This window comes from Malus sylvestris, chromosome 7 (genome assembly GCF_916048215.2).
Source record: "Malus sylvestris chromosome 7, drMalSylv7.2, whole genome shotgun sequence".
Taxonomy (NCBI): Eukaryota; Viridiplantae; Streptophyta; class Magnoliopsida; order Rosales; family Rosaceae; genus Malus; species Malus sylvestris.
This window is the reverse complement of record NC_062266.1, coordinates 520,977-766,001: the sequence shown is the minus strand read 5'-3', so window position 1 is coordinate 766,001 and position 245,025 is coordinate 520,977. Positions and strand designations below refer to the sequence as shown.

Genomic DNA, 245,025 nt, shown 5'->3' with positions numbered 1-245,025 from the left:
TATCAGGCAAATATCGTATCCGATCAAGTATCAGATACGGAATACGGGACCAAACAGAAGTATCCGTGCATCATAGTCGAATATGGATTTGCACATGCAATTGTTGATTAACAATGCATGCATGGACAATACGATAGATTTTTCAATGTGAAGGGAACACGAGATGATACATGTGTGTTAAAAAGTTAATAATTTAAAAAATAAAAAATTTCATCACTTATATAAAAACATGTGGTGTACTACTCGTGTTCCGGTCATAATAAAAAATTTCTCCACCAATACAACTTAATTTAAGGGTTTTTATTTATTTTTTAATTTTTTGCACTGGTTCCCCGGTGAATGAATCCCATGTAATATAATAATACTCATTTACCAAAGCAAATTGGTTTGGTTGTGAAAACTTTGCGCTTTGCGCTAAAACTAAAGGTGGCCATGGTAATTTTGAGGGAGTGATTTCCGTCTTTTCACCTTTCACCCTTCACCTCTGGCACGTCCCTTTTGCAATTGATTCTTCTTTCTGTTGAATACATTATCCAGTAGCTGAAAGTAATAATATTTATGTATTTTAGTATATGTTCAATTTCCTTATCTTCTAACATTTAATAATTTAATTCACTATATAACACAGTCATTTGTCAAAAAAAAAAAAAAATTATGCATGAAGTGAAAAACGAGGTTCATAAATCATTTTTCCATAAAAAACTGGATCAATACGGACAACATTACATTGTAAGTGTTTTTTGTTTTGTTTTTTGAGATAGAACCTCAAACCCAATCTCAATACTCACCTATGTGGCCATGTGATTCCCTCAAATAAATAGGCTAATAATCCACCATAGGAAGATTTGGAGTCCTTTTCCACATTTTCTGAGTTCCTCCTAATTAATATCAAGACATCTTTAATGACTCGTCTATGTAACTATAATTAAATTTGGAGATGTTGAATTGAGGAGGAGTTGAATGGGATAGGATCAGAATCAAATTCTTGTCGAAACTGTCTATTAAAATTTTCAAGAATCGAAATAGGAATAATATTGAATTATACAGCTGTTTACTAATTCACATGAATCACAATGAAAATCAATGTGATTACTATAATGTCCATATTATAATAATTTATTGGGTGATTTTGTTTAAAATCAATTAAAGGTTATGATATTAACAATAGGTCAATCAAATTTATTGGAATTATAAATAGGTCAATAAGACTTTAAAATACATTAAAACACCTCAATCAAATTAAAATTACAAATGCTGCCATTACTATATAAAACACCAAACCTTTTGCATCTCCTTCATTGTAAATCGTGCCTCCCACCACCTTCAGACTTCAACCTCCCTGCCTCCCACCACCTTCAACCTCCATTTTTTTTGGACAGTGCAACAAAATGTTTATTTCCTGTTTTGTGATTGTGCATTCAGATTCAAATAAATTTATTCAGACGCTTCGTTGCAGTTCTGTTTCCTGTTATGTGATTGTGCATTCGAATTCAAATATGTTTGTGGATTCAGACACTTCGTTATAGTGTTTGTTTCCTATTCTATGATTATGCATTGAGATTCAAATAGGTTTGTGGATTCAGACACTGCAACGCATTGTCTGTTTCTTGTTCTGTGAATTTAGACACTTCGTTGCAGTGTCTATTTCCTATTCTGTGATTATGCATTGAGATTCAAATAAGGTTGTGAATTCAGACACTTCGTTGCAATGTCTGTTTCCTGTTATGTGATTGTGCATTGAGATTCAAATAGGTTTGTGGATTCAGACACTGCAATGTAATGTCTATTTCTTGTTATGTGAATCCATATCGAAAACTAATGAAGAAAAAGACCGGAATGCAGGGGAGGTGGCCTGAAAACTTCAAATAGCCATAACGGGTTCATTTCTCAGCAAAATTCTAAGATTCAAAAGCCAAAATAAAGCTCAAGAGGTAAGGAAGAGAAATATACCTAATTGAGGTTGAGCCGTGACCCTAGTTGTCGGAAAATACCTGCAACCTTGCCGATCCTTTGCCAAAAACAGGGGAAAATTTATCTGAGTTGACTTTCGTTAACCTTCACCAAATCAAACGGATTTTCACATTCAAACTCTGGCATAAGATCAGAACCATAAAAAGGAAGAAGTTCATGAGTTCCCAACCCTTACCTAGTCGGAAAATCACAAAGCCTCGCTAGAAAATATGGAGGTAGATGTATGAGTTCGAGTTCGTAACCTGGGGTCTCGGTTTTAGTACTGGGATATTGGAGGACTTTGTTGAGGTCGAGGAGGCCATGTTGCATTCATAGAGAGAAAGAAAGAAGGATAAAAGAGTTAAATTTTAACTACATATAATGACTTAAAGAACATGTGGCACTCATCATTGACCTATGTTTAATTAATAAAAATATGTCATTGATTAAGTTCAAAACAAAAACATGCCATTGATATATGACTAAATAGTAAAGTTTTTATTGATTTTTTTTACTAAATTACCTTAATTTATTTTATATGCTAATTCTTTTTTATTTATTCTTTTTTGTTTTGGTAAAATATATTTTATTTTATTTTAACTTTGTGAAGGGCGCAAAATGTGGTGTCAGGTTAATGTGAAGGGTAATTCTGGAATTTTATAAATGAATGGTATAATGGGAAGGAAAAATCCATTATGATTCTCCTAATAATCCGAAATTCAATTCTCATCAAATTGTAGGCATCCAATTCCTCTAAATTTTGAAGTTAGATTCCAAAATTTGTTTGGATCCCCACCAAAATTTAAATTTCTCAATAATTAGAAAATACCAGAATATTCCGTATTCGAAATTCAATTCCTTATTTTTAATCAGATTTCTCTACGTGCCATGAAATGAAATCACAAGTTTCGATTAACTAGCGAAGCAAAGCAAAGCATGATAATCCAATCCACACATATATGTCCCCACCATGATACCAATGTTTCAATTAGATTTCAAATCCAATGATTGAAGGGCTTTTTATCTCCCTAATTTAATTAGTGTCCCTACCTTATTATATATAATCATCATTGAACCAATTAAACGTCTTCACCAAGTAATTATAGTATACACTATAATCATATAATAATATCGGTCATCAAGTTATCACCCTAATTATTTTTGACACCGAAAGATAATTTTTCTACAAAAACCATAATGGCTTTAATTACTTTGTCAATTATTACAATCCCCATTTGCTTTTCAAATGATGCAACGATCAATTGACATTGGTCCATTACAAAGTTTCAATTAAAATAAATAAATGCTATAAATCTCTGGTTTGGACTTTTTATATCTATATTTCTCCTTTCTTATTTTGCAATTTTGTTTGCCGATCTAAAATGTCTATTTTTTAGGTCATTCTTGAAGATTATTTAATCTAAAATAATTTAATCATCTACTTATTATCCTATATATATAGACCATGTTTTTAGTTACACACTACAATTATAACAACGTTAATCTAACCATCTAATGATTTATAATTTGGTAGATTTTCCACAAATTTAGTCCTTAATTGATCACATCATGCATGTGGACTAATGATATTCTCTATTATTATTGAATCTATATCATTATTCAAGACAATCATGATTATTATCTTAGCCTATAATTATCATTCATTATTGAAGACTTATTCTTCCCATTATTAGCTTATGTTTTGTTTTCTTTCAGTCCACTACCAATACATATGTATATCGACTTATTTGGTATGCATAAACGTTTTTTTGGGTTTTTATTTTCACTCAGTTTGGTTCGGTTCGGTTTCCTAGTTTTCCGGTTTTCATTCACCATTACAAGCTATATAGGCCTAACAATTTGTTAAATGATTGTGTTTGCCATTTTGTAAAATAGATATTTCAGTTCATGGAGTCCCCAGTATATGTGTCTTATCCAATATCCACCCTTTCGGCACCGAAACTTTTAACAAAGATGGGGGCATAGAACTTGGAACATGTTTTGGTCCTTGCAACTTGCAACTTAATTTGTCTTTGTCCCCACTACTGCTGCTGCTCTACTCTACTAAATTTTGATCGATATATGGAGGTTCATTATTTCAGCCTTCATTTATTTGCTCTTCTTTTCCTGCTCGTTTTATTTATTTGAAAACCATTCATGCTGGTTCACTAATTAACCAAGACTTAGTTTCTTTGTTAATGAATGAAACCACCATCTCCAATCATGCTCATTATTTTTTAAGTCGAAATATAATTGTAATTTTCTTGAATCATAGAATGTAAGTGTTTGCATATGATTTTACACTATCAGTTTGTACAATCGAAGCTGTTGAATAAGTATAGTTTTAGACCGAATAAATGGGAAGCAAATTATATACTGGAAGCAAAACAACGCATGTATGGATCCAATTGAAAGTCGTGGACAACAAGGAGTTCAAATAACATGTGCAGAGATGGGATAATTATCACCACCAGATATCCTTGGCAGGATGCCAAATATTTTAATTAAAGGGGATAAATGATGCAATTTTTTTTTTTGGGACAAAACTAGCGATCCCACTTAGTGGGAAAATGCTTTGTTGTTATTGTTGTTGTTTTTGGACAAAACTAAGATACTTTTCCATTAAATAAAGAGACTAATACAAGGAAAAGAGAGCCCAAAAGACATCTCACAACCGAAATACAAGCCCAGTAGGAAAAAGTAAATACAACACAAAGCCAAAAAGGCATAGCTAAAAGACAACATAAACCCTAAAAATAAAGAGAAAACCAGCAGCCACCACCAAATCTGACGAGCCTTCATTGGTAGGCCACCACCACCAAAAATCGAACCAAAAGCAACAACCGGATCAAAGGAAAATGGGGGTGAGCGAGCCACCAACGTTGTGAGCACTCCCATAATCCTACCAAATAGTGGAAAAAACACTTTAACAGCCACTCAAAACCCAAGCACGTCACTGAGGAGAAGCACCCGGGGTTGAGAAGTAGTGGTTGGTAGTTGTGGACTCATGACGGAAGGAAACATCGGAGTAGGAAGGTGTCTACATGTTCCGATCTAAGACAAGCTCAAAGAATTGAGACAAAGCTCAAACGAATTGAGACAAAGCTCAAAGAAAGCCACAATGAAAACAGAAAAAAAAGCACCGCAGGAAAAAAACAAAGGAGGGAAAGCGTGACAGGGGAAAAGGGATGACTTGAGGGTATGGGTGGCGGGTTGGGTTGCAGCAGGAGAGAAAAGGGCGGAGGGGGAAGGAGGATGACCAGAGGGCAAGCGTAATGGGCTAGAGAGGAGAAGAAAAGGGGTAGCAGCAAGGGAAAGCTGACCGACTCCAACCAGAGGAAGGAGTCAGTGGCGAAGGCTAGGAATTTGGGGGGGGGTTCCTGAGAGAGAGAAAAGCAGGAGCGGCTAGGGTTTCGGGGATAAATGATGCAATTGCATGCTATGATTCAAGCTTTGATTCAAGCTCAAAGAAAGCCACAATGAAAACAGAAAAAAAATCACCGCAGGAAAAAAACAAAGGAGGGAAAGCGTGACAGGGGAAGAGGGATGACTTGAGGGTATGGGTGGCGGGTTGGGTTGCAGCAGGAGAGAAAAGGGCGGAGGGGGAAGGAGGATGACCAGAGGGCAAGCGTAACGGGCTAGAGAGGAGAAGAAAAGGGGTAGTAGCAAGGGAAAGCCGACCGACTCCAACCAGAGGAAGGAGTCAGTGGCGAAGGCTAGGAATTTGGGGGGGTTCCTGAGAGAGAGAAAAGCAGGAGCGGCTAGGGTTTCGGGGATAAATGATGCAATTGCATGCTATGATTCAAGCTTTGCAATGAATAACAATCTTGTCATCATGCTTTAAAACTCAAAGGTCGAGACGAGTTCCTTTCTTGGCCACAATTGCTTAATAACAAAAGTATTTGACACCATCATCATCACATTCATTTACTCACCAATTGAGCTTGGTCGACAAGTTGACACGTCCTGCATTCAACCGAATGACTTTGTTAACTCATTAGCTATTTGGCCCGCGCGCCACGTAATCTGAGTAGTTTTTAGTGTCTAACAGTAGGATATCTTATCATAGTTTGAAGAAACAGCACATTTAGTGCCGGGCAAAGAAATATTTGATTTATTTTTCTCAAGGTCAACGTTCAAGGAGAAAGTGAAAACTTTAAAGCTTGGTTGGTTTGGTATTCTGATGAGTCGTGCATCACATGGAGTTGTGTCGTCTCCATTACGACATAGTTCAAAGTCCTCACGTGAACAGTCGTCAACCCCTTCAATTTGATTCTTAATAATTTGATTCTTAAGTGAGGGAATTTGTACGTATGAAGGTATATAAGTTCAATTAGTCAGAAATAAACTACAAAAATGATTATCAAATGATTTATTTCTAATTAACAATTTAAAATTTCTCGAAGTGCATTGCATCTATGTCACTTCAGATTTCTCTAACGTATTTGTAGTTCATTTCTAACCAAGTTAGCCTTAAAATTCACAGTCGTCCCGTCAGTAGTCATGTGAGAGGACATACTAAGGGTTAGTTTAGGGTTTTTGTGCTGTGAAAAAAAAGCGTTATTTTCAGAAATAGAGGTAGATCTGCTTTTGCTTTCTGCTGTTTTGGACTCATGATTTTGACAAAAAAACACGTTTTTTTGTCATTTACCAAACACAATTTTAGCCCCAACTTTTTAAAAAAGCTGTTTTAAAATAATTTCAACAATGTCAAACCAACGTTAAAGTAGTTCAAAGCACAAAATGCATTGCATCCAATAGAACTTACCACTCAGTTTTTTTTTTTTTTGTTTTTTTGTTTTTTTTAATCATGGAAGAGCAGCAGAACTGGACCAAGAGCAAGTTTGTACAAGTCGATTTCGGTACTAGTATACGTTAACAAATTCATATCTACAACCTGCATACTGTATGCACAGATAAGGTGAAGAACCGGTAGGTCATAAATCCGAATTATGTGGTCCATTTGGGACGTCCAAGGCGATTAGAGGGATGGACCAAACGATGGAAAGACGGTTTCGAAGTGGTTTTTGTGTCTGCAGAAACTTCATTGAGTACCATATCCTGCAGAATTCAGATATAGTAATGCTCTTTTTTCGTTCTCCCAAGTTCGAATTGGCAGTAAAACAATGAGTTCTAATACAATGCCTTAAGCAAAAATGTCCTCGGTGACAAATGATTTTTCACCATCAATACAGTTTTCATTTGGAAAATCAAGCTGCTCGTAATTTAGCTGTCTGGCAGCTTCATACAGAGCAATGCCAACACTTACAGAGAGATTCAAACATCTTACATAAGTTTCAACCATTGGAATCCTAATTGTCCCACCACCAATCGTTTCACTTTTGCAGTCTTCGAGCGCTTCAGGTGGTAGGCCGGATGTTTCGGAGCCAAATATGAGAAAATCACCCCTTCTATAAGAAAAGTCCTGAAAAATTGAACTAGTTAGTCAACTTAGAATACTTACTTCATTGGCCAGGCAACAATGCATGTCAACAAAACGCAAGTGCTAATAAAAATTTCAGCTTCTCGACAAGGAGCGACAGTGCAAATAGCACTCTCCAGTACTCTTCTGTGCTCTAGAGTGGAAGTGCAAATACACCTCTGCACTAAAGTAGACGGGTACTTGGAGGAGCACGTTTAGTGCTCCCCTAAAGAAAGTAAAAAAGCAAAAAAGCAAAAGAGGCAACAAAGCCTTCATGAAATACATAAATTCCAAGCACAATGGAGGATTATCTTGAGAATGCGAGTAAATTGTTTACATTTGTTTAATATGAGAGAAGCATAATATAGCAGTTGATTTGACAGCACACTATTGCCAAAAATTAGTAGCCTATCGGTTTGTATGATTTCATGATAGTTAATGGGATTTCTATACATCGCCATGAATGACTACCAAGTATCTTGAAACTCTATCTCTTTCTATGTGAGTGACCAAGTATCATCATTCACCAGCCAACTGCTCTCAAGCATGGTGAATCTTAAATTAACATGGTTAATCTTCTTCCCAAATTTAACGCAATAACGAACAAATATAATTAAGTATAAGGGAAAAACATGCAAATTGGGTGTATGAAATGCTATTACTGTGAGAATATATAGCATATTAGATCCACGGGCTGTTACAAATTAAAGAAACATTTGCATTGTTCAAGTCAGGTTTTGTTTGAAAATTGATGTTTACCAAGGAACCAAAATGAAGAATGATTAAACTCTCCCTCTTAAAGGGAAACTTAGGAGAAAAGAAAAGTCAATACACGTGACTACTACACATGACAGGTACAAAACAAACTATGAAAATACAAGGAGCAGATAAAGGTTATCACTGCAGGTATGATTGTTAAGGAAATTTAGCAGGATAAAATCCTGAAGCACAGTGAGACTGAAACGACAGAAACTTACTGAATGAAATTTTGTTCCTCTCTTTGTAAATGCAAGCAACCGCTTTTCCCCCTCCTGTAGATATAAAGGAATAGGGAGAGGAAGAAAACAGTCAAATGGAAAGTATGGGAAAGACATTCAAAATCCGTTCTTTGAAATTTGAAGCGGGACAAACCTGTCGCCTGAAATAGTCTTGAAATTCTGCCCATGAGCTGTGAACTTTAACCACCACATATCTAAAATTGGAAGTTAATTGTTGAAAACATGAAGAACTTTCATTTGAAGATAAAATAATAATAAATAACACTGATTATACAACAAGAAAAACACAAACTGTGTAAAGCTGGTGGGGGAATTGGTATGTACTATTTATGTAACTGAACGATCACTTCAGCAGTGTCAAGAAACAAATACATGCATGTACAAGCAGCATATCATGGCTTTGAACTGTAGTTTGGAAGAAAATTAAAAACAGAGCTGGAATAAACAATAAAATGTTTAAGTACAAGAATGCACTGCTGATAAACTCCTCCATCTTGACGTTCACAGTAGATGTCCCAACATAGCTACTTAACAAATTAAATCATGACTGAAAGTCATTTTTCAGTAATTACCATATTAACACACAGAAGAAAGAATATATTTAACATTGTTTTTTGACAAGAAACAACATATTTAACATTTACTAGCGATAGTTAGGATACGGCCAATAGTCCAATCCAGCACGCTTTAATTTTGCATCATCAATCTTGAATCCTAGTGGCTAATGGAGAACAAAAGCACGTTAAGTGTCCAGTAGAGTACAGATCCTTCCATCTCGCCTGTAAAGAGTAATAGAAAAATTGACACGAAGAGATATAACCTACCCCAACAAGATGAAGCCCAACAGCTGATGCTGCACATGTTCTGGCAATGCAACCTGTATTTCCAGGAATCTGCCAAGGACAATAGAAATCTCAGAACCAGCCTCCAGAAATTGAGAAGTTCGTGACCTAAAACGAAGCGATACACAAATTATACTTGAGTCACTGAATTCTTCAGCACCCAAAAGTTGGTGTATACTTAAAATTAAAAGAACATAATATAAAAAGAAAAGGTAAAATGTGGTAGTGCCTTGCACAATTACTATTTCAGTATATAACATTGAATTCTTTTTCATATATTTACTAAGAAAAACAAGGTTAATTTTTTTAAGGACAGCAAAATTCTTTCTTCTAATCCTACCGATATTCATGGTTATGTAAATAACCGTTTCTGCTTAATGGGAACAAGTGATTGGAAAATCCACGACAACAAACTCAGGAAGAGAGATGCCGGACAAATTTAAGAATTTTGAGCTTATTATCAGAAAACAATATCATCCAACAACAATGAGTTAATCCCTCACATTTCCTTGACAAAGAGACCTAAACCACCCAAGATTGTATTAGTATCATGCATACGACTTGCACACCCCGATGAATTGTAATACGGCTAATACCCAATTTATCAATGTCAGTATTGGTTTCATTTAGAAAACAACTTGTGCACAAATCACTTAAAATAACGATTCATCCCAATTAAAAGAAAAATGCAAAAATCAAAGCAGAACAAAATCGATACAATTATCACACATTGAGTCATGGATAGACAGATATACATTAGATCTTATGAATTTTGACATAATTAAGGGGCAATAAGCTAAACAGAATGGCAAGTATCAATCAAACAAGAAATTACCCGGTTCATAAGTAATTGTGAAATATTCAGTTAGCCACCAAAAAATTAAAAAGCTGGAAGTTTGTAGTACCTGAGGAGAGACTAAAACCACTTGAAGAATCTTCCTTTGTGAAACTTGTTCTTCCTTCACTGCCTCCCCTACCCCATTTGCCAGAAAGCACTCTCCTCTGCTCCCAATCCCATCAGCTGCAGCTGCACCACAACAAATACAGTTACTACCCATTACAATACAACACATACACACATATACAAACCTATATAAAGAGAGAGAGAGAGTACATACAGAGAGAGCAGAGGGGAGAGAAACGAGCGGAGGACAGAGAGAGGCGGGAGCTGCGGTGGAGATGGGCCGAGCAGAGAGAACGAAAGAGAGGAACTTTTGAGGAGCACATGCGGAAAGGAGATAAAGGAGAGAAGGGGGAGAAAGGTGTTAGGGTTTTCAAGCCGCTTGCTGTTGTTGTCGTCGTTGTGTCCATTGGATTGCTTGATTGTTGCTTATCAGCAGCTATGGCATTTCCCCCTTTCTTTGCTTTGCTCGACACTGAGTCGACACACTGTTTTAAAGACCAATACTTCACTTAAAAAGTACGAGTTTCTACTCAAAATTTTTTCATTATTTATTTATAAAATTTTGTTTTTATTATCAAAAAGGTGTGTATTATAAACTAATCTATAAAAAATTAAAGATGATTTTCACGTAGCGATTCATAATATGAGCGTTTCTTATCGTAAGTACAAAGATTTGTTATTCGAATATAAAAAGTTTTGAATAGAAGTTTCTACTCATCGTTAAGTAGCCAAACATTCTTTATTTTTTAAACGCTATTAAAAATGAAAGCACAAACGTGGATATTGGATAAAATGAGCAAGGTATAAAATATCGATGATATCGAAAATATCGGTAGTCTAAAAACACGGAAATTTCGATTGAAATATCAGGATATTATCAATATCGATAAAAATTGAATAAAAACCATGGAAATTGTAAGAAAAACTTGGAAATTTTTATTGAAACTTTGCAGGATGTTTATTTAGTCAATTATCTATTAGTTTATCATAAAAAATGGAAGGAAATGCATTGCATGATAGATATAACTGATTTAAGTTGATTATATAGCGAGCTGGCAAACATTGTGAGTGTAGAAAATATGTAGTAATTAATGAAAGAAGTTTAAACACACCATAATCATTTATATATAATAAATTAGTACAATATTTTACACTTTATACATTACATGGTAAGATACATGAGTGACTTAGCAAGGTTTAAAATATCGATGATATCGGAAATATCGGTAGTCCAAAAAAATATCGGTAATCCAAAAACACGGAAATTTCGATGGAAATATCGGGATATTATGGATATTTTAGACCATGCATGAACGTTACGTGACTGACTATAATACTTATAATCACTATAATATTTATTTAATAATCAGAAAAATTCATGTAAACATATATGTTTTATATAATTATATTTAATAAAATGTGTAATGTAATCAAGATTTTAAATGACAAATTATTGATTTTAATAATTAATATAACAAAACGTTTAAAATTATAATTAATGTGACAAATTAAAAAAAATGTATAAATTCATACGACATTTAAAATTTTTTTCCTTGTTGCTAATTACTAGAAAAAAGCAAATAGAAATAAATTCACCAAAATAAAGAAGAATTTTTTTTTTTTTTTTTTTTGGAAAATAAAGAAAGAGAGAGTTTAGGTACCAAATCGTAAATGAAACATATATATATATATATATATATATATATATATATAACGAAACCGAGCCTACTTATTGCGAAGTCCAGGCGGTCTCGCTTTATCGTCGTCCTCTAAACACACGAGAGAGGGGATCTCCGATTCCTATCCCTAATTCAGCAAAAGAATCTCCAATCGACCAATCGGAGGAAGATCAACGATCTGAGATTGAATCGATTTCATTCTGGTTAGTTTCCAGTTGGTTGCTCAAAGTTTAATGGTATTTAGTCTCTCGTTTTGGGATTCTTGTGTTTTGACTTACACCGGTTGATTCGTGGTGGTGTTTTGTGGTCGTATGATGTTTTCGGTTGAATTGGGTTCGGAAGTTTAAATTTTTTTGTGGGGTAAAATGATTTTAATTTTATCAATTTGATTTTGCGTTTTAGGGTTTGTATTTGATTAGATTAGATCAGTGTGTTTGGATAAGTATGTATACAAAGGGCATAAAAAGATTGAGACTTTGTGGATTATCGAGCTGAATTTGTTCTGACAATGTCATGATGATTAATTTGGATGCTTTGTTGAGATTAGTAATTCTTCTTTTAGATTTAAAATAATTGCTAAAGTGGACTGGCGAAACTAAAATGAACCTGGAAGTTTTGGATGATGCCGCTAAATAGGTTAATTGTATTTAGATTGTGGTTTTGAAGCCTGGGAATATGTTATAACGGTTTGTAAGAGGGAATATTTTTTGGTGGCTTCTAGTCGTGAAGGTTGTTAGCTAAAAGCCTAAAATTGATTTGAAACAGCTTATTGTACCATCCATTGAATCGCTGAAATGGTTTTTAGATCAAGTATCATCGGTCTCAGTTTGTTTAACTTTTGTGATGTGTGTTTTCTTAAGGTATTGAAAAAACATCACCTCAAAAGTCACAAGCTTTAAGGTTTGAAGTAATCTAATAAAAGCAGTTTGAATTTGGTTTTGGATAGTGTCGTTGGAGTCCTAAGTGTTCAGTGTTTGTTTGGGGATAATGGCTGGGAGCTGGCCTCGTTTTCCAAATGCATACACTGGGCACTACCCGGTATATCCGGTGTGGTTGTTTCACTTGGGATACCCACTGCACTGGTTTTGAACTTCCCACTCATAAAGCTGTGTGGATTTGCACATTTTGCGGTTGTTTCTGAAACTAAGCCCCATTCACAGCATTTTGTGAAAATGTGGGATTATCTTTTTGTGTTATCCTTTCAGTGATAGTTTGAAAGACATACATTAACTGTAAATTTAAAAAAAAAGAAGCAAATATCAGATAAGAGAATCACTTTAATTGCTAAATGCTTTGAAAGCTTACTTGTCAAACAGCGAATTCCTGTAAACAGCCTAAGCAAACTTGGCTCTTTTCCAATGGACAAAGGAGTGACTCCTAGCCTCTTTGTTAATGATGGTTCATTCATGGAAAGGTTCAGACAACTTCAACAAGAGAAGGATAAAGATAAGGGTTCGGCAGCAGACGAGTCTAGACCAAGTAAAGTTGTTTCAGGGACTTTGACTACTACCACCACTGGTAAAACCAGTGCTGAACTGAAGGCTAATGATGCACGCAAGGTGGCCGCTGCTTCAGGTAGCAAACTTGCTTTCAGCTTGAAACAGAAGTCAAAGATTGTTGCACCACCTGTTAAGTTAGGTGCAGATGAGGATGAAGATGAAGCAGATGCTGCAAATGTTGCAGCTGCTGCACCAACTAAACGGCAAAAGTTGGGTCAGCCGGATCCCGTAGAGGAATCATACAGACAAGTGGATGTTGGTAATTACTGCTTATATGCATATCCTTAAACTTTCTTAATTGCAATTTAAAGTATTTCCATTTTGAGTTAATTTTTTAAGAACAAAATTTGGAGCATCAATTTTATTGTCCAGTAATTTTATGCGTGTATTTGTCAACTATGTGATTTTTTTAAATTTTTTTCATATTTTCTATTGTACAGATTCTATGGCAAGAATTGATTTCTTCATCCACTCTTGATGTTTTAACTGTTGAATTCTTAACTTCACTTTTATCATTCAAACTATTTTTCTGCCTTTTCACCCCATTGTGAACAGTTGTCTCAATTCCCCACTTCCTCTTTCCTTAATAGTTTTCTTCCTTATTTTGTTTTAAAAAATGATCCTGCCCCTCATTCTCGTCTTTAGCTTTTGTGGTACATGTTGAAGTTATATCACTTCGCCAATATGAAATTTTCTTTTGTGTGTTTTTTTTTTTCACCTGTAAGGCGAGTTGGAGTCTAGCCTTTTACTAGGTGTGATGGATTTCTAGTATCCAGATAGAACCTGTGGACTCTTTTTTCTCTATATGTAGCGTGTGGTGCCATTTACCACTCTTTTTAGTCCACTAGTTGAGAATGGGAGGTGAAGGACTGTTAGGTGTTGGTACTTTCTGATTCTTCTATAATAATCAATTAAAACTTGACTGAAAGTGAAAGAGGTAGAAGTGGCCGGTAAAAACAATTTAAGTAAATTGAAATTGTCCCTCAGGTAAATACCCTGTTATTGAGAAAATCATCTCAGTAATTGTGTTCTCTACTCTTGAGTGGTGTGGATGAAAAGGACAAAACATGCAGCTAATTCCTTAAGTTCCTATCAACATTGGTGGAAAGAGATGTTCAATGAAAGAATTGGAATATGTGGCACCCCTGCTACAAGAGTAATTTGCATTCCCTTGTTCATGCTCTCGGTATTAATCAGTTTTATAAGTGATATGCAGCCCCACCTTCCCCAACTGATTCAACAGTGAAGATAGTTGCTGACAAACTAGCAAGTTTTGTGGCTAAACATGGAAGGCAATTTGAGCATATTACACGGCAAAAAAATCTAGGAGATACCCCTTTCAAGTAAGTACCCTATGAAGTTTCCACCTAATTGTTTTGTCTGTTATGTACAATCTGTCTGTTGGCATTTATGAAATGCAATCGGAGACTGGTGTGGGGTAAGGTTCCCTAAAGATGTAGGTTTGGAGTATCATATTTTTTTTCCTGGTTTGGTTCCTTCCATTTATGGTAGTTCATATGCTATTTGTATTGGGGGTTTATTTTGTTTGCAGATTTTTATTTGACGAGAGCTGTTCTGATTACAAATATTATGAGTATCAGCTTGTTATTGAAGAGAGGGCCCTCCAACAGACCAGGGATTCACAAACATCTCGTAATGGTGGGTATTAGATTACCAGTTCGCTTTTTTTGCCTTCTGTTTTAAAATAAAATTAAAAACAAATTTTTTTCCATAACCATGCTTATTTGAACTGTATGCATGCATCAAGCTTGGTGGAGGCATCACAATGAGTGTAGTATCTGTGTGCAGTATCCGGATTTGTGGGTGTGTATCTGACTGCACCATCTGCCTATGCTATTAGTATTTGGGGGTGAAAGTGTGTGTGCACTTGTCGCAAAAAAAATTAGGATTTTACTTTCGGTTGATCAATCAAAATTCACCCAAATAATTGTGCTGACATTGGTAGGGGGGAAACTTTCTATGCGCAATGTTGACAGTTCCTGCCTCGATTTTCTGATAACCTTGTCTGATTATCTTTTCCACTAATGATAATGTTGTGTTGATTTTTGTTCATTGCTTTTCATACCCTAGTAATACAACATATGTTTTAGTTTGGTCGCTTCTTGAAATCCTTTCTGCTTTGATGGAACACTACTTGGCTTTTAGAAGTCCAACACTGTCAGATCGGTTGGGTTTAATCTATTTGAGGTCCTTGTGTGCCTAGGACTCCTAGTATTCTCCCAATATTAAGATTCAATATCCTTTTTGTGATTCATAATATGAAACCTGGAATGTGATCTTTGAATATTAGTTCGTTTGAGGCTCAGATTTTGTGGTGTTAATGTGTGTAGGAGGTACTAGCATATCAGCTTCCAAATCCACTAGTAGTTCCCAAAGGTCTACTGTGAAACATCCGAATTATCAAACTCCTGCCTCTGCTTTATATGATGCCACTGAGGGAAGGACAGGTAAATGATAACATCTTTTGATGCTCTCGAGTCTTTTTCACCTTCAGTTTCGTATATGACTATGCTTCAAGTTATGAATTCAATTGAAATTTTGTTATCTGGAGATGACAAACGAGATAAAATTGCTTTGTAATAGGGGTGCATAGTGCGCTTGTGGTTTACTTCCTAGAATCAAAATTTCTGCTGGATTTTTGTTTTTATGTAAGCTAAGCTTTTGTAGTGGCTATATTATATTATTAGACGGTTTCTGCACAAATTCCTATCTTGAAACATCTGTATGTCTCAGCTTGTCTATTTGTGCTGTGGTATTAGTTTAACGAAATGTTTTGGAGACATTTGATTGGCCTTACTGGTTGGTCGGAAACTTAATACTTGTATTTTCAATTATAGGTGAGCTATCTGCACCAACAGGTGCAGATCCTATTGCCATGATGGAGTACTACGCGAATAAGGCTGCTCGGGAAGAGAGAAAGAGACAACCTAAACAATCAAAAGATGAAATGCCCCCTCCTGCTTCTCTTCAAGGTTCATTTTTGCTACCGATGGAACCAGAAGTTTCTATAGTTATTAAAACTTTCCCCATTTTGGCTCTAATTTTGGTTAGGATAGATGTACGTACATGGTCAAAATATTTGCTTTTCCTCACAATAAATACTTTTTTTTTTTCGGTCCCTTCACAGCACCTTCTCTTAAGAAAGGTCATCACATGGGCGATTACATCCCACAAGAAGAGCTGGAGAAGTTTATGTCTGCTTGTAACGATGCAGCTGCACAAAAAGCTGCCAAAGAAGCTGCAGATAGGGCAAAAATCCAGGCTGATAATGTGGGTCATAAACTCTTGTCGAAAATGGGTTGGAAAGAAGGTAGACCCTTTCTCTCTTAATATGATATTCAGAAAATAGAATGTTCGAATTTGTTGCCGGATTTTCAGCGAGCAGTCCTTTGTACTGTGCTCATGTGTTATTCAAAGGGAGAAAGCTGATGGTGTAAGTGAATTTCAGGTGAGGGTCTGGGGAGCTCCAGAAGAGGAATTTCGGATCCAATAATGGCAGGTAATGTGAAGAAGGACAACCTGGGGGTTGGTGCTCAACAACCTGGAGAGGTGACTCCTGAAGATGATATATACGAACAGTATAAGAAGCGGATGATGCTTGGTTACCGATACAGACCCAATCCTCTGGTATTACCGAATTTTGCTTTCTCCTTTTGTGTTTGCCATGTTTGACATTAGGGTTTTGATACATTGTCCGAACTTTTTGGGTTGCAGAACAATCCGCGGAAGGCGTATTACTGAGAGATTGGTTACAACTGCCCTTGGACATAATATTTGTGAGGTTGGGAGTCATAAGTTCATTGGAAGTTGAATGAATAACTTTATGGAGTAACAGAAGATTTGGATAGGTTATTCTGGACACAACAAATTTGTATCTCAAGTCTGTTTTGTGAATCAATAAAAAAAACAATTTGTTTTCTTTAATTGTCGGTCGAATCGAATGTATTTATTGAGCAGTAAAGGTCATGTCCCTGTAGTGGCTAGTGCCTTTTCACCATATGCTCGATCGGCCTTCTTTCGAAAGCCCCGAATACTTTGAAACAAGGTATTAAATATCGATGATATCGGAAATATCGGTAGTCCAAAAACATAGAAATTTTGATGGAAATATCGGGATATTATCGATATCGATAAAAATTGAATAAAAATCACGGAAATTGTAAGAAAAACTTGGAAATTTTTATTAAAACTTTGCAAGATGTTTATTTAGTCAATTATCTATTAGTTTATCACAAAAAATTAGAAGGAAATGCATTACATGATAGATATAACTAATTTAAGTTGATTATATAGCGAGCTGGCAAACATTGTGAGTGTAGTAAATATGTAATAATTAATGAAAGAAGTTTAAACACACCATAATCATTTATATATAATGAATTAGTACAATATTTTACATTTTATACATTGCATGGTAAGATGCATGAGTGACTTAGCAAGGTTTAAAATATCGATGATATCGGAAATATCGGTAGTCCAAAAAAATATCGGTAGTCCAAAAATACGGAAATTTCGATGAAAATATCGGGATATTATGGATATTTTAGACCATGCTTTGAAATTATACAATATATTATCTCCATAGGAAAGTTACCTGAATCCATACTATGTACAGTTTATATTCCGTATAATAAACAGTCCATCGGAATTTTGGGAAACCTCCGGATATCATTACGGACGTCCCAACACGTCTCGACGTTCTCATTGTGTTGGGACGTCCTCATCTAAGACACGAATGTGAAACTGAGGGACGTCCGGACGTAATCATCCAAGACACGATTGTGTAATTGAGCCGTCTGATCGTTTATTTTCAGAATTGAATATAGAAGGGATTTTTTAACAATGGACTGCTGCAAGCAACTCAACGGATCTTTGTTATAAATCTAATCGACTTCAATGGACATTTGTTGATGGAGGCAATAAAAAAAAACCGAAAAAGTAACAAGATCAATCACCATTCAAGTTTTTTGCCTATTAAGGCCTAGTTTGGGGCCTTGTTAGGAAGTGCCTACTTTTAATATGACTGAAACCGCTATTAGTGAAAATATTTGAGTTTCAAAAGTACTTGAAGTGCTTCATGCAAGAAGAACTTCCAAATCAGCCCTAAGTATTTATACATCTTCATATAATCCGGCAACTTCCAAATCATAATTATTGTTAGGATCCAAATTACATAGTAGAGATATAGTTACCACTTGATGAGCATCGACACCACTACTTCTAGTTGGACGAGTTTAAATTTCAAAATCTATATAGTAAACATATCATTAAATCATATTAGGCCTATTGTGTGACTTAATAAACCTAATTAGTTTATACATTATGCTAAACTATCTCATTCTTACTGGACTTTTATTTAATATACCTGAAACTGAAACTGAAACCAAAACCAGTGTGGGATATGGGGATCATGTGTAGGCAAGAATGAGAGATCCTAACAGTGGGACGATGCGGACAAGTTTCTAACTATTTCAATCTTCAAATTATAATTTTCGATTTTTAGTTTTCAACGTTTAGTTTTTAATTTCTAGTTTTAGTTTTTTATTTGGTGACTATTTCAATTTTAAAACAGAATCACAAAACTATTTGAAACTTGTTTGATAATTGTTTGCCACTGCAATCCACCATTCCGGAGGCTGGAAAGACTCACAAGAGCATTTCAGCATCCTCCTAGTCATCATCGTGCGATTCACCAGCACCAATAATCGAACTCATGATGTGACGTGTGGAATACGATCATGTAATTCATTACCAATCAATGGACCAATCCTTTATGATTAGAAGTTATGGTATTTAAGGGAAGAGAAAAAGAACTAGAACTAAAATCGAAAGGGTTATTAAATAAAACGGGTGTTGGGTTGGGGGGCAAAATTCTCAATTTTTTCAAATCGATGATTTTTTATGCAAATCTTAACAAGAGTCTCACAGAGCATTCTTTCCTTTTTCTATTTGTAACATGTTGAGCAAGTAGTGTCTCAACATCCAAGCAGCTATGACCTTCCAATAAAAGAAAAAGGCTGACTTTTTTATGGGTAAAGAGGTTGACCTTTTATGGGTAAAGAGTGTCTCAACATCCAAGCAGCTATGACCTTCCAATAAAAGAAGGCTGACTTTTTTATGGGTAAAGAGGTTGACCTTTTTATGGGTAAAGATTTTGACTTTTGGGAAAACCAGAACCAGGTAAGTACACTTCTTCCTCACCGTTGGCGTTTTATTTTTCAGGTCATGAAGCTCATGAGTGGGAATGAGAAAAATTCTTTCTCGATCTTCTCCCTTCTCCACTTAACCACTCTTGAATACCAATTTTGGTCAACTAAGACATCTAATACCTATGAGGACATTTCAAGCCACCGTACGTTGGTCTTTTTTAAAACATTTATTATGGGATTACAAAGGAGTTGAATTTAAAATCTCTTCGAGTTTCAACATTGAGAAGAGAAATATTACTAACTCAACAACTGGTTGATATATAAACTAGTAACATGTCAAGGCCGGAACAAGTTAGCTCCTTTAGACTATAGTCTAGTGCAATCTTGGTTCCAAAGTCAATTACAACACAATATCTTAAGATCTCAGGGATAAAAAAATTGTGGTTATCCACCGTTGGATTTTAATCCAAACGATGGAGGAGAAAGTACAACAACAAATGTTAAATGACCACCTACCATGAGGTTAAGGAGATAAGTACATATACATCCAATTTTGTCATTAGTTATTAGGTTTAATTCTGAAATTTATGCTTATCAATCTAAGTTCATTGACTTTCATCACCTAAGCAACACTACTATTTTGTTGATGATGAGCCAGACTAATTTTAGAGATAAGCTTTGTATTTCGTGCGTTAAATATATGAATTGTTATATGATCTTAATGCTCCTGACTTTGGATAATTTGTCTCTTTGTTTACACTACAAGAAATTTGGACAACGGGCATGAATTACCTCTTTTGACTTTCAATTTTTATGCGTCATGATTATATTAGTATATTTAGACTCTTCTTGTTAGTGTGCTTTGGACCTCGACCAGAGGTATTATATATGAAAGTTTTGGTTTGATTTGGTTAGCATGTTACACTCTACTGCTTTGCCATCGTTTGGCACTCTTACTGGGGGACATGCTTAAATGGGTACGTTCATGAAGATCAACTGATGAGGAAACTTCATCTCTAATGGTATTCCAATGACATCCCCTTTGATTTATAATGTTAGAGCTAGAAGTAAACACTAGCATGAATTTAGGGATTGAGGGAGGAGGCTGATGTTTAGGTCGAGTGGCTGGGTAGTAATATTAGACTATTTCACATCAAACTAGATAATCTAGATGGCAGGTTTTTATTTGGCTGGACCGCAGTTTTGTATTATGTAGATGGATTAGACCCAAACTAATGTTGCAAAAGTAGATTGAAAGTATTAAACCTGTAGATTAAGATCGAAAGATAAGTGACTACAATTTTCTTGAACTTTGAGACAGGTAATGTACCCTTTTATTTTTATATTCAGGATCACATTTCCATCAGCTAGAAAAAGAAGTGCATAATATACCAGATATCGTTCATATTCTTATCTTGGTGATAGGATCACGTATCCATTTTAGTGGCCTAAAAATGTGCTTATCGATCGCTCAACTCAAGGCAAAGGAGCAAAAAGTGCTTATCACCACCAACATAAGAATATGAAATATATCTTCTGTACCATATATATGCGCATGCGCACTTCTTTTTCTATCTGAATAACTATCTTTATCATATATAATTTCAGATTATTCGTGAGCAATGTCTGTGGTTGTAAGACGAAGTGATTCGTATGATCCTATTATTTGATTGAGAAAGAAATAGAGAGAGAGAGAGAGAAAGAGAGAGAGAGAGATTTCAAGTGCCAAATAAAATAATGGGTTTTATACGAAAAAACAGCTACCCTAACCTCATAAACTGATGCAAGGAATTTCAATAATTGAGCATGCAGAATGTGCACCATGAGAGGCCAGAGATCAACTTGCATGAAACAAGTTTATTATTTGGTGGAGTCTTGGTTTAATAATGTAATTATATGTGGAGAGAAATTTACAAATGTATGAGACACCACGGTAACGATGAACATGTTTCATGTAAGTCCATTACAAATAGTGGAAAACAAAATACCACAAACTTGGTGGTTATTGGTGGGAGACTGATTTCTAAATTAGTTTTGAAAAAGGTGTGATAATCTTCAGGTTGATTATGTTCTCACTTTCCATAAGTGGCTACAAAACACCTACTAATGCTCAATGATTAAGTTAGTGCACTCTTCTTATCTTTTTTTTTTTAAGGGAAAATAAATAAAAAGTTAGTGCACCTACTAGAAAAGAAATCCGCAAGTTACCCCTTAATTTTGTTATTTCAGTTATATTTGTTCCACTAATTTTGTTTATCACCGAACTAAAAGGAAGAACACGATCGGGGCCGATCAAGATATTAATGAGAATGAAAGGACAGGTAAATAGACAACTCATCCTCCATTGATCTTAATTACGTAGGTTAGAATATAAAACTTTTGGGACAAATGCTTTATGCTTGTTCTTTGTGGGTTCGCTTTCTACTTGAGCTTTTAATCATAAGGATTTTTGAAATTCTCTTTCACGTACCACTCTCGCGCATAAAAATGAGCGTAATCCATGGTTATATAAGCAATCAAAACAATACATTATCCCGCATTTATTAGACCATCTCCAACCCTTAACTTAAAACCTCAAATTTTTAGACCAAAAAAATTAGGTTTTAGCCCATAAATAGTTTTTCTGCTCCAATTCTTTTGGCCTAAAATTTTAGCCTCAGATTATTAAAGAATGAATTTATGCTAATTTTTTTCTTAAATTAACTTTAAAAAAATATGTAAACTATCGTAAATTAATTTTATGAACATTTTAATCTAAAAATATTTAAATTCTGATAAATATTGAAAAATCACTAAATCGATACACAAAACATTATGGAAGAATATGAAATTACTACAAAGGACAATTAATAATTTTTTTTAATTATTTTAGTAGTTTGATTTAAATTTGGATCGTTAGATTTTTTTTTTACCGTTAAATTTAATTATATTTGATCTAAGCCGTTGGATTAAATGTATTTTAAAATATATTATTTATAAATAAAAAATAAAATTTGAATCTGGATGTTGGTTGATCCAACGGTTCAAAGATTATAGCCGTGCGATTAAAAATATATCTATTGGGCTCATGATGATGTGGCCAACAGCTGCCTGACAGTGCCCCTCATGTCAGGCACTGAAGGCCTCAACTTGCGTGTGGAAAGTGGGGCGAGTGGGTGGGCTGCGATGGGCCGAAGATCAGGCAAGTCCACGCGCATAGGTGGGCTCCATCAGTGCTTTTGGGCTATTTTATGGCTCGTATTTGGTTTCCATTTGAGTTTTAGGTTTTAGGCCACATTTTAGCGTTGGGTTAGGTTGGGTTAGGTGAATAGAAGTGGAAATTTGAGTTTTAGTCCTGAATTGGAGAAAGCCTTATAGAGCATGTTTAGAACTGTTTCGTATTCGTGATGTATATATGCTTTATCCCGCTTTTAAGCTACTTGCTTCAGGTCGTAAGTGTAGAATTGGATCGATGCTTTCGTGACGCATGACAAACCCTTAAGTCAAGCATCTCCTACTCCTATATATTATGTCTAGGGTTTATCGAACCATTCCCTTTCTTCAGGGAACAATTCTCGGGTAGCATCAATCACAGCTGAGAGAGATCGATGATTATTTGGAAGGGAAAGTAATTTGCAAGCCAACGTAAATACAACTTCAAAATTGGTGAAACCAATGTCGTTTTCTTTCACTTTTGAATTTTTATTTCGTTTGTTCTCCTTTGTTTCTTCCTCCTCCTTCTCATCACCCTTCATCTGCATCTCTTCATCCATTGTTTGCTCACCATATACTTCTTATTTATCAACAACACAAACAAATGAAAACTAAACAGTAAATGATAATCGAACAAGCCTCAGCTTTTAATCTTTGTTGACAATGTCTATATTTACATGTATCGGTGCTCTAGAAAATTAATGTTACAAGTCGTTTTTAGTAATTTTTGTAGATATAATCATGAGAATTAAGAAAACGAAAGGTTTTTATTATGATATTGTGAGATTAAAATAGGTAAGTCACAACTGAATTGACAAGGGGCATACCCACTTCAAATTTGAATATGCATAATTAATTTGGTTTTAAAAGAAGAAATGAATTTTTCTGGTGTTTTACCAAATCAACACAGTTATGACTTTCTCCTAAAACCCTGAGAGGGTGGACTTTTTACATAAGTCACTGGATTGGAGTGATTTCGGCTAAAAAAAAAGGATGGAGTGATTGGAGCCAGTAGGACACAAAATTGACCAGAAATCACGAGCAAAACGTGATCATTTGTTTAAGTGAAAATATATGGCTCCCAAGTTCGAGACATTGCTTTCATCAACATCGTCAACCAACCAAACAGCCATCAGCCATGTGCAATCGATTAATTAACTAACTAATTGTGGATTACAGAAAGTTTTCAGCAACCACGAGTCAATATCTTTCGTTAATCGAAAGGTCAGGATTATCTCCCTTGTCGGGATTAGGGTTTATACAGCTGGGAATTGAAAACTTCTTTGACCAACACCGTTTTCCTCCCTGTCCTATTCATCTTACACAGTGTAAACTCATTTGTTTAATACAAATCAAGAAAGTATGTCCAGATAAATATATAATACTAAAATACACATCTTCCTTAATTTTTAAGAAAGAAAAGGCTGACTTCTTTGGAAATTTGAAGGGCCACGTACATTTTTTAACCCAAAAATTACACAAAATTTCATTAATAAACAGGGGTCATAAACCGTATCGTTTCTTCTCAAAGCAGGGGTCAAAAGACAATGTTTAGATTGATACAAACAACCCTTAAGAGGAGGGTTCCAGCCACACCAGAACAGGAGACAATAGGGCACTAGATTACATGAAATCAATGAGCAAAATAATGATTCGAGAGGAAAACCCACTCACTAGAAGTTGAACACCGAAATATATGTTATAAACATTAGTTATCAGTGCCATAAAGAGACCAAGAGTAGCAGATGCCATACAGGAGTAAGGCTCATCCACTAAAACATCCTCCCCGCATCTTTAAGTCTTTAGAACACCAAATCAGAATACAACTTCCACTTCACCTCCTCAACGAACTAGATATGACGAAAATAACCGTCCAAACTAACATGTTAAAATTTTTGAAGTGCAGCATTGGAAAAGCAATATAGTATATATTGAATGGTTTTACTCTTAATAAACTCTTACACCTATTAGGCTATGTAGATGGTTAAGTTTAGGATGTATCGGTGTTGATTAGTAGCATATCCCTTAACTACCAAAATCTAGTAATCTTGTAGCAAGTTCATCATAAATTGTTGACTCCATTTTGTACTTAAAATAAGTTAACTTGCATTATAGGGCTTTGTAATTCAAGTTTTCAAGACATACTAGCTCTTTTGTTTTATTCTCTCCTCTTGTAATATTGCTCATATAAATAAATAATAAGAAGAATTAAAATTGGATAATTTCTTACAAGAATAATTAATGAGAGTTTTTTTTTTTGTCAAGATTAAATAATGAGAGTTGGAAAAGACAAAGTTTTAGACATAAATAAATCGATTTGATTGTCCTTTTCATACTATAATACACGTGGATAATTGTGACATCTTACATCGCTCAGGGGAGTGATTCTTAAATGTATTCACATCCCTACCTAGCACGAGACCTTTTGGGAGCTCACTTGCTTCGGGTTCCGTAGGAACTCCGAAGTTAAGCGAAAATGAGACCAAAGCACTCCCAGGATAGATGACCCACTGGGAAGTTGCTCGTGAGTTTTCAAAAATAAAACCGTGAGGGAATGGTAAGCCCAAAGCGAACAATATCGTGCTACGGTGGTGGAACGGGCCCGGGATGTGGTGGACCCGGGCCAAGATGTGACAAGAATGCTTGGGAAATAAGTTTATTTCCTCACTCATAAATAACATATCTTCATAACTAAAATTTGCAATTGGAATCGTTAGATCTTTTAATCGTTCATTTGATTCATGTTCACGAAAAATTATTCGAATAAAAAATTGTTTTGTCATTTAAATGTGTAAACAAATCAACAATTTATTGTAAATATCCTATTTGGTACATATATCTTTGATTTATTTTCAAGTCCAAATTATTTAAAAGAACTAAAATTGGGGTTGCCTATATGGATAAGTCCAAATGATGACTTTGCTTAGAAGAAACTTCCAAATTTTCTTCGTATATGGATATTATTTTAATTTTTTTGAACATTAATATTATTAATTTTAACAAAAAAATAATGTCGGTTTATACCATATTTAGTGCCTCGTATTTAGATATCGTACAAATACTCGGAGGACTTAAATGTAATTATGTGATAAAGAAATGGGTAAATATGTAATAAGTGAGGAGTCCTTATTCTATAAAAGGACCCCTCACCCTCACAATTAGAGGAGGCCAATTCCTAGGCCCTCTCACCCCCTCTCAAAGCCTCACTCTCATTACATAGGCTCTCACACTCTCTCCCTCACAATTCTCTCAGAAATACAATATTAGTGTGGACGTAACCCAAACTTTGGGGTGAACCACAATATATCTTGTGTTATTTACATTTCATGCAGATTCACGGTCGGATTTACGTTGTTCCAAGATCTCCGGTTTTGTGCATCAACAATGTCAACCACAATGTCACTGATCAGTTCTAAGTAGTTGGCCTTCCAATTTATATTCAACAAAGACTTTTGGAACTGAAAATTTAATTCCGTGGACGACTAAATTAGATTACATAGTTCCATTAATGTTGCGTGAAAGAAAGGTAACAACTTATCGGTTTTTTGCTGTATTTGTTTGAATGTGTTAGTCCTGACCAATTATGCGTGTATGTATCATCCATAATCCATAGGCATGCAATCGATCTTGAACATGAATATGTCATAAAAGGGGGTAACTTCATGTTTCTCAATGCCCCCTTTTATTTTCAAGTTCAAATTAATCGATTAAAACAAAAATTGAGGTTTCACTCGTAAATTTGATTTGTAATAAATAGAAAGATTGACCCAACTTTTTAAAAGTCCTTTCTATTTCTTTGTCTATTTTGCCATCCATTAACCTATAAGAATTATTTAAAATTCTTAACTTATGCATTCTTATCTAGATATAACAAAAAAGAATCGAATTATTTGACACCACTATCTACGTAAGAAAAATATTTAGCATCATTATCTACTATAACAAAAATATTGTAACTAAACTTTGTCTAGTTTTAGTAGTTATTTTCTTATAGCAAATATGAAATCGAGAACAACTTCATCATAAAATAAATTATGTTACAAATGTCATAAAAAACATTCAACAAAAGCAAAATCTAAGGAGTGAGACAAAATTGAATAACTAGGATAATACAGTCATGAAAACAAAATTTTCAAGTTTTTGGGGCTTCCCTAAAATATGCTAAGGCTTTTGGGTTGATAAAAAAATTTCTACAACATCACAAACTATAATGATTAAGAATGATTGGGGAATACTAGTTTATAGTTTAGTGAAGTTTAAATTGAAATCTACTCCAGTGATATGATTGACTAAACGATCATTGTTTTCATTAAAAAATTATTGTTCATAAGATTTAAACATAAAATTTTCTTCAACAAAAATGAAGAGTAAATGCCGATATATCAAATGATGATTTCAGCCTAACTTTTACTTCAATGGACCACAAATGGGAATATTTTCCAAATAGCATTATATGTCATTCGGATTCCCATTTGAAGCTCACTTTACTTGATGATATCCGTGAGCACAGCAGCCACCTTTTGGCACATAAAAGTGCATCAATGGAATTAAATAAACATAGTAATCGTTATCATTAATATTTTGACAAGCAGGATAAAACATACGTGGATGGATTAGTGTGCTAATTGATCTCAATTAAAAGAATAATGAAATAATTTGAATGAGCAGTCCTGACTCCTGATCAAAGAGAAGAGATGAATATGCATGCACCTATTAGTGTCTCTTTCTGTATACCAAAGAGCAGAAGGGGTGAGTCTGGTAGATTATAGGGAAAACTAATGAAAAAAAATTGAAAACTTTGAGTTTTAACGAAAATGACAAAATAAAAGGTAAAGTGAATAGTACAAGATTGACTTTTTAATATAAAAATGTGATTTTTCGTTAAAGTAAACAGTACTGAAAGTTTTTCGTTAAAATTCTTACTATTATATGGTTTACAGTGGCCCACGGTCCAGTTTTGGTTTTAGGCTTTTAGCCGTGGAGTTTTAGACTCGAGAAGAGTCGCTTGGTCCATAAGCAAAGCACCCTATACTAATTAATGTACCACCATTATCCTCTCATTCTCTAAAGTTTTATGGATAAAATTGTTTTCAAAATTAAAAAAAAAAAAACTATTCTATATATACTCATGTACCCTAAGCTTTGTTGTATGCGTACCATACATCTTAATCATTTGTCACATGTCATTTTACTTAACCTTGGTTAACTTTAACACTAAATGTTATTTTTTCAGACTTGGTTCTGATTTCTCTATTTTTTTTAAGAATAATGAGTTGGGCTCTTCCCCTCCCCTACCCATATAGAATAGAACATGCTAAGCCAAATATTCTTCATGTAAAACCTACTTTATTTAGTTTGGGAAAATCGTACAATTTTCTGAAACCATATGCTATGGCTCGAATCCATAGTCAATCCTATTTCTGATTCCTATAGGAACAGTTGCCAATTGAATTCAAAATTTTCCATTATTTTCGTATCCGTAATAGTGTGAAAAGATGGCCGGATTCTAAGTTGTTTAAGAATAGTGGTGTTGAGTTCCATCTTTCTCTGAGGAAAGGCGAAACATAAACAACTTGAATAATCTCATGTTTGCTTTACAAGCGTTTCTCCCCCCCCCCCCCACCCCCAATGGATAGAAGTAGATAAACTGGAATTAATTTTAACTCCAACATGATGAAAAAAAGTTAAAAGGTCTCGAGAATAAAATGGTCCTATTTGACCGATATGCATTGCTAACATCAGAAAATAGAATAGTTGAGAAAAAAGTTAACTGGAGTTAAGTGAAATGACACATGACAAATAATTAGGTGTATGATGAGCATACACAATAGTTACGATAGTGAGCAAAAATGCTCCCAAAAGATAAAACTTAAACTTCTAAAGGATTAAACAACATAAAATATGGTTAATGCTTATGTCCCCTCATAGGGAAGAGTTACTTGTCCCCCTATTTACGATTAATGAAATTTACTATTCAAACATCATAATCGGAATCATTTATTCTATTTAGTATCATCTAAAGTTCGTGTATGCAAAAATTATTCAATTTTAAAATATTTTAGTAATTCATATGCATAAAACAAATGAACGGTTCTTCATAAGAATGCTATTTGTTAACAGAACCGTTGATTAGAATTTAACATGTATGAATAACTAAACATGTATACTTCTATTTAATTGCTGGTGCATAAGTATTTTTATAAGAATATAAAACATAGATGAAAAACTAACAATGGAAACAATAAAAATATAAAAAATTGATTACAGGATACTTATAACTAGTGAAAAATTATACCTATTCAAAATTTGGGACCAGAATAAGTTTGGCAAACTTCAAATTAAATTAGATCAGAAATCTAGGTTCTATAGATACACTCCAATTTTTCTCCCATTTTTATAGAAATGTTCCGATTGGGAATTCTTGGATTTGGAACGAAATTTTCAGGTTGACATTAGAATCTCCAATCCAACTTGCACCACACTAATTTATGATAGCGCCTGATAAGCGAGCTGGTCTAACCGTCCAAACTAATTCTTTTCTCAAGCAATTTTTTTGTATAACAATATCACCACCATCTAGTAGTAATATTATACTCTAAAATCTAAATTTTGCTAGTAGTAATCCATTAAGATTATAACACATAAATAAATTAATAACCCAAAAATTGAAACATACTCCAAAAAGTTTTCCTTGGAAATGGAAACCCTAAGCCAAAAATCCCAGTAATGGATGCTTGATGCTTGAGGACACAGGGTAGATCGGTCAACTCAAGTGCTGACGTGTAATGGATGCCTCGTGCCCCCATGGCATTAGGATAATAAAATTAGAACCCAAGGGGTAGTTATGGAACATCATCGGTACATATATGTCGATGCAAAGGATGTAGTCGGAGATGAGAGAGGAGGAGACATTATTACAAGAAGCTTGGTAGCTTTGTTGGTAATCCAAAGCTGCTCATCTCATCTGTGTTTTCTGGAGGAGACTGTTTGGTTGCTGGCTCAGATTCAGAAAACAAACATCATAGGTACTTGAATTGTTGAAACTCAAATCCTACAACCTCTTTATCCAAAAAAAAAAAAGAAAATAAATAAATGAACTCAAGTTTTCCTCTTTTGTAATTGTTTTCCTTATTCGTTATTGTTTCCCGATTCATGTTGTTTCCTAAAGAGGAATCTTATTGCAGGAACAAAAAAACATAAAGATTCTCAATTGCTGGAAGTAGAAAGTTCAGAGAGTTCATTTCCAGCTGCAGAAGTTCAAGTAATCTGAGGTTTGTAATCTAAATTTTCAATCTTTCGAGTAAGATCAAACCAACATGCCAAAAGGGTTTTATGTATTTATGTTTTTGGATTAATATTGGTTATTTTTCTTGGTTGTTTGCAGATTTATCTTCTGTTTAGATCAAATCAGAAGTAGATCTTATCTGGGTTTTATCTGAAAAAGCAAAGTTTGGTGAATCTTGAAGCAATCCAAGTGTTGCAAACTCTTTGAATTTTCAAGAAATTAAGATTAGCACAAAAGAATCAGATATGAGCAGTCTTTTATACAAATACAATCCTAATTTTAAGGCCTCAGAGGGAGAGCTGAGGAAGAACCACACTGCGGAGTTCATGGATTCCAATATTTTCCAGCAACAGCATCCTCAGCAGCAGCAGAGCTCCAGCTTAACGCGGTATCGGTCAGCTCCTAGCTCATTTCTGATGGAGCTTATGGATAACAATGGCGGTAGCGGCGGCGGTGGAGTTGAGGATTTGCGGTATCTTCAACCTTCGAGCCCTGAAGTCGAAACGGTGCTAGCCAGATTCATTTCTTCATGTAATGAACCAGATCACCATGATAATGGTGTGCAGCATCATCAGATTGAAATCGAAGAGAGGCCAGTGAATGTGAAGGAAGAGGCAGGGGACTCTGTTTCTAATCACAATAATGGTTACTCGAATTCTACTCATATGATGTATCAAGCTCCTCAAGCTCCTCTGGCTCAACAAGTTCATGGTTTAGATAGCAGCTCCTTTGCTGCTGTCAACTCTACCGTAATGGAGAATTCGATGATGCAATCGAAAATTGGGGTTGGAAATCGGTCTAATCTTGTTAGACAAAGTAGCTCTCCGGCTGGATTCTTCCCTAACTTGACCGTTGACAATGGTATACTAATATTTTTGTTGCCTATTTCTTGGTTGCTCTCTTGGTCGCATGTTCTATATGTGCTATGTAAATATATCGATATCTTTGTTAAAATGCGGATTGATTTGTAAAGCGGTTTAATTCAGAAAGTTAGGATTTATGTTGGTTTTGGTTGCCGATTCTTTGCATAAACTTGCCCGAAAATTCGATTTACGCTTAACTTAATGGATTAACGTTAAGTTGCAAACGATTAGAAAAGTTTGAATTTGGAGGGTTATTGTCACTTGCTACTTTAGATAAAGAAAAATTTAGTAAATAATTAAGAGGTTGGTTATGGATTTGATGACATTTCAATAATTGTTTTGAAATTTTGTTCTGGTTCCTCTAGTAATTTGTATTTGTTTGACTGAAAAACAGGCTTCAATGTGATGAAAGACTCGGCAGGATATCGCGCAGGCAATGGTGTAAACGGAGAAGCCAGTCCATCAACTTCTAGGTTGGGTAAGCAACTGAATTTCTCATCTAGGCCATCTTCATACTCACATCGTATGCCTCGGATTGCTGAAAATGAGAATGGGAACTCGGGAGAAGGTAGCCAACCACAACCGGATCATGGTTTAGGAAATGCTAATGGTAGCAATTCACATTACCACTCTAGCTTCCCAAATGATTCGTGGGTGAATTCTTCATTTAATGACCTCAAAAGAGCCAGAGACAATGACGGGAACAAGTTTTCTACTTCGACTGCATTTGAATCACATGTAGGCTTTTCACTTTTTTTTGTAAACTACATTTGTTCTTCAATTTTTACTAGGCCATCTGCTTGCTTATCATATTAACTATGTTTGTTTTTCTATGATCAGAACAATGATTTTGGAAACCACAATCATGGTTTGACGCAACATTTGAGCTTGCCGAAAGATTTTGAGATGCCCGCTACGGAGAAGTATTTGCAATTTGAAGATTCCATTCCTTGTAAAATTCGTGCCAAAAGAGGCTTCGCCACTCACCCGCGAAGCATTGCAGAGAGGGTAAATCTTCTTTTATTTCATTAGTCTTATGGCTGGTTTACACTTCACACAGATTAAGTAGCACCGCTGCATGTTATACTTTCCAAATTATATCAAATCCGTGATTGCGAAAACTATGAATTTCAGATGAGAAGGATGCGGATTAGTGAAAGAATGAAGAAATTGCAGGATCTTTTCCCGGACATGGACAAGGTATTTGCTACACTTGTAATAGATCACCATTGTAGTCGTTGTCTTGAATGCTTGAAATTGATCGAGTCTAATATGTTGTATTCTTGGCAGCAAATAAACACGGCAGAAATGTTGGACTTGGCGGTTGAGTTCATAAAAGACCTTCAGAAACAGGTTAAGGTAAAAGTTGCAGCAAACGAAAAATATAATCTTTGAATCGAATTAATCTACACAAATTTCAACCAACTATTTCTTCCCTCTAAAGTGTCATCTAACCTTGAATGCAGACACTCAAAGATACGAAGGCGAAGTGCAGTTGTTCGAGCAAACAAAAATAAACTCGATGCAAATTCATGTGCGCGGTTTGTTCATGTAAAGGTAGCAGTAGAAGATCGGAGAGGAAAAGGAAAGCGATTTCTTTCTTGTCTTCTGGTCTTTTTCACTTGAGAGATAATAGTAGGATGGTAGGATGTATTGTGGGTGTGGAATTTTAGCCTGTTTCATGTTAGCTTTTAGGCTTCTGTTGTTTCAACTTCTTCATGATGTAAGAAAAGCACACAATAAAAACTTAGCTCAAAGCACTTGTCCAAGGGATGAGTGAGAGTTGAGAAGTGAACTAAGATTACGATGTGCTACAATTTAATTCTACTTCCTAACCTGGAAACAAAAGCATCAATAAGACCACCAGCTGCAACAAGGCACCATTTTATGACTTGTGAAGTTTCATTTCTAGAAGCAAAATCAATTACCAGCACCCAACATTGTTGAGGGGGCTTGATGGTTTCAATTTTTTTGGTGTAAATTACTTTGTGCACCTTGGTGATTTAGGGTATGCAACAGTTTGGTCTGTACTTTTTAAAAAGTGATAATTTATTACCCTGAAGTCACAAAATATTTACTATTGACTTTTTCAATTGCCAAACTATCAAGTTAATTGCCTTTTTTTTTACATGCTACTCAATTTGGCTACATGAATGCAAAACCGAGGCTTTTATTTTACAAAATTCTTACTTAACGTGCGATTGTGGCTAAAAAATTAATATTCTGCGTATATATTGTGAGATGAACTTCGTTGTCGATGAGTTAGCCAATATGAGCTTACCTCATTCTTTGGCTTCAGTTTATTTTGAGCAAACTTCAACTTCTTATAAGCAATTATTATTGTCTGATATTTCTGAAATCTCTCGACCTCGTCATATTATTTTGTAATTTTACTTTTGTCGGGCTGTGAGCCCCTTTGTTTAACCACAAAAAGAAGATTAAAACTAAATTGTTAATGACTCTAAACTAGAGGGGTGTAAAGTGTTCCTAACCTAATTTTTAATGCATTTGTGAAATTAGACATGCATTAAGCTAATTAGTAAGATCCATGCGTCTTTCTCTTGCACCCCGAATTAAAATTCTCTTCATTGAAAATTATAGCAACTTAAAATATGGTCTCGTTAATGTAAAAATATCAATGATGAATTCGTAGATGGCGAATTCGATACCAAATTAGGATGTTCATTGTGTGACTTAACTAAATTTCTTTTTTTTTAGTGTAAAAATATCAATGTAATAAAAAAAAATGATCCCAATAATAAAAAAAAATGTGCATACCTAGAAAACCATAATTAATTGCAACAAAGAAAAATCATAATTTTCCTTTCGGAAAAGTCCGCGAACAAAGCCGTTGGTCCGCTTCTGTGTCTCCCCCTCCAACTCCAACTGCACATTTTTCTTTCATTTCTCTTCCTTCCATCTCTAATCGAGTAAATTGTAAAAATGGTCCCTCAACTTTAATCAAATTGGAGCAATGGTCCCTCAACTAAAAATCCATTACCTTTGGTCCCTCAACTTATCAAAACGTGCAGCTATGGTCCCTCAACTAAAAATTCATTACCATTGGTCCCTGAACTTTAATTCAAGTGGAGAAATGGTCCTTTAACTTTAACCCAATTGTAGCAATGGTCCTTCCAATATAACTCGTTTTGACAAATTTTTTGACATAGTTGACAAAAAGAACCATAATTATACACTTTGATGAGTTAATGAACCTTAATTATATAAATGGTCATTCCAACATAGCTTATTTTGACAAAATTTTGACAAAATTGATGAAAAGGACTATAGCTACACATTTTGATAAGTTGAGGGACTAATGGTAATGGATTTTCAGTTGAGGGACCATTACTCCAATTTGATTAAAGTTGAGTGACCATTTGTACAATTTACTCTCTCTAATCCCATTTTTCCAATTACTTCATTTACGCTTAAACAGAAAACAAAAAATTAAATTCCAAAACCAAAACTCTTTGCTAGCTCAGCTCTGCGAGTTTTCACTATCCACACCACATATTGCTGATTCGATCATCTTCCCTCACTGATCGATCGGTCTTCCTCCCTACAAAGACACATATTCTGAGTTCTCGTATGAAAATTCGAGGTGGGTTTTTGTTAAGATTTGAATTTTAGACGGACAGAGAGAATTACGATGTCGAATTTGGCGAGTAATTTCAATCAGAAGATCGACTACGTGTTCAAGGTGGTGCTGATCGGAGACTCGGCGGTCGGCAAGTCTCAGCTCTTGGCTCGCTTTGCTAGGAACGAGTTCAGCTTGGAGTCCAAGGCTACCATTGGCGTTGAGTTCCAGACTAAGACCCTCGTGATCGACCACAAAACCATCAAAGCCCAGATTTGGGACACTGCCGGCCAAGAAAGGTAATCGCTTTTTCATATTTTTATAGATTTGGTGCGTTTGTGATTGAGTTTTTGTGTTTCTTTGATGTGGGTTTTTGTTGTTTTTAATTTATGATGTGGGTTTGTTGTTATTTTTAATTTGTGATGTGGGATTTGGTGAAATTTGGATTTTGTGTTTTTGTTTGAGTTGTGGATGGTGATGATCATGATTTTGCTGAATTTAGAAGGCAGTCCTTACTTTGGTAGAAGTATTTAGCCCAAAAGAGAATTGCTTTTAGGTCTCTTTTGGTCACTATGATTGGACTGGAATCTACAACTCACTATATTCAAGGTATGTTGGAGGAAGAAATGAAAAAATGGCGTCCAACGTGCAGGTAGAAGATGGATTACTCATTAAGGAAAAACCATTCACCTCTACCTTCAATAAACCTTGAATATAGTAGGGTATCCATTCCAACTCAATCCTAGATTCCAAACGAGGCATTGAAGAGAAATCATGACCAGATTGGATTAGCCCGGTCTTTAACATAATTCATCTGCGTTATACTATACATGTTCTGATTATATACTGTAATACTAGGTTGATTTCAATTAATTAGTGTACATAGATCTTGATTAGCGGATACTGGTCTATAAGGTGAGCCACAACCCATGATATTGAAGGGATGGTTGTGAAATTTCGGTTGGATCAAAGCAGAGGATATGTAACATTGTTGAATGATGATTTTAGGATGAGATGAAGGTTTAGATTGAAGTTGAGGTAAAGGAAGAGGATGAGATGGATGATGCCACAAGGTTAGAGTGGATGACTGCCTCTTTTGTATATATTTTCTTTTTTTTCTAGATAGTTACAGGAAAGGAGAAGCCAGTCGTTTTGAAACAGCATATTAGGCTACGAAGACAACACTTCTTCAAATGACTAGCATATAGAATATATTCTGCTCATGCTTGAATTATTACTTGAGCAAAACCAGTCATGAAGGTAACATTGTCTGCGAGATGAATATTAATATCAGAATAAATTCTGTTAGAATAATTAGGATAATAAGTAATTGTGCTCAAGTAAAGCTGGGTATTAGTTATTACTTTATTGAAACCCGTCCAGAACTAGTCTGAGTATTGAGATTCTAATATTTTACATATGGAGATAATAGAAAGAAGGAATGATTATGAACTTAAGGACATTAATTTACTTTGGGATATGGATATTAAAACAGCAAAATGATACTTAAATATCGGTAAATTTTACCGTCTTAGAATAGTGCGCCTGCGTGTGCATGTCGAGCCTATATACATTTCAATTAGTTACCACTGACATTTGTGTCTATTGCATAAAATTGAAAACTCCTTATATTCTTTTTTTTTTTTTTTTTCTATGCCACAAAGTCCATCTTCTTTTGTTTGTATGTCACTTGACACTTCTGGTGATGATCTCAGATACAGGGCGGTGACAAGTGCATACTACAGAGGTTCAGTGGGGGCAATGCTGGTCTATGACATAACCAAGCCTCAATCATTTGATCATGTAACCAAGTGGTTAGAGGAATTGAGGGCGCATGCCGACAACAATATTGTTGTGATGCTTGTAGGCAACAAGTCCGACCTGGGGACACTGCGAGCTGTACCTTCTGAGGATGCAAAAGAGTTTGCCCAAAGGGAGAACCTCTTCTTTATGGAGGCATCGGCACTTGAGGCTACTAATGTTGAATCTGCATTCGTTACAGTCCTAACAGAAATTTATCGAATCCTCGGCAAGAAGTCCCTCATTCCAAATGAGGAAGCAGAGTCTGGGAGTTCCTCACTTCTCAAGGGAACAAAACTTGTTGTTCCTGGACAAGAGCCCGAGCCTCAAGCGAGTAGCTGTTGCTGGTCTTCATAAAATTGTAGCCTTTTAACCTCCTGCAACGTGGATTTCTGCTGTTTATACTTCCAGTAATAATTTTAACCCTCTTTCTTTAGTTAGATTTACATTTCTTCTTTCATGTTTGTCATTGATTGACATGGTTACATATTTCCACCTTTTCAGGAGACGAATGTAATACAGCTTGTGGTAGAGTGGGTGATTAGGTTTACCGTCTTGTAAAAAGCGGATGGACTGGCACAGAATTCTCAGACTCAAAACACACAGTGATATGATGCAATTGACACATGTACTTGCCTGTAGTATGTTCGCACATTTTTTTCTTCTTCTGATTTTTGCCAGCATTTCGTGGCTGGAATAGTGAAGGATCCTTTCACTTACACTGAAGGACACTCACCCACACACATGAAACTAGACCGAGAGCAATGTGGCGTATGAGAAAATGAGCTCGAGTTTGGTTGTGGAACAATGTTGTATTTCACTACTTTATTGAGTTTTATTTTTTATGAACGAAGCTTTTTCTATATCAGGAGAGGATGGATTTGAACTTGAGATCTCTTACAATATTAGAAAGCGAGATGCATTAGACTGAGTGATAGTTGATCATATAGATTTACTCAAAGATATGCTTCTTTATCAAATGTTATACGTGAATCAATATATTGCACAAACCTAGAAAATAAATGACTGCTTTGTAGAATGAATGAATTCATTTCTTTCATTAGCTTATTTGAGAAATTAGCTTCAGTTGAGGAATGTCTTGCAGAGTTCACTCCATAATGTATTTCAACGATCCAATCGCCTATTTTTAAGGTCTTCTTTTAAAATCATATCTACCATAAATCACCCAAATCCGAAACTATGCATCCATTTGATCAATTGACAATCATTTTAGTGTTTCTTTGAAAAACTATATTAGTCCATTTTCTTCACTCCAATTGGATGTATTAATGGTTTTGGATTTGTCCAGTTTTTTGTAAAGATGATATATGAATGATGAATTAAGATATACGTTTTAGATCATTGAAAAACATTACGAAACGAGCACCATAAGATCATTATGTTGCAGTTTTTCTTTTCACTAGTAGGGTTCCTCCTTGTTTCGGATAAGAGATCATTTCGTTACTCAACATAATATATGTGAAGTCTACAAATTTTGATGAATGCTTGGTTGAAGAGCATACGAGTTAAGTATTTCAAAGTTTAATAATATTTTGGGATTTGATTACAATATTTACATGTTGTTGGTGTCGAAGATTTCTCTGGAGAGGGATCCTCGGACCTCAACACAGCTCCCCAAGGGATTGACACTTTAGATGTGTAGTTGAGCTCTTGCTTGTTGATGTGCTACAAAAAGAGAACAAAGTTAGTTCTGAAATGTGTCTTTGTGGGGCCTTAGGTGTAGGCCTTGAGGTTCGCAATCAAAACTAACTAAATGCTAGACGTGCCACTGCTATCTCAGTATAGCAGATGTAGAACAAGAGTGTTTTTAGTCGATTACTTGCGCCCCAAGTTACTCGAACTTCTTGTTATCAAAAGATTGTCGTGAATGAGTTAAGTCCACATTAAGTTCTTTTTCTTGCCTTGTAAACAAGGACTTTTAGTTCATAGTCTTATATGTTCGAATGAAGGGAGTCCAGATCCCCTTAAGTCATTTATTTGGTCCTAGATTACTTTTAATGATAACATATCTATTAAACTAGTCAGATCCAGATACAAATATGACTCTTAAAGTAGGAAAGTAGGTGGATATGACTTGAATACATATTGGAGAATGCATTAAGTAATAGATCTATAAATTTAGAGAACAAACAAAGAGCGTTAGGCAAGATTTCACCTTGTCTGTCAAGGTTGAACCTCTTGCAATCACTTCTCTTTGAATTAATAGGGGTTTATATGCTAAAAATGGATGGATGGTAAACAAGTTTACACAAGGGAATCGATAATACGCCACTAAGGAAGATAACAGAGCTTTAAACTGGATAAGAGATAGCTTGTCGCTAAAAATGACTGAATCTGGGTTGATTTCAGCTTTTGGATGCAAATCTGGCTTGAGAGCAGAGTTTGTTTGTTTGATTGGTTGAGTGTCCTTGTCTTTGTGGCCTCTTCCTCCTTTTATAGGCAAATTAGCCCGACTGTTGTAACTTTGTTCTGGTCTGAAAGCACTTGGAGGGTAGTGGGTAATCAACTTTTTACTTGTAATGCCACTGGAAAGTGTTTTTTTGCTGGTAGTAGGATAGTCTCTATCACTTGTCACTTTAATGGTAAGCACATGGCTTGCATCTTTGCTGAGAAGGCTTCACTTTGCTTGTGGGCTTGGTGCTGGGTTTCGCGCAAGTCCTCTTTAATTTGGCATCCTTGGGTTTTCCTTCATTTAAGCCCAATGTTCAAATATTAACCCAAACACATGTATTTATGGCTCTCCTAACCAAAAGAAGCTCTTATTAAATACAGAAATAATTTGTTAAATGATGATGAACTTGGGAGCCGACTTTTTCCACTCATAGCACTCATCTATTAGCCTAGCCTTGCCTTCAACTAACCTAAACGCACCTTTTTCTATGATCAACCAATTGCAGTGCCTACACTCATTTGCATCTCTGTCTTCTATGTATATATCAAACCAATGAGATCCGCCGCGCCACTCAAAATTGCAGAAATATAATGTTGAACACCCAACATTTGGTCGAAAATTGAATCCAAACGACCCATGAGGAGGCAATACATGAGCACCAAGATCATCGTCCTTAGATTTACAATGGAGAGGAAGATCCGTCTGCAGTAAATTGTTGATATTGACGTACATCCTGGGTAGACACATTATGCATTATACACAGTACTACAAGACATGCCAACAACAATACCACCAACTTTTTAACAAACAAATTCATGCTTCCTTTCTAAATAATGTATGTGTCACAAAAAATAAATAAGCATATTAATCAATATTTAAATAATAATTCAATAATCAACTTTTATATCATTTAGTTTACAAAATTTAGTCCACAAATTTAGTCTCTAGCATTACCGCAGAAAAAACCCACTTCCATTTATTTACTTCCCAAATAGAATACAATAAAATCTCACCCACTTTTTGTTTACCCGATAAGATCGAATCGATGAGATTTAGGGGTCGCAAAAAGATTTCAACTTTCGTTTTTGGTAAGTAAACTGTTAAACCTAATAAGTTTCTTTCCACTTAAGTATTATTTCAAATGCAATTTTGGTAGGGTTGTTATTATATGTGTATAATGTACACATGCATATTTAATGTTTTTTTATCTTGCAACTTTCTGGCAATCCACTATTCAATCCACCTAATGAACAATAATTGTTCTTAATAAACAGTAATTGCCATTTGCATCTCCACCCTTAGAACCCCCCTTGGCAATTGGTAATAAAATATTAATATTTTTTTTCTCACCCAATCCATAAAATATTATTATTTTTCCCTAATTTTGACCGGTCCCCTCTCTCTCTCTCTCTCTCTCTCAGCAGCAGCCATGGAAGCTTCACCAGCTTTGTGGCACATAGGCTTGGCAGGCCTCGCCGTCATGGGGCAAAATCTTGCCTTTAACATCGCCGAGAAAGGGTTTCCGATCTCCGTCTACAACCTTCACGATTTTGTGCTCTCCATCGAACGACCCAGATCCGTTATTATCCTCGTCAAAGCTGGAGGGGAAGGAGGACGAGGAGGAAGGAGGACGCAGAGAACACCGAGCGCATGCACCGATGCCGCACGTCAGCCATACGTCACATAGCCCTCAGGCTGGCAATCCCCGCCGGGCTTGTCGCTCGGGCTTGGCCTATCCCTCGAGCTCTCATACGCTGGAGCCCTATCCCCTGGCCGTCGGGCCCTTTCTCCTCGCCTATCCCCCGAGCAACCAACAAAGCTAGAGTTGCTCTAAAGGACTCTTAGAGCAACTCCACCCTTGGAGCCCTCCCCCCAGGCAATCCACTATTCAATCCACCCTGTGAATAGTAACTGCCTTTTGCATCTCCACCCTTGCACTTGAATAGCCCTGACAATAGGCAATAAAATATTTATTAATTTTTCTTTTTACAAAATAATACTAAATAATTTTTTTTGTAATTTCGGATAAGATATTTTAAATCATTCTCGTTGCGCCACATGTCATTTACCCAAAACGACTATTATTGGTCATAGATTTCGATAAGATTTTTATCAAATGTCATCGTGCCACGTGTCGTTATCTTTTTAGAATCTTTGAGGATAGATTTCAATCAGATTTTAAATCGTTCTCGTTGCGCCACATGTCATTATCCGAAAAGATAATTATTGGTGATGGATTTCGATAAGATTTTTATCCAATGCCGTCGTGCCATGTGTCGTTATCTTTTTAGAATCTTTTAGGATAGATTTCGATGAGATTTTTAACGAATGACAGCATGCCACGTGGCACTATCTACAACCTAATCATTTCAGAATCCTCCATATAATCCATCATCCATCCTTTTAAATCTCACAACAATTTTCTCAATATCTCTATCATTATTCATAGTTTCTGCTTCCTTCTTCACCAAATCAAAATCTGTATCATTATTCATAGTTTCTACTTACAATGTCTTCTTCTTCAAGCATGATGTGGGAAATCGATCAAGAAGAGGAAGAATTGTTTAACCAATCTAAACGAATGTTCAATCTCCATATAGCCCAAAATGAGAAGGAAGAGGATGAGGAGCGGAGAAGGATAGATGACGAATCAAGAATGGCCAGAGACTTACATTCTTGTCGAGTCATCCAAGCTGTGGCTTAGATATGCAGGCCCACCCGTTCTGGAAACCTTGATAGAAGGAGGCAACAACGAGGTGTGGAGCTGTTGGACGATTATTTTGTCCATAATAGTGCATTTCCTGATACTTACTTCAGACGTCGTTTTAGAATGGAACGACATTTGTTCAACAAAATCATGATTGCTGCTTGCAACCATAATTCTTACTTTCAGCAAAAGAATGATGCTTGTGGTGCTATGGGTCTCCTTCCCGAGCAAAAAATTATTGTTACGCTGCGGATGCTTACGTATGGAGCATCTGTAGACCAAGTGGATGAGATAGCAAGAATGGGGAAATCAACCATTCTTGAGTCCCTAATGAGGTTTTGCGGAGCAATTGAATCTATCTACACCGCAAAGTACCTTCGGAAACCTACTCACATGGACTTGGAAAGGCTTCTGAAGAAGGCCGAGATGCGAGGTTTTCCTGGGATGATTGGGAGCATTGATTGTATGCATTGGACGTGGAAAAATTGTCCAAGTGCATGGCAAGGCACTTATGGAGACAGAAAATGAGCAAAAAGTATCATTTTGGAGGCGGTGGCATCCTTTGATACATGGATTTGGCACGCCTTTTTCGGGGTTCCGGGAGCTCAAAATGACCTCAACGTCCTTGCCCAATCCCCAGTGTTCAACGATGTCCTGCAAGGAAAGGCACCAAAAGTCACGTATGAGGTCAACGGACGTATGTACGACGGGCAATACTACCTAGCTGACGACATTTACCTAAGGTGATCAACATTTGTCAAAACAGTGCAACGTCCGCGAAGTGCAAAGGAAACATACTTTTCAAGGTGTCAAGAAGGGTGCAGGAAGGATGTGGAGCGTTGTTTCGGTATCCTTTAAGCTCGTTGGGCAATCGTCAGGGGTGCTGCTAGATTGTTTGATGTAGAGTCCCTTCGATCCATCATGATGACGTGCATCATTCTTCATAACATGATTGTGGAAGATGAGTACGATTATGAAGCCGTTGATGAATATGAGCCAGACACAATGAACAATTCAATAACACGTATATATTGTGCTCATGACACCACCGATGAGCCCGTGCAACATGAGAATTAGAAAGGGATGGACGTTACAATGAAAAGGTCATTCAACGATATATTGCATTTCAAAGGCCAGACATGCATAATGTCAGGCAACATGACTTGATAAAGCACCAGTGGGCATTGAAACAAGCTGAAGATAATTAAGTTCATTTAGTGTGTTTTTTATTATTTGGTATGTTTATGTAATTTTATTTGGTGTGTTTTATTTTAGTGAATTTAGTGAGGTTTTTACTATTTGGTATGTTTATGTAATTTTATTTGGTGTGTTTTATTTTAGTTCATTTAGTGAGGTTTTTATTATTTGGTGTGTTTATGTAATTTTATTTGGTGTGTTTTATTTTAGTGAGGTTTTTATTATTTGGTGTGTTTATGTAATTTTATTTGGTGTTCATTTCGTGAGTTTATGTCATTTGAATAAAGATTTTCTTATAGTATAAATATATTACGATATTAAATAAATTTACTCTCACTTTAAATAAAGTACTAAATTCAATAAATTGGAAACAACATAAAATACTCAATTAAATAAATAATAAATTACAACCCAAGGTGATTGGAAAACTATGGGCTCCTATTACAAAAAGTACTATATTCATCATCACTTAACCAATTTGTGCTGCTAGGACCATCTTCTCTTGCTCTCGCTTCTCTTACACGCCTCATACGCACCACATTCTATTTCTCCGACTTCCAAAAATATTTAGAATTTGGAGACTTCCCCTCTAAAGGCGTGTTCATAATCTCACGATCTCGTTGAGCCATTCTTTCTTCTCTAACCAGTTCCCTTTCTTGCCTAAGTAGCTCTCTTTCTCTCTGATTAGCTTGAAATTCTCTCTCAACAGCTGTAGCTTTTGCCTCCTCTCTAGCCTTATTAGCCTCAAATTTTGCCATTTCCCGCGCCAAAGTCAATTCACTATGGCGAGTAAGTTCTTCCATATACTTTGCATAATCATGCTTGGAAGCACTTCCTTTTCTCTTTGAAGCCTTCTTACCTTGAGGCCTAATTGGATAACGGGTCGAACCCGACGCTTGTTCAGGGATGGGCGTTTCGAGCACTTCTTCTGCATCATCTTCATGCGAGCCATTATCAGGTGTAGAGTATAGCGGGGTGCTATTCATGACAACTTCTGGACCGACAGGCACAACTCTGAATTTAGGACAATCTTTGACAATATTCTAACATTCCCACTGGTTGAATGATTTATTTTTGCTTTTGGTTTTGGCACCATACCAAGCTTGTGCTTGAATTAGCTACACAATGGGGGAGAAGAAATAATTATAATCAAAGTAGGTAACAAATAAATAATACAAACAAATAAATATAATTAAAGTAGGTAACAAATAAATAATACAAACCATTGATGCACAAAATTAGCGAGGACTTTGGTACAACAAAAAGTGTTAAGTTTGTGACCTTCGCTAAATTGCTCCGGTCACTAGTGTGGGTAAGTATGTAAATGGATAGAGACAGGGAAACAAACACAAGATGTACGTGGTTCATCTAGATTGGCTACGTCCACGGAGTAGAGGAATTCTCATTATTGTGAAGGGTTTACACAAGTACATAGGTTCAAGCTCTCCTTTTATGAGTACTAGTGAATGATTTATTACAAATGACATTAGGAAATATTGTGAGAGAATGATCTCTATTTATAGAAGAGATTTTCTAGTTTCATTCTGACATTGACACGTGTCGTGTTACGATTGGCTTCTGATGTTGACACGTGTTGCGCTATGATTGGCTTCTGATGTCGACACATGTCGCGCTATGATTGGCCTACTGGTTGGATGGAAACTCTTCTGGGTCCTTGACGGTATAACGTTGATCGGTGCTCAGTAGTTTCGGAATTAGTCAAGTATGGTACAAACGCAAACAAATACTTACAATGTAAATTTGGGTATAGTACAAACAAATAAATAATATATTGTTACCTGATCCGTGTAATTTTCCCCACTTCGAAGATTACTACTAGCTTGTGCCAAGGCGTCTCTCCAAATACTAAACGATTGGCTAAGTAATTTCTAACGACTAGACATCAATTCTTTGGTTCTACTCCCACCCATTTTTTCAAGATAATTGGTATGAATAAGACTCCACATTTCTCGCAACTGCATCTCATTACCCGTACGCGAACTATGAGTAACTTCAACCCAACTAGTACACAATGCAACATCTTCAAGAAGCGTCCAATTCGTACCTGCATCAGTAGTCATTTTGTTGAAAAAAAATGGGATTGAAACTTTGAGAGAAAGATAGGAATGTGATTGAAAGTTGTCGAGAAAATATGAAATTGTGGTGTAAAGTATATGATAATGAGAAGGTATTTATAGAAAAGTAGAAACTTTTTTTTTTAATTTTAAGATATTTTTTTCGGATTTTTTACAATTTTTAAAAAAAAATTATTCAAATAATTAATCTCTGCCGTTGGATTTAAAAAAAAAAATTGAATTCCAACACTCCATATTATGCCACGCGTCACAACGGTAACTTTTCTTAATTTTAAAACTATTTTTTTATTTATAAACATATTAATATCGACCGTTGATCTTAGATCGAACGGTTGATATTAAATAAGATTTTTTTTTTTTTTACCGTTGAGATCGAACGGACCATGGGAAGCCACGTGGCTTCCCAACGGTAACTTTTCTGTCTGAAAAGTCGGCTGACTTTTCTGAAAAATGGTCGGGCGACACGCCCCCACGCGCGAGTGGGGTGCACACGCCTGACATAAAAAATTAAAAAAAGGGTCAAACGCCAAGCTGATGCAAGCGCTGGCGTCACACCTGAAGGGATTATTTTGTAAAACATGTTCATTTGAGCAACATCATATAACATGCAATTAACAATTAAAGGCGGAATCATGCTTACATGCACTCAAATACAAAACATTTACCCATGAAATTCAAAGCCTAGTAGATTGGTGAACCAATAATCAACTCAAAAATAAGTGAGTTGAAATTAATACCTTTGTAGATTCCTCTTTGCATAAGCAAAGGCTAATCACCCAAAGAGATAGGGCCTTCATTCCTTGCTTCTTAGATCCATGGATTTGGATGGAAGAATAGGTTCTCCAAGTTCCCAAAATTGAGAACCTCTAAGTCTCTACACCAAGGAGAGATTGGATGATGAATGAGTGACCTTGGAGGATTAGATGACTAGCTAATCACCTCCAAGGTGTTGGCCTCTTTAGAGAGAAAATGGAGAGACAATTCTCACCCATTTTCCCCAAAAATAAACCCTTATTTCACTTAATGAATATTTAGTTATAAAGTCATTTATATAGTCACTTCTTTAAGTGACCTAAATAACCAAACAACCCTAATTCATTTCATCATGGCTGGCCATTTAGGGATTTTTGGGCTTTTGGGCTTTAATGAATCTTTATTCATTAAATTGTCATACAACTTAAGTTAATGGGCTTGACGTTCGAAGCCCATTGGGCCTTAAGGTCCAAAACTATCCCGTAGTCTTTAACGAACTTATTCGTTTGATTAATTAACATATTAATTAATCCTTGCCATAAATAATTAAACCATTCAATTAATCTTACTCATTTCATTTATTTCGTCCATCTCTACCTTACACGGTGTACGATCCATTAGGTTCCTTTTAGCGAGGTAGTGGGCGATTAAAACCATTTTACATCGATTGTGAATTGAAACTATTTTCAATTCTCCCTTTAGTGATTACACACGTTTAGGGCTTCCACAAACCATGAGTGACACCTAGCCGTATGTCATGGTTACCCAAGCTAATCAGAAGAGGTGGAGAACCTATTCAGTCTGGGATTACAAATGCAATACGGTCCTTCTCTAATCTAATACTCTTGACCACATTGTTTGGTTTGATAGTTTATTTTCTCATGTCTACTATCCAATGTGTGTCTTGTGCTTATATGATTACCTTGAATGTGATTAGGAACGCATTCCCAAATCTCATTCATACTCTGGCCAGAGATTCAAATCATATCAGAGAGTATTCTCCTTCAAACGGTTTGAAGGTTAGAGATCCCTTGTTGCGCATTCACTTGTCTCCATAGCTAAGCGGCTTGACCCCAACGATGCCGTGGACACCCTCCTGGTGGGATGACTTTGACATAATCAAAGATCAAGGTCTTAACCACAAGACAACTATGATGCCTCAGGTCAAAGGACTACTTTGCATTATCCCAACCATGAGTTCTCATGTGACATGGAATATGAGAACTCTTCGTTGATCGCGTTCAGTGAACTCATTCTCTATTGAGCACCTACCGTACTTGTCTTGATGTCACACACACCAATGACTAGAGACTAATCACTCTCCCTGAGAGAAGACATAGTACGTACCGATCTTGACGGACTGTCAATGCCCAATTGGCAATCCTATGATCAGGAACGTTTAGGATGTGTCTACGAAAGAATGGTCTCAAGAATCTAACTTCATTAGATTACATTCTCCCAATCACATATTCCTTGGACTTTATTGTTTAAGCATATAACATTTATATGAGACGGCTCAAACAATAATGTATGCCCTTTATATGTTAAACTGGATTAGTTTAACATGTGAAATGTCCGTAAAGTATCATCACATGATTGGCTTTAGGGCACATTTCCAACAATCTCCCACTTGCACTAGAGCCAATCAGCTTGATCATCAATGATGATATCTCTTCTGTAGTCATTTCATAAATGGCTGAATTGTAGGCCTAGACAGTGGATATCTATATGTGTTATCCACAGAAGCAACCTTGAGAATAACGACGTCACCATTATACATGATTCTCAATCATGTGGTTCAGTCTCTCATTTGTGTTCGGATCTTGATGAGACCTTGATTCCCAGGCTTGAGCTATCGCCCCATTAGTGTCATACACTTTTTGGTTGGAACCGAATAGAGAGTTCATAAATGAACTTTCCCATCCAAACAACATTGTTGTAAACTTCTATATGGCAATATATCTTGCATTCATAATGGAACACACTAAAGTCATTACTTTAATGTTTCCATCCAAATATCTCTTTAGTCATAATAAAGAGATATTCGTTTATCTCTTCATTCATAATGAAGAAACATCCAATGATGGATTAGATTCATAATCTAATACATTTACGCTTCCATTACGTTACTTTGATTCTTCCTCATTCTTTGAGGAATTTATCCTTTAGTATTTCTTAAATACTTAAGGACTCACTTGACAGTTGCCATGGTTCTGATCCTGGGCTTGCATTGATATCGTCTTGTACCGTTCTAGGTACAACTCATATCAATGTTTTTCATACAATATGAAATACATAAATCACCTTTCTGCATATGCATAAAGGATTCAATTTACGCATTATTTCTTTGGGAGTCAAAGGGGTACATTCCCTTTGAGAAGGGCAACTTGCTAGTCTTACTAGAATCGTCCTTCTTATTGAAGTTTATCATCATATGAGAAACTTCCTAGCATCCATTGTCTATTATTTAGGGATTGATATAATCCAATTATATCATGAAATATATCATTATAGATTTCCATCCCATGTATATAGACTATATCTCCCATATACATTCTATCGTCATATAATGTATTAAAGTCATAACTTTAACAAAGAAGTATTCTTTTCATTTCCAAAATTAATATATCATATATATTTAAATTTTTAGGAACATGATTAACTCCCACTAATCTTTTGTAAAACTAGTAAACAAAAGATTCATTTACATCTTTATGAGAAATCAAACGATTTGATCCTTTTCTCATAAAATGCAAATAGCTCCCACTAACTTGCTAAGATCCATGATGGATGGATCTCTACAACTTACATGTCTTGTGATTTATAGTTTTAGACATATATTATCAAGACTATCTTAATAATGGTTTCGGAAACCCATATTATGTCAAAACATTGAATCACCATTTAGTTGTAGCTAGCAATCTTCGAATTAATTGAAACCATGACTATCTCAAAGATGGTTTCTTCAAAGTCAACCATTCTCTTTGATTGTAGTCACCTTAAGCTACCAATTAGCTATGAAGGTTTCATTATTTCGAGTCAAATAGTACTTTACCATTTCCTTGAGTATATATCGTATATGCACTCAATGTAGTCATAAGGATTTTCATTCTTATTTCTTTCGAATTAAGAGGTGCAACTCTATGACATAGTCATAAAGTTCAAAACCATTCAACTGAGACGGTTTATAAATCCTTATCGACTACCTTGGAGCTTGTGGTATAGGAACTAGGTTGTTATATTTGTTGATTACTTTCTTGTCTCTCAAAGAACTCATTCTTTGAGTTCTATCTCTCGTTCATTTGCTTTTAGGCAAATCACATTGTAGAATTACAATGAACTACCCAACAAAACAACATTTGTTAGTTGGTTTATAGAAGCGATATCCAAAAGTTATTTTAAGGATATCCTACAAGATTGTTATCAAACAAATATTGCTTGTTAGCACACAACCCCAAATCTTTAACATGCTTAAGATTTGTCTTTCTTTCCAACTACATCTTATGGAGTCATGAAAATACTGGAAGATCTTCTCATTGACAATCATATTGTTTTAGAAGTATATATCCTATATATGGGTAATAGATAACATCTAACGAACTAAATCTTATTCGAGTTCGTTCTTCTCCTAATGGAGAAATATATTATCTTATGATGCTATTTTCCTTGATATCTTTCAAAGAAACTCATCTAAAGTGTTACCTTTCCTTGGATCAAATCTAAGGAGGTAAATACTTTAGATGTCTTACTCATCAACTTACATTACTTGAATTCTCTGAAACATTTTGCAAAGTATTCGGACTTGTGTTTATTCAAAATAAACTATAGTCCAACCGAGAGTGATCTTCGGTGAATGTTATTCAACATGAGTAGTATTATGTTTGTGGACAAGTGCCACTAACATCTAAGTGAATTAACCTCAATAACTTTGTGATTCTTTCTTCTTTCCAAAAGAATAAAGATTCGAACATTTCGCCTCCATACAATTTAACAAGAAGGTATTGGATCCGGATCTAACGATCCAAAGCGTCCATTTATGACCAACTCGTATTTTATGTTTTAGAGGTATCACAACTTTTGTTGGGATTAGTCACTACCTTGCAACCTTTTGGGTTTTTAAGCATCATTATTTTCTAAACAGTTAACACTACCATATTATCTCTACTATAGAGATAATTAATTAGATTACCATAATCCAATCATTGATTAATAAAGAACATTGTTTTGTCAAACAAAACATTTATCCATTTCACATAGTGACGGAATTTAGTTCCTTAAAATTGGAATACAAAGACAATCTATGTTTTTCCAATTTCTTTGGTTGTTCATATGAGGAAGTAAGTACCATCTGCTTTCGCAGAGATCTACATTTGATTCACGCTTCGAATGTGAAGTACTTTCTCTTCTCTCATTAATCTTCTACTTCTTATTAGCCACACTTTTACAACGATTGTAAAACATAGTCACTAATACAGAATCAAGCATTCAAGTAGAAGAACCAACTGTTTTGAACTTTTCAAGAACAATTTACAACACCTTCGAAAGGTGTGTCCTTGACACTTGCAAGACATTTCTTGCAAATACCCCTTCCAATGTCCATCCTTTCATAAAGAAAGTTTGTTCCCTTGGAGTTATTTATCTTCTTTATTTGACTTTCACCTTTGACTACATTAGTCATTGTCCCTAAACTCCCACTATCTCTCTTGAAACCTTTTTCAATTGTGTTATACACATCAAACAATTTTGGAGAGCATGTGGTTTTTGTTCACTACATAGTTTACAATAAACTTAGTGAACGATTAGGATAGGGAAACAAAGGTGAAGTCCTTGCCTAGTTTCCGTCTCGTTAAGTGGTTTATCACTTCAACACTTAATGATTCAAAATCATCACAAGTCCATGTTAATGGACTATTTTTGTCAACCAACCATTATGTTCTAAACATAATTACAAACCTTCAAGAGTTGTACAAGGCAACTCTCATTTCTTCATACAACAATTGTAAATGAAGAATCATGGCACATTTAAGTGTTCATGCCTTTGTGCTTTCTTCTCAAGTTCTTTGTTCATTTAACAAAGAAACAAGCACTAAGTGTTTGCATTGACTAAGAGTTGTTCAAAGCAACTCCTATTTCTTCATACAACAATTTGTAATTGAAGAATTATGACATTAAAAGTGTTGTCCTCTTTATGATAGACCTTTTCTAACATATTCTTCTAATGATACATTATCAATAGTAAGATTGTGAGGATGAGACTACTTTGGTACTTTTACAAGCCATTAAAGACAATCTATGGTTTTGTAGTACCAAGTCCGTAAACTAAACGTTCGGTTTTGTCAAGTGTTGGATAGCGTTTGCAAATATATTGGTAATCAAATACATAACGAATATAGATTGATTGATTTTAAGCCATTTGATTTGGGTCTTTAAATCAAATAGCACCACCCACTATTTTTGGCAAATTCCATATCCCTCATAGGAATTCGAGAGTTTTGGATGAAACTCCTAGTAGGTTATGGGAGGCTCACTATTACCAAGCCCACCTCACGATGATACGATATATGGCTAGCAACAATAATAATGAGAGAGTACGCTTACTCATTTGCAACTCATGCAAGTACCCATCTTATTTGGCCTCTAGAGAATGTAACCTCACAATGATATGATATTGGTTCCATTGCACTTAGTTAAGTTCTTCCCACCATGCTTAGTGTGTGAAGGGGTTCAAGAATAGCCTCACGATGATACGATATATAGCTATCCTCGTTGCCTACACTCACCTCATCATATGTATATGGATTCCTCCTGAGTATAAGCATGCACTGTGTACTCCCCCATGATAGGGTGAAGCCGGTGTACAAGTCATAAACGATTGGATCCCACCACGGTGGAAGGCCACGAAGAGATATTCTAAACATCTCTCGCTTATCAACTTAATATTGGTTTGGTTGAGGGTTTTAGGTCTCATCACATATAAACATACATTTTAATCTCTATTAAAACAATTTTGGTCCTATTACAACTATTGGTCCATCCCTTTGTTTTAGTTGTACATAATACTCCCACTATGCTTTTAAAACGATTTTAAAGCAAGAGTATATGATACTACTAACATAAACTTTGCATTCATTTGATGGACTACATAGTTGTCTTAGGGCCTAAGGATGATCATGAACCTTTGTTTAGATTCAACACGAGCCTTGTGTTGAATCTCGGTCTAGGAATGAAGATTGATTTTAGTTACGCGTTTAATCACATTAAGGCGTGTTGTCTTATGGGCGTTGGACCCAACTACTTCATTTTCATGCATATCGTATAAAGCAAGAAAGAAGTACTTCAAAGTAAAGGTGAGCTTATGCTCATTACAACATTTGCATATAACAAATTACTTTAAAGTAAAGAAGAGCTTAAGCCCTTTTACAACATTTGATCAAATCAAATTACAACCAAAATTTAATCTACACATTCCCATGGTTCAAACAAATTTGAAACGCCTTTCACATAGCTCAATTATATTAGGCTTAGGTTCATAATCACCCTTTAATTAATTAACACTTTAACTAATTAATGAATGCAACATTTTCATTTGGTTTTTGTATCCATAAGATTGATTTAAATGGAGCTAAACAAAATGAAAATCCAATTCTCATTTAAAGAGACAAAACAATTTTGTTCTCATCCTATTTGGGCCATCATGCAATTAACCTCAACTTTTGGGCCATATTGCAATAACAAAAACTTTTGGGGTCACTTTGTATAATACACAAAAGTCACAACTTCATGTAAATACAACTAGAACCCAAACTTTTAATAATGCAAAAACATCATTAAAGGATCAAAACAATTTGTCCTTTAGTGTTTTTGGACCTAAACGTAAAAACGTAAACTTTTGGGCCAAAGTGCAAATACACAAAAGTATCAAAACTTTATGTAATTGCATAAAAGCCCCAAAAGTACTCCCTTTGAGGGAGTGGCCTGTTTTAGGGAGAGGATAAGAGTGGTGTGTGTGTTGATTTGTGAGTTTTGTCAAAAACATGCAAGTGTATGTAAGATAAGATATGTTTTTGAAATAATTCAAACACAATTATTTCAATCATCATTTATACAAATATTTAACACTTTAAATACATAATAAATCATTTAAAAACATATCACATATACTTTATGAAATAAATCAAAACTTTGAATCAAAACACCAAACCTTTTTGTTCTTGGCAAGAACATCAAGAACAATGAAGAACATCCATGAAAAACCCAAATTTTTCCATGAACTTTTTCCACCCAAAAACATTCCAAAACCATTCTTACTTAAGGGAAATAACATCTAACCAAACTAGGGTACTTAGGGGTTCCAAAGAACACATTAAAACACTTTTAACAAGTCAAACAAGAACCCAAAAATCCACCCTTTGGATTTGGCCGAATTTTCCCAAAAGCATGGCACCAAATTTTAGCTCCAATATTCATGCTCATATGAACAACATCTACAACATTTGAGATAGCAAATTTTCCAACAAAATTTACTTTCAAAGAAGCAAGAATAAAGCTTGTAACAATTACAACTTTTAGATCACAAACTTATGAACTACAAAACACAAAAGGATTCACCAACTACTAGACCTAGGCTCTGATACCACTTGAAGGGATTATTTTGTAAAACATGTTCATTTGAGCAACATCATATAACATGCAATTAACAATTAAAGGCGGAATCATGCTTACATGCACTCAAATACAAAACATTTACCCATGAAATTCAAAGCCTAGTAGATTGGTGAACCAATAATCAACTCAAAAATAAGTGAGTTGAAATTAATACCTTTGTAGATTCCTCTTTGCATAAGCAAAGGCTAATCACCCAAAGAGATAGGGCCTTCATTCCTTGCTTCTTAGATCCATGGATTTGGATGGAAGAATAGGTTCTCCAAGTTCCCAAAATTGAGAACCTCTAAGTCTCTACACCAAGGAGAGATTGGATGATGAATGAGTGACCTTGGAGGATTAGATGACTAGCTAATCACCTCCAAGGTGTTGGCCTCTTTAGAGAGAAAATGGAGAGACAATTCTCACCCATTTTCCCCAAAAATAAACCCTTATTTCACTTAATGAATATTTAGTTATAAAGTCATTTATATAGTCACTTCTTTAAGTGACCTAAATAACCAAACAACCCTAATTCATTTCATCATGGCTGGCCATTTAGGGATTTTTGGGCTTTTGGGCTTTAATGAATCTTTATTCATTAAATTGTCATACAACTTAAGTTAATGGGCTTGACGTTCGAAGCCCATTGGGCCTTAAGGTCCAAAACTATCCCGTAGTCTTTAACGAACTTATTCGTTTGATTAATTAACATATTAATTAATCCTTGCCATAAATAATTAAACCATTCAATTAATCTTACTCATTTCATTTATTTCGTCCATCTCTACCTTACACGGTGTACGATCCATTAGGTTCCTTTTAGCGAGGTAGTGGGCGATTAAAACCATTTTACATCGATTGTGAATTGAAACTATTTTCAATTCTCCCTTTAGTGATTACACACGTTTAGGGCTTCCACAAACCATGAGTGACACCTAGCCGTATGTCATGGTTACCCAAGCTAATCAGAAGAGGTGGAGAACCTATTCAGTCTGGGATTACAAATGCAATACGGTCCTTCTCTAATCTAATACTCTTGACCACATTGTTTGGTTTGATAGTTTATTTTCTCATGTCTACTATCCAATGTGTGTCTTGTGCTTATATGATTACCTTGAATGTGATTAGGAACGCATTCCCAAATCTCATTCATACTCTGGCCAGAGATTCAAATCATATCAGAGAGTATTCTCCTTCAAACGGTTTGAAGGTTAGAGATCCCTTGTTGCGCATTCACTTGTCTCCATAGCTAAGCGGCTTGACCCCAACGATGCCGTGGACACCCTCCTGGTGGGATGACTTTGACATAATCAAAGATCAAGGTCTTAACCACAAGACAACTATGATGCCTCAGGTCAAAGGACTACTTTGCATTATCCCAACCATGAGTTCTCATGTGACATGGAATATGAGAACTCTTCGTTGATCGCGTTCAGTGAACTCATTCTCTATTGAGCACCTACCGTACTTGTCTTGATGTCACACACACCAATGACTAGAGACTAATCACTCTCCCTGAGAGAAGACATAGTACGTACCGATCTTGACGGACTGTCAATGCCCAATTGGCAATCCTATGATCAGGAACGTTTAGGATGTGTCTACGAAAGAATGGTCTCAAGAATCTAACTTCATTAGATTACATTCTCCCAATCACATATTCCTTGGACTTTATTGTTTAAGCATATAACATTTATATGAGACGGCTCAAACAATAATGTATGCCCTTTATATGTTAAACTGGATTAGTTTAACATGTGAAATGTCCGTAAAGTATCATCACATGATTAGTTTAACATGTGATTGAAAGTTGTCGAGAAAATATGAAATTGTGGTGTAAAGTATATGATAATGAGAAGGTATTTATAGAAAAGTAGAAACTTTTTTTTTTAATTTTAAGATATTTTTTTCGGATTTTTTACAATTTTTAAAAAAAAATTATTCAAATAATTAATCTCTGCCGTTGGATTTAAAAAAAAAAATTGAATTCCAACACTCCATATTATGCCACGCGTCACAACGGTAACTTTTCTTAATTTTAAAACTATTTTTTTATTTATAAACATATTAATATCGACCGTTGATCTTAGATCGAACGGTTGATATTAAATAAGATTTTTTTTTTTTTTACCGTTGAGATCGAACGGACCATGGGAAGCCACGTGGCTTCCCAACGGTAACTTTTCTGTCTGAAAAGTCGGCTGACTTTTCTGAAAAATGGTCGGGCGACACGCCCCCACGCGCGAGTGGGGTGCACACGCCTGACATAAAAAATTAAAAAAAGGGTCAAACGCCAAGCTGATGCAAGCGCTGGCGTCACACCCACTCGGGCTCTCGAGCTGTCAACTCTTCACAGGCCCGGAGCTCGGACCTCACCTCTGCTCGGGCTCCTTCAACGCTGGAGCAAGTTCACAGGGCCTCGGGCCCTTTCCTCTCCCCTATCCCCCGAGCAATGTCCATGGGTGGACTTGCTCTTATGAAACGGCTCACCTGTGACTCCTCTTGTCAACTGACTTGGTGGGGCAGATAGCTGGATTTCATGGTTTACTTAGCTAATTGTTTATGTAATAGAACGGATGTAAGCACCTTTGCTTAATCCAATAAAATAATTAATCACGCCAATGTATATTAGTTTGTACGGCTAACACTATATTTACATTAAGGGATGAAGAAATAAATTGATTGCAAACTCAACTTATGTCTTTAGCCGAATTGTAATGTTATGATGAGCGTGAGACCTTTATTTGGGCTAATGAATAAGCTACATTTGTACCATATTGACAAAAACCTTATCAATTTATTGGAGGATTAGATATTCAAATAAACAAAAGTATAGAGCCTTCAGAATTCATTGTTATTTAAGCAAATAACCACATGACACAATTGTATGCCACTTTTGAGCTGTCATAGTAAAAAAACTACATAGAAGAAGCAAATGGGCTGAAGTGAATGATAGGAAGTAGTTCAAGTGTGTGTGCCATTGGTAAACTTATGCCGGGTCCTATCTCCATATTAACCTTGTTGGCTACATCACCATTTTCGTTTCCCCCAACCTTCCAATCAAAGCATTGAACCATGGTTGCAACTGCGGTGTTCACCAACAGAAGCGCCACCGCAGAGCCAGGGCAACGCCTTCTGCCACCGCCAAACGGCACATAATTGAAGTTCTGTTCCTTGTGTTGATGACTTTGGTCATCATATTCCACACTATCATGTACTTCACCAGAGGAAGCCAAGAACCTCTCCGGACGAAATTCATCAGGGCTGTCCCAAATCTCCGGATCTCGCATAATTGCATACACATTGTTTGCCACCGTAACTCCTTGGGGTATGTCAAAGCCCTTGATTTTACAGTCTTGGCGGCATTTTCGTATCACCACCGGAGATGGAGGGTACATTCTCAATGCTTCCTTCACAACGGCTTGTAAGTATGGGAGATTTGTAATGTCGGTTTCCTCGACCAATCTGGCGTTGCCTACTACCGATTTTATCTCTTGTCTGACCTTGTTGAATACCTGAGGATGGTTGATGAGTTCGGCCATCGTCCATTGCATGGTCTCTGTTGATGAAAGTGTGCCCCCAATAAATAGGTCCTAGTATACCACAAGCACATAATTTGAATCAATAAGACGTATAACTTGTTCCATTTCTGGCTAATAATGGGTATGAGTATGACAGCCGTTACGGAGCTCTTGTTCAGTTTAATTACATGCATCCATGATTAGTTAGTGTTTTTTACTATAAGTTCAGAATTGAGAATTGTTTGGTAACAATTTCGTTTTTTGTTTTGGTTTTCACTTTTTGTGTTGGTAATATTAATATAGAGGAATAACAATGGAGAAAATAGGTAGGAAGAAGATTGGATGAAGGATGGGGTGAGAAGTGTAGAAAAAATATACAAGAAAATGCACAGAAAAAAAAAAACAAAAAACTATTTTAAGTCGTTTTCACTGTTGTAATTTGTTTTCATTCCTTCTATCTTATTTCTTCCCTACTCTCTCATCATCCCTCATTTTTTCCATATACTTTCTTCTGATCTAAGCACTAAATACAATAAGGGAAATTGTGTTTGATTCCTCATTTCTTATATATTTTAGTGAATGGACGAATGAATGAAAGAAAATTGTGTTTTAATTAATAGCTAGGTAGGTTGATAAGTAACTCCATAGGGCAATAAATCCAATAAGGGAAACCAAATTTTCAGTCTCTAGACCACCAAGTTTCCATCCCCAATGAGTGAGGAGGTTAGAGACAAGGTCTATGCAAAATGAGTTGCCTCATTTTCTTGACTAAGGAAATATAGCTTGTTGACAACTTTGAAACAAAAAACTAAATTAGTTCCACATGTTTCTACATTTCACAAATTTAACAAATTGAGGACAAAACTTTGATATTAATGATTGATATTTTGATGACAAATTTCTAATAAAATAGATGCTCCAGAAGTCTATTTTAAATTGGCGAGTATCAAATATTTAATTAACAAAATCTGATTATGAGTTGGCAGCTGCACACCGATCGACATATTAAAAAATACAAAAAGGACAGCTTGCTTTATGGTAGTCAAGTTTGCCTGCTCCTCACGCCTTCACATCGCAGACGGATTTTGACCTTTATAAGCTCCTTTCGCTCCTCAGATTTTAAGTTTGTTCAGTTCAATTTGACACCGTAGATTGAGAGGCTAATGAACTTTCGGGCAAGTTTTCAATTTCTAACACTCATACAAATTTCAACAAGGATTCTTTTCCAGATTATTACTAATCTAAAGGTTTAATCAAATGTAAAAGTTCGATAACAGATGGATTAATAATTAACTTCTTGTTCTAAAGATAAACAAAGCTCACTATATTCAGTGTTAACTCATTGGTGAGGGTGGTTAGGATAATGAGTAAGAATAAGCTAGTTCAAGGGTTAAACGGTATTGTTAGGGAGATCAAATTTTTTAAACCAAATCATGTAATTATAGATAATTAAATTATTAATTAAGTGATAATTAATATGTTTGTTTCTCATTAGTGACACATTATTTGATTTACAAATTTAGTTTGAAAAATTTGAACTCCCAAACATTATCTAGGTTCAAAACTGCAACTAAAAATATATATTTAATCATGAATAAAAATTGAGTTATAGAGAGAGAGAGAGAGAGTAAGATAGGGGAACTTACAAGCAAGAAAGCTTTAATCTGAGTTCTGGTAATTTTAAGCTCAGCCTTGTCATCTTGATACTCCTTCAAAAGCAAGTCGATCAAATCCAAATCCTCTCTCTCCCAGCCCTCTCTCTCCCCTTTCTTTTCATGCTCCTTCAGCATCTTCTCAAAAAGCTCATCAAACTCCCACGACACGTCCGCAAGCTGCTTCCCATAGAGCCAAAAGCCTAGCCTCTTCAACGGCCCCAGCACATCCCCATAAGAAACCTTGGTCGCCAGCCGTAGCGTCCTCATCATCATCTTCCTTATCCTCGCAGCCTCGTCGCCATTCTCCGAGCAACTAGTACTCATCACCATCTTGCAAGTGGAGTTGTTCGTAAGCTTCATGAGCTCGCTTCCCAAATCAACCACCTCCTTCTTTTTAGCACTCTCGACCAACTTCTCACAAAGCTTACCAATTTCTACTTGTCTAGTATTGCGCGAGCGTTCGAGCTGCCGCGGCGCGAACAGTTCCGTCATGCAGAGCTTCTTCATGAACTTCCAATAGTCACCGTACACAGCGCCGAAGAAACCCGAGTTTCCGTAGGGAAGTTCGTCCGCGAAAGCAAATGCCGGGCGATCCGCAAAGGAGAGGTCTTGGGTTTTGAAGACGTCGGTGGCCACGGAGGCGGAGGAGACGAGGAGCATTCGAGAGGCGCCGAGGCGGAGGTGGAGGAGAGGGCCATATTTGGTGGAGAGGTTTTGGAAGGAGATGGCCTGGTGAGCTGTGGTTAGATGGTGGAGGTGGCCGATTAATGGGAGGGCCGGTGGGCTAGGTGGAGGACGAACTTGAGTGGCTGACTTGGGGGAATACTTGTTGAACAAGGATCTAAGTAAGAGGGTCGAGAGATAGCATATAAGGAAGTAGAGAAGATAGTATTGGGCATCGTTTGTTGTTGCCATAGCTGCTGAACTCAAGGTCCCAACAGGCTGATCTGATCTGCTTGTAATTATGCGCACCCACAAAAAGTGAATGAATCACACACATTCCTACACTGATTATTATTTTTATATGTATTTTAGTAAATGTTGGCGGCTTTGACTCCAATTTAATATGCATATTGAAATACTAATATATTCTCCCATCATCGTCATAACGAAAAAAAAAAGGACTTGGATTGTCTGCCCTTCTATTTCGGTGCTCTCCTCGTGCCCTTCTGTTTTGTGTGATCACGGTTAAGTTACGTCAATATTTTATATTATTTTTTTATAAAAATAATAAAACAAAAAGAAATAGTAATATAAAATGTTGACGTAGCTTAACCATGATCACAAAAACAGGAGAGCACGAGGAGAGCACCAAAATTAGAGGGCAGACAATCAAGTCCAAAAAAAAACATATATTCTTGCGGGTGCCATGTTATGGATAAGTGAACAACTACATAATATAGGTAGTGGGGTCTGCTGTCCCTTATTTTCATGTCTCCTTTGTGTAATTTTTTGACACGTGGCATTCATCTTAACTCTATATAAACACTGTTAATTTTTTTTAATAGAATTTTAAAAAATATTAAAGAAATACAAATGAACCCCACCAAACAAATCACCCCCAATCGCCGGTCTCTTTATTCACCAACCCATCATCGTCATCTTCTTCTTCTGGGTCAAATCAATGAAACCCAGTTTAGGCTCCCACAGCCCACCGGTTCTGGAACATCGTCTTCGTCGTCAACCTCATCCTCCTCACCATACTGCTTTTGGGTTTGTTTGTGTTGAATTGGCGGTCGAGACGATTATGGGTTATGGGTTTGTTTGGGTTGAAGTAGCGGCAGAGACGATTTGGGGACGTCTTGGGATTGGGGGTTCTACAGGTTTGGAGATTGAGGACTGTGATTGGATCCATGGGGTTGATAAGGACGATAAGAAAGATGAGTTTCCACAGGGTTTAAGGGATTCTTTTGAAGGATTGCAGGAGATTAGGGAATGATTGCAGGGAGATCGGAGATGATGAGTTTCAACAGTGTCATTTCGGTTTTTTTTTTTTTTGAGTTTTTTAATTTTTAATTAAATTTTATGGAAAGTAACAATGTTAAATTTCAATGTTAAGTAAAGGACACGTGACACAAGACTAAGGGATGGTTTGGGAGTCAGATGCTTAAAAAAAAAAACACCCATGAAAAAAAGCTGTGAGGGTTTTAAGTGTTTGGTAAACTGAAAAAAAAATGCTTATTTTAGAAGTTGCTGTGAGAATAAGCTAAAATCAAAGGAAAAAGTTGAAGCTGCTATTTGCAGCTTTGGAAAACTGGTTTTTTTCAAAGCACACGGAGCTACAGTGCTCTTTTAATGAAAAGACCCACTATCAGACTATTTTTTTTTTTTTTTCCAAAAGCACTTTTACAAAAAAGTTTACCAAACACTTTGCTAATTTATTTCACAGCCGTTTATTCTCACAGCACAGCCGCTTATTCTCACAGCAGCTTTTTTTCAAAGCACAGCAATACCAAACCAGCCCTAAAGAAGAGACATAAAGGAGACATATTATTTGGGACAGTAAACCCACGGCCCATAATATACGATGAGATCGAGTATTACTTCTTGTTATGGATGTTAACAACTACATAATATACGATGAACCACTAATATATGCATTTTAGTAAATGATGGCGGCTTTGACTCCAATTTAATATGCATATTGAACTGCTAATATATTCTTACTGATGGCATGTTATGGATGTTAACAACTACATAATATACAATGAGATCGGGTATAACTTGGAGTCAGACAACTAACTGCGAATAGATGTTTATGTCTATTTAATTGGAAGTTTTTTGTACGAAAATGGAAGGAAAAAAAGGTTTCTCCTCAATAGAAGAAAAGTTTTTTTTTTTTTTTGGAACAAGGAAATGCATTCCAAGGCCGAAGCCAAAAGGTACTTGAAAGCCTACAAGGAGGCAAACACCCAGCAAGGCACAACTAAAAGAACAGCGATGAAGAGGATACAACCAAGAGACGCATCAACCAATTTTAGTGTCACCCCTAACATCACCACTACCTCTCAATGTGGACATGGGAAACCATTCTTATTCAAAACATGTACCATCGAAGATGGGGGGGGCGATCGACCCAAACACAATCACACATCTCCGAAAAACCAACTGACGCAAGGAAATGCGCCACCAGATTGGCTGATCTTGGCACCTAAGACCAGTGACAATTCTGGAAAGCCTCACCCAGCTGCAAGACCCAAACCAAAGTAGGGAAAGCCTCTCAATTGCCATTATCAAGAGAACTCGCAAGACAAGAGATAGTTTCAAGAGAATCCGACTCAACAATGACCGAGCAAAGACCCAAAGAAGTACCAACTTCACAACCGCGGAGAAGAGCTAATGCTTCTGCCGCAGCAACATTAGGAGCCTGAATAGAATACCTGGCTGCAGCCACAAACCGTCCCTCCGCATTCCTCAGGACTACTCCAACAAAACCCAATTTAGACACCTTAGACCAAATAGCATCAACATTAATCTTAGTAAATGGAGATGGGGGAGACAACCACCATTGAACTGTACCCTGCCGAGCATAAACCATCGCCTGACCATTCCCCGAGAGCCCCACCGCATCCCAATAAGAACTAACCGCATATGTCAACTCCAGCAACAAACAAGCGGGATTAACTTGTACCTGATTGAACACAAAATCACACCGAGCTTTCCAAATAAACCAACAGGTGAAAGCAACTTAGGACTCAACCCACACCCTATCAGCCGTGGACCCAAGGGGAATAGACATGACAGCCTGCAACCAACTCACCCACGAATGAACACCAGCTCAATCAACCCGGTAGTCAAGAGCACCACTAAACCAAACAACTTCCACCCACGGACAAGGGAGAAAAAGATGTTAAAATATAAGTAATACTTATTTCATGACGGGTAGAGAGGCAAGACCATTGAATATTGATTTTGTTTACTTTATCTTTTATAAGACAAGTGATATTTTTTTAAAGGAAGATTCAAACTTAGATGCAAGATGTTAAAATACATTGGACAAAAGTTACACATTTAAATTTAAGAAAAAAAAATTGGAATGAAAAATAATATTTTTTTAATGAATGAAAATTAAAATAAAATGAGAAAATGTAGGAAGTGGGAGAAAGTAGAAGAGTAAAATATTTGATTTAAAAAAAAATATAAAACAAGAGTAAAATATGGCTATTTACTATATTCCCCTTAATTTTATATCCATTGTAAACTTATTAAAGATGTAAAAGGGCATGAAATTTCAACCTCTTTAGTTGAAAAGAGGGTTTTCTAAATAATATTATACATTTTTGAACAAAAAAATAAATAATAGTATAGATAATGTGTTGAAGCGATTCATTTAACTTGACGACAGAGTGTATCTTTTCCAATTGTTTAGCGTTTTTAAGTAATTTGTGGTGCATAACCTTTTTTGTAATTTATTAATTACTGAGAGTCCAATCTCCCTAAATGAACTCCGAACGAAAAATAAGGAGAACTAAGAAAAATCAATCTCCAATCACTTCTTCTATTGTGCTCCACGATATGATTTGTTAGTTTGTTGCTTTGGTAAGGTGTTGACTTCATAAGATTGCAAAGGAAGAAGTATTATGGGAGTTTTGGTCCTTTTGCTCTGCCCTAAAAAATGTAGGGCATGGTTCCTACTTAAACATCACGAAGAAAGTTGAAGTTCTACAATAAAACTAATTGACAATATGACGAGTAGTCCAACCTCTTATAAGCTCATGCAAAATCCCTCCTCCCATCAATGTGAGACTTATTCTCAACAGTCAAGTTGCCAATCCAGAGATACAGTACAATAGACAACGCAAGCCGCATAGACCATATGACTGCAGTTGCCACAGTAGAATATACTTGTGCAGGTACTGTATCCACATTCAGAACCTCAACATTCTCTATTTGCTGATGCAACTTCTGCCATACATCATTCCAGCTATATATTGGCATTCGGTCAACCACATGACGCCGAAAAATAACCTCCTTCAAATTCCCTTTCGCTCCTTCCATTTTCTCATCCTTGTAGTAAGGTAGAATCACTGCAGAAGTTTCTCCATTATTCAACAGAAGGGTTTAAAGAAATAAAGATGACACATTTAAAATGTAATCAATGTCTTGGACTCTTGGCATATGCAACTATCATGAGAGCAACAAAGAGCCCAAAGAGGTAAATAGTGTTTTAGAGGTTATGCCTGATCCTTTATAAAAAAAAAAACAAATTTTTTTATACGAAAATACAACACGGAGAAGTAAGTGTAATTCAGCTAAATAATGAAGCAACAAAACAGAAGCCTTTGAAAGAAAAACAAAAGAAAACCAAAGTTACAATCACATACCAATCAGGATAAATAGAATGAAAGGACCATTTCTCAAAACATGATTGTATTATAAATTCCCAATTACATAGGAACTCAACTTTTAACGGATGGGATACGCCATTATGTGCAGCAGAATTTTTTAAAGCAACAACTGGATTGACTAGAAGGATGATAAGAAAATAATTTTAAAGCGTGGAAAAAGAAAAAGAAATAAGAACATTGGCCTAAATTGAAAAATAGTAGCCTCGAAGAAAATTTAAACTTTATATTAAGAAAACAAATTTCTACCTGATATTTTTTTACCATAGTTTGAGTACTCCATATGCTGGACATTATTTGAGTTAAGGAGTCTCCAAAAGTCACTAAAACCAATCCTGTGTGAGTTCTCAGGATCCCACTCTGTTCCCCTTAACTTTCCACGCAGAGTCAACATGGCCCTGCTAAAGTATGAAGCCATGACAAGCTGTCTCTCTAACTGCAAATTTGCCTTGTTCTCAAGTTCTTCTAACTCATTTATCCTTTTTTACTCAGCATCCTTCATTTTCTACAAATCAAGGAGAAATAGTAAGTGAAAGAAATCAAATTATTGACATTGATTTAGTTTTCCCTTTAGAGAGACAATTTAGAGAAAGAAAGGAGGAGAACTGTATAATGCATAAGGTGAACATACAATGTGTTTACATAGGATTTCAAGACATAACTAAAATTAGTTAAACATCCTCTTCAGCATGGTGACTCACAAATGATCCGTGTTGTAGTTGAAGAGCGAGTAATTAGCCAAGTTACCATATAAAAACGTAATAACTAAGACAAAAAAAGGGTATTAACTAATAACTAAGCCCAAGTCTTCTAGTAGATTTCACCTCTTTAAACACCCTAGTTTCACTGTTTTTTTAAGACTTGTTCCTACTTAAATATAAACTGCCAATTTATAACAACCCCCAAATAAATAATAAATAGCACAGTAAGTGACTAGACCAACAATAGATGAAAACAATATCATAGGAGTAGTAGGGTAAACATTACACAAACACTACTGATACACAAAAAAAAAAAAAAAAAAAAAAGAATTTGGCAGCTGTATATAAGAACACCTAACTACTTTGAAACAGAAACAAGGATTCAAATACAGCATCACACTAAAATACCATAAAAAAGAAAAGTGACCCTAGTTTTCACTAGAAATCTCAACACCCTCATAAACTTTGTTCTGGCATTGATATATTCTGCAATGAGAAGAGCATGCCCATGCAGTGAAGCATCCTCCAGCCTTTCACATAAACCTAAAGCAGTGGTAATATGAGATTTAGAATAACACAACCAAGCATATAATTTGTTTTGACTATAAAACTATTGTTTTAAGGGAACAGTGTAACTCCGTAAGATTGGCAACTGTGATAGCTAGCCTTCGTCTCACAAGAACAACACATAAACAGAGTTTAGGATTCTACAAATTCACATTGATGGACAAGAATAAAATGGGCTATTAGCCATTGACACCAAGTTGCCATCTATTTAGTCTGGTTAAGGTGGCCTAACAGGTATGGGAAGATTTGGCACCTATAATCCCAAGTCACATCTCACCAACAATCATCAAACTTACAACCCAATGTACCGATTACTATTGACGCAATCTTCAGCACCGAAGCGTCACTTCAGTCTCAGCTGTGCATAATTCTACTTCCTACTTCATTCAAATGCAAGTTCTTCACTCTCACTAAACCAGCACAAAGTTAAGTTTACCATTAAGATTTATCCTTTTCCTTCATTTCCCCTTAACAGTCCACAAACAAATCCAAACGGACACATAACCAAAACCAATTGAATAACCACAATCGATTACCAACAAATAACATGGAAATCTTACTTTTCATTGGCTAAAACAAGAAAAGAGAATTACTTTCCTAATTCTTCACCCTAATTATATTCCCTGTAATTTTCCCAGCACCTAAATAGATCCAAACAATTGAAATTTCAACAGCCAAAACCCATATACCAAATTCTCAACAAAATAAAAATTACACCTCAAAAGCCACAGCGGCCGAGCTCGTTGTCCCCAAATCGACAATTTCAACTTTCTCGTTGACTATGCGAAGCGGCCCGACTCTTCTCGTTTGTCCCAGTCTCTGACCTAAAAACACATTCTTCGGGGTTGTGAAATTTGGCGTCTCTGACCTAAAAACACATTCTTCGGGGTTGTGAAATTTGGCGTCTTGACTGAAGAACTACGCGAACTGCCCAGGACGTTGATTTGAGCTGCGGGGGAAGGCATATCGTGAAAAGTTAATTCATTTGGATATAGTGGAGACGGGTAGATATACAATATATAATCTCATGTATTTGTTAATTATATTAGCTTTTATTTTGTCAGTTACCATATCGTGAAAAGTTAATTACATAACTCATTTGGATATCAATAATTGAGCGATAACACGTCGTAGACAATTGTAAATTGTATTAGTATTTGCTTTATAAATTATAGTTACGAAATGAGGTACAGCAATGTCAGCATATCCGTCTCCGACTCTCGGAAACGTTGCATCCTACAATTCACCATCTCCTAACGAATTCAATCAAATTAGCTCAAATACCCCTAATCCAATATCATTGTACCAATAAAAGATAGTGCTATTAACACACCTAATTTTACCTCTCACACACCTTTGTTAATCTTTTAGCAATGATCCTCGATTCATTCGATAAGACCGCAAAAAATTGAGGGGTGTGGAGAAGTAAAAATGAGTGTGTATAACACGCCACTAAAAGTACATTCTGCAAAGAAAAACAAATGGAAACAAACGCAATCCATTCACTCTTATTAAAAGACTTTTCTACCAAGTTCTTTGAGAAAGATCAAAAGGATTGACAAGCACTGAATTCTTGTGAGAAATAAAAGGATCAACATCGAAGTCAAGCAGAAACAAGCTACCAAAAACCACCATAACAAAACTGAAATTATGTTTTCAACAGTAACTGAAACCATACCAAACAAGCAAACAGCCTCGGAAACTATTCATCAAGGGAATACTAATACATCAAAACCAAATATAATGTCTCAAATCATGCCGCCAGAAACAAAATACACATCCGCAAGCTCCAATCCTGCAACAAAAACAAGGTAAGCATAAATTAACACCGTAAAGATGCATTTATACTCCAGCACAATGCACAAACCCTATCTTGTAAGATAATCCAATTATCCTAACTAAAAGCCAAGAAATGCTCATTGCAGCATCAAATTTACTGATACAAACGCAAACCTACAAATATACTTACATATCTTGTTGAAGGCTACGATGTCGCAACTCTGGACATACTCGTTAATTGGTTCAACAGTAAGTTGCTCCTCAATGAGAGTATCAACAGAGACCAGGTCATCAACAATTGTCATCATTATTTGCAACTTCTTAATCCCGTACCCAACAGCTACGAGTTTGGCTGCACAATTAAGAAAATAATAACCGAATTCACATCAAGGACTAAACTTTGTACAATTAAACATTAGCTTGCACAATAATAACTTAATATGTGCATATCAACGGCAAAATTGTTGCTACATTGTTTTAAGTAAATCTGTCCCCTTTAGCAACAAATAATCCTTAGATGAAGGAAGAACTTACATGCTCCCCAAAGCAAGCCTTCCATGTGGACACTTCTTACAGCCTCCTCAAGCTTTTTCATGTCAGTTTCATCATCCCATGGCTTCACATCCAACAGAACCGATGACTTGCCAGACTCTTTCTTCTTTGTAGATGCCTTGATGGAAGCCGCACGCTCTTCAGCAGCCTTCTTCTCCTCTTCGGTCTCTTCACCAAAGAGATCAACATCGTCATCGTCATCCTCAGCAGCTGAGGCCTGAAAATCATATCATATTCTAAAACATTAGTATAACAATGTCATCCAAGTTCTTCAAGCTGATAAAGCAACAAAGTCCAACCTCGAAAAATTCAATTATCCTAAAACAGTGATAAGGAAACATAAAATGAAGAACTACTTGCCTTAGTGTCAGCAACAGGAGGGGTAGCAACTGCTTCCCTGGTTACGGGAGCAGATCCCTCAATAGTGACACCAGATCCTTCTCCGCAAACACCACTACAACAATGAATATAATCAAATAAGTCAAAGTGTTCACGCAAACATACACGTTTCAAAGAAATCCATTAGAACTAATAACAAACAGATAACAAACCCATCAAAAGTTTTACGAACTTACGAAATCCTAAGAAGAGCAGCAATGTGGTTGTACCACCTAGACACATTCACAAATTCCGAAGATGGGGCCTTGGAAAGAGCTGCATGCACAGTGATATCATCTTTGGAAGCCTGATAGCCAGTGATGTAGCTGCGAGAAAGCAAGTAGTCATCAAGTTTCTTCAGGCCGGCAGCTGAGTTCACGTCAAAGAATGTGACTGCCATTGCTTGGTCTTCCGGTGGTTTTTCCTGCAACCCATATCAGAAAAAATTAAGTCTTTCATCCCTAGATGATTACCAATCAGTGCCAAATATTCAATTACTAGAAAATTAAAACCCTTTTTCGGAAGAAAAAAAAATTTAAATCGAAAGCAACCAATTGCATCCATATAAACACAAAATTTAAACCAAAAAAAAATTTCGGAGAAAAACAAACTTCAATAAATAGACAGATTCATGAACGATATAGCCAAAAACACTATGATTCGATAAAAAGTAGGGATCTTTAGCCTTGGATCTGAGCATACCTGAAGAGCGAGAGAGCTGCGGAGTGAGAGCGAGAGAGAGTAAGAGGTGGAGATTTTTAGGGTTTCTATCCTTTTTTATAGGCAATTGGGATTTCTGGGTATACGAGGAATCGTTTAATTGGGCCGGGGTACGGCCCAACAAGTTTAAATAAAATCAGTGCGAAACGAACAGCATGACGCGCGAAACGCCGTCGTTTTGCACTTTGCGCGCTGATAGACCCACCGTCGTCGAGCTCGAGCAATTCCCAATTTCCAGCTGCAGGAGCGGTGAGAAGAAGAGGAGAGAGAAGAAAGGAATGCCGAAGAGAACAACACACACGTACTCGAGCGAGGACGCAGCTCCGGATGGACCCGACTCGGACCTCTTCGTTTATTACTGCAAGCACTGTGGATCCCACCTCCTCATAACTGGTTCTCTCTCTCTCTCTCTCTCTATACATACATATAGATATAGAGGTATATATTTGTGTTGTTTGTACTTGTATGATTAGAAATTTATAAGCTTGAAAGTTAAAAATTGGGTAATGCTGATTTGAATTGGTATTTTTGTAATGGGTGTAATCGTTGGTTTTGGAAGGAGTTTCTTGAATAATGTTTTGGGGGCTGCAATTTTGCGATTATAGTGAAATGTATGTTGTTTAAGATACCCAGTTGCAGAAAATGCCGAAAAGGAAGACGGACAAGGCTTATGTGTTGGACAAGAGCAAACATCTTGCAAGGCTCAACATTGCTGAGGCTGGAAAAGTTTTATTGAAAAGGTGCTTAATTTTCTTTAGTCCAAATATAAATTCGGTGTTTTCACTGTGTGTGTTTGACACTGGCCCTCGTTTTCCCAGTACTTTTCTAATGATTTGTTTCTCGAGTAGGATTGTAATGATTTTGCAACATTGTGATGCCTTGAAATCTTGGTTGATATAATTATTCAGAGGGGAAGGGAAATTGGAGAAGCAGTTTCGAATGAACTGTGTGGGTTGTGGGCTCTTTGTTTTCTACCGCTCGGAAGAAGACTTGGAAGGTGCTTCTTTCATTTATGTTGTTGATGGTTCTCTAAGCACAGTTGCTGCTGAAACCAACCCACAGGTATATAGGAAATTTACAAAGGCATTTTCCATCATCTTGTGAATAGTAATTGTCTTGTGTGGTACCAGGATTCTGGAAAAGGAATATTTTCTATAAATAAAGGGAAATAGCTGTTTATGTCTCATTTGATCTTCCTTGTCATGCATTTGTTGGGTTGTGAACGTAGATTTTGGCTTAGCAATTAAGGAATTTGTTCCTGAAAGCATATCAAGTCCCTATTGCTATGTCGTCAATGGAAGTTTTTTTATGAACCTCCACATTTATTCACTCTGTCCATATTTCCTAATTGGTGTGTGTAGGATGCTCCTGTGCCGCCCTGTATATCAAACCTAGAAGGGGGACTTGTTCAAGTTGCTATAGAAGTGGAAGATCGTGCACAACGGTCAGCAATCACAAGTAAGAGAAATTATTGAATGTTTTCCTGTCATCTTATTCAGCATGCGATGCTTGCTTGGTAGGTCAAATTGCAATCATAAGTCAGAATTTCCTGCATATACATGAATTGACATTTTGGATTTCTTGTACGGCAAGTACTAGTCCTTTTTTATGTCTCTATGCATCTCATTACAACACTTGTAGCTGGCAGTTTTAATATGTAATAATACTTGCCAAAAGAAAGTTGTTTCCTGGAAATTTAGTTGCTGATTATTTAAACACTTTTTCCTCTTATGCCAGGAGTGAATGCTGATGATGTTAGAGTCACTGTAGCTGCACCTGCTGCTCGGGGAGAAGCAAACAATGAGCTCTTGGAATTCATGGCCAAAGTATAATTCTGCTTCATCATTGTCTGTTAAACTTATAGGATTCCAATCTTTCGGAACAAGTGTCAATTTAAGCCTTAACACAATTGCTTTTTTGCACAGGTGTTGGGTCTGAGACTAAGCCAGATGACTCTTCAAAGAGGGTGGAATAACAAATCAAAACTCCTTGTGGTGAGTAAAACATGTTTTACTATCTCTCTCTCACTCTCTCATTTGCTCATTGGGTGGCTTCTTGGGTGTTGTTGATCATAATCTGTTTCAATTGTCCCTGTGAGAGCAATATCGTTTTTGTCAAAAGAAGTTTTCCAACGTTGTATGCATTAACTTTGATGTCAGACCCAATTCATTGATTTGTTTCTTGATGCACAAATACATGATACATCTACTCTTTCAAACTTAGGATAGGATAGCTTATCAAAGTAACGGTACTGTTTACAAATAATAGCAATCACAAGTAATGGCAGCATGAATTTAGAAGCGACGTATGCAGAGAACCCCATATAGTTGTTCAAGGATATGTGACATATGCCATTGTAACTCCGAAACTGCTTAAACTAATTTAACTGATCTTGCTAGGGTTTCTTCCTTAACATTTGGTGATTGTTTTAGGTAGAGGATTTGTCTGCTAGGCAAGTATATGAGAAACTTCTGGAGGCTGTGCAACCTTGAGTCTTTACAGTTCAAATGTCAGCTCTAATGAATGTCATCAGTCGACGTGTATGTTTACAATTTACCCTGGACATCAGCGGTACAAATTTTTCTTGTGTTAGTTGTGATTGTTGTGGTGCAATATGGAATTTCAATTGTACAATCCCTGTATCTTTTAATGATTTGGTTAAATATATGCACCTTTTTCTATATCCGTTATAATCCACTCTCTCTACTCACCTCTATGAAAGATGTCAGCAATGTGATAAATAAGATTAGTGTCAATTTTTGCGCAAGTAGGGAAGGGTCACGAAATGTGATTGCTCGTGGCAGTCAATCGCGCAAATGCTGCCCGAGATTCAAACAAGATTAGTGTAAACTTTTGTTAGACAAGTAGGGTTAGGCATATGGATGGTGTAACTGTGAGCAATCTCCTTTCTTGCTTACCAGAATGATGCATGTTGCAGAATTTACCACATCTCTTCAGTGTTGTGTCATCAAAGCCAAACATTACAAGTGATTAGGAATGTAGTAAAGATAAATAACTCTTGATTATTAAAACCAAATAGCAGTTTATTACATCGGAAATCAAATTACAGCGAACACAAATCCTAGTTTAAAGGTAAAACCGACGCGATTCAGTGCATATATATCTCAACACACAGCGTCTTATTGTTAACAGTAGCATATGAAAATATAACACATTTATTCAAGCTAGAAAATATGCTCCTCAGCTCCAAGCTTCAACTTCTAAATCATAATGTCACCTGCATCAAGAAAAACAGACTCATCAATCCTAAATTTTCAGAAATCAACAACGGCTGCAATATGAAAATAGTTGCCTCATCATCTAGCGATTTCACTAATTAGTACCGGATCGAAAAACTGTGCCCGAGGAGCTAGAAGGTACATGGTTCAAAGTTGGCGCCGCACTTCTCCGGGAGCTGCATGGCCATACTGCGATCAACGCCAGAGATCGGAGGGCCATTGACGAGCACACAGAGGCAAGGCTGGCCAAGAGCTTTGAGGGCACCGCAGCAAATCTCACTCGGGGGGATGGGGCTGAAAGGAATAACTGCTGCTCTGCAAGGTATTAGCTGAACTAGTGCCGAGAAGAAGGTGCTTGCACAAGTACTTCCCTGCCCTTGATCCACCAAACCCGCCATCACGAACACAAACATCAAAATTGGAAGAGCCATATTTTTCCTGCTAGTAAACCTCATCTTAATTGAAACTTAGAACTAAGATTAATTGTTAATTATGTTTGGGTAATGTTAGGGAGAAAGCGTCACGAATTCGGATTTATAGGGGATGATGAGGCTTTCATGCCATCATGCATGTCGATCCTACTCAAAGGTCACACCTATGATGCCAGTATTCTCCAGCTCTGCTGCTCAGCTGTATACAAAAGCTAGTCAAGAAATACATATTGTGTGCTAGTTGTTGTAGTTGTTAAACTCAAATTTCATGACGCTTTGCATTTTCTTTAACTTCATTTATAATTTTCCAGCTTATCTCTAATCAGTTTCTTCATCCTATCGACTACGAAAATCACTCAGAAAACCTCCTGCACCTCTCAAACTCATGCTTTGTAATGATTTTAGTGAACATATAAATGTCTGCTAAATCATATTGACGTAAATTCAATGTGACCAATAACGATTTCAATCATTTTCAGAGGAAATGGGTGCAGATTTGAAGCACATTTTTTCAACTTTTGTTGCAAATCAAAACAGTTCAAGACGAGTAAGAAACCAAAACTAGATGTTCAAGAATGCAATGAAATGGTAAAACTTGAATTGCTCGAGGAACAGAGGAATGTCAGTAAATGATACAACGATAAATAACGACACGATACAATTAACCGCAGTTTCTATCATCCCAACCTTCTTTATTACAATTCATATCATCCCCAAACGCCTCTTCACAATGCCGTTCTGATCGTTGACATAATACGTTATGATCTTCACATGTAACAAGTTATCAAACTTATTCTTTGTTGCCTTTGAGATTGATTACTGCAAGCTCTTGTTCAACAAACTCTCCTGCATAAATGGGCGGATATTTACTCACAAGCGGGGATTCTGCAAAGTGACCTAAGGGCTTCAACACAGCATCAGATGCTATGTGTGCAAACAACTACACAGCAAGAAATGTCACAAATAAGCATACAATGCATTATAATATTTTTATTTATATAAAACCGAAAAGAACATAACGATAACAATGACAACAATGTGACTGGCTTCACTCACTGTTGAAGATACTCTCCATAGTAAGCGACTTTGCTCTGTTGCAAGCTTGATTGCATCAATCGTCCTGTTTGTTACGATAACTTCATGCAATCCAGCTATGCAATCACCTGCAGTCAACCATTCTATCTGCACATAACAAATTGTGTGAATGGAATAGAACTAGCATAAATACTTAAAACACAACACATGCCAAAGGAAACCAACCTAAAACAGCAATTCAAATCAAAGTGAGAACTCGAACAAAAAATTGACACAACTAACTTTTTCTTTGTTACAATTAAGTTTGAATACATTTAGGTTTTTGGTACAATTAGCACACCTATTTAAATGTTTAGAATACGTTCCATTTTATCTTTTAACCATAAGACGTGCATAACCTTCTTTTATTCTGATATGTACCATTAAAAATCTAAAAAAATGATGATATAACAGAGACTACATGGATGAAGAAGCAACACCCCTTCCCTTGTCATTTTTAAGTATAACCAGAAATATATTACACACGATATTGTTCCTGTAGTTAAATTAAAGTTCAAATTTTTGTCTTTTCAAAAGTTAGGCACTGAAGAAAATATAAAATGTGTTTAATTTAATTGATGTAACGGTAATCCAAATTGCTTTCTAATGACAGACACCATATTCAGGTGGTCAACTAACTTGTAAATTATTCAACAAGTACCAAGCACAATAGTCATAAATAGTATTACCTGCTTCCCGGTCTGAATGAGAAGACATCCTACAGGAACCTTGACTTCAACTTTTTGCCCATTTTTTAACCAAATGTTCAGACCAGGAAATCTACTTCTGCCATGAATAGTTAGAAAGTTCAGGTCATAGTGATATCCTGCAAACACAGTACCCTCTTGGCCGTAACGCCGAAGGTCACTTCCTGTTGGAGCTAGAAGGTGTGGCCCCTGGGTTCAAAAAGAAAGAGCACTCAACATAAAGTGCAGCATAAAGCGCATAAAGCCAGGAAAATGGCAAGTGGAAAGGACTAGAATCTAGTTTACGAATCAATTCAAAAGTTGGTGATTTTCGAAATCGCAGCATGCTGCTATAGCTCTATACCTAATCACAATGCAATGTATTTGATAAAGTCATACAGTGATTGAAGAATATAACCAGTCCAAACTCGTCTTTACAAAAAGAAAAAACAAAATAAAACTAAAAAGTGTTATGAAATAAAATCTTAGTGGCATTATGGAGCAATGCAAAAGCCATTCAATAGAATGCAACTTGAATTTGGGAACAAATATGTGGGTACTGTGGCTAAAGATAGAAAAAGTGATGGATATAGAAGCTGGCACGGCATGGAAATGAAGGATACTGGTAATTACTGTCAGACTAGGCCACCAGTAATCATAACTTTTTCATTTGATTCCAATATCCACTGCCCCACCACTAACGTCAGATATCAGGTTGTTGCCAATACACATGAATGTAAGTTTCGAATGACAATCATTGCGCACCTGATTCATAAGAGAAGTGAATGCATCCTTTGGCAAGCCAAATCCAATGGCAGCCATTTCAGCAACAGCCTGGAAAAAAAGAAACATTTACATGATGATAATGTGCAAAACAAGCAAGCAGCTTGAACAATCTGACAAAACAGATCAGTGGCTCACCTCTATTGCGGAAATCATCTTGTAACCCCATGAATCCATGGTATCTTTCCATTCAGGAAACCCCTCCGGTACAACAGGCTCTGCATTAAGTTCCTAGAAAACAAGAATAACATAATATTGATCATGGCAAGTAGAACAATAAGCATTGACTTTTAAACTATGTTTGTGCAAAAGTGAAAATCGAAAAAGCAAAGAAAGAATGAGACCTGAAAGCGGGTTTTCGAGGGTCGAGGACCCACCCTCCACATGTATCGCCATTTGCGATCTGCCCCTTTGGGGATGGATGGCTGGAACTCTTTGGGCATTTCTTTCAATTTCTCCTGCATTTCTTCATCAACAAGGCTTCTCGGGACTTCCACGCCTTCCGGTGTCACGCCAACCTGTAATGTGTTACCCCCGTTTCAAGTTCCAAGTTTTGAGCAACAAAACCGAACTTGACAATTTCACTTCACACCACAAATCACTTATATTTACACACTTTCACAGTCATAGCAAAAACATACAAATTGAAACACAAGTGATAAAAAAATGGATACAATAAAAATCAAAAGGGTACCCAGATGAGCCCCCAATCGGTAATCACCGAACTGGGTTTCAAAATTCAAAATTTTCAATTTTTTTTCCATTTCCGGGCAACATTTTCTCGGGAAACAAACAGTGCAGAACCCACCTGGTAATGCAATTGGGGCCTCTCCTGGAGTCGCTTGAACTCCGGCGGACTGTCAAAGTACCTCTCCATCATATCAAGGAAGCGATCGTTGTCCTCCGCCGTACATCTGGGATCCTTGACCAACAAAGCTCCCGTTTCTCTCAGACTCCGACTCACCTCGCCGCACAGCTCCTCCACTCCGCCCTCTTCCGATTCCAAGTACGCGCTCAGATCTACCACCGTCAGATCCATTTCTCGACCCCAAATCAAAAAATTTGATACCAGATTCTTGATTTTTCGAGGGTTTATAAATGTTTATAGGGATGGCGGGAGATTTTTCTATTGATTTTTGTTTCTGTTTTTGGTGCTTTCTAATGTTCGCATTTTAAAAGCGTCAAACGTTTGAGTGCGTGTAATAATGTTGTTTGATTCGCTTTCCTTTCCGTGTTCTGTACTATCCTGACACGTGGAATTTGGTAACTAAAGTGGATTCGTTAGCAGAATTCCTTCGGCCCACAATCCCAATAGAATGATTAAGCTGGTTCGAGATTTATAAACAAGATAGTCCAACATGTCATGTTTAATTTGAACGTCTTAGTTATGCTTTACTTCCAAAATGTGGTCACCAAACACCCAACAGGATCCTCTCTGGATCCTCTTTATGAAGATTTTGAGAATTTGTGAATCGTATTCGTTCATCGTACATCATACGGTCAGTTTTTGTCAGATTCTATTTGTGTTTAATTTTAAATAAATAAATTTAATATGATTTTTTACCGCACGATATACGATGAACGGACACAATTGACGGATTCACTTACATATCATCCTTAAAAAGACAAAATTACCCTAAGAATCATTACTTTTTTTTAGAGTAAATTGTAGCTATGGTCCCTGAACTTTACTCAAATTGGAGCAATGGTCCTTCAACTAAAAATTCATTACTATTGGTCCTTCAACTCATTAAAACGTGTAGCTATGGTCCCTCAACTAAAAATCCATTACCTTTGGTCCCTCAATTTTAATTCAACTGGAGAAATGGTCCCTTAACTTTATCCAAATTGTAGCTATGGTCCTTCAAACATAACTCGTTTTGACAAAAAAATTTACGTAGTTGACAAAAATGACCATAATTACACACTTTGATGAGTTGAGGGACCCTAATTAAATAAATGGTTATTCCAACATAACATATTTTGACAAAATTTTGAAGAAATTAATGAAAATGACTATAGCTACACATTTTGATAAGTTGAGGGACCAATGGTAATGGATTTTTAGTTGAGGGACCATTGCTCCAATTTGAGTAAAGTTCAGGGACTATTGCTACAATTTACTCTTTTTTTTAACACATGATATTAACTACACTAAGGAGAATAGGGTGAGCTTAGCCTCACAATGGACTAGCAATAATATGGTTCAAATTCGTCCTAGGTTATAATCGAACCTAAAACCTCTTATTTACAAGTACAGAGAAATACCACTAAACCATATATCTAAGTGGCTAACATATCACTTAATCAATACTTAAAAATTAAAAACCTATATAATTATTCATTATTCCACGTTTTTTAACCATGCTAACACATCACCACTCGTCTTTCTATATACATATAAGCTGGGTGGTTGACTTAAGCTCAAGTCTACATTTTATAGGTTTCAGAATATTTCATGGAACCATATGGGAGGAAAACGTAGAGTCCTAAAACAACTCAATGGAACTCAGCAAGTATGAATCATAAGGTTCCAGAACCACCAACCTGATCAAAATTGGGATTCCAAAACCACTCAATTAAACCCAATCACCAGAAGGTTATAAAACCACTCAGTGGAACTAGGTCGGAAGTGGGATTCCAAAACCACTTAATGGAATCCAAAGGGTGTTGCGTTACATACCAACTCAAAGGAACCATATAAGAAGTAGGATTCCATACCAACTCAATGAAATCCATATGATGCATGGTTTTGGACCAAATTCAACGGAACCATATAAAAAGTATGATTCTAGACCAACTCATCCATAGGACGTAGGGTTCCTGATCAACTCAATGAAACCATATAAAATTATATCTTGACCAACACCTATCAAAGCGGACAAATATTACTTAGCTTACTATTGATTAGCTTACTACTGATACAAAACGTTCACCGATTCAAATCTCAACAAACATATATTGAAATTGAATTTAGAGCATCGAAATTAGCTTTGAGACATTACACTAGATCACTGGCCAATGTCGCCCTCACGTGTCGTCGTACACGGTAGCCGATAGCAAAAGCCTTTGTCGGATTTGTGCGAATTACAAAACAAACCCAACTTATACCAAAGTGTAAATCTCATCATAAGGATGAGATGTTATACCTTTCTCGAAGTTTAGATATGAACAAAAAGTAGTGAAATTAACCGAAAAATGTTTGGGTGACCCAAAAAATGGTATCGTCGCTACACTAATGCCCAATCAATCCAAAGCTAGGTTTTATTCTTGGGACTAAGATATTTCAAATGGGTAGTGGTGGGTGACGGAAAATCCAAAGCTAGGTATTTTCATGTCTTCGATCTGTCATGTATGACGATCGATTAAGGTAAAACTTGGGCGGGTTTTGGTAGGGTGAAGAGTGAAGTCGAATGGTGGTGTCTAGATCGGCGTTTTCGGATTATGCCAAAAATGACGGCGGAAGAATATGTAGAAACTGGGTTGCATCGTTGATTAGAGTTAGCGTATACGGGTTGAGTTTTCAGAAATGAAGGTTGGGTCCAACATCTATGAGCCTAATATACATAGAAGTGAAGATTATTATTTTGCCCTTACCTTTGCTAGCTAATAACTCATTTGTTATAACCTCATCTTGTGAGCGGTTTTCGCCTATGTACTTGTAGAATCGAGCTATATAACAAATTTCTAAGATTGGCCCCAATAGGTCTATACATTTTTATTTCTAACTACGGAAAATCAAACTTTAACTAACTAACAAAAAATACAAAATTTTAACGAAAATAAGAGATACGATAATTCAACTATGAAATGTGGGGAAAAGATTTCACAATTTTAATGTATGCTTCTCTTTCGTATAGAACGTGTAGAGAGAGGCTAGTCGTGGAAACCCATGTTTACCAAATTTTTTTATATTTTATACAGCCGGTGTTTGTCTTTTTTTGTTAATAGTTAGGTGGAATTGTATACAAAAATGGGAAAGAAAGTGAGAAAGCATCCAATTCAGGTGAAAAATGCAACAAATGATCCTTAATTTCCACCATGAAACTAGCCCGACTCCAAACCATGTAAAATTGGTTAAAAAGTAAAAATAGTTATAAAAAAAATAATTTTACAGCCGTAAAAATCGAAATAAATACGAGAAGCCCAGCCCAGTAAAATGATGGATCGCCAAATTATTAAGAATCATCTCTATACTCACTCACATAAAGAGAGACTTCGCCGCCTCTCACTCTCCAGCCTCTCTCCTCTCCTCGCTCTCTACCCCTCCTAAAACCCTGCTTCCGACGTCTACCATCTCTCCGCACAGAGATATATATTTATATAATCGTTACACAGTTGCAGGTAATATATTTGTACTCAATCTTATTCTATCGGTTTGCTTTCTCTTAATCTTCCGTTTGATTCCCGATAAAATAGACGCATAGGAATGAAAGTTTGATTCATAGAGAATGAATGAAAAGTTGTTGTTGGTTCAGTTGATTGAAAGTTATATGTTTACCTTTCTTTAAATTGTTTGCAAAATGAAGAAACTGGAAGGTTGAATTTTTGTTTGTTTTCATTTTCTATCAATTTCTTGGCAGCCAAAAGGATCAATTGTTTATGCACATTAATTATTTATCCTTGTATATAATGGCTGTATTTTGCAAGAGAATGCTTTCGTGACCTGTTTTAGAACTTTTCTTTGGAAATTTGTGCCTTTTCCCTTTATCTTTGTTCGAGCCCGTATGCATTTTTTAAATTAGTAGGAAAGATGGAGGCTTTCCATGTTTTCGAATTGGGTATTTATTTGATAAGTGTATAAAACCAATATAAAGGCAAAACAGCAGGAGTACTTTCTCGCTATTGCTTATGAAAATACGGTGCTTATGACTTGGGCGTTTTGACTATATCTGCAGAATAGGGGGTGACAATGGCTGGAAAGTCGAATAAAGGAAAGAACCGTAGAGGGGCGAACAATGCTGTGGTCCCATCTGATGCTCCTGTGAAAGATAACTCAAGCACTTCAGAGCCCGTTAAAGCTGAAGACAATGGTGTTCCAGCTGTGGAGGAATTAACTGATGCCAGTCTGGAGGTAAAGGAGTCTGAAACCGAAAATTCAACCGGCCAACCTAAGCAAGGTGAATTTTTAATAGTATGGGCTTTCAAATATTTATTTCTGGGAAAGACTTCTAGCTGATATGCCATTCCCATATTCAACATTTTCTCAAATCTTTAAAATGTCCTATTTCCTTTTCAATGGAACAAAAATTTTACCACATGAAGGCAATGAGAAGCAATGTAGATGCCAACATACATAAACATTACATAAACTCACATGTGTGCATACATCTGCAGGTACTTGTATACTCTAATCATGGTTGCCTAGATAATTTAGATAAGGTAGAAAAATAGTTACATTTCTAGGTAAATGACAAGTGTCTCATTTTGTTGTTGCATTAGTGTCATAGAAAGAACTGTTCACTGACACAGGATTTCAGCGATGTCTGAAATTTTTTTATGATAAATCTTATACATGTTGAGCTTTTTTTTTTGTTCTACAAAAGATATGTGGATGTATGTTCATGCTTGACACTTCTTTAGAGGCAATTCCAATGCATTACTTTAGCTGGGTTCCCTTAGTTTTGTGCAAATAGTGGCTGTATTTCTTCACATTAGGTCATGATTGAATGCTCATATAGCTTGTCTGTCCAGCTTATTTCCCTTCAATAGCAGTTCGTATTTATGTCTTTTATATTAGCAGCACTTTAGTTTTCTCATTCTGATAATCCTTGTCCGTGAGAGTGCAGGTGACCTTCATCTGTATCCAGTTTCTGTCAAGACACAAAATGGCGAGAAGCTTGAGCTACAAGTGAGTTAGTTTGGATCATATATTGCTATTAGCCTATTAATATCACTAATTATTTAATTGGCTGCAAAATCAAAAGCTAATGCAATTTGAGCACCTGTTCTCATATGTTAGTTGACACATCTAATAGTTCAACTACAGAAATTGAGATGTCTATGTCTTCTGGTTAGATATTTTGCGTCCTTCCACTGTCACATTTTGTTTGATCATATCCATTATAATTTCCAGTTGAACCCAGGAGACTCTGTTATGGATATAAGACAATTTCTGCTTGATGCACCAGAGACATGTTTCTTCACATGTTATGACTTATTGCTACACACAAAGGATGGCTCCACTCATCATTTGGAAGACTTTAATGAAATTTCCGAAGTTGCTGATATTACCGTTGGTGGTTGCTCCTTGGAGATGGTTCCTGGTATACTAATTCTCTGTTTCTTTGGGCGTATAAATTCTTAAAAAAGGTATCTAATTTAAATATCTTTTTGGCAGCTTTATATGATGATAGATCTATAAGGGCTCATGTTCATCGTACGAGAGAATTGCTTTCCCTTTCTACACTTCATGCATCACTATCGACATCGCTTGCATTACAGTATGAGACAGCACAAAACAAAGTGGCGAGCCCTGGAGGTTTGAGATATAGTTCATTTAACATGAATTCATAATCTTCTCATTTATCTTACCTTTCATCGACATTTTGAAGTGCTTTAACTAGGCACTCCTGTAATTCTCTGTGATCTAGATACTGTGAAAACTGAGGTCCCAGGGCTTGATGGTTTGGGTTTTATGGAGGATGTTGCCGGTTCATTGAGCAATTTGCTATCTTCACCCTCAAAAGAGATCAAATGTGTGGAGAGTATTGTGTTTTCATCCTTCAATCCTCCGCCAAGCTATAGAAGGTGAACCATGACATCTCTAATCTCTTACTTGCATCTGAAAACATAAAAATAATGTATTTTCCCCCTGTAAAATGTCTTAGCTATGTACTGTTTGGCCTTTTTGTTGCCAGGCTTGTTGGGGATTTGATTTATTTGGATATAGTAACATTGGAGGGCAATAAACACTGTATTACTGGGACTACAAGAATGTTCTATGTCAATTCGAGCACGGGGAACACTCTTGACCCTAAGCCAAGTAAAAGTAATTGGGAAGCAACCACACTTGTTGGACTTTTGCAAAATATTAGCTCTAAGTTCAAAAAAGGTACTATAAATGGTTTATACCTTATTTACGTGTATTAGTTTATTGTTTCCTTTAAAATTTTGAAGCGTACAGAGGTTTGATTAATTATCTTCTATTGTTTCCCATTTGAAGCTTTTTTGTGAAATTGTTTATTGTTTCTTCTAAAATTTTGAACCGTACAGAGGTTTTATTAATTATCTTCTATTGTTTCCCATTTGAAGCTTTTCGTGAAATTTTGGAGCAGAGGGCATCTGCACATCCTTTTGAAAATGTTCAGTCTTTATTGCCACCAAATTCATGGCTAGGGTTATATCCAGTTCCAGGTTAGTTGAACTTAATTGCACTTGAATTTTACTTCAAAAGGAGGATCTTCTGGTTGTAGAAGGTGTCTCTTTGCTTGGGCAAACTCTTGTCTCATATTTAGCATGTTTAGTAGTCTGGCCAATTGGCTGGTTGCCTCTTCAGGCATTTCTGCTACTGATAAAGATTACTTTCATGCAAATTTCATGTTCAATCTGATTACTGAACATTATTTCTTCCCTTAAATATAAAGGGAAATAAATTATAACGATTTGAAGTGTTGGTTTAGTGTATAATGGATGTGAAGCCTGCCTTGTTATGATACTTGAGCATGATAATTGTTTCTTGTTGTTTTTAAGCTGGCAGTATATCTGACTTTGCCTTGAGTTTAGAGTTTAACAAATTCTCAGTCATAATCTTGTTTGTTCAATTTGTAAATCAATCTCATCCATACCTTGTTAAGATGTTACAACTGTTTACTGTTTAGTCTTAAATGCTTGTAAAGTTTAGCTTAACCTGTATGTTTTCTTTGACTGGATCCTTTAGCTTAACCTGTATTTTTCTTTCTTTTTTTTCCATGTCTTTTGTGGCTACGAATAATCCACAAATGACAAGGAATTTCATAATAATCATTAAGTAGGAATGTTTAACCATAATACATGTAAATCATTCAGTTTTTGTGTTTAATATTCTTATTTCAATATTTTGACTATTGAAACTTATAATTTTAGGGAGTTGTTTTCTAAGAGTCGTCGCGTTTATGTATTTGGTACTTATGACACCATTACAGGCAGAAAGAAGTTGGTTTTCTGAGTTTCCTTGGTGGTGTGTTTTATCTTACATATAAATTCATTTTAAGGGATCTTCTATTGTCAGATCACAGGCGTGATGCAGCTAGAGCAGAGGATGCCCTTACTCTTTCATACGGCAGTGAGCTAATTGGCATGCAAAGGGATTGGAATGAGGAGTTGCAATCTTGTAGGGAATTTCCACATACAACTCCTCAGGAAAGGTAATGATTTCCGTTGATTAAAGGGGGTTCTAATTTAGTTATGTATGACCTTTATAATTTTTCTGATAGTTATTTTGTCACTCAAAGTTCAGTGTTTTGTATTGTGTCTTTATCTCTCACAAAGTCCATATTTTGCAGAATTTTGCGGGATAGGGCCCTGTACAAAGTGACTTCAGACTTTGTTGATGCAGCTATTAGTGGTGCTATTGGAGTTATTAGTAGATGCATACCTCCTATAAACCCAACTGATCCAGAGTGCTTCCACATGTTAGTCTGACCTGAAATGGGTTACCTTTGTTTTTTTTTAATACATGTTATCCCGAAGACTTTCAGTTAGGACATTATGTCTACGGAGTATATGACACAAAACCGAGCGCAGTGGCGTTCTAAGATTCATATAGCTGACCCCACTTAGTGGGATAAGGCTTTGTTGTTGTTGTTGTTGTTGTTATAACTCTGTAAAAACAATGTCACAGCTCCTCAGTATGCTAGCTACCTAAATTGCCTTCTATTGAAATAAATTTTTTTTAGCTGTGTAGGTTAATTAGATCCCACTGTACTGTAATTCTGCTGCTATTGTCAATATTTTATACTTATTTGGTTTGTGCATATGCATACATGTAACATAATTCACTTTTACTATAACTCTAATTAGTAAATAAGATGTATCAGCACATCATTTCCATTTGAGGGATTCTGCGTTGAATTTGAACTTTGAGGCTTTGCTTTAAGTAATCTTTATACATTAGACATGCTTGTTCTGATAAATTTTGGTACTCATGTACTTTCCAGGAAATATATTTCTTAAGCATATGGTTGTAACCTCGTATTTTGATAATAGATTCATTGAATTGATATAAGATTTTGGTCTCTTTGGCTCTAGGTATGTTCACAATAATATATTCTTCAGTTTTGCTGTTGATGCGGACCTTGAGCAGCTGTCTAAGAAACGTGTATCAAATTCAAGTCCAAAGATAGGGGGCACTGGTTCTGTACACAGTTCTTCTGAGAAGGCTACTGACAATTTGTTGCATGGAGAGAATGCAATTCCCAATAGAGAAAAATGCAAAGGATCAAGTATAATTGATGATGCCACAGAATCCTCCTCTGATGTTTCTGCCGAGACACAATTGGGTGAAACCGAGCAGGCTACTTATGCTTCTGCAAATAATGATTTGAAAGGCACCAAGGCGTACCAGGAAGCTGATGTCTCTGGACTTTATAATCTTGCTATGGCCATAATCGATTACAGGGGCCATAGAGTAGTAGCTCAGGTGTGCTTGAATCTGATGTTCTTTCTATGTATAGTAACTTTTTTACTCTTACTGAAATTGGTATTCTTAAGGCTATAGCTTTTCTTGTGCTATAATGACAAAGTTACAACTGTCATGTTTTTTGGCAGAAAATTTTATATTAGAGCCTGAACTTCTCTCTCATACCATTGCTACACCCCCCTATGTGCATATGAATGTGTCTGTTCCATTTCTTATTAATTTTAATTGTATTATATATCATGAGATTGCTATTGCTACTAAAATCCATCTTTAGGCTTTTTGTAAGCCACTACCTTTGAAAAAGTAGTTATAGTTAAAGTTGCCTTTCTAATTACTGAACTTGATTGATGCTTTCATTCACAACAAAAATCATCAATTGTTTTTTTGTTCATTTTCTTATAAGTTGGCATGCTTGCTTTAGATATTATTGTACTTTTTTTTTTGTTTTTTAATAAGGAACATTTTTTTTGCTATCTGATTGTTCTCTCCTTGTTCTATCTCTAACTCATTGGCACCAGAGTGTTTTACCGGGCATTCTTCAAGGGGATAAATCAGACTCTCTTCTATATGGTTCTGTTGATAATGGCAAGAAAATATGCTGGAATGAAGAGTTCCATTCCAAGGTGAGGATTTGAAGCTTGGCATATTATATTCTGCTGCCAAATGTTAAAACTGCTTACTTTCTTTTTAAGACAAGACTTTATTGTGCAATTTCTAAGATTTTCTTATGTTTAGGTGCTGGAAGCTGCTAAGCGCCTTCATCTTAAAGAGCACACAGTCCTTGATGGATCTGGAAATGTTTTCAGATTGGCTGCACCGGTGGAATGCAAGGGTATTGTTGGTAGTGATGACAGGTAAATTTCTTTTTCCCTCATAAGCTTGGATTCTTACATGTGATATTTGACTTCTCATAACCCCGTGTTGATGGTTTCATCCAAAAAATCTCTTTCTATAAGTTGAATATTTAATTATTTAATCAAGGATTTACATTCGTATATATCTAACTCAGTATTCAGTACACACATGTTTTAACTGTGTTCCCTACTTCAGGCATTATCTCCTCGACTTGATGAGAGTGACTCCTCGTGATTCAAACTGCACTGGACCTGGGTCCAGATTTTGTATCTTGAGGCTGGAATTAATTACTGCTTATTGCCAGGTAAGATATAATACCTTATATTAGTTATATTTGAATTTGTTTCATAAATTTCTAATATGAGCCTTTTGTGTATTGGGAGAAGGCCCAAGCTGCGGAGAAACCAAAATCTAAGTCTAAAGATGGAGAAGGTCTTGTCACCACTGATTCTTCAGTCATCACTGATGCTAAGCAGGTAAAATTTAGCTACTTCAACTGCGGTTTATAGAGTTTATGAACATTGCAATTTTTGTTACTTGTTTCTGCATTTTCAGTATGCTACTAAAGTTTATTTGTTGACTTTTTATGTCTAATTGGTTTCTATTTGATGGGAGAGGTGGTTTTTAATTTTTTGTTTTGGAGCTGGTAATTATTCCTGTAGTATGTTAATAGTGTTAAAGGTACACATATCATCTGTTTGGCACAGTATACATTTTTTTTATCCATTTTCCCAATGAGCCTTCAAGTAATTTGGGTGATATGGCTCTTTGGATTGCTCTTCACAGGACATAACGAAAGAAGGGAATGCCACAGACGCACAAGAAATTGCATCTCCACCTCCATCCACTGATAGCTCTGATCCATGTGAAGAAATTCTTTTTAACCCTAATGTCTTCACCGAGTTTAAGTTGGCTGGAAATGAGGAGGTATGTTTTTTATTTTGTAATTTTTTTCAGGGAGTTTGGACATGTATCCATTTATTTGTTTTCCTTTTTCCAGGAGATAGCAGAAGATGAAGGAAATGTGAGGAAAGCCAGTTTGTATCTTTCAGATGTTGTGCTTCCAAAATTTATACAAGACCTCTGCACGCTTGAAGTATCACCCATGGACGGGCAGACGCTAACTGAAGCACTCCATGCTCATGGAATTAACGTTCGCTATATTGGAAAAGTAAGCATTATTGTTTTAATTAATACTTCTAACTACTGTAAGTATTGGTGGATAGAAACTGTGGAAATCGTATTTTTTTCTTTTCCTTTTAAGGTTTTGCATAAACTGTAATGTGCAAGGATGACTGAATCTATCGTTATGTGATTGGAATATTGTGTTTGACACCTTTTGGCTTATTTTAACAGGTGGCTGAGGGGACCAAACATTTACCTCATCTTTGGGATCTTTGCTCCAATGAGATAGTGGTTAGATCTGCTAAGCACATTCTCAAGGTGAGAGGCATTTCCTTGTCTGCTTGATCTCATATTATCTCATTCTTTTTATTTTATAAAAACTGTGATGTTGTCCTGTTGGTACCGGGAAATGCGGCACATTACAGTGTGTTATTGCCGTAAAATCTAGTCATAAACTAACTTATTTGATTCAGTTCTCTAGGAGGGACACAACTCCTATATGTCAGATTTTAATTTCGAATGCAGACCAATGATGCTTACGTGACTTAGATACTATAGGAGTGGGGAACTACCTCTCGGGTACTCCCGTAATGTGATATATTTTTTTTGGGACCAATGCGTAAGCTGTAAATGTCTGTTCGTTTTCATGTTATGATATTCCTTACTATTTTATAAGTGAAAATTATCCTGTTGAGGACCTGGAAATGTGGCATCATACAGCATGTTACTGCCATAAAACCTTTGTTGTAGTTATACACTAAGCAATTTGATTCGGGTTGCAGTTGAGAATGCAAATCATAATGCATGTGACTTAGATACTTTAATGGCTGAGACCTTGTCCCATAAGGGACTTCGGTAATGTGATATATTTTATTTGGGCTTATGCTGAAGTCATAAATGGATAGTTTTGTGTATTTTGATTTGTTGCTTAATATATACATAGACAGATTTGGCAAAGAAATATCCTTGCCAGTTCCTGTCTGATGATTAAAACAGCATCCATTTGGCTGTTATAGTTTTGGAATTTTTATGCGTCATATATACTTTCCTGCAAAGCAGTTTGTACATTTATTTTACTTAAATTTGAACTGCAGCTTTTCATGATTGAATTGAGCTCCTATATTCAGGGACATCCACTGAAAAATATCAATTCGCGCGTGACCTTGTTGCTTGTTATCTAATGTGCCAATTTGTACTTTGACGCTATTATTTTGGTCCAAGGACATGATTGGGAAACAGTTGGCTTGGATGGGTTATATATATCATAGGTGTTAAATATCATTTTAGTTCCATCCTATTGACTTTCATAATTATTGTCCAGTAATAGTAAAAAGTAAAAAACAATGAGGTCATTGATGTTGGTTCATGGTTTTCATTTCCTGTTCTGCAGGATGCCTTGAGAGAAACAAATGATCATGATATTGGGCCTGCAATCACCCATTTCTTTAACTGTTTCTTTGGAAGCTGTCAAGCCGTTGGCCCAAAAGTTGCTGCTAATAATATGCAGTCTAGAACGCCCAAAAAGGTAAGTCTTATAGAATTAATAGTACCAACTTATTGAAAAAAAATTTGTGTCAAAATTTTTTCTTAGTTACAAGTTATAGCTTCTCTGTACAACTTCATGGCTGTTCTCAGCTAAATTTTTATCTCTGTCATCATTTAATGCTCATCTGAGAACTCTTTTGCAATCGGAAATTGAAACTATATGCATTTTGAATATTAATTTGTACTTTTGGAGAATCACAAAATTGTACCAAGTAAACCAGAGAAAATTTCATCTACTAATTGACAAATGTTGAGCAGGGTTTGTGACTTCAAGTTCCTTTTTATCTTCAGGAACAAAAAGGACAGCAATCTCCAAGAAAATTGTCTAAGGGACAAGGAAAATTGAAGGATGGAGCATCTGCTAGAAAGAGTCGATCCTCATTTATGCTTGCTAGCTCAGAAACTCTATGGTTCGACATTCAAGAATTCGCAAAACTCAAATATCAGGTATTAATTATCAATAATATTGGTTTCTCCTGGAGAAATTAGATTTTCTTTAATAACCTTTTAATGGATGTTCCAAAAAATGAACTTTTTGGCATAAGGAATTTGCATTTTCTTGATTTTTCTTTTGGTTGCCCAGTTGCTTGAGTTTGTCTGCTTCTGCACCCTCCTCTTCGACAGTTTACATTTTTTTGAAAAATATGTACACTTCATGGGGATCTTGCTGGTGATTTTATTTCCAGTAACATATCATTTGTGGTTTGGAACATTTTTCCCTGTTGTTTCATGGCGTTTTGTCATTTCCTGAGCTATAGAAATTTATGGACTTATGGATGGTGGATCTTCATGTTTATTATTTGATCCTCATATGATACCCTTGAGCGGTGTATATCGTTATATTATTTTACCTAGTTTCCCATTGTTGATAGTTTGAGCTGCCGGAGGATGCTAGGATGCGTGTAAAGAAAGATTCTGTTATACGTAATCTTTGCCAAAAGGTAACTCTAGATTCCGTTATACGTTATCTTTGTTCCAATATCAATTGAACTTCTAAATGGCCAACAACTCGACTTTGATTTCATTTTGCAGGTGGGCATTACAATTGCAGCTCGCAGATATGATCTTAATTCTGCAGCACCTTTCCAAATGTCAGATATCTTAAATCTTCAACCTGTAGTGAAACATTCAGTTCCTGTCTGTTCAGAAGCTAAGGATCTTGTGGAAACAGGAAAGATTCAACTGGCCGAGGTATGCATTTTATTTTGGTGTCACTATAGCATCAGATTCCGGATGTGAAGGAAACGTCTCGAGCAGAATATAATTTTCTATGGGAACCTTGAAGTTAGAGCTAATTTCTCAAAGATGACCAATACTGACTTAAAAAGTAATATTAGAATATAATGAAGAATTTCAGGGCGTATATTTATGTATGTTCTAGTTCTGGGATATCTACCATGAATCTAAAATGGCATATGATCCTTATATTAAAATATAAAGATGCTGCATTTACCATGAAAAGAAATACATTTCATCCTGGGGAGCAGCCTCTCCATAAATGGGGATAAGGCTAGCCGACATTCACCTCTCCCAGACCCTGCGTAAAGCGGGAGCCTTGTGCACTGGGTACGACCTTTTATATGCTTTTCAACTTTATGTTGGTAGGATTTTTATTAATTTGGAATTGTTCACCAGAAGGATCTATAAAGATCTACTATCAGTTAATTGTTGTCAACATCATGTTCCAATACTGATGTGGTTTAATTATTTACCGTATATTTTGTTTTCCTTCTAGGGAATGTTAAGTGAAGCCTACACATTATTTACCGAGGCATTTTCAATACTTCAGCAGGTAAGTAATATTATTTGGGTTGTTTTCTCAAACTTTCCTCAGTGCGTCAATGTCTAGCACTATTATATCCTTTTGTGATTTCAGGTTACTGGTCCAATGCATAGGGAGGTTGCTAACTGCTGTCGGTATGCATAGCCTCTTTATACTGTTCAGCAGATTTTTTATATTTCTAATTGGATATTCATGATGCTGATAACATCTGAGCTAAGCATTTGCTGCGCTGAGTTTCAGGTATCTTGCCATGGTTCTGTATCATGCAGGAGACATGGCTGGAGCCATAATGCAACAGCATAAGGAACTAATTATAAATGAACGCTGCCTTGGCCTAGACCACCCTGACACTGCTCACAGGTATTGCGTTTGGTGTTTATACTTGTTTCTGTTGCTAAGATGGTCATTGCATATATATTTTGAATATAATTTTCCCTATTACTTTTTATTTTCTGACAGTATATAAACTAAAGCTGTTAATTATTGAAATTCGTAATCGGTTGCTCTTTCGAGGATTACTATAAAGATTGTCGCTCTACATTTTTCTTAAGATGTGTTAATATTGGAACTTGATGAGATTGGTTGTGTTTTGATATCTTGATTTACAGTGAGGTATGAAAGTAGCCATCCTATATGTTTATAGTGGATGTAGTGTCATAATCAATTTAAAAATTCTTTTATCTTGCATGGGAAGTTTGTTTTCTCTTCAAATATGAATTTGTTTATTTGTGTTTTTATGTTTTCTTAACCTGTATAGTAGTATCAGTGTTCAGACAAGCCTATCGTGGATGACATTATTCTCTCTATTTCTCACTCTTCTCTTTTCCTGAATCTGATGCTGTCTTTGTGTTTGCAACTTTGCTACTGCAGCTATGGAAATATGGCTCTTTTCTACCATGGACTTAACCAGACAGAACTTGCACTACGGCACATGTCGAGGGCATTGCTTCTGCTAAGTTTATCATCTGGCCCAGATCACCCTGATGTTGCTGCAACTTTCATTAATGTCGCTATGATGTACCAGGATCTTGGGAAGATGGACACTGCTCTTCGATATTTGCAAGAGGCTCTGAAAAAAAATGAAAGGCTTCTAGGGGAGGAGCACATCCAGACTGCTGTATGCTATCACGCACTTGCTATTGCATTTAATTGTATGGGTGCCTTCAAGCTCTCTCACCAGGTATGTTGTGGAAGAATATGGTGACTTTTTTGTGGTTTTCCTTCTAATGTAATCTTCACTTGATAAAGAACAATTTCATTCCGTACTTTGGGCAACTTTAGAGTGCAATTAGCATATTATATAACATTTGGTGTGGCAGCATGAGAAGAAAACTTATGACATACTTGTCAAACAATTGGGCGAGGAGGATTCTAGAACACGTGACTCTCAAAACTGGATGAAGACATTTAAGATGCGTGAGCTACAGGTAAATGGATGGCATCCTTTAGTAGCTTACAACAGTGAATAGATATTGAAGGGTGATTGCATAATGTATATACTTCAGCAGTATTTGTTTCTGATTCCTATACTTGGTATTTTTTTTTTCCAATAGATGAATGCACAAAAGCAAAAAGGTCAAGCTTTGAATGCTGCTTCGGCTCAAAAGGCAATTGACATCTTGAAGGTAGTTTGGATGCTTCTTTTCAATTGAAGGATAATTGGTGGTTTGTTTTTTAGATATGCTTCCTAAGTCATGGTCTCATCGTTTCGTTTCTCCTATTTCTGCTCTACATATTTTCATATTTTTAATTTCCCGTGAAAGACGGCCCAAAAACCTAGTTTGTCTCCTAATGCTTCTGCACATAAAATATTTCGAATGTGTTGTCAGAATCTTTTATCAGAAAAGAAGAATAAGAGAAAACTGTGAGATGGAGGGAATTGTGTAATGTTTCCACGATAGTGATCTTAAACTGCCACACCATGCTGATTTGTGTTTGGGGTACAGTTTACACCGAGAATCTCGATTTCCAATTAATAATCGACTTTGCATGTCAGGCCCATCCTGACTTGATGCAGGCATTCCAATCTGCTGCCATAGCCGGTGGGTCTGGGAGCTCTAACCCTTCCGCCAACAAATCTCTTAATGCTGCAATAATTGGTGAAACCCTTCCACGAGGTAGGGGAGTTGATGAGCGGGCTGCTCGTGCAGCAGCTGAAGTCAGGAAGAAGGCAGCAGCAAAGGGCCTCTTGATACGCCCACACGGTGTTCCCGTCCAAGCTGTGCCTCCACTTCCTCAGTTACTCGATATCATCAATTCAGGTGCAACCCCACCGGTTGCAGTGGAAAATAAAGAAACTGATGGAGTGAAGGAAGCCAATGGTCATCCTGCAAATGGCTTAACTGATGTGAAACAAGAGCAATCAACAACGGAGCAGGAAGGTCAGCCTCCAGTTGGATTGGGCAAAGGTTTAGCAACACTGGACGGCAAGAAACAGAAATCGAAAACCAAAGCCGCATCTTGAAATTTTGTGCATCAGAGTTTTGTTGATCGACACCAAGGTCGGTTTTCGTAGTGAGGTTTTGGTATTTTGAGGTAACAATATTTTCTATGGGTTTTGAGGATTAGAAACTAGTGCATGGCAGTTGTGGATGTTCCCTGTAATTTTTTGGAATAATAACCGCGGGCTTGCAGATTTATTCAGGCAAAGAAAAAAGAGAGCAACTACTGGAGCAAGTAGGTTCACTGTAATTTGCCCTAACACTGACGTATGGAAAATTTCAGTTGACATATTTTTTCTTTCCGTTATTTTATATTTAGTCAAGTTTAAAGTATTATTTGAACGGAGTTGCAACATAAATGTATCCTTTCAAGGTATTATATGTAAAACTGCCATGATTATTTTCCTAATTGAATTTGACAAAGGTCGACTGCAAATTGTTTGTTCGTCATATGTTTGTTAAAATTGCTTTCGTACTCCGAGGCTTACGAATGTTTAAGATGTTTAATTTGACGTGTATCATCTTGTTTGGATTCATAAAAGGTCGTACCCAGTGCACAAGGTTCCCGTTTTACGCAGGGTCTGGGAGAGGTGAATGTCGGCTAGCCTTACCCCCATTTATGGAAAGGCTGCTCCCAAGTCTCGAACCCGAGACCTACAGCTCATGGGCGAAGGCACTTGCCATTTTTGGATTCATAAACGGAAAAATTTAGATTCGTATGAGAAAAAACATGGAAATTGGAGTTCATAAGTTCGTCTAAAGTCTATCATTATGTGTAATGTTTGATCCCAAGTAAGCTCAAATTTGGTGAAGAAGCTAACATGGCCGCACTACCACCAGTTCTTTGACGTGGCCACAGGCCCATTGATGCCACCACACTTACCACCGCATTCGACCTCCACCGCACCACCTTACCACGAGCAACAGCCATAACCGTTGCCACTGTTATACGTCACTACAAACACCACCACCAACACCGACCATATATACGACTTGTTTCAACTACACAACTAACATGATAGGCAGTATCGATAACTATTTACACTTGATGAGCAAAAAAAGTTGATGAAACGAGAAAAATATTTGTCTAACGAAAAAAATGCTAAACTATTTACTAGTCTTGACTTCAACGAAGCTACATCTTCGTTGAAGGATTGTGAATGCTCACCAACCCGAGTATTTTCTATCTTCTCATACCACAGCACTTGCTTGTCGCCACGCTTATAAAACACAAAATTTGTCTTTAAAAGTGGATCATTCGTAGAACATTTCACGGAATGATGACCTTGTTTTCACTCCATTTTGGCTGATTGGAGTTGGAGTCTTCTAATACCAACAGGTTAAGGAAGGCGTCTGCTATCTCTGCAATATTCAACACGTTCGAAATCTGAGAAAACTTGCTGGTTTGGATTAGTAATTTCGTAGTGGTGAAAGATTTCACTCAACAGATCAACATGACCAATTTCATCTTTTACAATTTCGGATACATGAACAACGCCTTATGTCTGACCTACCAAACAACAACTTGGTGTCACCTACTCCACAATAATTTTGGTTAGGGTGTTTTAGATGTCTCCATTGTTTTTCCTTCCCAACAGTAAGAATTCAAAACCCACGGCACAATAATTTTGGCCCCAATGATGGATGAGATTGAAGCATGGGAAAGCGTGTTGGAAAGTGACAAGACAAGACGTGACAAGTAGACATGAGGAATCGTATAATAGTATTTGACGTATTTGAAAGTAAGAAATCTTATCTAGAATAATTTGATTGTCAAGTAAGGGCTGATTGTCAAGAAAGAGCTGATTGTGATGTAAAGAAGATTCCTCCTTATCTTGGGTAAGAAAAAGACAAAAGAGAAAGTTTTCTCATGTCCGCATATAATTTAATGTGAGGTTCGGGAGAGTTCCTCCTGGGCCTATAGGCAAGTTATTTGTTCTCCGTTGATCAGCTCAAAGTTACTATTTGAAATTTCTCTAGGTCGGAAATATTTCTTTTGGAGAAGCATCCTCTATAGGCGATGTCCGAACATGGTGCGAGTTAAACTAGTTCTGCTGGGCTATTGGAACTCCAAAACATTCAAACTCATAAGTATATTTCAATCTCATCAAGGGGGCAACAAGAAGCCCATTATCATTATACGTCGGAATATATGTATATTGCCGCACAATAACTGGACGAGCGAGCCAGTGGACAAGCATGACGCCATTGGAGCGAACCATTTGGGAAAGGAAGTACCAAAAAAGATGAAGTCTTTGAGTGGAGATGGGATTTTCTTGGGTTTTTGGCTGGAGGGATGATAAACCCTCGATAAACCCTGAAATTTGGAAACAGGGATGGGAGGAAGGTTCTAGTAGCTGCTGCTCTCAAGTGCTGATGGAAGAGAGAGAAGGATGGGGCCTGGCCCAATATTGTGGGAGACACTTTTTCTGCTTGATTGCCTGCCAAATAATTGATTATTAATTAAATTTTAGAGCCTATAAAATTTCGGATTTTTTGACCAAATAAAATAAAACGGATTCTCCACTGTTCGGCGCGTGCTATACACCAGAACATTTTATAATTTTGACAAGAAAGATTAAAAAATGACTCTGATTCAAGACAATTTAGTAAACAACTTTCATAAGTATCTGGCTCTAATTCCTCATCAATTTAAGTTCCGTACTAATAGCCCATAAGAATAATATAGCATAGAGTTCTCATATACATAGGAGTGTTGAAAAGAGAAGATTTGCGAGCCAAGCCAAGATAGTTTTCACTTCTCCCACTGAGAGAAGTCACAGCATTGCAATAACACCAATGGCATCACAAAAGCAGCAGCCTTGTGTCACGGAGGGTTTGGGGCAGCTGATTTAGCGATTTCGGGTGAGCTTACTGAATATTATCTCAAAATATTACAGAAAATTTGAGGAAGTTAAGAAGAAAGAAGAAGCAAAATTCCGAAGGCAAAAGGCTAAGGATAACGACTGGACTCGAAGAAAAATGAATCATAGGTTTAGAAATGAGTATCCCAAGTTTGGTTTCTGGAGCAGAATGAAAACATTAGACTTGTTTTACAACTGGTGCATTTTGAGTTTCATCGCGCTTGGGATCCCAAGAGATCCTTCTTTGCAACTATTTTGAAAGTGCAGCAATGCCGCCACCGGACACGTTACTTCAACGAGAATCAGATCGGAATTGAGCTGGCTTGAACATGGCGTCCAAGAATTTCAACATTGTATTAGAAAAGAGTAATAAATAAGGTTAAAAAGTAAGAAAAGCACAAAGAAAGAAAGAAAGAAAGAAAGAAAAGCATCTTTGATCACAAGCCCCCTCCCCCTTCCTCTCCCTGCAGCTTCCAATCAGAAACTATGCCTTTCATGAGCTAACTCCCTCTCTTTTCCCACTTTTCTTTACTTTACATTTCACAACACATCCAGGTTGCTGCCTACCCAAGAAAGGCATGTCTCATTGTCTCTTGCATGTGCTCGATTGTCTCGGTGGTTAGAGCCTTCGTATTAATCTCATTGTTGCACTGCATCACCTTCTCTCAGTGTAGCTTAGATTAGAACTATCTCTTCTGATATGAAAAATATAAAATAATGAAGAATGGTGTGTCCCTTCAAACACAGTGCAGATTCAAGTAAACAAATTTGTACCTGAAATGACGGTTATACCCCTGAGCAATGTACTTGTTGCTATACAAAGAAAAGCATCTCTGGGATTTGATTCCTTATATGCCATTTGAGTTTGTTACAGGGGCCTCCAGAACATCTTATTTGTTTTGTATATAAAAACAAAAGTTTGCTTTAATGAACTTCATCATGTTCATGGGGGATTCCTTTCCTCAACAGATAAAAGGTAAGATGTGGACATAACCGTATTGGTTAGAGCGGATATGCTCCTCCCTATGAACCCGAGTTTGAATCCCCCTCCACACACAGTTTAGATTAGTTTAAAGTAGAACATCGCTTGTATCAAAAAATGAAACAGATTATTTGGGATCAAATTAATCAAATAGATCATAAGTTTGAGAAAATATTGGAATGACAGAGGTTCACTTTCCCACTTTATAAAAGTTTGAAGCTTCCCTCCGTTTTTCGACCTTCTTTCGAATTTTTAACAAAACTCAGAGGCAGCTTCTTCGTCAAAACATTCTTTATTTCACCAAATAAACACAAGCACCGCTTTGTTTGTTTCAGATTGCTTGTGGGGCGTCACTTCCTCTAGATTCTCACAGCAGCCAAGTAAGCAAAAAGACAATGAAGCTGGTAGTAGAAGTGGTAGATGCTCATGGTCTTATGCCCAAAGACGGCGAAGGATCTGCAAGTCCATTTGTAGAAGTCGATTTTGTGAACAAGCTTAGCCGAACCAAAACCATTCCGAAAAATCTCAATCCCATCTGGAACCAGAAACTTTTCTTTGATATTGACCAAACCAGAAACTTCCATCACCAAACCATTGAAGTCTCTGTGTTCAACGAGAGGAGATCGCCTATTCCTGGCCGAAACTTCCTTGGAAGAGTGAGAATTCCTTGCTCGAACATTGTCCAGAAAAGTGAGGAAGCTTACCAAAGATTCCCTCTTGAAAACAAGTGGTTTTTCTCAGCTGTCAAGGGCGAGATTGGCCTAAAAGTCTATATTTCTCTAGAATCTGAACCGAAAGCTCCTCCATATTCTCCACCACAACTACTAGAAGCCTCTCCTTCCAAGTCTCAACCCCAGCCACCTGAAAACCCAACTTCTAGTCCCTCTGCTCCTCCAAATACAGAGAACACAAAATCCAATAGGAAAGTATTGGCTGCTATTCCGAAAGAAAAAGAGTTCAAACAAAAACAAGCTGAAGTAAGATCAACTGAAACATCCCACCACATACACAAGCATCAAGTTCTGCAGCAACCAGGCATATCGGTAGCAACACAACCTCAAGGTTTCCCACCAACCATGCAGCCAGCTCACTCAGAAGCTCATCATATTCATAACCAGCAAGGCGACGATGAATTGAAGGACACCAGCCCGCAACTTGGCGAAAGGTGGCCAAATGGTGGAGCCTACGGAGGAAGAGGATGGATGAGTGGTGGCGAAAGATTTACAAGCACTTATGACCTTGTTGAGCAGATGTTTTATCTGTATGTTCGAGTTGTTAAAGCCAAAGACCTCCCTCCCAGCTCCATTACTGGAAGCTGTGATCCTTACGTGGAAGTAAAGTTGGGGAACTACAAGGGAAGAACAAAGCATTTCGAGAGGAAAATGAACCCAGAGTGGAACCAGGTGTTTGCTTTCTCAAAAGACCGAATCCAGTCATCGGTGGTGGAAGTTTTTATCAAAGATAAAGAGATGATTGGAAGAGATGATTATCTTGGAAGGGTGGTTTTTGACTTGAATGAGGTTCCGACCAGAGTTCCGCCTGACAGCCCGCTTGCTCCTCAGTGGTACAGGCTGGAGCACCGCCGCGGGGAAGGAATGGTTAGAGGTGAGATCATGCTTGCAGTCTGGATGGGAACACAGGCTGACGAAGCATTTCCAGATGCATGGCATTCGGATGCTGCAGGCGTCTATGGTGAGGGTGTGTTTAATATTCGATCCAAGGTATATGTATCACCAAAACTTTGGTACCTGAGGGTGAATGTGATTGAAGCTCAGGATGTGCTGCCTAACGACAGAAGCCGCCTCCCAGAAGTCTTTGTCAAAGCTCAGGTTGGAAACCAAGTGCTCAGAACCAAGATATGCCCAAGTCGGACTGCGAATCCACTGTGGAATGAAGATTTAGTCTTTGTTGCAGCTGAGCCTTTTGAGGAGCAGCTGGTTGTTACAGTTGAAGATCGAGTCCACCCTTCGAAAGATGAGGTGTTGGGGAAGATAAGCATGCCAATTGATGCGTTTGAGAAGCGGCTTGACCACAGGCCAGTTCTTTCGCGCTGGTTCAATCTCGAGAAGTATGGATTTGGTGTGTTGGAGCCTGACAGGAGGAAGGAGCTCAAGTTTTCAAGCAGGATACACCTGAGAGTTTGTCTTGAAGGCGGATATCACGTGCTAGATGAGTCAACAATGTACATAAGCGATCAGAGGCCAACGGCGAGGCAGCTATGGAAGCAGCCTGTTGGGATTTTGGAAGTTGGTATTCTTAGTGCACAAGGCCTTCTTCCAATGAAGATGAAGGACGGCCGAGGGAGCACAGATCCTTATTGTGTGGCTAAGTACGGCCAGAAATGGGTTCGCACCAGAACAATTCTCGACACATTGAGTCCTAAATGGAATGAGCAATACACATGGGAAGTGTATGATCCCTGCACAGTGATCACACTGGGAGTTTTTGACAACTGCCACCTTGGTGGAGGTGAGAAGCAAACATCAACTGCACGTAACGGAGCAAGAGATTCGCGAATTGGGAAGGTGCGTATTCGATTATCAACACTTGAAGCTCATCGGATGTATACGCGTTCGTATCCTCTCCTAGTTCTGCAGCCTAATGGAGTAAAGAAAATGGGCGAGCTTCAACTAGCTGTTCGATTTACCACCCTCTCTATAGCTAACTTGATATATGTTTACGGGCAACCCTTGTTGCCAAAAATGCATTACTTGCATCCTTTCACAGTGAACCAAGTCGATAATCTACGATACCAAGCAATGAACATCGTAGCGGTAAGACTTGGCAGAGCTGAACCGCCTCTGAGAAAAGAAGTGGTGGAGTACATGCTAGATGTTGATTCCCACATGTGGAGCATGAGGAGAAGCAAGGCCAACTTCTTTCGAATTATGTCATTGCTTTCTGGTATATTTTCCATGAACCGGTGGTTTGCTGATGTATGCAACTGGAAGAACTCCGTGACCACTGTTCTTGTTCACATTCTCTTTCTGATACTGATCTGGTATCCAGAGTTGATACTTCCAACTCTTTTTGTCTACATGTTCCTCATCGGAATGTGGAACTACAGGTTCAGGCCTAGACATCCTCCTCATATGGATACCAAGCTTTCATGGGCAGAGACAGTTCACCCAGACGAGCTCGATGAAGAGTTTGACACATTTCCGAGCTCTAGACCCCACGATATAGTTCGAATGAGGTACGACCGGATCAGAAGCGTAGCGGGAAGGATACAGACAGTTGTCGGTGACATAGCAACTCAAGGGGAGAGATTTCAGTCGCTACTCAGCTGGAGAGACCCAAGAGCAACCAGCATTTTCATACTGTTCTGTCTTTGTGCAGCTGTGGTGCTTTACGTGACTCCGTTCAGGGTGGTTTCTTTGGTTGCAGGGTTGTATTACTTGAGGCACCCCAGATTCCGGAGCAAGCTGCCTTCTGCACCCTGCAATTTCTTCAAGAGACTTCCCGCTCGGACCGACAGCTTACTATGAAACTACTTTGTGACAAGCCCTAATGTAAACTGTAACCAGCGTACTTTCATTAAACCTTGAGCTTGAATAAATGCCCAGTTTTATGCTGGTGCTGCTGTTTTCTGTGTTGGCTACTGGCCTACTACACTGTCCACTATATAACTAAACAAATATACAAAAGTGCTTTTACAGATTGATGTTCGAATACTGCTTTTCTCCTTGCATACTCGTATTTATTTAGCCCTTGCCGCTCAAGGAGTGAAATGGTGTGTGAAAACCGCTTCCCTTTTCACGTAACTGAAAGAAAACATTGCATAAACTTTCACAATGCACCATGAGCCCACCGTTGGCTCATGTCGCATGACATGGATGTGAGAGTAGAGATCGTAGGTTCAAGCCTCATTCAATTTAAAGGAAAAAGAAACTTCGCACAACGCATGAAACATCTCATCAGATGTCGATTACAAATAAAACTTAAAAGAGTACAGCTACTAAGATCGAGTTCAAACAAAAATGGAAAGTTTGTAGGATAGGAAAGCAAAATCTAATACTTTTCGGCTTCGTCTCTAGAAAACAAGCTCATGAGGCTTCATGCCTTGCTTGAGAGAAAACCTCGCGGCCAAATAAGTCTTCAAATCTGCAATTTTCTCTATGGAGTTAATTAAGGGTGTATCAACAGCCTTCTGGTCTTCTTTTTTCTCCTGGGGCAGTACATTTTTATCCTACAATTTGAAGACAGAAATCAAAGGTTAGAAGACAACAACAAAAAAAGGCAGCCAAATGAATGACCATCCACAGTATACACTCAATACAATAAAGGATAGAAAACCAACCTCCTTCTCTGCTTCAAAGAATTCGCCTTCTCCCTTCTTCTTTTTCGCCCGGACTTCCTTTGCAAAATACTTGTCATCAAACTTATCAACATTAACCCCGCAGATGTCAATCTTAGTTGAAGTTCCAATAACGTAAGATTGGTTCACACGTCTTAGAGGAACTCCGTTAATCTTGAATGGTCCTGAAATGACAAGAAAGAACAGTAAGAAACACTCCAATACAGTGATATAAGGCACAGAGGGAATAGAAACTACCAGTCTCAATCACCAACATGCAAAGCCAAGTGGTCTCTTGAACTTCCGTTCAAACACACTAACAAAAATTAATCACTTTAACCACACAATGTAAACAATGACCTATTTCCATATGCTAAATGGCCACTGCTTCATCAAATTGCAACAACTAAATGTTCGTGAGCATTTTTCATTTGTAATAATATATTTGTTTTTAGTACTAATATGGATTAAACCAAGTTACCATCTAAAAAAATGATATCGACCAGCGGCGCAATTGACAAAGGATTAAGAACTAATAAATCAACCAAACCAAATTGATAATAAAGAACTGAAACAGACGACATTTACGAAGGACAAGAGAACTTACCAGTGACCAAAAGCAAGCCAGAAGAAAGCTGCTTCAGAAACACAACCCTCTTCCCCTTGAACCTCCCGGCAAGAAGAATCAACACAGTACCAGGTGTAATGCTGGCCCTACACAATAGAAAGAAAGAATAAACCTAAATATTATTAAAGAACGAGAGCAGAAGCACAGAAAGGTTACTCCAACAGAAAACTTATCTGAGACCTATACAAACCGATTCCAAAATTTATATCCTCGTGATTGAAATGGGTGTTGAAAATCATGAATCGGTACTGACTAAAAAGACGATAAAACGAATGCACGCACATTCGCACATTCATACATCACACCTCAACACTTTCCACAGTTCAGGTGCCAATCTAAATGCAGAACAATAATACCCATGTGTAGCCACCCAAATGCCCCAACTGTGCATACAAAATCCCTCCTATTTCTCAATTTCGAGAATTTTACGGTATTTTGGGGGCACAAAAATAAAACTCCACAAGATAATAAGGAAAGGGTAGTCATTCAAAAACCTACAAGTATAACGGTTAAAAAGTCACAGAATTCACAGAATAATCACACAGGAGCACGCATTTTCTCAGAATCCACACGGATTAAGACAACAATTCATCACATTTTCTCATCAATCAACAGCCAATAAGAAATACACACACAGTATCTATAGATATAGAGATTGAGAAACAGGGATAGATAGGGACCTGAGCTTTGTGGGCTTGGGCTTGCGCTTGTTCACAAGAGGCTTCTTGACATCGTCGGCGGCGTAAAACTTGGGGGGTTTGACAGCCGGGGTGTCGGCGGCGGGCTTCTTGTCGTGGCAGGGAAAAACGCCGCCGTTCTTGGCCTTGATAGCCCAAAGGCCTCGTTTGTGGTACATCTTGGACCTCGAGTATTTCCCAATCCCTCGGATGAGATCCGGGTTTCTGGTGACCTTTGGAGTCCTCTGCTTAGGCGCCATCGCTAACACTCGGTGGTGAAGATACGCTCTCTCTCTCTTGTATCAGTTGCTCGCCGTCTACGAAAGGCGCGGCCACAAAACACACTGGGGAAGAAAGTAGGGGTATATATATGGGCCGAACCCTTAAAACCCTTGACCTAGCCTCTAAAATGAGTACTCGCTACCATCTACTTCAAAACTGCAATAGTATATTACAATAATAGTCCTTTAATTTTAATTTAATTAGAACAAATGTTTCTTAACTAAAAATCTATTATTATTCGTCCCTCAACTAAAAATTAATTATCATTGGTCCCTCAAATTTAATCCAACTAGAGAAATGATCCCTTAATTTTAACTCAATTGGAGCAATGGTTCCTCAAACTTTAACTCAATTGTAGCAATGGTCATTTCAACATAACTCATTTTGATAAAATTATGACGAAGTTGATAAAATTATGACGAAGTTGATAAAAAAGTACATTGCTACACGTTTAATGAGTTGAAAGACCTCAATTGTAGCAATGATCATTCCAACATAACTTATTTTGACAAAATTCTAACGAAGTTGACAAAAAGAACCATATCTACATATTTTGATGAGTTGATGGATCAATGGTAATGAATTTTTAGTCGATGGATCATTGCTCCAATTTGATTAAAGTTGAAGGACCATTGATACTAGGGCTGGGCACGGGCCGGGCCGAGCCGGGCCGAACCTAAGTTTGTAGGAACCAGAGCTTAAACGAAACGGGTCGGGGCGGGGTGGGGATTGGATTTTCTTGTATAGGAACCGGACATTACCCGGCCCGGTTAAAACGGGCCGGTTCAGGCCGGGTCCACGGGTACCCTTTTTTTTTCTTTTTTTTTTAAACTGCACAGATTGCAATTTGCAACTGCACAATCACAGTGACACTGCATTTATGCAAATTTTGCACAAATTCACCATTATTCACATCTAATCTAAATACAAAGTCTAATATCCAAGTTCATAAATTAAGTTTTAACAATACATCCAAAATAACAATATTACATCGTCCTCCAACATCTAAAAATGAAATCCACATACACAATATCCAAAAGTCCAAGACATCCAAATTCCAAAAATCAAATAATCCAAAACAACATAAACATGACATCCGCAATAAATTTCAAATTAAAACCACATCCAATGCCCAAGTTCCAACAACAATCCTCAATTCCTCATTGAATCTGTAAGCAAAAATAGAATATAAACATCATATTATCCTCATTGAAATTTAAAGTTTATTCATTTGAGTTTAAAATATTACCGCAATTCCTTTTCCTTTGTTCGTTCGAGTTGTTTGAGGAGCTTCAATTTCAGGAACACTTGATGAAATGGTTGAACTTGTAGATTTAATATTTGCTTTTCTTCTTTTATATTCTACAACAAAGAACAAAAGTTAATTGTAAACCAATTAATATAAACTTATAAACCAAACTATACAAAACAAAATAATTACCTTCTTCACACTCTTGATAAAATTCAAGCTCTGCAGGACTTACTTCATACTCAATGTTGCCAATTGGTTCACTTCTTAACCAGTTTTGGAGGCACATCAATGACTCCACTGTTTGAGGAAGGAGACATGACTTGAAATCAAACAAAAGTTTAGAATCCTTTTGTGCATTGTCAACTGATATACACATCACCTTTTCAATCCCCCACTCAACCAAACATTGCTCAATCAGCTTCCCTATTTCTTTGCCTTCATGACTTGAAATCAAACAAAAGTTTATAATCCTTTTGTGCATATTCCATTCATCATCCACAAAATGAGCAGTTAGCACCAAGTAGTTCAAGTTTTGCACACTTGTCCATGTATCAGTAGTCAAGCTCACTCTATGCTTGTGTATCTCATTTTTTAACTGCTCTTTCATGGTATCATACATAGTGAAGAAATTCTTCACAATAGTTCTCCGAGATGGAACATGCAATTTAGGCTGAACTTTGCACATCATCCGCCTAAACCCCTCATTCTCCACACAACTAAAAGCTACCTCCTCGATCACAATATACTCAATAATACCTTCCACTGCCTCTTCTTGGCTCCACCCTTTAGCAACAAGCATGTTTTTAGCGTCCCCAGAAGGTCTAGAACTGCCTAGAACCTTTTGCATCTCATCAGTTGGTTTATATGACTTGCAATGTTTATTGATATGTTTAATGTAAGTACTAGTTCCACCCTCACTAGTATCACATGCAAAAAAGGCGTTACAATGGTTACACTTAGCCTTCAATACTTGCACCTCTGCCATCTCTTTCTTTCCATCCTTTTCTACTTCTTGTATTTCCGAGACAGTACACTTAGTGACATGATCCCAAACCCAAGATCTCTCAGAAGAAGATCTCTCTAGTAAAGCTAATATGGTAGGTTGTTTTGTCTTTGAAATAGGTGGTGTTTTTCTTTTTCTGGAGGATGAGGGTTTTGGGGGAGGCATTGACTCTATGGGTTGTGCTTCTATTGGTGGTTGTGGAGGACATGGTGATGTACTAGCCGTAGATGATGCTACATTAACACTAGGGGTACTTTGACTTTGAGAGTGAGACATAATGTAGAAAGAAATTTGTAAATATATAAAACCAAACTGCACATATATCAAAAATGCACATATATAAATCAAAACTGCACATATATAAATAAAAACTGCACATGTATAAAATAAATCAAAGTTGCACATGTATAAATCAAAACTGCACATATAAGTATAACAAGGAACTTGAGGACGTGAATTTGAAATTACCTTCTCGTTTAAGGAATTGAGAAATCAACCAACTAATCCCATAATAGTTAGCTCAATCTTGCTCCTCAAAGAATGTATGCTCGATCTATATAAAACCAAACTGCACATATATCAAAACTGCACATATATAAATCAAAACTGCACATGTATAAATCAAAACTGCACATATATAAATCAAAACTACACATATATAAAAACTGCACATATAAGTAAAACAAAACACACACACACACACACACAGAACATACACACACACGCGCACATACACACATACACACACATACATACACAAAATATACACACATACACACACACACACACACACACACAGAACATACACACACACATGCACATACACACATACACACACATAACATACACACATACACACATACACACACAGAACACACACACACACACACACACACACACACACACACACACACACACAACATACACACACACGCGCACATACACACATACACACACAGAACATACACACAGAACACACATACATACACATAACATACACACATACACACACATACACACACAGAACACACACATAACACAACACAGAACACAGAACACACACACACACAGAACATACACACATACACACACAGAACACACATACATACACAGAACATACACACATACACACACAGAACACACACACAACACAACACATAACACATAACACACACAGAACACACACACAGTGATGTTGAAACTAAGAACATGGCAAATTGAGAAGATTGGTCCATCTATAATACGACACTAACAATACAAAATCTACATTTAAATTTTAAAAGCAACGCGAGAAGAACAAACAAAATCTAAATTTAAATTTTAAAAAAAACGTTTACCTGTTTGAGACTTGAGATCGTTGGTTCAACAGAGAAATGGGGTTCTTTACAAAACAAATATCTCTGTGGACCTTGAAAATCGAGTGCAGATAAGCAAGGCCCTGTACAAAACAAATATTGTTCAAATACAGCAAACACTTCACACTGAAAAATATAAACTGATTAGAAAATGAATGTATGTATAGCGGCATCAGCACCGAATAAGTTTTTGAGATAGTTCACTTTACTTTCACATATAGAATTGAGAGAACATATATGAAGCATTTTATAGGCACTTCATGACAAAATTTAGGCATAAAAAATCAGGGGAGAACCCCTTAATAAGATGCAATTGTTTGCTTTGAACTCGAATATCCAATTAAAATTGATCTTACCTTCAACGCCTCCCTACAAATGAAGAACAAACAAAGTCGCAGCTGGTGATGCTTTGTGGACGGCGGCTTGTGGTTGGCGCAGATGGTTTACGGCGGGTGAGCTGGGTATATGCCTGGTTTACGGCGACTTGTGAAGGTTTAGGGTAGGTGAGATGGGAGACAGAGAGAGAAAGAAAGACTGTGAGAGAGAGAGATCGAGAAGAAGGAGATCGAGAGGGAAGAGATCGAGAGAGAGGAGATCGAGAGGGATGAGATCGAGAGAGATCGGGGGAGCGGAGAGATAGAGGGAGGAGGAGACAATAGAGAGTGAGACTGAGAGGGTCGAATTAGGTCTGATTAGGGGTGAGTGAGAGGGTCGAATTCTAATAATAAAAGAGACGGTAATCACAGTAGACCAACGGTCCGGGCCGGGGGCCCGTTTTCTCCAATCTTTAGAACCGGCCCGCCCCGTTATTTATCTGGAACCGGCCCGCCCCGTCCCGCCCCGTTTTGTATTTGTAATTCTTGGACCCGCCCCGACCCGCAGGTCCAGGACCCGTTTGCCCACCCCTAATTGATACAATTTACTCTAAACTGCAATGTTTGTAAAATTACCATTTTGGTCAATCTACTTTCCTAATTTTATTAGGGTAATTTTCACTTTATTATCATCGAGTTTCAACAAAATTCCATTTTATTATTTTTTTTATCTCACTTTTATATTTAAAGTTTAATTTTTTGTCATTTTAATACTTCCGCTAGCCGAGCTGTTACCATTTTTGTTTATCAATTCTCATTTGAGAGTATCGTGAAATTCACAATTCATTACACTTATTTTTTTTTTGGGCTCATTTTTTAACCTAAAGTTATGTTTTACTCTCAAATTCATTGGTGTGTGTCATAAGACAAAAGAAAAGATTGTTCAAAATGAAAAATGAGAAAGAGGTCCAATAATATCTTATCTCACCCGCGGGTGAGAGAGACACCAAGACCAAAATCTGAGCTAGATAATGAGATAATGAACGAAATTGAAGCCTTCCTCCCGAGCTCCTTTCCCACCCCTTCACTCTCACTCTCCTCCCTAAAACCCCATTAACCCACATTCCTGAACCAAAAATGGCTACAATCTCATCCATATTCTCACCACCCAATCTCCTTCACCAATCCACAAAACCCATCAAAACCTCACCAAAACTGCCCCTCCAAATCCTCAAACCGACCCAATTTCAGGGCTATCACAAACTCACTTCCTCCTATCTGACGCTGACCCCCAGACACTCACAGAGGCTCTTCGCTGTCGCCGAGGAAGTCGCAGCAGACCCAGCTTCGAAGGCGGCCAGGAGAGTCTACATTGGTAACATTCCCAGGACTGTGGATAATGCTGAGCTTACCAAAATTGTTGAGGAACATGGAGCTGTCGAGAAGGCTGAGGTATTTCGAAAATTTACATATTTCTTTTGCCTCCCTCTTGTTTTTCATACATTGTGCTGCTTTAATTGTTGGGCTGTTGAAGATTTGAGAGCTCAAGAGTGATTAGTAGTTGGTTAGGATAATTTAATTGGTGTAAAGGGAATTTCAGTTTATGAATCTGATTTTGCTTCTCACAAATCTTCAGTTATATTTTATGAAATTTGGTTTTGCCTCATTTCATATTTCAGCATAGGTCAATGATCATTTCATGTGCTAGAATTTTCAGATAGAAACAATCAAACAATTCTTTTCTTCAACTTAGGTGAATAATATAAAACCAAGAGAAATTTAGGTGACCTTTAGCCAACAAGGCTCCCCCGCTTTTCGAGGTTCGGGGGAACGTCTACCGTATGCAACTTTACCCTTACTTTGCAAAGAGGTTCTTTCCACGACTTGAACCTGTGACTTTTCGGTCACAAAGGAGCAACCTTTCTATTCCTCCAAGGCTTGTTGTCACCAAGAGAAATTTAAGTGAATGTTGTAAAACCAAGTTTTCTTCAATTTAGGTGAATATTATAAAACCAATTTAGGTCAATACCACTAGCTAAAATTTCTCTCCTCGACCTCTCCTTAAAAGCACAAAATGTTGAATGATCCAATCCTAATATTGAACATTTCGACCTCAAACAAATTACACTTTGTTAATTTCACCTCAAATGTCTGTTTGAATCATCTGTTCATGACCATTCCTCCTAATAACAAATATTTTACATGTATTCAGATCAATGCAGGACAACAAAGAAATCCTTTGTAACAATATCTTATAAGCCTTTTCTATATTGGGTATCTTGTTTATTTTGTTAAGCAGCATGCCAAACACCTTGTTAATGTTGCTCGAGGTGTTTTCCTGATGTGGTATTATGATTATTATCATCTTTGTCAGCAATAGTCAACCAATTTAGTATTTTTCATGCTCCAGTATGGTTTAATATTATACTTGAGGTAAGTGAGGATTTGCAAGTAACAGAACAATCCTTTAGCAGAAAATATTGGATGAAGCATGTTTACTGCTTATAAATGCAAGGTTTTAATGTGAAAAAGGTTACTTTTGCAAAATCCAAGTTGGGAGATATGTATGGCTTAGCAAGAGCATGGAGATATGTGTGGGGATTTATTTCCTTCAATATACAAAATGCTTTTTTGTTTGGGTTCACTTTACTAAAGAAAGAAAAGAGATGACTATCATTCCTTCCTTTTGGGCGTAGGTGATGTATGATAAGTACTCTGGAAGAAGTCGCCGGTTTGCATTTGCTACAATGACGACCGTTGAAGATGCAAATGCTGTGGTTGAGAAACTGAATGGAACTGTAAGTGTTACCAAGGTTCATAAGTTTATATTGATAAAAACACTGTTAAAAAAAGTCATCTACTGAAATGTTTTCTTCCTCTGCTGCACTCTATTGGCACTTTTTTCAGTTTCTGGAAGATTTTATTAAATGTTGGAAATCAATTAACTCCATCTTCTTGTTATACAGGAGATTGGAGGACGTGAAGTCAAAGTAAACATAACTGAAAAACCCCTGCTACAAGCGGACTCATCACTAGTTCAGGCAGAAGAGTCTCAATTCATTGACAGCCCCCACAAAGTTTATGTTGGAAATCTTGCAAAGGAAGTAACTACGGATACACTCAAAACCCTTTTCTCTGACAAGGGAAAAGTTCTTAGTGCAAAGGTTTCCCGGGTTCCAGGGACCTCAAAATCTAGTGGATTTGGGTTTGTTTCTTTCTCCTCGGAGGAGGATGTAGAAGCTGCAATCTCATCTTTCAACAATACTGTAAGTTTCTAGCTGTTGTACCATGTTTTAGAGTGGAATCTAATTATAACATGCATACATATATTCACTTGCACATATTTATGGATGTTCTGTTGAATCTGTGATACACTTTAGCCGATGATTCATATTCTTATACGTTCTAAGGGCAGTTTCCGTACACTTTTTGATAATATAACATATGACAGGCAATCGAAAATGTTATTGCAAATCATGGCTACTACATATACCTAATACTTATGCATCTAGAATCACCTCCCTCAATCTGACTTAATTCCATTGTTCAGTGAACTTTTTAATCTCCAACCATGAGCTAGAAGCCAATTTTTTCTTTAATCTGCGTGGTATTTTGTCCCTAGTTGCCTTTTTTTGTCAGCATAATTTTCTGCAAATCTTGTATTATATCTATCACCAATCAGAACACCCCATCTCATCCTCCAAGCTGTATGCTTCTTTGTGTTTCTAATCCTGCTGATTGTCATGTGTTAGTACTACTAATAATAATAAAGTACATTGTCGATAAATGTTTGAGTTTGTTCTTTTATCTTGATGGTTATGCTTTCCTCATGAATTTCTTGGAAACGATTCTTCCTTTATTGCAAATAATTGAAACTGTTTGATTTTCTTAGCAAATCGGATCAGTTGCTATCCCTTTTTCATCGCATTAGATCATTTATTTGTATTACTTATTGTTCATTGCAGTTGTTCGAAGGGCAAAGAATTCGTGTAAACAAGGCATAGTAGAGCTGGCAGATGAGGGTTTGCACTTGTATCTATTGTATCAGAAATTAGGATAGGCCACTTATGTGGGAAACAAAAAATCGAAGTCATTTTTGTAGTTTCGTTTGGTTTTGATGTTAATGACATTGTCATGACCTTGAGGTTTCTACTCATTCTTGGTATAAGCTGACCGGATTATCAAAATGTATGATATGGCATAATTAGTGCGTCCAATTTTATTCCGGCGTAGCTTGGTTGAAACTGCCTTGAACTTGAACTACATTTGAGCATCCGTTGAGTTAAAGTAATCTTGTTCAAGTGTCGTTTTGGATTTGGTTGGGTTTAACTAGTTTAAAATCAAACGAATGGCTTTTCTTTTGACCCATGTTGCTTAGTAGCACATGGAATGCTTTGTAAAATTGAATGTATCAAGAATTTGTGACATTTAATGTGGAATGGCTGTTAGCACATCCATTTATGCATCAACTATACTGTGTAAAATATGAAAAGACTGATCTAGAGTTTTTTTTGACATTTTTACAATCGGGTGATTAATACGTTTCTAACGAAACAACGAGCCGAACTATACTCAGAGGCATGGAATGATCTTGGAGGATATCAAAATAAATTTTAGACTTATAGCATAGTTGAGGTGTTGATAGCTTTATGTTTTTTTTTTTTTCGATTTGGTTTTGATTTCTTATTAGAATTTAAATAAAAAGGAAATGGTTTATCCGTTTATGCATATTTTTAAATATTTGAATTGAACAAAAGAGTCTAAATTGAGAAGGATGCACAGAAGGTGAAAAGGAGTGGTCACGACTACCCCAAATGTATCGTTTGGTATGAAGACGGGACGAGACGGAAAGTAATGAGACAGGATGGGATGGGACAGAGAGGGAGCAAATATGCCCTTGGATGGAAACAAGGAGGAAGAAGGAGACAAAAAGGCTATAATTTTGTGTTCCACGGATGTGGAACAAGATGTTCCAAAGGATGAAGCAGAACGAAAATTCACCCAAAATTCATCTCGTAGAACAGCACATTTTACTCGTTTTAGGCGCACCAAACGTGGGACGGAACGACTCGTCCCACTCCGTTCCGTCCCGTCCCACGTACCAAACGGTATCAAAATGAACAGCATCAAGTGAATGGCAAGAGTAGTAATTTTTGTAAACCTCAAGGGCTATTACCTCCCTAAATAGGCGCCACTTTTCGTTTCCCGCGCCCCATCTTCGCCTTCAATCTCCCAATGACCCTAAAACCCCCCGTCTTCCTGCTCCACTCTCTCTCCCTCTCTCTAAGAATTGACATATATACACACCCACAAATACAATCAAATCACTGTATTTATACGTATATATATTATCAGTTTTGGCATTGAAGTAGTGTAGAAGAACAACTCAGAGGACGAAGGCGGAACGATGTTTTATTCGCAGACGTTCTTGGCTCGGAAGGGCCCATTGGGAACCGTCTGGTGCGCCGCCCACCTCCAGAGCCGGCTGAAGAAGTCCCACTACACCTCCACCGACATCCCCTCCACTGTTGGTTCGTACAATCCCCTTCCATTTCGTTTGACTGTGTTAAATTTGGGGTTTTTCTTATTCTGGGTGTCTCAAACTATAAATCCAATGCTGCTTTCCCATCAAATTTATGTTAAATTTCGAAACTTTGTTGTGAAATCATTGCCTTCCTTCGACAAAATTTTGTTCTTTTTCTTTAATTTTGATAAAATTTGTTTAGGGTTAATGCTTTGTGTTTATTGTGGGCTGAGTTGCACAATTTTATTTGGTCATATGTTTGAATTTGAGGATATATTTATGTGCAATTTCTCATAAAAACTTGAATGTGAAAAAAGCAATTGGCTTTACGATGTTTGTATGTGTTTATCAGATCGTATCATGTTTCCGGACGTTCCTATTGCACTGAGAATGTCGGGACATCTTCTATTTGGTGTTGTTAGGATATACTCGAAGCAGGTCGACTATCTTTACCAGGACTGTAATGTTGTTTTGACTACCCTAAGAAAGACCTTTGCTTCCATAGACTTGGATTTGCCAGAGAACGCAAGGCAAGCTCCGGTTCAGTCCATCACTTTGCCTGAAACATTTGATCTTGATGCTTTGGATTTGGATGGAGGCGTGTTCGGTGAGGGGTAATATTCTATTTAACCCCTTTTCATTGATCTTTATGTTCTGCCTCTAAATAAACGTATGATCCAAATGACCTTGTTTCCTCAGGGCTTATGATAATCATCATGCGAGTCAGGAGGACATCACACTACCAGGTTGTAGAAGTGAATTGCTGTTTGGAATTCTCATCTTCATCATTTGTCTTTATTATGTTCATTCGATGAAAGCCTTAAAATATTTGAAATTTGTGTCACAGATCAAATTCCTATTGCAACAGACCGTTATGTCATTATAACTTTTGACGAGGTTGGACATCTTTTCTTTTCCAATTATAGAGTTTATTTTTTTTGCTCTTCTTTGCATTTATGTTTGAATGGTAAGGTACTGGAATTGTTTTGTTACTGAATGAAACATGTGTTATATTTTAGGATATCCAGAACGAGGTTTTTGGTTCAGATGTTGCTCCCATGGATGAGGAGTATGATTCGTAGTGCATTTTAATTTTTATGTATAGTTCAAATAATTGTTTGACAAAGCCGTAAATTTATTGGTTATGTTTCCATGGTTACAGCATCCACTCTACAACTCCAGGCGACGGTGTTCCAAGTGATCACTTCACCCCTCCAAATAAAGAAGCTCCAGAAGTAGATGTTCCAAATGATTTTGTCTTCCAAGATTCTGTTCCAAGTAACTATAGAGAAACGGGAGTTATGCAAGATGTTCTTCCCAAAGACAGTTCCCCTCAGTATGTTCAACCAACAGAAGTTATGCAAGATGATGCTCCTCTTCTAGATGACAGTTCCCCTCGACATGTTCAACCAATGGAAGTTATGCGAGATGCTGTTCCTCCGGAAATTGTTCCTACAGTTTCTCTTAATAACGGGAATGATATTACTGAACAAGAAAAATCCATTAACCCAGAAATGAATGAGAAAGACATACTTTCTCCAATTACAGAGGAAAATACACCTTCTGGTGGACCATCTCCATCGCCTCTGCCAAGTTCAGGACCACGAGCTTCTGTTGCTTCTTTGCCTGACATGAATGACAACGATGTTTCCTTTCGTGAGTAGTTTCATTGTCTATAATGTTCTTAACATGTATGTTAATATGTATGCATTAATAAGACCCAACTTTGTTTTTCCCTTGAATGTTTCTCTCTCCTGTTGCAGAAATGCAATCAACACCACATCTTGAGCAGCCAAGAGCAAGAGCAAGGAAGAGAAAGCAGTATTTTGATGAGACCCTTGTGTTATCCAATGAGTATGGTGGCACATATTATTAATGTAGAGTCATTGTTTTTTCTGGTATTGATTACTGAGGTAAGGTTGTGAATTTTGTAGGTTTATGAATAAGACACTTCAAGATGTTAGTGATTTAAATCGTAAAAGGAGGAATATTCCATGCTCTACTTTGGGTGTTTGGAAGTTGAACAACAGTTTAAGAAAGGAACAAGTGTTCTTCCGGCCTTCATTAACAGGTGAGGGGATATTTTCCCTTGTGTATTTTCTCCCACTGCTTGTCTTCCATTTAAATGAGTTCATTTATGAGGATCTTGGTGTCTGCCTGTAGGATTGTGTTTGGCTCTGCATAACATTTTCGACAGAGGCTACATATCCAAACAGTCCCATTTGTTTGAGGGAGTTCTTCCAGTCTCTGGATCTACAACACCTCCTCCTACAACATCTCTTCCTCCTACAACTGAATTCTCCCCGGAGCGCGGTGTTCCACCATATTTTCCTGTCACTGAAGCTTCCACAGAGTTTTATGGCGCACCATCTCCCCCAAAAATTGAACGTTGTCATCATGTTGAAGAACATGATGGTGGAAATAACTTACCAGAGTATGAGGGTGCACAATCTCCGCTGCAAATTGAACGTTTTCAGCATGTTGAAGAACATGATGGTGGAAACAACTTACCAGAGTATGAGGGTGCACAATCTCCTGCCACTCAAAGTGACTTTATTCCTGTTCCGTCTCCAAACTTAATGTCAGCTTCAGTTCCTCCATTGGAAACAAGCACGGGAACTCAAATACTGCTGACACCAGATCAGACAGCATTGACTAGATTTCACGAGTCTGTAAATGAAACACCGAAGACAATGTTTGAGGGGTGGCTAGGTCTATCAAATAATCCTGAGTTAAACGATTCTGCAGAAGCAGTAAGTTATTTAGTAATTGGTCCTGTATGTGTTCAGTGTAAATTGTATTTGGCTGTGATATCATTTTTGCTTTTTATTTTACTGTTTAGTGCCCATTTGTTGGAAGCCTTAAGTTCTTTATGTTTGTGAGAGGCATTTGGTTCAAGGTTTAAGGCTCAGGGAAACTTTATAGAGAACCTAAGGCATGTACAAACAGCTCACTTTATTGCGCACAGCTCATTAGACTGAGCTCTATAAATGTTTCACTTAGGCCTTGAGTAATAAACTTTACAAAAATTATAGTCAACTATTATATCTAAAGGACAAGTATTCCACTCTTATAATTAGAACAGAAAATAAAAAGGTCAATTAGCAATTTAGCATCTCAAATATTAGTTATTTTCTCGGAATATTGAAATGCATGCGAAAATCATCAACCAAACATACTGAAAGTTTCTGCATTTTGATTAGGTTTACGTAAGCTTTATGTGATTTTTGCTACAAAAAAGATCAATGTGTAAGCCACATTTCGTAATTAATTTTAATTGTCAAGCTAAAAACAAATTGATGTAAAAGCATGGTACATGTTGCCTGACTAGAAACAAAGGTAAAACGTGATAATATTAAAAGCTTCTGTTTCTTATAAAAAAAAAGTTTGAAATACAAAACACGAATGCATATTGGCCAACAGAGAACCGCTGTACAAATAAGGGCAAGACTAGTATTTATTTTAATTACCACGCACTTCATTTTCAAGGGCCATATTTTTACTTGAAGACAATATGTACTTTATATTTTGGTGTGCGATGGGTGCGTCCCCATTGTTCTCCCCATAGCCTTTTATTTGGAGTCTCAAGTATGTAATCGTATTCTTGTTTTTATAATAATTCTAACTCCTAACCCTTGAATTGTTCATTGTAGGGTCTTTTTTTTCTGGAAGCAGATGGCAATACACCAGCTGGTAAACTCAGAAATCTTATTTGATCTGTGATTTGAGTAAACATTCTTCATATTCATTTACTTTTGTATACACTGTTTTGATGACATATCTATGCTTGTTCCAGGATCTCAAGCAACACAAGGAGTACCGGGATCTCAAGGGACACAAGGAGTTGATTCACTGTCTGTTAGAACCAGGTACTTCTCTTTCAATGGTTTCTTTCTTTATTTACAAAGGGTTTAGTTGGTATTTCTGTACTTGGTGGCTCTTTATCTCTATTTTTCTTACTATTCTCCCCGTTTGGTTGCAGAGCTGTGGCTCAATTTTTAAAGAGGGAATCTTCTATCACCTCAACCTCAGAAGACGTAACTGGAGATCTCAGCTTGGACAAAATTTTAGAAGGAAAAACTAGAAAGCTATGTGCTCGAATGTTCTATGAAACACTGGTAATTCTTTTGACCCATTTCTGTTTGGTTGTCTTGTTTTGGAATTTGGATGTGAGTTCTTTTATTGATGGTAAATTTTGAAGTTCGCCAAGTATTTGATATAGCATGGATCTCATATATACATCATAGATATGTAAGAAAACAGGATTCTTGGGTAATCATAGAGCGGGTTTACTTGTTTCTAGAGGAAGCCTAATCAGCTAGTCACGCGGAGCTAGGAAGTTCTTTCGCTCTTATTTGTATTCATCTTAGATGAAGTAGGAACAACAACTAAGTGGGGTCGGCTATATGAATCCTAGAACGTCATTGCACATGGTTTCGTGCCATGTCTTCTGTTAGATCCAAGTAGTCCAAGTCTTTTCTTAGAGTCTCTTTCCAAGGGAGCAAAATGTTTGTATAGTTTTCAATGCACAGCTAGGGATAATTGATGTTCATGATAACCTAGTTCTTGGAAAATGGTTTAATTATCCAAAATTTGTTTTTCTTCGACCTAAAAAAGATTTGTTTTTCTTTGTTAATTTCACCGTCGAGTTTTTCGTTACATGAAATTTTATATCTGATATTAGTTCCTGCAAATGTCATTCCGCAAATAATAGCCAGAAAAATCTCTCTTAGCACCACAAGTTTGACATCAAGTCAAATGTATTGGACTTGAGTGATTTCTTTGTTAAATTGGTTTGCCATTTGTTTCCTTTCATACTACTTGAACAAGCAAAACGTATGGTGCCCTTTTTTTTCGGGTGAAGAAAACTTATACTGCCTGTTGAAGTACGAATTGAGCATTTTTGGGTACATAACTACTAATGTGATTGTTCATTGTCACTTTCAGGTTTTGAAGACTTATGGTCTTGTTGATGTAAAACAAGAAGTACCTTACGGTGACATTAGTTTGACATTGACCCGAACCCTATCAAAGGCTCAAATTTAAGAGCATATGAGGTAATTTAGTGCAAACTTATCTTTGCAATATTTTCCGTGGCGTCATATGCACTTTGATATGTTTTTAGTGCTTGGACTTTCTGAATTTTAGCAACTCTAAGACTCGGCATGATTGGCAAGTTTTGTCTAATCACAGTGTTTTCCCTACAAAGGTGGCTACACTGTTCTGTTCTTGAGATAAATTAGCATTGAAAAATGGCTCGGTAGGAAATTCGGAAACACGGGATTGAAATGTTTTTCAGAAGCTGAGTAAAACAGTGTGATTAGAGAGTAGTTCATATTCTCATGGGTCATCTTTCTTTTTGTCTTTCCAGTTTAGTTTTTACTTGTGTGTGTGCGCCCTCGCTTGCACTGACCGTGCGGTTTTTTATTTTCTGTGAGTTGCAGGCATTGCCAAGTGAAAGAACAAGGAAGGAAAGGCAGTGTTGAGTTTGTATAAACGTTGCAATGGAGTTGATGGTTTTTGACCTCACAGAGAAGCGGAGTAGTGTTAGCAGAGTCCATCCACACGTGTATAAGTGTAAATTAAATTACTCTGCTCATAGCTTGAGCTTTAAGTTAACTATGTATAAATTGCTAATACAATCCTTATTTTCAAATGGTTCATGCTTTCATCAGTTTCATACGGTTAGCTTCAGGCCCGCTTGGTATCAACCAAACCCTGAATATCGACTTTCCCGATACGTGATAGGTGCTCGGTCGGGTGGAGATGGGCGGCCGGTCATTGGCCTGTCGACTGCTCGATGGTGACACTAATATACGACCAATTGGCAGTGTACATGATACCTCCCAAGTCCTACCATGAACTTATTTCTTCCAAACACTCAACGTGATTCAAAGTGAAAACGATCAAGTCCTTCACAATTACTGTTTATTAAATTTAAAGGTACGTTTTTAGAAGGTAACTAGCCGGTAACTACAACTTGAAACTCAAATTACATTCAGCTAGACTACAATCATTAGCAAGTAGCAAGTTCAGAGAGGAAACAAAAACAATTAGCCGGTAAGTTATGACATTATTTCTTATTACTAACGCAAGTACGGCCATTAGTCTAACAAGTCATAAAGCATCCAAGAAATTCAACCATCTTAGATATTCAAATGATACAAACTTAATTTCCAGCAAGAAGCGCATTGATTTTGTTTTCAACATGCGCTTCATGGTCTTCGAGCCGACCCTTGATCGCATCATTTTCCCAGCGGATTAGTGTTGGAACTCCGGTCAGCTTAAACCTTGAGTCTACTCTCCATGGGTGATGTGCATTCCTCCATGTTGGCCTATCTCCGACATATGCTCTCAAAAGTGCAACATCATCTGGTGTAGCTTCTAGCTTTTTGTAGATTACAGGTTCAGCTCTCACACAATCTGACATAGAAAAGGGACATCAGTGTCATGTACAATTGCACACTCCGTTTGCGTTAACAAAAATTTAACCATAAATTGGAGGATCCTCCGGCCAAGTAGTCCTCAATGCAGTCATAGTAGGAGAAGCATGAAACTAGTTCTTTTACGGGAGCTCCTGGTAAAAATTGTGTTTACTCAACGACATAGCAAATCAATGGTTCTGATTTGAAATGTCTTTAGATGCATCACCACCTTGAGTTTCAATAGGATCAGGACCATGATTCATTTTTTGTGGTTCTGCTGATTCAAGATTTGTAACTCTCACCAGGAGCATTTTCATGTCAAGGTGCCCCATCATACAATTTACGGCATCCTCTCGATAATAGCATCTTTCCCTCACTTGCTCCAGGAATCCATTTTCACATTGAACCCCCTTCAGTACATAAACTATTTAGAATGATGAGACAGAAAGAAACTTGCTTTCTACTTTTTTTTTTTTCCTTCGCTTTTCAAGTACTGAGCGCCTATTCTCACTCAGATGCCCATCCTCACAAAACAAGCCACTCCAAAATTGACAGAGAAGACCTCAATGAATGATAGCAACTTCCTTCTTTTCGAATATACATTCAGAATCCGTGGTGAGACCAAATATATCTAAAGAGGAAAATTTCAACTTAAAAACTTTCTAGCAAGAATTTTAAGATTTTGAATCAAGAGAAGCATTTTGTAGAATTTGGATTTTCTAGTGTCATACAAAGTGAGCAGTCTATGCTACAATGCATCCTACACTCAAGCCTCGTTCGGTGCCTAGGATTGGATAATTCACGACATTCAATGCATGTTGAGGTAAGAAATGGATGTGAACTTCCGAATCTTGTCCAAGTTGAAGGTAGAAGATGAATTAGTCATGAAGAATCCTTCCACCTTGGTAGGATTGGAATTCTTCAAAATGTGATTTCTTAGTGATGCAAAATTATGTCTAAAGTTTCCTCAGCCTGTTAATAAGTTTTGTTGAATTTCTGCCGAGCTTATAAGCGTGAGTTTGTAACTAAGCACGTCATTAAAAAGATCAGTTGTATGATGGAGCATTAATTTAAGACTGTCAAGTGGGTGGGGATTCATCATCACCTCTTATTGAGGTTAAATCGAGCACGCCCTAAGCCCTCGAGTAAGTGGGGCACCCACTCCCAATAGGTGGGCAGTACACAACTTGAATAAATTTTAAAACTTTCTTCAATTTAATGTTCTGATAAGTATTCCTAAACCAAAGAGACTACAGTAAAAACAATACATTATTATTTGATAAGAAAAAAATACCAAAAAACGAAAACAAAGATAAAGAATTTGCAACAGAATCGAACAATTTCACAAGAATTGTGTAATGGGTTGCTGAAATTTTCTTGAATAATATACATAAAAATAAATTCTTAGTTTTTGAAGTAAATGAAAGAAAGAAATACAAACCAGGACACCAGCTGAGAGAGGTAGAAGGGTCCTTGTCAGCCAGGAAGAGGATGAAATTGGCTTTGTTGTTTGGAGCTTCTGCTTTGAATTTCTCAAACGCACTGTCGAAGGTGGAGATGGTGGCGTCGGATAGCTTGAGAGGCATCTTTCCACTTTTCCTAATTCCAAAGGGGCAAAGTTTGGGAACGAAGAAGACGATAACGCTCGTGTTCTGAATTTTATTTTATACGAAAATATAGAGCTCAAGGTGGAGAGGGTGGTAAACTCTACTCGCTACCTCCCCCTACCCTTATTTATAGGACAAATACATCACTCAATAGTTTAGTCCAATGAAAAAAAAACTTGTTTTTTTAAGTTACGGAGTTCCTCTTCAAAATACTTGATTGTTTATTTAAAGAATTTTGTGTTTTATAATCGAAATCATATTTATTATAAATTAATCTATTAAGATCATCTATGTAAAACAATCAATGAAAATTAAGGTTGTTTAGTCAATCAATTGTAGTAAATAGATAAACGGTTCATAATACTTCTACTCATTTCGTTCATATGTTTTTATACAATTCGATGATGCTAGAATACACTCGACTAGAATATATCCATGGGAATTAAATTCAAGTTGGGAATTTCAAACTTTTGGCCGCTTTTTACTACACTAACTTTTTGGGTTGCAATTTTTATAAAGGGAGATGCTAGGGAGTGAAGGGAAAACTAGATATATAGGTGGGATTTCTAATAACTAACATGCATATACAATTCAAAATTTATATATATAAGCAACAGAAACATAAAATCAACACTATAAACCAAAGAGAGAGTTTTTTCTTTATTTTTTGTCGTGAAGTTGCCACACTCAAAACCCTAGTAACTTTTCCTTAACACCCCTTTTAAAAAGGAAAGAGAAGTGAGTCAGTCAAATTGATTTTTTTCCTTCAACTCCACTCCCTATAGCCGCCCCTCAAGTGATATATTTGGGTTGAGATTTTATCATTTTAAGTCACTTTATTCTTATGTTAAAAACCCAACTGTTTTGGGCCCAATGGACCCGAAAAAATCCGAACTACTTTTAGGCCCAAAAGCGAAATTTCATTGCTTCCTTGATTAATTAAGACTTTCTAATTAATCGTATCACTTAATTAATCTAATCTAATTAATTATATCATCCTGTAGTTATCTCACCACATGAGTGTGTCAGTGTACAATCATTTTAAGATCTAATTAGTGAGACAATGAGGTGATTGGTATCAATCCAATTGATCAATTCTTATTCAATCACTAAGTAAATTAAAACTTACTTTTCTCCCACTACTTTGACGATTACTTAGTTAATCATCAAGAAGGACCCACAAACCATGAGTGACATCTAGTCATATATCATGGCTACCCAAGCTAATGAAGAATTGGTCGGAAAACCTATTCAGTTGGAATTACAGTGTGATTCAATTCTTCTCTAATTCAATACTCTCAATCACATTGCCAGGGTATGGTTACTTTATTATGCTCAATACTAACTCATATGATAGGAATGTGTTCCTTTATTACGCTCGATACTTCTGCCGAAGATTCCCAAATCATATTGTAGAATATTCATCCTCTTATACTAAGGATTAGAGATTCCTTGTTGAATATTCACATGTCTCTTAGAATGAATTAGTGACCATAACAATGTATAGAACACATCCAAGATGAGATGTCTCAGGTCGAAGGACTACTTACATTATCCCAACTAGTAAAGTTACTTGCTTGACTTGTGAATCGACCTCCATTTAAGTACTTTTGTTTGATTGTGTTCAGTGAACTCATTTCCTTAATGAGTATCTACATACTTGTCTTAGTGTCCATACATGAACGGCTAGAGAGTTGTCATCCTTCTCATTGAAAAGACATAGTATGTACTGGTTTATCCGGATTGTTAAGAGTCCATCTCACAATGCTATGACTAGGAACCCTTTTGGACATTATGGTTATGTAAAGAAGGTTGATGTAGTCTAACTTCTTTAGATTACTTCTTCCATCAGTCCATTATCCATGGGTTCATTATTTGGATGTATATCATTTAATTGAGATAGTCCTAATGAGTGACTTTGCTCATTTGTTGTATTAGACATAACTATACATTTAGACATTATCCCAAAAGGTTTATTCTCAAGATTGAATTCCAGGCAATATCTTCGACATGGAGACCATGTTTTTAGACAATACACGATGTGAGGTTGATGGTTGTATTCTTTCTTTAACGATTTAAAGAAGAAATCCAACTGTCAATCTCCACACCATGTGGTGTGCAAAATATTTTTTAGTAGATGGTCTTTCTAGTATCACCCTTTGATAAATTGTTTATGAATAAGCACACGTTCAAGTATATGGTCTCTCTAGCATCACCATTTGATAAAGTATTTCTGAATATGCACACTTTTTTTATTACAAAAATTCAAAATGTGTGTAAATGTGATTGTGTACTGTTCAAACAATGATAATAATAGTGAATTTTACGCACTTATGGAAAGGAGTGGAAGAAATGTAAACCGGCTTGCATGTAACAAGATCCCATTTCTAATGAATTATTTACTTTATTACTATATATTGTCGGACCACACTAGTCAAATTTCATTATTTCTTTTTAAGATGCAACTACAGTTGGTAGTGTATTATTTTGTTTTTTATGCTCCGTGATACAATTTTCAGGTAGCATATCTTTTAAAGGAAAATTAATGAAAATGACTTGAAAACTTTGAGTTTTAATGATAAGGACAAAATAAAAGGTAAAGTGAATAGTACAAGGTTTGAATTTTTAGTATAAAAATATGATTTTTTGTTAAAATAAACAGTACCGTGAATTTTTCGTTAAAACTCCAATCTTTTAAAGATGCAGCTTTAGTTTATAAAATTTAAGAGTTATCAATAAAACTATAAAATTACTTTACTAATGTAAATTGACGGATACAGTGGGAGCCCTGTCAGAAGGTGAAACCCACAAGCCCAAGGTACTAGACTAGGCTGAACTTGCTCGAGCTTCACCGCGAAGATAATGTAACGTAATCATGACATTAGCCACATTATTTTCTTTTTTGCGTCATGCATGAATTGGCCTCAGTTGGCAAGCCTCGTACGGTCGTACCACATGATATTATCTCGTTAGTTTGTCACACTGGTTATGTAATGTCCGCTTCCGAAATACTTATTTTTGGAAAATAATTTTGATAATAGGTTCAATTTAAATTTTTGTTTAATTTACTATCATTAATCACGATTCTTTAATTTCACACAAAACTATATCCATGTTTTAATTATCAAAACATACGATTAAATTATCAATTTAATCATCAAATTTCTTCTATTAAAACAACTTCTCAACAAAAGATTAATTCTTGATTATTTAGGGTTGCATCTAACCCCTGTTAGATTGCCTACGTACCCTTGAGCGAGATCAAGCCCTTCGTAGTTCACCATTCATTCTTTTATCCATTTTCAAAAATATTCTAGTAAAGGAATATTCATCATTAGCTTTCACAATCGAATCACACCAAATGGGTACTATAACGCCCCATAAATTATGTACGAAAACTATTCACAATGATAGGCCCAAAATAAAATCATGATTAATTAATATTCTATTAATCACCATAAATCAAATTCGATCATTTCATGGCTAAATATATATATAAAAAAATCACATTTAAATGGAAATCACATTTATATAACCATTTCATATTCACAAACGATATTAATGTAAGAAATCAAGGTAATAACCATATCACATAAATTTGAGTCACTCTCTAACCAATGTAGGCCCACAATACTTCATTTAGTATCTCGTAGTACTAAATTTAATATTCAGAACGTTATGAGCCATGTTAACCAAAAGTCAACTCTCGATCAACAATAGGGTCCACAATCCTACATAATTCGATCCGGAAGATTTGCTCATTGGATTTCGGATCTGTAACTTCTGAAAGTCCACATTATGCTTATAGAACGATATACTAAATTCTCATCGCGATCCAACGGTTGGATCTCCGCCAACTAATAGGATTAGGTGACGGTGAACAATTTATTTTACAAACTTAGAAATCCAATTCGAAAAGATCCGTACGCTAGATTTCCAATCTGTCAATTCCTAATATCCTCAAATATTATATTTTTTAATACCTGATAAAAACTAATCACACAATATATAATGAACAGCTAAAATATAGAAATCTCTAGAATTCCCATAAAGTAAATCCAAAGAGGATCCTCTTATGACATGGCTGATTTCTCTCCCCACTCAAAATCGTGTCTATAGGACTTCAGTAGACGATGTCACACAACACAAGTATAGCTTTTATATTGATTTGACACGTTTCAACACGCTGTCTGTATGGAGCATTTGCCTGGTCAAAGCAGCCGCGCGCGTCCCTAGTACCTCGTAAGTCGTGTAACAACGAAGTTGACAGAACCTTCAAAATTTTGCTTGCTTTTCAAGTTAATGGAGAAAGTCGTTCGAACTTCAACAATATTCTTGCCGCGCAAGTTAATAAAGCAAACAGTCAGATTTATATCCGACTATATATACTGGGCAACCATACTAGCAAATCAACGACCTAAAAACAAATCATCTCTCACACTTTTTGTTATTCATTTCCCATCCATTTCGACTTTGCTAAGCAGCCTCACTCAGCCAAGTCCAAACCGATCACAGCGGTATAAGAATGGCCATGTTTTCAGCTTTTCTCAATTGCTTCTTTCCGTCTTCATCGTCGCAGGTCTCTAATGATGCAAGAGAGTCTAACAGCAGCGGAAAAGAGCCTTCTTCAAAGGACTCCGAAAAAAGAAAATCACAATCATCATCATCGGGAGCTCCCATAGTCGTTTCTTACTTCCCCCAAAATTCGTATCTGTCTTGCTTGTAAAGTTGTAATTCTTTGTTTACTGCAAGAACTTCGACTAATAATGAATCTGATCGAAGAAGTGTATATTTTGGTCTCATGCGTACATGATAATATCATCATTTTGAATTGAACAATCGAGTTCACTTCGCGACAGCATCACTAACTCAAAGGAAGTGCCCTGGATGCCAGTTTGCTAAGCAGCGTGTGGCAGGTTGAAGTCAAGGAGGAATTTGTGATCATTCAAACACAAATGGGAAAAACAGTATTGGAATGAGTATTATGGCTTGCTGAAATGTCGAACCTAACTATCCTGTACTTGGGAGTAGTTTCATGATTTCATGTTTAAATATCTTTCTTTTTCTAATTATGGATTTGATGTTTATGTTAATTAGTGTCTTCAGTTTCCTTAAGAAATAATACGAGGACTTCAAGTTCAATTCTTCCTCACGGATTGTTTTTGTTGGGAGTATGTACCTCGCATCGGGAAAAAGGGACCTTGCATGAGCTTGTAACTAATTGGGCTTCTAGCTCTCCACATTACCAATGCGAAATGCTAAGGAGAATCTCTCAAAAGTGGGACTCTCTACCACCTCATGTTTTCGGCACAATTTTTATAATGTTGGCACATGAATTGACTTTAATGTTGACACATGAATTGACTTTAAACTGTGAGGTGGCAGAAAGTCAATAGAGAGTCCCACTTTGAGAGAGTTTTCTTAGCAATTCTCATTGCTATTGGTTTTATGATGGAACCTCAACTATCTTCATGGTATCAGAGTAGGTTGTCTAATGTGTGAAGCCAACCAGCTACACGTGCTCCATATCACCCCATTTGTATTGTTCACGTGCTAGGCTTGAAAATTCACCACACGTGAGAGGACGTGTTGAGAGTGAATCTCACATCAAAAAAAGAAGGAACCTTGATCTGCTTATAAATAATTTGGCTATTCCTCATACTATCAATTGGTTTTGTAGTGAAATCTCAAATTTATTCAATCTTAATCAATTTTTTTTGTACATACCAAGATCAATAATTCCTGAGGAAGTGGGCATGTAATGCAAGTAGAGTACATTACTTTTATTTACTTTCAATGATGACGTGACATTGTTTTACGGTATAAATCTCATAACAAGAACTATTCATTCTCTTTAGTATCATCTAAAAATGATCTCTAGAAAAAATCATTAAATTTATTTATTCATATGTGTTGAATAAATTGAACAAATAACTCATGATAAACTACCAATTTATTTGATTCATATAATTGAGTTCAAACCGAATTTATTTTTCCATATAGTCACGTGATGTTACGTACATCGCCATTCAAGCAATATCCATCTGTATAGGCATCTTATTTGACCTCATTTCTCCCATATCTGTACATGACTTCCTTCCTTGGTTGTTCGTGATGATACGTATGTACAACCTTGTCCTTTTAGAGGTGAACCGTACCCCAAGTGTGGTATTCAGTATTAGCATCGTGATTTTTGGTAAGCATTTCATGTTTTTGTGTAATTTTAATTCTTCAAATTAAGGTATAGATAATAAGAGAGAATGAAGAATAACGGTTCCATTAAAAAGAGGAAAATGATAAATATACTATGTTGGTACCATATATTAGGCCTCGTCTTTGAGCCTCATTCCCAAGCTCATGACAAATGTAAAAGGAGAGTGAGCCCTTATTCTATAAAAGGGACTCTCCCTCACCCTCAAAGGAAGAGCCTGACCTTCATAGCAAGGAAACAGAGCCTCATTACAATATAGAGGGCAATACCCTTTCAGCCAAATAGAGAGAAAAATGGTAAGGGCTGCATCCACATAGAGCTCCCTTGTCGATCTATTGTAATCCATACATTCATACAGTGAATCAGAATCAACATCAGTGTGGACGTAGCCCAAACATTGGGGTGAACCACGATACATCTTTGTGTTCTTGTGCGTTTGTGTGATTTACGGCCGGATTTACGTTGGTCCAAGACTCTCCGGATTTTGTGCATCAACATACTATTTTTTTTTTTCTCGTACACAATCCTGTTTAATTTTGTTTAATTCGTTCAATCTGATGAACACAAATAAAGAGAAGTAAGTAAGTGGTAAAAATGGTATTTGAACGAGTCTTTGTTTTTTTTTTATCAATTTGTTAAGTGCATTGGTCTGCAACTGCAAACCTCTTATGAAATTTACAATTGCATCATCAGAAGGCCAGGACTGTCTGCACGTGTCACATATATTGAAATTAGATTCAAGCACCTCATTGTATTTGAACCGTGTGGTCCTCTCCAGAACCCAGATGAGATCACTTATCAGCTCAGACTCTGAGAGTGACTTCGGAAATTCACATGTAATTTTCTTTTAATTGACAAGTTCATAAAACAACTCAACTATGAATTCAAAGAACCAAACGGTCAATTGAGAGAGAGAGAGAGAGAACCAACGGTGAACTTCAGTCTAGCTTTATTATGTTCAGGAGAAAATGATAATTAATGATAATTAATGATTAATTAGGTCCTACTAATCCTTTTTAGCAGGTGTTAGTGGACAACTTGCACATTGCTTCTGTAAATAAATATTTTTAATAAACATAGATCATATGAGACAGATGCCTCTCAGGTAATCTATTGATTAGTCAAATGTTAGAAAATACAACATTAAATACCATGCGTGGTGCTTTATGTGTATTGTTAACTCAATCGTAGGAAATTTCAACGTGCTTTTTGTTAATTGGTTTAACGGCTGGTCAAAGCAGCCGCGTGAGGTGGTGATTTCACCCAAGGGGAAAGAGACATAAAAAAGATTAATAAACAATGCATGTGGTCTTGACATCTTCCTTGCCCTGCAAGTTAATCATCAGATATAATATTGTCCCATTTCTATCTCACCATCTATATATATACACTCAGTTTGCTCAGCTAATTGAAGCCTAAAGAAACCATAGAGTCAGTATCGCCTTGCTCTTTTCCACAACTCTTCATTAATCTAGACACAAATACAAGAGGTATATCGAGCGAAAAGAGAATTTACAAGAGATCCGAAGCAAAGTCACAATGACAGTTTTCTCAACTTTCCTGAATTGCTTCATGCCATCGTCGCAAGTCTCCGATGAAGCAGTAGGCTCTGCAACTGCAAGTATAAAAGTGCCTTATTCAACGGTATCCAAGAAAAGCAAGTCAAAATCATCATCATCGGAAGCTCCCATACTAGTCTCTTACTTTCCCCAAAATTCGTATTTGTCTCGCTTGTGATCTTGTGGTCAAAGTAACTTGAAAGTTTTGGTTCATGGCGGGATAAATTCAAGATCAATAGTATTTCTCATTCTGTATGAACAATCTTTCTTTTGGCAAGTGAAAACGTACAAAATTATAATAATTAGTTTATAAACACACACACACACATGTTTGTTAAATGAGAAGACTGTTTCTCTTTGTTATATCTAGAATTCATTGTAATCATGATTCATTAATAAAAAATCAGAGTTTTTTTTTATAACTTTCTCTCAACTGAACTTTCTCACCAACCAAACAGAATTAGGGTGCGTTTGTTGCACCGGACTATCTCAGACTGGACTAGCTTCAGGGACTAAGCTGGACTGGCTTAGACTAGACTAAGCTGGACTAACTTAGTGAAGCGTTTGGTGCATTGTCAGACTAAAAAGAAGGATAATAGCAAACTACAATATTATATTTTTTAATTCATATCTAATAATATTATATTAATTAATTCTACCTTTTTTATTCTAATATAACTCTCCCTCTCTCTGTGGAAGCCTCATCCTTTTCTCCCTCTTTATCTCCCTCGTTCTCTCCGTCCCACTCTCTCCTTCCTGCCCTTTTTTTTTCCGATTAATTGCCAAATTTTTTTTCTGCAAAACGAAGAATCGAGCTTGGTTTTTCAGGTTTTTGTTCGGTGCAAGATTACAACTGGAGAGAGCTTTCCAAGTCCGTGGATTCAATCGGAGCCGCAAGCCTGTGGAGCGGCGGAACCAGCCTGCAACAATGCCTGGCAAGCTGTCCGGCAACGAGTCGGGGTTTGTGGAGTCGGGGAAGTGAGAGACGGCGATGGCTTAGATTTCTTGGATTCGTTTCCGTCAAACCCAAAATTGCAGATTTGGAGATCTTCTGAGATGAAGAAGAGGGAGGAGGAGAGAGAGAGAGTTAGAGAAAGGGACCGCAAGTTGTCGTTCAAGCCTGGGGTGAAGTGAAGCAACATGAGGTGAAGAGAAGAACAGAAGCGGGACTACAAATCCCCTCGTTTTTGGTGGCTCTCGCTAAGCCCACCTAGCGAAGGATTTAGTCGGCACGAGTCCGGCTTAATCCCATTAAACACAATCCCAATTTACACCAAACACAGGACTACTGATTCTAGCTTAGTAGTCCAGTCCAATGAAACTTAAGCCGGCCAAACAAACGTGCCCTTAGGGTTTTCAGGTTTAATTTTCATCTACAAAAGGTGCTTTTACATTTAAGGTGTCCCTTCGTAACACATATTTCTGAATATTTGCCACTTGGGTTTAGGTTATTGACGTACTATGGACATTTTAAGGCAGCTATTTATTCTTCGCTAAACAACTATTTTGTTGTAGTTGTTACATTCTGGTTAAGGAATTTTTTTTATAGATATCGAAAATACAAAGTCACATGATGAATCATTGAACCTAAGAATGGACAACATATAGTTGATAAGTCCAATTTCTAAATTATATTCATAAAAAAATATATTCACACGTCACAGCTTAAGTAAAACAACAATGTCGGTGGCCAATTTTAAGTATAAAAATTGCTCTGGTTAAGAAGAAAATCATGAGGCTGTTAGGAACACACCATTTGAAAATAGATACAAAATGACATGGACGAAAAGACCCATATGTATGACTTTATTAAATGGTCCCTCTCTTCTTGCTCTCCAAGGTACTAAATGGTCCCCCTTTCCTGTCCTAATATTCCTGTCTCCATATCTGTAGCTGGCACTTAAATATTATAACAGATGAAAAGTGTGGCATTTGATTCTTCAACGTTTTGAATGGCGCACATAATTAATCCACAACCACGAAAACGAGAAATGTCGTCCGTGACTGAAATAGAGATCCTTCTTGGAAATTCACAGGTTTTTCTTCTAGTTAATTTGACTACAACAGTTTCTTCTTACAAGTTTGATAGCAAAAAGCTGTGGTTCTTAGAAGTTCACTGAAAATAATCACTTTTGGGGGTCATATGAATAATTAATGAGACTATAATTAACTAGGTCTTAGTCTAGGATTTTGACATTGCTTCTCTAATCAACTCTCTTAATCAATTTAGAAAGAACAGATATCTCCTTATTTAGTCAAGGTTTGCAAAATGAGCTAAAGTAACCTGCACACTTCATGCTTCATGAATCATGACAACTTGACATGAAATTTCAACCTTATTATTTTAATTATGATATAGACTAGTTCGCCTGGAGTATGTTATTTTGATATAAATAAAACTAAGTAATTGTGCATATATAATAGTGAGATCTTGAATCTTCCGTGGCCTCCAAGTTAATCGATCGACAAAGTCCCATTTCCATCTCACTATAAATTTTGGGAAATAATGCAAGTGCCTTCGCCCATGAGCAGTAGGTCTCGGGTTCGAGACTTGGGAGCAGCCTCTCCATAAAATGGGGGTAAGGCTAGCCGACATTCACCTCTCTCAGACCCTGCATAAAGCGGGAGCCTTGTGCACTGGGTACGATGAATGCAACATCATATATCACACCAACTTAGCAACCCGCTTTAAATAATCTCAATCCATATATTCTGAACCCTTACAAATTACTAGCAAATTAAATGGCTATTTTCTCAGTTTTTTTCAACTGCTTCATGGCATCGTCACAGGTCTCCCATGAGGCAGCTGCAGCCTGCAGAGTCCAATTCTTCAAAGGATTCCAGAAAAAGCAAATCAAAGTCATTGGGAGCTCCCGTAATAGTTTCTTACTTTCCCCATAATTCATACCACTCTCGCTTGTAATTTTTTTGCTCCATCCAAAATACAAATGCAAGCAAAGTCCTTATGAAGCCAAAAACTGAGAGTTCATTTCTTGTCTTTTGTTGTTTTCCTATTTAAATGATTGGATTTGATGTTTATAGTTTGGTTCCCAATCAAATTAATGAAAGTGCTTAGAAGGCAACAGATGATAGATAACACTAACAACTTCCATGCCCAGTATATGGGGAGTATTAGTCTCCATATTCAACATTTCATAATAGCGAATAAGAGCCGCATAATGTTGATTAAGAATCATGATTTGATAAAGATAGCCAAAAATACGCATGAAATCGCAACAAGGACCTTCACACTAGGAGTAAAAATAAAATTTGGAAAAAAAATTGAAATTTAGAGAGTTTGACGGAATGATTGGAATAAGGGATGAACATAAAAGATGATATATTGGTAGGAAATCATATATTAAACTGATAATAACACCATTGTACAAAAAAAAAGGGTAGGAGATGAAACATATAACTTCTTTCGCATCAATACATTGAAAGTTATAGATTTGGCTACAATATTTATATGTATTTAATATAAACACTATCTCGATCATCAAATAATAATATTAATAGAAAACTTCATTTTAATCCTTGGCAAAGATGACTTTTTGATTAAAACCATGAGTAAGATCAAAATCTAATTTTAGTCCCTTGATACATTAATAGCCTCATTTATTAATTATATTTTGATTTTTAATTATTTATCTTTTTCTTTCTAATTTTTAATGTATTAATTTTATTTCATTATAATTTTTATTTTCATTTCATTCATCGTAATATATTTTGTTGTGAACATTTAGATAAACTAATTTTTGTTATATAATATATTTCGATGTACTTTATCTTCTTCATTTAGGTATATTAAATTCATTATAATACATTTCGGTGCATACATTTAGGTACACACATTTCGGTACATACATTTCGATACAAATATTTAGGTACATTAATTCAATATAATACATTTTCGGTACTAACATTTCGGTGCATACATTTCGGTACACACATTTAGGTACATTAATTTAATATTAATACATTTCGGTGCATATATTTAGGTACATACATTTCGGTACTAACATTTATGTACATTAATTGAGTCTTTCAAATTTGAAGAATGTTAAATAAAATTAATAAATTAAAAAACTCTTTTTTGGTCAAAAAATAAATTAAAATTTGTGTATTAATAAATTTAAATATTTAATGGGAGACATTAAATAAAATGCACATTAATTATTTTGAATTAAGGACACATTAGGGACTAAAATCAATATTTAATCTAACACCAGGTTTTTTTTAATTTTAATATTCTTGAAGGATTAAAGTTCAAAAACCCATTTTTAAATGGATTACAGACTTTGAATTTTCAACATGTTTTTGTTGGTCATGATGCCGATGAATCAATCAAAATTCGGATTCAACACTTCATTACCTTTGAACCGCGTGGAACTGTTCATTACATCAGCCTCCCTTCCAAATAAAATAAAAACCCTCAAAAATATATATGCTGCTCCTTCATTAGATCTCAGTTTGCTTCTAGGTTAATTACTTGGCATGAAATTTCAACATGCCCCTTGTCTAGTCAAAGCAGCCGCGTGACGAACTTTCTTAATAAAGATTACTTTTTGGAGTCTATAAAATGCATTGCGATCTTGAAATATTGCTTGCCCTTCCCAGTTAATCAACATATAATATATATATATATATATATATATATATATATATATATATATATATATATATATATATATCTCTTTGTTACATGCTCCCAACTTATTTCCAGCCCATTAATCTAGGCATTGTACCTAAGAAGTCTCAAGCCAAGAAACAAAGGTGATTTTGTCAATTGCTTCATGACATCGTCACAAGTCTGCGCTGACAAAGGAGGCTCTCCGACTACCGCAAGCTTGCCTGCTTCAAGCGAATCGAAGAAAAGCAAGTCAAAATCATCAGCATATTGGTCTCGCAAGCATGTTTCTAATTATTACATGGAAATACTACTAAATCTCATCAAGGGCATGTGAATCAATGGATCCAAGTCATATCATATATACCAGAACTGGGCTAGACGATGAGTAATAAGTTATGTATGGCCTGATGGAAGATGAGTATATAGTTATGTTTTTCTTAATTCGGTGTATAACGCTTTGACAATTAATATCCATTTTCTTTGTTTTTTTTGTTTTCTATTTGAGTTGATCCTGTGCTTATTTAAGGAAGTGCATCGACTGCTCGAGCTATCTTTTGTAGAAAGTGTAACTCGTACTCTGTTAATTGTGGCTCGAGCCCTTTGTACAAAAAGTGTATTGTGGATTACTTCATCGTTTTTAAACTAGACTAATACTGTAACCATTATAAATCTTTTTAAACTAGACGTATACTTTAACCATTATAATCTTCGTGTTCCTGATCTTGTTTGGTTTGTTTTTCGTATCTCTTGCCTATTGTTATTTGTTACTCGTTCTACACATTCTTGCAAGTATTGATTGATGCTTTCACACATCCTAATGAGTGACATAAAATTTTGACAGATTCCATTGTTTGCGAGTGAAAAAAAAAAGAAGCTTTTTTCTTTTTATAAGATATAACTGAGGAATAGGTGACACACTAGGGTGTTTTTCGGCTAGGGTTTTCTCTCTTTTCTCTGAGAGACAAAACTGATTTCATTCACAATTGCATTTAAGGCTTATGATAAAACACATAGGTATTTATAATACCCCTTGCCGAACCTCCTTATAAGTTTGATGCCATGATTTTTGTCCCACGCGTCTGGCCTAATAACTTGCCCACTTTGGGCTTGTGACCTGGACTCCTTTTAATTAAATAAAGCTCAACGCTTATGTTAAACTCATGGATATCTGGATTAGATAGAAGTATTCATGATTAATCATGATACTTTTTTGACCTTGATTGTAGTTACAATGCAATTCAGTTCTTCTATCATCCATACCACTATGTGATATGGAATAATGCTAAATCTCATATAGGTACCTACGATCACAACAATGCATCTTATCATGTGAAGCAGTTCTTACAAACATAGATTGATCAACAAGTATTTCGGCTGAAGAATTTTGAGATGGATCTTCTAGTGGCTTTGAGGAATATCTCCTTCTGTTGAACAATTACTAAAAGGTGATAGATTCCTTATTGCGTTTTCATATATCTTTATGTTCATATACATGAACTCAAGTAATACACAATCTGGCCCTACGAGGTAGTGAGGGCCTTGAGGTGAAGTCAAAATTCATATATATAAGCACAAGTTATCCAATGATAGCCCCATGTCTAAGAACTATTTACATACTACAACTCAAAGCTTTGTAATGTTTGACATGTTATAAGCATCCATACATTTAAATTTCTTGGGCGATCAGTGTTCAGTGAATTTGTTCAATAGGCAAGCACTTGTATATCCATCATGTCTCCAACATGCGTAACACAACATCATGCTAACCATGTGATATACATTGGCCTTTCTGGATAGTAAATGTCTAGTTAACTTTCCAAATGGCTAGGAACTTAGTTTAAGAATTAAGTGACTACGGATACAAGTCACTCTCTCCTAACCTCATTTAGGACATTGCTTCCAAACTTTAAATTTCACATACTCATTCATGATATTACCTCTATAATCTTATGTTAAACTCATGAATGAATAAAACTTGCCCTTTTTATTAATTAATTAAATGTAATTGTTACATAATATCCAATATCACATAATTGGATTTTAGGGCACAACTCCAACACGATCATGGCTAGCCATTGATTGGCACATGAGTATGTAAATCAACAAAAATCTTTCTCAATTGGTGATAGTAGACATTTGGCCAGTCTTGATTGGATCCATCATCTTATTAATTATGACAAAAAGTGTTTTGAACCATTTAAATTGTGGGTGTGATTAAATACGATTAGTATGATATATAAAATACTGAAAATATGACTTTAGTCCCTGAAATTCAAGTTTCTTTACATAAAACCCGACATAGTCTTTTTACCTGAATAAAACCCAATGATTAGGCTCCACATAAGCAAATTCATTAATTCTATTTGCCCTTACACATTTTTCATTTTTTAGATGCCTAAAACAACCATAATTACAGTTTTAATGTATACATTAAATTCTATGCATATTTGAAGGGAGGGATTAATGAAAAAAAATGCATTAATGTTTAAAATCATTGCATATTAATATATCATAACAAATTGTATGTTAATGCTTCTGAAAGAAAAAAAAAAGCACTAATGTTATACTTTCCTTAAGATTTCGTAATTGTTTTTCAAATTTGCATAAAATTTGACAATTTTAATTTAATATCGTCATTTTCTTACCCAAATGAAAATTTGAAGGGGCACTATAAAATTTGTCCAGTAATAATACATGCAAAATAATTTACTTATGAAGTTAAAGAAATGTTATTTGATTCAAGAAATTTATCTATATTTTATATAATAATATAGGTGAATCATTGCACAAATATATATTAGGAATAAAATGTGCCCAATATATATATATATATATATATATATATAATGCATGCAAATAATTCACCTAAAAATAAAGGAAATTTGGTTAAAAATAATATATCTACTACTTTCAATTTTCTTTTTTTTTACAAACATAATGTACCTACAATATAATTTACCTATTGTTTAATCAAATAAAAAAAATAATGTATCTACTGTTTCATTTTAATGGCGATAATTTGTCTTGGTTTAGTTTTTATGAAATAATTTAGGCACTATTTAACTTGACCAAAACTATGTAACTACTACTTTAATTTACCTACAAAATAAATGTTATTTGACTCAAAATTAATTTATTTATATTTTACATATAAATATAGATAAATTATTTTTAAAACGCATACATAATAACAAATAAAAATTGTCTAATGTATGTAATAATCTATGTAAAATAATTTACCTACAACATAAAGAATATTAATTGGTTTTTTTTTATCAAACAATATTATTTGATGGAAAATAACTGATTATACAAAGGATTTTATTTTTTCATACGAAAAATGTGCTCATAATTGTTTATGAATATGGATAAATTAGTGTGTGTGTGTGTGTGTATATATATATATGTTACTAATATTTATGATACAAGAAAGGAAAATTTTCCATATGGGGTTAATTGCTAATCATAATTAGGGTGAGTAATAATATTTATTGACATAATTAGGGTTTTGTGGCATAAGTTGTAAATATTTTGTAATAATTGGTTACATATTTGTCTACATGGTAGTCTATTTGAATTTTGGGTTTTATTTGAATATTTACTCTTATGTGGATTTTTGTTTGAAAAATAGGAGTTTCAAGGGTCTTTCTCTAAAGAACCCTATAAAATATTGAAAGGTTTTGTACGGGTTAAGATTAAAATTTTCTTTAACTAATTAACCATGCATATGTACATATAAAGCAAGATTATAACATGCATACACAAATAAATAGCAGAAGCAACAAAACTAGTCGTAAGTACAAACCCCTTTCTCATTGACCAATGTGGTTGATCTATTATAATTTGCTTTCAAGATTCAATAACAAAATCCAAAACTCATTCACCCAAGGCAAAACTGGCCGTAGGGTTTCTTTGTCCTTTTGGTCCTTCTCTCAACGTAAGTTACCAAAGGACTTAATATGGTCCAAGTGAACTCGCGCCCAATGGTCCCTATCAATCCAACATTATTTCGACGCTCAAATTAGACATTAAACGTCTATGATAATTAATTATTGGCTTTATAGTCAAAATGGTCTTTGAGATTTGTATAACACATCATTTTGGTCCATAAGATTGAAAATCAATAGAAATGGTCATTGAGATTGTCCACCATCCATTATTTTGGTCATTCTGTTCAAAACTCCGTTAAGTATCTCGGAGCTCTTGGCCGAAAGTTTTGGCAATTTTCAAAACTTCGTAACTCAATCGTTTCTTAATCAAATTCGATCCATAATATATCAAAATGAAGATAGGAAAGTGTAGAACAAGATTATATCTATTTGGAATCCCAATGGTTACCAGAGATGGCTGAAAAATAGTCTGAAAGGTGACTGGTCCACGAGAAAATTGGAAAACTCGCCAGAAATTGGGTAAACTTTAAACGTTCATAACTTCTTCAATACTCAAAAGAATTTAGCGATTCAAAAACAAAAATCATACTTCTAAATGATACAAAGAGAATGGTACCTTTCTTGATGGCTAAATAGCCATGTTCTGGCCAAAAAACGGCTTGAAAGTAGCTGTCTTGGTCTCGAGTTAGCCACTTTCGAGCCATTTTTCGGCCAAACCAAGGCGAATTAGCCATCAAGAAAGGTATGATTCTCTTTGTCTCATTAAGAAGTATGATTTTAGTTTTCGAATTGCTCGATTTAGTTGAGTATTGAAGAAGTTATGAACGTTTAAAATTTACCCAGTTTCCGGCGAGTTTTCCAGTTTTCAGGCGGACCAGTCACCTTTCAGGCTATTTTCCAGCCATCTCTGGAAACCATTGGGCTTCCAAATAGGTATGATCTTATTTTACACTTTCCTATCTTCATTTTGATATATTATGGGTCGAATTTGGTTAAGGCTTTGAAAATTGCCCAAACTTCTAGCCAAGAGCTCCAGGAAACTTAACAGAGTTTTTAACGGAAGGGCCAAAATAATGAAATGGTGGACAATCTCAAGACCATTTATATTGATTTTCAATCTCAGGGACCAAGGTGATGTCTTATGCAAATCTTAGGGACTATTTTAGCTAAAAAGCCTTAATTATTTCATCATTTCCTCCTTACCGAAACTTTTTTATTCACCTCACACAAAGAATATGGTGTGCAATCATTAGGTTTTAATAGACGAAACCGTGAGACAAATACAAACTCTTTGATCGTTTTGAAGGATTGAAAACAACCTTTTAATCTACTTTATTGTGAAGAGCTCATTATTGATTATGCGTGACTTCACTGATTATGAGTGGTACCTAGCTGTATATCATTGCTCCCAGCTCGATAAAATGTATAAGGAAAACCTATTCAATTGCAACTTACAATGAAGAACGATCCGTCTCTACACCATACCCCCAATCACATTTTCGGGGTATAGATACTCTATATCAAACCCAATGTGATCCCTTTTCTACATACATGATACTTACTGTAGCTATCAAGAATTTATTCTCGATCACGCTTAGTACTTCAGCCGAGTATTCTTTGATAATATCTTAGAGTATTCAACTTTCATTTAAACAAAGCTAGAGATTTTTTGTTGTACATTCACCTGACACCATAGATAACAGCATTTTCAAAGGAGATGTCAAATTTTAAACATCAAAATGATAGTTGATAGCTTATGTGGCAATATGACATTTTGTACAATATTTTGCTCCACCTGATATGTTAAATAATAATGTTATTTAATAAAATTTTTTTTTGTGGAGTCCAATGCTTAAGGCAACCAGTCAAATATTTCAAAAACATAAACAACATTTATTATATATTATATTAATCTATTAAAAAATCATTTAATGAATTAGACATCTGCTGTCAAATTTGACAGCAAAAGGTTTTGCCTTCAAATGACTCAGCGCCACGTAAGAAATTGAAAGCTCGGTTGGAGAGAGTTTGCTATCATTTTTTACTGTTATATGTCTATGTGACAATTTTGACATCTTCTTTAGAGATGCTCTAAGGGGATAACCCAGATGTAGGGCATGATTCGTGTACAAAGTCACCAGTCTATCCATATGCCAACCATGATCTCTCAACTCTAATGATTAATCTGTATAATTGCAATTCAGAGTTACTTACTTGACATGTAATCTTCATTTAATCACCTCCACACTTGTCTTTGCCTACCCCCACTAATGGTCTGAGACTGACCTTGCACCTTATATCCCTAACTTAATTTGTGCATACATAGTGTGCACCATTCTTACCGGATTATCCACTTACATAATCCAATGACTAGAAATAATGTTTAAGACAACACATATGAAAGGGTCTCTTTAACTTATATTCTCGAGAAGACTACCATCCCGAGGTTACTTCTTAACATATGTATGTAAACGTTATCCATGTACTCACTGTCTAGACTACTTTGGTAATTTCACTATAGTGATCTGGCCCCTGTGATTAATTTATGGACTAATCACTATATTACGTTTAAGCAATCTCACTAGTCTTGATTGCTTTTAGGGCATACATCCAACAAATATGATATCCCTTTTACCTTTACTTGGACACCTAGATTAAAGCTTGTAATCAATTAGAAAGTAATTTATTAATTCGAGCACAAAGATGGTACAACAATGTGGTCTACCTAGAATTCCTCTTATCTAATTGGATATTGTTTAGATTTATCATTTGCCGCATCATATGGTACACTAATGTGGTCCAAAAATATGTTCAACCGCTACCATTTTTTTAGTAGAGCCATGGTGTTATAGGGTTAAACAATTAGTTGTTAGAGAGAGAGAGAATCAGTAGGATCGAACCTGCATGAGTGTATATAGACATGATTGATTTCCACCACTTTTGAAAAACATCATCTGCCTAACATTACTCGGTAATTAAAAAGAACCAAACTAATACTTATACTCCCTTTTTTTTGGACGAAGGAAATCTCGTTTCTTTATTACTCAAACAAGCTCTTAACTAGCAGATCGTTGAAACTTCAATATGTCATCATTGAATGAGATTAAAAGATTTTACTACTTGCAATGAAGAAGATTCAGATTCTTTGGAGACTTTGTTCAATTTTAAAATTTTTTGTACATGCTTCAGCAAATTCCTCAATTATCTTTAAGCCATATTTATATAGTCTAGGATTGTTTACCATTTTGCTATTCTCATGCTCGATTGATATGCATATATTGTTATATGAGCTTCCGTAGTGAACGCTAAAATAGTCCCCGTCACCGTTTAACCTTAAACGTAGAGATGAATGACTTTTAATGGATCGGAAGGAGAGTCCCCAGCGTATAGGGCCTCTCTAAACAAGAAAAAAAAGAAGCAGGTATTTAGCATTTTAAGCCAATTGGAAAAGTCCCCTGTTTATCTCCTTTGTGCCAATGCATTTTAGGAATGCCATGAATTTGAAAGAGAAGGCGAAATATTTACCGGACCACTGGCTACTGGACACGAGGGCCCCAACAACTCGTGCGTCGTACTATCATTTTAAGAGAAGGCCAAATCCACAAGGCCGGTCATTTTCTCCTCTCATGTTAATTGCTTTCCTTGTACAGCTAATAATACACTTGGCTACATCCAAAGACATAAACACGTGCTATGCATTCGAGAACCACACATTCATGCATCAAACCCCATTATTTGCGCATCTTTGGAAGTACTTGAGGTCTCATTGTCGTCGAGAGTTGTCCCACATCGGTGAGGGACAATGCTTACTATGTGCTTACATGATCTTGGGCTACTCCTCATATTGCCAATTGGTTTTATGGTGGAACCTCAATTTCATCATGGTATCAGAGCAAGGTTGTCCACGTGTGAAGCCCAACGGCCACACGAGCTCCACATCACTCAATTGTTGTCCACGTGTAGACTTGAAAATCCGCCCTATATGTGGGGGCGTGTTGAGAGTTGTCCCACATCGGTGAGGGACAAGGTTTGCTATGTGCTTATATGATATTGGGCTACTCCTCATATAGCCAATTGGTTTTATGGTGAAATGTCAATTTCATCAATTGTGAGCCTATTAATGAAGCAACAACTGGTACCATAGAGAAGCGGCCATAAACTGGAGAGTCTTGACCAATTTGAAAGATCACTTGATGTAGTTGAAATAACTTAATTTTGGGTTGTTCGATCAATAAAGGAAGTATACTGAATCAGTATGGATATCCTTCTTCTGACACAGCAATGCAATTTCACAATCAATATCGAAATGAAGTGTTAGATAATTTCTTTCTTCTTTTCTTGTTGCTTGTCGATGTAGAATTTTGTACCATTTAATATAAAATTCCTCAAATTCCTGTAGTATGTAGTATAAGGATTTTCTTCAGTAGAAATTGAAGATCAAGTAAAATGTGAATTTTGGAAGTACTTGAGGTCTCATCTATTGCGGAATACTTCAATTCCTTATAACAACGTGAGGTTTGGTATACTTTTCAACGTGAAATTTTATTTTTACATCTCCGCATGTCTCTTTACGTGTAACGAGTTTTTAAGTTTAATATATGAACAACACCATTGGGTAAGAAACTCGTATCCAAGATGGCTCAAATCCCTTATTATATTGGCATTGAGCTACAAAATTAGTCCTGTAAATGGCATTTGAGCTGTGGCAATTAGGAAACCACGGATGTGGAACTTCACACCATGCCCCTCCTCAAGTGTGCAACTTCGTGGCAGTTCGGAACTATATATGAGACTAAGTCATGGATAAAAACTTGTTTGTACTTCTTGTTCATATTTGGTTGATTGGATTTCAGGGGAATGGCAGTTGAGGATCCTAAAGGCTACAGCTGAGCATGGCTTGAAGCTAACAATTGAAGACTACGCATTTGCAAATTCTGCTAAATATCTTTAAGACATTTATTTTGGTATAGGAATTTTTACCATTTTGCTATATATTCTCATGCTCGATTGATATGTATAGTTATAAGAGCTTCCATAGTGAATTTTAAAGAGTAATGTTAGAAAGACTAAATTTACAAATAAAATGATATGGTTGTAGATGATTGAATTATTAATTAAGTATCAATTAACGTGTTTGTTTCTTATTGATGACACATCATTTAATTTAATTTTTTTTTAATTTTCTAGCATTATCCAAATGCTAAGATTGTCCTCGTCACCGTATAGACCTTAAACTCAGAGATAGATGGCTTTCAAATTTCAATGGGTCGTTAGGAGAGGCCCCACTAAACAAGGACTAAAGGGAAGGTCTTTATCATTTTAAGCCAATTGGAAAAGTCGTCCCTTACTTCTCTCCCGTATGCCAATGCGTTTATGGAATGCCGTGAATTTGACAGAAAAGGCCAAATAATTAACGGACCACTAGCTACTTGTATCCCAACAGTCATGCATCATGCGTATCACTTTCTCTTCCCGTGTTAATTGCTTTCCTTGTTTAAGCTGACACTAAATTCGTAGATACATCCAAAGATATGTTAACCACACACGCATGCATCAAAACCCCAAATAATCACGCATCTGTGGAAGTACTTGAGCTTCCCTGTAGCGGAATACTCCAATTCCTAGTAAGAACATGGAAGAGGTTTGGTAAACCTTCCAACATGAAATTTTATTTTTACACTTCCGCATGTCTCTTAACGCATGACGAATTTTTAAATTTAACACTTAAAAACACTATTAGGTGACGTAAAGCATGTGTAGTCATTGAGCTTTTCACTTAGGCCAAACTAGCTCTAATCCTACGAAGAAAGTTGAGATTACACGCATAAAAGATTTGGTAAAATTAGCAGTATAAGGAGTTCTCAAATTCTTAGTCATAAGCACATAAAAGATTTGGTAAAATTTATGATAGGAGATATTTCATCACATCCTCACACACACTTGTGGTCCAATATCCTAATGGATAGAGCATTGGGTTTCTATGCATGCATCCTGGGTTTGAAACTCCTCAAACCCCTAAATTATTTTTGGGATACTTTAGATGCGGTCCCTAATCATTAACATTCTTTGACTAAAACCTTAATGGTATTCAAAGTTTGATCAAAGTCCCTTGACTTTGTACACCTCATTATATTACAATTAATATTTATATTTTTATAGTTTTGACATTAATTGTTTGATATTAAAATCCCTCATTATAATACTATTAGAAACGGTTACAATAAAAAAATTCAAACATTTTGATTGAATAAATGGATAAAAACTATGTAAAAATAAGAAATAATAAATGGCAAAAGAATGTATCCATAGTGTTAAAAAAAATGGGTACATTTTACAAAAAAAATGGGTACATTTCACATATAACAAAGTGGTACATCAATAAAGAAGAATGGGTACATTATAAATAAATTAGGGTACATATAAAAGATTAAAAAATTATGAGTACAAATGAATTTTTTAAAAATATAGGCGCTAAAAGAAATTAATACATGGGTACGAAATAAAACTAAAAAGAAAATACTACAAACTTAAAAAAAAATGTTGCAAATTAAAAGTGGGTACAAACTAAAAATATAAATATATGATACAAAATTTAGACATAAAACATAAATATACCATATGTAATTTTTCTATCATTGATTAAATATACAATGTCACGTGACGGTATACACAAATATGGGCACAAAAAGAAACTAATATATGGGTAAAAATTAAAATTAAAAAAAAAGTTGGTACAAATTAAAAATAGGTACAAACTAAAAATAAAAATATATGATAAAAAATTTAGCCATAAATATAAATATACTAATTTTTCACACTAAAGGAATATATTTAAAAAATATTTTATTATTCAAACAATTAATGATGTTATTAATACCCAAAGACCTTGATTAAAAATTGAAAATGAATAGGATTTTAATCAATGGAGTAGTAAAAAGAACGATTTGATCCTAATTTCTCCATTCTTTTAATAGTTTCGGACCTCTCCCTCCCCTCAATAATAATAATTTAATAAAAGCTACATCTTTATATACTATATTTAATCCTAACAGGTCGAAAGAACAAATTGAGTGAACCCATATGGCATTAAATATGACAACAATCAAGTCAATGAGCTCCTAGCCAATGTCAACTGTAATTAAATTCAACTTCTCTTTCTCAACTTCAAATCTTCTGACCCAATTTTTTTTTAACAAATGATATTATCTACACTAAATGAGTGGAGAGTGAACTAATCCTCACAATAAATTAGCTATAATAATATACTCATTTTATTTATGGCCTCTCTGTAGCCCGTTTAACTTAGTGACACTTGTCCTTCACCTAACTCCAATCTAATAGTGTTAATTAACTTTGATATATCTCAAAGAAAACAAAAAGCAATAAACCCCTTAAGCCCCCCAGAGTCGCAACCACGTAGTGGTGAAGCCATGTGAGGGCGAGGAGTGGTGGCCGCCACTCCCCTCGCTGAACAAACAATCCTGGAGTGCTGGTTCAGCCCCTCTGCTCTTGACTCCTGAAACACTGCAATTGATTTTTGAAAATAAGTTCTGAATCACTGGCAGAGTCTCATTGGGTTCCGGCTTAAAGGCCAAAAAGGAGGTGCATAGGCGAGTTGTGTCCGTATAGTTCACAGGGCTTGGAGAGAAAGTTGTGGAAAGGGTAATTTGAAGGAGAAAAAGGTGTAAAAGTATTGGTATTGGTATTGGATTCCATTGAAGCTTCATTGTCAAGAAAATTAGTTCAGAAAAAAGGAAAAAGTTGAAGAATTGTGAAGTGGGTTGTGGAAAAAATGGTGGCTTGATCAATTGGTGGGGTAAGATCAAAGATTTGACAAATTGGGTTATGTTCAGCAGAATGATTGCAGTATATTGTTAGTAGAAAAAAGAAAAAAAGGGAAGAACTGGGAAGTGGGTTGTTCTAATTAGCTCAATTTATGGGTGTGGATTGTGGAAAAATGGTGTCTTGATCAATTGGTGGAGGGAGTTCAAAGATTCGACAAACTGGGTTTTGTTCAGCACATCAGAGTGATAGCAAGAACTTCGATGGAGAAGCACAAAGTTGAGTTAAATTGATTTGATGGTTTTGGGAAGAAATAGTAAAACTTGCAGAAAAAGGTACCATTCTCTTCATCTCATCGAGAAGTATGATTTTCGTTTTTGAATCACATGATTTCGTTGAGTATTGAAGAAGTTATGAACGTGTTAAGTTTACCCAGTTTCCGGCGAGTTTTCCAGTTTTCCCTCAGACCAGTCAGATTTGAGGCTATTTTCCGGCTATCTCTGGCAGCCATTGGGCTTCCAAATAGGTATAATCTTATTCTACACTTTCCTATCTTCATTTTGATATATTATGGGTCGAATTTGGTTAAGAAACGATTGAGTTACGAAGCTTTGAAAATAGCCCAAACTTCCGGCCAAGAGTTCTGGACACTTAATAGAGTTTTTAACCGAATGACCAAAATGATGGATGATGGACAATCTCAAGGATCACTTTTATCGATTTGAAATGTTAGGAACCAAAGTGATGAGTTATGCAAATCTCAAGAACCATTTTGGCTATCTAGCCAAGTAAAAATTAATAGATAAATAAATCAAATTAAAAAAATATATACATTTAAACACTAGAAAGAAAAAAAAAACAAAAGAAATCCTCTTATAAGATTTTTCAAAGTGAATCTTATTTCTCCAGAAGCTATTGATTTTCTAGATAAGCTTCTTCGATATGATCACCAAAAAAGCCTTAGCAAAAGAAGCAATGGCTATGCATGTTACTAATTGACTCCTTTAATAAATAAATAAAAAACCTTGCAGATCAGAGAAAAATATTTCTGTAGCTTAGGATGTTCACTACATCCCTTGTTTTCAAAGCTTTAATGCATGATGATATGTGATATATATGCATTTTGCGTGCTGCCTAATAAATTGGCAGGGAGGAAGCGATTCAATGATATAAGATATGCATCATCTGTTGAAAAGTAAATTGATTACTAATTTCATGTTAGTAAAAGATTTACTTATCTATTTTATCTTTGTTCTATTGAGTTGCTGTGTTATGTTGTGATAACTTGTGCTCATATGCCAAGTTTATGATCTTAGATCATGTCTCTTGTCAAATGCTCATATGCTTTGTTCTGCCATGTGTCAAAATCACATTGGCTCATGTAATTGAACGGTTGTGATGACTGATGTAAAAGGAAGGAATGAATATGAATAAAAGGTGCTCTCTGTGTAGTTGCAGGGTTGCAGTTGTGAAAAGAACTTTGTCTCTCATTCTCTCTGTCTTTTCAACTTCCTCTAAAATCCAATACATATATATCAGATTACTAGGAAAACTTAACATGGTATCTAGAGCTCAGGTTCTATCTGGAATCGGGGCGTAAGATCTGTGAGTGCTGTGCTCGGAAATCCAACGTGAACTTTCCGACTCAGTTTGTCGATTCAAGTCTCAAATGGCTGGATCTGGTGGTAGTGATCTTCGGGCTCCAATATTCAATGGTGACAACTATGAATTCTGGAAGATCCGAATGAGAACTATTTTCAAATCACATGGAATCTGGGATTTAGTTGAAAAGGGGTTTGAAATTTCAGAATCGAAGGATAAGAAGATTAGAGATGAAGGTTCATCGGAGTCGGAGAGAGTTTCTCTGAGCGACAAGCTAATGAAGGATGCTAAGGCACTGGGTATAATCCAAGGAGCTGTCTCGGATGATATCTTTCCCAGAATCTCAAACGAAGAGACCTCAAAGGGTGCTTGGGATATCCTACATCAGGAATTTCACGGTGATAAGCAAGTGAGATCCATCAAGTTGCAGGGTCTACGCCGTGACTTCGAGTACACAAGGATGAGGGATGATGAAACTCTATCTGGATATCTCACTCGTCTTCTCGAGTTGGTAAATCAGATGAAGGGTTATGGGGAAGATTTACCCAGAGAACGATTAGTTCAGAAATTACTCATAAGCTTAACGAAGGAGTTTGATCCTGTCTGTTATGTAATTGAACAAACTAAGGATATTGAAACTATAGAGGTACAAGAGGTGATTGCAGCTTTGAGAGGGTTTGCACAACGTCTTGATAGGCATGCTGAAAGCACCATTGAAAGAGCTTTCAGTACTCTGAATCTGAATTCGAAAGGAACACAACCAAATCTCTCGTTTGGTAATTCTAAACCAAAGAAGGATTGGAAATCAAAAGGAAAGAAATGGGATCCTAAACCTCAGAATCTTGCTAATCGAGGTGGCAAATATGATCAAGGAGGAAAATCTGATCAGTCTAAGGGAAAATGCAAGCATTGTGATAAACTGCACTATGGTGAGTGCTGGTTTAAAGGGAAGCCGAAATGTCATGGATGCAATCGGTTCGGTCATTTCATCAAGGATTGTGATCAATCAAACAAGTCTGGAAAACTTGTAAACTATGCGAATCAGGTAACAGAATCTGCAACCATGTTTTATGCCTGCCATTCTGCTACTATTGGAAGAAGTATGAATATATGGTATGTAGATAGTGCATGTAGCAATCATATGACCTCTCATGAATCCTTGCTGATTGATGTTGATAAGAATGTGAGATGTAAAGTTAAAATGGGCACTGGAGATTTAGTGCAGTCAATAGGCAAAGGCACATTGGTGATTGAGATGAAAGGTGTGACTAGGTATATTAAAGAAGTTATGATTGTACCTGGTTTGGATGAAAACTTATTGAGTGTAGGGCAGATGGTAGAACATGGATATTGGCTTGTGTTTGGTGATTACATGGTTGATATTTATGGAGATAGGCAGATGGAAGATCTAATTGCAAGTGTTCCCATGAAAAGAAACAGATGATTTCCATTAAGTTTGGAATATGTTAATCCTCATATGGTTAATAGAGCAACTGTTGAAGAATCAGCTCAGTTGTGGCATAGAAGATATGGACATCTAAACTACATTAGTTTGATGCTTCTGCAAGAGAAGGAAATGGTGCAGGGTCTACCTAGACTACAAGTTTCTGAGCATGTTTGCTCTGGATGTGCTACAGGGAAGGGTCACAGGGAATCATTTGACAAGGGAAAAGTTTGGAGGGCATCACAGCCTCTAGAACTTATTCATTCTGATATATGCGGCCCAATGCAGATAACTACTCTAGGAGGCAACAAATTCTTTCTCACATTTATTGATGATCACACTAGGATGTGTTGGATATTTTTCTTGCAACACAAGTCTCAAGTCTTCAACATTTTCAAAAGGTTTAAATCCATGGTTGAGCTGCAGAGTGGTTATCAAATCAAGAAACTCAGAAGTGATAGGGGTGGAGAATATACATCTCTAGAGTTTTCAAGGTTCTGTGAAGATATGGGATTAGAAAGGCAATTGACTGTTGCCTACTCTCCGCAACAAAATGGTGTTGCAGAGAGAAAGAATAGGACAATAATTGAAATGGCAAGAACTATGATGATTGAAAAGAAGATTCCTTTGAAGTTTTGGGCTGAAGCTGTCAACACAGCTGTGTATCTGCAAAATCGATGTCCAACAAGTGCTCTGAACAACATTACTCCATTTGAGGCATTTAGTGGGAGGAAGCCAGGTGTCAAACATTTGAAGATATTTGGTTCCATGTGTTATATTCACATTCCTTCACAGAAAAGACACAAACTGGAGCAAACTGGTGAAAATGGAGTATTTGTTGGATATGGAAACTGTGAAAAAGGATATAGAATCTTCAACTTGAGAACTCAAAAGGTTGAACTATCAAGAAGTGTAATCTTCGATGAGAAAGTAATATGGGACTGGGAAACTAATGAATCGGTTCAAATTCCTTGTCCTTGGAATGATGAAAGAAGCTCAAGGATATCTGAATTTGATCCAGATTCAAGTGATTCATCTCAGTCAATGCAGTCTCCTCTGAGATCACAATCAACTGGAGATCTGCAAGCATCTCAAGAATCTGATTCACTTGGTTCTCCAATTCCAATCTCTGGAAGTTATGACCATACCCCACAGAAATGGAAGAGTCTGAGTGAAGTATATGCTCAATGCAACATGAGCATCATTGAACCTGAAGATTTCAGTGAGGCAGTCAAAGATGAGGCTTGGAAAAAGGCTATGACAGAAGAAATATTGATGATTGAAAAGAATTCCACATGGGAATTAGTTGACAGACCTAGTTGTAAACCTGTTGTGGGTGTGAAGTGGATATACAAAACAAAGTTGAATCTTGATGGCTCCATTCAAAAACACAAGGCAAGGCTTGTAGCCAAAGGTTACACACAGAAACCAGGGATTGATTTTAATGAAACCTTTGCTCCAGTGGCAAGGTTAGATACTATTAGAACACTCATTGCACTAGCTGCACAGAAAGGTTGGAAACTGTGGCAATTAGATGTTAAATCAGCCTTCCTGAATGGTGTTCTTGAGGAGGAGGTATATGTTGATCAACCTGATGGTTTTGTGATTAAAGGGGCAGAAGACAAGGTTTATAGACTGAGAAAGGCTCTCTATGGTCTAAAACAGGCACCAAGGGCCTGGTACAGTGAAATTGACACATATTTAATTCACTGTGGATTTCACAAAAGCTCAAGTGAAGCAACTTTATATGTGAGAAGCAAGGAAGGTGTTGGCATCTTGATCGTGTCAATCTATGTTGATGACATTGTGTACACAGGGAGCAATGCAGAAATGATGGAAGAATTCAAAGCTGAAATGATGTGCAAATATGAAATGTCAGATTTGGGTTTACTTCATCACTTTCTTGGAATGGGGGTAACTCAAACTGAAGGGAGTATATTTATACATCAGAAAAAATATGCTCTAACACTTTTGGATAAATTTGGGCTCAAAGATTGCAAATCAGTGAGCACTCCATTGGTTGCAACTGATAAACTGAGAAGAGAAGATGGAAGTGAACCTGCAGATGAGTGTGAATATAGGAAAATAGTTGGAAGTCTTCTGTATTTAACAGCAACTAGACCAGATATTATGTTTTCTGCTAGTGTACTTGCACGATTTATGCACAAGCCTACCAAGAAACATTATGGAGCTGCTAAACGAGTCCTAAGGTACATTCAAGGAACAATTGACTTTGGAATTGAATATTTGAATGGAAAATCTGTCTTGCTGATTGGATATTGCGATAGTGACTGGAGTGGATCTGAGGAGGATATGAAAAGCACCTCAGGGTATGCTTTTTCATTTGGAAGTGGGGCATTCTCATGGGCTTCAGTCAAGCAGCACAGTGTAGCTCTTTCAACTGCAGAAGCAGAGTATGTTAGTGCAGCTGAAGCAACATCTCAAGCCATTTGGCTTAGGTTTGTGCTCAAGGACTTTGGAGAAGAGCAAGCTGCAACAACATCACTATTCTGTGATAACACTTCAGCTATAGCTATGTCCAAGAATCCCGTGTTCCATCAAAGAACCAAGCATATTGGCAGGAAGTTTCACTTTATTCGAGATGCAATTCAAGAAGGTACCATTGATCTGATTTACTGCAAGAGTGAAGAGCAAATTGCAGACATCTTTACCAAGGCTCTTCCCAAAGACAGATTCAACAACTTGAGAAGTTTGCTGGGTGTGAAATCAGTTAACAATTTAGAAGGGAGTGTTGAAAAGTAAATTGATTACTAATTTCATGTTAGTAAAAGATTTACTTATCTATTTTATCTTTGTTCTATTGAGTTGCTGTGTTATGTTGTGATAACTTGTGCTCATATGCCAAGTTTATGATCTTAGATCATGTCTCTTGTCAAATGCTCATATGCTTTGTTCTGCCATGTGTCAAAATCACATTGGCTCATGTAATTGAACGGTTGTGATGACTGATGTAAAAGGAAGGAATGAATATGAATAAAAGGTGCTCTCTGTGTAGTTGCAGGGTTGCAGTTGTGAAAAGAACTTTGTCTCTCATTCTCTCTGTCTTTTCAACTTCCTCTAAAATCCAATACATATATATCAGATTACTAGGAAAACTTAACATCATCTAGGGTTTCTTTTTATTTTTTCAATGTTTAATTGAAACTTTTTTGAATTTGTTTTATTTATCTATTAATTTTTATTTTTAAATGATTAACTACAAGGGTAACTTCGTCCTTGAGGGTTCCTTGAGGGGTAGATGTGAAAGTAAATTAAAAGGTGAACGGGTGTTAGTGTAATGTTGCAAACCAGAGGAGGTTTTATGAAATAATAATAAACCTCAAAGGGTATTAGTGTAATTAACCCAACAAAGTAGGTTCCCATGAAGAACTCAAGCATTATCCCATTTTGGATGGAGAAGAATTGAAGTCCTCACCCTCTCTCTCATTTATCTCCCTATAAATGCATGAACTCGCAAAGCTATTTTAGCAAATTAGAATCTTTCAAAAAAAATTCTACCAGATTAGAAAGCATATTAATCCAACTCTTAAGTGAGACGACGATGACGTCTCAGCTGCATAAACCCATTTACGCTCCATCCTTCTCTCTCTTTCCAAAATCGTCCATTAACCCTAATCATCTGATTAAGCATGGTAACCCCTCCCTGATCAGCATCGTTCCGCGCCACCATGTCCATCAAAATCGTAACAAGAAAAACTCCTCCTCGGTGATCCGTGCCGCTTCTGGTGAGCTCAAATCATCACCTACATCAGTGTCCACGGTTAATTCAGCGGAGAATCAGGCGTTTACAGTAAAGGCTTTGGTGACGGTGATGTCAACAGTTGAAGGGTTCCTCTCCGGCATAAGCTTGACTCGCCCCCTCGATGACATTACCGACTTGCTCGGAAAAACCTTGCTTTTGGAGCTTGTTAGCGCCGAGCTTGACCCCAGTAAGCAAGCAGTACTCTAAGCATACAGAATATATATATATATATAACTTTTCTCAGTAGAATAAACACACACAGATTGTCTTACAGCCTCAGCCAGTTTGACCGTAAACTTTTTATTTCCACAAATATTTTTAGAGTTGAGAGCTTTTTTTTTTTTTTTTTTGTTTTTGTTTAATACAAGTGAGTTTTTTCTATTATATATATATATATATATTAGAGCAATGATAAGCGTTAGTAAGTTAAATGTTAAATTAGCCACTGACGGAATTCGAACTCATACCGTCATGCAAAGACACAACATATTTCCACAAAGCGTTAGTAAGTTAAATGTTAAATTAGCCACTGACGGAATTCGAACTCACACCGTCATGCAAAGACACAACATATTTCCACCATTGTGGTAAAAGATCACTTGCTATTATATTTGTTGTTCATTATTCGTTCGAGTTTTTTTTTTCACGAAAATAACAAACGATTAGCCCCAAGCTTATCCAAAACAGTCTTTCTTTTTTCTTTATAAAGAAACCCATTGGAAATCAACTCTAATCAGACACCTGATTCAATGGACAGAAATCCCCTTTCAAATCTGTATTCGGACTCTTTCTGTACTTGGATAATCGGATTGGTTTCGAGGTCTGTAGAAGTGATTTTAACATATCATTTTTAGCTTCCAACACATTTTTCCTTAGTTATGACAATTGAATTGAATAAATCAAATGGAATCTACTACCATAATTAAATAATAAGGATGTGTAAGAAGCAAAAAATAATGTGTGAAAATTACTTTCCATATTTATATAGCCCCCTTTCCGTTGAAGGATGCCTCAAATAAACTTATTTGAGGAAGAGGGAGATTTTGTGGTGCTCATTCCATAACTTTTTTCAATGATTCAAATCATCTATATTTCAGTTCATCATTATAGATCATCCTTGCATAAATTTAGACAAATCCAAAATCATTATAAGATTTCCACTTGTAGTGAAGATCATAGACGTGTACGGTTTAAAAAAATAAACACTCCTTTGACCATTTAGTCTAATGGTCAAATGGTTTCAGATTGAGATGATTTTTAATAGAGAAAATTTTCGAGAAAATACCTAAAAGATTGACTGTTTGATTGTTGTAATACGATGTGGAATGAATCCACAAAGAATCTCTCAAATATGTGGGATCCCTGGAAGGAGACTATATATTAGTAATACAAACACAAATAACTATTTTTATTAGGGCTGCTCATTTTACCAACTCCTTTGTTGGTTTCTTTTTTTCTTTTCTTTTTTTTAATGAATTTTTTTTTGGTTCCGGCTCTTGATTGATTAAACTCTTAAATTTGAACTTTATTAATTTAAATATTTTATTAATTTGAATACTTTGATTGAAGGATAAAAATGTTATTTCGGTATTAATTAAGAAATTTATTAACAACACCTATTGTTAAATCCTTCCCAAAATCATGCAAAGATTAGGGATTTTTTTTATTCTTTTTTCTTCAAATTGAATTGTAAGAAATATGATCAAATTTTTTATTTTTTCAAAATAAAATGTTTTATATTTATTTTTAAATATAGGTACGTTTTAAATTTAAATATAGTTACATTTTATCATAAAATATGGGTACATATAAATTAAAAAAAATGAGTAATTTTTACACTAAAAATGGTACATTTTAGGGAAATTTTATTTGAATCCATGTAACCTTTTTCTACACCCAACTTAAATTTAAATTGTTAATTGTCTATTTTACCCTATTGCATAATTACTATTAAGTACAAAATGAAATTAATAATAAAACTCAAATTTATCAATAAACTCATTAAACCCTACCATCACTTATTGTTTATCCTACGTTCATTTTAGCTAAAATCCTAATAGGTCTTGTAGAGCAAAACAAACTTTTTTAATTGATGTATTGTGATTTTGAAGTTTTGAATCCTCCAACTAAGGTATGACTCAATTTATGAATATTTTGTTCGTTTGATTTCAATTTTTTTAAAGTTTAGAAGATGAGTATTTGGGTTTCAAATTTTTTCATCAATCCCGAATGGTTTATTAAACTTTCTGCAATTGGTAAATTCTAAGGAAAAACTTCTTACCAATATTCTTATATTATAAACTTCCTTACTTGTTGATAAATATAAGGGGATGAATTGTTTGATTTGTTCCTTATGCATATCAGTAGAAATAAAAAAGGCAAATGCTTGGGTTTGGTAGCAGGAAAAAAAAAAGTAGCCATGGAAATGCTAGTGGGAGAGGGGGGGTGGGGCAACGATGCCCCTTTTTTTTTTTTTTAAATCAATTACAGATGTTATTTTATAAAGGTAATAGGTGTAGAGATAACTTAACATTTTGAATTGGGTTTGAGAGGGTAATTTTGGTAATAAATTTGGGTTTAAAGAGAGATTAATTCTTTAATAAAAAAACAATATGGATGAAGAGAGTAAGTTGGATGTAGAAAGAGGTTACATAGATTCAAATAAAATTTCCCTATATTTTATCATGATTCTTTTTTATTTCCTACGAAGAGGTTATGTGAAGATACAAAATAGATCTCGGGGATGTATATCTAATTTAATGTTTCAGGTTGTACTAAAAAAATTAATTAATCTTTCAGGTTAAATTTGTCTTTTGATGGAAAATTAACGGAAGTGATTTTGTGAAAACAATTTGAAGCCTTACGGAATGTTTGTGTAACACAAATCTTAGGGATGAATGTGAAATTTAATCTTTGAGGTTATATTTGTCATTTGAAGAAAATTTATGATGGTATCATCATTTTTGGATGGAAAATTAAGAGTTTTGGGGCTTACCTTAGGAGGTGTTAAGTGTATTTTCCAAAACCTTAGAAAGTTTTGTGGACAAACAACAAGATCTAGATCTACACCATAAGAAGGGGAAATGTTTGAATCTGAGACGCAATGGTTTGAAGAGGAATGTCATATCCATCCGAACCTTTCACCACTTGCTCACTATTTCTCTTTCCAACAATATTGTTTTTTGCAAACATGAATCCCACGTTGATGAAATGAGAGACCTTACATGACGGAATCTCAACTTTCTTCACTTTAATGGGTTTTATGGTGGATTGTTATCACATTAATGGGACCTCAACTTTCCGGTGGAACCTCAACTTAATTTCTTCACAGAGCATATGATTATACAATTGTATGAACAATCAGCACTTTAAATTTTACAAATACGGATCGAATTTATTCACTACATATTTTTGAATTGGGCTTTGTAGAGACGGGGTTGGAGAAGGAAACAGTGAAGGGCTATGCGCACAATGCGAGCCACAAGGACAACGAGGTGGTGTATGAGGCTACTTTCACCATCCCAGCAGGGTTTGGAGCCGTTGGAGCTGTTCAGGTAGAGAATGAACACCACAAGGAGATCTTCATCAAGAACATCGACCTCGATGGCTTCCCGAACGGCACTGTTAATATTCCCTGCATTTCTTGGGTTCATTCCAAGTTTGACAACTCTCAGAAGAGAATTTTTTTCACCAACAAGGTCCTCTATTTTAGATCCTTATATTTTTCCTTGCTTTCTCATTATTATCATACAAACACACACACACACATATATACATGGGATTAGGATCAAGAGACAAATATTTTGATAAATACTTTTACACTCTTTTTTAGCGATTAGATCTTATAACATCTAATGGTCTTGATTAATAGTGATGTGGAAGCTTTTAAGACTTGGATGATGATGTAGATTATAACCAACAATAAATTTTGGCACTCCCCTACACTTTAGTTTAGCCTTTTAGAAGGCTATACTATTGCAATTTTGCAGTGCAGTTGAGATTTATGTCTTGTACACGTCGTTGATGTATTGTTGAAGTTTTTTTAATCAATAATGCTTTGTTCAAGAAGGAAAAAGTGATCGTTTTCTTATCTTCTTTCTTAAGATTACCCAATGTTTTAAAAATCTCCGCCTGGGGCCCTTCTAGACGCTAGGCAGCTGGCCACCATCCTGATTAGTCCCCAGGCATTTGAAAAATGAGAAAGTACACCTAGCCCATCTAGGCGGCCGCCTAAACCTGTCTAGGCACCCGCTTAGATTGTGACTCTCACTTAGACATAAAATGAATAAGTTTCTTTTTGCATTCTATTTTGTCAATAAAATGTAAGAGACTTGTTAAATACTTAGATGAACACTCAGCATATGTATGTCTCCCCATATTTTCAATATATTCTAACACTTTATAATTTATATGCTTTTTTTTTTCTTTTTTGCAATTAATGTATGCCATTGCAAAGTATAAATAGACACTTATTTATACATAATATATAATATATTTACTTAAATCTACCTAGTCTGCCTAGGCCCGCACCTAAAATCCGCCTAGTTGCCTAGGCACTAGACCCAGCACGCCGCTTGACTAGCTTCTAGCGTCTTTTAGAACCTTGAGATTACCTTGTGTTTTAACTGGTTTTGGCTGACATAGTCAGCCACAAAATTAATTGTTGTGTTAATTTGTGTGGAAACGTAATGATTCGAAGCAGTCGTACATAACATCAGAGACGCCAAGTGGGTTGAAGAAGCTAAGAGAATCTGAGCTACAGACTTTGCGAGGAGATGGGGGGGGCCAAAGAAAAACATCTGATAGGATCTACGATTATGATACTTATAACGACATTGGCGATCCGGACAGCAGTGATGATCTGGCTAGGCCTGTCCTTGGCGGCAAAGATCACCCGTACCCCAGGCGCTGCAGAACTGGAAGACCACGCTCTGAAAAGGGTAAATTACTTACTAATCCCTCAAATGGTTGTATAAGGTAAACGCCATGCCATTTTCTACTCAATAGGTCCATAGTTGGTAAAGAAAACTTATCTATCCCGGGTTCCAATTCAACCTCTTCTTTCTATCTCACTTGGAATATGAAGTCACGTCACGAGAGATATAGGAAAAAGAGGGGTAGAAACCCTTAGCTGCCAATTAGCTCCCATATATATGAAAATAAAACAGTGTCCTAGACACTCAAAACTAAAAGTTTGTTTTGGTTCGTGTCTCCTAACAGACATCTACAAAAATAAATTTGTGTTTATGCCCTTTGAAATGGAAACTCATCTGCTTCAAGAACTTAATGTTAAGGACAATGATTCAAGCTATGAACCATTTTCTTTTATTATATGCTAATTTCGGATGTGGGAAATTATATGACTGAGAAACTATGAGAGCAATGTGATTATTGTATCATATATTTTCTACCAATATTGCAGATCCTTTATCGGAACAAAGAAGCAGCAGTGTGTATGTACCAAGAGATGAAGCGTTTTCAGAGGTGAAACTGCTGACATTTTCGACAAAGGCCCTGAGATCTGTGCTACATGCATTGGTCCCTTCGCTCGAGACAGCACTTCTTGATCCAGACCTAGGATTTCCATACTTCACAGCCATAGATTCACTGTTTAACGAAGGAGTCAAGTTACCTAAGGCTAAGACTGGTGAGGCAAAGACTGGTGGGTTTTTCCAGACAATCCTCCCAAGGCTAGTCAAGACTATTACAGAGGGGGGAGACGATCTTCTGCTCTTTGAGACGCCTGAAATAGTTGACCGTACGCCTCCCTCCCTCTCTCCCTGTGTATAGATCACGATCAAGCAAAAATTTCTGAATGATGATTCCCTCTTGAGGAAAACAGACCACGAAATTGTTGGCTTCACCCTGTATATCACTTGTCTTCTATTGCAGGTGATAAATTTGCTTGGTTTAGAGACGAAGAATTTTCCAGGCAAACTCTAGCTGGTCTTAATCCATATAGTATCGAGCTAGTGACGGTATGCTTTCTTTATTATTTTGCTGATACAAGTAGAACTCCTTCACTTCAATCAAGAAATTCAAATTTGTATATTCCATTTATCACCCGAGGTGGCCATCTTCCTTGGTGATCAAGTAATTAAAGAGTTAGAAGCGTATCTTGTTTTAGCTGGTTAAACTCTATTTTTTCCTCGTGGCAGTAAATTCTGTAATTTCCTGATGCAGGAATGGCCATTGAAAAGTAAACTTGACCCCGAGATTTATGGCCCCCCTGAATCATTGATCACAACAGAGCTGATTGAGAAGGAGATCAAAGGTTGTATGACTGTCAATGAGGTATAATAAACACACCCCCAATCTCTTCGACTTGCAACCGGGTTATGCTTTAAGTAAAAGAAAATTGCTTGAACATGAAATGTAGGCCTTGGAAAGGAAAAAGATGTTTATTTTGGATTACCATGACCTGCTCATGCCTTACGTGAACAAAGTAAGAGAGATTAAAGGTACCACACTGTATGGTTCTCGTACACTATTCTTCCTCACTGAAGATGGGACACTGAGGCCTGTTGCCATTGAACTCACGCGACCGCCTGTTGGTGATAAGCCACAATGGAAGCAAGTTTTTACTCCAACCTGGGATGCCACCGGTTGCTGGCTGTGGAGGCTTGCTAAGGCCCACGTTCTTGCCCATGACTCTGGCTATCATCAGCTTGTCGTGCACTGGTAAGAAACTCGTTCCCAAGATGGCTCAAATCCCTTTTTATATTGGCATTGAGCTACCAAATTAGTCGTGTAAATGGCATTTAAGCTGTGGCAATTAGGAAACCAAGAATGTGGAACTTCACATCATGCCTCCTGCTCAAGTGTGCAACTTCGGTTATTGTAGCTGTGGCAATTGAGAACTATGAGACTAGGTCATGGATAATAACTTGTTTGTACTTTTATATTTTCACAGGCTGAGGACTCATTGCTGTACAGAGCCATACATAATTGCAGCTTATCGACAATTAAGCGCAATGCATCCCATCTACAGACTTCTGCACCCTCATTTCCGGTATACAATGGAAATCAATGCTCTGGCTCGAGAAAGCCTCATTAATGCAGGTGGAATCATTGAGAAATGCTTTTCACCTGGAAAGTACTCCATCGAGTTCAGTTCTGTTGCTTATGACCAGCTTTGGCGCTTTGACATGGAAGCTTTGCCAGCAGATCTCATCAGAAGGTATTTTACTTGATAAAACTAGCATAAGACTAATCCAAACTATTTGATGCAGGAAACTTTGTACAAAGAAGATTTTCGAATTTTAAAAAGAAAACTTCAATGAAAACCCCACGGAATTTGAACTGCTTGTTCATTTTGGTTGATTGGATTTCAGGGGAATGGCAGTTGAGGATCCTACAGCTGAGCATGGCTTGAAGCTAACAATTGAAGACTACCCATTTGCAAATGATGGTCTCATGCTGTGGGATGCCATTAAGGAGTGGGTGAGTGATTATGTGAACCATTACTATCCAGACCCAAATCTTATTGAGTCTGATACGGAGCTTCAAGGTTGGTGGACAGATGTTAGAACCAAAGGTCATGCAGACAAGAAAGATGAGCCATGGTGGCCTGTTCTGAAAACCACGGAAAGCCTGATTCACGCTTTGACTACTATCATTTGGGTAACCGCTGGTCATCATGCAGCAGTGAACTTTGGTCAGTACACGTTTGCCGGATATTTCCCTAACCACCCTACAATTGCTCGAACCAACATGCCAACTGAAGATCCATCTGACGAGTTTTTCCAGAACTTCATGAAGAAACCAGAAATGGCTCTGCTGATGTGCTTCCCCTCACAGATTCAAGCAACAACAGTGATGGCCGTGATAGATGTACTATCGAATCATTCACCCGATGAGGAGTATATTGGTGATAGTCTAGAGCCAGCTTGGGCTGAAAATCCTGTTATAAAGGCCGCATATGAGAGATTCAGTGGCAATTTGAAGAGGCTAGAAGGAATTATTGATGAGAGAAATACCAATATGAAACTGAAAAACAGAGTTGGAGCAGGCGTTGTTCCATATGAGCTTTTGAAGCCATTCTCAACCACCGGTGTCACAGGAATGGGAGTTCCAAACAGCATCTCTATCTAAATTTGATGATGAGGAATCGGTGTTCCAAACAGCATCTCTGTCTAGATTTTAGGTTGATGTTGTAAAAACTCTTTATGTATTCTATTTGGCCCTCAATAAATCAATAATATGGGGTGCTTAAAGTTCTGATGAAAACTGTTCCATGATTCCACCCAACTCGAACTAGTAACATCAGATAATTTGCGGATTGGAACAAGTAATATCAAATCTCTAATGGGAAAGGTTAAGGTCCAGAGTATAACTTGTTTATTTGTTTCAAAGTACAGAGATCATTACATGAAAGTTACAAATTTCAGCGCTAACTGACGCTGCTGCAACTTCCGTATACAGAGCCGGAAAATATGTTAACAGCAACATGATGTGAGCTTGTGAAACAGATATATAGCTTATTACTTGGAAGTATGCTTATATACACGTATGTCTATATTATACATCGACGTGGTACAATAAATGAATGAACCAAAATGTGGAAAATCTATCCTAAAAGAATTCTTCCTACAAAGAATTAAAGAATTAGGGGACCTTCGCCTTCTGCTGAGTTGCTCATGAAAGTCCGGAAGTGAATCCAGGTGACAGTGAAGCTTCAGAGTTTCTCTCCACAGAACCTTATACGATGTTGTCTTATAAGCAGACATTTGTCTTGCCTCCCTTGAATTTGTACACCAAGGAAGGAGTGTAGAAGAAACAATGTGAGCAAACTCACAAAATGAGTGTGATGCTGCGGTTGCTCTTAAAATCACCGTCCATCCAAAGAACCATCATTGCACTGGAGAACAAACCACTTTTCAGCAGGCTCAAATTCAAGGGATTTGCTGAGAAATTCCAATTTTTCGATTAGGTGGTCCATTGCAGAGTTAGCATTGTGCTCGAAATCTTCAGCATTGACTCACATGTACGAATGAGTATTAGTATCATTGCACATGCACTCCGGAACAGGGTACTTTGTGACATCTTTTCCAACTCTACTACTCCTGAGGTCTGGCTGTCCTAAGGAATCTCTGTGCAATTCCTTTATGATCCTATTGAACTCTGCTTCAGGGAGAGAAGAGTTCAGAAAGTACGGAAGCATATGCCTCTTGTCTGGGGTTATATACTTCTTGTGGCCAGCATAGGCACGATGTCCCTGAAAGAGAATACAAAACTTGGTGTAAGTGAAGTCTCCATCAATTTCGATAAGCAAACTATGTAAAAGAACTATTAGTATGATAATTTCATATTGTTCGTCTTCCATGCATATTTTCTCAACACATATTTCTTTTTGTTGCTCCAAATTGGAAAGGCCTCAATGACACATCGCTCATATTTCAGATCAGTTGACAATGTGAGATCAGTTGTGCATTTATCCAAGCATTTCATTTGTTTCACTAGATTTATTTTGAGCATTTCGTGCATTTATCTACGCATTACCGGTTAACTTGATGTATTTTGATCATATTTGTTAATTGTTTTATCTAGCATATAGTATATACATTTACTAAAACAAAAACGAATAACTATACCTGCATAACATGGCCCATATTTCCCCCATGAGAAGGCATGAAGACATCACTATTCTCGGAAACTATATAATCAATGGCAGCCATGACAGAAGCTCTGTTTGCAAAAGGTTCTAGTTCACCAGGCAAAGCAAGATCTTCCTTGTTGTAAAAATGGGGAAATTCTTCAATTAACGGTAGTAAGGCTTCTTTTCCACCAAAAGGCTGCCCGCCAGCCCAATATATTCTTGCACTTTTTGGAGCTCCAAGAGCTTTAAGCAACCTAAAACACAAGATTTGGTTTGTCAGAAAACTCTCTGCTACAAACAAAAAAAATAGGAATCTATTTGGTTTAATTAAAATGCCTAAATGTGACTATCATACCTGGTCACCTCCACGGCATTCAAGGGGCAGAGACCTGCAAGTTTTCTTTCATGGTAAGTCATGTTTGATCTTCCAGTTAGGAGCTCTGGCCGCCGTATCCTCTCATTGTAAACTATCTCATCATATTCAGGACTCAAACCAGGAAGACAACCGGTCCTCACCCATACGTCCTTCTCCATTCTTAAATGAAGCGCAAGGTAAGGACCCTTATTGCGCATCCTCTCCGCAAGCTTGTTACCAATTCCCAAAATTGGAGGAGCAAACCTCAATGCATGAAAAGCAACCTGAAGTCAAACAAGGAAGAGATTACAGTCAGCTGTCTATAGGACCTTGTTCCAATTCTGTAATGAAACAAAGTCAGCTAGCATATACAAAAATAAATTATAAACATATTTAGCGAATTACCTTGCATCGAAGCTTTTGAAGATCAGAGGGAAGATCCTTAGAGAGCCTTGAATCCAAGCCTCTTAGAAGCAGAACCCCTTCTCTTTTAATCTGCACAGAAAAGGAGGAATTAGCATAATTTATAGTGCCAATTGGAATTCCACAGGAAATTCGTTTGTAAAACCACAAATAACAAAACCGATAAACAGGGTTAAAAAATCATGTTACGATATTAGACACAAGGAAAATGACTTAAGCATGATCAGAAAACTCTGAAATCGTCATTTGTTTTATATAGTTAAAATGTTCGGCAGCACATAAAGTTTATCTGCAGTCTGCACATAAGGTTTACATAATAAGTACAATATTTTAGTCACAAAGGTTGGACTGGACGGCTCTTCAATTGTGTTACCACGGCATGGTTAGACTATATTTCTAACAGTTAGAGCTATTGAGGGCTTCCCATGCTATTGTAGCAACACTTGTAGACTAAAATATGAGAACAACAGTTAGAAAGCTGACATTTTTCGTAGGAACGCACCAGCAAAAACAAACAACCAAACAAAATTTTTTTGGTGTCACTAGGCCCACAAATAACAAACTAAACAGCTGCTAAAGCATCTTTTCCTCTATTCCATATTTCCTTAATTCAAATATTTAGGAAAAACAACCGGGTTGCTTCAATGCAAGCACAAAGACAGCAATGATTCTTACCCTCTTGTGATAATGAGACCGAATCCAATTAGGCGAAGCATGTAGAGGAGTCCGTTTCTCTTCCACTGGCCTTGTCATTATATGCGTCGATGGTAGTGCAGAAACTATCCGAACATCGTCAGCAAGAACTTCCTTAAAGTGCTTCAAATCAAATATATCAGAAAAATCACTGCACCCATCAAACGAAACACAGAAAATCAATTTCAGTCTCCTAAGCAAATATATTGCAACATAAGCTATTCATAAACCAACAACAACAAATCCTAACTATTCGTGGGGGCGGAATCGGATAATAAACCATTCTAAAAAGGAAATATAATAATTTAGCATAATTCTATGAATCATGATACACAACAACACGAACTCATTGAATCCAATAAAAGGCAAGTAATTTAGTGAGAAAAATGTGAGTTGAGTTGCAACATTGTATACCTTTCATCTCCCCAGATGACATTAACTTGAAAAATAGGAACCACCAGAGCAGCTCCAAGAATCCTGGCAATAACGACAGCATCGACAATCTGATTCCTCTGCTGGTTCATCCCACCAGAAACCACAACAATCAGGTATTTAGTCCTGTCCTTCACTATCCCCTCACTAGCTTTCTTATACTCCGTCGTCAAATCCAAGCACGGCCGATACCTCAAACCATCCGGCTGCTTCCAAAACTGACTCCCATCAGCTTCCTCTCCGTCCTTCCCACTGTTTGGCTCAACCCCCACCTCTGATTGCAAAACCCCACTCGAAATCAACGGCTGGGATTCGCTCAAAACCTCGACTTGGTGGCTGTTTTCACCGTTTGAAGCAAAACCCATGTGTGATTTTAAGTACCTATTGGAGACCAAGTCATGGAGCTGAGTTGTGGAACATGGGTATGGAGAGTACGGGACTAAACGGTCGAGATTGAATCCCAGCTTCAGCATCCCAAAAATTCCAAAGAGGAAGAGGAAGAAAACCCAGAACTTTGGGGTCCTGTAGTTGCTGAGCCAGCTCAAGCAGCTGCTGCTGTTGCTCCTTGAAGATTTCTTGGGAGAAACGAGGAGCGATTGCAGAGAAGAGGAAGACAGAGAGTTGATAATCTGAGAAGGGACTGAAATATAAGAAAGCTTCTTGGTGGTGCTGTTGTTCTTCGACCTCGCCATTGATAGGCTGAGAAACTCTGTAATAACTCTCTCTTCTTCTTATTTGAAGAAAGAAAAGAAAAAAGTTGAGATTTTTTTATGGGTTTATTTATTTATGAGATTCCTTCACTCGCATTGACCACTCGGAGGGAGAGGGGGAGAGAGAGAGAGAGAGAGAGATGGTGTGAAACAGGCGGCGGGAACGCGGAAGCCTGAGAAGAATCGTACGCGTTAACGTTTATATTTATGAAAGAACAAGGGGTAGGAAAGGTAAGCCCGCAGCTTCGCTCTAAACAGAGAGACTTCAGCTGGTTTATTTATAACGAAAACTAATGAAAATGATTTGAAAACTTTGAGTTTTAATGATAAGGATAAAATAAAGGGTAAAGTGAATAGTACCAAGATTGACTTTTTAATGTAAAAATGTGGTTTTTCGTTAAAGTGAACAGTACCGGGAGCTTTTCGTTAAAGTTCCCTTATTTATATACAATTGGCTAAGTGGGATGTGAACTATTAAATCCTGTCCCTAACTTTGTTTAATTAAGTTTTTTTTTAATTTTCTGACAGGAGGACTCTATCTAAATACATTATACATGGTTTCTGATAAACCTTTTTTTTTTTTGGCAAAAACACATACCAGTGATTATATATACACACAATGTCATATTTGCGTTACTAGCTGCATCAGCAATATTAACGATATCTTCCTAACAAATGACTTTATTTAGCACAATTTGTTGAGCAACCTATTTAGAAAGTAAAAACAACTATATTCACAAGGAATTCGAACATAGAATTTCAAGATTCAAAAGTAAATAGTTATATATATATATATATATATATATATATATATATATATTTGAGCTACAAACATCCTATTGTTTTATTATGAGATAGTTTAATAACCGTTTCGTTTTTAATTTTAATTTTTTTTAAAGTAAAAAATTGATTGAAAACTAATTTTAGTTTTTTTTAGTTTTCACAAATATGAAAACTAATAATTGAAACAAAGTTTGAAAACTAAAAAAAAAAACTTCCAGTTTTCAAATGTAATTACAAAATAAATTTTAATTTATAAAAATAAAAACTGATATGATTATTACACGAATTTTGTAAAAGATTTTAAGGTAATGCTAGAGAGACCAAAATGTAAACCTAATGATGTGGTTGTTGATGACTAAATTATTAACTAAATATCAATTAACATACTTATTTTCTATTAGTAACATATCATTTAATATGCAAATTTGATTTTTCTAGTATTATCCTTTTATACGTGTTTAATGGTTGTATTTTTATTTGGATACAAGGAGTCCAATATTAAACACATGGTTAATTGACCAAAAAAGAAACACATGGTTAATTAATGGTATAAGCCGAGCAACATTTTGGCATGGGTCAACAAAATTAAGTTTCAAGTTTATTTACCTAGTTTTTTTTTCAGCAACTGTAATTATTTGGGAAGGAGTGAATTTAATTTTATAATAATATAGTTCAAATTAACTTTTAACGAAAATCGAATTTAAATTTTTTTACTTATAAATAGAAGAATTTTAATAAATTGTAATACTAAGGTGCAGTTTTAAATTTATTTTAAAAAGGGAGGGACAACTTACATCTCGAGGAGAATGCGTGTCGTGTTGTAGTATAGCCTGCTGGCTAAATAAACAAAATCAAAGGTGCAGTCAGTCAGGAGAGGGAGAGAGAGAGAGAGGGGGGGGGGCACCACCATGTGACGTGACTCTTCCGAACAACCTGGATTATTATTGGTCTCTATGCCTAATGTCCCTCCCAAATCAGACCAATAGGGAGCTATAGACCTATGACATACCCAACTCCTTCCCGAAGCTGCCCAACTGGCACTGCTCTGCTTTACCATGCTGGCGTACTTTTCCACGTGGCAGATAGTGACTTCTCAATTCCCCTGCCACATGGGATTTTCCTTTTTCTTACTTTAATGCTCACCTTCTGTTGTTGGGGTTTGATCATTTACTGGGGCCCAAAAAATTACTTAATCCCAGATTACATGTAGAGTTGGATTTTGGACAAATAAAGAATGGATAATGAGATGTTTCTTTTGGCTGTAATTAGGGGTGGATCTTTTAGCTAAATTAGCCAATCGAATTGCAATTGTACTATACCGATTTTGTATCAATTTTTTTGTGTCAATCAGTAATGGTACGGTGTTATACCGTATCGAAATTTTGTAGTACGGTTTGGTAATAGATACCATTACCACAATATTACGGTATCGTGCCAAAAATATAATATAGAACACATATTTATAATATATATGTATATATATTTATAATATTCCAATAATTTGAAAATAAAACCCTACTTATATTAGCATTGTTGTTTGTGACTTTGATCTCTTGAGTTGGTGGAAATCAAACACAAAAGAGTTTCAAATTCTTGTACAAATAGCCAAATATATCTTTGCAATCTACACTTCTATCGTTGTTAGTGAAAATGCATTTAGTTTAGGGAGGAGGGTTGTGGATCCTTTTAGGGCATCATTGACTCCTAAAATGATAGAGGTACTAGTGTCTACTAATGATTGGCTTAGGGTGGATGAAGTAAACTTCAACAAGGAACCAACGGAAGATATGCTTCAATTTAACAAGGAAATGGAAGAAGTGAAAACAAGTAAGATATGCTTTAAACTTTTTAGTAAATTTGTTATTAAATGGTTTTCAACTTTAATTCTTCTTGCTACTAATATGTTTTCTTTGTTTGTAATGTAGGTTTGACACAAGTTTAATCTTTCAACAAGTTCAATGTCACCTCCAAAAGCTTCGACATATCAAGCTTGAAGAATTGATCAATGAATTTTACTTTTTGAAGTTTATTTCCAATTTTCATTTGGTTTGAAACTTTAACTTCTATTTGGATTATTAACTTCTATTTGTTTTGGTTCGTAACTTCTATTTGGAATGTAAACTTAATTTTCATCATGAATCTTGATGCATCATTTGAATTATTGTGTGTGTGTGAATTGTGAATGATAAATAATAGATGAATTTAGGCTACAATGCATGAGATAAAGGTACCCAAAAAAAAAAAGTTTTGCCCTTGAATTGGGTTAAAAAAACAAAAACAAATTTTGTCCCAAAGCAAAGTGGCAATTACCATTGTCATACCATGTCAACCGAACTATTTGGCAATACCAAACTTCGGTATACTGAAGTTTGATACGGTAATAGTAATAGATTTTGCCAAATTGAAAGTTTGGTATGGTAATTGGTACGAGGGTTTTGGTACAGTAACCGTACCGAACCCACCCTTAGCTGTAATCGGTTTACGAATTCAAACCTTATATTTGAGTCTAAATATGAAGTCGATCATTTCCAATTTACGGGAGACAAAATTTATATTTATTTTTTTTGAAAATAAGATTTAAATTTGGTTTTCAATATGAAATTTGAGTTTAAGATGGACCCTATGCCAACAAGAAAGATATTATTCATCCAAGAAAAATAAGATTTGAATTTTGAGCACAATAATTTTCAATGCACATAATCAAAACTCAAAATATAAGTTTTAAAAGTCCAATGTTTTCTTCTCTAATGCAAAGACTTAAATCTTAAAATTCAAAATATAAGAACATAGGTTTAAGAACACAAGTCCTTGCATGGAAGTAGAAAAACAAAAATTTAATAGTTACAACCAGATTGTCTGAGGCTAATCCCTAATCCCCTTAAAGACGATTATTTTAGTGGTGCAAATTTAATAGTTACTACCAATTATTGAGAATGAAACTATTAGCTAGTCAACATAGAATGGCTAGAGAGATCAAGAAAGATATATAGAATATTGACTTGTATAAATTTGTGTGAAGAAAGGACATTATTTCATATATAAATCAGTTCTTGATAAAACATTCCTCTTGTTAATGTTTGAAGAGGTTCAAAGTGAAAATCTCCCCTCCCTTGTTAATATAATAAAGTTAATATGATATAATTATATTTAACAGTGAGAGAATAAACTGGTTTAAAATCATCATCAATAAGATTTTTCATTGTGAAGAGGAATGCCACTATCTTTATGTTTAAAGTAATCCAATTTGTTTCTTAAAAAATTGGCCATAAAGACTTATGATTCAATTGGTTAAAAACGTTAAGTCATGTGTTAAACATTTTAAGTTCGACATTATCTTTCTTAGTATTGCAAGTATAAAAATATACGATTAAACAACTTTTGTGAGTGGTACATGGGTGAGTGATGTCAATTTACCTTACTTGTAATGATAACATGGATCTATAATTGCATGTACATTCTTAACCACTACTCAACACGCACTCATTCATCATAATTGGGTAATCCATGACAATTGTAAAATGAATGGGTGGGGGATTTTGAAAGGGACAAGTTCATTCAAGGTGATTATTCAAGATATATCCTAATATGAGTCCCGATCCTCTTTGTGAGGATCCCGATAATCCGTGAATTTTGTTCGTTCATCGTATATCATGCGATCAGAAATCATTTTAAATATTTTTATTTAAAAATAAACATAAACAATATTTGACAAAAATTGACCGCATAATGTACGATGAACGGACATAATTCACGACTTTCCAGAATCCTCACCAAAAGGATCAAGAGAGGATCATGTTGGTCCTAATATATTATCCTCCCTCAAACTCCCAAACGCAAAAAATAAAAGTGAAAAGCTCTTCAAATCAAACGTACAATACAATCATGTTTTCTTGTTCATAAAGTAATTAACCTTATTCATCTTATTGATTAATTAACAGAAATTATCAGTTAATTATGAGTGGGTGATTGGTGATTAAACAACCAAAGTGGAAAAGTACCAAACTGAAATCTCAAGCCATGACATGGACCAGTTGGAGTATTAGGAATTACGGAGTGGGGCCCACTCGGACTGTAGCAATAAATGACGACTCACTCTCAGATTACGCTATTCTCGGTCGTTGGTCAAAGCTCATAAACCTACATACCCACCTCGGCGGCTCCAGCTGTGCCTCTCTCGTGTTGGACGTCTGCGTGGCCATCTTATTCGCATGTCTTTTTCTCATACCAGAGTCTCACTCTCTCCCTTAAGGTTCCAATGATGGCTTCTCTCCACATTCGCAACAGTCACCACACTCTTATTATATACTCTTCAAACTCACATAAAGTCTCTACTCGATATAATCTCTTACGAGAGATTGAAGATTCAAAGCTTCTTATTCATACCATTCGAAATAGATGCATTATTGAAGGCTATTATTGAAGATATTTGTAGCTCTTTTTTTTCTTTCTTTTGTCCACATATTTAACGGAATCATATTCATAGAGAATACAAACTTATGTTATTACTAGTTTAGCACACTCGCCTATGAAACATCAATATCTTGAACAGGTCACAACCTTTGACAACTCTTCTTGTGTTCATGTTTGATTGTCTAGGTTCTAGTTGCACTCGAGGTTTATTTATCTAATGTGATCTACTTTCTTTTTCTTCTACTTGAATGGAGAAAATTCCGGCGAAGGAAAAAATGGCGCACATGCCAATAACAATTACAAAGAAGGGAGAAGATTTCGAAACTATTACATTAATTTGAATGATGGAGAGTTTTGAACATTACTTACGTATTAAGTTTTTTAAAGTACATCGTACATGCACTTTACGTGCGGGAGTGTGTTTCGAAGTGCGAGTGTGTGAGTTCATCATTATAAATTTATACAAGTGCAAATCCATTGGCCATAATTTATAAGAACATTGAAACTTCTTATACAAGTGCAAATCCATTGCACTAATTAATGTCAACTGAAACGCCAATGCACTAATGCCAACTGAAACGCCACATATCTCATATGCCAATTTTTATTTATTTATTTTTATATTTTAAGGAGAGTGGAAGAGTTCAAAATTATTACAATAATTAAGGAGAGGGGAGAGTTTGAAATCATGATGCATAAGTAGAAACTGAATACCATATCCACTAGAATATTGGACCACAAAACATATATCTCATATCTCATCATTTGTGACACATTTCTCACCAAGTATGATTGCATATACCAAATATGCCAATAGACCTTAGTGGACCTCGATTAAGTTTGTATTGTTTCAATATTGAATGATGCATTCAAAATTTTTAATTTATGAATAATTTTCAACTAGAAGAAGTTGTTTTCACTTAAATATAGGTCTTATGTTCGATGTATAATAATTTTGTATTAATACCTTGTGAAATACTAAGGTAGTGACATAGCTTTATTATCGAAGAATTATCTCGTTGTGATATAGAATAAATGTAAGGAGAAATTAGGTTCTCATCATTCTTTTTACTACTTCATTGATTAAAATCCTATTCATTTTTAATTTTTGATCAATCTCCTTAGGTATTAATAACATCATTAATTATTTCAATAATAAAATATTTTTTATTTCTAAATATATTCATTTAATGTTAAAAATGTTACAATTAGTATATTTATGTTTATAACTAAATTTTTTATCACATATTTTTAGTTCTAGTTTGTACCCATTTATAATTTGTACTAATTTTCTTTTCAGTTTTAATTTGTACCCATATATTAATTTCTTTTTGTGCCCATATTTTTTAAAGTTTTATTTGTATTTGTACCTTCTTTTTTTTTTAAATTTATTTGTACACATTTTTTATTTTTGCCAAATGTACCCAAGCTAATTATATGTACCCATTCATGTAATTTTTTCAAAATTTTAATCTTAAAATGTACTCATTCTTAAATATACCAATTTGTTATATGTAAAATGTACCATTTTTTTTATATAAAATCTATTCAATTTTTTTTCTAATCTATTTTTAAACTTATATGGGTACATTCTTTTTTCTTTGATTTTAAAATGTATCTGTAAGATTCCACATCGCCCAGGGGTGTGCTCCTTATATGTTCCCAGAAACAAAACCATGAGGGCGTAGTCGGGGCCCAAAACAGACAATATCGTGCTACGGTGGTGGAGCAGGCCCGGGATGTGGTGGACCCCGGGCCGGGATGTGACAGTATCCATGTCAAGTTTAATAAAAAAAATTTACTAATGTTATTAAGCCTAATATCTTTTTTTTTTTTGTGATTTTGAAGAATGTACCCATGTTTTGATACAATAATTTTTTGGTTAATTTTGATGAATGTACCCATGTTTACACACACACACACACACACAATAGTATATTTATATTTTAATATTTTTAATCCCACAAATTATGGTTTTTTATTTAAAATCTCATTTATATAAACAACTAAAATTTTTAATTTTTAATTTATAGTAACGTACATAGAAATAAATTATCACATTAATTTCAAGGACTTCGATCAAAAATTGAAAACCAACAAGGTTTCGATAAAAGAATATTTATAACTAAGGACCGCATCTAAAGTCTCCCTAAATGTAAATACGTGGAAGACAACAAATGCATATGATTGAATTGACATTCTTTTACAATAATACAACATTAAAATGCAAGGTATGAAGAGGAAATGCTATTAGGATTCGCCTTTGCCCTTGCATATATATTGTAGTGATGAATCGTGTCATGATTCATGACCAGCTAGCTGCTATAGAATAATTTGTCAGCCGTCCCATTGGTGCCTGTGGTCTAGGTAGTTGAGTCATATATTCTTCAGTCATACACGTCAAGCCAACCAACTACGATTTCATCATGCATGTAAGCTGCAGCCTGCAGGAGGTAAGTCTGAGATGTAGTGGATAGATGAAAAATGCTATAGATTCATCAGGACACTAACAATCCTCCACTTGCGAAGCACTTAATTATATATGATGCATTTGCATGTGTTTTATTGTTCTACTTTCATGTAAAGGGGAGAATTTTAATTTTTAGAGCTCTTTGTTGCGGCATACCAAATACATTTCTTTTTTTCTTTTACTTACTTTTTTCGCAACACACTCTTTGTTTTTATTTTTATTTTATTTTTGTCCAAAAACACTCTTTATCTCATTCATGGTTGTGGTTGGTAAAACGTGAGCATCGATCCATAGTTTCTGACCCACCTTTTATTTTCATAATTTTTCTTGGTCAATTTGACATATTCTCTAGCTCTCGCATGCCAAATGAGGCCAATTCCCTCATCATTTTATAAAATTATTAAGTTATAAAAAAGATACGTGTGACAAAAATAAATTGTAAATTTAAATGACCTCAAACTCAGTATATATATATAAAGGTGAAGTGCCGATTGAGTCACTAAACTATCACCTTAGTGAAAATAAGTCCCTAATCATTAAAAATTACTAATTTCATCCCTACTATTATATTCAAAGTTATTTTATCCAATTTTTCGTCAACTTAAGTCACTTTATACACTTTAGGGTGTAATACCGTCATTTTCTCGCCTATAAACCGTTAACATTTCATATAAGTTGCGAATTTAACGTTTTATTTACCCTTCAAAGTTAACTCCATACATAATTTTTTTAATGAAAAGTTACCAATCTACCCTCCAATGTGTATCACATGCAAGTAACGTGACTTAAATTGATGGAAAATTGAATATAGTAGCTTCGAATATAATACTAAGGATGTAACTAACATATTTTTTTTAATTCAATGACTGATTGTTTTGAAAAAAAAAAAAGTTTATGGATTTAATTTTCACTCAGGTGATAATTCAATGACTAAATTGACAGTTAACCCTATATATTATGTGAGGATTATCTCAATTTCGTGAGACTCGCCAGAATTTATTAATAAGATTTCGACGTGGTCGTTTAATAGGCATACACACACCGATATAAAACAAGTAGTTTTCACTTTGATTAGAGTTTTCCATCTCCGTCTCGACAAAGATAAAAGCAGAAAGACTTTTCTATATGTGCAAACTCCAAATGTATGCTTCACTATAAACAATTTAAGATGCAAGATGGTGGCAAATACATGTCTGAATTAAAATAATATATGGTAGTTTAAATGTAAGGATCATAGCATTATTTAAGTTTATTGTATATTGTGAGATATGCAAGCATGTTCAATATTGTAATCTTTAGCATAAATAATATCTTATGCTAAAGAGACTGATTCTGATTAATTAATCTGGACACATTCTGGTCTCTTCTTATTGATTGGACGTAGAGAATAATCGTCATATAATTCCATTCAAAGGAATAAAAAAATATGCATTAGGATTTAGTAGTATTTCTTTTATTGATGACAAATTCGATATGTAATTACGATGTCATATTGTGTGGCTTGTTCCAAATCGTCAGCTACGATGTCAATCAAAATCTCCCACCTTCAATATCATTGTATGAAAAAAAGAACAAAGAATATTATATCTATCAAAAACATATTTTTGTATCACTATTTTTATTTCTTTTCTCCTATACATACGATCATTAATTTTTCTTCTTTTTGTTCTACCATATGTTGCTGGTTATTTGACCTATATCATAAATAATATAAGAATCAAGTTGTAATTGTCACTGCTTAACAACTCTAATTATATGTGTCCTAACCATTTTAGTTTCTATAAATAATTAAGATATCATTTGGGTGGTTATAACTAAAAGTACTATCTGTACAACCAACCCTACCTAGCTTAACTAATTTATATGAATTATCGTTTCGAAAGTGAGAGACTGAGAGACTCAGAGTAGGTGCAAAAGTCATCGCTTCCTAATAGCTGGTTGTCTCCGTGTGCTAATTAATTTGTGTCTCTGGCTTTCCTTCTGCATCTTGCCAAAGATGTAACAAACTACTACTTGTTGGTTCAACAATAATATAACTTGAGCAACTAACTGATATCCACAATGGCGGATGCACATTGAAACCAAAGTAATCTCAGAAATTTGAAAAATATACATGTGAAGGTCTTCCAATGACTCTTCAAATTTTTAGCAATCCAATCGTCATTATCTTTCTGATGGAGTAGTACTCACCTAATTAATCATTAAAACAAAATTAATTTTATTATATTAACCAAATATGGGGGTTGTTGAGTGGTTAAGCTCATATACGAATGAGAAGTTGAACAACCAGGCTTTTAAATAAAAGGAAAATCAGAGTAGAGAAGATGTGCATAAGTATTATTATTATTATTATTATTATTATTATTATTATTAGTTCTTGAAAATTACATTTCTTAGAAGTAGTTAAGGAAATTGGCAAGTGGAGCTGCCTCACCTTGCCATTGGAAAAAAGGTAAAAACCTGTACCATTAACGCTACAAATTCAACCGTAATCTTTACATACGATTTCATCACTGAACAAATATGACAATTTCTTTCTTGAAGACGAAGGTATCATAATGTTGACTTAAATGGCAGTTGCAAATCAAGCATTAGTCGTAGGTCGCCCTTCCCCCACCCCACCGTTATTGGGATCCCACCTGGCCATAAATTTTACACCGGTGTAACATTGTCCCTCAGACATCCACATGTTCAAGTTCAACACAAGGTGATCAAGGCAAGTGACATTTCGTGTGCTTATCAGACGGCATGTTATTCTTCATATTGGCAATAAATTTTATGAAGAAACCTCAATTTCTTTAAGCTTGGCTTCAAATACTTCTTAGACATCTCGAATGTGGAACAATAGTATTGATTATTGGGTCCACAAATTCCTCATATGCACCACTATCAAATGGCAAACCAACTCGCCTCCTTTCCCGGCTTTCCCCCAACCTCCCGAATGGAAAATTTGTGATTTTTTGCCTCCTCTTGAATAATAGATAGCATTCGGGCTTTTAATTAGAAAAACAGAAAGAAAAAAATTATAATTTTGGTAGCCCCATTTTTGTACGAGGAGAAAAAGAATGTGTGGTTATCAATTCTCATATGTTTTGACAGACATGTAACTTGCAATGAAACGTGACACCAAGTTATTTCAAAATAATAGTTTGGCACTTTTTCATACATGTGCAAAGCTTGTGAACTAACCATGTTATCCTCCATCCCAATCTTTCATTGCTCATCAAATATATATTACACTATTTGAAGTGTAAATTTAGCAGACAAGGCAGGGGAAGTGGGGGACAGTGTTCTTGTTTGTATCAAATTATCAATACAAAAGTGTGTGCCAAACCTTGAAGTTAGTCTAAATGATCACGAGAGATGGATAAGGTAAGTTAGATTTAGTATAGGTTCAGGATTTAATTCATGCTTATACATGTAATTATATAAAAGAAAAAAAAAACATAAAAACGAAGAGTTTGAAGAATGATTTGACAAATTAAAGAGGATAAGATACAGATGTAAATGAGTGCTAACAAGGAACCAAACCAAAGCAAACAGAGATTGCTTTGAATCGAGTAGCTAGAGGAAACAAGGCAAATGCCAAAAGCCTGATCGATCGACCCATGTTTCTTACATGTGAGTCTTGTCCCCCTCTCCATGTTCATTTATTTCATGTTCGCTTCTAGTGGCTATAATTTCTCATCCCATTTTGTTTGGCTCTCGGACACTTTTTTGGTTGCATGATAAATTTTTGTCCCTCAAAGATGTAGCAACTTTTAATTATTTGATGTACTACTTTTGGTTCCAACTAACTTCTAAACCCATACACCACGAAAATTCATCTCATCTCCTTCATCATGGAAGGGACTTTGATCTCCTAAAGATAATTATAATACACCAAAGGGATTAAGAAAAGTAACTCATAGGTGCATGAGAAAGTAAAAATTTAATTAAGCATAAAAAGTTATAAAGTCAAAACTTAATGAAGGATCAATAGTTTGCCTATATTACGAATGAATAAGCTAAATGAGTGAAACCCATCTGGTTGTCACGACTCTAGAGTTTTGAAGGTCGGTAGCGTTGTCGCCCCTCAACTTTTGCTCTAGAATTTGGGGGACGTCAACGTTATTGACCCTCAATTTTTTTCCCTTGGTTTTGGGCTTTAATCATACTTGTTGTTTTCAATTTCTAAGATTGTTATTTTCTTGGAAAATTATATTCTTTAAAAAATTATATTTTTGAGGGCTAAAATTGTGCCTAGAGCTTTTATTAGCCTTCCGTGGTTAGAGATGACCTTAATCCTACGGTTGAATAATATTTTTCTTTACTTGTAAGTAAGAGGTTTTAAGTAAGAATATAGTGGTGCAAGTTTGATACTAATATTTCTCGGAATTGGATCCGCTCCGAACCTTAGTGTCCGGAGCCTAGGGATCAAATCATCTGGGCCGCTGATTGGTGTGTAAAAGAAATTAGTGCTGTTGATTTTGTGTGGTGGGCCAGGAAAATGAGTTAATGGGGACCGTTGGATTGAATTTGTGTGGCCCAGATGAATTGATTCCTGAGCTTCGGACACTAAGATCTGGAGCAGATCCAATTCCATATTTCTCCACCCCTTAGTGTATATATATCACTGTATAAAAAATTATTAAATAATGTAAGTGCAAGGATCAATGTTTTAGATAGATGTAGTATTTCCTCCAAGATAGAGGGGAAAAAAGGAGATTCCATATGTTAGCCTAGTTGGGCCTTATTTGTTGGCACCTCAGACGTGCAATATGGCCAATTGAATTGGTTTCCATTTTTGGTAATAGTAGGGGTCGAATCCCAAACGTCACTACTAACTAGAAATCAACCTGTACTGGACCTAACAAAGAAGCAGCTTTATCATCAAATGCTGGTCGACCTTTATCTACCGGTTGAGTTTCGATCGAGTAAGCAAGGAGCCTGGGCAGGTCAAAAGATCCTGCACGCTTGACCAATTTTAGCGCAAGTATGGGTGGTTCCTTCGTATATGATTTGCTATAAAGGCAACACAACGATATAGTTGCCTCTTGGTTATTGAATTCCTTGAATCAGGAGCTTGTTGTATTGCTATACGCTAGTTGAAGTTTGGGCTGATCTAAAGGACTGGTTTTCACGAGGTAATAGTTAACGAATATTTGATATTCAACGTGTGATCAATTATTGAACATATCAATAAATATCCTTGTAACGCTGATGTTTTCCTAACCAAGAAGAAAAAAGTTGAATATAAGCAGGAGCAGCAATCAGTTTCTTAAATAGTACACGACTCAAGAACAAGTGATACAGTTTCTGATGGGTCTCGATGCTATATGTGACCAGACCTTAATGATGCAAGAAGAGAAAAAACATAATATTCTGTCACGTAGATGGAGGAAGTTTGGTCTTCAAGTAATGAGTTATTGAAATACTCTTATAACCTTATTCCACACTCTTGCACCATCAATCATTTGAGGAGGAACATCTTAAACCAATATGCAGAGTACTTGAGGTACCTTTTCATTTTATTTTTGTAGTCAATATAAGTGAGCCCAAATCGAACAGTGTAGCCTGAGTCCCATTCATACACATCCAGAAGCGCCCATGCAAAGTATCCCTTCACCTTAACGCCCTCCCTGCACACGTATTGAATTAAACTTCAACGCCGTATCAAAATTTGAATTGACTTGCAATGTATATATTATATGTGTGTTTTGCTTTTTGATTAGTTAAATGTAGTTGACACCATATCCGTAAATCCTTTGTACTAACTTGATGACTTTCGAAAGATATTGAAGATGTTGATAATGGTATCTAATCCTGATACTATCCTTGAGGGCAGTCTTGAGCTATTATTTGTCTCTCCAACACCTACAAAACATCAAAGTTTAACATTTCAAATTCATATAATATATATAGCATCAATTATGCGAAATAATTAATTTGTATACAATACCATTTTCGGTAATGTAAATCTCCGGGTTGTTGTAATTTTCCTTTATATGCAGCATAAGCTCTCGAATTCCCTTTGGGTAGATGTACATGTTGTGCTAGGACAGCACCAAACTCTTTGGAACCAACTCAAGTTAACCCACAAGAAATTTATCAAATAAAATGCAAGAACAAAATATTAAAGACACCAAGATTTTAACGAGGTTCCTCAACCGTCAGTGTAACTGGAGTACGTCCTCGGAGCAGTAGGAGCTCACCCAATAATCCACTATCAACCAAATGGGAGTTTACAAAGTGTTGGCAATCTCACAACCCAAAACCCCAATACACCCAATAACTCTCACTCACCAAAGAAACAAATAGCGAGGGAAATATAGTGAATAATTTCCTCTCTATACAAAGCTCAAAGCTAATACACAAATACAACTTTGATTGAGTGAGTACCAACAAAGAAGGAAATCACTTTTCTTTCTTCTCTTTCTGCTCTCAGTTTTTTTTTTCCTCTCTGCAGCTCTCTTTGCTCTCTCAAAGATGGGCTACTAAAACTGAAAATGGTGCACTCATCCTCTCTTCTTTTCTTCTCCGAAACCAAACATATTATGGCTTTGAAAAAGCCACAAAACAAGGCACAAAACAAGCCATAAAACAAGGAAACATAATCATGTTGTCCTTTCCTTTTTTAATTTGTTTTGTTGTCCACTTGGCCACTTGGCCAATTATTCAACAATCTCCACCTTGGCCAAGTTCCGAAAAACACCATGATAAGCCAACCAACACAATTAACACACAACATCACTCCCAAACACTAGCAAGAGAACAACTCATGCCGAGCCAAATGCTCCAAAACTCCTACTGCTCAACGCCTTCTTTATATAGGCATAATGTGAGCCAAGTTCAAACAGTGAACAAACTTGGCTACACCAATAACCTTGGTCAACATATCAACGGGGTTGTCTTTAGTTGGAATCTTCTGGAGAATGATTTCCCCTTCACCAACAATTTCACGAACAAAGTGATAACGCACATCTATGTGCTTGGTCCTCGCATGATGAACCTGATACTTAGCCAAATAAATGGCACTCTGACTATCACAATGTACCTCCACCTGCTTCTGATCAACTCCCAAATCTCTAATCAGCCCATGTATCCAAATGGCCTCCTTTATAGCTTCAGCAACTGCCATATATTCAGCCTCTGTAGTAGACAAGGCAACAGACGACTGCAAAATGGACCTCCAACAAACTGGCCCTTTAGCCATAGTAAACACATAGCCTGTAGTAGACTTCCTTCCATCTAGATCACCTAAATAATCTGAATCAACATAACCAACTGCAAAATGACCAATACCAGAGTCATCTCTCTCAAAGCATAAACCAACATCTCGAGTACCATGGAGATACCTCAATATCCACTTAGCTGCTTGCCAATGCTCTTTACCTGGATTATGCATATATCGACTCACCATGCCAACTGCATGAGCAATATCCGGTCTAGAGCATACCATTGCATACATCAAACTACCAACCAAATTTGCATATGGTATATTTTTCATTTGCAGCTTCTCTTTATTAGTTTTAGGACACTGTAGAGAACTCAATTTAAAATGAGGAGCCAAAGGGGTACTAACCGGTTTGGTTGAATCATGAACTCCAAACTTCCGGATCAACTTCTCAAGATATTGTCTTTGATTCAAACTGACCAAACCCTTCGCTCTATCTCTAGTGATCTCCATGCCAATGATCTTCTTCACTTCACCAAGATCCTTCATCTCAAACTCATTCTTCATTTGCTTCTTCAATTTCTCAATCTCTTCGACATTCTTTGAGGCAATCAACATATCATCAACATATATCAACAAATAAATGAAAGACCCATCTTGCAACTTCTTGAAGTACACACAATGATCATATTGACTTCTAGAATAATTTTGGCCTCTCATAAATTTATCAAACCTCAAATACCATTGCCTTGGAGATTGCTTTAAGCCATAAAGTGATTTCTTCAATTTGCAAAACAAATTCTCCTTCCCTTTCATTGTATACCCATCCGGTTGACACATATAGATTTCTTCATTCAAATCACCATGTAGGAAAACCGTCTTCACATCAAGTTGCACAAGCTCAAGATCATACTGTGCAACAAGAGCTAACATAATGCGAATTGAGGAGTGCTTCACAACCGGAGAAAAGATTTCATTGTAGTCAATGCCCTCCTTTTGTGCATACCCTTTAGCAACTAATCTTGCTTTAAATCTCACATTGCTTTTCTCATCAGCATCTTCCTTCTTGGCATACACCCATTTGCAACCGATAGCTTTCTTGCCCTTAGGCAATTTAGCTAACTCCCAAGTCTTGTTCTTCAAGAGAGAATTCATCGCATCACCCATGGCATTGCACCACCTCTTCTTCTCCTCACTCTCAATGGCTTCCTCGAAATTGGATGGAATATCATCAGTAATAATAGGAAGAGCAAAAGCAACATAGTCACTATACCGAGCTGGCTTTGTAATTTGCCTATTTCCTCTGTTCTTGGCAATAGACTCTTGAGGTGAAACTTGTTCTTCAACTTGAATAGAATCTTCAAGTTCAACTTCTTCAACATCCTCATGGTCTCCAACTTCTTCACCTGCAGTGGCTTCAACATCAGCGGAAATAGGATTTGAAGTATCAGAGGTAACTTTCTCAAGCTCCACCTGTTGGACATCTTTCAGATTCTTCTCAAAGTCTTTGTACATACTTTCTTCATCAAATGTCACATCTCTGCTGATTACAAGTTTCTTCAATTCTGGGCACCACAACCTGTAACCCTTGACACCACTACTAAAACCAAGAAAGATAGCCTTTTTGGCTCTAGGATTAAGTTTATTTTCAGTTACATGAAAATAAGCAGGTGAACCAAAAATACAGATATAGTCATAATCAGAAGAAGGTTTTCCAGTCCATACCTCCATTGGTGTCTTACCCTGAACAGCAGCTGAGGGTAATCGGTTGATGATGTAACATGCATAATTAACTGCCTCTGCCCAAAATGACTTGCTTAAACCCGACTGAGACAACATACATCTAACCTTTTCAAGCAAGGTTCGATTCAATCTTTCTGCAACTCCATTTTGTTGTGGAGTTCCATTGACACTGAAATGTCTTACAATCCCTTCTTCTTTGCAAACTTTAAAGAAAGGGTCGGATGTGTATTCACCACCATTATCCGATCTCAAAATCTTAATCTTTCTCCCAATCTGGTTCTCAACCATTTTCTTCCAACCCAAGAAAATGCTCAACACCTCACTCTTGTGCTTCATAGTGTAGACCCAAGACCTTCTTGAATAATCATCAACAAAGGTCACAAACCAATGTCTACCACTCAAAGAAGGAGTCTTTGTAGGACCCCAAACATCCGAATGCACATAATCAAGAATGTCCTTCGTCTGATGTACAGCAGTACCAAACTTCACTCTAGTTTGCTTCCCCAAGACACAATGCTCGCAGAAATCAAGCTTACAAGTTGTGGCACCTTTTAGAAGACCTTGTTTCACAAGCCCTTGTAGAGCTTTCTCACCGGCATGACCTAATCTCATATGCCACAGTCTAGTAGTATCAGAATCGGATGTGCCCATATTTTCTGAGACTACAGATGCTTCACCTGTCACAATGTTTCATTGCAATAAATACAAATGGCCACATCGAGGAGCTTTCATCACAACAAGTGCACCATAAGTAACTTTCAATGTCTGTCAATCTGAATGAAACCTGAAGCCTTTGGATTCCAAAGTACCCAAAGAAATAAGATTTTTCTTCAAATTCGATACATACCGAACACCTGTCAACTCTTTAACCATGCCATCATGCAACTTCAAACGAACTGTACCAAACCCTTTTGTTGTGCAAGGATTGTCATCTCCCATGAACACAACGCCACTATCAAACTCTTTCAAGCTTGAAAACCAATCCTTGTGAGGAGTCATATGATGAGTACAACCCGTATCCAACACCCATTTAGTAGCACAATCAAATGATGAGGAAGTGGTTAAAGCAAAATCAACAAAATCTGTTTCAACCTCAGCAACATTGGCTTCAGAACTTTCTTTTCCTTTGGTCTTCAACTTAGGACAATCTTTCTTCCAATGACCCTTATTACGACAAAAGGCACATTCATCCCTTTCCAAAGGTTTTCTACCTTTAGAGTTTCCTCTAGATCGAGACTGTGATTTTTTTCTGCTAGAAGATGATCTTCTCTCTGATGATCTACCTCTAACAAATAAAGCTTCAGAGGTACTATCATGATTTTTGTCTTTATGCCTCATTTCATAATTCATCAAGGCATTTGACACATCTTCAAATTTCACAGTTTCTTTACCATGCATAATAGTGGTAACAAAATGCTCATAAGAGTCCGACAAAGAATTCAACAATATTAAGGCCTTATCTTCATCCTTAATATCCTCATCTAAATTTAACAAGTCGGCAATCAACTTATTAAAAGCATCAAGGTGTCTAATCATTTTTGTACCTTCTTTGTATTGGAAGCGGTATAGCTTTTTCTTCAGGTGTAGCCGGTTCTCAGCACTCTTCGTCATATACTTGTCTTTCAATTTTTGCCACAACACACTTGCTAATGTCTCCCGCATCACAAAATACTTCTGAGTTTTTGCAAGGCACAATCGAATTGAAGAGCAAGCCCACAAATTTAATTTCTCCCATTCCGGCTTCGACATAGCTTCCGGCTTCTCTCCCAAAGCAGCAAGTAGATCTTGTTGAGCCAACACATCTTTGACCTCAATTGCCACATCCCGAAGTTGTTTGTGCTATCAAACTTTTCCACTTCGAACTTTGCATTTTGCACCGTAGTTCTTGCAAACTCGGAGCTGCTTCCAAAAGGATTCTCATCTTGCCCGTCTGACATCTTTGGCAACTAAACAGTACCCAAGAGCAACTAGTGCTCTAATACCAATTGCTGTGCTAGGACATCACCAAACTCTTTGGAACCAACTCAAGTTAACCCACAAGAAATTTATCAAATAAAATGCAAGAACAAAATATTAAAGATACCAAGATTTTAACGAGGTTCCTCAACAGTCAGTGTAACTGGAGTACGTCCTCGGAGCAGTAGGAGCTCACCCAATAATCCACTATCAACCAAATGGGAGTTTACAAAGTGTTGGCAATCTCACAACCCAAAACCCCAATACACCCAATAACTCTCACTCACCAAAGAAACAAATAGCGAGGGAAATATAGTGAATAATTTCCTCTCTATACAAAGCTCAAAGCTAATACACAAATACAACTTTGATTGAGTGAGTACCAACAAAGAAAGAAATCACTTTTCTTTCTTCTCTTTCTGCTCTTAGTTTTTTTTTTCCTCTCTGCAGCTCTCTTTGCTCTCTCAAAGATGGGCTACTAAAACTGAAAATGGTGCACTCATCCTCTCTTCTTTTCTTCTCCGAAACCAAACATATTATGGCTTTGAAAAAGCCACAAAACAAGGCACAAAACAAGCCATAAAACAAGGAAACATAATCATGTTGTCCTTTCCTTTTTTAATTTGTTTTGTTATCCACTTGGCCACTTGGCCAATTATTCAACAGTACAGCCAGCTCAAAGCAGTCTGCAAAAACCAAAGCAGGCTCAAATGTGTGTGTGTGTGTGAGAGAGAGAGAGACCATTTTTCTCCGCTGCATGTGCATGGCAGAAGAGCAAATTAGCAGAAGAGACGCACACATTTGAGTTATATATAAATATGTATATATACATATATATATGTCAAATTTTGTATAAAGTAAATGAGGATGGATTAATATTAATATATATGAGTTGAGCATGCATATAGCTTAAGCACTACTTACTAGAGAGGGCAGTATTCATGTCTCCAAAGAAACTTTGGTTAACAGTTGTAACAGTGGAAAGCGAGGAAGCATCTGCATAAGTACTCGTGTAATAATTGACACCATGGAAATCCAGGGATCCTTTAAGAAGCTTTGATTCTGCTTTGCTGAATTTAGGCAACCGATTTCCCACCGCAGACCTCATAGTTTTGGGATACTCACCGAATGTAACAGGATGAGCAAACCTACGTAAAAATTCAACTTTTTATTTTATAATTCAAATGCAACGATGCTAGCTACCTAACTAATTTAAATTAATTTTGATTGGAGATTTAGAAATTTTGTTAATTGCTCACCAGCCGAAAATAAAATCAAGTGACTTAGAGGCCGCCCTCCCACTCAGTGGCGAAGCCAGGAATTGTCGAGAGGAGGGGCGAAATTTAAAAGGGTAAAAGGTTCAAAAAATTTTAAACATTCAAATCCTTTAGATAGTAGACAATACTAATGTCGTTCATAATTTATCATGCCAATCGTATTACACACTACGCGTAATTGCTTACAAATTCATTGACAAACTAAAATTCACTAAAATTCATTATCAAACTGTAAAATAGAAACTACTGGCCCTCTTTTGTAAGTAACATTGTGCATCTTTCATTAACTGATCATATTGTAGAGTAATCTTATATTTATCCACCTCCAATAATTGACTCAGATAACACTGTAATTACGCTAGGTTTCTAACATATATGTGGCTCTTAACATAAACAGAGGATATTAATGAATATGACATCCTAATCTTAAATCTGCAATTTATGTAACCTTCGAATTCATAGCATTCGGGAAGCGAGCTATAAATGTTTTGACTACTATAATGCATTTTTAGTATAAAAGAAGTATTCAACGGCGCATGGTGCTCAAATGGCTGGACGGCGGTGGCGCGGGAAGACTCTTGAAGCCCTTGCTGTTGATTGTCACCCTCTCCAATGGCAAAACAAAGGTTCTGCAGCCTATTGCTGTAGGTGATCTGTATAATACAATGGTTTTGAACCAAAAACTAAAAAAAAAAAAAAAAAATACTTGAATGGTGTGAAGGCTGACCGGTCCCTCCTTTAGTTATTTTTTTTTAACCAACTAAATGAAACGGCGTCGTCTATTAAGGACTATTGTAAAAAAAAATTTAATCACTAAAATGAAACGGCGTCGTCCCTGTTAAGGGTTTTTCAGAAAGAAGAAAAATACCCTGCTGCCCAGCAGCAGCAGAGACCCAGAAAACCAGACAACTCCATGAACAACCATCACTTCCGATCGGACCAGAGGGGCGGAACCACAGCTACTGGGCTTAATTTCCGGCGAGGGAAGGGGCGATTGCCCCTCCTTGTCCCTCTGTAGCTTCGCCACTGCTCCCACTTGCAGCTGTTTCAGATTTTGCTACATACCAGAATGTCACAACCGTAATCCCAATTTGTCCTTTCTGAGAGGCCTGCATATATATAACTCAAGTTTAAAGTGTCATACTTTTTCTTTGGACAGTTTTTTTATTTTTTTTATTTTTTTTAACAAACGATATTATCTATACTAAGAGATGAGAGAGTTAGCTAAATCTCATAATAGGCTAGTAATAATGTGGTTCAAATTCGTTTTTAGCAAGAATCGAATTTAATATCTCTCACTTATAAATGAAGAGAAAACATTTTTTTAGAAGTATAATTAAGGAGCCAAGTGTTTTGCTATAGATAAGATCATTCCCAAGTTTATGTTGGCGACACAAAAATGAGAAATATCCAAGAGTGAAAATCATGACCTATGAGAAAAACAGAGAGAAGCGGATGGGAGACGCGAGGACGAAATGAAAAAACATCACTTATCCATCAAACGAAATGGGCCACAGACCCATTTCTTTTTCTTTTCTCTAAAAATTTAATTTTGGTTCGGTACCATTTAAAGATACACTATTATCGCTTATAATTACATTTTAAGGCTACATAATTATGACAAAGTTTAAGTTTGTGGCGGAGCCAGCTGATGCGAAATATATAAGCACACAAATTAAACCCTCTTTTTATCAATTGTAGCAAAGTATGTAAGTAGGGATCGTTCTAGGCCGGGGGTTAGGAGGGATTGCCAAATCACTTGAAAACTGACTCAATTACCTAAAAACAAGTTTAAAACACTAAACTAGACTCAACGAATGCAAAACTAACTTTTAAAACACTAAGACAAATCAAAAGACTCAAAACAGCAACCAAAACACCCAAAACTGCCTTAAAACCACTTTCTGGGCAGTTTTGAGCACTAGGGAAGAATTTGGACGAAATTTGGTTCTAACTTGACTCAAGACACTTAAAAACACAAACTAAATCACTTCCTAACTAATATGACACTTCAAAATAAAGGGGGAATTGGTTTTGACGAAATTAAAAACAAAACAAACTTTGTAACTTAAAACAGATTCTAAAACGAATTTGGGTTAAATGAATGGATGGAAAGCTAGATAAGGGGTTCTTCTCCACACATGTTATACTTGCATACAAAACGATCTCTAATTGCAATTCAATAAACCATGAATACTCAACACTCCAAGTTAATTAGGTCCGCTTAAATTAACTCTCAGATTTCCCTTATGCCAATGAATTGGACGGAAAACGCGCATCGCAATCAAATTATTCTTCAAAAGTTCTTTATATGAAAGCGCATAATAAAGAAACAATCAAAGATCATTACGTTCAATGGAAATCATAAGTATTGACGAGGCACTCGTAACTATGAAAGCGCATGAAACTTATGCCAAGAATTTACTTAACGCAATTGTGATCAACAACTTTTACTACTTGTGAATATAAGTTCATAACGATTAGGTGAAATTCCCTTATATCCTAGCATCAAATTCATGCATGCAAATTAAGTGTCGACCCTCAACCAACATACATAAACCTGTTTTAGTTCTTGTAGATAAGCAAATTGAATTCATAATTCATGAAACGCAATTAGAAGTAATCAACTCATATAGCAAGCATAAACATGGTTTCGAATCCCCCCCTAGCTAAGGGGGGGGGGTTTAGTTCCTCATACTCACAACGCAAAGATAAATAAGTTTAAACATTAAAATCCAAAGAAAGAAAACACCTAGAATGCTCCAACTTGGCAGCAAGTGCATCCAAGAATCCTCTTTCCTCCTTGCTGCGGCAGAGAACTTGTGGACAGGTTTTCGGGGTTATTTGTGATGTAGAATAGATGGGGAATGGTATGGAAAGGTTTAGGGTTGATGGGTGGTGCGGCTAGGGTTGAATTTAGGCAGAAATTTGGGAGAATGGTGGTGGAAGGATTTAGGGTTGATGGGTGATGCGGCTAGGGTTGTTTTTAGGCAGAAATTTGGGAGAATGGTGGTGGAAGGCTGCGGCAAAGGCTAGGGTAGATTTCTGGCGTGATTTATGAATGTGAGAGGTGGTAGTTCGGCCAAAAGAGTTTAATGAGTATATATAGGCACTTCAAAACCCTAGCAATCAGATTAGGGTTTCTAGAAAGCCTAATCCACCAGAAAATAGGTTAAAAACAATCAGATTTTTAGTGGGAAAAGGGCCTAAGGTGCGGCTGATTAGTGGGCTAGGGTTAGGGTTTCTAGAAACCCTTGCAAGGCAAGGAAATAGGTGTTCTAGAAGGGAAAAGGTGCGGCAGGTTTAGGGTGTGTAGATAGGGCTTCTAGAAAGCCCAAAACCAAGAAGAAATAAGACCAACCCACGGCAAGGATGAAAAAAATGTTCTAGAACCACTCTTTGTGTCTTTCAACGCTTAGGAACCTTCTAATGTTGCTAAAACGCAAGGCCATTTAGGTTTAGGAAAGATCAACCCAAAATGGAAACTTTTAGGCTTAGCTTTCCTACTTCAAGTAGGAAACCTCGTTTGATTAGGAATCTTCGTTCTTCTCGGGATCCATCTTCAACTAGGAATCCCTCGTTGATTAGGAATCCTTCTCCATTTAGAACTCCTCCTCGGACTAGGAATCCTCAAATCTTCAAATCTTCAATTTCATCCCAACCTTGTGTTCCAAGCATGTACTTTTCAATCCAAGCTCACTTTTTGCTCCAAAAACTCCAAATTGCCATCTTTTATGTAATACGCCCTTTAAACCTGAAAACACATGAAAGTAGCTTAAAAGACTACTTTAACGAAGAAAATATAACGAAAATTCATAAGAACTAGCTAACTAAGGCGCATAAATATGCTCCTATCACCAGCATGGAGTCATTGATTGTCCTTGACCCAATAACTTTAAAAACCCTATATATATTTGTTTGTATATTGTATTTGACTCCTATAAACAGTTAAGGCAAACTAAATTACTTCATCTTCCTACTTCTTCTACTTTCTTCTATCATATTTGTCTTTCTTTTATCTCTTCTTATATGAAATACTTTAGTTGAAAAGGCTTGACAGTTTTCAACATTAATCCACAGTGTCCTGCATCCACCCTCGACAAGCCTCTACAAGTAATTGTAGTTGTCGACATATGTTGTCATAAACTTTCGGCATATGTTGACAGGAATTGGCAGGTGTCTACTAGGTGCTCAATGAAATGCCCAATGTAGCTTGGTTGATATTATGACCCAATTATTTGAAAATTCTGACTACGCCACTAGTTTAAGTTAATGACAAAAAATGACGTAATTATTAAGAGTAACTCCACCCCAAGCATATAGGCTGGTCTAAAGTGGGAAAAATAGGCTGGCACCCCTTAAAAACCTTCCAACCCATCCAAATAGGCTGACACCCAGCACAAGCCAGTCCATAGGCCGGCCCAAAACATGCTGAGTTAGAGACTAGCCTACATGACGTTAGCCACCTGATTTTTTTTTTTTGGCGCTAGGTCCCAGCAGATGAGGCTATATCCACCAGAGCGAAGGCCACAGAGAGAGGTCCATCCGCCGAAGATGGCGGAGAAGGAGATGTTGGGCTCGACTGCTACTGTTTGTTCGCGACGGTAGCAGAAAATGCGCTACCGCGGTTGGTCTGACACGACACCGTAGATGGTGCAAGAGGCAGAGATAACGGCAATGGTGGCGCTGGAACCTAAGGCATGAGCTGGTGGTGATATAACGACAAAGAGGATGGTGGTGGTGATGATGATGGTGGTGGTGGTGGTAAAGAGAGGAGAAGGGTCGTTTCGTCATTGAAATGAGTGGGGATTGATAACGTGGGTGGTGGGTTGACGTGCTCTGGTCTGCTTCTTTGGAGGAGCTTTTTTGGGGTTTGCATGCACGCAGACAGACACAAAAGAAGAGGAGATAGAGAGATTGAGAGAGAGAGAGATCCAAGTAGATTTTGGGGAGTTCGGAAATTAATAATATTTTTTTTATAAAGTCAGAAATTAAAAATCAAATTATTATTTTTTATTATTTTAATAAAATTGATTAGGCTATTTAGTTTTAGAGGTAGAGATACATTTGGTCAATTATTGTTCATTGAGTGGATTAAATGGCCTGTGTGCCAGCCCATTTTTTAGGGGTGAAGTTGCTCTAATAAGGTTACATACATTGTGGACATTTTATTACATTGTTAAGGTAGGTTTTTGTACTTCAACGTAGTTGAATTACGAAATTAACTTTATTATTATACCAATGACGTAGTATTACAGTACATACATATATTATTAATAGAGATTAATGTTATGAACTTACACAAGATTTACTTCAAATTTACACTCCAAGTTATTAGGTTACATAATTACCTTCACATTATATTTAGTTACTGTTAACCCTAAAAACTACCAAGCCTACGTGGCGTGCAGATCCAAACAGTTACACCAAATGACGTTGGTATTACCATACTAAGGTTGCACTTTATGGTTTGAATGTTAGATTACACTGTTAAGAACTTAATATAGTACATTATAGTTGGACGTTATTGCATTATAGTTTAATGTTCAAATTAAATGGCACTAGTACATAACAACATATTTACCACGTCAATTCTATCACGAGCATCAACAGCTCGTAGAAGAAACTATTCAATTACTATGGTCAAGTGTAGCTCGGGGTAGATAATATTAATCCACCACTGCCAGATTATGGCCCGTTGTTAAAAATGAATAATTTACAACGGTTTTTAATCCCGTGATGGAATATCAAAACCATCATGCAATATGCTCGTAGTGGTTACTTCAAATGACCACACTGCCTTTTGAAAATTCACCACGCCATCGGCCCGTGGTGGATGTTTTTATGTTTTTTTTAATATAGTTAGTGACACACCCCGATCGAGATCGAGGCATGTTGGCCGTCACGTAAGAGTGACGTAATCATGTGCATAATGCGGAAGCGATATTGATGACAATAAAACACATCATTAAAAACTGAATTTCTCAAGCAGTGTTGTGGATTAGGGTACATCATTGTCGCCCCAAATCAAAGTACTAAGAGGAAGAGAGAGAAAAAAAAACCAAAACCCTAGGATTAGAGAACCGAGAAGTGGAAAGTTGCACCAATTTAAACGCCTTCTGCCGAGCCAAAAATTGAATTCAATTTGCAAAAGCAGTCACACTGGCTATGAATTCAAGTCAAAGAGGGCCTAAAGAGTGAAATTTAGAGTTTCAACACTCTCGTAGTTATGGTTTCTTTTCATGAATTGAGAGAAAAACCCATCAACCGATCGACAGACTTGAACAATTAGAGAGTAGTAAAGCATGTAAAAAGCAAAAATCTAAAGCTGTTATGGATCCATATTTCACTAAAGATCACACACGCAGAAACAACAAACCCCCCTGCATTAAAGCATCACCGTTCAGGCCCCCCCTATTTTTTCCTGAAATCCTACACCTACCCCCGTGACCGTGCAAACCATGCAAACCTCTTTGTGACACCGACATCACCCCACCCCCCTCCAATTAAACACATGAAGCAGCAACCATGTGTGCTCAAACGCGTCGAAAAACATATCACGCATTCGTTATACATTTCTCTATTAACTAATCAGCTAACTGAATTTAAATTTAGCTTCCAAACCAAAAAAGTTCTGAACTTTTAATTCTACAATCATATTCAGTTCTTCATCTCTTACTCTAAATCCCAATTACAGAAAGACCTAAACTTTACTTCAATTTAATATTGTTTTCCCCCATAACAGCACAATCCCACAAAAATAAAGTAAAAAAAACAACAATAAATCATGAATTAAATTAAATTTCTCACCTCCACCTCCAGCAGAGCTTTCACATTCTCAACCTATCACAAAAAAAAAAAAAAAAAATCAAATCAAATTCAAGTAAAAAAAAGGAGAACTTGAACTTCGAAATTAATCGAAAGAACTATAAAATCAATTGGGGGTTTCTGCTGAAGTGAAAAGTAAGGGTTTTAAACTTTTACATTCTCATAAGGATCGATGTCTAAGGAGAGGATCTGTTCATCTCCGTTCATCACTATGATCCTCATCTTCTTCAATTCGTCGCTGCGATTGGATCTCCAATCTCTCTTTCTCTCTCTCTCTCACACACACAAAATATACCCAAAAACCCAAAAGCTAGAAACTAAAACCTAATCACCCAAAATCCCCAATCCTTAACCAAAAACATAATCAGTCACATATACTACATACTGAATGAAATGCGGAAACTCAAATCAAACGCCTTCAATTGCTTAATGTTTCAAAATTTCAATCATTTGTCGAGCCTAAATTTGAAAAATTACAATCCCCTCTTGACTAACTCCATCCAAAGATTCGAAATACCAGAAAGCAAATAATTGTTCTAAAAAATAAGTAAATTCGTTATAAATTCAAATCAACTTAACAAAAAACAACAAAGCTACCAATCAAAATAGGAATTCTGCAACTACACATGCTATTTACAGTGCTATGCAAAACTCATATTTGAATGAGGGCCTTTACTATTGAATTGAAAGATGGCTGTTTTTTTTTTTTTTTTAAATTAGGATGACCTTACCAATCAAAATTACAGTGCTATGCAAAACTAATATTCGTAATCTATACCAGCTCTAGCTTGCCTCCACCCGTAACAGCTCCGATCTGAGAAATACAACACAATTTCTGAAAAAGAAAAGGAGTCAGAAACCTTAAAATCCCCAAGAACCCTAATTTATAAACTCCCAATCAAACGCAAAAAGGATAGAGGAAACCCAAATAAGGGAAATTCGAGAAATTCAACATACTGTCATCGACAACGGAGGCGGTTCTTGACCGTCACTGTACCTCCATTTCACGCACGCCATGTTTGAGGCTTTCAACCGTCACTAATTGGTTTGTGGGCTTCACATCGAGAGATAAAGGGACTTATCAAAACAGATCCCGCTAACCTCCCTATTTAAAAACAGAACATGATTTAGGTGATTAAAACTCATTTGAACAATCAGCAAAACTTGAGTGAAAACAATTAACTAACTAACCACTTGCACCCTGCTCACAGTGAAAAGCAATTTCAAATCAACAACCATATGAATCCAGATTCATTAACAATCACTTTTTCCATAATTTTCCTCTTTCATTCAATTGTTTGAATGACCAAATGCCAAGTTTGGCACGGTTTCATCTGTGCCCTAGATTCTTGTAAAACACGAAGTTTAAAGAAACATGAAGCTTTAAAGTAACAGAGGCATAAATGAAAAACCTTGGAATAAACTTAACTTAAATGTAAAATGGCAATTGGGTTAACAAATCTTGGAATAAAACTAAATCACAAAATGAAAAGCACCTCCAATAAATTGACATTTTATACTTTTGGCTGGCCAAAAAATATCTACCTTTGCTGGAATATGCAAATAAAAATGCAATTTGACAAAAACATTGAAATTGAAATGCATAGAAGCAAAGCAAATTACAAAACCTCAAACCAAATGACAGCTTGGAAATGGAAGCAAATGTGAACTGTTTTTAATCATTTAGGTTCAAATGATTGGCAGGAGAAAGGACCATTCTTTGAATCAACATGATAAAAAACAGAACATGATTTAGGTGTTCAAATCACCAAAACTGAGAAAAACAAATTACGAAAAAAATTGAGAAAAACAATTAAATTGAAATGCACAGAACAAAAAAAATTGAGAAAAACACTTAAATTTCTTTATGCACAGAAGCAAAGCCAAGCACAAAACCTCAAACCAAATCACAGCCTGGAAATGTCAGAGCTTCAAAGCATAGACATACTCTAAATCAAATATAATTAACGCTAATCAAACGTAATTAAAGCTTATTAAAACAAATAAGAACTTGGAAATAGAAAAGCAGCATAACAAAAATACGAAAAAGCAAAGATTGAAGATGGAAAAGGAACCTGCAATTCGGGTTCTCGAGATGCAAAGAGACCAAGAGAGCGACAAAAAAATACAATGCAAGAAACCCTAATTTCTTAGCAAAATTCATGAACAGTTAAAACCTAGGTTTATTCGAACAGTAACCTAGGAATTGAAAGAAAGCTTACCTTTTGAATCGAAGGGAAACCAGAAACAAAAGGCTTCAATCACTACCTTTGCATGTTCGATTTATCAGTAAAATACACAGAATAAGAGTTACATCACATAGCAATAAATTAGAGAGAATTCGAAGACAAAAGGAGATTTGAAATGTGTAAACCTCACAAACATCACAAACCCTAGAATTCTTGCCGACCAAAATCACAATTTCGAATCTGAAGCTGCATGATATGAATAGAGTTTGTAAACCTAATCCTAAATCACAAAAGATTTGAAACAACCCTAGGTAGAGCTTTCGAAACCAACCCCTTTCTCTCCCTCGAATCGTACACCCCTTGTGACTCTGTTTGCCTGCAAGCCGCATGCCTTCCTCTCACCAAATCCCTATCTCTCTCCCTCCCTGTCTCTATTCTCTCTCTGCTCGCTCGCTCTTTCTCTCCCGACGGCATGCTCTCACCGAGTCCCACTGCAGCTCGAGAAAGAAAGGAAATGAAAGTCTCTAACCCACCCACCCCGTTCGAAACCCTACAAACTAAAATGACCATCGCACCCCTGCCTTTCCAATATCATCAACACGCGACATGAAGATCAGCGGCAGAGAGAGTCAGTGGCAGCCTTGTAAATAAAGTGAAATTCGGTTCCAAAGACTGTTCGTTTGTACAGTGCAATTCCAAATGACTAAGGGTGCGTTTGTTGCACCGGACTATCTCGGACTGGACAAGCTTCAGGGACTAAGCTGGACTGGCTTAGATTAGACTAATCTGGACTAACTTAGTGAAGCATTTGGTGCAGTCTCGGACTAAAAAGCAGGATAACGAAAAACCATCACATTCATCACCCAAATGACCAACAAAGCAATTGAGAACAAAAATCATACATTTTTTTATATAAAATTATAAAATTTTCATTTAATAAATAATGATGTTAGGAGCTACACATGATATGGAGTCATCGAATGAAGTACAACGTTGTGTATACAAAATGTATATATACGTTCTATATGATTTCTATTCGGCATACAAACTCAACTCAGGATCTGCTCCCTTCTTCCAGTAACTAGTGGACTGGTGCACTCGAGTCTGGACTCTCAATATCTGTTCTTCGCATATCAAATACGAAGAGTGCTTAACCTCGTGGCCGAAGATAAGGACACGCCAACATTCCTCTATGCACCCAACATGTGGAAATACACTTGAGGTGCCCACCCATCCAGTTGGTTTAGGAGAGGTAAGGACTGCTAGTAACAAATTGAAGCTGTGACAATTCCTACAAGACCTCCGCCGAAGACGTCCTGCCAATGATTCAGTAATCATCACACGAGAGATTCCCACGACAGCAGCACATAGTGATGGAAGAAATACAATACAAAGCTTTGCAGAATAGCCTCTGTGATCAACACTTTGATCTTCCTAGACAAATACCATGCAAGAAAACCAAGAACTGCAAATAAAACTGAAGTATTTCAGCACAAGGAATCAAACAACAACAATTTTCTGCATTTATTTACATAAGTGAGATTAAATGAACAATTGTAAAAAGCAATTGAAATAGAATTGGAGGGATATGAACGGGAAAGTACAGTAGACCAAAACAAACAACTGAACCCAGTGCACCAGGCTACTGCCAAGGCAGCCATTGCAGAGTCATTGCAAAGTATATACATAGACAAACAATTAATGAATTTGGCTCCAAGTTTTCGAATTTTATTTATTAATAATTTACCAAAAACAACACCCAAACTCCAAAGCTCTGCATCTGCACCTCAATTCTTTGTCCTTAATACTAGTTTTCTAATCAAAAGCCTTGCATCTACATCCAAAGCCTTACATATACATCAAATTGTGGACGTGATAGGAATAGACAAGAGCACCACATGTTGAGGCACACAATTCTTTGTCCTTAATACTAATTTTCTAATCAAAATTTGCACCATAATTATCATTTTACTTTCCTCATATAACAACTAATTACTGATATTAATATGAACAAATGTGCAGCCCCGTGCACTATGCTACTGCCATTGCAGAGTATTGCAGAGTCATTGCAAAGTACACAGATAAACAATTTGAACGACGCTAATAACCCACCAGCCTCGGACCACTTAGCCACTACTAATTTATGAAATTCAACCCAAATCAAAAACACCCCAAAACCACAAAATTCAAGAAAACTAATATTATCTACAAAACTGACAATCTTTGATGTAAAAATTCCAAATTTTCAGAGTTTTCAAACCCAAAACAACGAATCGATGAAAACCCAGTAATAATTTAACGATCTAGAACAAAATCGAAGAAATAAATCGTCAGATTTGAAATTTACCAGACCAAGAGTAGATGATGACGAGCAGGAAATGAGGGCGAGTAGTACGAGGATGACAGAGTAGGAAGATGAGCGACCAGACGAGGACGAGCGACGATTCTCTCTCGACGACGGGCTTAGCAATCCCGTTGTATTTGGGCGTCCTCGCTAAGAACTCTGAGCGAAGGAAATAGTCGGAGCGAGTGATGGCTAATCTCATTAAACTTAGTCCCTCTGCCTACCAAACATGGGACTACACTAATAATTAGTGTAGTCCAGTCCAATGAAACTTAGTGAACCCAAACAAACACCCCCAAAGTAATAATTTATGGTGAAGATTGTTTTTTTATTGAACGACAGAGATTGATCTAGCTAATAAAAGTTATTAGAATGGTATGTTGGAAAGTTATAGAGTTAGTTATTTTGTAGGCTTGAGAACTTTGTTGTTCACTGTTTTGTGAGTATAAATTGTAAGCTCTCCCTCTCATTTTTTATGGTCTGTTCAACTCATAAATATCAATACTCTTAATCTTTATCTTCTCTGTTTCACTGCAATTAATATGCATAGTTTCATAACTTTTTCAACGTAGTTTATTATTTAGTCAAATTTTGAGCAGTATAATGGAAATCCATGGATGCATCTATAATCTTACTAGGTAGTATTCTTGACCATGAGAAAGAAAATCTGACGGAGTCCAAGCGGATCTTTTTTTATCAATTTTATGTCCTCCTGCGTGTGACGATATAACATTCAATTAATCCAAACATTATTAATTTATTTTTCAAGTAGGTAACGTATAACTAACAGCCAAACATATATAATTGTTGATCCTAAAAACTATCAAACCTACGTGGCGCATAGGCCGAGTAATTAATAAGCTAACTACGTTCTTCAGTTGTGTGTAGGACGTGCCAACTCGTCGGCCGGGGAGTAAAATATGTTGATATAGCGTTGGGTGCACTGTTGGCTTCTTGATCTTGCGACTGAGGCCGAGGAAGGAACACGTCTCGATCTTCGAGTTCTAGAGCCTGAAGACAAAGCTGCTAGTTTCTTCGAAGTTCACGAATCATCGGCGTCCGGTTCAGTCTCGGTAATTATATTCGTGAAAGTATAAGTACGTCGAACTGGTACCAGACTGTACGGACACAAATACTTGAAAGAAATAAATGTCTTGATTGTAAATGTGGTTCGGCCGTCGGAATATCAAACTCTAAAATGTACTTGCAACTATCCAATCATAAAACAAAATTCGACTTTCCATGATCAAGACTTGCAAGCAAGAGACATAACTATAAGTAGAAAAGAAAGGACCACTTCTACAAATTAATTACAACATGTTGGTGAATTCACTATAGATAGAAAAGGAGGGAGGCATGTTTGACTAAATGAAAGAATATGCAAACTGTTGGTGGATTAAATAACCTTGGCTTGACAACACCCCTGCTGCTACTTCCCATTTCCCTCTCGCTCTTTCCTTCTCGATCAAACTTCACCAGCGGCACCCACCGCCCCAACCATAATAAACCCCAAGGCAACCCTCATCAAAACCTAGAAACAACCTACCCCACCCCACGGTGACCCCTTCTGCACTTTCAAACCTAAAACCACAACAAGCTCTGAACAAACGCACTGTTCACCGTCCACCACGAAATCTACAAACCAAGAGCACAACCCAACCTTCAAACCTTCATCCACCAGCTGCAACCTTCAAACCTTCCAAGCCGCATTATCACTCACATGCTTCACCCTCAGACCCTTAGCCCGTCTACGAACCCATCCTTAACCCACTTGCGAGTTCACAGCCGCCTACGATGACACTTGATGGTCCACTACAAACCTCTGAACAGAATGGGATGGCCTGGTCATCGAAAAGGGTGGAGGACGAGGTTGAGGGCAATCGAAGGCACGGCGAAATGGGTGAGGTCGAAGGGGTGTGGGACGGCATGTCTAGAAAGGACAACTGTGAATTTTGTTTTGGTATTTCTAGGAAACTATGGAAGAAGGCACATACAAAGCATAGAGGGTTAGGGTTTCAGACAAAGGCTAGGCCTCAGGCCATTTCCACCAAAGGCTGGGTTTTCTTTGATTTTTTCCTTAGGCCTGGAGGTACTTAATGAGACAGTAGGCCTCTTCTCCCTTAGGCCTAGGCAATTGTTGTTGTTGTTGCTGCTGTTGTTATTCTTGTTGTTGTTTTTATTTTTAAAAGAGACATAAAGTGAACGCCTTCTGCCTAGGCTTACAAGACTTTGGGCTTTAAAACATAAAGGAAAAGTCTTGGGCTACAACTTGAATGAATGAGTGAGCAATATTAAAAAGTTTCATTACCTTGACAAATCGGCAATGAGTAAGACATCTCTTTCGGTAACTCTCCTCGACCGGAGACTTGGGGGACTCCTACTATATGCTAATACACCTCGATACTTAGAAGTTTCGTGATTACTCAGTGACTTGGATTTGTCAAGTCCCCAACCGAGAACCCTTCCTTACTCGGAAACTTAGAGGAGCACTATTTGTACCATACTTGATCAATCTCGAAACTACCGAGCACCAGTCAACGTCATACCTTCAAAGACCCACCGAGGGGTTCATGCTGAGGCACCCCTGCCGAAGTGATGTGAAAATTAACTAGCACTCAAATTAACCCTCTTTTTATCAATTGTAGTAAGTATGTAAGTAGGGATCGTTCTAGGCCAGGAGGGATTGCAAAATCACTTGAAAACTGACTCAAATACGTAAAAACAAGTTTAAAACACTAAACTAGACTCAAAGAATGCAAAACTAAACTTTAAAATACCAAAACAAACCAAAAGACTCAAAACAGCACCAAAACACTCAAAACTGCCTTAAAAACACAATCTGGGCAGTTTTGAACACTAGACACAAACTTGGACGAAATTAGGTTTTAACTTGACTCAAAACATTTAAAAACACAAACTAACTTGACTTCTAACTAATATGACTCAACAAAGAAAAGGGGGATTGATTTTGGACGAATTTGAAAACAAAACAAAACTTTGTAAAACGAACAGATTTTAAAACGAATTTGGTTTAAATGAATGGATGGAAGGCTAGCTAAGGGGTTCATCTCCACACATGTTATACTTGCATTCAAAACGATTTCCAATTGCTTTTCAATAACCCATGAATTCTCAACGCCCCAAGTTAATTAGGTCCGCTTAAATTAACCTTCAGATTTTCCTAACGTTATTGAATTGGATGATTGCATACGACAACCCAAAGCATTCCCCACAAGTCCCCTACATGATTGCATAATAGAGATACAAGCAAGAATCATTAAGTTCTATGAAAACTATAAGCATTGACGAAGCACTTGTTACTATGATTGCATGAAACTTATGCCAAGAATTTACTTAACGCGATTGAGATCATCAACCTTTACTACTTGTGAATATAAGTCCATAACGATTAGGTGAAATTTCCTTATATCCTAGCATTCAATTTATGCATGATAATTAAGCGTGCACTCTCAACCAACACACACAAATCAATGTAATTCACATAGATAAGTAAATTGAATTCACAACTTATGAAACGCAATTAGAAGTAATCAAATCATATTGCAAGGATAAACATGTATTTCGAATCCCCCCTAGCCAAGGGGGGGTTTAGTTCCTCATACACACAAAACAAAGAGAATTGAATTTAAACATTGAAATCAAAGGAAAAGAAACACCTAGAAATTCCAGCGACGCGAACTTGAATTGCATGAACTTCCAAGCTCCCTTCTCCTCCTCCTTGGTGCGGCAAAGAAGTTTAGAACAGGTTTTTGGGGTTATTTGTGGTGTAGAATGGATGGGGAATGGTATGGAAAGGTTTAGGGTTGATGGGTGGTGTGGCTAGGGATGATTTTGGGTAGAAAATATGGAATATGGTGGTGGAAAGGTGCGGCAGAGATCAAGGTTTAATTTCTGGCGTGAATGGTTATGTATGAGAGGTGGTCCATTCGGCCAATGGGGTTTATGAGTATTTATAGGCACTTAAAACCCTAGGTAAATCAGATATGGACTTGAATAACCCAAATCCACAAGGAATTAGGCTTAGAAATCAGAATCCACCAGGGAAAAGGTCTACCAAGGTGCGGCTGAATAGGGATAGGAAGGATAAGGCTTCTAGAATGCCTTGCAAGGCAAGGAACTAGGGCATCTAGAAGCTAGGGTGCGGCACCAATGTAGGGATTAGGGATAGGGCTTCTAGAAAGCCCCAAAACTGATAGGAAATGTAGGAAACTCACGGCAAGGAGGGGAACACTCTAGAAACTTCTCATTTGTGTCCTACAACACTTAGGAGTCCTTCTAGCATTAGGAAAACATGTCTCAATCCTCCCTTGACTTGGAATTCTTCTCCTTCTTCATCTTGGAAACCTTTTCCTTCTTGGACTTGGAAAACTTCTTTGTTGCTGAAACTTGATGCCATTTGGATTTAATTTTCCTACTTTAAGTAGGAAACCTTGTTTGAGTAGGGAACTTCATCTTCTAGGAATCCCAATTCCAATAGGAAACCTATTTCAACTAGGAATCCTAATTCAACTAGGATTCAATTAGGGACTTTCCTACTTCAACTAGGAAACCTTGTTCAAGTAGGAAACATCATCTTCAAATCTTCAATTTCGTCCATCCTCATGGCTCCAAGCATATGATCTTCATTCCAAGCTCTAATTTGCTCCAACAGGCTCCAAAATGCACCCTTTTGCATACTTTGCCTTTAAAACCTGAAATGAAAACACATAAAACTAGCTTAAAAGACTACTTTACTAAGGAAAAACACTACAAATGCACAAGAACAAGCTAAACTAAGGTGCATAAATATGCTCCTATCACGAAGCACAAGAGTTTCCTTCCAACCAGGAGGCCAATCACAGCACAACACATGTCAACGTCAGAATAAAGCTCACGAAGTCCCACATCGACCGCAGATAAAAGCTGGAGACTCCACTCAACTATAAAAGAAGACCATTATCCTACAATTAATCCTTAATGTCATTATTGTACTTAAACTAGTCATTAGAACCCACTGATTATAATTATGCTTAAACTTATGTATTTGTATAAACTCTTCACTATTAATAAGAACTCCTCTACTTCGTGGACGTAGCCTTAGGGATGAACCACGTACATCTTGTGTTTGCTTCCCTATCTCTATCTATTTACATATTATCCATACCAGGTGACCGAAGCAACTAAGCGAATGTCACAAACTTGACATTTTACGTTGTTCCAAAGCCTCCCTGATTTTGTGCATCAACAAAATAAAATAAAATAAAATGATAAATTAATAAAATAAAATAAAAAGTAAAAATAAAAAATCTTAAAAATATATTTAAAAAAAAAAAAGAACAAATGCACACACTTTTAGGATATATTATTTTTATTTCTCGAAAAGAAAAAAACAAATCCTTATATAATTATTTACATAAAATAATAATCACTTGATGGTTTTCAAGTCGAGAACGATTTTTATGATATGAGAGATTTTTCTAAGTATAAAGTATTCAAGCGTTTTTTCACATGCATAATATAAATAGATAAAATAATATATTTTTGGATATCCCTCGATTTATTTTATAACACATGGAGTATCCATTTGAATACCGAGTGTTGAGCAAAAATTGTACACAATATGTAAACAAATAATTCACTCGACATAATTTCACCCTCGTTCATTTTTTTTGAAGAGGGTTTTATTAATTTAAGTTCGACCCATTCTAGGCCACACGCCTATTAATTAAAACATTTCTTTTGGAAAGGAAAACCCTTTGATTCTAATTTGAATAAATAGTAACTTGGGGATTTGGATATTTGTTTGATTTTGTGACTGCGCCTAGGTAGAAACCTACATTGCCTACGTACCCTCATTGAGGGATCAAGTCACTCGTAGTTCCTTGGTTTTTGGGTTTTGATGCCTTGTGCAGTTTCAGCTCGTGCAGGCAAGGGGCATTTGGTGCCTTGTGCAGTTTTAGCTCGTGCGAGCGAGGACTTTAAGCCATTGGAGCTTTGGATGCCTTGTGTAGTTTTAGCTCATGCGGGCGAGGAGCATTTTGGTGCCTTGTGCAGTTTTAGCTCATGCGGGCGAGGAGCATTTGGTGCCTTGTGCAGTTTTAGCTCGTGCGGCGCGAGGACTTTAAGCCATTGGAGCTTTTGATGCCTTGTGCATTTTTAGCTCATGCGGGCGATGAGCATTTTGGTGCCTTGTGCAGTTTTAGCTCATGTGGGCAAGGAGCATTTGAAAATTTGATATGGCTTCATGCCATTTGAGACTTTTCTTCGGCTTCGTGCCATTTGGGATTTGATACGGCTTTGTACCCTTTGGAACTTTTCTTCGGCTTCGTGCTATTTTGGTATTTGATAGCAGGAGTGAATTTAGTTTATATAAACCAGGGATTCGTTTCGGTTTCACGGTTGTGTCTAAAATTTTGATATCAGACTGCCTACGTATCCTTAACGGAATCAAACCGGCGTAGTTCGTAAATGCTTGATTTGGATTTGCATTCTTGTGTTCAGACTTGACAAAATGAGAAGTCAATTGAGTATTCAGACTTGGCAAAATGAGAAGTCGATTGGACTTGTTTGAAACCCATACATGACCTTTGGTAATATCCAATAGATCTTTGTGAAATGGGACTTCACTTTTTTCTTCAAGTAGCAACCCATATGGGATGCGCAATACAAAGTAAATAGGACTTTGTCCTTTCCTTGAGTAGAAGTTAGGATTCACGCCATATGGACTGAAAAGGCATTTAAACAGCCTTTTATTTTTGGTTGGTTGCAGGGCTTCCCTCGTGTTATAAATTCTTAGTGAATTAGGATTCATCTTTGCATGGCATTTCCACACGGTTCGAGAAAGGTTTGATCCATATAACTTCTTGTGATGCATGTTCTTTGAGGGTTCCACGTAAGTACCGTCCCTAATTAATTTGTGAAGTTTGTTTACAGCAAACTTCTTGTTTCTTGTTTTTTTTTTTTTTGGTTTTTCCACCCCATTTAAATATGGGACTTTGAACCCATTTGATTCAAAACCTTCTGACAGCAAGCTTTTCTCTTCATTGTTTTTTTTATATGATTTTAAAGCTTCCAAGTTCCAATAAGACTTGAAAGTTCGAAATCTTCTCTTCCTCTTCATGTGAGGTGCAGCCTTTATTCACCCCTTCTTTTTTTGTTTGGTGTTGCTTTCATCCAAGTGATGCTTCCTTCCATCCTTTTTTTATTTCTCAGACAAAAGACATAAAGACAGCAACTGACAATGTCTTATTTTTTTGCAGAGCCAATGGTTATTTGAAGTATGCTATTGCTGGGGCTTTTGTAATTGTAAGAAGACGCCCTTTTCTTTTTGACTTAGTAGTCTCTCCTTCTTGTGACTGACGATGATGGGTAGTACGGAGATGCAATTTTGGGCCAACATCGACGGAGCCTTTGAGGAGTGTAGATTGATCTTCGAAGTTGTGGTGAACGGAGAGGTTATTGGAGACAAATATCAACTGCGGCGGAAAGAGTTTGCCCTTGTGGTTGTTGTTGAAGGAAAGCTTCAGCTTGGCGAGGCTGTCGAGCAGCTTGCAAGAGACCTTGTGGAAGAAGATGGAAGAGTCACTGTCGAACTCGGAAATGGGTTGAACCAAATGCCTCTTGGGGAAGCTGAATACGAGGTGAGTCCTCAAAGACGTAGCTGGCGGATACGGCGGCGGTGTTCATAAATGTCTTCATTGGTGTTGTTGAAGTGTTTAGTGATCGACGACGTCACAGCGGGCTATTGTCAAAGTCCAGGTGAGAAGGCAGTCCTCCGGTTCCAGTTTGTTGTGAAAAGTGAGAGAGCTTCGGAGCCATCACTAGGCACAATGGTTTGGCACTGTTCCTTTATGCAAGTCGTACTTCCAAACTTCTTTAGGCACCCATTCCTTCATTGACGCGACTTCCTTGGGTTTCTTCTGGTTTTATGCAACATGGCATCACTAAAACCCCATCTCCTTCAAGCCATACCCTTCATTGACCTTAGAGTTCTTCTGGTTTTATGCAACACGGCATTACCAAACCCATCTCCGTCAAGCCGTATCCTTCATTGATGCGACTTCCTTCGGGTTCTTCTGGTTTTATGCAACACGACATTACCAAACCCATCTCCTTCAAGCCGTATCCTCCATTGACCTTCGGATTCTTCTGGTTTTATGCAACACAGCATCACCAAACCCATTTCCTTCAAGTCGTATCCTCCATTGACGTGACTTCATTCGGGTTCTTCTGGTTTTATGCAACACGGCATTACCAAACCCATCTCCTTCAAGTTGTATCCTCCATTGACGCGACTTCCTTCGGGTTCTTCTGGTTTTATGCAACACGACATTACCAAACCCATCTTCTTCAAGCCACGTCCTGCGACTTCCTTCGGGTTTTTCTGGTTTTATGCAACACGACATCACCAAACCCATCTCCTTTAAGCCACGTCCTGCGACTTCCTTCGGGTTCTTCTGGTTTTATGCAACACGGCATCACCAAGCCCATCTCTTTCAAGCCACATAATGTACGGACTTCATCTGGAAAATTACTGGAGATGATGGTTGAAGAAATGGCGCGACTGCTGTGGAGCCAAAAATATTGACAAGGTGACATGTGGATTTTTGGACAAAAATGACAAAAATACCCTTGCAGTACAACGAGGTTCCTACACGCAAGCAGCGGGCAACCCTCTTTCAACCAAGACAGAAGTGCCCAAAATAGGTAACAATTCAAAGTCCATCTCAACAAATCCTTTCTACAAGGTAATTCCCAAACACATTCCTTTTAAATTATGTTAATTGGCTAATTAATGGGTTTATTGCTCTATTAACCCATTAGTTGTCAATTAAACCATCCATTATATCCAAATAACCACAAAATACATCCAATTTAACCCTAAAATACCACATGGCCGGCCATCCCTTTAGCTTTCTACATTCCCTATCTTTTCCCACTTTACTACCCCAATTAAGCTAGCTAGATTCTATAACCATCCATTTATTCCCTTTATGTTTAATTAGCCAATTAATCATAATAAATTGGCTAATCAAACCTAAAATTCAACCACAAAACCCACTTCCTATCCCTATAAAAGTGATCCCATTCTCACCAAAAAGCCATTCCAACACTTTAGCAAAAATCTCAAAATTCTCTAAACACTATTTCTCTTTAAATTCTAACTTTGGCATCGGAGGTTCTTTGGCCAAAGTCCCCCCCATTCATCATGGGCGCGTGAGGCTCTTGGCCTTAACCTAAGGTGTTAATTGTTTTGTAGGTGCAAAATTGTCCAAGATCAAGGAGGAAGAAATTTACGTCCACAACTGCTACTTCTGTTTGGGCTTCCGTCTGACGTCGGCAGTTGATGCAGCGTTATGCAAAGAAGGAAAGGCTGCTGCTTGTTCATCGTCACTGCTGTTGCCTTGTTTGAAACCGTCCTTGCATTATCGACGGGTTTCGGGACCATCGCTGGGCACAATGGGTTCTTCTTCTTCACTTATTGAAACGTGGAAGATGATGGTTTCTTCTCCATTGCATTTCTGAAGAGACAAAGAAAGATGTCGAAACTTCTTTAGACACCCAAGAGGCTTGTGGCAAACCGATTTGCTACTGCATTTTGGTGAGATCTCCGTTGTTTTTGTTTTTGTGGAGCTGCAAATGTCTCCATCGGTGGAGACAAAGAAATAACACTCCGTGGGTGGATGAGTTGACAGCGACAAGGACGAAAAAGACGACAAACGTCTCCAATGGTGGGGAAGAGGAAAGAATGAGCCCAAGGACATGTTTGGGGGGTCAGTATGAATTGATGGTGCATGTTTCCACCACCATCTTCTTTGTTTTGGTTAAACAAGAAGAAAAGAAACCCCCCTCCCCCCCCCAATTTTTCTGCAAAAGATGACTAGAACCTCCTAATAAAAATCAGGAATCCATTATGAGAACGTAAATACCTTTTTAAGCTTTCTCCTCTCTTTTGGCTTCTTCTTGCTGTTCCTTTTTGCTTTCTTTTGCTGCTGGTCTTCTTTCTTTTTTTTCGTCGATTTCCTTCCTCGTGTGCTTCTTAATTTCTGCAGCGTTTTCTTATCACCCCCCTTCTACTGCGACTGATGCCTATTTATAGGCATCATAGGAAGCCTCGGGAGCTTTTACGTGGGGAAGATAAAGGCCATATCTTTCGCCACCTTCTCCCATTAACCGTGTAACCTCCCACGTCTTGCAGGAAACCCTCCACGTTTTGCAGAAAAATAGGAAGTCCTTGTTCCATGTTACTTCTTTCTGACCGAAAGTGAAGTTGTCTCGTCTTGGCGTGGCAAATTACTTGCAAAATAATTTAATTTGATGGGGGACATTACATGCATGCATTGTACGACTTGGATTTCCAAGTCTAAACTCTTCACAGCATTCCTATTTTCTTTTGAGAAGTTTGTTTGTTGCAAACTTCTTTATTTATTTATTTTTTAAGTCTCCCTGTTTTAATAAGATTTGCTAATATATTTTGTTTGTGAAAATATATAGCTCAACACCGAGCATATAAAAAATTTCTCGTATGACACAGTATATCGTCATGGTGACATTGCGTGCTAATATAATAAAAATACGTGTAAATTTTTAGTCTAATATCTTTGTTTTATTGACACAAAATGTTAAATGGCAGTATACCCTTACATTTAGTTGTTTTCATTTTAGTCACACCAAAAAATATGTGATGAAATTAGTGGAAGATGTGATGATGTACACACTGATGATGTTCATCTTAGCTGTCATGTCCCATCTTCTTCTTAAACGTTCTACGCACCACTAGAATTCTCCACAAGAGCAATCAGACATTGTTTTCTTTGTACACACTTAAAGGTGCCCACTTTGAGTCCGCAAATGACACACCCCGACTGGAATCGAGACGTGTTGGCCGTCACATAAGGGTGACGTAGCCAAGTGCGCAACGGGAGTGAATATGATAATAAGAAAATGCGAATAAATAAAAACCAACTAAAACATACCTACTAAAGATAATACGAAGTGAACAAGTCAAACTACAAACAGTTCAGAGAATAGGTATCAAAGGTGCAGTCAAATTGAACAGGTACTAATTATACAAAACAGGGAGAAAATTCCTACACTTATTTAGGAGATCGTTAGAATCGCCTGGAAGTTCTCGTGAGCCACATATATGCACAACTAACTAGAACCTGGAGGGGCGCAAAATAGAAAAGGTGAGTGGGCAAAAACAAAGTGTTCGAAAACATGCTTATCTTTTCTGAAAACAATCACCCTTATCCGTAAAACCCGTATAGTTTCCCAGATACGTATATACGTACGAAAGCCAATGCATAAGGCCAGTAAAAACTGAAGTATGCCATGTCATAATATCTCAGCAATAATAAACGTAAGCCAAGTGATACAAATCAATGTAAAATAGTATGCCAGCCGGAGTCACCCAATGTGACTTGTACGGCTAAATCTGTAGCTCATCAAGTATGTCTACACACGAGTTGGAACCACCTACAGTGGTCTGGACAATAGAGCTGAGTGTAAATAAATACTCTCAAGTGCTACGATCACGTGAAGACTGTGTGAATAATCGCGGGTCACCTACAAGTCGAAACCACCTATTGTGGTTTGTACGATAGGGCTGTGCACTAAACTTGGATCCAATGTGAGCGTGCGGTGCGGGAGGTGAACATCATGTGAAGGCCTGTGCCCTGGCCACGGGCATGAGCACTAACACCGGGGTGCAGGATAATGAGCTCTAAATGCATCCACGCATAACCATATACAATACGACTAATACCATTAGAATGTACTCACTTGAAGCTTACCTGAGCCTCCGCAACATCATTCAATACTATGCATAAATATGCTAATGCAATACTAAAACGTAATGCACACATGACGTGGCATTTAAAACATACGTTCATTTAAAACAATTTCTGGGAATCGTAAGCATATAGAAAACAAAAGCCCACTCACTGATAGGTAGTAGGGTCGTAGCCCTCAAGTCTCGCCTGACCACGTTCGTCCCCAGGGTACGTCTAACCTATATGCGAAATAGCTAATTTAACATTAATTCGATAACACATAAACAAAATCTAGGATTAACTTCTCATACGTTGCTCAATTGGGGTATTTGAATATACCAACGTGATCTACTCAACACCACGAACACCCCCATATTTTTAGAAAATTTTTCTGATGTCCCACTCACCCTTACGCGCCAACCAAGGCACGACTACACACGTCGGCCACGCGCAGGCACTTGCCTGGCACATTGACGGAATCCCTAACGGCATTAGGGAATATTCCATTTAAAAACTAACGGAGTTACCTGACGCCGTTAGTATATTCCTTCAAAATTGACGAAATATTCCTTTTCTTCTCGGTGACTCACCGGAATCCGCCGCCGGCTACGCCAAAAACTAGAAAATTTTCTAAAGCTTATAACCATTTCATTTCTTAACCAAAATTCACAAATTTTATATGGATTTGAAGGTCTTGAAGAATAAAACACAACCATGCCTATTAGAAGTCCAAAAACCAATGGAAAACGGTCAGAATAATTCTTGGAAAAACCGGCCAACTCTGTAATCCCACGATCGTGGTTATTCCGATGTCCAAACTTCTCCAAAACTAATCTAAAATGCTAGGGAAGTCGTGTGAGTACCTTACTAAGCCTTAAAACCTTGAAATCACGTTAGGATCATGACGGAGCAAACTTCACCTCGCCAGAGGTTATGGTTTCTTGAGTTTTTGTGATTGGTTCAACGGCCAAAAGGGATCACTCAACTCGTGAGGTCACGAGGAACACGATGGTGACAAGTTTATGTTCAATCTGAGGCGTTTTGATGAAAGTAGGTGTGTGTGTGTGAGGGTTTTGGGTGTATGGACAGAGAAGAATCGAGAGAAACGAAAAGGGTAAAGGTATGGGTGTATGTGTGTGTGTATGTGTGTGGACACGAATTGGCCAACAAGAATTAAAAACAAGCCCTGATTGGGTTGCCGTGAGAAAAAGAAAAGAAAATGCTATGTAGCCTAATTAGAAGAAAAAAAACCAACCCAAATTTACATTTCTACCAAGTCTCGCTCTAAAAATCATCGTAATATTTTCGTTCAGAAACCGATCCGACCCTAACTCGCGTCAACACGTTCGTGAAGTCGAGTACGATTTAATTATGTCAGCGAGAAAATCTATTTCAACTTGAATATGTACATCCATGTTACTAAACCACGAGGGCAATATCATCATTTAACACACCCGGGGGGAGAAAATATATAATAATTCGGGACGGGTCGTCACAACAAACTCAGGTAATATGGTTAATGGAGTAGGTGGTCGGCTTAAAAATCATAAATTCATACAACCCTAGTAATGAAAACAGAACAAGTCAATTTTTGGGAGGCTTTGTCAAGCATGGTCCACGAGAGATTTTTCAGTGTGACCGGTACACGGGATGGTATACCACGTGTCACTATATAAATGGTGGCATATGTGTGTTAAAAAATTAATAACTTAAAAAATAAAATTTCCCACCACTTCTATAAAAACACGTGATGTACCACTCGTGCTCCCATCACAATGAAAAATTTCTCATGTTCCACAGTCTGTCCATTTAAAAAAGTTTCATTACCTTAACAGACTGGCAATGAGTAAGACAACTCCGTCGGTAACTCTCCTCGACCAGAGACTTGAGGGACTCCTACTATATGCTACTACACCTCGGTACTTAGAAGTTTCATGATTACTCAGTGACTTGGATTTGTCAAGTCCCCAACCGAAAAGCTTTCATTACTCAGAAACTTAGGGGAGCACTAATTGTACCATACTTGACCAATCTCAAAACTACCGAGTATCGATCAACGTCATACCTTCAAAGACCCACCAAGGGGTTCATGTTGAGGCACCCCTGCCGAAGTAGAAGAGTTTTCTTCCAACATGGAGGCCAATCACAGCACGACACATGTCAATGTCAAAATAAAGCTCAAGAAGTCCCACATCGATCGCGGATAAAAGCTGGAGACTCGACTCAACTATAAAAGAAGACCATTCTCCTACAATTAATCCTTAATGTCATTATTGTACTTAAACTAGTCAATAGAACCCACTGATGATAATTATGTTTCAATTTATGTATTTGTGTAAACCCTTCACTATTAATAAGAACTCCTCTACTCCGTGGACCTAGCCTTAGGGATGAACCACGTACATCTTGTGTTTGCTTCTCTATCTCTATCTATTTACATATTATCCAAACCTGGTGACCGGATCAACCGAGCGAATGTCACAAACTTGACATTTTACGTTGTTCCAAAGTCTTCCTGATTTTGTGCATCAACAAAATAAAATAAAATAAAATGATAAATTAATAAAAGAAAATAAAAAGTAAAAATAAAAAATCTTTAAAATATATTTAAAAAAAAAAGAACAAATGCACACACTTTTAGGATATATTATTTTTATTTCTTGAAAAGAAAAAAACAAATCCTTATATCATTATTTAAATAAAATAATAATCACATGATGGTTTTCAAGTCAAGAACGATTTATATGATATGAGAGATTTTTCCAAGTATAAACTATTCAAGCGTTTTTTCACATGTCATAATATAAATAGATAAAATGATATATTTTCAGATATTCCTCAATTTATTTTATAACACATGGAGTATCCGTTTGAATACTGGGAATATAAAAAATTTCTCGTATGACACGATATGTCGTCATGGTGATATTGCGTGCTAATATAATAAAAATACGTGTAAATTTTTATTCTAATGTCTTTGTTTTATTGACACAAAATGTTAAATGGTAGTATACCCTTACATTTAGTTGTTGTCATTTTAGTCACACCAAAAAATATGTGACGAAATTAGTGGAAGATATGATGATGTACACACTGAAGATGTTCGGCTTAGCTGTCATGTCCCATCTTCTTCTTAAACGTTCTACGCACCACTAGAATTCTCCACAAGAGTGCTCATACATTGTTTTCTATGTACACACTTAATGGTGCCCACTTTGAGTCCGCAAACTCAGGTAATATGGTTAATGGAGTAGGTGGTCGGCTTAAAAATCATAACTTCATACGGCCCTAGCAATGAAAACAAAACAAGTCAATTTTTGGGAGGCTTTGTCAAGCATGGTCCACGAGATATTTTTCAGTGTGATCGGTACACGGGATGGTATACCACGTGTCACTATACAAATAGTGGGATATATGTGTTAAGAGGTTAATAACTTAAAAAATAAAATTTCCCACCACTTTTATAAAAACACGTGACGTACCACTTGTGTTCTGGTCACAATGAAAAATTTCTCATGGTCCACAATATGTCCATTTTAAAAAGTTTCATTACCTTGACAAATTGGCAATGAGTAAGATACCTCATTCAGTAACTCTCCTCAACCGGAGACTTGGGTGACTCCTACTATATGCTATTACACCTCGGTACTTAGAAGTTTCGTGATTACTCAGTGACTTGGATTTGTCAAGTCCCCAACCGAGATGTTTTCCTTACTCGGAAACTTAGGGGAACACTATTCGTACCATACTTGACCAATCTCGAAACTACCGAGCATCGGTCAACGTCATACCTTCAAAGACCCACCGAGGGGCTCATGCTGAGGCACCCCTGCTGAAGCACAATAGCTTCGTTCCAACCAGGAAGCCAATCACAGCACGACACATGTCAACGTCAGAATAAATCTCACGAAGTCCCACATCGACCGCTGATAAAAGCTGGAGACTCCACTCAACTATAAAAGAAGACCATTCTCTTACAATTAATCCCTAATGTCATTATTGTACCTAAACTAGTCATTAGAACCCACTGATGATAATTATGCTTAAACTTATGTATTTGTGTAAACCCTTCAATATCAATAAGAACTCCTCTACTCCGTTGTTCCAAAATGATGTACACACTGATGATGTTCGGCTTAGCTGTCATGTCCCATCTTTTTCTTAAACGTTTTACGCACCACTAGAATTCTCCACAAGAGTGATCAGACATTATTTTCTTTGTACACACTTAATGGTGCCCACTTTGAGTCTGCAAACTCATGTAATATGGTTAATGGAGTAGGTGGTCGGCTTAAAAATCATAAATTCATACGGCCCTAGCAATGAAAACACAACAAGTCAATTTTTGGGAGGCTTTGTCAAGAATGGTCCACGAGAGATTTTTCAGTGTGACCGGTACACGGGATGGTATACCATGTGTCACTATACAAATTGTGGGATATGTGTGTTAAAAAATTAATAACTTAAAAAAAAAAATTTCCCAGCACTTCTATAAAAACACGTGATGTACCACTCATGTTTTGGTCACAATGAAAAATTTCTCATGGTCCACAATGTGTCTATTTTAAAAAGTTTCATTACCTTGACAAATTGGCAATGAGTAAGACACCTCCTTCGGTAACTCTCCTCGACCGGAGAGTTGGGGGGACTCCTACTATATGCTACTACACCTCGGTACTTAGAAGTTTCATGATTACTCAGTGACTTGGATTTGTCAAGTCCCCAACCGAGAAGCTTTCCTTACTCGGAAACTTAGGGCAGCACTATTTGTACCATACTTGACCAATCTCGAAACTACCGAGCACCAATCAACATCATACATTCAAAGACCTACCGAGGGGTTCATGTTGACGCACCCATGCCGAAGCACAAGGGTTTCCTTCCAACCAGGAGGCCAATCACAGCACGACACATGTCAACGTCAGAATAAAGCTCACGAAGTCCCACATCAATCGCGGATAAAAGTTGGAGACTCCATTCAACTATAAAAGAAGACCATTCTCCTACAATTAATCCTTAATGTCATTATTGTACGTAAACTAGTCATTAGAACCCACTGATTATAATTATGCTTAAACTTATGTATTTGTGTAAACCCTTCACTATTAATAAGAACTCCTCTACTCTGTGGACGTAGCCTTAGGGATGAACCACGTACATCTTGTGTTTTCATCCCTATCTCTATCTATTTACATATTATCCACACCAGGTGACCAGAGCAACCGAGCGAATGTCACAAACTTGACATTTTACGTTGTTCCAAAGTCTCCTTGATTTTGTGCATCAACAAAATAAAATAAATAAAATAAAATGATAAATTAATAAAAGAAAATAAAAAGTAAAAATAAAAAATCTTAAAAATATATTTTAAAAAAAAAAAGAACAAATGCACACACTTTTAGGATATATTATTTTTATTTCTCGAAAAGAAAAAAAAAAACAAATCCTTATATCATTATTTAAATAAAATAATAATCACATGATGGTTTTCAAGTCGAGAACTATTTATATGATATGAGAGATTTTTCCAAGTATAAAGTACTCAAGCGTTTTTTCATATGTTATAATATAAATAGAAAAAATCATATATTTTTGGATATTCCTCAATTTATTTTATAACACATGGAGTATCCGTTTGAATACTGGGCATATACAACATTTCTCGTATGACACAGTATATCGTCATGGTGACATTGCGTGCTAATATAATAAAAATACGTGTAAATTTTTATTCTAATGTCTTTGTTTTATTGACACAAAATGTTAAATGGCAGTATACCCTTACATTTAGTTGTTGTCATTTTAGTCACACCAAAAAATATGTGACGAAATTAGTGGAAGATGTGATGGTGTACACACCGATGATGTTCGGCTTAGCTGTCATGTCCCATCTTCTTCTTAAGCGTTCTACGCACCACTACAATTCTCCACAAGAGTGATCAGACATTGTTTTCTTTGTACACACTTAATGGTGCCCACTTTGAGTCCGCAAACTCAGGTAATATGGTTAATGGAGTAGGTGGTCGGCTTAAAAATCATAAATTCATACGGCCCTAGCAATGAAAACAGAATAAGTCAAATTTTTGGAGGCTTTGTCAACCATGGTCCACGAGAGATTTTTCAGTGTGACCGGTACATAAGATGGTATACCACGTGTCACTATACAAATGGTGGGATATGTGTGTCAAAAGGTTAATAACTGAAAAAATAAAATTTCCCACCACTTCTATAAAAATACGTGACGTACCACTCGTGTTCTGATCACAATAAAAAATTTCTCATGGTCCACAATATGTCCATTTTAAAAAGTTTCATTACCTTGACAAATTGGCAATGAGTAAGACACTTCCTTCGATAACTCTCCTCGACCGGAGACTTGGGTGACTCCTACTATATGCTACTACACCTCGATACTTAGAAGTTTTGTGATTACTCAGTGACTTGGATTTGTCAAGTCCCCAACTGAGAAGCTTTCCTTACTCGGAAACTTAGGGGAGCACTATTTGTACTATACTTGACCAATCTCGAAACTGCCGAGCACCGGTCAACGTCATACCTTTAAAGACCCACCGAGGGGTTCATGTTGAGGCACCATTGCCGAAGCACAAGTGCTTCCTTGTGACAACGCGTCCCTAATTTTCCTATGTACTTTCTCCCCATGTATGTGAATTGACGATTATGCCCTTAGAGGCAAATGACATAGACGTGTTGATTTTATTCTTTACTTATTTCTCGCTGCATAATTTAAATTTCAATTGTTATTTCGAGACTATGTGAATTTTATGTGTGAAAATATCTAATGAGGATAGATTTTGATTTCTTTTACTAAAAGAAATCCAAAACCCTATCCTATCTACCCTATTTTCTACCCTTACCCGTGCTCTCCTTTCACCTCACTCACCCATCACTCTCCTTTATTACACCAACCAATCCCATCTCTTCCTCATTTTGGTCTACCAATCAGAAAAAGAAAAAAAATGGACTCTCTCTCTCTCTCTCTTCCTTCTCTCTCTCCCCGTATACTCCATTTTCCTTGCAATGCCATGAACGAGCTTCAAAGCTCGTAGATCGAACAATAATGACATTAAGGATTAATTGTAGGAGAATGGTCTTCTTTTATAGTTTAGTGAAGTCTCCAACTTTTATCCGCGATCGATGTGGGACTTCGTGAGCTTTATTTTGACGTTGACATGTGTCGTGTTGTGATTGGCCTCCTGGTTGGAAGGAATGTCACATCCCGGCCCAGGCCCCCACCACATCCCGGGCTCGACTCCACCATAGCATGATATTGTCCGCTTTGGTCCCTGACCACACCCTCACGGTTTTGTTTCTGGGAACTCACACAAGAACTTCCCAGTGGGTCACCCATCATGGCATTGCTCTCGCACACTACTTGCTTAAGTTCGGAGTTCTAATAGAACCTGAAGCCAATGAGCTCCCAAAAGGCCTCGTGCTAGGTAGAGATGGGAATATACATATAAGGCTTACAGGATCCACTCCCCTATGCGATGTGGGATCTTACAATCCACCCCCCTTAGGGGTCCGATGTCCTCGTCGACACACTTTCGGCCAGGGATTGGCTCTAATACCAAATTGTCACATCCCAGACCGAGCCCCCACCATATCCCAGACTCAACTCCACCGTATCATGATATTATCCGCTTTGGGCCCCAACCACGCCTTCAAGGTTTTGTTTATGGGAACTCACATTAGAACTTCCTAGTGGGTCACCTATCATGGGATTGCTGGCTCTGATACCAAATTGTCACATCCCGGCCCGGGCCCCCACCATATCCCGGGCTCAACTCCACCGTATCATGATATTATCCGCTTTGGGCCCCAACCACGCCCTCAAGGTTTTGTTTCTGGGAACTCACACGAGAACTTCCCAGTGGGTCACCCATCATGGGATTGATCTCGCGCGTTACTCGCTTAACTTCGGAGTTCTAATGGAACCCGAAGACAGTGAGCTCCCAAAAGGCCTGGTGCTAGGTAGAGATGGGAATATACATATAAGGCTTGCATGATCCACTCCCCTGGACGATGTGGGATCTTACACACACACTTTTAGGATATATTATTTTTATTTCTCGAAAAGAAAAAAACAAATCCTTATATCATTATTTAAATAAAATAATAATCACATGATGGTTTTCAAGTCGAGAACGATTTATACGATATGAGAGATTTTTCTAAGTATAAAGTATTCAAGCGTTTTTTCACATGTCATAATATAAATAGATAAAATGATATATTTTTGGATATCCCTCGATTTATTTTATAACACATGGAGTATCCGGTTGAATACTGGGCATATAAAAAATTTCTCGTATGACAGGGTATATCGTCATGGTGACATTGCGTGCTAATATAATAAAAATACGTGCAAATTTTTATTCTAATGTCTTTGTTTTATTGACACAAAATGTTAAATGGCAGTATACCCTTACATTTAGTTGTTGTCATTTTAGTCACACCAAAAAATATGTGACGAAATTACTGGAAGATGTGATGATGTACACACCGAAGATGTTCGGCTTAGCTGTCATGTCCCATCTTCTTCTTAAACGTTCTACGCACCACTAGAATTCTCCACAAGAGTGATCATACATTGTTTTCTATGTACACACTTAATGGTGCCCACTTTGAGTCCGCAAACTCAGGTAATATGGTTAATGGAGTAGGTGGTCGGCTTAAAAATCATAACTTCATACGGCCCTAGCAATGAAAACAAAACAAGTCAATTTTTGGGAGGCTTTGTCAAGCATGGTCCATGAGATATTTTTCAATGTGATCGGTACATGGGATGGTATACCACGTGTCACTATACAAATGGTGAGATATATGTGTTAAGAGGTTAATAACTTAAAAAATAAAATTTCCCACCACTTTTATAAAAACACGTGACGTACCACTTGTGTTCTAGTCACAATGAAAAATTTCTCATGGTCCACAATATGTCCATTTTAAAAAGTTTCATTACCTTGACAAATTGGCAATGAGTAAGACACCTCATTCGGTAACTCTCCTCGACCGGAGACTTGGGGGACTCCTGCTATATGCTACTACACCTCAGTACTTAGAAGTTTCGTGATTACTCAGTGACTTGGATTTGTCAAGTCCCCAACCGAGATGTTTTCCTTACTCGGAAACTTAGGGGAACACTATTCGTACCATACTTGACCAATATCGAAACTATCGAGCATCGGTCAACGTCATACCTTCAAAGACCCACAGAGGGGTTCATGCTGAGGCACCCCTGCTAAAGCACAATAGCTTCGCTCCAACCAGGAAACCAATCACAGCACGACACATGTCAACGTCAGAATAAATCTCACGAAGTCCCACATCGACCGCTGATAAAAGCTGGAGACTCCACTCAACTATAAAAGAAGACCATTCTCTTACAATTAATCCCTAATGTCATTATTGTACGTAAACTAGTCATTAGAACCCACTGATGATAATTATGCTTAAACTTATGTATTTGTGTAAACCCTTCAATATTAATAAGAACTCCTCTACTCCGTGGACGTAGCCTTGGGGATGAACCACGTATATTTTGTGTTTGCTTCCCTATCTCTATCTATTTACATATTATCCACACCAAGTGACCGGAGCAACCGAGCAAAGGTTACAAACTTGACATTTTACGTTGTTCCAAAATTTCCCTGATTTTGTGCATCAACAAAATAAAATAAAAAAACTAAAATGATAAATTAATAAAACAAAATAAAAAGTAAAAAGAAAAAATGTTAAAAATATATTTTTTAAAAAGAACAAATGCACACACTTTTAGGATATATTATTTTTATTTCTCGAAAAGAAAAAAAAATAAATCCTTATATCATTATTTAAATAAAATAATAATCACATGATTGTTTTCAAGTCGAGAACGATTTATATGATATGAGAGATTTTTCCAAGTATAAAGTACTCAAGCGTTTTTTCATATGTCATTATATAAATAGAAAAAATCATATATTTTTGGATATTCCTCAATTTATTTTATAACACATGGAGTATTCGTTTGAATACTGGGCATATACAACATTTCTCGTATGGCAGGGTATATCGTCATGGTGACATTGCGTGCTAATATAATAAAAATACGTGTAAATTTTTATTCTAATGTCTTTGTTTTATTGACACAAAATGTTAAATGGCAGTATACCCTTACATTTAGTTGTTGTCATTTTAGTCACACCAAAAAATATGTGACGAAATTAGTGGAAGATGTGATGATGTACACACTGATGATGTTCGGCTTAGCTGTCATGTCCCATCTTCTTCTTAAATGTTCTACTCACCATTAGAATTCTCCACAAGAGTGATCAGACATTGTTTTCTTTGTACACACTTAATGGTGCCCACTTTGAGTCCGCAAACTCAGGTAATATGGTTAATGGAGTAGGCGGTCGGCTTAAAAATCATAAATTCATACGGCCATAGCAATGAAAACAGAACAAGTCAATTTTTGGGAGGCTTTGTCAAGCATGGTCCACGAGAGATTTTTCAGTGTGACTGGTACACAGAATGGTATACCACTAGGGATGGGCAACGGTTATGGCGGGCGGGTAGCCGCTGTGGAGCCAAAAACGATCACAAAGTGACACGTGGACTTTGGGACAAAAGAAGACAAAAATACCCTTGAGGTATAACGGGATTCCTACGCGCAAGTAGTGGGTAATCATCCTCAACCAATTCAAAAATGCTCCAAAAGAGGTAACCAATTCCAAACTATCTCATTTTAGGTAATTATTTCCAAAACTTAATTTCTCTAATATTTTATTTAGTTAATTAATTATCTAAATAATATATTCTTCCCATATCTCCTAAAATCATCCCTTAAAATCATAAATAATTGATTAATTAGGGGATCAACTCAATTAATCCCCTAATTGTCAATAAAGTGACCCAAATTAGTAGACAAAACCGGCCACCTCCCTTTGCTCCATACCTTTTCTGATTTTCTCCACCTTATTACCCAAATAAAGCTAGTAATTCAATTTGGTAACTTCCCATTTATTTTTCTCATATTTAATTAAGCCAATAAATTGGCTAATTACATCACTAACTCACCAAAAAACATACAAAGTGGCCGGCCACTTTCTTGGAAAAGTGGACCAACCTAGTCCTATAAATAGTCACCCATTTTTACCAAACACTCATTCCAATCCTCTTGCAAAAATTCCAAAACACTCTAAACACTATTTCTTTCTAAAATTCTAACTTTGTCATAAGAGGTTCTTCGGCCAAAGCCCCCCCATTCATCGTGGGCGCGTGAGGCTTTTGGCCTTAACCTAAGGTGCTAGTTGTTTTGTAGGTGCAAAATCGTCCAAGATCAAAGAGGAGAAAATTTGCATCCACAACCGCGGTTATTTACCCATAACTGTTTATACTCATACCCGCATAACCGTTTACCCGTTGGGTAATTGCCTAAACGGTTATACCCATACCCAAAACCGTTTATAAACGGTTAACCATACCCATAACCGCATACCCATTTAACAGTAATCGTTTAATACTCGTTTACCCATTTATCCCCTTTTTCATCTGTTTACATGTTTTTTAACAACTTAAAAATTTAAAAAAAATTATGATAATTTTCTTTTTTTACCAATTCAAATTACCAGAGGAACCAGAACAAATATTCAACATAACAATACAAATATGTCAGCATTTTAACAAACATATCCAAGATATAGGCAACAAAAATATTGTTATACCATTGTCAACGGTCAAGTTTGGGAAGAATCCAGCCAAAGAGCTACTTTGTCTAACAAGATTAGATCGATTTCCGACCCCAATTTTCGATTGCATCAGTGAATTCTCCATTCCCGTAGAGTTTACTGCAGCAAGGGAGCTGCTGTCTTAACCATGAGCTTGCTGACCTTAAGAGGAGCTTGGTACATCATATGAGTAGAATTCGGTAACCATTGATGTGCTTAGAAACAGAGTTCCCTGCCTCTTCCTTCACATTTACCGGCCTCTCTTCGATTTCAAACTGATGTTGCTGCACACCATTGTCACGTTGGTCTAGTTCATTACATGAAGACATGAACCTGGCCAGCACCGTTTCGACTTCAGGGCTCGAAGGTTGAAGATACCGCAAATCCTGCGTTCCGCCGCCATTGTTGTCCATCAGCTCAATCAGAAATGAGCTTGGAGCTGACTGATACCGCGTTAAGCTGGAGCTCTGCTGCTGCTAGTGGAAAATATTCGAAAATATTTGAATCCATAAACTCCGCCGCACTATAATAAATGGGTAAACGGTTAACCGTTTATAACCGCAATTAATATTCATAATCACCCATTTAAATTTCACGGGTAAACGGTTATACCCATAACCGTTTATTTATCTAAACGGTTACCCATAACCGTAACCGTAAAATTTAAATGGGCGGGTAACCGCGGTTACCCATAACCGCGGGTATTTTGCCCATCCCTATATACCACGTGTCACTATACAAATTGTGTGATATGTGTGTTAAAAGTTTAATAACTTAAAAAATAAAATTTCCCACCACTTCTATAAAAACACGTGGTGTACCACTCGTGTTCTGGTCACAATGAAAAATTTCTCGTGGTCCACAATATGTCCATTTGAAAAAGTTTCATTACCTTGACAAATTGGCAATGAGCAAGACACCTCATTTGGTAACTTTCCTCGACCGGAGACTTGGGGGACTCTTACTATATGCTACTACATCTCGATACTTAGAAGTTTCATGATTACTCAGTGACTTGGATTTGTCAAGTCCCCAACCGAGAACTTTCCTTACTCGGAAACTTAGGGGAGCACTATTTGTACCATACTTGACCAATCTCGAAACTACCGAGCACCGCTCAATGTCATACGTTCAAAGACCCACCGAGGGGTTCGTGTTGAGGCACCCTTGCCAAAGCACAAGACTTTCCTTCCAACCAGGAGGCCAATCACAGCACGACACATGTCAACGTCAGAATAAAGCTCACGAAGTCCCACATCGACAGCGGATAAAAGCTGGAGACTCCACTCAACTATAAAAGAAGATCATGCTCCTACAATTAATCCCTAATGTCATTATTGTACTTAAACTAGTCATTAGAACCCACTAATGATAATTATGCTTAAACTTATGTATTTTTGTAAATCCTTTACTATTAATAAGAACTCTTCTACTCTGTGGACGTAGCCTTAGGGATGAACCACGTACATCTTGTGTTTGCTTCCTTATCTCTATCTATTTACATATTATCCACACCAGATGACCGGAGCAACTGAGCAAAGATCACAAACTTAACATTTTACGTTGTTCTAAAATCTCTTTGATTTTGTGCATCAATAAAACAAAATAAAACAAAATGATAAAAGAAAATAAAAAGTAAAAATAAAAAATCTTAAAAATATATTTAAAAAAAAAAAACAAACGCACTGACACACCTCGATCCTAGAATCAAGGCGTGATGGCCGTTACGTGAGTGTGACGTAACCGTAAGTGCGACGCGAAAGCATAAAGACTAAAAGAATTGCGAAGGAATTAAAACCAACTACTAGCAAATAACATCCAACTAATGTGCTAGAGTGAGTTTAAGTATGAAACACACATATTCAGAGCATAAGGTGCAGTCAAGTAGGACTATAACTAAATTACAACACCCGCAGGTGAGTCCTACATTAGTGGTCTGTCAGAACGCCGTGAGAATCCTCGTGAGTCACCAACGCTGCTGACTAGAACCTGGAGGGGCGCAAAACAAAATTGAGTGGGTCAGTAAAACAAAGATTTTCAAAAACATTTCCTTTAATAACATTTATAACCCCTCACTGTAAAACTTGTATATTTTCCCAGAAAATAGCCAAATATGAACATATATATAATCAAATATCTCAAATCACAATCCTTTAACATTTTTTAGAAAATATGTCATGTCAAGAGTCGAAAACATACTATAGATGCATCAATATAAATCAGGTGAAAAATAAATCAACCGGAGACCCTACAATGGTCTTGTACGGCTGAATCTAAAGCTCAATATCCAATCCAGCCGGAGTCACAAACTGTGACCTGTACGGCATTGCAGGAGTCACCAACTGTAACCTGTATGGCACTACACTGCACATAAGTCGGAACTACCTATAGTAGTCTGTTCGACTATGATGGTGTAATAATACGCTCTAGGGTTTCTCTCATCAATCATCTGTGCACATAATCTAAGGTCACCTACCAGTCGGAATCACATCTAGTGGTCTGTACGACTAGCATGTCGGAACCACCTCTAGTGGTATGTACGACTAGCACATACTTGGATCCAAGGTGAGCGTGTGGTGTGAGGTAAATAATATAAGCACTAACATCAAAGGTGCAGGTTATGAGTTATCAATATAATACACATCATCGACAATTAATATGAATAACATAAAACTCACCTGATACTCACATGTGCGTCCACAACACCAATTCACATATATATATATGCATCAATTATTAATTCATATGATTCATATTATGCATGCATGGCATTTAAAAAAACATAGTATCACTTAAATTCAATTTCTGGGAAAAGTCGATAGTATATAGGTAAATACAGAAAAACAACTGCCCACTCACTGATAAGTCGAAAGGTGGTAACCCCCTTGACGCCCTTGAACGCGCTCATCCTCGGGATAGGTCTCACCTATATGCGAAACAACTATAAAAATATTATTTAAAGCACATAACCAACAATTCAAAATAACTTCTCATACGGTGCTCAATTTGGATATATGAATATACCACAGTGACCTACTCGACGTCACGGACGTCGAGGTATTTTTAGAATAATTTTATGATGCTGCACGTACCCCCACGCGCCGAGATGGGCATGGGTCCACGCGCCCCCATGCGCATCATCCCCTACCTCCAGTCGCCGGACTGGTTTCGCCGGTGCCTGAAAACTCGCCGGTTTTTGGGTTATTTTCACACTTCATTTTCTCCGTCATTTCTTAACCATTTTTCACGCATTTTATATCAAAATGAAGCCCTAAACATGTAGAATCACGTTACACTACTTTAAGGCTCTAAAAACTACGAAATCTCACCGGAGAAATTCCAAGAAAACCGGCCAACTTCGAACTCAACGATCTTGACGTCCAAAACCTTCAAACTAAGCACTCCGAGCTTCCTTAGGACCTCACTAAGCTCACTACAAGCTTAGAATTCCCTGAAAATCAACACATCACGTATGCATGAACAGTACCCAAATCGGACCTCGAGTTTTCAACGTGATTTCGAGGATTCTAAGTTCTAAAAATGGTACCATTCAACTCAGGAGGTCGAAAGGATGAAGAACCTTACCTTTTTCGCGTCGATCCGTGAAGATTCAAGGGTTTGGTGCTTTGCCCGTACGTTTTCAAGAGGGAGAGAGAGAGAGAGCCGTGAGGGAGGAGAGAGAGAGGGCACGGGGTGAGTGAGAGAGGGAAGGAATTGTGTGTGGTCCACAATATCTCCTAACCACACCAAATGCATAAAATTTTCTAATCAAATTCCATTTTCAAAAACTTAGGAGAATATGCTTAAACAAATAATATGTCACACCCATACCTTAGCAAACCGTTAGGGGTAATTCCGTCAATTCACATCGACGATAAATAAAATTTTGGGACGGGCTGTGACAATCTCCCCTCCTTATAGAATTTCGTCCTCGAAATTCACACAACGAATCAATCCACTAATACTCATAAAATAACCTCGGATACATCTCTCTCATTCGATCTTCTGTCTCCCAAGTAGCTTCTTCTACTGAGTGGTTCCTCCACAATACTTTTACCAAACTCACTGTCTTATTCCTTATAGCCTTGTCTTTCCAATCCAAGATAGTCATTGGTTCCTCATCATACGTCAAATCCAGATTAATCTCCAAAGGTTGAGAAGGGATTACATGTGAAGGATCTGAAACATAATGTCGAAGCATCGAGACGTGAAACACATTATGTACCTTAGATAACTCCGGAGGCAACTCCAATCTGTAAGCAACTTCACCAATCCTTTCAGTGACCTCATAAGGTCCTATGTACCGGCTGAAGGCTGTTTTGGTGTCACTGGCTTCGACAAAAAAATTGGACCAAACTGCCCATCGGCCAAAAAATCCAAAAGCAGCCCAATACAATATATCAAATAATGCAAAGGTAATTTGGTAATTTGGTCATCATAAAATATAATATTATAGCTGACGCACCCTGACCCGGAATGTCCACTAGGACTCCGAATCGAGCTGTGCTGGCCGACACCTAGAAGGTAACGAAGCCATAAAGTGTATTAATGTGGAAAGTGTGAATAAATTTAAACCTAAAAGTGCCTAACTACCAGAGTGCGCTGGTGAGCGGGTATGCACCCACTTCACACGTGTCGTCAAAGCATAAGTAAAGTACAGTAGGGTAAGATAATGATTATACCATCATAGGAAGCCACCTGTACTGGGATATGCCACGAATCCTCGTCGATACGGAAACTTTGCTACTAAAACCTGGAGAAGCGCAAAACATGAGTGGGAAAAAACAAAGCTTTTCAAAAACCATTTCTCTTTTCAAAATAATAATAATAACCCCTCATCGTAAAACCCGTATAGTTTCCCAGAAAATAGTAATACTTACGTATATAGAAATCATGCTCAAGAGTAGTGAAAACCAAGTATACGCCATGTCAAGTATCTCAGCAATGAAATAAGTAAGTCAGGTGAAATAAATTAGTGTAAAATGATATGTCAGTCGGAGTCACCTAATGTGACCTGTACGGCTGAGCCTATAGCTCATAACCAACTCCTGCACACAAGTCGGAACCACCTATTGTGGTCTGTACGACAGGTTGGGTGTAAATAGATACACTCAAGTGCTACAATCACGTGAAGGCTGTGTGAAGTATCACAAGTCACCTACAAGTCGGAACCACCTAATGTGGTCTGTACGACAGGCTAGCACCTGCCTTGGATCCAAGGTGAGCGTATGGTGCGGGAGGTGAACGATCACGTGAAGGCTAGGCCCTAACCTCGGGTGGAGCACTAACACCGGGGTGAAGGATAATGAGTACTAAATGTATTTAATCACAATCATATACACTGCAATCTCTATCATCAACATATACTCACCTGAAACATACCTAAGCATCCGCAGCGTCATGCAACATTATGCATATCTGTACCAATGTATAAATTAAAATGTGATGCATTTGATATGGCATTTAAAACATAGATCCATTTAAAACAGTTTCTGGGAAAATGTAAAGCGTATATACGTATATATAGAAAACCAAAAAGCCCACTCACCTGAGGTCTACGCTACAGCGAAGTATCACAAGTCACCTACGAGTCGGAACCACCTAATGTGGTCTGTACGACAGGCTGGGTGTAAATAGATACACTTAAGTGCTACAATCACGTGAAGGCTGTGCGAAGTATCACAAGTCACCTACGAGTCGGAACCACCTAATGTGGTCTGTACGACAGGCTAGCACCTGTCTTGGATCCAAGGTGAGCGTATGGTGCGGGAGGTAAACAATCACGTGAAGGCTAGGCCCTAACCTCGGGTGGAGCACTAACACCGGGGTGAAGGATAATGAGTACTAAATGTATTTAATCACAATCATATACACTGCAATCTCTATCATCAACATATACTCACCTGAAACTTACCTAAGCATCCGCAGCGTCATGCAACATTATGCATATCTGTACCAATGTATAAATTAAAATGTGATGCATTTGATATGGCATTTAAAACGTAGATCCATTTAAAACAATTTCTGGGAAAATGTAAAGCGTATATACGTATATATAGAAAACCAAAAAGCCCACTCACCTAAGGTCTGCGCTACACTCCCTAACACGAATATCGAGATGTCTCGGACGATCGTCGCCTAGAACAATTATCAAATCACGTCTCAGAATTCTTACTGATAGAACACGTAATTGACATAAAACACATCATCCAAGGATGTTCTAGAATGATTTGAAACTCATTGACTCCAGAAGTCAACCTTCGGTCAGAGGTCGACGGTAAGGTCCACAACCCTACATAACTCGATTCGGAAGATTCGCTCTTGGATTTCCGGTCCGTAACTTCCAAAGATCCAAATTATGCTTCTAGAACAACATCCTAAAGTTTCATTACGATCCAACAGTTGCATCTCCGCCAATTGTAAATTCAAGTGGCTGTTAACGTTTTATTTTATAAACTTACAAATCTAATTCGGGAAGATCCATACGTCGGATTCCCGATCCGTAAGTTTCTATGGTCCTCAAATATTACGTACTATAATGTATTAAAGTTTAGTGACAATCCAACAGTCGGATCGTCGATTGCTATAATATTCAAGTGGCGGACCTTAACAAAATTTCGCCTGATTCTGCAGATTTTGCAGATTTTCTGGGCAAACTTTGGAACTCCATATCTCACTTGTTTGTCAACCAAATTCGGCCAATAATATACCAAATAATGCAAGGGTAATTTGGTAATTTGATCATCATAAAATATAGTATTATAATATAAATAATAAGTGGGGAGGGAGAAAAAAAATATAAAAAATAGAAGGATGAGTGAAAGTTGATGGTGCCCACGTGAAGGGGAAAAAATATAATAAAAAATAAAGAAAATCATAAATGCTTTGTTCAAAACATCTTAAGAGGCACGTAGCACCGGTGATAAATTAGTACAGTTTTTTTTTTAAATTAGTACCTTACAATAGGCTAGCAATAATGTGATTCAATCAGATGTTCATGAAATATTATTTTCTCTATTTTTAAATACGTTCAAAACATCTTAAGAGGTGTGTAATGCCGGTTATAAAAAAAGTATTTTCCACGCGGATAATAATAATGTGATTCACTGGTTATAAAAAGATCTTTCCCACGCGGATAATAATGTGATTAAATTAGTTGTCAAATGATTGTTTTTTTTAACAAACGATATTTGATCTAAGATTATTCATTTACTTCAAATATTTGACTTTCCTTTTGTCAATTTACACATATAAATGTATTTAAAACGTGTAAATCACGCATAACATGCCGTGATTCAAAAAATGTCTTCTGCACGTGCGTGAGCGCGTGCATGAAGGCTAGTCTCTCTATAAATGCATGAACTTGCAAAACTATTCTAGCAAATTAGAAGCTTTCAAAAACAATTATACCAAATTAGAAAGCATATTAATCCAACTCTGAGGTGAGATGATGACTTCTCAGCTTTATGCTCCATCCTTCTCTCTCTTACCAAAATCGTCCATTAACCCTAATCATCTGATTAAGGATGGTAGCCCCTCCCTGATCAGCATCGTTCCGCGCCACCATGTCCATCAAAATCGTAAGAAGAAAAAATCCTCCTCCTTGGTGATCCGTGCCACTTCTGGTGAGCTCAAATCATCACCTGCAGCAGTGTCCACCGTTACTTCAACGGAGAATCAGGCGTTTACGGTAAAGGCTTTGGTGACGGTGACGGTAACAGCTGGAGGGTCCAGCATACGCTTGAATCGTCCCCCCGATGACAATATCGACTTGCTTCGAAAAACCTTGCTTTTGGAGCTTGTTGGCGCCGAGCTTGACCCCAGTAAGCAAGCAGTACTTTAAGCATACAGAATATATATATAACATTTCCCATTAGTTGTCTTACAGCCTCAGCCAGTTTGACCGTAGTTAATAATTATCTTAAATTTATATCTTTACATCCACAAATATTTTTAGAGTTGAGAGTTTTTTTTGTTTGATACAAGTGAGTTTTTTTTTCTATTATATTTGTTGTTCATTATTCGTTCGAGTTTTATTTTTTTTTCACGAAAATAACAAACGATTTGCCCCAAGGTTATTCAAAACAGCCTTTCTTGTTTTTTTCCTATATAAAGAAACCAATTGGAAATCAACTCTAATCAGACACCTGATTCAATGGACAGAAATCCCCTTTCAAATCTATATTCGGACTCTTTCTGTACTTGGATAATCAATTGGTTTCAAGGTCTATACAAGTGATTTTAACATATCAGTTTTAGCTTCTAACACATTGTTCCTTATTTATGTTAATTGAATTGAATAAATCAAACAGAATCTACTATTAGAATTACATAATAGGGCTGTGTAAGAAGCTAAAAATGATGTGTGAAAATTACTTTCCATATTTATATAACCCCCTCCAGTTGAAGGATGCCTCAAATAAAATTATTTGAGGAAGAGGGACACTTTGTGGTGCTCATTTCATAACTTTTTTTCAATGATTCAAATTATCTATATTTCAGTTCATCATTATATATCATTCTTGCACAAAATTAGACAAATCCAAAATCATTAAGGTATCAATTTGTAGTGAAGAACATAGACGTGTACGGTTTTTAAAAAAAAACACTCATTTGACCATTTAATCCAATGGTCAAATGGTTTCATATTAAAGTGGTATTTCATAGAGATAATCTTTGAAGGAATACCTAAAAGATTGATAGTTTGATCATTCGAATACGATGTGAAGTGAATCCACAAAGAATCTCTATGTGGGATCCCTTCATGGTAGGAGACTATATATTACACACACATATATCAGGCCCTTTTATGCAAAGGGATTCCCATTTTTTTTTTTCAAAAAATGGGGATTAAGTGTTGGGCTCACTCCACATCGAACTTCAACGATCCGAACAGTCTATTTTGTAAGTCTCGATTCATAGATCATCCTTGCAAAAATTCAATTCAATCTGAAACCATTTGCCTATTTAATTATCAAGATAAAATTTCATAGTTTCTTATATAACAAAGTATTCGTTAATTTCTTTGAACCCAACTAGATGTCTTAAACATTTCCGATTTGGCTAATATTTTGTAAGGATGATCTATCATGAGGTGCAACTTGAAAAATAGAAAGTTTGGATCGTTAAAGTTCGATGTAGTGTGGACCATACAACTAATCCTCATTTTTATAAAAAAATAAAATAAAGATCCATTCCCTTAAAGATTTCATATATATTTGTGTGTGTGTGTGTGTAAACTAATCCCCATTTTTATTATAAAAAAAAATAGAGATCCCTTCCCTTAAAGATTTCATATATGTGTGTGTGCGCGCGCGAGCACAAACACAAATAACTATTTTCATTAGGGCTGCTCATTTTACCAACTCTTTTGTTGGTTTCATTTTTTTTTTCTTTTTTTTAGTGGGAAAATCTTTGGTTCCGGCTTCTAATTGACCAAAATCTTAGATTTAAAGTTTATTAATTTGAATACTTTAATTGAAGGACAAAAATATTATTTCGGTATTAATTAAGAAATTTACTAACAACACTTATCAAATCCTTCCCAAAATCATGCAAAGATTAATACCAAATAGGAATTTTTTATTTTTTTCTCTTCAAATTGAATTGTGAGAAATATGATCAGATTTTTTTTTCAAATTAAACTGTTTTATTTTTATTTTTAAATATATAGGTACGTTTTAAATTTAAATATAATTAAATTTTATCATAAAATATGGGTACATTATAAATAAAAAATGAATAATTTTTACGTTAAAAATGTTACATTTTATCATGATTCTTTTTTATTTCGTACGAAGAGTGTGGATGCAAATTTATTCCTTCTTCTTCTTGGACAAAATTGCACCTACAAAACAATTAACACCTTAGGGTTAAGGCCAAGAGCCTCACGCGCCGACGATGAATAGGGGGCTTTGGCCGAAGAACCTCCAATGCCAAAGTTAGAATTTAGAGAGAAAAAGTGTTTAGAGAGTTTTTGGAGTTTTTGCAAGAGTGTGGAACTTAGCTTTTTAGAGAAAATAGAGTCATATGTATAGGGAATGGAGGTGGCCCGCCCTTAGAGGTTTTTTGTGTGAAAATGGGTGATTTAATTGGTGATTCATAGATTAATTAGGAATTAATCCATTAATTAGCCAATTAATCTCCATTTATATGGAATCATTTGTAGGTTATGAAGTAATTACCTAAGATGAGGATGGATGAGATAATTTGGAATTGGTTACCTTTTTTGGACACTCTTGGCTTGATTAAAGAATGATTGTCCACTGCTCGCGCGTAAGACAACCGGTGTGTCTCAAGGATAACTTTGTCCTTTTTACCAAAAAAATCACGTGTCGCCTTGTGATTATTTTTGGCTCCACAAAGAGGTTACGTGAAATGTGAAAATACAAAATAGATCTCGAGGATGTATATCTAATTTAATCTTTCAGGTTAAATTTGTTTTTTGATGGAAAATTAACGGAAGGGATTTTGTGAAAACAATTTGAAGCCTTACGGAATGTGTGTGTAACACAAACTCAGGGATGAATGTGAATTTAATCTTTGAGCTTGTATTTGTCATTTGAAGAAAATTTATGATGGTATCATCATTTTTGGATGGAAATCAAGGGTTTAGGGGCTTTGTGAAAATAATTTGGTACCTTAGGAGGTGTTGAGTGTATTTTCCAAAACCTTAGAAAGTTTTTGTGGACGAACAACAGGATCTAGATCTACACCATAAGAAGGGGGAAAGGTTTGAATCTGAGAGTTTAAAGAGGAATGCCATATCCATCCGAACCATTCACCACTTGCCCACTATTTTTCGCAATATTGTTTTTTGCAAACATGAATCCTACATTGATGAGATGAGAGACCTTACATAGCAGAACCTCAATTCTTCACATTAATGGGTTTTATGGTGGATTTTTATCACATTAATGGGACCTCAACTTTCCGGTGGAACCTCAACTTAATTTCTTCATATAGCATATGATTTTACAATTGTATGAACAAATAGCAATTTAAATTTTACAAATACGGATTAATTTATTCACTACATATTTTTGAATTGGGCTTTGTAGAGACGGGGTTGGAGAAGGAAACAGAGGGGTATGCGTACAATGTGAGCCACAAAGACGACGAGGTGGTGTATGAGGCTACTTTCACCATCCCAGCAGGGTTTGGAGACGTTGGAGCTGTTCAGATAGAGAATGAACACAACGAGGAGATCTTCATCAAGAGCATCGACCTCGATGGCTTCCCGAACGGCACTGTTAATATTCCCTGCAATTCCTGGGTTCATTCTCTGAAGAGAGTTTTTTTCACCAACAAGGTCCTCTATTTTAGATCCTTATAAATTTTCCTTGCTTTGGTCCTCTATTTTAGATCCTTATAAATTTTCCTTGCTTTCTCATTATTATACATGTATGTGTGTGTGGGAGATTAGGCTCAATGGATAAATATTTTGACATTTTTTTTAGCCATCAGATCTTATAACATCTGATGGTCTTGATTAATAGTGATGTGGAAGCTTTTAAGACTTGGATGAAGATGTGGATTATAACTAATGATAAATTTTGGCACTCCCCTGCACTTTAATTTAGCCTTTTAGAAGGCTATACTATTCCAATTTTGCAGTGCAGTTAATATTTATGTTCTGTATACATCGTTGATGTACTGTTGAAGTTTTTTTTTAATCAATAATGCTTTGTTCAAGAAGGAAAAAGTGATCACTTTCTTATCTTCTTTCTTAAGATTACCACTTCTCTAAAAATCCCTACCTAGACCCCACCTAGGCGCTAGCTAGTCACCGCCCCAATTAGTCCCTAGGCACTTGCCTATGTATGACCCTCACTAAGAAACAAAATGAATAACTTTCTTTTTGTGTTCTATTTTGGCAATAAAATGTAAGAAACTTGTTTTTCAATATTTTCTAATACCATACAATCTATATGTCTTTTTTTTTTTGTAATTAATGTATGTCATTACAATTAGGTGTTCTTTCAAGTATATATAGGCACTTATTTATACAATATATTATAAATTTACTTAAATCCGCTTAGTGCGTAGACCCGTGCCTAAATCATGTCTAGTTGCCTAGGCACTTGGCCCCAGCCCGATGCCCGTCTAGCGTCAAGCGTCTTTTAGAACATTGAAATTACCATTTGTTTTTACTGGTTTTGGCTGACTTAGTCTTCCACAAAATTAGTTGATGTGTTAATTTGTGTGAACATGTAATGATTCGAAGCAGTCGTACATACCATCAGAGACGCCAAGTGGGTTGAAGAAGCTAAGAGAATCTGAGCTGCAGACTTTGCGAGGAGATGGGTTGGGCCAAAGAAAAACATCTGATAGGATCTACGATTATGATACTTATGACGACCTTGGCGATCCGGACCACGATGATGAACTGGCTAGGCCTGTCCTTGGCGGAAAAGATCACCCGTACCCGAGGCGCTGCAGAACTGGAAGACCACGCACTGAAAAGGGTAATTATATAACCAACTAATTGCATACTAATCCCTCAACCTCTTCTTTCTATCTCACTTGGAATATGAAGTCACGTCAAGAGAGATATACGAAAAAGAGTGTAGAAACCCTTACCAGCCAATTAGCTCCCATATATATGAAAGTAAAACAGTGTTCTAGACGCTGAAAACTAAAAGTTTGTTTTGGTTCGTGTCTCATAACACACATGTACAAAAATAAATTTGTGTTTATGCCTTTTGAAATGGAAACTCATGTGCTTCAAGAACTTAATGTTGAGGACAATGATTCAAGCTATGAACCATTTTCTTTTATTACATGCTAATTTCGGATGTGGGAAATTGTATGACTGAGAAACTATGAGAGCAATGTGATTTTTGTATCATATATTTTCTACCAATATTGCAGATCCTTTGTCAGAACAAAGAAGCAGCAGTGAGTATGTACCAAGAAAACAAAGAATCAGCAGTGTGTATGTACCAAGAGATGAAGCGTTTTCGGAGGTGAAACAGCTGACATTTTTGACAAAGACCCTGAATTCTGTGCTACATATGTTGATCCCTTCGCTCGAGGCAGCAGGAGTTCTTGATCCAGCCCCAGAATTTACAGACTTCACAGCCATAGATTCACTGTTTAACGAAGGAGTCACGTTAGCTAAGCCAAAGGCTGGTGAGTCTTCCAAGACATTCTGGAAAGCGCTAGGCAAGACTATCCCATGGGTAGTCAAGGCTATTACAGGTGGCGAAAACAAACTTCTGGACTTTAAGACCCCTGAAATAATTGACCGTAAGCCTCCCTCCCTCAAATTTCTAAATGATGATTCCCTCTTGAGGAAAACAGACCACGAAATTGTTGGCTTCACCCTGTATATCACTTGTCTTCTATTGCAGGTGATAAATTTGCTTGGTTTAGAGACGATGCATTTTCCAGGCAAACTCTAGCTGGTCTTAATCCATATAGTATTGAGCTAGTGACGGTATGCTTTCTTTATTATTTTGCTGATACAAGTAGAAGTTGTAGAACTCCTTCACTTCAATCAAGAAATTCAAATTTGTATATTCCATTTATCACCCGAGGTCGCCATCTTCCTTGTTGATCAAGTAATTAAAGAGTGATAAGCGTATCTTGTTTTAGCTGGTTAAACTCTATTTTTTCCTCTAGTGGCAATAAATTCTGTAATTTCCTGATGCAGGAATAGCCATTGAAAAGTAAACTTGACCCCGAGATTTATGGCCCCCCTGAATCATTGATCACAACAGAAGTGGTTGAGAAGGCGATCAAAGGTTGTATGACTGTCAATGAGGTATAATAAACACACCCCAACCTCTTTGACTTGCAACCGGGTTATGCTTTAAGTAAAAGAAAATTGCTTGAACATGAAATGTAGGCCTTGGAAGGAAAAAAGATGTTTATTTTGGATTACCATGACCTGCTCATGCCTTACGTGAACAAAGTAAGAGAGATTGAAGGTACCACACTGTATGGTTCTCGTACACTATTCTTCCTCACTGAAGATGGGACACTGAGGCCTATTGCCATTGAACTCACTCGACCGCCTGTTGGTAACAAGCCACAATGGAAGCAAGTCTTTACTCCAACCTGGGATGCCACCGGTCATTGGCTGTGGATTCTTGCTAAGGTCCACGTTCTTGCTCATGACTCTGCCTATCATCAGCTTGTCGTGCACTGGTAAGAAACGCGTACCCAAGATGGCTCAAATCCCTTTTTATATTGGCATTGAGCTACCAAATTAGTCGTGTAAATGGCATTTAAGCTGTGGTAATTAGGAAACCACGAATGTGGAACTTCACATCATGCCTCCTGCTCAAGTGTGTAACTTCGGTTATTGTAGCTGTGGCAATTGGGAACTATGAGACTAAGTCATGGATAATAACTTGTTTGTACTTTTATATTTTCACAGGCTGAGGACTCATTGCAGTACAGAGCCATACATAATTGCAGCTAATCGACAATTAAGCGCAATGCATCCCATCTACAGACTTCTGCACCCTCATTTCCGGTATACAATGGCAATCAATGCTCTGGCTCGAGAAACCCTCATCAATGCAGGTGGAATCATTGAGAGCAGCTTTTCACTTGGAAAGTACTCCACGGAGTTCAGTTCTGTTGCTTACGACCAGCTTTGGAGATTTGACATGGAAGCTTTGCCAGAAGATCTCATTAGAAGGTATTTTACTTGATAAAACTAGCATAAGACTAATCCAAACTATTTGATGCAGGAAACTTTGTACAAAGAAGATTTTCGATTTTTACAAAGAAAACTTCACTGAAAACCCCACGGAATTTGAATTGCTTGTTCATATTTGGTTGATTGGATTTCAGGGGAATGGCAGTTGAGGATCCTACAGCTGAGCATGGCTTGAAGCTAACAATTGAAGACTACCCATTTGCAAATGATGGTCTCATTCTGTGGGATGCCATTAAGGAGTGGGTGAGTGCTTATGTGAACCACTACTATCCAGACCCAAATCTTATTGAGTCTGATACGGAGCTTCAAGGTTGGTGGACAGAAGTTAGAACCAAAGGTCATGCAGACAAGAAAGATGAGCCATGGTGGCCTGTTTTGAAAACTCCGGAAAGTCTGATTCACACTTTGACTACTATCATTTGGGTAACCGCTGGTCATCATGCAGCCGTGAACTTTGGTCAGTACATGTATGGTGGATATTTCCCTAACCGCCCTACAATTGCTCGAACCAACATGCCAACTGAAGATTCATCTGAATTTCTCCAGAAGTTCATGGAGAACCCAGAAATGGCTCTGCTGTTGTGCTTCCCCTCAAAGATTCAAGCAACAAAAGTGATGGCCGTGTTAGATTTACTATCGAATCATTCACCCGATGAGGAGTATATTGGTGAGAGTCTAAAGTCAGCTTGGGCTGAGAATCCTGTTATAAAGGCAGCATATGAGAAATTCAGTGGCAATTTGAAGAGGCTAGAAGGAATTATTGATGAGAGAAATAAAAATTTGAAACTGAAAAACAGAGTTGGAGCAGGCGTTGTTCCATATGAGCTTTTGAAGCCATTCTCAACCCACGGTGTCACAGGAATGGGAGTTCCAAACAGCATCTCCATCTAAATTTGATGATGAGGAATCGGTGTTCCAAACAGCATCTCTGTCTAGATTTTAGGTTGATGTTGTAAAAACTCTTTATGTATTCTATTTGGCCCTTAATAAATCAATAATACGGGGTGCTTAAAGTTCTGATGAAAACTGTTCCATGATTCCACCCAACTCGAACTAGTAACATCAGATAATTTGCGGATTGGAACAAGTAATATCAGATCACTAATGGGAAAGGTTAAGGTCCAGAGTGTAACTTGTTTCTTTGTTTCAAAGTACAGAGATCATTACATGAAAGTTACAAATTTCAGCGCTAACTGACGCTGCTGCAACTTCCGTATGCAGAGCCGGAAAATATGTCAACAGCAACATGATGTGAGCTTGTGAAACAGATATATAGCTTATTACTTGAAGTATGCTTATATACACGTATGTCTATATTATACATCGACGTGGTACAATAAATGAATGAACCAAAATGTGGAAAATCTATCCTAAAAGAATTCTTCCTACAAAGAATTAAAGAATTAGGGGACCTTCGCCTTCTGCTGAGTTGCTCATGAAAGTCCGGAAGTGAATCCAGGTGACAGTGAAGCTTCAGAGTTTCTCTCCACAGAACCTTATACGATGTTGTCTTATAAGCAGACATTTGTCTTGCCTCACTTGAATTTGTACACCAAGGAAGGAGTGTAGAAGAAACAATGTGAGCAAACTCACAAAATGAGTGTGATGCTGCGGTTGCTCTTAAAATCACCGTCCATCCAAAGAACCATCATTGCACTGGAGAACAAACCACTTTTCAGAAGGCTCAAATTCAAGGGATTTGCTGAGAAATTCAAAATTTTCGATTAGGTGGTCCATTGCAGAGTTAGCATTGTGCTCGAAATCTTCAGCATTGACTCACATGTACGAATGAGTATTAGTATCATTGCACATGCACTCCGGAATGGGGTACTTTGTGACATCTTTTCCAACTCTACTACTCCTGAGGTCTGGCTGTCCTAAGGAATCTCTGTGCAATTCCTTTATGATCCTATTGAACTCTGCTTCAGGGAGAGAAGAGTTCAGAAAGTACGGAAGCATATGTCTCTTGTCTGGGGTTATATACTTCTTGTGGCCAGCATAGGCACGTTGTCCCTGAAGGAGAAAACAAAACTTTGTGTAAGTGAAGTCTCCATCAAATTAGAAAAGCATAGGTACGATAATTTCATATTGTTCGTCTTCCATGCATATTTTCTCAACACATTTCTTTTTGTTGCTCCAAATTGGAAAGGCCTCAATGACACATCGCTCATATTTCAGATCAGTTGTGCACTTATCTAAGCATTTCATTTGTTTCACTCGATTTATTTTGAGCATTTCGTGCATTTATCTAAGCATTACCGGTTAACGTGATTTATTTTGATCATATTTGCTAATTGTTTGATCTAGCATATAGTATATACATTTACTAAAACAAAAACAAATAATTATACCTGCATAATACGGCCCATATTTCCCCCATGAGAAGGCATGAAGACATCACTATTCTCGGAAACTATATAATCAATGGCAGCCATGACAGAAGCTCTGTTTGCAAAAGGTTCTAGTTCACCAGGCAAAGCAAGATCTTCCTTATTGTAAAAATGGGGAAATTCTTCGATTAACGGTAGTAAGGCTTCTTTTCCACCAAAAGGCTGCCCGCCAGCCCAATATATTCTTGCACTTTTTGGAGCTCCAAGAGCTTTAAGCAACCTAAAACACAAGATTTGGTTTGTCAGAAAACTCTCTGCTACATACAATAAATACAAAAAAAAAAAAAAAAAAAAAAAAAAGAAAACAAAAGAAAAAAGCAACCTATTTGGTTTAATTAAAATGCCTAAATGTGACTACCATACCTGGTCACCTCCAAGGCTTTCAAGGGGCAGTGACCTGCAAGTTTTCTTTCATGGTAAGTCATGTTTGATCTTCCAGTTAGGAGCTCTGGCCGCTGTATCCTCTCATTGTAAACTATCTCATCATATTCAGGACTCAAACCAGGAAGACAACCGGTCCTCACCCATACGTCCTTCTCCATTCTTAAATGAAGCGCAAGGTATGGACCCTTATTGCGCACCCTCTCTGCAAGCTTGTTACCAAATCCCAAAATTGGAGGAGCAAACCTCAATGCATGAAAAGCAACCTGAAGTCAAATAAGGAAGAGATTACAGTCAGCTGTCTATAGGACCTTGTTCCAATTCTGTAATGAAACAAAGTCAGCTTGCATATACAAAAATAAATTATAAACATATTCAGCGAATTACCTTGCATCGAAGCTTTTGAAGATCAGAGGGAAGATCCTTAGAGAGCTTTGAATCCAAGCCTCCTAGAAGCAGAACCCTTTCTCTTTTAATCTGCATAAAAAAGGAGGAATTAGCATAATTTATAGTGTCAATTGGAATTCCACAGGAAATTCGTTTATAAAACCACAAATAACAAAACAGATAAACAGGGTTAAAAAATCATGTTACGAAATTAGACACAAGGAAAATGACTTAAGCATGATCAGAAAACCCTGAAATCGTCATTTGTTTTACATAGTTAAAATGTTTGGCAGCACACAAAGTCGATCTGCAGTCTGCACATAAGGTTTACATAATAAGTACAAATTGTAATAAGGGTTGGACTGGACGGCTCTTCAATTGTGTTAGAGCATCCCCGGGGGCTTTATCCTCCATGAGGCTACTACATTTCCAGCCTTAGCGATAAATTTCATCTCCAATGAGCCGGAAAATGGGGCTAAATCCACCACTGGGGTTGGCAATTTCCTTTCTTGGGTAGCATAAAATTAGGCTACATCTAGCCCCAAAAAACAGTGGGTCCCACAAAAAAAGTAGCAACCTATGTGAGCAAAATTCTATCAATCTCCCTCCACTTGCGAAGACACTTATACTCTCCTTTTATTATTATTTTAATTCTTTTTTCTTACTTATTTTTCTTGCAATTTGGCTAATTAATGATTGTTTTAAATTCGATAAGAATTAAAATTTCAAATTGATTTAACGTTCATGGGCATTGATGGGAGAAATTTTCAAATAAATTTTTTTTTTCAAAATTGTATGATCCTAATTTACCAATTGGTGCTAGGTAAATTGTCGTGTTATACGTGAAAAATCAAATTATTTCAGAGGGCGAAGTGGGGGTTTGTTTCTTTAAACGGATGAGTTTGAGATAAGAGAATCTAATCCAACAAACGATTCATAAGTGATGAAATCTAACCTTGTCACAATTTGAACTTTTTAGGTTGAAGGGTTCATAAAAAAAAAAATTAAGATAGCACATCCAAAAATCAACTTAAGAAAAGCTAACAAAAAAAAAAAAGCATTGCTTAATAAAATTACTACATAAATAAATATATATAGCCCCATATAGAGCCCGAAAAATATAGCCCCTCATTGGGAGATATTATTTTATAAAGCCTCAAAGATTCCTTGAAGCTCTAAAATGAGCTATATCCACCACTTTTTCAGTCCCATATAGAGCCCCTCACTGTAGAGCTATTGAGGCCTTCCCATGCTATTGTAGCAACACTTGTAGACTAAAATATGAGAACAACCGTTAGAAAGCTGACATTTTTTCGTAGGAACGCACCAGCAAAAACAAACAACCAAACAAAAAAAATTTGGTGTCACTAGGCCCACAAATAACAAACTAAACAGCTGCTAAAGCATCTTTTCCTCTATTCCATATTTCCTTAAATATTTAGTAAAAACAACCGGGTTGCTTCAATGCAAGCACAAAGACAGCAATGATTGTTACCCTCTTGTGATAATGCGACCGAATCCAATTAGGCGAAGCATGTAGAGGAATCTGGTTCACCTCCACTGGACTCGTCATTCTATGCGTCGATGGTAGTGCAGAAACTATACGAACATCGTCAGCAAGAACTTCCTTAAAGTGCTTCAAATCAAATATATCAGAAAATTCACTGCACCCATCAAACGAAACACAGAAAATCAATTTCAGTCTCCTAAGCAAATATATTGCAACATAAGCTATACATAAACCAACTCATTGAATCCAAAAAAAGGCAAGTAATTTAGTGAGAAAAATGTGAGTTGAGTTGGAACATTGTATACCTTTTATCTCCCCAGATGACATTAACTTGCAAAATAGGAACCACCAGAGCAGCTCCAAGAATCCTGGCAATAACGACAGCATCGACAATCTGATTCCTCTGCTGGTTCATCCCACCAGAAACCATAACAAGCAGGTATTTAGTCCTGTCCTTCACTATCCCCTCACTAGCTCTCTTATACTTCGTCGTCAAATCCAAGCACGGCCGATACCCCAAACCATCCGGCTGCTTCCAAAACTCACTCCCATCAGCTTCCTCTCCGACCTTCCCACTGTTTGGCTCAACCCCCACCTCTGATTGCAAAACCCCACTCGAAATCAACGGCTGGGATTCGCTCAAAACCTCGACTTGGTTGCTGTTTTCACCGTTTGAAGCAAAACCCATGTGTGATTTTGAGTACCTATTGGAGACCAAGTCCTGGAGCTGAGTTGTGGAACATGGGTATGGAGAGTACGGGACGAAACGGTAGAGATTGAATCCCAGCTTCAGCATCCCAAAAATTCCAAAGAGGAAGAGGAAGAAAACCCAGAACTTTGGGGTCCTGTAGTTGCTGAGCCAGCTCAAGCAGCGGCTGCTTTTGCTCCTTGAAGATTTCTTGGCAGAAACGAGGAGCGATTGCAGAGAAGAGGAAGACAGAGAGTTGATAATCTGAGAAGGGACTGAAATGTAAGAAAGCTTCTTGGTGGTGCTGTTGTTCTCCGACTTCGCCATTGATAGGCTGAGAAACTCTGTAATAACGCTGTCTCTTCTTCTTATTTGAAGAAAGAAAAGAAAAAAGTTGAGATTTTTTTATGGGTTTTTTATTTATGAGATTCCTTCACTCGCATTACCACTCAGAGGCAGAGGGAGAGAGAGAGAGATGGTGTGAAACAGGCGGCGGGAACACGGAAGTCTGAGAAGAAGCGTACGCGTTAACGTTTGTATTTATGAAAGAACATGGGGATAGGAATGTTGGCAATATCCGCATCAGAGTGCCATGTCATCAAGAGTTTGTTGAAACGTTGTTAGATTGATAGAGTTGGTTATATCTGTTAGCTTTGGAGCTAAGCTTTGTACTCTATATAACTGAGTGGTGAATCATATTGTAATTCATTCAAGTCTTTTGATATTAAAGATCATTTCATTTCTTCTCTGTTCTCTGTTCTCTGTTCTCTAGCTCTTCATCTTCTCAATTCTTCACTGCTCTTTAACTTTTCCAATGTAGTTAACAAGGAATACTAGGAAAGGAAAGCTCGCAGCTTCTCTTTAAACGGAGACACTTCAGCTGGTTTATTTATATACAATTGGCTAAGTGGGACGTGAACTATTAAATCCTGTCCCTAACTTTGTTTAATTAATTTTTTTTTTAATTTTCTGACAGGACTCTATCTAAATACATTATACATGATTTCTGATAAACCATTATTTTATTTTATTTTTTGGCAAAAATACCTACCAATGATTATATACACACACAATGTCATGTCTGCGTTAAACAACTACATTCACGAGGAATTCGAACACAGAATATCAAGATTCAAAAGTAAATAGTTTATATATATATATATATATATATATATATATATATATATATATATATATATATATATATATATAAGAGCCTAAGACATCCTATTGTTTTATTATGAGACAATTTAATAACCGTTTTGTTTTTAATTTTAATTTTTTTTAAAACTAAAAAATTGATTGAAAACAAATTTTAGTTTTCACAAATATGAAAACTAATAATTGAAACAAAGTTTGAAAACTAAAAAAAAACTTTCAGTTTTCAAATGTAATTACGAAATAAATTTTAATTTATAAAAATAATAATTGATATGATTATTACACGAATTTTGTAAAATATTTTAGGGTAATGCTAGGGAGACCAAAGTGTAAACCTAATGATATGGTTGTTGATGACTAAATTATTAATTAAGTATCAATTAACATACTTATTTTTTATTAGTAACATATCATTTAATATGCAAATTTAATTTTTCTAGTATTATCCTTTTATACGTGGTTAATGGTTGTATTTTTCTTTGGATACAATGAGTACAATATTAAACACATGGTTAATGGACCAAAAAAGAAACACATGGTTAATTAATGGTATAAGCAGAGCAACATTTTGGTAGTTGGGTCAACAAAATTAAGTTTCAAATTTATTTACCTAGGTTTTTTTTTAGCAAATGATATTATTTGGGGAGGGGTGTGGATTTAGCCTTGCAATAAGTTAAGAATAATATGGTTCAAATTTACTTTTAACAAGAATCAAATTTAAAAAATTTCGCTTATAAATAGAAGAATTTTAATAAACTGTAATACTAAGGGCAGTTTTAACTTTATTTTTAAAGGGGAGGGACAACTTACATCTCGAGGAGAATACGTGTCGTGTTGTAGTATAGCCTGCTGGCTAAATAAACAAAATGAAAGGTGCAGTCAGCAGAGAGAAAGAGGGGGGCACCGGTGGATTGTCTGCCCTCCCATTTTCATTGTCTGCCCTACCATTTCCATACTCTCCTCATGCCCTTCTGTTTGTGTGGTCACGGTTAAGCCACGTCAATATTTTATATTTTTATTACTTTTTGTTTTATTATTTCTATAAAAAATTAATATAAAATGTTGACGTGGCTTAACAGTGACCACACATCACAGGAGGGCAGGGAAAGAGTATGAAAATGGGAGTATGAAAATAGGAGGGCAGACAATCCACCTCCGGGGCACTACCATGTGACTTTCTTCCCAATAGCTTGGATTATTATTGGTCTCTATGCCTAATGTCCCTGCCAAATTAGACCAACAGGGAGCTATAGACCTATGACATACCTAACTCCCGAAGCTGCCCAATTGGCACTGCTCTGGTTTACCGTGCTGGCATTCTTTTCCACGTGGCAGATAGTGACTTCTCAATTCCCTTGCCACATGGGATTTTCCTTTTTCTTACTTTTATGTTGTTGGGGTTTGATCATTTTCTGTGGCCCAAAAAATTACTTAATCCCAGGTTACATGTAGAGTTGGATTTGGGACAAATAAAGAATGGATAATGGGATATTTCTTTTGGCTGTAATTAAGGATGGATTTTTTTGCTAAATTAACATGCCAACCGTGTTATATTAATTTTGTACCAAATTTTTTGTGCCAATCGGTAATGGTACAATATTATACCGTACCAAAATTGTAACAACCTGTTCCCATTTTTATTTACGGATTTTGGAACGAAGGGGTAGTTTGGTAATTTCAGTGGGGTTGATAGATATTTTAAAGGGAGTTTTAATGAAAAACCCACGGTATTATTCACTTTAACGAAAAACCACATTTTTACACTAAAAAGTCAATCCTGATACTATTCACTTTACCCTTTAGTTTGTCCTTATCGTTAAAACTCATAGTTTTCAAGCCCTTTTCATTAGCTTTACTTTAAAAGGGCTTGAAAACTTTGAGTTTTAACGATAAGGACAAACTAAAGGGTAAAGTGAATAGTACCAGGTTTGACTTTTTAGTGTAAAAATATGGTATTTCGTTAAAATGAACAGTACCGGGAGCTTTTCGTTAAAGTTTCCTATTTCAAATTGTTGCTTTTGGGTCTTGTTTGGTGTGCCCAAGTGGGGCCCACCCTTGGTTTTGTCCCCCCAGCCCAAACACTTCATCTTTCTCTCTCTCTCCCTCGCTTTCTTTCTTTCTCTCAACTCCCCCGAGCTCTCTCTCTCTTAGCTCTCACCCCTCTCAGTGCACTGTTGCACCACCACCACCGCCCACCTCACTGGTGAGCCCACCACCATCACACAGTTCATCATGCCTCTCTCCCCGAGACCTGAACTGGAACTAACTCTCATACGTCTCTCGCACGCTCTCTCTATGCACGGCGAGGTTCAACGACCTTCGAGCCAATTTCCGGCCAACTTCGAGCTCTACTAGGGAAACAAAAGGTATAATCCTAATCTACACTTGGTTATCTTCAATTTGGTGAGTAAATCATATGTTAGGGTTAATAATCGAGGTTGATCGGAGTTTGGGAAGCTCTGGCTTCCTTCTCCGTGAGAATCGGTTTGAAAACCGGGTCGACCCGACCTGGTAGCCCTAAACCCAGATCCACAACCCTAGCCGGCCCAAAGTTATTAGGCCATATAACCCGGCCTAAACTCTCAGCCCAATCCATAATTGTGAGCCATTGAACCCAGCTCAGTTGCAAGCCCAAACCTAAATGAGAATCGGCCGAACCCAGAACCCAGGCAGTGCGTGGGCGTAGGTCTTGGCCAGCGCGTGGAGCACACGCACCTCCACCGAAGGTACTGTGCTTCGATGTCGTCCACGTCGGCGCTAACGAATTTTCTAGCCAACTTTCGGGCCACCCAGATTGGCGCGTGGCCGTCCCAGCCGCTGCCCAATGGTGATGCGTGGGGGTACCCGAGGTCCCTCTTTATGTTTTTCGATGTCCTAAATTCGTTTATGACGTTGTTTCTTGAAATTCAATCGTTATGATAAAGTTTGATTAATTGGACCCTTTATGTGCTTATGTGCAATTATTTATGGCATTTTCGTCCTCTCTTGTTTGCACTGCTCTTCGGCGGTGAAGTATCTGTGAGTGGACCCTTTTTAAAAATGCATATTTTACTATTAGAAATGCATACATGAAAAACATAATTTTATGTCTATGTTTTATGAAACATTTATGAGTAAATTGGTTTTACGTTTATGAATTATCATGCTTATTCGACTTTACGTCCTTTGGGGTATATATGGTTGATGACTATATGCCTACTTATGAACATGGTTTTACGATATGAAGTTTTAGTTACTGAGATTCGATTTGAGATATATATTAGAAATATTATGTTAATGCTTTGATGTGCTTACTTAATGGTCATTCTTATGATTTGCCTACGGGGAATGGTTCTACTTACAGGCGAATGAAATCATTAATTGGCTTCGGTCGGGTGATGTAGGGTTTACGGGAGAATGATACTGCCAACGAGCTAATGGTCCTGCCTACGGGCAAATGAAATCATTAATTGGATTCGGTCGAGTGATGTAGAGCCTACGGGCGAATGATACTGCCTATGAGCGAATGTTACTTATATATTGGCTTCGGTCGGGTGATGTAAGAGCCTACGGGCGAATGATACTGCCTACGGATGAATGCAGGCCTACGGGCGAATGAAGTGTTCTATATGCCTTCAGGCAGGAGATAATACCACTACTTAGCTCACTATATATCATATATGTTTTATATGTTTTATCAAAGGTTTTATGGCATGCTAATATTTTTGGAAACCTATTACATATTATGCTATTGAGTTTTCATCAACTTTAGGGGTTAGTATGTTGTTGAATAACTATTTTAGTATTACTTATTTATCAACTTGGTCCATCCATGTTTTGTTCTGAGCCCTCCCTCAGGACTTAGAATCGAGGTGTACAATCCCAACGTCAAGGCACTCCCGCATCAGCATCTTTGAGTCCTTCGGTGTAGGACCCATCCTTTTGTTCATTCAATTTTACATTATTTCCTTTATAGTGTCTCAGATTTAGTTGTATGCTCTGAATATGTTCCTGTAGACATCGAAATTTCGGTGAAAGCAAATGTTCACCAACGCATTTAAATTTTGACGTATCAGGGCATACATGGCATATGCCACGTGTCGTACAAATTGTACACATGGCGTGTGACTCAACAAAATAGGAAGAAATACCCTTGGAGGATTAAACAAGTTTTTCTTCTCATTTTGGGCAATGACAAGGCAAGCATCATTTCAATCCATTACTGATCAAAGCAAGTTCTTCTCATTTGGGCAATGACAAAGCATGCACATTTTAAGTTTAAAATTGTATTAAGTGGGAAATTAGGCCATAAATTAGACCACTTCAATTTCAATATTGCATTAAGTGGGAAAATTAGGTAATGGTGCTTGGGTGGGAAAATTTTGTGGTGATGATTCATTCTCAAAAGCCTATAAATAGGTTTCTCCATCAAGGTATCAAACATCAAGGAATTCATAAATACATTTCTCTACTCCCAAATTGGAAGAGAATTCCTGAAATCCTTGAAGCTTTGAAACTCTAAAGCTTTCAAGCATCCAACCTTCAAGATCAAGCCCAACGGCCCATGAAGAAACCATCCATACACAACTGTTCATCCTAAAGATCAAGCCCCGACGGCCTTTTGGATCAACAGCCCATTCACAAATCTACACAACTGTTCATTCCTAGATCAAGCCTCGATGGCCCTTGGATCAACAGTTCATCCACAAATCTGCACAACTGTTCATTCCTAGATCAAGCCTCGACAGCCCTTGGATCAACAGCCCACCCACAAATCTACACCCACGTGTTCTTGTTTCAAGAAATTTCCGTGTTCACAGTCCCATAATTGCATAAGCATTGTATTTAAATCTATAAGTTTTATTTATATTCGTATTTCTTCATTTTTCTCATGCATGTTAGTGTGGTTTTGTCACCTTCGGGTATCGGCCAACACGTGCTTACCCTGGTGTTTGGAGGATATCAAGGTCGGGCGTGTCAGAAATTTCATGATATGGTTTGGTAATGATACAATTACCACGGTATTACTGTACCGTACCAAAAATATAATATAATATATAATTTATAAATTATATAATATTGTTGTGGTCTATTTTATCTAACAATATTTAGGGTGGCTGGCGGCAAGGAGAAGAGAGAAAAGAGAGATGTGTTAGTAGAATTGTAGGGGAATGTGTGTTGTTATCCCTCCTACATTGTGCCTTTATTTATAGTAGTAAAGGAGAGAAGATATTCCTTCATCCCCAAGGAATACAAGATACAGTAGGAAAGGATAACCATAATCAAATCTAATATAGGATTTACACAATCACAATTCAACTAGGAATGTTTACAACACTCCCCCTTGAGTGTGTAAATACTCAAGGTAGATTTAGCATCATGCAGAAGTTGAGGAAGTTGACTCGTCGACACTGATTCCAAGGAGCAACGCTTATTCTCAATAAGGTAGGAACTTGCATAAGTAGTAAGTCTTACTAAAAAACCCTAAGGCTATGGCAAAAACCCGAGTAGGGACAAAATCCATAGTCTAAGGAAAAATGCGTGAGAAATGAAAAGTAAAAAAAAACGTCTACAGGACGTCATCAGGGATATGACCAGCCTAAGGTGGGTGCCTCGTTAAAACCTAGTTAGGTAGCAAAAACCCAGTGGGAAAAATGCTCCTAATCATAGGGAAAAAGAGTACATTAAGATCAAGGAGGTATCTACAGGATACTCCCCCTGAGTTTGACATAATTCCAAAGAGAAATAGCAAAGTTACAACTCAGAAAGTTTACGCATACCAATTCCATGAACAAGCTTCTGAAACGTCGTCTTCGGCAGTGATTTGGTGAAGAGGTCGGCCATATTGTCTTGTGAACGGATTTGTGTGACTTCAATCTTTTGGTTCTCTTGTTGTTGATGTGTAAAGAAAAACTTCGACGCAATGTGCTTGGTGTTGTCTTCTTTAATTGTAGGGGAATGTGTGTTGTTATTCCTTCTACATTGTGCCTTTATTTATAATAGTAAAGGAGAGAAGATATTCCTTCATCCCCAAGGAATACAAGATACAATAGGAAATGATAACCATAATCAAATCTAATCTAGGATTTACACAATCACAATTAAACTAGGAATGTTTACAACACTCCCCCTTGAGTGTGTAAATACTCAAGGTAGATTTAGCATCATGCAGAAATTGAGGAAGTTGACTCGTCGGCACTGATTCCAAGGAACAAGGCTTATTCTCAATAAGGTAGGAACTTACATAAGTAGTAAGTCTCACTAAAAAACCCTAAGGCTTTGGCAAAAACCCGAGTAGGGACAAAATCCATAGTCTAAGGAAAAATGCGTGAGAAATGAAAAGTCAAAAGAAACATCTACAGGACGTCATCAAGGATATGACCAGCCCAAGGTGGGTGCCTCGTTAAAACCTAATTAGGTAGCAAAAACTGTTGGAAATGTGCCCTAAAACCAATCATATGATGATACTTTACGGACATTTCAAATGTTAAACTAATCTAGTTTAACATATAAAGGGCAAAGATTATTGTTTGAGCCGTCTCATATAAATGTTATATGCTTAAACGATAAAGTCCAAGGAATATGTGATTGGGAGAATGCAATCTAATGAAGTTAGATTAATGAGACCATTCTTTGGTAGACACATCCTAAATGTTCCTGATCATAGGATTACCAATTGGGCATTGACAGTCCGTTAAGATCAGTACGTACTGTGTCTTCTCTCAGGGAGAGTGACTAGTCTCGAGTCATTGGTGTGTGTGACATCAAGACAAGTACGTAGGTGCTCAATAAGAGAATGAGTTCACTGAACGTGATCAACGAAGAGTTCTTATATTCCATGTCACATGAGAACTCATGGTTGGGATAATGCAAAGTAGTCCTTTGACCTGAGGCATCACAGTTGTCTTGTGGTTAAGTCCTTAATCTTTGATTATGTCTAATTCACCCCCTCGGGGTGTCACGGCATCGTTGGGGTTAAAACCACTTAGCTATGGAGACAAGTGAATGCGCAACAAGGGATCTCTAACCTTCAAACAGTTGAGGGAGAATACTCTATGATATGATTTGGAATCTCTGGCCAGAGTATGAATGAGA

At 36.7% G+C, this 245,025-nt stretch overlaps 20 protein-coding genes, 3 long non-coding RNA genes and 1 pseudogene across 26 annotated transcripts; 13 read left to right on the top strand and 11 right to left on the bottom strand.

Moving 5' to 3' along the window:
* Window positions 1-7,062: 7,062 nt before the first annotated feature.
* Window positions 7,063-10,605, bottom strand: LOC126627704 (uncharacterized). Its single transcript, XM_050297216.1, has 7 exons — window positions 10,331-10,605; window positions 10,118-10,239; window positions 9,195-9,263; window positions 9,033-9,091; window positions 8,504-8,564; window positions 8,350-8,403; window positions 7,063-7,375 (listed from the first exon to the last, which is right to left on the bottom strand). Exons 1-7 carry the CDS (start codon window positions 10,521-10,523, stop codon window positions 7,097-7,099), a joined length of 837 nt encoding a protein of 278 aa, XP_050153173.1. The 5' UTR covers window positions 10,524-10,605; the 3' UTR covers window positions 7,063-7,096.
* A 1,225-nt stretch (window positions 10,606-11,830) lies between these two features.
* LOC126629120 (SURP and G-patch domain-containing protein 1-like protein) lies at window positions 11,831-17,239 on the top strand. 3 transcript variants are annotated; one of them, XM_050299010.1, is made up of 9 exons: window positions 11,831-11,998; window positions 13,112-13,553; window positions 14,511-14,637; window positions 14,847-14,953; window positions 15,646-15,762; window positions 16,153-16,287; window positions 16,443-16,625; window positions 16,764-16,942; window positions 17,030-17,239. In XM_050299010.1, exons 2-9 carry the CDS (start codon window positions 13,154-13,156, stop codon window positions 17,054-17,056), a joined length of 1,275 nt encoding a protein of 424 aa, XP_050154967.1. In that variant the 5' UTR covers window positions 11,831-11,998; window positions 13,112-13,153; the 3' UTR covers window positions 17,057-17,239. The 3 variants fall into 3 exon arrangements, with proteins under 3 accessions (XP_050154967.1, XP_050154969.1, XP_050154968.1); XM_050299012.1 differs by having other exon boundaries at window positions 11,835-11,998; window positions 13,129-13,553; XM_050299011.1 differs by having other exon boundaries at window positions 11,839-11,998; window positions 13,096-13,553.
* Window positions 17,240-29,525: 12,286 nt separating this feature from the next.
* Window positions 29,526-32,695, top strand: LOC126629175 (transcription factor bHLH130-like). Of its 2 annotated transcripts, none has more exons than XM_050299111.1 (8): window positions 29,526-29,681; window positions 29,841-29,927; window positions 30,041-30,802; window positions 31,199-31,542; window positions 31,645-31,812; window positions 31,939-32,004; window positions 32,095-32,163; window positions 32,271-32,695. In XM_050299111.1, the coding sequence occupies exons 3-8, from the start codon at window positions 30,187-30,189 to the stop codon at window positions 32,319-32,321; spliced, it is 1,314 nt and encodes a 437-aa protein (XP_050155068.1). In that variant the 5' UTR covers window positions 29,526-29,681; window positions 29,841-29,927; window positions 30,041-30,186; the 3' UTR covers window positions 32,322-32,695. The 2 variants fall into 2 exon arrangements, with proteins under 2 accessions (XP_050155068.1, XP_050155069.1); XM_050299112.1 differs by having other exon boundaries at window positions 29,537-29,681; window positions 29,825-29,927.
* A 1,510-nt stretch (window positions 32,696-34,205) lies between these two features.
* Window positions 34,206-37,223, top strand: LOC126629177 (ras-related protein RABA4c-like). The gene is made up of 3 exons (XM_050299113.1): window positions 34,206-34,683; window positions 36,100-36,594; window positions 36,689-37,223. Exons 1-2 carry the CDS (start codon window positions 34,457-34,459, stop codon window positions 36,539-36,541), a joined length of 669 nt encoding a protein of 222 aa, XP_050155070.1. The 5' UTR covers window positions 34,206-34,456; the 3' UTR covers window positions 36,542-36,594; window positions 36,689-37,223.
* An 18,548-nt stretch (window positions 37,224-55,771) lies between these two features.
* Window positions 55,772-59,179, bottom strand: LOC126630494 (cytochrome P450 705A12-like). Its single transcript, XM_050300614.1, has 2 exons — window positions 58,162-59,179; window positions 55,772-56,587 (listed from the first exon to the last, which is right to left on the bottom strand). Exons 1-2 carry the CDS (start codon window positions 59,083-59,085, stop codon window positions 55,913-55,915), a joined length of 1,599 nt encoding a protein of 532 aa, XP_050156571.1. The 5' UTR covers window positions 59,086-59,179; the 3' UTR covers window positions 55,772-55,912.
* A 3,552-nt stretch (window positions 59,180-62,731) lies between these two features.
* LOC126628780 (probable inactive ATP-dependent zinc metalloprotease FTSHI 4, chloroplastic) lies at window positions 62,732-65,737 on the bottom strand. The gene is made up of 4 exons (XM_050298614.1): window positions 65,652-65,737; window positions 65,501-65,607; window positions 63,765-64,020; window positions 62,732-63,197 (listed from the first exon to the last, which is right to left on the bottom strand). Exons 3-4 carry the CDS (start codon window positions 63,931-63,933, stop codon window positions 62,884-62,886), a joined length of 483 nt encoding a protein of 160 aa, XP_050154571.1. The 5' UTR covers window positions 63,934-64,020; window positions 65,501-65,607; window positions 65,652-65,737; the 3' UTR covers window positions 62,732-62,883.
* Window positions 65,738-66,265: 528 nt separating this feature from the next.
* On the bottom strand, window positions 66,266-68,343 carry LOC126628779 (elongation factor 1-delta-like). Its single transcript, XM_050298613.1, has 6 exons — window positions 68,195-68,343; window positions 67,690-67,916; window positions 67,475-67,568; window positions 67,097-67,331; window positions 66,753-66,914; window positions 66,266-66,578 (listed from the first exon to the last, which is right to left on the bottom strand). Coding segments are annotated over exons 2-6 (696 nt in total). The 5' UTR covers window positions 67,893-67,916; window positions 68,195-68,343; the 3' UTR covers window positions 66,266-66,576.
* A 14-nt stretch (window positions 68,344-68,357) lies between these two features.
* Window positions 68,358-70,893, top strand: LOC126628778 (UPF0235 protein At5g63440-like). The gene is made up of 7 exons (XM_050298611.1): window positions 68,358-68,605; window positions 68,838-68,952; window positions 69,121-69,274; window positions 69,574-69,670; window positions 69,950-70,038; window positions 70,138-70,206; window positions 70,645-70,893. Exons 1-7 carry the CDS (start codon window positions 68,368-68,370, stop codon window positions 70,702-70,704), a joined length of 822 nt encoding a protein of 273 aa, XP_050154568.1. The 5' UTR covers window positions 68,358-68,367; the 3' UTR covers window positions 70,705-70,893.
* A 322-nt stretch (window positions 70,894-71,215) lies between these two features.
* On the bottom strand, window positions 71,216-72,325 carry LOC126628781 (protein LIM1). The gene is made up of 2 exons (XM_050298615.1): window positions 71,557-72,325; window positions 71,216-71,450 (listed from the first exon to the last, which is right to left on the bottom strand). Exon 1 carries the CDS (start codon window positions 71,904-71,906, stop codon window positions 71,583-71,585), a length of 324 nt encoding a protein of 107 aa, XP_050154572.1. The 5' UTR covers window positions 71,907-72,325; the 3' UTR covers window positions 71,216-71,450; window positions 71,557-71,582.
* A 133-nt stretch (window positions 72,326-72,458) lies between these two features.
* On the bottom strand, window positions 72,459-75,611 carry LOC126628777 (uncharacterized). Its single transcript, XM_050298610.1, has 7 exons — window positions 75,234-75,611; window positions 74,770-74,943; window positions 74,564-74,656; window positions 74,408-74,476; window positions 73,646-73,852; window positions 72,939-73,064; window positions 72,459-72,822 (listed from the first exon to the last, which is right to left on the bottom strand). Exons 1-7 carry the CDS (start codon window positions 75,462-75,464, stop codon window positions 72,673-72,675), a joined length of 1,050 nt encoding a protein of 349 aa, XP_050154567.1. The 5' UTR covers window positions 75,465-75,611; the 3' UTR covers window positions 72,459-72,672.
* A 2,995-nt stretch (window positions 75,612-78,606) lies between these two features.
* Window positions 78,607-92,229, top strand: LOC126628675 (clustered mitochondria protein-like). The gene is made up of 29 exons (XM_050298455.1): window positions 78,607-78,769; window positions 79,324-79,545; window positions 80,215-80,276; window positions 80,502-80,691; window positions 80,766-80,906; window positions 81,019-81,175; window positions 81,286-81,479; window positions 81,680-81,781; window positions 82,635-82,770; window positions 82,909-83,037; window positions 83,654-84,044; window positions 84,563-84,667; window positions 84,780-84,898; window positions 85,095-85,203; window positions 85,286-85,375; window positions 85,686-85,826; window positions 85,900-86,070; window positions 86,256-86,342; window positions 87,415-87,549; window positions 87,861-88,016; window positions 88,442-88,510; window positions 88,602-88,760; window positions 89,305-89,361; window positions 89,446-89,486; window positions 89,593-89,712; window positions 90,223-90,532; window positions 90,672-90,779; window positions 90,906-90,977; window positions 91,349-92,229. The coding sequence occupies exons 2-29, from the start codon at window positions 79,338-79,340 to the stop codon at window positions 91,814-91,816; spliced, it is 4,227 nt and encodes a 1,408-aa protein (XP_050154412.1). The 5' UTR covers window positions 78,607-78,769; window positions 79,324-79,337; the 3' UTR covers window positions 91,817-92,229.
* A 3,765-nt stretch (window positions 92,230-95,994) lies between these two features.
* LOC126628676 (FT-interacting protein 1-like) lies at window positions 95,995-99,303 on the top strand. The gene has a single exon (XM_050298456.1). It carries the CDS (start codon window positions 96,035-96,037, stop codon window positions 99,125-99,127), a length of 3,093 nt encoding a protein of 1,030 aa, XP_050154413.1. The 5' UTR covers window positions 95,995-96,034; the 3' UTR covers window positions 99,128-99,303.
* Window positions 99,304-99,493: 190 nt separating this feature from the next.
* LOC126628685 (60S ribosomal protein L6-1-like) lies at window positions 99,494-101,601 on the bottom strand. Its single transcript, XM_050298467.1, has 4 exons — window positions 101,245-101,601; window positions 100,544-100,650; window positions 99,940-100,121; window positions 99,494-99,828 (listed from the first exon to the last, which is right to left on the bottom strand). The coding sequence occupies exons 1-4, from the start codon at window positions 101,499-101,501 to the stop codon at window positions 99,673-99,675; spliced, it is 702 nt and encodes a 233-aa protein (XP_050154424.1). The 5' UTR covers window positions 101,502-101,601; the 3' UTR covers window positions 99,494-99,672.
* Window positions 101,602-102,410: 809 nt separating this feature from the next.
* On the bottom strand, window positions 102,411-103,051 carry LOC126628691 (uncharacterized). Its single transcript, XR_007625521.1, has 3 exons — window positions 102,965-103,051; window positions 102,773-102,885; window positions 102,411-102,692 (listed from the first exon to the last, which is right to left on the bottom strand). It is a non-coding gene; the product is annotated as an uncharacterized LOC126628691 (long non-coding RNA).
* A 2,442-nt stretch (window positions 103,052-105,493) lies between these two features.
* Window positions 105,494-105,667, top strand: LOC126628689 (uncharacterized). Its single transcript, XR_007625519.1, has 2 exons — window positions 105,494-105,594; window positions 105,626-105,667. It is a non-coding gene; the product is annotated as an uncharacterized LOC126628689 (long non-coding RNA).
* Window positions 105,668-106,481: 814 nt separating this feature from the next.
* On the top strand, window positions 106,482-109,691 carry LOC126628684 (30S ribosomal protein 2, chloroplastic-like). Its single transcript, XM_050298466.1, has 4 exons — window positions 106,482-106,899; window positions 108,144-108,245; window positions 108,414-108,713; window positions 109,413-109,691. The coding sequence occupies exons 1-4, from the start codon at window positions 106,585-106,587 to the stop codon at window positions 109,449-109,451; spliced, it is 756 nt and encodes a 251-aa protein (XP_050154423.1). The 5' UTR covers window positions 106,482-106,584; the 3' UTR covers window positions 109,452-109,691.
* A 987-nt stretch (window positions 109,692-110,678) lies between these two features.
* LOC126628679 (sister chromatid cohesion 1 protein 3-like) lies at window positions 110,679-116,627 on the top strand. Its single transcript, XM_050298460.1, has 14 exons — window positions 110,679-110,978; window positions 111,324-111,585; window positions 111,671-111,717; window positions 111,819-111,868; window positions 111,991-112,040; window positions 112,134-112,627; window positions 112,735-112,825; window positions 112,906-113,042; window positions 113,135-113,724; window positions 114,625-114,664; window positions 114,768-114,840; window positions 114,954-115,089; window positions 115,919-116,028; window positions 116,416-116,627. The coding sequence occupies exons 1-13, from the start codon at window positions 110,855-110,857 to the stop codon at window positions 116,015-116,017; spliced, it is 2,193 nt and encodes a 730-aa protein (XP_050154417.1). The 5' UTR covers window positions 110,679-110,854; the 3' UTR covers window positions 116,018-116,028; window positions 116,416-116,627.
* A 397-nt stretch (window positions 116,628-117,024) lies between these two features.
* Window positions 117,025-119,112, bottom strand: LOC126628686 (thioredoxin-like protein Clot). Its single transcript, XM_050298468.1, has 2 exons — window positions 118,838-119,112; window positions 117,025-117,394 (listed from the first exon to the last, which is right to left on the bottom strand). The coding sequence occupies exons 1-2, from the start codon at window positions 118,980-118,982 to the stop codon at window positions 117,141-117,143; spliced, it is 399 nt and encodes a 132-aa protein (XP_050154425.1). The 5' UTR covers window positions 118,983-119,112; the 3' UTR covers window positions 117,025-117,140.
* Window positions 119,113-142,697: 23,585 nt separating this feature from the next.
* On the top strand, window positions 142,698-143,644 carry LOC126628690 (uncharacterized). Its single transcript, XR_007625520.1, has 2 exons — window positions 142,698-143,413; window positions 143,515-143,644. It is a non-coding gene; the product is annotated as an uncharacterized LOC126628690 (long non-coding RNA).
* A 1,103-nt stretch (window positions 143,645-144,747) lies between these two features.
* On the top strand, window positions 144,748-146,124 carry LOC126628870 (uncharacterized). Its single transcript, XM_050298734.1, has one exon. It carries the CDS (start codon window positions 144,748-144,750, stop codon window positions 146,122-146,124), a length of 1,377 nt encoding a protein of 458 aa, XP_050154691.1.
* A 3,440-nt stretch (window positions 146,125-149,564) lies between these two features.
* Window positions 149,565-158,116, top strand: LOC126628677 (linoleate 13S-lipoxygenase 2-1, chloroplastic-like). The gene is made up of 9 exons (XM_050298457.1): window positions 149,565-150,074; window positions 153,317-153,585; window positions 154,590-154,827; window positions 155,310-155,645; window positions 155,780-155,865; window positions 156,071-156,181; window positions 156,267-156,568; window positions 156,801-157,067; window positions 157,222-158,116. Exons 1-9 carry the CDS (start codon window positions 149,591-149,593, stop codon window positions 157,979-157,981), a joined length of 2,853 nt encoding a protein of 950 aa, XP_050154414.1. The 5' UTR covers window positions 149,565-149,590; the 3' UTR covers window positions 157,982-158,116.
* Window positions 158,117-158,204: 88 nt separating this feature from the next.
* On the bottom strand, window positions 158,205-237,305 carry LOC126628680 (O-fucosyltransferase 20-like). The gene is made up of 7 exons (XM_050298461.1): window positions 237,145-237,305; window positions 161,371-162,106; window positions 160,939-161,107; window positions 160,246-160,335; window positions 159,841-160,124; window positions 159,481-159,739; window positions 158,205-159,104 (listed from the first exon to the last, which is right to left on the bottom strand). The coding sequence occupies exons 2-7, from the start codon at window positions 162,078-162,080 to the stop codon at window positions 158,868-158,870; spliced, it is 1,749 nt and encodes a 582-aa protein (XP_050154418.1). The 5' UTR covers window positions 162,081-162,106; window positions 237,145-237,305; the 3' UTR covers window positions 158,205-158,867.
* Window positions 224,154-232,460, top strand: LOC126628678 (linoleate 13S-lipoxygenase 2-1, chloroplastic-like; annotated as a pseudogene).
* Window positions 232,687-237,151, bottom strand: LOC126628681 (O-fucosyltransferase 20-like). The gene is made up of 6 exons (XM_050298462.1): window positions 236,408-237,151; window positions 236,088-236,256; window positions 234,593-234,682; window positions 234,188-234,471; window positions 233,786-234,044; window positions 232,687-233,447 (listed from the first exon to the last, which is right to left on the bottom strand). Exons 1-6 carry the CDS (start codon window positions 237,115-237,117, stop codon window positions 233,211-233,213), a joined length of 1,749 nt encoding a protein of 582 aa, XP_050154419.1. The 5' UTR covers window positions 237,118-237,151; the 3' UTR covers window positions 232,687-233,210.
* Window positions 237,306-245,025: the final 7,720 nt, after the last annotated feature.

Excerpts from the sequence above, each read along its gene's own strand:
- LOC126628681 (XM_050298462.1), bottom strand. The coding sequence starts at position 237,117 with ATGGCGAAGTCGGAGAACAACAGCACCACCAAGAAGCTTTCTTACATT. Across the intron at positions 236,257-236,407 it reads GTCATCTGGGGAGATAAAAG|TGAATTTTCTGATATATTTG; the intron begins GTATACAATGTT and ends TGATGGGTGCAG. Across the intron at positions 233,448-233,785 it reads ATATGGGCCGTATTATGCAG|GGACAACGTGCCTATGCTGG; the intron begins GTATAATTATTT and ends TTTCTCCTTCAG.
- LOC126628676 (XM_050298456.1), top strand. The coding sequence starts at position 96,035 with ATGAAGCTGGTAGTAGAAGTGGTAGATGCTCATGGTCTTATGCCCAAA.
- LOC126628680 (XM_050298461.1), bottom strand. The coding sequence starts at position 162,080 with ATGGCGAGGTCGAAGAACAACAGCACCACCAAGAAGCTTTCTTATATT. Across the intron at positions 160,336-160,938 it reads GGTCTCATTATCACAAGAGG|ATTAAAAGAGAAGGGGTTCT; the intron begins GTAAGAATCATT and ends TTTTCTGTGCAG. Across the intron at positions 160,125-160,245 it reads TTCAAAAGCTTCGATGCAAG|GTTGCTTTTCATGCATTGAG; the intron begins GTAATTCGCTAA and ends GTTTGACTTCAG.
- LOC126628685 (XM_050298467.1), bottom strand. The coding sequence starts at position 101,501 with ATGGCGCCTAAGCAGAGGACTCCAAAGGTCACCAGAAACCCGGATCTC. Across the intron at positions 100,651-101,244 it reads CCCAAGCCCACAAAGCTCAG|GGCCAGCATTACACCTGGTA; the intron begins GTCCCTATCTAT and ends TCTATTGTGTAG. Across the intron at positions 99,829-99,939 it reads TCTTTGAAGCAGAGAAGGAG|GATAAAAATGTACTGCCCCA; the intron begins GTTGGTTTTCTA and ends TTCAAATTGTAG.
- LOC126628779 (XM_050298613.1), bottom strand. The coding sequence starts at position 67,892 with ATGGCAGTCACATTCTTTGACGTGAACTCAGCTGCCGGCCTGAAGAAA. Across the intron at positions 67,569-67,689 it reads GCTGCTCTTCTTAGGATTTC|TGGTGTTTGCGGAGAAGGAT; the intron begins GTAAGTTCGTAA and ends TCATTGTTGTAG. Across the intron at positions 67,332-67,474 it reads CTCCTGTTGCTGACACTAAG|GCCTCAGCTGCTGAGGATGA; the intron begins GCAAGTAGTTCT and ends TATGATTTTCAG.
- LOC126629120 (XM_050299010.1), top strand. The coding sequence starts at position 13,154 with ATGGACAAAGGAGTGACTCCTAGCCTCTTTGTTAATGATGGTTCATTC. Across the intron at positions 14,638-14,846 it reads CTAGGAGATACCCCTTTCAA|ATTTTTATTTGACGAGAGCT; the intron begins GTAAGTACCCTA and ends TTTTGTTTGCAG. Across the intron at positions 15,763-16,152 it reads TGCCACTGAGGGAAGGACAG|GTGAGCTATCTGCACCAACA; the intron begins GTAAATGATAAC and ends TTTCAATTATAG.
- LOC126627704 (XM_050297216.1), bottom strand. The coding sequence starts at position 10,523 with ATGGACACAACGACGACAACAACAGCAAGCGGCTTGAAAACCCTAACA. Across the intron at positions 9,264-10,117 it reads TGGTTTTAGTCTCTCCTCAG|ATTCCTGGAAATACAGGTTG; the intron begins GTACTACAAACT and ends TGTCCTTGGCAG. Across the intron at positions 8,404-8,503 it reads AAGACTATTTCAGGCGACAG|GAGGGGGAAAAGCGGTTGCT; the intron begins GTTTGTCCCGCT and ends TTATATCTACAG.
- LOC126628684 (XM_050298466.1), top strand. The coding sequence starts at position 106,585 with ATGGCTACAATCTCATCCATATTCTCACCACCCAATCTCCTTCACCAA. Across the intron at positions 108,246-108,413 it reads TTGAGAAACTGAATGGAACT|GAGATTGGAGGACGTGAAGT; the intron begins GTAAGTGTTACC and ends CTTGTTATACAG. Across the intron at positions 108,714-109,412 it reads TCTCATCTTTCAACAATACT|TTGTTCGAAGGGCAAAGAAT; the intron begins GTAAGTTTCTAG and ends TGTTCATTGCAG.
- LOC126628780 (XM_050298614.1), bottom strand. The coding sequence starts at position 63,933 with ATGGCTTCATACTTTAGCAGGGCCATGTTGACTCTGCGTGGAAAGTTA. Across the intron at positions 63,198-63,764 it reads CTATGGTAAAAAAATATCAG|TGATTCTACCTTACTACAAG; the intron begins GTAGAAATTTGT and ends AAACTTCTGCAG.
- LOC126630494 (XM_050300614.1), bottom strand. The coding sequence starts at position 59,085 with ATGGCAACAACAAACGATGCCCAATACTATCTTCTCTACTTCCTTATA. Across the intron at positions 56,588-58,161 it reads AGATTAAAGCTTTCTTGCTT|GACCTATTTATTGGGGGCAC; the intron begins GTAAGTTCCCCT and ends GTGGTATACTAG.
- LOC126628679 (XM_050298460.1), top strand. The coding sequence starts at position 110,855 with ATGTTTTATTCGCAGACGTTCTTGGCTCGGAAGGGCCCATTGGGAACC. Across the intron at positions 111,869-111,990 it reads TCATTATAACTTTTGACGAG|GATATCCAGAACGAGGTTTT; the intron begins GTTGGACATCTT and ends GTTATATTTTAG. Across the intron at positions 112,628-112,734 it reads TGACAACGATGTTTCCTTTC|AAATGCAATCAACACCACAT; the intron begins GTGAGTAGTTTC and ends CTCCTGTTGCAG.
- LOC126628870 (XM_050298734.1), top strand. The coding sequence starts at position 144,748 with ATGGCTGGATCTGGTGGTAGTGATCTTCGGGCTCCAATATTCAATGGT.
- LOC126628777 (XM_050298610.1), bottom strand. The coding sequence starts at position 75,464 with ATGGATCTGACGGTGGTAGATCTGAGCGCGTACTTGGAATCGGAAGAG. Across the intron at positions 74,477-74,563 it reads AGATGATTTCCGCAATAGAG|GCTGTTGCTGAAATGGCTGC; the intron begins GTGAGCCACTGA and ends CTTTTTTTCCAG. Across the intron at positions 73,065-73,645 it reads TCATTCAGACCGGGAAGCAG|ATAGAATGGTTGACTGCAGG; the intron begins GTAATACTATTT and ends TGTTATGTGCAG.
- LOC126628675 (XM_050298455.1), top strand. The coding sequence starts at position 79,338 with ATGGCTGGAAAGTCGAATAAAGGAAAGAACCGTAGAGGGGCGAACAAT. Across the intron at positions 81,176-81,285 it reads CCTCCGCCAAGCTATAGAAG|GCTTGTTGGGGATTTGATTT; the intron begins GTGAACCATGAC and ends TTTTGTTGCCAG. Across the intron at positions 82,771-82,908 it reads CATACAACTCCTCAGGAAAG|AATTTTGCGGGATAGGGCCC; the intron begins GTAATGATTTCC and ends CATATTTTGCAG.
- LOC126628677 (XM_050298457.1), top strand. The coding sequence starts at position 149,591 with ATGAACTCGCAAAGCTATTTTAGCAAATTAGAATCTTTCAAAAAAAAT. Across the intron at positions 153,586-154,589 it reads GAATTTTTTTCACCAACAAG|TCGTACATAACATCAGAGAC; the intron begins GTCCTCTATTTT and ends GATTCGAAGCAG. Across the intron at positions 156,569-156,800 it reads CATCAGCTTGTCGTGCACTG|GCTGAGGACTCATTGCTGTA; the intron begins GTAAGAAACTCG and ends ATATTTTCACAG.
- LOC126629175 (XM_050299111.1), top strand. The coding sequence starts at position 30,187 with ATGAGCAGTCTTTTATACAAATACAATCCTAATTTTAAGGCCTCAGAG. Across the intron at positions 31,813-31,938 it reads CGCGAAGCATTGCAGAGAGG|ATGAGAAGGATGCGGATTAG; the intron begins GTAAATCTTCTT and ends TATGAATTTCAG. Across the intron at positions 32,005-32,094 it reads TTTTCCCGGACATGGACAAG|CAAATAAACACGGCAGAAAT; the intron begins GTATTTGCTACA and ends TATTCTTGGCAG.
- LOC126629177 (XM_050299113.1), top strand. The coding sequence starts at position 34,457 with ATGTCGAATTTGGCGAGTAATTTCAATCAGAAGATCGACTACGTGTTC. Across the intron at positions 34,684-36,099 it reads GACACTGCCGGCCAAGAAAG|ATACAGGGCGGTGACAAGTG; the intron begins GTAATCGCTTTT and ends TGATGATCTCAG.
- LOC126628781 (XM_050298615.1), bottom strand. The coding sequence starts at position 71,906 with ATGAGGTTTACTAGCAGGAAAAATATGGCTCTTCCAATTTTGATGTTT.
- LOC126628686 (XM_050298468.1), bottom strand. The coding sequence starts at position 118,982 with ATGCCTCTCAAGCTATCCGACGCCACCATCTCCACCTTCGACAGTGCG. Across the intron at positions 117,395-118,837 it reads CTCTCTCAGCTGGTGTCCTG|ATTGTGTGAGAGCTGAACCT; the intron begins GTTTGTATTTCT and ends TTTCTATGTCAG.
- LOC126628778 (XM_050298611.1), top strand. The coding sequence starts at position 68,368 with ATGACGCGCGAAACGCCGTCGTTTTGCACTTTGCGCGCTGATAGACCC. Across the intron at positions 68,606-68,837 it reads ATCCCACCTCCTCATAACTG|ATACCCAGTTGCAGAAAATG; the intron begins GTTCTCTCTCTC and ends ATGTTGTTTAAG. Across the intron at positions 69,671-69,949 it reads ACAACGGTCAGCAATCACAA|GAGTGAATGCTGATGATGTT; the intron begins GTAAGAGAAATT and ends CTCTTATGCCAG.